Source organism: Fundulus heteroclitus, chromosome 17, assembly GCF_011125445.2.
Source record: "Fundulus heteroclitus isolate FHET01 chromosome 17, MU-UCD_Fhet_4.1, whole genome shotgun sequence".
Taxonomy (NCBI): domain Eukaryota; kingdom Metazoa; phylum Chordata; class Actinopteri; order Cyprinodontiformes; family Fundulidae; genus Fundulus; species Fundulus heteroclitus.
In genome coordinates this window covers 8597509-8885866 of record NC_046377.1, presented here as the reverse complement: position 1 = coordinate 8885866, position 288358 = coordinate 8597509, and the positions used below count along the sequence as shown (strand labels likewise).

Below are 288358 nucleotides of genomic sequence, written 5' to 3'. Positions count from 1 at the left end.
GACAGGACCATACAAAACCACAATTGTCAACATTTCTCAGTAACACTAAAGGAAAATAATGACAAACAGAAACGATTTACACGTGGATTACTGCAAACAAGTACATGACATCGAGTCAGCCTCAAAGACAAGGAGTTTGGATTTCAAAAATACTGAATGAAATTAGTTTAGCACTTTTTTTCCAGTTGATGAGCTGCTTGTTAGATCAGACCATTGTATTCGGAAGCAACAGCCAAAATGCTAACCTGACGCCGCCAGATAGATTTGCTCCGCATATCCATCTGGAAACCTTCCGTTGAAGTAATTTTGGGAAGGGGCAAAAATACTGGTTAGCTGATTGGCCTATGTTGGTGATAGACGGGCCAAATAAACCAATCAGATCAACGAAGCATATGACGTACTCGTCAATATGCTTCGTCGACGCTCGTAACAGAGCAACGACGAAAACACAACCACAAGCCAAGCTACTCTTGCTGCTGCAGGTAAAGGCTCGTTAGCTCAGCAAAGAAATATTCTGTAATTCCGATAAAACTTGCTCGATAGCCACGCTAACGCTAGTTTCATCGGCTGAAGCCGCCATGTTCTTTAGACTGAACTGTCGCGCTTCTCGTTGCGTCACACCTCAACCCGCCTCAAAGCCAACGCTGATTGGACGTTCGTTTGGTGAACGGCTCCAAATTTTCTTTAACGGAGAGTAGCCAGACTGATCTGCGAGTGAAACCTTGAAACCTTGCGAGATCAGGATGGTCTCACGAGGCTACCAAAATGCCACCATAGAGGGTGTTTTAAAAATGTTCTTATTTTTAAGATCTCACCGACAATGATAACAGCTTATTTGAGTCTTCTCACAGCAGCGCCTTCCACACCGAACAGTGTTATGGTCAGGTTAGCGCCGTAGCGCTGAGGATTTTTCTTAAACAGATCATAAACAGATTTGTCGAAGCTGCTGACTATCCAGGCAAGCTGAAAGGCAGCGGGTTAAAATTGCCAGCAGGTTCTTCGGTGCATCTCCACTGCAAACAGACGTGCGGGGAGAGATTAAACAAAGACTAAACGTACTCCTGAAAAACGGGGAAATAAAATGCCTACCTGAATTTAGTAAAACGCGAAGATGAAGGCCAGACGGTGCACCGTGGAGTGGCCTCTCCTGCTTCCTCTGAAAGTGCAATTAATTGCACTTCCCCGCTGTGAGGTGTGCAGACCTATTCCTTGCGGACTTATTTTCTTTCAGACACTTAAATATTCTATTAATTGATAATGTGAATACCCTTTGGGTTTATGGGATCTCTGACACATACCCTGGCTATAAATCTAGTCGAAAACTGACAGCTGAGACAGTTAAGATCCTGTAAACCCCGACAACGTGGATGGGAGTTTATTTGGGATTTATTGAAATAGCAACTTAACTTCCCCAGTTAAATCCTGTATAATGTTGATGAGACACAGCTGGTTGTTGCTTTAACTAGAAAACAAAATAAACAGGTCTATTAAGGAGTTAATCTGATTTGTTAAGATTTTTATTTCACCAGCTGATGTTTTAATTTGCTGCTCAGTTTATGAGCACTTTCACTGCTTAATTAGCCATTCCTGATCTGTTTATCATCACTTATAGACTGGAATGATGAAAAATGGCTACCACCGTGAGGAGATAGATGACCAATTTGTTTTTATGACAGCGGAAGCTGAAAATTCACCGTTACAATAATTAAAAAGGGACGCACACATTAAACATGCAGACATCTAAATATGAGATGCCCAAGATCCTCTGAACTGCATCTGATCTTGCGAGCTCCGACATGTGGCTCCAATTGGATGAACAAATGTCTTTGTGTGGCTTTTCCCGAAGCTCTGCTGTAGCAATTTTCCATTTAGTTTGGTTAGTTTGCCCTACGAGGATTTGAAGAAAAAGAGGATTTCCTGAGTTACTCACTTGTGCGAGGTTCCTAAACATTTTCCAGTTCAATACCAAAAAACCCACACTTTTTCCGACTCAAATTTAACAACTGTCACATCAATTTATGTAATATTTTGTACATATCAGTTAAGCGCCTGGCTTCCGTTGTCTGTGTTTTTTCACAAATTATAAAATAACATTACATCCAAGCTGCCTTCCAACGCTGTTAAAGGGGACATATAAAAAATATTTTTTTTTGGCCCTAAATTACATCTTGCTGAATACTTTCTGTGTCTAGGAGTGCAGAAAAGTTGAATTTAGTCTGTTCAGGTACTGCGTACATGTCTTTATATTCTCACTTGGACTTTGTAGTCCAAGCCCAAGAATGCTGAAACTACAAGTGGATAAATCATAAAGTTACGTTGTTGGGTGAATTAACCCACACAATTCATTATACTATCCTCCAATATAGTGGAACACTCTGCAGCCTGGAGGGGGTCAGGGTCACAAATACAATTATTTTCAAACAAAAAGCTTGAGGCTGACTTCTATTTATTATTATTTTTGTCACTCCACTTAGTAATGAGACTTTTGACTATACTTGATCTCTTACACCAAACAGGATGTATGTTATTGTCAACAGGATTTGCTTAAATATTTCCTGAATTAGCTCAGGTTAATAACTATTAGTGCACAAAATACCCAAAAACCCAAAATCTAGAGCAAGATTATCCTTCCTGGGGTCTTGCATTGCAAATTAGTGAAGGTTATGAATGTTAAAATGCAGGTAACTTGTACTCAATGCATGTACCAATGCAACCATAATGAAATGGAAGAGAACCAGGAAGTGCTATCACTGAGTACATATAAAAAAAGACCTCACAGGATGGTGAAAAAAACAAAACTATAGGTTGTGAAACATGTTTATATTGCAAAACATGTTCATATGGAAAGATATCAAGGCTAGTAGGTAAGGAAGCAAACCCAACTATGAATATTTATTTTGCATCTCTTAGCATTGCTATGTTGTTGTTTTTTTTTTGTGGGGGGAAAAGCTTTAATATCGTAATTACCAAGATAGAGAAAATTAAGTTCTGAAATAAATATATGTAGCTTTCTGATGTGATAATGCAAAACTTTTCCTGTCCAATACCCATGAGATTCTTTTTTATATGACAACATAATCATTTTATAACTTATTTAGAGACAAACGCTGCTTTTGTAAGTAATTAATGTATAGTTAGTGTTAGCTAAAAAACTTTTCAACTTTTTTTGCTTGCTAGGTGAATAATTAAGGCTGCAAAAGGCATTTTACATGCATGACTTAAAGTGATGCATGAATTGTTGTCTTACCTAATCAATAAAAAAACTAACAAAAAAGTCCTAGAAATGATGAAAAATCTCAACACAGAGACCGGGTTAAAATGTGAATAAAGAGAAAAGCAGCAAAACATTTTAATTTGTAAAAGTTTAAACAAAAAAAAAAGTTTTAGATAAACCCACTTCATTGCATTTGACAATTTCCTGTAACTTAATAGTTAACCACTAAAAATTATTAGTTGAGTACTCAAATAAGTACAGCTGTTATGTAACACTAGTATTTTTACCGGCTATTACGCTTTATTTTCATTGCATATTTTGTCAGCTTAACCCTTCAAAGACTATAATTAGAAGTATAGTCCTATATTTTTTTTTTTTGGGACTTGACTTAACTTGACTTGAGGCTCGACTAGAATGATTTTAGGCTCTCCTGAATTGCTAAACGATATTTTGGTCAAGCTCCTGCCGTTCTGGCCAATTTGGATAGAACGCAGCAGGTGTTAGGCTTTCAGGCAGCTTCAGCACACGAGATTTACTGCACGCAGGAGCTGCCGGTTATTTATCCGCTACAAGCTGTTGCCGAGGAACATTTAAGCAACAACTATAAACGATCAATAATGGAATTATGTTAATAATTCACGAAACAAAGTGACATAAAAGTCCATCAGCGATGCTCTGAGACTAAACAAGTAATCACTCTCGGCGTAAGTCTGATCTCGGAGTTATGTTTTATTGGTGTCGTGTTTAAAAATGCATGATACAAAATATTTATCTTTATTTTTTTTCAAAAGGTCTGCAATGCAAATCTCTAATGGTGAGCTCCAAATGGATGTGTCTCTTCAAAAATGTATGCGGTTGCACAAAGCAGCCTCCCTTTCTCCCGGCACGCAGTCGGAGAGGCTTTTTTCATGAATTTGTTATGAAATGCCGGTTGACAAATACGAAAACATGAATATTGAAAACATTTGCAGCATTTTACGTTATGAGTTGACACATTTAATATGCTTACTAAAAGCCTACAGTTCTAAATTGCCCCCGTGTATGTTTACGCCGGGGTGCATCTGTTTGTGGTTATGTGCTGCACGCCTTTCCAGGGAGAGAGAGAGAGACTCACTCAGAAAACATCTTCCTACCTCAAGGCTTCATAACACGCGCTCTTTGCATTACAAAGATAAGATGCTGCCGTGCGTATTGTGCAATTTCAAAAACATGCACTCGTGGCATTCATCAAAATCCACATGTCTTATTAGAATAGAAGTGCATTAAGCTTTAATACGGACGCCTGAGCAGCCTAAACACTGCCGAGGCTCCGGCACAATGCTTGCAACGCAGACACAAAAAGCCGGGGAAAGATTACCATTTAAATGCTTTAATGCAACCAAATGTGTTTGATTCATAATATTTATAACAAAGCAAGGAAGCAGATGTTGAAAGAACAGGCTGATAAGCGTATTTGCACTGAGCTTTTCTGTTTGCGACGGGGCGGGGAACTACGGCGCAAAACTGCAGTTTAACTACTTGACCAAAGAATCCGAGAACAAAAGCGGGCTAAAAGATACGGGAAGCTGCAAGTGACATTTTTTGGGGGGGGGGGTTAGAAATATAATGGGACGGCTTTTCAATAAAGCACGGTAATTTCTCATTTCCGCGACCCGTCTTTCGTCTGAGGCCGTCTCACCTTACTGCAGGGAATTCCACTTCTTCCCTTTGACTCCTTTAATATTCAGGGGGGAGGAAGAAAAAAAAAATTTTCACCTCAAAACACTTGGATTGTCAGAGAGGAAAATGCTAAATAGCACTACAACTAGCCTGATTGAACGTTGTTGTGTGAAGATCAGAGTCTCGAAATCACACCTGACAATTCAAACACCGAAAAGTTTGAACACACACACACACACACACACACATTTGCGCACTCGCTCGTACGCACTGTTTCCCCGTGTCATGCTCTCCTGGGGTGCTGCTTTATTAATGAGTTTGAAACATAAAAAGTATCCGGGACGGGACGTGTAACTCATCAAAAAAGGCTGTTTTTGAACAGTCTTGGCGTATGTTAAAGAATTATTCTCTTTCATAAGGACAAAAGACAATTGGTGATTGCCAGCTTTTTTTTTTTTTTTTTTTTTTTGCTTTTTTTTTTCTTTTTTTTTCCGGCTGACCAGACCATGAATCCTTGTTCTCAGACACGACATGAATATTGCATGTAAAGCCTGCAAAGTTGGGCTGCCCGGTGGGAGAGAGAGAGAGAGAGGAAGGCTGAAGGGTGTAGACATGCGGTGCTGCTCATTATGAGTGTTTGCAATGGGATGGAGTGCGGGATTCATCATTGTGAGAGTATTTATATATTTTGGGAAGCAGAGATAGCGCAGGAGTGTTATTAATCATATCGATCAAATGCAGTGTTTTTGGTAAATAGAGATAGCCACATATGCTATGAGAAGATCAATTGGCATTGATTCCCCCCGCCTCCCCTTTTTTTTCTAAACTGGTTTGACTCAGTGAAAGCAGTGTTTTTCTCCCAAAGTTGTGGAAGACATAAAAAAAAAGTGGCACATTACATCAACAAACCTTAGTGTATTTTATTTGGATTTTATGATAGACCAACACAAAGAAGCACCTGATTGTGAAGTAAAGTGAAAATCAGTGTTGTATAGTAACAAAGTAAAAATACTTCACTACTGTACTTAAGTATATTTTGTAGTACTTTATACTTTTCTCGAGTATAACATTTTTTTAAACTTTTACTTTTACTTCACTATATTTCTGAACTTAATTGCATACTTTTACTACAATACATTTTCAATATTTGGTTTAGTTACTCGTTACAAAGAGAGAGAGAGACTCACGCACGCAAGTGTTTTGACCCCACCTACTGATTGACTGCGACAAAGTCGGGACTTGCCTGGGCTTGTTCATCACCACCAACAGGATAAGAAGCTGGTTCAGTGGTAGGGCAGGTTAAATTAACCTTGTGGTATAGGTAAAGCATCTAATAGCAGAGAGTCCTAATTTTCTCAACTAAATGATAACCTGCAGTTGTATCTATTAGCAGGTTTACCACTTCCTGTAGGTTAACTGGACCTGGTTTATCACTTAACCATGTTCTTAGTATACACCCCTTGGTCTACATTTTGCCTGCACTTGGTTGTGTACAATCTTAAAGTGCATAGCACTGACCTTACTTGAACAAGGAAAACTGAAAGCTTACAAAAAGGTTGTATTTTCTGTCCAAACTTGGTCTAAATTTCTCCTGCACTTGGCTGTTTATATTATTTCAAGTGAATTTGACTTTCAAAGTTTACCAAAATCTAAAAATGTAATTCAAACTGCATTTGCTTTGTTTTACTTTTTACTTATACTTTTTATTACATTACTTGAGTACATCTATTTTTACAGTAATTTTCATACTTAAGTACAATACATTTCAGATACTTTAAGACTTTAACTCAAGTAACATTTCAGTCATTGACTTGGACTTTTACCAAAGTCATATTGTGGAGAGGTACCTATACTTTTACTTGACTCCGAGATTTCAGTACTTTATACAACACTGGTGAAAATGGTACAGGGTTTATGGAAATTTCTTCTGTACCAAATTAAACTCTCAAAGGTGTGGCATGTATTTGTAGTCAGCCCAGTTTTATACAACACCCCTTAATAAAACAATGCCACCAACTGCCTGTGTGTCATTTCCTCTCTGTACATCGAGCAAGCAGCCAAGAGTCCCATGGCGACTTTAGAGGAGCTGTAGAGATCCACAGCTCAGGTGAGGAAAAATAATTTCATCGGACAAACACTAGTTATGCTCTCAATAAATCAAAAGTGACGAAAAAACAAGTTTTTCTTAAAGAAAACCATAAAATTGCTGTTTCTTGTTCGCCGCAAGCCATCTAGAGAACGTAGCAGACACGTGGGAGAAGGTGCTCTGGTGTGATGGGACCCAGTCTGAACTTTTCGGCCTACGCGTGAAATGCTACGACAGAAACCTGAGCACCCTTCCCCTACGGCCGAAACATGGTAGTGGCAGCATCATGCTAGCATGCAAGTGCTTTCATTCAGCAGGGACAGAGAAGCCGCTCAGAAATCGATGGGTAGAGCCAAATACAAGGGAACCATGGATGCACACCTGTTTAAAGAGGAATGCAAAAGACGAACGCCCCAAGCAAACCTGCTGAGCTACGAGAGAATGGTTTAGATCGAAGCATATCCATGCGCTGGAATGGCCCAGTCAATGTCCAAGCAATCTAACAAATGAGTGGAAAACTACTTTTTTTTTAATTTTTTTTAATCATATTTTTATTGTTGTTAAAAGAGATGTACAATGCCATTCAGATTGTAGTGTTAAGCAGTTGCTACAATTCCTTTGACCGTGTACAATATAACAAGAACCACACAGCAATTCATCATTTTTATATTTTTATAAACCCCATCCAACCCCAACTATCCCTGTGGGGGGGATTACTATCCCAAAACGGAAACACTTTACATTGAGACTTGTTTACTAGTGAGAAGGGAGAGTTACAAGTTTATCAAAATAACCTGTTAAAGGGCCCCATACTTTAAAAAACTTTTTGGTCGATCCTTTCAGAAAGTATTTCACTTTTTCAATTTTTAGGAACATCATCATATCGGAAAGCCACATTGATGCCTTAGGTGGAAATTGGGATTTCCATTCTAAAAGTATTCTCCTTCGAGCGATCAGAGTTGGAAAACTACTTTTTAGAGACAATTTTCATCCGGTCTGACTGAGCTTGAACTATTTTCGCAAGAAGAATGGGCAGAAATGTTTGTCTTTAGATGTTAGAAGCTAGCTGAGACTTGCAGCTGTAGTTCTAGTAAATTGTCGTTCTAGAAAGTATTGTCCGGATACAAATAGAAACCCGCACTTCCAAATTTATTTATTTTTTTCTCAAGAAATCTAAAAACCACGAGTTTCCTTCCCTTTCCTAATGATGCACTACTTTCTTTTAGGCGTACCGTATTAAATCCCAAATACAATTCCGGTTTATGGTCTGGCAAAACGTGTAAGAGAATGCGAAAGAAGGCGAGGGCCGGCTGACAATCAGTCAGCCCCCCCTCCTCCCCTCCTGCGCCTTTTCACAATGCTGAATAGATGAGCTACACAGAAATAAACATGTGAGTAGTTGACTTTAAAATAAAAATGAGAGCACGTCAACTTCTGCAAGGTCGGCTGACATAAATATACATACGTGAGCATGACAAACCCTCCCACAGGAACTATAGCGCAGACGTCAGGCACACAGACACACTCGCGCACCGAGCTCTGCTCCCGTGTGATCTCGCCTCAGCCATCCCGGACTGGAACAAATAATGGAGGGGGAAGTCGACTGTGGGATTTTGAAGCTCTCCCTGTTAGTGACACTGTGTGTCAGCGCTGCATCCCTTTCCCCTTTTTTTTTACTAACACAGCACAAGGAGCAAGGCCTTTGAATAATAAATACTCCAAAGTTTTTCGCACAACTCCGGCCACAGATGCCCGTCCAGCAAACAATGTTGATGTGCTGAGGTACAGGGAGACCGGGATGGAGTCTGGAATGAATATAAGATGCGTGTTCAGACACAAGACACGGTCTGAACCGAGCTAAGGCCTGGGAAGTAGGAGAGCTGGTGGGCTGAAACTTCAAAAAGCCGTGTGCACACACAGACAACTGACATTCCTGGGAAAGGTGTAGAACTGCAAGGTAAGCACAAACGAACACAAAAAAGAGGTTGAGGAGATTTTTTTAAGGGGGGGGGGGCAAAAAAATCTGAAAAGAAATCAAAGGGAAATATTTCCAAACAGAAAAAAAGGAAAATAAAAGAATGATAGTGACCAGATTTTTTTTTTCTTTGCTTCATTATTCTGACAAGCTGCAACTGACAACATTTTTAAGCTCCCTTTGCCTTTGCTGAAAGAATTCCCAAGGCAAACTAGATTGTCATTCTCTCATTCCGGAGAACTTTGAGTGTTTTTTTTTTTTTTTTCGATGAAGAACACCGTGTGGGGAGCGGACTGTCAGATAATAAAGTACCTCGACTTGAGCAGCACATGCTTAGGCGGTATACTTCACTTTAACCGAGGGGTAAAGCAGGACACGTTGAGGTTTAGGTGATGAACAAGGGCCCATTGTGGTAGTTGATGTGACCATCATCGGCCGATATTTAATACTCCTGTTCCCCTGCACGGCCCGAACATGACAGAAAATCATTAGCCACCGTGGGCCGTTAACTGTCACATGAGTGATTGAATAGGCAGTGAGCCATGGAGTTTTGTATGGCAGTTAAACATCTGTCCTGAAGATTCGTGGTGGCAGACGGTTGAGGTCAGTGATGAGGCAGTTTTGGCAGGCAGCCACCTCCTCCTCCTCCTCCTCCTTCTTCCTCTCTGAGGGATTGGGTGGGCTCCTTGGCATGTCACATCTGAATGGGGATCAAGTACGGGTCAAGCCCACACTTTATACATCATTTCATAGTTCAGGTAATGAAACGCTGTCGTAGGAATGGTTTGACGATATGCGCACCGTTCCGCACTCCCGGCTTCGGAGATCATGACCATTTGGGCAGTCTTGCCGGCCCTGGACCAGATTTAGTTCCTTTTTTAGAGTTGACAAAAACTAAAGTTAACTACTTTGGAAACATGACACCATCTAGATAGATAGATAGATAGATAGATAGCTTTTTTTGTCATTTTGTATGCACAAAGTGCGTACAGAACGAAATTTCGTTTGCATACAGCATGAAAAATCACAGTAGATTGCACTAATTTCCAGGATAAAGTGCCTAAATGATCCACTTTCTCCACACTGCAAAAACCGATCTAAAAATAAGTAAAATGTTCTTAAAGTTAGTGTATCTGTCCTTGATTTGAGCAGGTAAATAAGATGATTTGCCAATGGAATGAGTATTTTGACCCCTAATGTAAGATAATTAGACATCCTGCACTTGAAATAAGATGATGGAGATGAGTTGTTCCTATTTTAAGGTCAAAAATCTTGTTCCATTGGCAAATAATCTTATTTACCTGCTCAAATCAAGGACAAATACACTAACTTTAAGAACATTTTACTTATTTTAAGTTCTGTTTTTGCAGTGCAGGAATACAACATCTGAACCAAAGTGTGAAAAAGATTTAAAAAGGTAAAAAAGAATCCTCCGTTTCAATATATTGCACATATATAATAAAAAAAGGCCTCTTTTTTTTTGTCTGGCTGTTCTATAGTCTGTGACATATTTTGTCTTCATTTAGAGCAGTGCTGATCCTGGCGTAGACCGTCCCACTTAACGAATCTGCATTTTTCCGTGATAATCTAAGTATTTTCACCCTTTATGACGCTGTTTGCGATGAGAGCAACGCTAAATTGGCCGTTTCAGCTCCCTGTCCTTCTGTGTCGCGTGAGCTGAGCTGCAGTGTGGGGAAAGCTGCGCAGACAGCAGCTGAAATACCGCTCATTACATTTTATGCCGTTCAAAACAAACATTTAACAAACCGTTAACTGGAACCATGTTGAAATATCAGCCGGATTATCAACAAGTCAGAACACAAGTAGTAAAAAATGTTAGCTTTAAGCTTGCACTTACAAGAAGAAATGTAAATTGGTTGTAAATTGTAACCCCAAACGTCAATATATATCTATAGAACATAATATACATTAAAATGATTACACATAAAGTTTCATTTCATTTGCAGCGAGCATATTTTTTTTTCCTTTTATATCACGCCTGGGCATTTAGAGTTTCAGTAATTTTCAATTCCAGCCAAAAATGTTACCACATGCAACTTACTGCTTATTTGAATTTTAGTCCTTGGAGCTCTTTGGGTAAATTTTTCTGTTACCATTCAGGGTTCTGTATTACTATGATATCGATACATTTTAGAACCTGATTGCATTCTTCAAAACCTTCGTGTTACCGCTCCACACAGGGTAGGCAACTTTTTTTCTTGAAACATATCCAAGTGGGCAGCGCCAAAACCGCCCCAACGGACAGCCTTAAAATATCTCTCCGTAGAGGATTTGTATTTTTTCCATCTAATCCTCCCACCACACATTCTGAATACTCTACTTTAGAGGAGTTTTGACATCCAGACCAAGCTGGTGTGTGCACCCTATACATAAGATTGGTTGTGTTCAACAAGGGCCAAATCTCCATAGTATTCCCCATTGGCTTCTGTCTTTGTAGTGGGAAGCCCAAGTTGATGTACTCCTCCCTTACAAAAAGCAGGAAAGAAGATTTCTGTGAAAAAAAAAAAAAAAAAGAAAACAGGGGGACCAAAAGCACCATATTAAATATTTTCAGAGAGCCAAATGTTCATTAAAAATCAACACTGGTAAATGTTTCTCTCAATTTCCTCTTCATCTAATGAAGCAATACATGAAAGACAGTGGGGAAAGAAAAAAAAAAGAAGTATGAAATTGTCAAATTATAAATTAAGCTGCTGCTTCAATTATTTGCTTGGTTTGATAATAATATGTGGTTAATTTTTGAACAAGGTTAATTACAAGAGGGTTAATGATGTCCTTGTGAAAACCAAGAACTCGTTTTTTTTTATTTGCCCAAATTACACTGCCATATGTGAACCAAATATTTCCTTCAATTGATTCGCAATTTTGGAATAACCGTATTAGAAATCAGAAGCCGTGTTTTAATGTGACACGTCTGAGCAGTTTCTGGAAACGTTGTGTAACAGTGATTGCGGGCGGACGACTTCTCGCTGGAGGTAATCGGGAACCTCGCCGTCTTTGGTCGGTGGCCAATTTATTTCGTGAGGTGCTGGGGATGTTGCACGTGGTGTTTTCCTCTGCACGTGCATGTGTGTGTGTGTGTGTGTGTTTGTGTGTGTGTGTGTGTATTTGTGCACGCCACACAGACAGGAGAGCAAGAGAGGAACAAACAGAGGGCAGGCTGGTGTGATCACTCATTCACACTGGAGCTGCTTGACGTAGAGCTCTACGGGGCATGATTACCAGGCCCTGGGTGATCCTTCAACTCTCCGTCTGACACTCGCTGCCTCCGCTCTACGCGTTCCATCCCTCTCCCCCTATTCCATCTCTCTAAATCGTCTCCCTTTAACTCCACACTTGATTTTTTTTCCCTCCATCATGTCGCCGCGGCGTTTTATTTACTCCCGCAGCCCTCCGTGTGTCTTTAATAATGTGTTTTCTGCCAGCCTGATAAATAAAGCAGTTTGTCTTTTTACAGTGCCCGGGACGCTTACAGTTAATGTCTTCTCGTCCACCTCTGCCATTTGTCAGGCTTGAGACGGGCGTTCGCCGTGCGTGTGAGAGTCCCTCGTGGCAAATTTTAAGCGAGACTGCTAGATTCCACGCGCGGAGAAATAAGCTGCATCCACGCTACAGGTTGCAGGGGTAAAATGCTATTTGTTTTATGGAACCAATTGGCTTTTGACGTTGTTTTCTTTAGGAGTTTAAGCCGAGTCCCTGTCTGAATTTTCATTGATGTGGCTTTAACTAACATTCCAAGTACAGCATGGACGGAATTAAATCTTTATTCTCTTATTTGGATTCTCCAAACGACCACATAGAACCATGAATAAATAGGTTAGCTTGGCTTGATTAACGCTCCTGAAGCTCCTAGAAAAAAACAAAAAAAAGCAAGCCAAATGATCCGTTACATACAGTAAAAACAGAGAAGTCAACCTAGCGTTGTACCCGCTAATTTAGCTAACTGCTTTGTGTGGAAACATCCTCAGCAGACACAGAATGCTCATTCACTGATGACAGAAAATCCTCTAGAATAAAAAATGAAACTAGATGGTTATTAATAAAACTTCTAACAGAAAGACCGTCAGTGGTGGGTCAGTGTAGGGCAAACTCACAGTAAAATTGAGCTTATTAGGCAGATGGAAGTGGGGAACTTTAGGATAAAAACTATATAAAGTCGGCAAGAATCCTTAATGTCATTACGTAACTATAATGACATTTTTGTGAGACACCAGCTCTTGTTTTTACTAAAAGGTCCACTTCAAAGCCGCGTGAAACTTTTTTTCTGAAATGTATGTCACAAGACAAATTTATTACATTCAACATGCAAATTGGACTGTCATCTAATGGACATAGTCTTGGTTACATGTTCGCAGTGGAGAATATGGCTCTTGGAGAATTATTTTTGTGTAGAACAACAAACATTGTGCATTTAAAAAGTAACTTAGCAATGATGACGGTTAATCGTGATTTCAATGTTGACCAAAATATGCCTCCATACTTCCACGTTCGTCTGCGTGCCAGTCAAACTCACCAACATTCCCATTGTTATATTTTTCTTTTCAGTGCCATTTATCTTTCTGAATTTGTGAAAAAAAAAAAAAAATTACACCACATGCAACATCAATCTAACTTTGCCGAAGCTTAGACTATAGGCATTCACAACTGGATGGAGACGGACCTTCGTTTTTATTTTCAGAAGTTTTTTAAGTGAGAAAGTTGGAGGAAAGGTCCCACATACATTTCTTGCGTGAATGAAACTTCACAAAAGTACCAGTTAATACATATTAAGGAGCAAAATCAAAAGTTAGATGGTGAGTGAGCTGAATCTAAGATCCTACTGGATGGGTCTAGTCTTCTCTTGTTAGATGGACACAAGGGACTCAGGGTGACTTTTAAGGGGACTAAAACATTACAATGATGGCCTTGTAGCAATCTTTTTCTGCTCTATCCAACAGAGTTCTTATAGACATGGTTGGCTTAAAACCACCTTGTTAACAAAAAGAAACTGGGGAGAGAGGAGAAAAAAAAAAAAAAGAAAGGAAAATCACCCTGACACTTCTGCCGCGTGTGTACTTGAAAAATTTCAAACACTTGTCTTTTCTTTACCATAATAGATGTCAGTTTTTCTCTGATGTAGCTCAAAAAAGGGGGTGCGGCACACGGGGTCTCGCTCTTCCCCGCGTTCCGAGCCATCACTCAATAGAGAAAAAGGATCTGTGTTGTTCGACATCAAACAAAGGAGACATTCGTAGCATCACCTGCGAAGCGCTCCAAAGGAATGGAGCAAAATATCTTCAAATCACTTGTCCAAGACATTTCCCCCTATTAAAGCTGCCTGCACGCAGGCTTTAAGGCGGAGACAGGCCCTTTAGATAAGCTAACCAAACCCGGGTGTTACAGCTGAGAGATCACACACGCAGTCTGTGTTCTGTTACAGAGCTCTCCTTTGCAACAGCAGGCCATTAAAAAAAAAAAAAAAAAAAAAAGCCGAAAAGGCTGCAAGTTAAACAGCATTACATGGGAACAATGATACCCTTTTAACTGTAAAGTCAAAGCACATTTCATTTTCAGATTATGCCTAGTTTGAAATGTATTTGTTTTCGTACTTCCATGAATTCATCGCTATTAACTGACTCAACTGAGTTATATGCAAATGCATGAATTGAAAGAATCTGTTATTTCTTCATTAAAAAAAAAAAAGTATATTCCTGATCACATCAAATCGATTTTAAGGAGAAATATCTACTTGAATTGAGAGTCAGTGTGGCTGTGTGAGTCCATTGTATCTGTTACAATGTGTATGACTCCCAGCTGTGAAAATCTGGTAGCAGCGCTTCAGTTCTAGGTGTGTTTTGGTGTGTACAAACACACACACACACATATATATATATATATATATATATATATATATATATATATATATATATATATGTGTGTGTGTGTGTGTGTGTGTGTGTGTGTGTGTGTGTTGTAATCTCAGCAGCAGATCATGTTTTCCAGGCCTCAGATGAGGCAAAGCAGCTTTGGCAGCGGGCCGTTTCATCTCAGGCACTGGGGCCCAAAACAAAGAGAAAATGATTGATTGGATGATGAATTATTTAGAGGTGGAGAGCTGAGGAATGAACGAGCCCGCGCTGGAGAGAAAGAGACGATAGACGGAAAAGCAAGAGAGAGAGAGAGAGAGACAGAGAGAGAGAGCGCATGCAAGTCCATGCTCCCTTTATCACTCGCTCTATTGCAGAAGATAGGAATTAAAGGAAAAACTTGCCCCTAATTGTACTAATGCGTGTCACTGCAAATTTGCCAAAATAAAATATTGATGCAGATGTGGTGGCAGGGTTGCAGAGTGCTCAGCGCTGATTGGAGGGGAGAGATGTTTGCCCAGGGATCTATAAGACAGTTGAGCTTACGTGTAAGAGTGCACCAGAAAAGAAAAGCAGCGCCAGACATCCTTTGACCACAATTTGCCAGCATATTCTTCCCTTTTCACGTTACATATTTACATATAAACTCACCTATACACCACAGCATACCCCCCACCCCTCAACCCCCAAAATGTCATTGATAGAAATGGAGGAGTGAATTCAAGAAACTGGGATGTTATACCCAGATGGACCACAGGGGGCACTGATGTGATATGTGAGGAAGAAACAAACAAGAGTTGAGAGAAAGGTTGAGAGACAGGATGAAGGAAAAAAAAAAGTGTGGAGAGAAGGGAGAAAGAAAAAGAAAGAGACTGGATGTGGGAGGGAGTGGAGGAGAGGTGCAATGAGGCAAGGCTACAGGGATGAACGCAAAGCGTCTCTCTCCCTTCATTTTTTCAATATCCCGTCCTCATGAAATTTCATTTGGATTGTAAATGTTCAGTAATTTACCATCATAAATGTGTAATGGGCCCCTGAATCCAATGACATTGTGCTGGCTAATCAAGTCATTTGAAAATGAATATAGATCTATTAAAGGGGAACTCAGCATTTTGCCTTTGTTGAGACGGGCACGCCGTCAAACATAGGGGAGATTTCTTACAGGGTAGACTGTAGTAAGAAATATCTTCTTAGAAAGAAAGAAGTAATAGCATGTTTTTTTTCCTAAACAGAGTTCCAGGGTTTGAAATGAAGTTATTTTTTTTTTTTGCTAAATTCCGATTTGTTTTGTCATTTGAAAGCCAACTTGTAAGCTCCGTGGGAGAGAAGGGAGTCATTTAAAACCTCGTTCTGAAAAACCGACAATTGGGACTGCCACTTAATGATGCTTCATTTTCAGCTGGGAAAATATAGCAAAATTAAATTCTCAGGATTTAAACTGCTTCTTGGTCCCACAGCATGCAGCCAAAGGGAGCAAAAAATATAAAAAAATTAAAAACACACAATAACACACACACACACACACTCTGTAGGATTACTGCCTCTTATCTGCGAGAGACGAGGCCCGAGGCGCTACCTACAAACACTTAATCAAAAACCAAGTTAAACTTGTGGCAGCCTGTGACTCTTAGAAAGAGCAACGGAGAGCGCAGAATGCAAATTGTTAATGTGTGAAGCCTATCGCTCTGTGCGTGCGTGCATCTATTAGGACTAACTCTCAAGGCAGGTAAATATTCCCTAATAAAACCCAAATAGGTCGCAAAGGATTTGGATGGAACTCATTCACCACGAGTATCAAGAAGTTTACCCGGAAAACATTAAAGTTTTTAAGCAGCTCTCATAAGCACACGAACAACCAAGACAAAGAGGAACCTGTCATCTTTTACGGGTGTAGATTGATGTGTAGAACCGTGTTGGTTTTGTTTAGCAACCCCAGGGCTAGATGTTCAAGACATCAACAACGCTGGATGAATTCCTTCCACCATTTCAAACCCACATGTTGCTATTTTTTTTTCCAAACCTGCCTCTATCACTAATCATTTCACATCTGTATACTTAACCACTATCTATTAAATTGAATTGATAGTTCGGTAGTGTGATGAACTATGGAGATAAGGCATCATAAAGAGGTTCTTACCTCAAATATAAGTTAATTCTATTGAATATTATTTAACAAGATTTCATACTACACCCAATTTGTAGTGTCTGAGTGTAATATTAGGAGATATGACACCCAATATAGGCCAGATCATGACCCTGATCAAAGCATATTGACAACACTAATAATTCTGCTGACGGAAATTATTTATTGGAGTCACTTAACTACATTTTATAACTAACGATTAAGGGTAGATGGTATAAATTTACTGTAAGACATGGGTTCAGATGCATCGGCAGATAAAATACTCCCCGTGTCAGACATCTTTTTTTTTTTTTTCTCCCACACCTAAATTAGCCACGAATGAAGCAATAAAAATTGTGATAGTACAAAAATGTATGGAGGTAAAAATGTTTCAAAATAGCCAAGCTTGTATTTTGGATGTGAACACCTACACATTATGACGTGAGAAGTGTGCAACATCCAAAATGCAAGCTTGGTGGTTTTGAAACATTTTTGCCTCAAAATATATTCTGCCTTAATAGATAAAGAACAGAATGTTAGCAAACTAAAGCAACTCAAATGGAAAACGTTCCTACACATTTCCTATAGCATATTCTTGTAGAATCTGTTAACTGGATGGCTTGGCACAAAAAAGTCTTAACTAAGCATACGTCTCTCTTCTGCTTTCTTTGTCGAGGGAATAGTTAGTTAAGCCACTAAAAGAAGGCTAGGCTTCCCTTTAAACGGTATTTCATGACCTGCTGATCTACCGAAATTTTCATACATCTCTCAGGTTTACAGACGATGGCCCAAAAAAAAGAGAAAATATCCAACAAGCTGTTGTTATGTAGACACAAATGATTCAACTTAAGAAAGCAAATAAGAAGAGGCTTTATAGAAAGGCAAAAAACAGCTTAAATAATGACTTATTACAACAAAGACGTGCATTCAGAGATGGTATTTGGCATAAGATGACACCTTGAAGCAGATGGAGTACAGCAGCAGAAGAATAGCCAAAAACGTCTTCTACAATTTACAACTGGACAAAAGGAGACTATGCCCCCCTCCCAGTGGATCAGTTGACGAGAGAGCAACAAAAAGAAGTTAAGAAGTTGGATGCAGGCAGAAGTTTGTCTTTTTTCAAAATAAAAGTAAACTTTTAAAATTAAAATACTCCACAAGCTGTTCTTAAAATGTGTGGACATAGTTGAGTCACACGGGATACGGCGGACAGCCGCATGTCAGCCACTCTTGGTCACAGAGATGTGAAACGCTTGAGCCGAGCACCGTTCACTTGATGATGGCTTTGTCTCTTGACTATTTTTAACCCTCGCCTGCCACCTTTAACCAAATTGATAGATTTATAAAAACAAGAGCAAGTTTTATAGGACTTTTATGTCCGTTTCCCATAAAAGACACTTAAATTGTCCCAATGTCAATAGCTTCAGATCTTCTAGAAAGTAGGAAACCTTAGCAACCTTCCCTGCTGGGTTTACACTGTAAGCATGTTTTGTAGGCACCAGACTGATTTTTGTTTTCACACCCAGTGCTTTTAGTATTAAATTATCCTTTATTTCCCCCCCTGCGGAAACATTTAATTGCATCAACAGCAAATTGACAAGCGAGCGCTCACCTCATCTCGAACTGGATCCTTGAAATCGACATTGAGTTAACTGTCCTCCGGTGACCTCCAAAGTCACCAGACCTTAATCCAATGGAACAGCTCTTGGATGTAGTGGAACGGAAGACGTGCATCATGGATGATCAGCCAAAAAAAAAGAAATAAATCTGCAACAACTGTGTGATGCTGTATCAGCATGGACCAGAAGCTTTGAGGAATGTCACCGACATCTTGTTGAATCCCTGCCATGAAGAATCAAGCTCTGAAGACAAAAGGGAATGAAATAGATATTTACAAGGTGTACCTAATAAAGTGGCTAGTGAGTTTTATGAAAGCCCTGTTAAATTGTTCATTTAAATCAGTTATTGATCAGAAATATGTCTAATGCCCAATTCTGAAAGAGTTCTCGCTCTTCTCCCTCCTTTGGATACTTTGGATACCTGTTATTCCTTCTCTACCTCCGTTCTCTACCCCTCCTAACCACCTTTTTCTGGTCCTGGTGCAGCAATCAAGGAGCAGAACTCATTTATCAGGTATGATGGAGGCAGGGGGTGTATTGTGAAATGGTGGGGGGTACTTGCTTAGCCTGAATGCACTGCTTTAGGCTACTCCCCTGTTGTAAGGTCATTGTAATTAAGTTTCGGCTCGCAGACGCAGACTGTGCCTTTGAGGTTCAAACGTCCCCCTCACCCCCCCCTCTCCATCTCACAGAGTACTTTTCTGCCCAATTTGATTATGAGATCATACAAAACAGTCTTATCCCATACCAAATATTACGGTTCCTACTGTGAATATTGATTTGTCTGTGGACTAAGTTGAGGTGAAATGAGTTGGATTTCCTTAACTTCCTGAGTGATTACTTTGTGGAAATAGAATATTAGAGTTTCAGTGATTGCTGCAGATAGAAAGTGTGGGGCTTGACTGACCACTTAAGATTGCTAATCTAGGATCCTGAACTTGTTCCAACTTCGATTGCAGCAGCTTGGAGAGAGAACAATGAAGAGAGGGGATGACCTATTGATGAATTTTTTGTGGCGTATCTATGCAATCTCTCTCAAGCTTTCCATTTTCTTGTTTGAACTTGTTGGCTAAGAGGGGGAGAACATAGACATATCTGTTCACGACATTCGCACAGAGCAAAGGTTACACACCGCACACGGTATAGCCCAGAATAAGCAGCCAGCTCTTTGATGGCGAACCGGACCAGATGTGGAAACCGTTTGCCAGCTACCGCAGCCTCCTTTTCTGTGCGTCACTGAACTCGAAGCCTCCAAAGTGTTTTACACTCCCTCCATTCGCAATGTCGATTTTCTTTGTGTTGGAGAATGGATGAGTGAAACGGTTCCATCCTCCAGTTGGGAGCAGAAATCCCAAAAGTTAGTGCTCGAGAATCCTCCTACAGCCCAGCAGCTTTGTACTCGGAATGACCAATGAAACTAAACTGCTGGAGTAAAATGTGCATCCGGATTATTGTGGGGTGACAGTTTTTCCTAAAACTAATCATTACAAGAGTTTGGACACAGATTTTCTGATAATGTGCGCCATACAAAAGAATGGACACCCTGGATCTTTTTCATATTTCATTTGATTACCACCATTAAAAGGCCCAACAAGTAAAATACCACATGGTTTTATACAAATAATGAAGGACATGTTGGCCCATTCTTCTTTGTAAAAACATTTTAAACTCCCTCAGATGAGATGGTGTGTGTCTGGACTTAGATTGAACCATTTTAAAATGAGAACATGCTTTTATCTTCACCATTCCACTGTAGATGTGTTTTATGTTGAGGGTCATATACCTGTTGAAAGGTGAGCCTTCACTTCAGTCTCTAGTCTTTTACATTCTCTGACAAAGCTTTCCTTCAGGATTACCCTGTGTTTAGCTTCATCCAGCTGTCCTTTACGTCCCTATCCCTCCTAAAGGAAAGCATTCTCCAGTATGATGCTGCCACCACAATGGCAAACTGCAAAGAGCACTTTCTCCGTGCTACTTCGTCGTGAAAGCCAGATTTTAGGAGTTTGTGTCCAATTGTACCATCAACAGATTTTCACACCTAAGTCATAGATCTCTGCAGCTCCTCCAAAGTTACCAGAGGGACGAAAAAAGCAAATACAGATGGATGGCAGGAATAAATGCCAGAGCTTTAAGGCCATGGGACAAAGATTAAACTGTGAGAATACAAAGACATTGATACTTTCATTTGTTTCCGTGTGCAGGAGCCAGAAAAACAGAGCAGTTCATGTACAGAACTTTCTATCTTGAACAGTAGTTCATCAGGCTTTGTGGATGAACATTTTGAACGTTTTCTTTTTCTTTAAACCTGTGTTGCCTTTTCAGTCAGGAATAACGTCCTTGAATCTGAAGATGAACGGATACCATGCATTACAGGTTGGACTGCTGGAGCAATGGTTCCCAAAGTTGGGATACTCTGAAGAAAATTAATAAACTAGGCAACAACAATGTTTCTATTAAATGAATAAAACACATCTGTACTAAAAAAGCTGAGATAAAAACAGTATTTACCGATAGGTAAACTCAATATATTGGCTGTGTGTGTTGTAACTCTCTGTTTAGTTTACTTAGAGCAATGTCTTTTACCATAATTTGTAGATCAGAAGGTGAACATTTTGGGAACAACTTAAGATCATCTGAAAAAAATAATATTGGGAAACATTGAATTCCTATTCCAAAACATTTCCAGACTGCGTTTGCCTCCCCTTTATAACAAGTTAAACAGCTGTAACCCTTATCTTTATTTTCATCAAAGCAATCCACTGTAATGTGCCAAATTTATTTTAATTTTTAATTTTTTTTTTGTGGCAACATGAGCACAGCCACGCAACAATATATGAGGCAATTCCACTTACATAACATAACAAGGATTCCTTTTTTCCCCCCCTCCTTTCTTTGCCTTAAAATGCTTGTCACACGTCTGACAGTGGGCTGAGCTGCATTTCAACTAGCGGTGTATGGTGGCAAATCTTTTGAACAACCAAACAACTCGAGTGAAGTGCCTGCAGTCCTTTAAGCACTTTATCCTCAGAGCTTCATTGGGCAACAGACAGGCACAAAGGAGGAAAAACAAGACAAAAAATGCAAATGAACTCTTCAACGCTCCGATATGTCATTCACAAAGGAAGAGTGCATTCAGAATATTTCAGAATGCCAGGCTCATAACTGCACTTTGCAACAACGGGGGTGTAGGAAGAGAGACAAAAAAAAAAAAAAAAAAGTTATAAGAGCCAGAAAGTGATGAAGAGAAAGTCAGGGAGACGTGTTCTTTTTTGAGGCGTCGCGTTGGGGATTCCACGTGTCTCATCGTCTTGTTTAGAGTGCATTAGCAGCCAATGACACAGTCTCCCTCCCTCCTCATCGCTCTATTTTTCTTGTTGTCGGGGAGATTGTCCTGAGGCAATAAAAGCAACCATCAGCACTCCTCCTCCTCCTCCTCCTCCTCCTCCACCACCTCTTCTTCATGCAGAGATATGCCTGGGCCTAATTTTCCATCAGCAAAGCATGAAATCAAGTGAGAATGCCACACAACAAGCACCCTTATGAGAGGACACGTTGGCGCTTCAGCCACCCACACAAGTATTTACACACGCCGGCACTCACCCGCACCTCACCGGCACAGAGATACACCCTGACTTCTGAATAAATTAGGAAATCAAGTGGATGCTAAACTAAAGTGACAATCAGAGGGTTGTTGATGAGAGCATAAATATGACTTTGGGAGGCGGTTTTTACGGATTTTAATAGAATTATTTAACGCTTGTTACACTGCTGGGATTTGGAGAAAACACGGCGGCGTTCTTTGAATGCTTTAAGTGATTACTGTGCCCATTTGTTCGCAGTGACAAGATCACAGAGAGAAAAACTGATTTCACACACATTTCAAGATCTTAACTTGTTTCATCTAAAAAAAAAAAAGTAGAACTGTATTTATTCCTTCACGTTTATGTGACACCAAGAAAATAACATCTAAACTATATCCTTGCTAGCTCATGATCATATCATTTATATGATTTATAGGTGGAAAATTAAAGTCAACCAGAAATCCAGACCAAAAAGGTTCATGTTGATCAAATTTAAAAAATAATTGATTGGACGTAATGCAAACCCCAAGATATTCAAAGCATTCACAATGCAGAAAAAGCTCAAACCTATTTAATTATCTTGAATAGGTCTTTACAACCCTTGAACCTTTTGTTATAAACTTTTATGCAATTTAATGCATATGTCTTTAGATTTTATGTGACAGACCAACAGATGAAGACCAAGAAGCCACATGGAATAAATGCAAACCTACAAAGACATGGCCGTCATCTTAAATTGTCAGGCCGGGAAAGGATAGCGTTAATCTGGGAATTAGCCAACAGGTGCATGATAACAGGAGCTGCATAGATCTACAACTCAGACAGGAGAATCTGTTGACTCAACAACTCTTAAGTGTGCACTCCAGTAATCTGGATTTTATAAGAAGAAAGCCATTATTAAAGGAGTTTGATCAGTTGTATTGAAAAGCTTTGATCACTAGTATCACCCCTTCAATGTCCTATCAATCAGCTAATCCAGCAGTCAAAATGTTTTTGGGAAGTAATGCTGGCCAGGGTACTGATAGCTGTCTCAGTCATCACTTTAGACTGCACGTGTAACCAGCTGCCAGGTAATGCCCATTTTGCGTTGTTGGATGCAGCCAGAAAAAATCAAGTTAGTCAGAAACGGACAAAGAGCGAAAGACGATGACAGAAGGCAGCTCTTGGCACAGCCAGCATTTCCTATCCACAGACCATGCAGCCAGCCAAAAGAACAACTGCGGGGACCAAACTGTGTCGTACTGTATCTCCCTTTTCCATCAACTGCAAAAATAAAGCTGAACGTTATTAGGACAGTAAGACTGGAAAAACACTACAGAGCGAGCGTGCGTTTCTCTTCTCCACACAAACACAGCGAGAAGAAAAAGATCTCGCAGTGCTGACTGACAACGATGCGCTGCAATATAGATGACGAGAACAAAGCTCCCCATAACAAACTCCAGTCATATTGAGACGATTTCCTTTTCAATAATGAATCGCCATCAGCGCGGCGCGTCAATACTGCCTCTGTGTGTTGTGTGAGGAGGGGGGGGGCTGAAAAACATCTATCCTCAACGAGAACTAAACTTCTATATTTAATCTGCGCTGAGAACAAGCAGGCATGCAAAGTTAAAAACAAAACGGGGATGGCAAGCTAAGGCTTCATGTGGCATGCAAATCACATCCGGACCAACCGGGCTGCCGAGAGCCTATCCCCACATCTTTGTGATTGACGGGAATTTTAAGATGTGTAGATTATAAATATTTATAATTGACTCTATATTGACGTTGTTCTCTCTGTTTGGTGGAACTTGAAAAGGAAAGAAAGAATAGGAACTGAAAAAAACCCTGAAAAAGAAGAAAGAAAATGACAATTCAGTTCGTCGTCGGTGCCGTCTTCAGATGCTCGTTCTTGTGCGCCACATACTGTAGGACGTATGTTTTGTTCAGTGACCTGTTTTCTTTTTTTGAAGACAGTAGTAACTTTCCGCAGTTATCAAGTTTGTCTGTTTGGCTGTTCTCAAAGGGGTCGGATCAGGCTTTGGAAATTCATCGTAATGCATATAAGTAAAGGTTATGAAAGATAAACTGAATGGAAGAATACACACACAAACAAAGAAAGTTTAAATACAAATATACAAATATACAGATTAAATAAATGGTTGTTGAGATACATGGTCACGAATCTTCCAAAAGCCTTCCAAAAAATAACTCCAAAGTGCGCTATCTCTTCTCTCTGAACATTTTCATTGATTGCTATGAGGGGGGCTGTGCTTATTTATCATGTCATGCAAAGAATTGTGGGGTACCTAAAGGGTTCTTAGCGCCGGTATGGGATATAGCGGGGTTCCTAGGAAAAACTAGCTGTGGGAATTAGCATACAGGCTACTTTTCCTACCTCCTTCCTTACTGACTGCACTATTCGGACAGCCCTTATCATGGCGACCAATGAAGCACTTCCACTTTGGAAGTGTGCTTTATTTATTATTATTATTATTTTGTGAGCCCTTTTTGTGTCAATATGGCTTTATGTTGACTTGATGACAAACCGTCATCCACTTTCTGGTAGAGTCCTCCTGAGTTCCTGATGTAATGTGCTTTAACTAGGTTTGCAGAGGCCGTGGAAGAGAAACGGGCTCACAGCATCCCAGATCCTCCGGCATACTGAACAGAAGTCATTTTTCCACATGGTCAATGTTTGTTTCATGCCACGTTGATTAACAGTATTTGTTGTTGAAAAGCTCAGTCCACTAACCTTACCAGAGCACTTGTTATGGTCCCATTACCATTTAGCCACATTTATGTTTGTGGAGGACATATATGTATTAGTTTCAATATACATTATATAAAGAAAATATAAAGAAAAATTTAATTCCAGTTGTTAAGTATGGAGGAGGAACTTTGATGTTGTGGCTTAAAGGTACTCAATACTCACAAGGTTGGGTTTTCAAAATATCAAAAAGCCATGCTACAGCTATAAAAGTGTAACTAAAGCTAAAACATCATCTTCACCTCGTGTGCCAAGATGTGCAGGGGGTGAAGTACACCAAAGTATATATTAAAAAGTAAATGTAACATCAGAATACATGTTACAATAATTGTGTGAAAATAAAAAAAACATCTAAAATGCCTACATATATATTATATATGCATGTTTCTGGTGCAGCTCATAACCCTTTCACTTTAAGTAATAATGATAATGTGCATTTGAAGGCTTGGAAGGCCAAACAACTTCCATGTGAAGGGAAAACTGTAAACAGCTATACTGTCTATACAAAGAGCAGCAGCAAGCAAACAAATTTAAGCATATGTTTCAATAAAAGTAGGAACAAATGTGATAAAAAAATTTCAGGGAGGCTGTTATGCCTGCATCCTTTATTTGTTCTTTGCTGAAATTTCAAACCAGAAGATGAAAAATACACATCAGACAAAGTATCACAGTCTAGTTAGGCCCGGAAGGTAGGTACAGGAAACACTGAGCAGTACAGCAACTGTGTGGGCCCCCGACCTCTTAGAAATTGAAATAACTTCTGCCCTTTGATTGAGTTGCACTGTGTGAGCTCACAACATCGGTCTATCTAACTCTCTTTCAGCTCCACATCAAAAAAAAAGAAAAAAAAAGGGGAGCAGAAAACGCCGGACTGTACACACGCCGCGCACCCACCCACTTCTGATCCTCAAGTTTCCCCTTCCCCGCGCCCGGGCACGGCGCTGCCCACCCCCTTTCATCAATTTTCCCGTTTGATTTCACCACCGGCCAAAAAACCAAAGTGTCCACCCTAAAGTTTTATGCCGGAAGACGGCGCATTTTACATCTTAAAGTTTCTGGGCTGCCAAACAAACACACAAAGCTTTATTGAAACCATGTGAAATCCCAAAGAGCATTAGGATTTAAAGTGAGCATGAAACCCAAACCCTTCAAGCAGATTAAATTCCAAATCAAGCAGGCCATGTAAATGATGTGGTGACAGGGGGGGGGCCCTTGCAATTAGTATGCCAGGCTAGTGTTAAAGCAATTAGGCAAAACAGACGGCAAGAGCACCCGGGCTAAGCGCGGGAAGGGAGGAAGGACGGATATTTCCATATTGTTCTCCAGGACATGAGCGTGTGTGTGTCGGCGTGTGCGCGCCAGTACAGTTTGTTTGAGGTCGTCTGGCACTCGACTTGTTTGTGGATCTCTCTGAGGAAATCTGAGGTTAATGGGAGCTAGACTTTGTTTACTGACAGCCTATGCTTCCATTTAGGATAGCTAAGAGATGGGCGCGAGGTGCTAAATACTAAACGCACTCTTCCTTTTAACCAAAAGAGGGGGGGTGGGGGGGTGATGAAAAGGAAACTTAAAACATAGAGCCCCATGTCGCTTTGGAGAATGGCGTAAATAAAAAAAATGAAAAATCACAAAAACATTTAGCGGTAAACAAGCCCAGAGCGGCACCAGAAGACACCGCATTGGGGGAGAAATAAATTTCAAAAAGACGACTGGTTTGGGCAAACCTCTCAGGCGGAGCCATCAAAAGCCCCGTCGGTTCGTACACGGAGACGTGGCAGAGACGGACCACCTGGAGACGAGGAGTGACAGTCGTTTCGAGTTTAAATTACTCAAACAAGCATGCCGGGGAATGGCAGTTTAATGCTTGATGTTTCCCAGAGGAAACTGCGCTGGATGCCTTTAGTTCAAACACAAGAGTTTCTGATTTACAGACAGCACAAAAAAAAGACAACAACAAAAAAAAAAAAAAAAAAAAAAACACACTACAGCGCACAAGGAAGTTGAACACAGTGGGATGAGGCTCTTTAGGGATGTTAAGTGGGACAGTAGCTGTTTATCTCCATGCAATGTGGGACAGTAAACCTTGACAATGAGGAGTTGGGTGGGAAAAAAGGCTGTTATTTTATTACAAAGGTGTTATTACAAATGTGTTTAAAACAGACAGTGTTTGCATAAGATCACTAAAAGATACTTAGAAGTCACATTCAGCGTCTTCCAGCTACAAGAAAGTTATGAAAGGAGCCCCATATCATCACACTACAACCACCGTGTTTGACTGTTGGTACAATATTAATTTTCTTTAGTACTCTGTTAGCCTTATGCCAAAAGTAACTGGATGCACACCTTCCAAAATATTTGACTTCTGTCCCAACAGCCCACAGAACATTTTCTTAACAGTCTTGGCGCACAAACAATATTTTTTGGCAAATATGAGACAAAGCTTAAGGTTTGCTTTGGTCAGCAGCGGTTTCACTGTGGAACTATCGCATGGGTTGATGAAACTTTTGCAGAGTCTCTTTCTTATTGTTGAATCAGGAACATTGGCTTTAACACAGGTGAGTTAGGTCAACAGTACCTTAGATGTCTTAATAGACTCTTTTGTAATGTCCTGGATTTCTTTTCCAGCTGTTTTAATCGTCTGGTCCCTTTTGGTATGCTGTTCATATTTTCTCTATGTGTAGTTAATGCCCCTAAATGGTTCAGTGGACTGGCAGAAATGGCTCAGTACCCCTCTCCAGATCTATGGAGGTTTCCATCAACGTTTTTTTGATGCACATTTTGAAGTATCGTGTTAGACAAGGTTGATGGAAACAGCAACATTCTAAATAAGAAGAGTTTTTTTTTATACTAGCCTGAGGTGGTTTTTGGCTTTTTCAAAAAAGGAGTTGATACGCAAAACGAGAGATGTAAACACATTTGCCGAATAATCTATGACATAACGAACGTTTAACTTGCATGACTGTTCAGCTGTTTCCGCTGTCCGCCGCCTTCTCAGCCATTACTGTAATGCAACGAGAAATGTTCTTCTTTCTCTATGACTCTAGACAGCATGTAACATCACAACAGCCATTTGACATGACAGAACAATTACAGCTTGCCCGGTAGTGGCACATTTCTGAAAACCCCTCTCCATTTTTCTCAGTTCGTGTTCCGTGCCAGTTTGCAACCTACTTCCTCTTTATCACGGCAATGCGTAACTTCAACTTCTCACAAAATGACGCTTTGTGTAGCCTGGTTAATTTGCCTCAAATCAGTACGTGGACACAGGCCCGATTAGCATTTTCTTTTGTTTCTTTTCCAACATTTTAAAAGTTTGCTCTCAATTCACGACGGTTGTGTGAAAACGTAGCTAGTGACATCCTTGCTCACCTTAGAATTTCTTCAGGTCTGCGGATATAAGAGGCCTTCTGAGATCTTTTAGTCTACCCCAAGACAGGTTTCCTTTAGGCATTTCATTTGACTCAACAGGTTAGGCAGTAATCAGGCCTTGGTTTGGCTACCAAAATGAAACTCACATTTCCAAAAAAAAAATTTTAATTGTCGCAATTAATTCCCAATCTAACAAGGCAGTCATAAAAAAAAACAGTGGATAACTCCAAGGAGGCAGAGACTTTTTCAGAGGACCTTTTCCTCTTGTACTTGAAAATAAGCTACTGGAGTTAAGCGGAAAATAAAATGTCAAATGCTTGAATTATATAAAACTTGCAGACTTAATTTTCTCCCTGTCTGATATTAGTCAACAATGCTTTTGATAAAAGGTTCTAATTAAGCTCTTTCTAGCATATTTGTGTATTTTCCCCCATCACATTTTCTTCTCACTGTGAAACGTGCAGAAAAAAAAAGCAAAAAAACAAAAAAAACAAATCCAAAGCATCAGGCGGAACATACACAGCATACACTGTGCGTGTGTGTGTGTGTGTGTGTGAGTGTGTGTGTCAGGGGTTGCTTAGATACCACCTCCCTCGTGCATGTTGAAGTGATACCTAATTACAAAACTAATTTTGCACCATAGCAGGGTAAATAATAAACTGGATTTTTTTTGAAAAACTAATAAACTGCAGCTGTTGGATTTGAAGCACAGTACAGACAAACAAACGTGTGCAATAGGAAGACAAAGGATTAGGAATTTTGAATTTGATTGCTTCAGTTTGCCTCATGATACGGACTCTATTGCCTTTTAAAGTACACTTGAGATAAAAAAAAAAAGTTTAAAAAAACCATCACCTAAGCACATGGAAGATGCATTCAGAGCAAAGGCATGAGTCAAAACTGCATAATCAGAACATCATTGCTTTTGCATATCTTAACTTGGCAATGTGCTCTAACAAGATAACTCCGACAGAGAAAATGTTTTTAAGCAATAGAAATGAAAAACAGAACTAATGTGCAGTGATCAATTAACAAAAACCGAGATTCAACCGAATCTCCAAGACGAGCAGTAATTAGCTCCCATTTAAGTCACCGTCATGAGTGTGTGCCATGTAGTACAATCTATCAGCCTATGTAGCACCATATGGTCGACATGGCCTTCGGGCTTTGTGGGAATTGCTTCATGGAAAGACAAGCAGGTGAGGCAGTGTTTTGTTTGAAGCACACAGCAGGCTTTGTACACGGACGAGGAGAAAGAAAGAGAGAGAGAGAGAGAGAGAGAGAGAGAGAGAGAGAAAAAAAAAGTATTTCACGAAGAGACAGAGACCCATCAAAAAGTCGGTTCAAACCAGACGGATAACATCACAAACGCTAGAAAACTGAGCAGCGCCATGGAATCTGGCAGGTGGCCAAGTGAAACAAGTGACATCATGCAGCAGACTAATGTATCCCAGTAACGCAATACTCTAAAGAAAGAGAAATAAAAACAAACAAAAGATATGTGCCAAATGGTTCTCAGGGGTAACTATTGACGGAAAAACAGGCGCGGTGACAGTGGCGGACGATATTTGACATCCCAGCCTGGATTCTGTTCCCCTCTGATAACATTAGAAGTGTGTTTAGGTTCAAAGGGGCTTTTGAGACATAGACAGAAGACATTCTAATAAACTTTTCTAAACATGAAGAACAGGCTTATTGGACTTCTGCAACATGACAGTTGGGCACAATCTCTGAACTTTGCTTAAAGACAAGCACGCAACAACGCAGGGCCTTCTGTTGTGGTTTTAGGAAAACATGCTGCGTTCCACCTGAAATCCATTACAATTCAAAGTAGTTAAGTTCATTAAAAGGTTTTATTTTCCAATAAGACATTTAAAGATTAGCTCAGAACTACGACCCTTTTGAGACACTCGGAAAAACTTAGGGTGGGTTAGGGTTGTTGTTTTTTTTATAAATAAAATGCTCTGGAACTCTAATGGTAACACTTCCTAAACTGTCGTACATGTACAGCTGATACTCAGAAGAAATGTGGGTATTCAATAGTTATAAAACAAATATGAATCAAGTTTCCGCTGTAAGACACAGAGTAATGAAACGGAAGTGGGGAAAAAAGGGAATTGTTCAAGCAGGTTCCTCTTTGGTATGATCTAAAGTAGCTTAAAAGACAGGTGCGGTGCTATCCATTTGAAGAACTCCAAGCTAAATGTGAAGGGGGGTGACCATGAACTGGGAACAAGAAGCGGCGGCCATTTATCCCAAAATTCTTCTATCGCTCAAGTTGGAAAGTTGGAAAATGGATCTGGAGCTTACATCATCGCTGCTGTGATCAAAGACAGGCTAACCGCTAACAGCAATAAAGGGCAACACCAATGTATTTCTTTTATGCATTCAACTCTGCACCAACATGTTCACTAATAGATGTTGGATGGACTGCAGCTTAATAAGACACAAACAGACATACGTAAGTGTGATAAATTGGAACTCTTGATCAGAACACGTCCTTTAAACATCAGTGACTAATGCTAGTATGTAATGCTATTCTGTTTTTATGGTAAAACAAAGTAAAAAACAAAGGCCTGTTCTATTGACATTTTAAAATGGTTCTACAGAAGGCAATAAGATAGTTTGGAAATTTTTGTGTTTGCTGAGGTAAAATGTGTTAATAAAAAAAAGTTTGAGAACCACTGGCATTTAACGATTAGTCCAAGAGTAGCGTACTGCAGTGCCAGGTTGCTGCCATTTTTACAATGAATGCTGAAGGTACACATCAAAAGTCACTCCTGAAATTGCCGGAAGTTACATTCACTGATTTTAGGGAAGAAGGTATCTGGGAAAATGGCATGTTAAATAAAGTTTACTATTTTCAAGTACAATACATGTATTGTTTTCCATGGGTGAATAGGTGATTTTTTTAATCACTTAGGATTTCCCATTCTGATTTCAATGTTTAAAGAAAATGCTGCATATATAGCCACCAGCTCTTGTTCTCAGTTTACATTCACCCACTTTCATCTTGGGATTCTTAACATTGTTTCCCTTCAGTAGCTTCAGATCAAACCAAGGATAATAATCATGATAATTGTTCTCCTGGAACATAGTATTTTTTTTTTACATTCTTGCACTTATATCTGCTATTGACCATCATACATTTAAAATGCTTCCATTCTTCTACCCTCCAAAAAAATAAAAATGGATGTCCATGGACATTTTTGTTATGGTTGCTGAGGAAAGGATTGGAAAAGCATTTTTTAAATTTGACTTTAGCTTTATCCAAATATAGCTTAAACAAAAAAGGTATTGACAGTCAGGCTCAGTTTTCTTTTTTAAAATAGGTTTATGAAGCTGCAGAGGAACAAATTTGGACTCAGATTTGTTTGCTCTCACCTGTCACATGGAGCCGTTTCCTGATTTCCTGACTATCATGAACAAGGTTCAAGCTTAGAAACAAAGGGCCCGCTAACAAAGCTTCCCATAGAGAATTGGCTGTGGACTTGGTTGCTATTTACATACAGATGCACTGGCAGGAATTTGCATAATGTTTTTTGTAGCTGGGTGCTCAGGGGAGCAGCATTGTAACATATTGGTGCCTAATGAACTCTGAAAAAAAAATTGATTTTCCGCAGAGTAAATTAAGAAATGCATTATAGCTGTTAAAGCAATCTGGGGGGAAATCGGAGCTTTCCACTGCTAAACTACACTTGATAAGTAATAAATTACATGTTACACTTATTTGCTTTTATTCATGCTAATTTTGCCCAATTAATGTAGGACCAGAGTTCTGAGGGTAGCCACTGGAGATTCAATTATTTATTGGATATCGGTGTGTATGTAAGTGCTTGTGTTGCATTGTTAGCATATGGTGTGTCTGAATAAAGTGAAGATGTGTTTTTGTGTACACGTGTTATGCTACAATAGTTCCCCTGGTTTGGTATGAACTATGCTTCTTTATATTGTCATGGCGAAATAAAGTTTCATTTTCATTAATTACAGAAAATGAAGAAACGAACAGAAACTGTTTCCAAACGAGACCAAACGAGTTTAAATTGCAACGAGTTTAAATTGCAAAGTTTGTCCGTTTTTGTTTGAGAATAAGATCCCTTTGGTGTGTCTATCTTTTTTTCTGCACTATTTCTAGCTTTCTTGAACCTAAAAAAGAAAATGTGGAGCAGTTCCCTGTAACGAAGAAGTCGTGTCACTCATCTGCGGGACGTTTTCCTTAAAGAACCGGTTAACCGCAATAGGCTTAGGATCAAAGAAGAGACCGGAGATGACCACTCTCTGCTGCTTCATGTTTCAAAAACTGGAAATTCATCTTTTACCCAAGCAAAATCTTTGTCTTTCAGCTCAGCAAAAAAAAAAAAAAGATAACTAAGGAAGAGATAAGTCCTCCATCTTAGCTATTTATGCAAAGATGCTGGTTGTTCATTGCTTCTTATTTTTGGTTTTTCCCAATTAATACAAGGTTTGGAGCATTGAAATACCATCTTAGAGATACCAGATAGGTACCCAGTGGTGGTACTTGCGTGAATGGCGCCCTGAGAGAAATCCCACTACTGGCACCCCCCAATCAATGGCAATGTGTCAATTAGATTCTAAGGTGGGATGAAATACAATGCAGAATCTGACAGAGAATTGAAAAAAAAAGGGCTTTCCTTAGCTACAATACAGACATATGTAATAGATCACTGTTTGCAATGGAATGTGTTAATTTCAGTTTTTGAACTACGTTACATTAAATGAGATTCTAATTTATTGTGATGTATTGGTATAGATTATATTGCAGCACTTTGCCAGCCAACATGTTGCTATCGTTGGTCCACCACTCCATCCATTCCAGACTGTGTTCATTTTTTTTTTTTGAGTTTCAGATGACAGATTTAAAACAGTTCCAGGAAAGAGTTTTATTTTTTTTGCAGTACTTTTTTCAAGGATCTCTCGTTAGTATTGCAGTGGAGCTCTCAGAAAAAAAAAAAAAAAAAAACTTACCCTGAATAAGACAGATGGTCAACCTTTAGCTGTTCAAGTTCTTTTTGATGCAACTTTTTTTTTTTTTTTTTTTTTTTTTTGCCGTCACGGAGTAATGTTCTGTGTTTCTTTGCTTCTGCAGTCTCTCTGGTCTTCCCTTTGTTTCCCGCTGCAGTTTTATACATATAGTTTGTCTTCAGGGAATTCTTTTATTTTTTTTCCCCAATTGGAGTCTCCCTCTTGGAAGTCCTTTGAGAGGTTGATCGCTTTGGAGTTTTTCCTCTCAACATTTGGACATCTACACATATGATGGCAGCAATCCGAAAGGTATATCATGCCATCTTCCTGAAGGAAGTTGTACATCCCAACATGGCAACAGTGAATGCTATCCAGCTTCCAAGCACTCACAAATGATGCATACTTTACAAACTTTGACATCATGTCTGCCCACCAGAACATACTCCGGATCTCTGTAAGGCCATAGCCAATCAAGATTCTGATTAGAGGCTTTCTAGGTTGTTTAATTAATTTTTTAAAACAAGTTTCCATGTTCTAGAGATGCGTAAACTTATATTTTATGCTTCTAGAGATTTAACCTTATATAGACTCTTTTATTGTATCTGTGACTATAACAGCTGCCTATGATTTGAGGGCATAAGTTATGTCACAGCCCACTTTGTGCATTACCCTTATTCCGATTTGCATCTAGAATATGCTAAAAAAGATTATAAAAAGGACCAGTTTTACAATTTATGCTGAATGTTTCAGGTTTTTTTTGTCTACCTTGCTTGTAAGTGTTATGGAGCTGTACAATAGGGGACAACTTTGTTAAAGAATATATGTTGTGTACATTTAATTAACAATAGAATCTTGTGGTGACATTGTTTTCTTTTGTTACAGAAAGTAAGTCAAACATAATAATAGACATTTTATATTTTTTCACATATAGTTGTTTATTGTATTTTTTACAACTTCAACAACAGCTACTATGGGGTAAAAAAAAAAATCAACAGAGCAGACAGGAAGCATAACTGGCATTACTTTTTTCAGAAACACAGCCACTTTCAGAGAAAACCACCATTAGAGATGCAAAACATCACTTGGTGCTATCAGACATTTTAACTTGCAAGACATTTTAAAGTACAAATTCCACCTCCTTTGTTTGGATTTTGACCAAGGTATCATCCATTTACCTAAACCAGTGGCTCGGTGGTGTTCCCTTCAAGGAGTTAAGTGCTTTTTTTTTTTCCACGTCCCCTATAGAGGTTGGACACAATTGGTGACACCTGAGATCCGATAGCATAACCATGCTTGTGCCATGCTTCCATCTGTTAAAACTGTCATTATATTTTGAATATGTGGTGGACAGGCAGAGGTCCTGCAGTGCACAGATCTGATATCTTCTGTCTGCATTCATTTGTTGCGGAGTTGAGTCTTATGACGCATGGATAAATGTTTTGTCTCAATCTTGAACTGAACCGAATATGGTTCCTGTACTCTGCAGGTTTCCCAGATATCTTCTCATATTCACATGCAATAATAAAATGTATTTCTATAGGGGTTGTTATCAAAGCTTTTTGTGCAAAAGGTACAACTCCAGGCCTAGGACTTTGGAGGGGTTTAAGCCCCCAAGAGGTATTGCTTCAGAGGTTGTGGAACTGATTTCCTTCCCAGATATTTGCCCCGTTGCAAACAGTTTGGCATATGATTTCATCTATGAGTTCATTCAGTTGCAGCTCTGTTGTCTGCATACTGGCATTTTTCCCGAAACGGACGAAGGAAAAAATATAAAAATTTAAAAGTTTCAGAAACCGGACTGTTCTTGGCATGACATATGTAGACACTGAATGGCTACTTTATGCACCTTTATCTCTTTCTTTGGCTACCCGCTATAACTGTAAGCGTTTGCATTTGTGGGTGAGTGCTTGTGGATGTCTGAGTGATAGAATTAAATCCAGAGTCTTTTGGGACTTCCTGACAGAGGCCCATTTGTCTGAGGCTGAAAACTCCCGACTCTTTCAGACGCACAAACAGACACACTCGGAGAACTTTTGGCAGCTGTTCCCTGCTTCCTTCCCTCTCTTCCCCTCCTTTGCAAACCGAATGAGTCATTGTTTACTGGCACTTCACTCTGGTGTCCTATCACCCGGCGCTGACGCCACTTTTTCCATTCAATCACAACCCTCGCATGTGGTGACACGACACCAGGCCTGGCCTCGCACTTCCTCCTTGAGCTTTATTCGGGGTTTCCTGCCCTCGTCCACTTGACAGTCTAACAGCAGGATGCACATTTGTGGAACTTCTATCTATGGTTTAGATTTCAAGCATGTAGAAAATATTTTTTTTGTGCCCAGGTGTGACTCATTTGATTCAATTCTAGCACCAAAAATAAAAGATGAAACTAAACTGTCACAACTGCCTATTAAAATTGGAAAATTTTAACTCTGCTATCTCACTGAAATATTTAAAACAGACATAAATGGGTTCCAGTGAATATTTGGCAAAGCTGCTGGAAACACGTCCTGTTAAATGACCTTTTAGTTTCTCTAGTAGGTAAGAAAGATTAGGCAAATATAATTTTTTTTAAGTAGACCAACTTAAAAAAGGGAAAGTTTTTCTTTCCTATGACAGTACCATGAAGCTGATCATGTTCACACCACCCACTAACTTGTCCATATCTCACTCTGAAATAAAAGCTTCCTATGCACCAACCCCCCCCCCCCCCCCACACACACACACACACACTCAGGCCTCTGCCTGGATTTAAGATGTTAATAGGCCCTCTCACCATCAGAAGACCAGGGAAGCCCTGGGACATGATAATGTCTCCCCTTTATGCCTGAGCGCCTGCGTTGACCAACTGTCCCCATCTTTACTTAGATTTTCTCTGGGGAGTGTGAGGTTCCCTTCTGCTTCAAATCTCCATCATCACCCTGCTCCCGAAGAGAAGCACCATCATGGAGTTGAATGACTACAGGCCTGTAGCCTTGACGGGTACTCCAGTGTTCTCGCACAGTCCAAAAACATGACTGTCAGGTTAATTGGCCTTAATTGGCAGACCACATCATCTCCTTACAGCCAGCTGACATTTTCAGACATTCATAAAAACACTAGCTTCCCTACCGTGCCAAATGGTTTCCAGAGATGATTCTGCTTAGCAGTGTGATGAACCTCAGCGTCTGTCGTTGTTTCCTGCGTCTGTAAATCCTTATTAGACGTTCGTTTGTCCCAAAAGCCGACTCCAAAGTCCAAAGTGTCCAAAGTCCAAACTCCAAAGGTTGCCTTCTTCGCCTGACTCTCCGCAAACAACAAAATATCACAATTCTAACCAAACATAACTACCTGAATGTTACGGGCGCCGCCATTTTTATTTGCTTGAGTCCCTCCTTCAATCCCAGAGAGCAGTAGTACCGCAGATCGTCACTAGGAGGCGAGGAAACCAAGGAACCGAGATAGCGTGATGTGTAAACAGTCGTCAGAACCAAACTCGGCTTGTTAACTGATCCAAGCTCAGACCGAGCTCGGCATGGATCGGTTTAACAAGGGTAGTGGAAATGGGGCTTAAGTTGCCCTGCGATAGACTGGCGACCTGTCCAGGGTGTACCCCGCCTCTCGCCCATTGAATGCTGGAGATAGGCACCAGCAACCACCGTGACCCCAACAGAATTAAGCGTGTTGGAAACTGGATGGAATGGATGGATGGATGGATAGATTATATATATATATATATATTGCCATCCCAAACAATTTGTATCATTGTAACCAAATTATTTATTGTTTCCAGTTTGATAGCATGTGCAAGACAACCTTTTCTTTAAGAGTGATGTCAGAAAAAAAAGCCTTTTCTGTACCACTATCAAAAACATAAAAAAAAAAACACAGTCCTCTAAACTCTACGGAAATTTTATCTGGAATTGAGGGATTTGTTCAGATAAGACTAAGACACCTTTGTTTAGGGCAACAAACACTTCATTTGGAACTTGGCTAATGGCAAAGATGAAAGTGTGGAAAAGCAGCCTATGCTCCCTGTGGAGCATGGTGGAGGATCTGTAATGCTGTGACCCTGTCCCTCTTTAAAAAGTCTGGTCGGCTCTTCCAGAAAACTAAGAAACGATTGCCTGTCCAAGCAGAATTGTGATCCAATTTCCAAACAACGTCAGCTATGTTCTAAGGCTTTTTCAGCCTCCTGATTTAAACCCTACAAAAACCTGTGTGATGAGCTGAAGAGAGGACCCATGACTATGGATGATCTCTCTTCTTGTATGATTTAACCTTGTTAAATGTCGCAGAACACCAACTGCTGTCCTACTGGTTAAATATTGACAGAACTGATACCAATAATTGAGCCACTTATTTAGCGGAAAACAAATACTGCTTAAAAAAATACTCAAATGACAGATTGGGTCTCAATAATAGTGAGAGATTATGCTAGTTCTTTTTACACAACTTTACAAAGAAAGGTCACAAATTTCTTAGAAAAATGTACGTTTTACCACAAAGATGGCCAGGAACGTCAGGAAAAAAAGAAAGCCAGTGTAAACGACATGATGGTCTGTTCGTGGAAACTGAAAAGAAGTTTACTTTGTTTCTCCTCTTTTAAAGTGTTCCCTCATTCCTTAGGAGACCGCTTAACACCCACCCCCAATAGACCCAAATTAAAAAAGCTTAGCTTGCGATACCTTTTCTGAGTAAATTAGAGAAAACAAAATCGTCAAGATTAGACAATTAAGTGGCACATTAGTCCAAGACTTAATTAAAAGATAGTGAGGCCGGCAGTCTTTAAGGATACATGGAGGTGACGGGAATGTTTAAACAACAGATTGAACAAATGGCACTTATTAAAAACTTGACTGCGAGTCAATTGACACTTTGCATATCCTCTGCACCTTGAGCTACACAAACACAGTGTCAGCTCCCTCGGTTCCCGCTATGCAAATCTGCAGGCCGAGGCGAAGCGAAGGAACGTGCTCGTCACACAACATCCCTGCCCGGAACGTCAAGATGTCCTCCTGCAATCGGCGGCTTATGCTATGGCAGCCGAGGAGAAGACATAACATTTGGCATATCACACTCTCTGCGCGAGTCATGAATAGTGATGATCAATGTTAGGAAGGAAATTCACAAAACTTTCAAGACGCATCTGGTTCAAGAACCGTGTGTTTGACTTATTCTCGCCAACACACACTTTAGCCGAGATACGTGTGTGTGTGTGTGTGTGTGTGTGTGTGTGAGTTGTGTCAGCTTCCCTACGGAAAGCATCCTTAATTAAACCTTTTGTTCTGTCGAAATGACAAAAAAAAAGTGGAGCGAGGCAAGCAAAAGGCAGTTATTGTGTCAGAGCTCCGAAAACGGAGGTGCACTAAAACATCACAGTTCACCGCTTGTGTTGCCATTTCAGCGTCACTTTCCATCCTGGAACAATGCGACGGCTGACAGCTCACACCCAAGAATTATCACGCTAAACTGAATTATTTCTGCCACGTGTTAATTTATTAACAACCTGTGCGCTCTCTAATGTTGCCCGCATTTGCATATACATTTTTAACTTGCCAGCCCGACCGTACTCTTTGTGTGTGTGTGTGTTTGGTGGGGGGTGGAGGTTTGAAGAATGTGGTCAGGGAAACGAAGGAAGACACATATCTGGCATACGTCCGCAGGGCACACATTTTTTTAAGGCAGGTATCTGGTCTTCATTACCTTGCAATATGTGAGGTGGCATCTTCGACGTAAAGCCTCCTTCTTTCCTTCTTCCTCCTGATGACTTCCCTTTCTCAGTCTCCTAAAAAAAAAGTACAACTAGGACTTGTGCCTTCACGTGGTGTCAAAAAGAAAAACGAAAAACAGGAAGATGGCTTATTTAGGTGGCTCCTCAGAACTGTTCCGTCAAACAGGAGCAAACAGGCAGTATTTAGAATCACCAATGGACTCACATTCAAACGCTGCCAAACGTGGCCACTCAGAAGTGTTTTCCCATCTGGAAATCAAAGACTTTATACACAGTTTTTGTTCTTCAACTTGTACCAAACACATGATGCAAAAGCAACATGGAAAATGACTGAATCTTTAATTCACTGACATTAATCATGGAATGGTTATACAGTCATTTTTACGGAAATGTACGTCCTCTATCAACTGACCGTATTCAAATGAGTGGACATCCTGTTTAATCAATGCAAAGTTACACTTTATAATGTTCAAGATAAAAAATAAAAAAAACTCTCATACTCTAAGAGTCTCAATTAGCATAATTAGAGTTAAAGTTGATGGCAGTGCAAGCAGAAAAAGACCAACTAAGTATGACCTGTTTGGAATAGTAGCCAAGAGAAGGCCTTTTCACTTTATAGAGTACATGAGGACACACCTTAGGCTTGCAAGGTTGCATTTTCTAATGAACTTCAATTCAACTGGAACAATTTCCTTTAGACGGAGATCCAAGTGGAGATGACATAGAGAAGGAACTGCTGGATAAACTCATTATGAGGGTCAGCTCTGTCCTGGGATGCCTCCAGACCCTGAGCATGTGGTGGCAGACAAAAGGACTGTGAGAAAATTAACAATTTATGGACAATGTCTTCCACCCCATGAAAAGAACAGCTGCACAGTTAAAGAGTTCTTTCAGTGGCAGACCACTGCACCCTAGATGCTCGAAAGAGCGCTTCCACATGTCCTTCATCCCAGCTGGTGTTAGACTTTATGATCTCTGCTGCTCACAACAGCTCAATAAGTGCTTACAACATGCTAATGGTGGCTAATGCTTCTGATCTGATTAAGAATCATTTACACTGTCTCACAAATGCTGATATTAATTTGCAAGTTTTTTTTTTTTTTTTGCTTCTTTGGCAGTTGCTTCCATAATCATGTATGTTGCATATTCTTTTCATTTTGTTGTGTAAGTCAGCTGCTAGATTTCCTCTGTTTAACTTGAATATTTAATTTCTAACCCGAACACGCCAAGTTATCGATTGTCTGATACTTACTTTGGTTGCCTTTTTTACTTTAGGGTTGCCTTTCTGATGAGTTTATTCTCTGCTTACTCTAAAACTAACTTTACATTAGATTAGCTTGAGTTTTCATACCGATTTAGTGTGTTTTATGTCACCGTCACACCCAAATGTCCCCATTGTGGGACAATAAGGGATGTCTTATATATATGTGTGTCATGATATGGGCCGCAATAGAAGAAATGAACTAAAGTGTGGGAAAAGTTAGAATAGTGCATTGGAACCTTAGGTGGATTAAATCTGCAAATCTAAAGGAACTGAGACAAGTTAAAAAAAAAAAAAAAAGAAAAAAAAAGTGGAGCCGAATTCCTCCAAGAAGACGTATCAGACTGGTTTGTATATGTATATGATTAAAGACACGGAGGGGAATGCTGTAATGTTTTTCAGTCGTTTTTTTCCTAAGCTTGTAAAGGCTAATTTAAAAGCAAACGTCTGCATGAAAGAGCAGCTCCAGCAGTAAATCTTCAGAGAACAGGCGTTAATTTACAGCTTAAGGATTTTTTTCTTATTGTGCAGAAGAATCTCAGCAGATGTTGCCTGCATGCACACCTTAACCCCCCCATCACACACACACACACACACACCATTCCTTTTTACATGCCTACAAATCACCCCACCAGCGTGGAGTCACCTTTTCGTTTAATCCCTCCTGCACGCGCTACATATCATCACAAACAACCTGTCACTGTTTGTTGCCGAACAGCATGCAAACAAAGATGCAACAGAAGATGTGTTTATTTGTGGCAGATGAAACAATTAGGGGAACATGACAGGTAAATAAACACGTCGGGGCGAAACATCTGGGGCTTTATTGCCGCCGCCGCTGCGTTGTTGTTGTTGTTGTCGTCGTTGTTAGGTGGCTTGCTGAGACAAGCATAATAACCGTCGCTGTTTGAAACATGCTGTTAGGCAGAAGGGGAAAAAAAATTATGTTTTCAAAGATCTGACGAAATGCAAACAAGCGATAACCTTTTCTGTTTACGTGTGAAAGGAAATAAAAACAGCCTTAGAAGTCAAAATAAAAGCTCAGAGTCAGTCTTTGTTGAACAGACCTGAAAAAATGCTCAGTTAAATCATTTTTTTTTTCTTTTTTATGCATTTTTCTGTCAGCCGTGTTAATATGAATAAAATGCTACAAGCAGAAAAAACGAGTTATGTACAGAAGTTTATCGCACCGGCTTGAGATATTAACACTTTAATTCATGTTGTCTGCATGAAGAGAGCTACACTTAGTTGTCCCCCCTGTCTCGGTCTGCTCCTTTATCAGAGTGATGCTACAACTACAAACCTAGATGTGTTTTCTTGATGATAGACCAACAAAATTATTAAATACCACTTGTGGAGAGAAAGGAAAATAAGACACGGTTTCACAACGCTTTTTAATAATGTCAATAAGTGTCAACAAGACCTTCTACAGAAGCACCATAGAGAGCATTCTGATCAGCTGTCTCTTTGTGTAGTGTGGAGGCTGCAGTGCCGCCGACTGGAAGAACGTGAGGAGAGTGGTGAGGACAGCAGAAGGGATCATCCGGGCTCCTCTTCCCTCCATCAAGGACATCTCATCACAGAGTTCTGTACGCACTTTGCGCATAAAAAATGACAATAAAGTTGTCTAAGTCTAAGTGCGGTAAGCATTTGTCTTCAGCCCAGAGGCCATACTTTTTCTTGCTGCCTTTTCCTGCAATCACTGTTGAAACTTTCTACAAGCTTTGCACATTTATAGACTTAAATTCATCAGAATTCCAGAGTGGACTTTGACTAGGCCCTTCTAATACACACATATATTTAGAATGATTTTGATTTATTTTTTAGTATTGCCCTGTATTTAGCTCCATTGCTCTTCCCCTTTCTTCTGACCAGTTTCTGCTATTTTTAGTAACAACACCCCTACACCATAGTGCTGCCACCGTTAGTTTTAATGTCCAACGTAGGATTTTGCAGGTAGGCTAAATAGTTACGTTTTGCCTTCATCCAACCAGAACATCTTCTTCCGCAAATGTTTACTATTCCCCCACATGACTTGTGCAAAACTTTAAACTGAACCTCTCACGACATTCCTAGAGTAGATTACACAACTTGTAGCTTTCCCATTGATGGGTCCCCCAGCTACTTTTTGTTGGTCTCTCACACAGATTCCTATAAAGTACATTGAAGTCTGTGTTAATGCAGCTAAAATGTTGAGGATACTTGAAACTACAGCTTTGCCAGAGCAAGTCCGCCTACCACACGCCCTGCCAATCGCTCGTCTGGTAACTGGAGGCCCGTCGAGTCTTTGTTTATGTATGTGACGCTCAGGACAAACAGTCAAAAGCGGCGGCGACACGTCCACATGGGCGTATGACACGTATCTACGGTGACGTCTAATTTACAGCTCCAGGAGCGCGTGCAAGCAAATAAAGAGGCAGGCCCGATCAGTCCGTCCCATTCGGTTCGCCTCTGCCACACTCCGTCGCCTTCCAGATGCAGAGGCAAAAGTTTAGAGTGCACACTTTCGAGCAGATGTCTTATTTATAGGCCCGAGGTATTAACTCGTGCTTTTTCTCTGCCAAAAAAAAAAAAAACACCCAGGAAGCTCCCTTATCACAAACAAAGTGCAAATGCAGAGGCCTCAGCAAAAAAATACAAAATAAAATAAAAAATCTTCAACCTGCACGGTTGCAAGGTTTAGGATGCCACGGTGTCTGGGGAACACGCGAGGGGTGAAAACAGGGGAGGGATGTTTTCAGGGAAACAACTGATCTGAGACTTCTTTTTTAAAAAAAAATTCTACTCCTCTTTCATTCCTGCCGTTTTTTCTTCTCCCAGGCAGATGCTGGAGCGCGCCGTCTTCTCGGGGGCACACAAACTTTGAACCTGACTGTGCCCCACCCGAAAGGGAGGGGGGGTGGGGGGGTGGATGGGATGCTTAAAGCGCTCCTGTCTCGCAATCCTGCTCCTCTGCCACGTGTTGTCTTTGCATCGGCGTTATGACGCCTCCAGGTAAGTAGGAGATTAGAGGGAGTCGGAGGCCCATCCGAAATATGACAACTAAGCTTCGGCAAAAGGGGGTCTTTAAATATTTAAGGTGCAAGCGCGATCACACGCTGCATTTCTGGGAAGAGGCGGGAACAAAGGCGACAAATCTTTCCCTTGGAAATCATTTACTTTTCATTTCTGACACACCGTTTTCAGACTGATGTATTTGTTCGTGTTGCATTTGAGCTGCTGGTTGCAGAAAAGCGCGTAAGCCTTTAAACTGACGTGTGACAACTTCTGATGAGGCAAAATTTGTATGAAGCCACACTTTTATGTTTTTAATAGATTTCATTACCTTACCTCTAACTGTTTTAGAGGGGAAAAAAATAAGCAAATAAATATATTGTGCTTGAGGAAGGCTGGCTTCTCCGGCCTCTTGTCAAAGCCGATTAGACTTCTCAGGTAATGACCCTATTTGCATTGTAAACCAGGCCCATGTGTGAGAGGGCTAATGGGGCCACTACCTGAGGAGATTAATTGAAAGTGACATTAGCTGAACTCGCCTCTCCTTGTTTTTTTCTTCCCTTCTTCTTTGCAAAGCCCTCTGAAGACTCATCTCATCTTATTTTAATGTCATGCTGCAACTCTAAACAGCCAGGTCAAGTCTTTTGAAGCTTTGACATGAACGGAAAGGAGGCGCACAGAATGCCGCAATAGGGTACACAAAATGGAGATCTGAAAAGCAAAAAAAAAGTCACAGATTGTGCACGCAGAAGACAAGATTTATGTGTTGGAAAACACTGCAGGAAGTTTCGAACTGTCACTGTGTGAAACGCTGAGTAAAACTAGTAAGATGTCATGTAAGTGGGTGCAAAAAGAGAAGACAGTACTGCAATTGCTTTTATCTAAATCAAAAACATATTTGTTGCCAAATCATGCCACTCACCTAAATGAGGATGGGGGTCTCTGGGCTTGAGGCTTTTTTAATGCCTGTTTCATAAAAGTTACTCAATACATTGATAGTTAGGTACCCACCAGGTTTAGGGCTTCTGAGCCTCATCTACAGCAAAACGATATAGTTTTTCACTAATGATATTTTGCATTTACCGTTTCTTATAAAAAAAAAATCCCCCTATAAAGATTGGATGCATTCTAGAAATGTCTCTCCATACAAAATAAATGACTCAATACTAACACCAGGCATGTATGTGGCGATGTGGCAATAAAATAATATTCTGTTTCATTTCAGGTGCTTTGTTTGGAGAGTTCGGTCAGAGGTGCAACTCTGATGTTTATTATTTTTTTTATTTTCATATAGTTGCATTTCAGTTGGACATAAAAATCTGATTAACAGAATATCACAAAATATGAGCTTACATGCTTCTTTGCCATTGAAACGTATAGCTACCATGCCTGCAATATTATACAAATTATAATATTTTGTAGACCTCCAAAACTGTATGACCGCAGGCTATTGCTAATCTCAGTCCAGTTTAGCCTGGAATATTAAGTATTACAAACAAAAAAAGTGTTACCTATAACATTTATCTAACATTTTGATTTTGATGCCGACACTTGCGCCGTAGTCTTAAGGAAGGAATTAAAACGAACCGCTAAAGGTGGCGGTTGTGTTCATGTGCTTTTTGTATTTAATATTAGATCTCTTGATCGTTCTAGTCTTTATAGAGAAACAAACCGGTATTTTCTGGTTAATTAGTCAGGCTACCTTGTAGTCAAACCGTTTTACTCTAACAAAAGTGATCCACGGTACTGTTTTAGTTTCCACACCATGATTGTTGGTCTTTTGCAACTACGGAGTCATGTGTTTTTTTTAAAACATGGGGACACGTGCGGGAATATCTCTTCAGCAGGACAGTCAGCAGTAGCCAACAACAAGTGGGGGAGGGGGCATCCCTTTATGCTCTATATGGCTGGAGAAAATTTAGTTCGACATCTTGGGCATCTCATTAAAAGGGACTTTAAACCATAGGAAAGGTGTGGTTTTGGAAATTGTAACATTTTAAAAGCTTGATAGACCTTGACAGCACTAAGCAGCCCATGAGTTGGGTTTCTGTTTTGCATTTCTAAGTCGACCTAAGCCTAAGCAACTCAACCGGTGACATGGCATTGTTACTGCTGCTAAAATATCACGACAGCCATAACTATGTTATCCAAAATATATTTAGATCATATTTAAAATCTAAATATATTTAACATCTAATGTTAGCTGGTTAAGAGTCAGGTCATAGTAGTGGTATTTTAAGAGTAATTGGTGATGCTCCTTGGCATCTACACCATGACAGTTTTTTTTGGGACTGGAAAAAAGATATCGTTTGGCACTAGTGCCCTTCATTTAAAGATAAGAGAGGAAATTAATTTGAGAGAGAGAAAGAGAGGGGCAAGACATGGGGCAGCAGTCCAAGGTCTAGGACTCAAACTCAAGACGTCTGTGGACTGAGGTGCCCGAACATCAGGTCGCTTGCTCTTCCACTGCGCCCAGAACCTGAAATATTTCTCAACATCCAAATTTGTCTTTTTTTTTTTTGCAAATAATGGCAACGTATTTTTTATCTCCTAGCTAGCCAGGAGCGCTCAGCTTCTGATTTTAAAACCATGACTAAAACCTCATGTCTCGATTCCATTACCCGGCACGTGGCTAGAGCACAGAGATTCTGACATTTGTCGTATTATCTCACCTTTAATGACTGAAAACAATGTAAAATAATCAAAACGAATAATTACAATTATAGCAGGTAGGTAATGATGGCTATTACAGATCCTATGAACTAAAAGAAAAAAAATATATTAAAATACACATGTAGTCACATTTTCCTGACAAAACCAAATTATTCTGACCAGAATAAAAAGTAGATTGGAAACACATTAATGTCACCTCTCTTTTCCGGTTTAATTAGTCACATTATACATAATTAGAATGTTATTAGTATACAATTCTTACTGTAAGATGAAAAAGAAAAGAAAGAAGCAAAACAACATTAATGTTCCCCATCTTTTTTTTTATCACATTCAACAGCGAAAAGCAGCATTTATTCTCATGGTTGAGGATGGAAGCCTTCCATTTTCTGTTAAAATAGGTATCCCTCCCAATTGAGCGGGTGGGGCTGGGTGGGTGGGTGGTGGGGGGGTGTTGGTTGGATGGATGGATGAACAGAGGAGGTGGCCAATAATTTATTTAAAACTGTGAAAAGAAATGACCTTGAGATCAGAGAAGCGCCGCTTTCTCGCCAGACGGAAAACAGAAACAATGGAGCGGCCCTAATTGTGACATTACAATCCGGCACACAGCGGAGCGATCAGAGGGGGATTGATTAGAGGAGCAGAAATGTGGAAGACTTTGTGAAAAGGTCATTGCGCACTCCACCTGGAGTTTTAGAAATGTTCAGCCTTCGACTCGCACTTTAGAGGAGAAACAAAGTAAAGAAGAGAAAAAAAAAATAACAGAAGAAAAAAGTGAAACTCCTTCATGATTACAGGCTTTAACGACTGCAATATTTTTTTTATTTTTTTTTTTGCCTACCACATTAGGGAAATAAGACAGCAATTTCCGGGGGTCAGGGTGAATCTGGGCACAAAGTGATGAGGCAAAAATAAAGAGAAAATAAAAAGAGCATATTCTCCACCAGAGGGTCTGGCCTCTAGGTTAATTGAGAGGTTAATAGGAGGTAATGTTGGGTAAAGGTCAGGATGCTGTCCCCGGCCAGCAGGAGGTCCTTGCTCCCTACAGACCTTACAGAATGTTGTTGGGCGTGTACTTATGTTGATGCTGATCTCCTAGGTTAGGACTCTCCCAGAGATAACATGAGCGTGGGAGACAATGATGTGAGGGGGCAAAGAAAAGCATGTCAATGGCCATTAAAGATAAAAAAAAGGGTTTTTAGTTTGAGTTTTGTCAGAATGTAGCTTATAATGGCAAATAAAGAAAAGTTTGGCAAAACAAGTTTGCAGAATAATAACTTGAAACAATGAGATCTAACACGCTTTAGAATTAGGATTCTAAGTTGGATGTTTGACACAACTGATTGTTTGTTACCAACACACTAGTTTTACACTAGAAAACATACTGTACCATCAGCTGTGAAGCACGGGAGTGGAAGTGTTATGGCTTGAGTGGTAATGCATAACACATGCATTATATTTTTTTTTTTTAGCACGGTTGGCCATAACCTGACTCTTGCCAGATGGATTTCGTTCCGCAGGGCTCCACGTGTCAATCTGGTATCGCTCTATTCAAGATGTATTTCAGAAGGAGGGGCCTTATGAAAAATCCTTGCATATGATTGGATAAACCACTTGTTTATCCATGTACTGAAACAACAATTTCCCTCTGGGATTATTAAAGTATTTCTGATTCTGATCATCTGTCATCTTTACTGACGTGTCACTTCAGCCACTCACATCAAAACCAACATGTGACGCTGGCGTTAGGGATGACCAAGGGCGAAAACATCGTTCCACTAACAAAAGCCTTCATAGCCGTTCTCTGGTGTTCTTTTGAAGAATTAACACTCAGTAGATTGGACAACACTGCTGAAATAGCAGCAACAATGCTAACGTTGCTTCCTCGTTGCGAGCCTCTATTGTTGTCTGAATTCAAACAGTCGCTTCTCTGATACGTCACATCTACGAAAATCCCGCCCGGCGATCCTGATTGGCTCGTCCATTTTATGCGGTATTGAAATCTCTCCCAATGGCAGCGAGTCCAGATGCATGAGGAGCTCAGCAGAACCACATCCATTAGCCAACTTATAAAGGACAACGTAACCAAAGTTTCCACTTTTCTCAATTCCTGCCACGGCTATGGACGGTTTCTAGAAAAAAATCTGCTCCAAATATGGAAACACATATGAAGTACTTAGCTACTGTTTGTGTAAGGTGACTGCTGACTTAAGCTGCCATGTTCTTCTGCCACTATATCAAAGCAAGACCTGAAGGGAAACAATTTCATATTCACACACAGGTGTGTAAGAAAGCCATTTACCATGTTTTTTTTGTTGTTTTTTCTCTCGAATGAATTCTTCACATTTTCTAAGCAGCGTTTTCCTAACACTCTTTAGCCCAGAACGCATTTGACGTTTGAGCTCCCCATAAACACGAGCACAAGTTTTACTTCCTGAAGATTATCCAGTGAAGAGGTGCCCATCCAACCCCCGGCGCACACATGACGCTGAGCTATTAAGACGAGCTCCGCACAACAGCAGCGCCGTCTTTGATGCCGTTAAAAAAATAAATAAAAAAGGGACATTTATTGTGACCGTTTAGTAAGCAGTGCTAATGAGGGCCGGCATTAAGCGTCATCTCTTCCACAACTACAAAGCGGATCTGCGGCACAGGAAATGACTCTGCCGGTGACTCACTGTCACCTCATCACAAGATGCACAGAATTTAGGAACAGAGGAAAATAAAGAAACGCTGCCTTTACCCTGCAGTAGTTTATTATTTTATTGTGACACTTGATTCCTTTCTACTATGACGAGTAAAGTGACTGGAGACCCAGAAGTCGCTGAATGCCAACTCTGGCCATCATTTGTTTCAGTTGCTATTTTTCATATTTGTGCAGCATTCATGTAAAAATAAAAATCCCATTACATAGGAAACTAGAGGTTGAACACATGCATTATAATACAGATTAATATTCTGTTGGTCAGACCTTTTAATGAGAACAAAAGGTGCTTTTTTTCCAGTAAAACAAAGTTTTTCAATGTTTGCAAACCAGGAGATGAGATTCTTCAGAGAAATACAAAACATATTCCAGCACTTTCTACATTTCTTGCAAAGCATATTAATATTTTTTTGTGCAGCTCTATCCTCTACCGTTTTGCTCGTAACGCTCAAGACAGAAACATAAATGCAATTATTCCAGATAACACCCTTAGGTTTTGTGTCAGAAGGCAGCAGAAAGAATCAAGTCCTGAAATATTTTACATTGTTTTCACCAGTTTCAACTGCTCTACAGTGCAACAGTAGATAATGTTTTTCATGAAATCTGCAAAGCAACAGTATGAAATTAGGAATGTATTCACCGTCACAAACCCTTTTAGTTTACAGTGTTGACTGGAATAAAATTGCAATCTCAGTTTTGGTTTTAGCATAAACAAAACAGAAAATATCTGCAAAATAAACGAACATCATCAAAAAGACCAATCAGAGGCATAGGAAGACGTAACTAAACAGCAATCCTAAAGTAACAATAAAATGTTTTAGGACAAGCTGCGATAATACTTTTCTGTAACAGTAAAAAATACTTACAAAGCACAACATGTTCAGAAATGTGAATCTGTTTCAAGTCCGTGCTGAGCTGTTTACTTTGGAGAAGCCCAGTGTCCAACTCATTCACTCACAGACACCTTCATACCTTCATATTTCTGACGAAATCAGCAGAAGCAGTCCCATTCGATGTACATCTTGATAAATTAGAATATCATCAAAAAGTTTATGTAATTCAACTCAAACTTTAAAGTCATTATGCAGATTTTATATATATATATGTATTCATTGAAAGTTGTGTGGAAGGAAAAAGTGTGTTTGAAAGAAGGTCCACGGGTCAAATGGGATACTCTCAGTTTTAAAGGGATTGTGAGGCAGAGCCAATTTAACAGTTTCACCATGGTTTTCTCTCCTGATAACCTTACTTGTTAACGATTTTCCTTTTTCAGCAGCGATCGTCACCTGCCCACTGCAGAAAGAACCGATACCGGGTCAAATGACCACGTTATCACTGTGTTTAATGGGCTAGCATACTAACCTAAACCCTGCAAAGAGCCTGTGGGGAAGAGCAACCTGCGTTTACTTCATACATCAGCAATGGCATGCTTTCACGGCATGCTGCATTGATGCTATAAGTAAAAAGAAAAAGAAAAACAAGTAATGTGAGCATATACAATCCTCTTAAGACGGTGATTATTCTTGTGCAACCTTTTCTATAACGTTTTTTCCTTCCACCCAACCTTCCATTAATAAACTTCGTCATTGACTGTGTGCCGGCAGCTGTCAAGTCAGAAATCTTTCCCCTGATTATGCAGGAAAATATTTTTCTAATTGGTTATAATTAAGTTTCAGATTTTCCAATTGAATTTTGTGTTTGCGTTGGATGTAAGCTGTAATCATAAATAATCTTAAAATGAATAGTGTTCGTGCCATGAGAACGGCTGCGCTTTTCAAACGGAATTATCAAAATAAAGGAGCTTTTTGATGATTATTCATTGAGATGCACCTGTTTTTAACTTCTATCCATATGGACCCCACATCCGCACCATCGAAGCCGCCCCCCCCCTCCAAAGTTTATGTGGGGAAGCAGATGCCGCAGCACTCCATGCAGATTTCCAGGCAATCCGAAGACTCGCAGCAGGCGTCCATGATGCCGCAGTCCATGTCACAGGGGCAGTTGCAGTCGTCGCCCATGTCGTCGGCGCAGCAGCAGCAGCAGGCCTCGGATGTGCACGCGCCGCACGACGCCTGGGCCACCACCATGTTGCAGAGCGCCAGGAACTCGCAGAAGAGGCAGGCGAGGATGCAGTGGACGCAGCAATCTGAGGGGCGGCCAGTCAGGGGCGCCAGGGGGTGAGGGGGACACAAGTGTGAGGATAAACAGAGAAATTTTAAAAAATGAGGTCATTTAATGGAAATGTTTTTTTTTTTTTTTCTGTTAACGGCAAAAGAAAATCTTACGTTTGAATTTTTCCCCCCAAAAAAACAAGTGGGAAGCAAGTGAAAAGTCAGTTAGTAAGGCAAACAATGGAAAAGAAAGTGGAAAAGAAGTGGAAAGAAATAAGGATATTTTGGATTAATAGGCTGTTAATTGTGACATTATCATGCAAACTTTTGGGTTGATTGAACAAACATGGTTATCAAAGTTCAAGAGTTTATCCTGGCACCGCTTACACCGCTGATTAACATTTAAGCTCCTCTTGCACACCTTCACTGCATCTGAGGCAGGGTTTCGGTTTGTTGCTTCGCTGCAAAATCGGGAATCTGACAGTTTGAGTGACAAATCTGCCCGTCAGCCATCAATATTCTGCTTTTATGCCACTAAAATTCCCTGAAAATCAGATTGTTTATTTGTTTTAAGCTGAGCATTTGCTCAGAACCATGTTCAACGTAATAGCGGGCACTCCGTGCTGTGGGGATGCTTTTAAGCAGCTGTAAAGGCAGCAACATGTGGGACGACATGACACAAGGGAGGAAAGAAACTAGGGAAGGACACAAGGTAGGGACACAAGGCAAGCAGGAAGGACCCATACAATATAGGAAGACCACCACAAAATATTTTCCACACCCTCATTTTCTTTTTTGACCTAAATTCCAGACTTTTCCAGGCTACTTCGAAGAGATGTCAATTATGCATTACTTTGTGTTGGTCTACTGCAGCCGATCACAATGACACAAAATGAAGAAAGAGTTTGCAGTGTGGCAAATTGGGAAAGCGTTTATTGGGGTATAAATACATTTTTTCAAGGCACTACGCCTGAAAACAAATCTGATTTAAAGGCAATAAGGCATAAATGCACAGAATTAAGGTTTTCCTAACTCCTTAAGCGCACGAGAAGTTTCATGAAGTTCTGTTGTTGCGCTATAAGTCGTTCTGAAAGTGAACCCGGCACAGACACCTCGCAGCTGTTTCTTTTCTCTCTCCTTTTTTTTTTTTTTTTCTTTTTTTTGATCAGAGTTCAGAGCCGCGCCACTGCTTTGGAGTGTTAAAGAGACATGATGTGGATGGATGCGGGGAAAAATAGCATTACAAACAGGCTGCATTTGCATGACTTTCATCACCCCCATCTCCAGCCGTCAGAAGTGCCTGTTACTGATTGGGTTAGAGGGAAAGAAGAAGAAGAAGAAGAAGGAAAAAAAAAAAAGGTGCAGAGTGTGGAGGACAGAACAGGGAAGGCGAACCGAGGCCCGCTGAATGTTCATGTTTGATTAATCAAAGTAGAAAGGGTTTTTTTTTTTCTTCCCCCCCTCCTGTAATTTTGCAGTGCTGAGGGCTGCAGAGCTGACCAGAAGCGCAGACTGATACAAACAAGATAGCGAGAGGAATATGAAATGAGGAAGCGCCCGCGTACGTGTCCGAGTGGGCGCCTGAAGTTTGAATGCATCTTATTATCCTTATCTTAGGCCGCAACACGGCGGGTGATGGAAGATGCATGAGAACGTGCAGCGCTTGGCAAAAGTATTCATACCACTTGAAGTTTTCCACATTCTTTTGCATTATCTATACCATAGGAGTTAGGGTGATAGATAGATATATAAAACATAGAATGCAGCACAAACTGTGGCGTGGAAGGAAAACTATATATGGCTCATACTTTTTTTTTTCTTTCTTTTTACAAGGATAAGTCTTAACGATGTTTATGTTGTACTAATATTCCCACCTCTTTTCTCAGTTTTCAGCTGAATTGAATCCAATACAACCGATTTCCTGTGGAGGTGCTACAGTTTGTAACTGGAGGCCAGCTCAGGTCATTATAAATCCAGCTGTTCTCTGGAGATCTCAAGGGTTTGTCCAAACAGCCCGGCGACAACCAATATGCCAAGCTCTGAACCCCCTTCAACCAAACATGGGAACAGTTTGGCTCAGCCGCAAACCTACCTGGGACATGTCCGTCCACATAAAACAGCACGCCAGGAAAAGAGAGAACAACTTTACTTTGGAGTAGCCGCAGAGATCAAACGCTCAGGTGGGAGAATCTGTTATAGGACAACCAGCCATGTCTGACGTTATTAACCAGCGATTGTTCGGACAAATCTGGCCTTTGTATTAGGGCGGTGGGAGGAAAGCTGTGAGAAATCCTACCGGTTTGCTTCATGAGACCAAAGGGGTAGCTTTGTTTGTTTTACGTTGTGAGCGGCGGAAAACTAAACGGCACAACGCCCGGACACTCCATCCATACTGAGCCACATGGTAGCGCATGGTGACCGTGTCGAGCGGTGTGGATACGCTTCCTCAGCAGGGTCAGCGAAGCTGGCGGGAGTTCATCCCAGCGCCGGATGAAGCGTAACGCACGATTTCACAGCAGGAAAACCCGTTAAAGAATGCAATAAGCTTGAGACGGAGGTTCACCTTAAGGCTGCGCAGAACACCGAACATCAGGGATGAGCAATGTGGAGTTCAAATTGTATTGGGATATTTAATGGTATTTTTTTTTGGAATTATGTCAAAAGCGACTATAATTAAGTACTTCAATTCCGTCTTTTTCACAAAGCCTCTGTCACTGCATACAGTCAGGTGCCAAAAATTGCTCTGAAACTCAAGTATTGCAATTGTACCGCTTAACAACACTCAACAATGTCACTATTCTTAAGTATATTTATTGATACTGTTACAGAAAATAGAAAAACCTAAAATGCTATTGTTTTTAAAGAATCCGGAAAAAACATGTCTCTCTTAGAGAATCGATTAAATATATCAAAAGTTCAAGAATAGCAAAGTCCAATGGGTATAAATACTTTTGCAAGGCACTAAGGCAGAGAACCCGTTTCCTATTTGCCCGGAGACTTGGTCAAACAGAAACTGCGATTCATTCTTCTGTTTACTGGCACTGAACCGCAACAGTTCTGCGCTCAAAACTTTAGAGTTCAGCTTAACAAACTCTGAAAGACCCAGAGGGTATAGCCATGCCAGCAGTGTAACAGCAGACTTTTGAGTGTGATACAAAAACAGTACACAGACATTAAGCAGTGGACAGCCATCTCAGCGATTCACTTGGATGTATAATTCAGCAACAGCGATTAGTCTGGATCTTACAGAAGCCAGCGAGGAGGAGGAGGGGGAGGAGGAGGAGGAGGAGGAGACGGGAGCAAGGGGAGCGAGGGAGGGTCGTACATCGCACACGAGAGAGCCGGACGTGAGGCAGGGATCGGCGTGGAAACACGCGAGAGAGACGGAGAGAAGCCAACCGACGGACAGACCGAGCGCAGCGCAGCGCATCCTGACAACGCTCCTGTTTAATGTCAGTCGGTGGAGATGAAGCCCGAAAACCGCCGTCCAGGGGTCTCCGAGGAAACAGTACGAGATGTGTGGAAAGCTGACATCAAAAAAAAAAAAAAAAAAAAGGGGAGGGGGGAGGGGGGGTAGCGGCATGGCACAAAACAAGCTGGATGGGCCTTGGAGCGGCAAGCTGTGCAAAACATTGAAACCCGCAAAGAGGGGGGGGGGGGGGGAAAAAGGGAGAGAGGGTGATCAGACAAAGCCTCACCGGACAGTGAAGGTCCACCACATGCAACTTAAAAGCGGCTCTTTTTATAATGTATGACTGAGAGAAGGCCGGCAGGATGACCGATTAAAAGAAAGAAGAAAAAAAAACATCACAAAAGCATCCAAGGAAACAGCAAATAACAAAAAAAAAAAAAAAAAAAAAGGATGGGAGTTCGGGTCTGAGTCTCCAAACGAGGCCAAAGCAGCTTGGAGATCTGGACCGGTGGCAGACGATAAGAGCGCGGAGACGGCCCACCCAGCTGCGCTAAAAAGCGGCCTCCTAAACGGCCGCTCAGACGCACCGGGCCGTTTGCTGCTCCGGAGCCAACGGCGTGTGCCAAGAATCGTTCAGAGGAAGCCGAGTCCCCAGAGCTAGCTTCTGCTAGCTCGCGCCTTTTTATTTCCGCCGTTCAGAGGAGCTGTTTAGGAGGCTAATTTCACAGGCAAACAGATTATGTTAATCCATGTAAACATTCAAACAACAGCTTGGCCGCCATCCGGGGGGAAATAAACAGTATGAGAAGGAGCATATTGCTGCTGAGAGCTTTGGCATCTTCAAATAAGCAACACGCCAAAGCAGTAATGAGACTTGTTGAGCTGTTAGTGTTTTTATTTTCTCCGCTTCCCGCGCTGCTGTTTCCCCCCCCCCCCCCTCCCACCAATTAAGATGTGGAAAACGTGAGACATCGAAACCATCTCTGGCGGTCGCACTTTGTGTGTGTAATTGAGAAGAACTGAGGACGAGTCTGCGCCTTTTGTCTCGGCTGGCGTGGATTGGGCTCTGGTGCCTAACGATAGGCATCGAGTACAAACCCGACAGCCCATTTATGTCCCCCCCCGGCTTAAAGTCATCCCCCGATCACAGCGGGGAAAGACTGCTGATTTGAGTCAGCGATGCCACCTGCAAAGAGAGGGGCCACAAACGATCCTGGAGGGCAGGATGTAAGCATATTAATGGAAAGTTGAATGGAAGGTAAAACTGCAGCAGATGCAGCCTAGAAAAGTATGTCATTGTACTTAAGAGGACACTATATATATATATATATATATATATATATATATATATATATATATATATATATATATATATATATATATTTATTTATTTAATTTTTTTTTGCATAAATTGCTGCACTGATGCAATATGCCATGGGCACAATCAGCCTGCTGCTCTGCTGAGGTGTTTCCCTATGCGCCGGCTGTTTTTATAGCCATACTTCAGTCATTAAAGCAGGAAGCAACACTGCGTTGAAAACAGAGAGACACAAAAACGTTGTTACTCCTTGCGTCAGGAGTTACTGAGAAACTCAGGAGAAGATGCTCAGACTCCGACATCGGAGACACTAAACAACAGCTACATGAACACCTGGCACACCGCAGGAGGGCCAGCAGCTCGGGGGAAAATTCAGCGGTCCACCTGCACCTCAGGAACAAAGGGCACACATTCGACGACAATGGTGTCCAGATATTGGACAGGGAGAACAGATGGTTTCAGATGGTCAAAAAGAGAAAAGCCATCACTAAACAGAGGGGGAGGACTGCGGTTCCGACTGCCCTGTGTTCACAGCTCGGTCCTCCAACACATTCCTAAGAGATTACATCAGCAGGAAGTTGTACTTCTGGCAGAGTTGGCAGATGCCAAGTGCTGCTGGAAAATGACTTCAGCATCTAAATAAAGCTCTGACCACAAGCGACTTGAATTCTTGGTCCTCTCCACTCTTCCTCCAGACAACGGTTTCAAAATGAAATGAATGCGGCAGTCGTGACACGGGTCCTGAATACCTGTGCGGGGGTTCCTGAAACTCTGGCTCCAGCCACAGTCCAAACCTTGTAAATTCCCGCCTAAACATACAAGTGGGCTTGCCCTTGCCTGTGCACCTTTATCTAACATATTTTTTCCTTCCATCCAACTTTCCATTTATACCGTTGGAAAGAGGGCAAGCTTCTTCATCATTAAAAGACCTATATTGAGGATCCCTGTTTGTGGATGGTTTCAATGACTGTCGGATAAAATGTCAAATCAGCACTTTTTCCACATGATTGTGTTGGCCATCAAAATCTTTTTATTTATCATGTATGTATGAGTGTTTTTCAAATTTTCTGAGAAACTGAATGATGGGTTTTCAGTCTCTGCAATCTGTAATGTAAAAACTGTTTATCACAATGAACCTGTAAATATGGAAAATAAACAGTAAAAAGGAAGAAAAAAAAATGCTCATAGCCTGATAGAGGATTGAAACGGTGGCCATCAACACAGCCATCAGATGCAGCAGATTGAAGAGGGAAGCAACGGGGCCCTGCTAATGAGGGCCAAGGTGTTGCTGACGGGATGTGGGGAGAGCCAAAAAGGGCCCAGAGAGGTGTTAGGGGCCCGGAGAAGGTTGGTCACGACTTATAATAGGCACCCCGCGCTCTCCGGCCTCGTTAGACGCTCGCACCTATCTCCCCGACGGAAGAGGACCGGCCGGCCGCCTTCATTACCGGACTCACCTCGGCCTTGCACCTGACAAAAGTGACGGCTTCCCCGCACGCCGAATGCGCGCTCTGACTTATTGTTAAGGCAAATAAAAGCCACAGGAGAGAGATAAGATGTCATTTGCCTGATGGGAGTGATAAATACGAGAGGTCAGGCACCTTCATCATTAAAAGGTGAGAGAAGGTAAGAATTTATTGTCGATAGCTGATGGGGGTATTACTTCATGAGCCTCCCAAGAACCCCCCCCTCCCCCTCCACCTCTCCGGTTTGGTTTTGGAGATGTTTCTATTTTCCTACATTAAAGAAAAAAACTGGATGAGACGAACTACTTTATTTTCATATAAACAAGACCAGCATCCTGACTTTCTAAAGACAAGAATGCCCTGCAGAGGACAGAGAGGGGATCTGAAAACAAGGGAGACAATAAACAACGCTTTGAAACAGAAAAGTCGGTTATAATCTTAAATATTAAGATTATATTGGCAGCATAGGAGTGAGAAATCATTTATGAATAGGGTGAAACCTCACACCACATTAGGCCAACAGTTTAAAAAGGGGCTATAAAGGTCTCATTAGTCCCTAAATTATTTGATAAATCACCTTTACCAGCCCTGATTCAACCCTGCTGCTTTGAAGCTCTCCTAACAAAGTTAAAATGATTTTAAGGATCATCAGATGCTGAGATGAAGAGACAGAAGTTTATAATTAGGAGTCAGGAAAGTTAGTTTTGAATCAGTGCGGGGTAGTAATCTCCTTTAATTGCGCCGGTACCAACCTTCCGGTAAAGGGGGTTTCTGTGAGCCTGTGGAGCTGCCTTTGCTCCGTCTGCTGCTGTCGCTGTTGACCGACAAGCTGGACTTCAGCTTCCTCTGCATCCTGTGAGACACGGGGGTGGACGGCTGCCTCCTGGGCTGCTCCGTCTTCGGCGCGGCGGTGGTGGTCGTCGTCGTCGTCGCGTGCCCGGGGCCCGACCCGCCCGTCGTGCCGGCGCCGCAGGTGCACGTCCTCGTGCCCTCGGGGCTACCGGAATGAATTCCGTTGGCGTTGGTCGGCGTGGGCGTGCCGGAGCCGCTGTGGTGAAAGCCATTTTGGTCCCTGGCAGCGGCTCCCTCTGCCTCCTCAGAAGGCACCGGCTTCGGGTCGGACCCAGACTGCGGCTGGGCTGTTGAAAATAAAGCGACAGCGTATCATTTTCGGTTCTGTGCAGTCTTACATAGAGCCGCGCAGTATATCCAATAATGAATCCCGATCGTTGCTGCTGTCTATCACAATGAAGGAAAGGACACAGTCAGGGTGACGTGGGATGCTTGTAGAAAACCAGCCTGGCTACAATCAACAACAAAATCGAAATTACAGGTTTTCCCGATATGGTGCAGCCATAATTATTTACTTAACGGCTCAAACTCAGTCCTTTGGACTTTGACTCTGTTAATCTAAAACACGAATGTGCCTTGATCTAAACCTAAACTCACACGGCTTCTGCAGCATCTAACAGGTACATTGGCGATTTCGCTTCCCATCATCCATACTTCCCATCAACTCCGACCAGCTTGTCTGAAAAACATCATCTCCACAGTATGATGCTGCCACCACCATGAATACCTGTGCTGGGCACCTTATTTGGCTTCAGCAAATTCTCAAAACTTTCAAGCCCTCCTTTCATCCTGCACTTAACGCGCCACCGTCGTTAAGAAGGCAACGTCAATCATGTGGCTAATATTCCGACGGCGGAAAAGTGAGCGAAGAGCAGAAATGTGTAACTTCGCACGTGAAAGAACCATGAAAGGCAAAACACATTTGTCTCAGCAGCTCCTTGGTGAGTTAAGTCGGTGTCAGACGGAGAGTTTATTACAGCAAAAAAAGGAGGAAGAGCAGCCTGTGATAGTGTACAAATTTGTAAAATGGCTGCTGTCTGCAACGGTAATGATCTTCTCTCTCCCCTGAAAGCTCAGAGATGGCCTCAACCAGACCTTCTAAGTGCGCGTGTGACAGCCGCAGAAAGCCACGAGACAGCGACCCGTCTGATAAGAAGGGAGAAGGAAGGATGCGAGCGAGGAAAAAAGGAGGTGGCATTTAACTGAGAGGAACACCTTGCACATTCAGCTCTACTGGGAGTTAACTCCTGCTTTAGCTTCCCTGCACATCAGAGCCCCGGTACATGTGCACACGCTGCCAGATTTTGTGAATTATTCATCTCATCCCCCCCCCCCCCTCCTCCTTTTTTCTTCTTCTTTTTTCCAAGTTTGTCTGAACGAACCGTTCTTACTTATTTTAGGCCTTATATATGCATTGCATATATGGGATCTTTTGCAACTAAACTTCATATTCTGTCACATTTACCAGCCGTTTTATCCTAAAAACTTTGCAAGCTTCCAGATGTCCAAGAAAGAAGAGAAAAAAAAAAAAAGGGAAGGAGGGGGTTGATTTTCCAAAGTGGAAGCATGCATGGATTTAATGTAATGCTGGTAATTTGTTTCCACATTTATTTTCTTTCTGTCAGCTCACCAACAAGTGCAATTACGGTTAACAAGAGAGCAGGAGTGTGGGAATGGGGGGCCTTGCCGTTTTTAACAACACATCACCCTGGGAGAGGCCGGACGTGAATGTGGATGTAAAACAAAGCAATTAAGTACGCACTCTGGGCCTTTGCCTTCTCCTCATACGAGCTTCTGTGCGCCGCTTTAATAAACAAAACACGGACTTTAGGGATCAGGGTTCCATGCGAGTTGAATTAGACAACTGCGTGGCACAAAGGCGGGATTTCATTATGCAGTGATTTGCAGGCCAGGTTGATGGATTTTCATCTCCGAGACGCAAAAAGCCAAAAGAAGCCCGTCCATGACGACGTAAGGAGAGACCGAATGCTTTCTAACAAGGAGACTCGCGCGAGGGTACGTCTGTTGCTGCTTTTCACACATTTTTAATAAGTGCGGATTTCCTTCTCCCCCCCCCCACTTATGTAGTCATTTTTGGCCTTGTTTATCGGTGTCAGCACAGTGTGCAATCGGAGTGTTATCACAGTTTGCAAAGTCTGGGTGCTGGCAGACACGGAGAGCACTTATTTTAGGGAATTAACTAGCAGCGGATATGAATGCATTTGCTTTACCTGATTTTTAAAACACAAAAAACAGTTTGAATCTGGGGGGGAAACAATAAAAATATAATTGTCCTTTTCTGATTGTGGATGACCTTTTCTTCCAGTTGTACTTCATGCAACAAGAGTCAAATGGAAGTCACATTGTCAGGCCAGAGCAAATGAAATTAATAAAATGGTTTTAATTCTGTCAAATGTGCATCTTTTGCTTTTTTATTGGTTGTTTTATTTATTGTCACCGTTCTTTATTATGAGCGGGAGTAACAGGAGGTAACGCAGCCCTACCCCTTGCCTACCTGTTGCGGCGCACTGGCTGCTGGTCCGCTGGCTGAGAGGAGTTTCCCTGCAGTTTTCCTCGCTTAAAAAAAAAGAAAAAAAAAAGAAGCAAAAGCAGCTGCTGCACTGCAAAAACAGAACTAAAAATAAGTAAAATTTCCTTGAAATTAGTGCATTTGTCCCTGATTTGAGCAGGTAAATAAGATGATCTGTCTATGAAAAGAGTATTTTTACCCCTAAAATAAGATAATTAGGTATACTGCACTTGAAATAAGTCAATGGAGATAAGTTGTTCCTATTTTAAGTGCAAAAATCTTTTTCCATTGGCAAATGATCTTATTCACCTGCTCAAATAAAGTACAAATACACTAATTTCAAGAAAAAAAATACTTATTTTTAGTTCTGTTTTTGCAGTGTGGGGAACATTTCCGGTGGCGCAAAAACACGGACAGTCGTGGTGTGGAAACGACAGGAGCGCCATCCATCGCTCTAATCGAGTTTTGAAACTCCAGTCTATTAAGCAGCTGACTGCAGTCTGGTTACACCCGAGCAGATCGCCTGATATCAATAAATCCCTGTCCTGTTATTCTATCAAGAGCAAAACAGGGGGAGAAAAAAAAGTACAAGATTCCACACATAATTTTGAAGACTATTACCTAATGTAACGTGCGCTTCATCTATTTATGCTGATGGTTGCGCATCAAGCTCAAAATGACAAAATATTAAATATATTATTTTACATTTAAACAAGTGTAATGAAATCCAGCTGTTGCTCCTCTGCATTGAAAAGTAGTCAGTTGGGATGGTTGGGCATCTAAAGAGGAGGCATCCGGTGAGTTTCCAGACATGTCACATGGGAAGAAGACCCCACACTACAATAAAGGAAACAAAAGTGAGTAGAGTTTTCTTCAAATGAGTGTATTTGTCCTTGATTTGAGCAGCAAGGTTAAATAATTTGCCAACGGAAGAAGATTTTTGCACTTAAAATAGGAACAACGCATCTCCATTGTCTTATTTCAAGTGCATTATATCCAATTATCTTATTTTAGGGGTCAAATACTCATTCCATTGGCAGATGATCTTATTTACCTGCTTAAATTAAGGACAAATAAACTGATTTAAAGAAGATTTTACTAACTTTTAGTTCCCTTTTCGCAGTGCAGGTGAGGGCCAGAACTGAGGGTTGGGGAAAAAGAGGCATCTCAGCTTCCCCATCCACCAGATTCATAGACACTTAATAGAATAGTGCTTTATGTATTAAATAAAATTCAAGAAACTCATCTCAATATCAGAACACTTCCTGAACTAATTTGTAAACTGTCATATTAAGCTTAATAACAGCCATGTCCCATATTTAGTCTCAGCGAAAGCAGCCGCGCGGACCCTCGCAATTCAAACTCACGGCGATGCATAAAAACGGGCGAAGACGACCGGGAGGCATAATTACCTTCCCTTTTGGAGGAAGTCAACCTTCCAATTTGCCTACGTATAAATACTTATTAAGAAACCACCAAGTAAAAATTAGAGTACATAAGCGGTTAGCCGGGTTTCAGGCACACTGCAGAGCGCCCAAGAAGTGGCCAAACCGAGAACAGAGCAGGTCCTCGGCCTGGACAGTAATCACACAGTCGCAGTCTTTTATTTTTAACCTGCTGGAAATGGTGACTGAGATTAATGGACACAATGGAGCAATATTCATAATCATTGATCATAATAATGATCACACTGTCAAAGATGGCAATGACAGACTCGTAGAGTCACCGGGAGACAAATGAAGAGATAATGAGAAAAAGCAGGAATGGGGGGAAAAACTGGAGGATTGGATTCCATTAAAACTTTTCACTGTGCATTTACTCAAGCAATGGCAAACTAAAGCCGAAGTTACGTTCCAAACTTTTGTTTGTTAATGAATAACTGGAACAGTGAGCCAAGGTTACATGTCAAAATGGCCTATCATTGTTTTAAAAATGCATTGACAGAAAACAGCTAAACAACACGTCAACTGGTTTTTTCCTTTTTGTTGATTTTGTTTGGTTGGAATTTGTGTTTATTTTCCGGCCGTGTCTTCACCTGCAGTGATGGGACCTCCTCCTGGCATGTCACCCTCAGGTGCGCAGACAAAAACAGTCCCCTGGGATTTGCACACAATTTATTGGTTCCCGGTGTGGCTCAAAGTAAGAAGTGGATTAAAGAGGGATGATACTGGCCAGAGCTGATTTTTCTGCTGATACAGATTTTCGAGTAATTATTGGAATGGGTTTGTATTAGTTTAGAAATGTATTGGTTTGTTTGCTCTTTGTCTAGTGTAAATGGTGTTGTATTTTTCCATTTTCATTTGACGCAACCCTAATAATACTTTTTTACCAATTTGGGTTCATTTGTATTGAAGCTGTTTGTCATTTGTTGTTCATTGTTGGTTCTGTTTGGTTATACTGCTGGCTACAAAATAAAAAGAACAAGAAGCTTCCACAGATGTCACATTGCTTTGGTTTTTTTTTATTTTGCTTGACTGTCTGTGTCCCATTTCCATGGCCGCTTGACCAGTTTGACAAACACATGACAACAACAGATGTCAGATAAATAAAGTGACACACAATGTATCTTAGCCCCTTTTCAAAATACCAAAGAAAAGGAAACTCTCCATTTAATGAAAGCTGATGTGTGTCGATCCTCATAAATCAGGAGGTAGTTAAATAAGTAGCAACTGGCATTACATCATCTATGTGAGTCAGCAATAATTTCCAAGTTTAAAACAATGGGAGTTATGAGTAACAATGATTGCCACTCCACAGGAATGACAATATTAAGGGTGCGGCATCTTGCACAAGTGTGGCATCTTGGGTGATCAAGTGTCCCTACTAACTTATCAGGCACTATTTCCATGCCAACCAGCTGTTTGAGAGGTACGTCAGAAAAAAACAGCTTTGATCTTACCATCAAAGCATGTAAAGCTGTGGAGCTGCTTGCTTAATGCTACAAAAACTAACTACAACTGTGGATTTTGGGTCGGATGAGACTGAGATCGGCCTTTCAGGGAACAAATGCATCAGATGAGCTCGGACAAAAAGGATGGACATGCGGAGACGCCCCTTAGACTTCTCTGGAAACTTCTTTTTGCTGAAAAATGCATTGCCAATTTGAGACAGGAAATGCTCAAATGGGTTCACAAAGTCTGCATGCCAACAGATCCACAAAGAAAGCCGTCTATGCCCGACCATCTTAAATGAAATTATACCGACTTTGCTAAATCTTACGAAGATTTTCACCGGAAACCTGTTTAGTGAAACACAATTAATGTTACACTTTTTTTTTTTTGGAATGAGACACTACTGATAAATTTGGCTTCGACCAAAGCATTCCTGTCTGGGAAACAGACCTCGTGCCCACAGTAAAGTAGGACATGTGATAATGTGGGCCAAGGAAACTTCCATCAGGCGCAAAAAACTGTAGCGGATGTGACGAGCGGCATAGGTCAGAATCGGGCTTTTACTAAATTACAGGATGTTTTTGTAATTCTAATTTAGGCATGAGATCAAACTTCAGTTTATAATAAGTCAATTTGTTGGCAATATTTCTGAAGAGATACATGCTAATATTTCATCTGACACATGGGCCTGGTATAATTGCTGGTGGACTCCATCCTACGGCCTCGAGCCTACTACAACCTATGCTGAATTTAAAAACGTACAAATCCCTGCAAGTTTAGTGCAAAAACGTATGACAAGCAAGGAGTCCTGAAATGACTGAATGAACAGAGCTAATCATAGGCACCGGAACAACATGTTGTGGGGGAAGAACTGGACATCTACACAAAATACACACACACACACACACACACACACACACACACATGCACACGCAAGCTTCAAATTGGACTTGTAACTGCCCCATTTCCAGCACATCAACAACTGTTGAGGGTGTACGTTTGTAGTTGAATAAAACATGGTATTCCCCTACACACGCTGTCACACACATCACAGGGGAAACTAGGGGCTGAGTGGTTCTTGACTGTCTAAGCAGCATCCCAATTTGGTCCCAGCTAGTAGTAGCTGACAGCCTCAAATATCTGGGGAGCATTTTTAAAAGGCCAGCGCTTGATGGATTCATGAAGAACACACAAATATAATTGCTATTTGTCACAGAGTCTTCAGTGGCTGTGCCACACAGGGACCACACGGCGGAGTGCCTGAAAAGAACGGGAGTGCAGGGAAGGGGGGGGGGGGGGGGGGGGGTTGCGCACTGTATGTAAAACTCAGTTTTCTGTATAAACACCTCGTTTTTTGGCACAGAAAAATGGGTCCTACAGGAGGGAGCTGGAAACTGCACCGCAAAAAGAAGGAGAGAGGGGAGTAGAGGCGAGGAGGCCCTTTGTAGGTTTTCCGCATGCACACGCTTAGCGGGGGCGAAATATGCATACATGCATGGACGCATACATGTCAACTGAAACAAAGCTGTATAAACAAGCGTCGTGAAATAGTTGAGAGCATGAAAATAGACCACAAAAAAGGTCAACCCGGGGCGGAACGGAGAGTCTCATTTGCACAGCACTGCATGGGAAGTCGCAGGTAAAAAGGCGTGGGGCAGATTGAACAATCACAGCACATCCGCGGTTCTAAAGCTGGGCCCTTTTTAATATTAATGCCCCTGAGACTCGGAGAACCGGCGCGAAAAGGTGTTTGCTCAGGCTTATTAGAATGCCCATCATAGACAGCATACAGTTATTCAAATGTCACATCAGTCCCTCCAAATAAAACACCCCAATCCAGATCTTGTAGTCATCTCCTAATAGCCGTTATTACACAACGCCGCGAGTTTGTGAGTTTACACTGAATAGAATATGTGAGCACCTTTAGTGTTAGTTAGGAACCACAGAGGGCCCCCGCGTCTTGTTTGTCTTTTTTTATGCCCCGCATTCGAAAAACACGTATATTTTCTGCCCGAACGGCCACGTACCTGTATGATTGAAATGCTAATTTGCAAATGTGCAATGACCTAGTCAGACTCCTCTTACCACCCTGCCTCCGCTCGCTGCCAAAACAGCCTGAGGTATCATCTCTCCTCCTAACAAACAGCGGTGTGGAAAAACCCCTGCTTTCAATCCAAAGGGATACATTTTCTCATTAGAAATTATACATCTTCCCCAGCCATATTTATAGACGCAAAACCAAGGGAATTACGCAGCAGACAGAGCGAAGGGGGGGGGGGGGGACACGCAGAGAGAGGAAAATAGTGCAATGAATGTTATTACAAAAGGGCTCTGATTGTAATTTTCCTTGGGCGTATCAAAGCCTTCGTTTACTGTCTGACCTTCTAAACTCCAAGACAAGGACTTTCTTTCTTTATTTTATTTTTTTTTAAAAGGGCATTTTTAAGAAGGAAAAAGCTACAAAAAAAAAAACACATACGTGGAACCACATTCAAGTGTCCCATCAAATTTAAAAAGTATAGATGCACCGATTGCTTGGAATGCAAAAGAAATGGGCTGATTCTTATTTTTATTTTGCCAATTTCCTCCCAAACACTGAGTCAGAAATATAAACTTCATGAAGTCTAAAGTTAGATATTCAGATTTCTAAAATGCCCATAAAAATGCAAAAAAGATGTAAAAAGGCACCTAAAACATGATGATGAATTCTCAAAAGAGGGAAGTTCACAAACAGCTGACACTTTTTCTCTCACTCAGCAGTTTTCTTCATAAGAACAAGGAAACTGACGGTGTCCTCTAATTCCCAGGTGTTCCTGTTACAATTTTAATTGTCTTTTTACATTTGGTTAAAAAAAATAATAAGGATTACAGACACTTAAAGTTTATTATATTAGATGCAAAATCGCAACATGTGATCTAATAAACTAATGAATTGGTCAAGCAGGAGACCCAAAACAGCAGATAAGACAGACAGACAGACAGACAGAATGAATGAATGAATGAATGAATGAATGAATGAATGAATGAATGAATGAATGAGGCTAGATCGATGTCAAAGAAACAGGCTTGGGTGATGGCTGTGTCCAGCAGGTTTAAGAAGGGCAGAGAACAGGTGTGTCCAATGAGCTTGATTGCAGCAGTGGAGCAGCGGGCTCGCAGGTGCAGTGAATACAACTTGATGACCGCGGCAGAATGTAGACAGGCCAGTCATGACGCGCTTGTGCTACCTTATAGCTATATGGATATATGAATAACAAAAATGTGATTTAAAGTTTGCCACATTATATAATAACAGAAATCTATTTTGAAATTAATCATTTGTTGATCTAACAGATCAGAGTAGATTCTATGTTCTGCATTTCTATGTTTTGATAGGGGCAATTTTTTTTTTTTTTTTATGTTTGACTTTTTTGCAGATCCATAACAGTCATAGGTTTGTTTCAGATATTAAGGCATGCCAAAGTTAAAAACTGTTTTGGTAAAAAAAAAAAAAAAAAAAAAAAAAAGATGTGTGCGGCCAGCCACTGCTAGTTATCTGACCTGATGAAGGCTTCTGAACTTTTCGCTCACTTACAAGAAGGACAAATTCTGAAATATTTACAGTAGTGAAAGAAATGAACAATCATGACATGAAAACTAAGAGCGTCCCCCAGCACATTTATTAATTTAACACTATTATTACAGTTAGCACTGCACATCATAAAACGAAAAATCTGATTCGTTTTTGGTTTTTATTAAACGTCTCCAGCTAAATCAGCTAAAGGTTATGGACTTGACAAGGTTATCATTGTTAAGTGTAAGTAAAGAAATTATGAAAACTAGAAGATAACAATTTAATTAACTGAAATAAAAATAAAAACGAGACCTTAAATAAAAAAAGAGTTTACAAAACCAATTAAAACTAACTGATTTTAACAGAAAATTATTTAGTTTTCATTTTTTTGTGTCTTAATCATAATGCATTGACATGAAGTCTAATTGTCAAAAATGATCGATTTCTGGGATTTTGTTACACAAAACTGTTTCTATTATTTTTCCAGTCTTTCCCCTGTTTAGTAAGTTGTATTACATAAAAGAAACTAATAAAAACTAAACTGAAACTAAGCATTTTCAAAAAATAAACACAAAACTAGCAAACTAATACTAAAAATGTATTAGAAAACTAAAATAGAATTGAAAATCAGAAGTCAAAACTAAATAAAAATAGAAACTAATGAAAATTTCAAAACTATTTAAATTGGGACAATCTTTTATTTCATGTCTTTTCTGTCAGATCTGATAGTCTTTAAGGATAAATAAATAAATCTGAACTGGCTGTTCATACCACCGACTGGAGCATCTCTCATATAATGTTACACCTACTTTATATAGAAGTTAAGCGTTTAAGGAAACTTTTCCCAGCTTGGTTCAACTAAACTGGAGGGTATAATTTATTTATTTTATTAGCACTAACAGAGAGAGAGAAGGTTCTAAACATTAAATGATCGAATTAACCAAAATTTTGATTTTTAGGTGTTGAATATTTGTAATAAATTTTACTGTAGCTTTATACGGCAAATCCAAAAACGGACACAGTCCAGAAAAGTGCAAGACGGTGCTAAAAAGAGAAAAAAAAGGTAAAACCCTTTCATTATTATCTGCGCGAGACGGTCGTATTAGGCATGAAAAGAGGCCAAACTGTCAGAAAGAAAAGTGCCATTAAATAGAAAAATTTGATTGCAAGGAGGTGAACCTCTCACAAGCAGTCAGTTGTCTCATCTACAGCATTCCCCAAGAAACTGGAGGACGACCTGCCACGGGCTAACAGAAATGTCACTTGTTCCAATAGACATAAAAAAAAAAAAAAAAAAAAAGTGATTCCAGACATCAACCAGCAATCCTTGCCCTGTCAGTTCATTTACAGGCACACAATGTTTTGTATTTATCCTAGATGAAATGATGATGTTCAGACGATGATGACTGCTAAAGAAAGCTAAATTGACTGCTCTGATATTGGATCCTCATCAGCAGAAATGACACGCTGGGTGTGTGTGTGCGCGTTTGTGTGTGTGTGAGTGTGTGTGTGTGGTAGCCAGCCGCAGAACTCTATTAACTGTCGTCACCTGTCAAGGCTGATCATACTGCTCTGCATCTCATTTAAACAGGAAGCATCACCTTCGTCTGCTTTTCTCTGCTGCTCTGGGTCACTCCGAGGGACACGGCTTAACTGGTTTTAAGTAGCCGCGCGCTCGTATCCCTTCCTTGTTTTAGTTCTCTGTAACACTCATTTATATTTGACTTATCAGACGTACTGGGGGGAAGTGACACTTCCTTTACTTGCGCCGCAGCCGGCGCCTCCACCCAACACAAAAGAGAGAAAGCGTGTCAGGGATTTACTAATTTCAAATTTTTGCTGCTGATTAAGTGGAAAAAATAACCCCCTCGGACCTTGTTCTGCTTAATTACATTTAACGGCAGCAAAGGCATCTTGAAAGACGAGAGCTTGATTTGGCGAAATGAACCTCTCAGCACAAGTGGTAAGGTGTGCACGCTGGGAAAGGGGCGGAGTACTGGGGGTAGGGTGGGGGTGTCATCAATTATTCTTTGATTTCAAAATTGGAACATTCGCCCAAGATTAATATGTTTGACTGCTATCTAAATCACCAAATCGGCCAAATGAAATGCTATTTTCTTTCATTTTAAAATGTGTTAAGGCAAAGTCATTTACATCCCAACCCCCAGCAAAAAAAAAATCTCCTGCCACTGAAGTCTCCGTTCTCATTTGTTGTGCTATATTCGGCAAGTTGGTCATTTGAGTCCGGCTTATGCAACTTGAAGCAGAATGCGCGCGGCATTCATACCTCTGGAAACTTTTTCACGATCTGCGATGTCATTTCCTCAAGTCTCACTGTAATTTATCTGGACTTCGTGTGATTACACCAGCTCATAAAAAGCGCGTAATTCGGATAAATATGGATTTTCAAACACGCTTTGGCAAATACTAATCTGAAAAATAAAGCAGGGATCTGTATTCGTCTGATACTAATCCATTAACGTATTTTTAGTCGAATTGATTCCTGCAACGGTGTTTTCACAGGTCTGCCTATTAAGTGGATCAGACAGCTGCAGCTGATCCAGAACGCTGCTGCCAGCGTCCTCACTAAGTCTAAGAAAGTAGAGCACATCACCCCAGTTCTAAAGTCCTTACACTGGCTCCCTGTATCTCAGAGAATAGACTTTAAAATCCTTCTGTTAGTTTATAAATCCCTGAATGGCTTAGCACCTAAATACATCACAGACTTGTTATCAGTCAACATTTGTTTAGGACTGCCTTCGCCTTTTATAGTTAAACTGTTTTACTGGAACATCATTAGTTTAAGTTTGTAGCCCAGCTGTCTTTAATATTTGCTTTTAGTTTCCATTTTTCCATGTTTTACTTTGTTTCTACATTTTATTTTCCTATGTTTTAATCATGTAAAGCACTTTGCATTGTCTTTGTATTGAAATGTGCTATACAAATACATTTGCCTTGCCATCCCAAAATAAAATGCATTTGAATTAACCGCCGTCAAAAGTTAACATATACCCAAATACAGCCAAAAGCCAGTAGGTGGGTGTGGTTTGGGCAGGAGGCACGCTAAAGTTGATGCTCTGGTCGAAAAGTTAGTGGGAAGATATATGGAGCTTAAAAACAGGGCAGTCCTGAAAGAAAACCTGTTGGAGGCAGCAAAAAAACTTTGAACCGGGTTGGAGGCTCACCTTCCAGCAGGAGAATGACTCCAAGCATACAGCCAGAGCTACATCAGCATCGTTTAGGTCTTGTGTTAGAAAGTCCAATTAAATGCCCAGAAGTATCCATCCATCCATCCATTTTCTAAACCGCTTTATCCCTCATGGGGTCGCGGGGTTGCTGGTGCCTATCTCCAGCGTTCACCGGGCGAGAGGCAGGGTACACCCTGGACAGGTCGCCAGTCTGTCGCAGGGCAACACAGAGAGACAAACAGGACAAACAACCTTTCTGCCCAGAAGTAATCCAACTAAAAAAAAAATGTTTAAAGAGACTCCATTCAATCTGACTGAACTTGGGCTATTTTGTGAAGGATGCAATAGTCAAACATTTTAGCATGAAAATATCAAAAACTTTTCAGCTGCAATAGCAATGGATTTACACATAACGATTAGTATTTTCATAAAATGCATATTTTTTATTCTTACACAATTATGCACAATGTTGTGCTAAATTATCACATAGAATCCCTGTGCAACTCTTACTCTAGTCATTCTTGGATGAGTCTGAGACAACGATAAAGCTTTTTGAGTAGATTATTGTATTTTTCCAGATTCCCACATGTATATATGTTTTTATTTAGACCTTAGGTGATCAATTAGCACAATTTTTTTTGTTTTAAAAAGATCAGTTTTGACGTGAATCAGAGCAGGCATGGGGTCGCTGCCAGGCTCCATAACCCCAGAAATGGCGCTCCACCCTCCTTTCTCTGACGACTCAAAACAAAACTCGGAGCAACGGCGAAAGAGGGGGGAAAGGGAGGGAAAGAAAACGGAGGGCTGTATTTTCAGCTTGACTCAGTTTTTCCACACAGCTTTAAATTCTCCTTCCAGGGAGGGAAGCTGACCGTTTTTTTTTTTTTTTTTTTTAAATTCAATGGAAGGCGGGCTCACACTGTGCCATATATGCACACCGGGGTCAAAAAGAACAACAAATTAAACGGTATTCAGGAAGTCGGCGATGGGCACGGATATACCACCGAGGTCCTTCTTTGGGTCAGAAAGGGGTTAGGCAGTCTATCAAAATACCCCCGCACCCAGTTCCTTTATTTGCTCTGTATCAATCTCAGCATTAACCCTCTACTAATGGGACAGCTGTGGGTCAGTGCCTCACGTCTCAGAGATGCCAATCAAGACCTTAAGCTAAGAGATCAGCCTTTGGGACAGAGGTGTTCGTCTGCCTCTGAGTGGCTTTTAAAACACAGAGACGCCGGTATTGATTTTAGCTCTAGCCCTGAAAGAGAAAATGGGGGACGGGGGGCGACGGGTGGCAGCGGTGGTAGTGTCAGCTGTGGCTCTGTGTGTCTGGACGGTAGCCAGCCCATGGTCCCTGGTCACCCTTCAGTGATCCGGGGGGGGGGGGCTCTCCGAATGACCTAACAGAGAGGCGCTGAACCTGCAAACACGGAGGGGCCACGGAGTTTGAAGCTCGAGGGGTTCGGGGCTGGGGGGGACATCAGCAGAGATCTCATAATAGAAAAGGGTTTTAACCTTAATGTTGGAGCCAAAACCCTGTTAGGAGCCTGGTAATACCCCCTGCGCCGCTGTCATTTCAACTACTTGATTTTATTTTCCCCTTCTGAACCCCCCACCTCCATGTTTGAGTTCATTGCGAAAGACCGAAAGACACTGACGTGTGTGGCGGTTCACAATCAGAGCTTCACAATTGACAATTGTGATTGTTATTTGTTCTTTTGGCACATGTTAAGAAAATCTGAGAGTTGGACACTTGCTGAAAAGGGGCATTTTGTGGACTTACCGTCTCTTTCAAAAAGGGCAGAGGGTTACCTTCCAGCAGGGAAACAACTCCAAACAAACAGGCAGACCCACAATAGAGTGGACTAGATCAACAAGCGGTCCAGTCAAAGTACGGACCTAAATCAAATTGGGAATCAACAGCAACGCTGACGTTCACTGACGCTCTCCATCGAATCTGACTGAGCTTGAGCTATTTTGCAAATAATGGACAACAATGTTCACATTCTAGTTGTGTAAATTTGTATAAGCATACAATTTCAACCATATCAGCAGCAAAAGACGGCTGTACGGGCTCATTGGGCCGAAACGCCTTGCAGCCTTGTACTTGCAAATTACGCTCGACTTCGTGTTGGTTTATCAAACAAAATACATTAAAGTTTATGGACGTCAACAGAAATTTAAAGGCTATAAATAATTATGACCACAAGTCAGCAGGAATCACAATGGGAAATCCGGTCCTTCACAAGAAGGGGAAACATAGAAAAAAAACTTTAATAAATTAAAATCCATATATGTACCCTTCTATCTAATGTGCACTTAAAAGACTACAGTCCATGAATTGAGGTATGCATATCTAATCAATTGGCTCAACTACTTTGGATATCTTAAGAAAAAAAAAAAATAACAGTGAATAGTCTTGGGCACTTTGAGTAAAATATGCTAATTAACGCACTTGAAATTTCCCATATGAAATCTATCTGCAGCAAGACAATGAGAAAATAATTACAACAGAGGTAGAATTACAATGACCATTTTAATCAACCCCTGCACTAGCATTTCACCCTATTTATACAGTTTTTGATTCCATGACCCACTGGTAAGTAATCACTTGAAAATTACGGTGCAATTTATAATAGGCCTTTGCTTTAGAGGCAGTATTTCTGCAAAGACAGGGCTCTGGGGATTACAATAAAGATATGAATCTTGCAAAACAACAATCAGCACACACAGCTCTAATAACTGGCAGAAAGGCCCAAAGAAAAGCAAACTGACACGAGGTTAAAAGTCTTCGCGTATCCCCGGGCACTTTGCGAGGAATACGCGGTAATGTGTGGGGTGATTGCGGTTTTCGAGTCAGCGGCGGATAAACATCTCACGCGTCCAACTTCGAGCATTCGCAAAGTCGGGTAAAAAAAAACGCACAACCCGGTCCGATTAAATCCTTTCTGCATCTATTATGGCGGGGGGGTCAGAAAGTTCTTCTCCAAAAGGTCAAATCTTCTTAAAAAGGTAATAAACTGGACGGTTGAGCCGAACCCGAGACTCACACAAAGGACAGGCTAAAACCTTTATTTCCAAAGAGTTGTGTTATTTGACCTTCCTTCCTTGCTAAAGTTACACTAAGATAAAAAAAAAAAAACAGGCTAGTAAGGTCATCTTTATCAACCAGAGAAGAATTAAGAAAGAAAAAAATGTACAATCTGGGGAATAATGTGATGATTAAAGTCCTAAAACCCGCTGCGAGGTGGTGGTGATTTATTCCGAGGCAGTGGCGGAAGAGGAAAGGCACTGTTTGCAGAGATATCAGCCGCTTGAAAGAGCAGAACGGTCTATTGAGGGACGTCTGTCTCCGTCCCCGCGGGGATTCTCCCACCTCACCCTGGATGGCAGATCTACTGAGGGGCTATTCTCCTGGAAAAGGCAGCGGCCGCGGCCGTCCGACAAACCAGACGGCTCTCAGAAACAACACCTTTCACGCTTCACAGACCTTTTTTCAGAGTCCTCTGTACTTTTTTTTAGACCATTTTAAAGTACTGATCATTTGTAGCTGCTTTGAATACAGACGTTCTGCACAAATACGGCACAGATTTCGAGTAATCGGGCTAAAGATGTAGAAAAAGGATGGATGAGGGACAGGATTAGCGCACGTTTTGCTCATGCTTTTCGGTTTTGTTCATCCGTACGATCACCGTCGCCCGTCAGTCTGTTTAAGGTGCCGGTAGAAAAAAGCGCAGGGAAAGTTTGTTTAAGCCCCTTATATATGTACATGAGGGCCATTCAGAAAGGGATCAATTGCAAGGAAGGAAGGATAATCAGATTGGAGAAAAATGGATGAGTAGGTTATTAAGACGACGGAGCAGAGGCTAATGTAAAGAAAAAAAAGGAATTTTTTCCACTCTTAGACCTACAAAATACTTAAAAGCAAATTAGAAACGACTTTTCCGGACTTTGTAAGGCAATAAATCTAAATTATTTTACAGCTGCGTCCTGTCGCTGTTCACTGCAAACTCCCGCAACTGCACCCCCCAGTGCCCTAGGAGTACCATTTTGGGAGTTACGCAACCGCTGCCAATTTTAGTTTCCCCGCTTCGAGAGGAGTGACGTAATGGTCGACTTGTCAAAATAGTGTTGGTTTATTTTATTGGGACTGAAACGGGATCCGTGTTGTTATCAAAACAGTATAATGGGCTTCCTCTTGTAGAAAAAAAAAAAAAACCCCGGTCCAGATACAGTACACAAGCTCTAAATCAGACAGCCGGAGGAAGAGAAAAGCGCGAAGGCTGAAGACGGAGGCAGGCAGATGATTTCTTATTGATTTCCTGTTTCTGTGGAGGAGAGGGCTCTCAATTACCCCTGGCAGCAAGCAGAGGTCTCCCCCCCACCCACTCCCACCCCCACCGACACAGCTAAACTACAGTGGGCCCATGGGAGTGCATGATATAAATAAGGTAAGTTAACTTGGCCAAAAATGGATTTTCAACATAGGGAGGTAAAATCAATTACAACGCAAAAGTGATGTCAAAGACCTGAAAGTAAACTTCAACTTTAATACAACACCTAAACCACTTTATAAAAAAAAAAATCTTTTTTTTTTTATTCTCCTCTTGTAAATAACCCACTACTAAGTAATTAAGCTTAATGACAAACAGAAAAAAAGAAAAGAGAAGGAGGAAAAAGGGGCACTCTGGAAAAGTTAACAACTGTGAAACAAAAGGGAACTGTTGTCGAGAACGCCGTTAAATGAAAACACCGTCCTTATTACGGCAGCAATCAGCTGCTATTAGCCCATGTTGACACATCTCACTCCCCTCAGGAACAATGAGGCACGCGTACACAGAGGCTTTTAGTCGTGTTTCACTCGGTGACCCGCAATCTATATCTTTGTATGGAGCGGAATTACCGTGCGACTCGGTTTAATTAGGATTGCTTCTAAATCAATGCCAAATTGCTGTTTTGCAGAACCTTGCTGTGCTCCGCATTTGCATAAAACAATATGATTGGATCGGAGTCGCAAGAAAGTTTGCAGCCTGAACCAGAAGAGTTTTTTTTTTTTTTTTAAATCACTGGGTATGTGGTGGTAATAGCATAGAAGATTTTTTTGGAAATTATTTTTTTGTTTTTTCTGACCAGGAAGATGCATCCAGAAACTTGCAGATCCCTTCTTAATAAAAAGTTCTTAAACATGCTCCGTTTGTTATTCCAATGCTTTTCCAGACTGGGATTTCAAATGCTGTCAAAGTTCACTCTGGATTTACATCAGACGAGCGAACTGGCTGGGTGAAGGATCACTGACAAACGGGTGGAATGAAAAATGACCATATGTCAGACCAACATAAGGGACACACACATGGATGTATGAAAAGATAGCTACACATATAGAAGAATGGAAAGACGATGGTGGGACGCACAAGTGAACAGAGAGAAATGTTGATCAATAACCATAGGAATGGATCATTAATAGACAGAAGGACAAATGTTTATGGATGATCGGCAAACTGGGTGGATGGATCATTTGGACGGAGGGACAGTTCGGTTTTCTTTTTTTTTCCCTCGTGCTTGTATAAACCTGGAAAATCCACGCTTTCCCAGGCCACATAAGAACCCTGTGAAGAGGTAAACGCTTGGCACGGGGGTAAAGAAACTGCACGTTGGACTCAATCAGGACGTAGGGGACGGCCAACGTCTGAGTACGCGAGGAAGGCCAACACCGCAAACCGGATTTCCCCTTGTTCCAAAACACATGGCCGAGGGTTTGGAAGAAGTAAAAAAAAAAAAAAAAATGGCAGCGCGAGCCAAGTCTCGGTCACAGCGTCAGAATACAGACAGCAGGCATGTTACGCTTACTTGCCAAGTAACTAAGCCGCTATCTGGCGATTGCTGTAATTGGAAACAGCGAAACTAATATTTCAGTCGGCCAGCTGACCCTGACACAGGAACGGCACAACGGCGGCTATTCTTGAACGACGGAACTTTGCCATTAAATACAGGACTGGAACTAAAACAGTTGCCGGTGGTGAGTAAAAACGGTCACTTGCTACAGTTAAGCTGATCTGACATGTTAATCACTTTGACTATCTCTAATTAAGTGTCATTGTTGTTTATTCTGTGGGAGGGAAGGGGGGGGGGGTCTCAGAGGTTTACCCAGGTCATTAAAACTTACTCCTCACAGGCTTGCAGTGATTAGGCTTCTCCTCTGTCACGTGACTTTGTCCATCAGCGGGGTGCTTCCTGGGAGACAGGACTCTTCCTGATGACTCACGGTCACAAGCATCTGGGGAGGGGGGGGGCACAAGAAGATGATGTTAGAAGTGATTTAAAAAAGGAAAAAAAAGATACACTTTCTGCAGCTGCAGAGGTGGTTAGAAGTGTAAATACTGTCATCATAGGCATGGAGCCCGTGTTACTTTGAAGCGCTTCATGATTTATTGGAACCATTTGTTTCTCGGAGCGAATATACATTAGTATGATTACTTACAGCCCAACAAATTGTTTGGTTTAAAAATCCTCCAGTGAGTTGCAACTCAGCCGGACACTTTTTGCATCCACTAACAACCTTACACGTGATTCTGGCTCAATATTTGACCGCCCTTAAGGGCAGAATGGGGAGCGTTTCTTTACATTGGTTTCCTGGCAAAGAGGCCAATTTTAAGCTAAAGCCACACTTTTCCGCTATAGTTTAGCTTAACCTAACCTATTCCGAACCAGTTTAGAGGGGTGATTGGAGTATTGTAAAGTTGGACACATAATTATGCCCACGTTTCAACCATCGTACCCAACTGTTACCATCAGGGGAAGGAGAGTTGGTTAAACTTGAGACATGAGTTCAACATCGCTTTAGACTGAGACACTGGGGACCTAAATTGGCACCTCCAAGCTTGCAGCACCTTACGATGCCTTCTGGAGAAAGGTTAGTGGTCAGAAAGGAGAAATATTGAGCTATTTGCCATTATTAAAATGAAACACATGAAGGCCAGACTTGAAAACTTAAGAGTCCCCAGTACCAACATGTCAACCACGTTTGTGGCAGCATCACGACGTGGGTCATTTAACGGTAAGCGGTGCATTGCACAAAGTAGGCAGAGTAAGAGATGATAGGGTAACCTAATAAGGTTATAATAAGGATATCCTCCAAAATCTTTAGTTTCACCTCAAGTCAATAGCCAACCTTAACACAGATGGGTGTTCAAGCAGGATAATGATCCCAATAACGCATGAAAACTGGTCTTGAGATAGAGGGTTGTGGCATAAGGTCAAAAGTCCCTTTCTGTGTATGGATGATAACTGATATAAATGACCCCCATCATTTCTGATAAGGCAGAATCATGCCAAAAACCTCTTAAAGGCTGCGAAAAGTGCGTGCTTAACGTGTTTTCCGCCATGTGTTTGTTGCATAATTGTTTTTATGTTTGTGACCCTGTGTGTGAATTAGAAAAAAACAACAATAAAAATCTAACCTCCGCACCCAATCATAGTTTTTCCATTGCATAGAGTTCTTCGTATGATCATTTCACCATGAAAAAACACACAAAAAGAGCCGTTCAATGCATCGCCAAACAACATACAAACCAACAGGACATAATAAGAAGGGTAGAAACTCCTGACCGACGCAAAAACCCGGCAAACAAATTTTGCAGCGAACGTCAACACGCCGGTCTGGGTTAGTCACGACGGATAAAACGTCAGCTGCGTAACTCGTAGGTGCAAAAGGCCGCTCGGCGTCTCTCGCGCGCCAGCAAAAACAAACTCCTGGCAAGCTGCGCGACATGGTGGGACAGCTCAGGTAAAAGCAGCTGCCAGAACTCTGGATCTCATTTTCTCTCTCTCCCCCCAGTGCTCCCGGGTGCACTACTACCTGCCAAGATTCTTCTACTGCTATAAAAGACCACATTCATCTATATTGGAAAAACATCCAGACATAAAAAAAAAAGAACTGGCCTGATAACCATGCAAAGACACGAGAAGCACCCATCTGTCTCTCTGAGTGGCTTCCTGAGTTCAGCGTCGCGTCTTGTTTATCGCACGCCGTTGCTTTGTTGTGAAGCGAAAGCGGTCGATGGTTTAATCATGAGGCATACCCGGTGTGGCTTTGCTTGGCGGCGACGACAGCCCTGTTTGTAAGCAGTGATGGATGAGCGTTCATCCATAGAAGAGGCATACCTCAGCTCGGAGAGGGACGTATAGTGAGATCAATTGCAGTATTTAGCGATCGCAGTTGACTAAATCGGCCTATTCCCAGCAGATCCACAGTCCACGGGGGGGGGACTTCTGTGAACGTCCACCCAAAACAAAAATGGAATCCGTTAACAATGCAGCAGCCCTGTGTGATTGCTTACTTTGTCCTACTTTCAAATTTCTTTTTTTTTTTTTTTTTTTTTTTTTAAAAACACTGCCGCAATGATGATCGGTTAACGGTTCGTTGCATGTTTAAAGGGGAAAAAAAAAATGAAAAGCGGGTGTGGGAGTAAAGCTTATTTTACATGTGATAATCTTAGGGGCAACTGGAAAGTTAATTAAAAACTATAATTGGCTGTGTGGTTGCTGTTAATAGTCAGCAGGGTGTTTCCTCTGACTTTATTAAAGGGAAAAAAAAAAAAAAAAAAAAAGAGGCACAAACATTATCAAGGTTTTGAGACTAGAGCACAGATAATGGCTTTTACTGAAAATTGCCTCAAAAGTATAAGAAAATCCCAACCCAAAGCTACTTTTTGTTCATGGCTTCTGTAGGAGCTTTTTTTTCCCCCATAGGTTTGACTGTTGTACAAAATAAGGTGTGCAAAAACAGAAGACGTAACCAGATATTTATGGCTCGGTTTTATTAGCAGAGGGAGAACTTGATGTGCACATGAGCTAAGTGAGCATTTCACACATCTTAGCTTGCCAGCCACGACTGTTTAGTGGCTGTTCTAGCACAAACAGCGCTCTGGGCGAGCACTCCTTATCCAACGGTCATTTCACCGGTCCAGGTTGATGCATTTTTACTTTTCATACTTGTCTGAGTAAAAAGGTGGGGCTAACACTAAAAGAAACCATTTAAATTGCTCCTTTTAGGAAAAACAGAATAGAAAACAGATTAAATAAATCTGTGTTTTAACAAATCTCAGTTCAATGTAGTCTAACCACGTTCAGGTATGAGCAGTCCCTCTCGGCTGCTGGAACGCCGCATTCCGTTTACCTCGGAAATCGAAACAAGGAGCTGGGAGTGACGTAACGCCCAAGTGAACGGCGTTCCAGTTAACACTGTTGGAGAAATCGGGATTCCAAAAACAAAGACAAAATTTCAGGAATCCAAAGTTGTACTTTTGTCCGCGGTACCTCTTACCAACGTCGCTTAAAGCTGTACTTTCCAGATGCAAACGGCACTTTTGATTGGTCCGGCTAAGAGTTGCGGTCGCTACACGCAACATCGATTTTAGATGCACTCTTACAACCGTCTCTTGTAAAATCAACACGTCTTCTTCTTCTTCTTCTTCACAGCTTACTGTTGTCGATGCGAGGAGCTGCCATATTGGATCCGACGATCGGGCTTGAAAAATGCATCCGACTCTTCAAGGGGAAAGTCAAACTTTAGCTGCCTTTCCAGTTGATTCTCCCAATGGAAAGTCGGAATTTCCGAGCTCCCACCAAAAGCGGGAGATGTTCACCCCCCATACGTCCGGACGGCAAATGAAACCTGCCTGCTTTGGCTAATCTCGGAACAACCAGAGTGGGATGATGATTTTTCCTGATGAATGACTGTAAGTATATTGTCTCTTTTTAATCGAGTTACATTTTTAAAAAGGTATAGAGGAAAATATTTTTTTGATTTCGAATTCCGGGGGGGGATTGCAATGATTGGCCCACATGCCAATCATTGTGACGCACTCACGTAACGCCAGTCTGCATGTTCCTGGCTAGTTTCCCCATCGCCGCACATGCGCACTTCTAGTATGTGTTCCCGGGAGCTTCAGCTTCAGCTGTTCGTTGTAGCTCCGCTGCTCTCACCGTATGCTTTTTTTTTAAAAATGGCTGAGAGTCGCAAGAAGCAAACTGTCGAGAAAGTTTACGAGAAGAAGAGAAAGGCCTCAGAAGAACGACGTAAGACCTGAGTGGGAGATTCTTCCACACGATCCCCTTGACGAGCGGGTAAGATGGTCTCGTGCAAGCATGGTTAGTCAAAAAGGGACATGGCTGTTTCTCACCTACATTTGCAGAAGAATCATCAACTGCACCTTTAATGTGGATCGTATAAAAATAAAACAATAAAAAAGCTATGTTTATATTGTGACTTACTGCAGGCTTCTAAACTAAAACAAAAACAAACAAACACAAAGCTAGGCATCACCAGGCTAATTTCGGTTCACTTTAGTCAGTCCCAAGCTTGAAAAAAAAAAAAAAAAATAAAAAAAATAAGGAGGGTTTCACTTGTGACATTAAAAAAATACTGAGTAAAAAATACATATAAAATTGTCCTTCCTGTTTTTTGCAGGGTTGGCAACAGTTGACAACAGCGTTCTTGCCGCCCACCAGCCCTGCCACCCTGGGCGGTGAGCCTTATTTTATTTTATTTTTTTACCCACATGAAACGCCTGCACTTGACTTTAACCTACAGTCACCGGATAGAGGCTCCATCCACAGCCACTGATTAATGGCCTGTCGTGTGCTCTCTTACCGTGTGACGCTGACAGCAGGGGACTCGTCTCCTTCCGTGGGCCCTCGCCTGGCCCCGCCGGCCCTTCTGATGGATAGACAGTCTCCTTGGACATGAGACAGTCGTCCTCTTCGAAGGGAAGAAAAGTAAATTAACGAACCACCAGCAGCAGAAGTAGTTCCTCCCTTTCTTTTTTCCTTTTTTTTTTCTTCTTCTTCTTTTAGCCCGTCAGCCCTCAGTCCTGCAACAAAAAGCAATAAGTCTCACAATGAGCGCCGCTTTGGAGACACGAAGCCAAACTGTGGAAGTCGTTAGTCAAGCTGCTTATTCACACGGCGAGAAAAGTGACGTGGAGCTCCAGTAAAAACTTAGTGGAAATTTCCCTTCGCTCGCTTTTTTACATAAACCTTTCGGTAAGGGTTCACAGGCGGACCATTTGTTCACACTCTGCCTTTTTTTTAATTATTATTAAAAAGAAAAGTTGGATGAAAAAAAGCACGCTGACTAACAACAGTTTAATCCAGCTGTTTGCATATATAACGACTTACCTTTCGAACATGACGACTCTCTCCCTTACTTCAAATCGGATTCATTCCCATCCTGCTCTTCCGATCAACTGCGTCCTCGAAAGTTCAGGGGGAAATAAATAGATCAATCAAACTCGAAGACTGACTCCACGCCCGAGACTTTTCTCCAACTTCTAACTACCACACGTCCCCGATCCTAAACGTCCCAGACGGTTTTTGACGTCCAAAAGTCAAAAACATGGTCCTCCTGACGCCTTCGGCGCGCAGTAGCGCTGGCTGAAGTTTTTTTTTTTTTTTTTTTTTTTTTTGCTCAGGTCTAAAACATTTTCATCATATCCGGATTCCTGCAGGGCGACCAGTGAAGCCGCGCACTCTTCTCGCCTCAGCGGCATGGAGGAAAACAAAGCCCTCCCTGTTTTTGTTTACTCGAATTAATGTTAGATAGGGAGAGAGAAAGAGAAATAAATAAATAAATAAAAAACTCGACTAGTTGTTTTCTTGATGGAAATGTCTCAGTCTGGGCTGTAGGATGTTTAGGAAACTCTTTACAAAGCCCTTTACTGAAACGTTGCCTTGGTTTAATTCAGGTATTATTAAAGAAAAAAGAAAACGTTTAACATCAACCCCGGCAAAACTCAAACCAGCAAGAAACCTCTACACGCGAAAGTGTAATTATGGTGGAAAATGACTTGTAGTCGGTAAACCATGATGAAAAGTGACTCAGCTCAACTATTTGTGTTGCTAATTCTCATAGAGAGTACATCCTGACGCTGTGGTTTCGTTTAGCTGTAGGATGGAGTCCTTAAGAGAAGTATTCCAGCAATTAACTTTGTATACGCTCCTTTTGTTCTTTTTTTTATCACTATGTTTCCACACAGAAGGTACTCCTTATCTAGGGCTTGTGTGTTTAACTGTAGATCTTGTTCCTAGAGGGAACCATTGATGGACCTTTGGGCGCTGTCGACGTTGTGCACTCGTTTTTGTCAGTCCAGTGCAAAGTGACCCTGACTCAGTGATTCTGTGTTTACACTGAGCCAATGACAGTTCCATTGCTACATTCGTGTACTGTCTTTGCTTTTTCAGCCCCATAGAAAGTACACCTGGCCGTTTTTTCCTGCTCGTCTGTGTTTCATGCTTGAATGCAACCACCGACTTCCTTGTTGATATTAACTTATTCTGCTCTCCTTATTTCATTTTTTTTTTTGTTCTTCATAGAACCAGTTTTTTCTGTTTAGATAGGCAGAGGCATCGGCAGTAATATTGTTCCTATTCACTTTTTTTACCACCCCATCTTTTTTTTTTCATCCCTATAGAAAGTATTTCAGGAACAGTGCTTCTGTTTAGCTCAAAGTGAACCTTGTTCCTTCTGTTAAACTGGAGTTTGTCCTTGCCACTGTTGCCACATTCTTGCCCTGGAAGAGGGATTGCTGGAAAGGAAATGACTCAGTGAAGATTTTTTTTTTTTTTTTAGCAGCTGCTATTTTCTGATGAACTGACTTTGACTGGATTTGCAGATTGGAATTGATTTAATTGTGTGAAATTGGAGCCAAACCTTACTCTTATGATCAGATATCAGCGGGGAAAAACCGCATTGCTCTGAAATGAATTTGGCTCAGATTGGATCCTCACTGAAAACTATTTACATCAGTTTGTCTTGTAGAGTGTGTTGACGTGACGTGAGTTGATTTGTTGCAAATTCGCATCATTTGAATCAACCAAATCTAACTGAACATTAAAGTGTCGGTGGTACTGGACAAACATAGCCCAAATATGAATTTAATGACAAAGTAATATATATATATATATATATTTTTTTTTTTTTTAAAAAGGATAATTACAGCTTAATACTTGGCTAACAAAGTAACATTTTTCTCACTCTATAGAGTTCTACTGTTCTTCAATTATGCATTATGTGTTGTCATTTCTGCTTTAACTTTCTGTTCTCTCTCTTTTATCTTCATAGTAGGTACACCTGGTCTGGCGTTCTGTTAACTGTGACATCATCCAGGGGAGACAGATCACCCGCTATTACCATCTAATGTAGAACAGATTACTAGATCAATGTGTGCTTCTGTGCTTTTTTGTTTCTCTTGTTGTGTCTCTGTTCTGTCTTCTGTAACCCCAGTCGGTCGAGGCAGATGACCGTTCATACTGAGCCCGGTTCTGCTGGAGGTTTTCCTTTCCACTAATGGAGAGATTTTCTTCCCACTGTCGCTTCATGCTTGCTCAGTATGAGGGATTGCTGCAAAGCCATGGACAATGCAGACGACTCTCCCTGTAGCTCTACGCTACCCCAGGAGTGAATGCTGCTTGTCGGGACTTTGATGCAATCAACTGGTTTCCTTATGTAGGAACATTTTTGACCAATCTGTATAATATGATTGAACTTGACTTTGTAAAGTGCCTTGAGATGACATGTTTCATGATTTGGCGCTATACAAATAAAATTGAATTGAATTGAATTGAATTGAATTGAATTGAATTGAATTAACAAAAAACAACCTGAGTGTTTGACCAATTAACCGATTTCAATGTACTGCAAAACATATTTTCTAAAAATAGATTAACTAACATAGCACAGCTCAAAAGGAGTGATCCATAATTGGCCTTTGCAGTGTTCTGTAGTACGCGTACCTTCTGTGACGACTCTGTGTCACTGCAGACTTTTGTCCACTAACCCAAAGCCCATCGAGGATGAAAAAGTTAAGGTTGGGTTCATCTGAGGGCAGCAGTCAGCTGAGACAGTGAGAAGGTAGGAGCAATCATTGAATCACCTAAATGGAATGTAGGCATCAGCGACAGTGTTCGTTGCACTGAGGTGTCAAACGGTCTGCAGTGAAACCCCCTCCTTCAGTGGCGCTGTGGCTGCTTAAGAAACAAGGAGCGCTTTCAAAAATTATCTGAAGATAAACGCTTTTGTAAGAAACTGAAATAGAACCAACTGACTAATTATTTTTTAATACACAGTATGACTTTTTTTTCCCTCCAAACCATGATAATCAAGTGGGTCTGGTAGCATAGTTTACTTGCAGGCAGAAGGTCCTGAATTGGGATCTTTCTGCTTGATGCATGCGGTGGGTTCTCTGCGTGGGTTTTCACCTCTTTAGCTCGGGTGTCATGACGCAGGTCAATGGTCCAAAGCACATACCAGCAAGTCCGCCTTAAAGGGGTTTAAAAAAGCAAAAAAGGTTTTAAAGGTTTTGGAGCGGCCTGATCCAAAATAAAATGTGATTGAGAGGCTGTGGGTGGACTTTAAATAGGCCGTTTACGCTTAAAAGAGGAATAGGTTTAAAAATCCCCTGCAGCTTGATGGGAGTTAAGTGAACAATCTTTCAATATTAAGCTAAAGGTTGCATGTTTCCAGATGTACAGAACGTATAACCGAAAAAGCCCCAAAGATTTAGGATGCCTTTGTGCAGCGTGGTGCTGGGGAAAGTCACGGGAGCTTGCCTGTTGCGTTGTTTGTTTGGGGCCAGAGTCCCCGTTCTCCCGGCAAAGCAGGGATTAGGCTTGTCAGCGTTCGCGCCGACTGAGCCCGGAGCTCCTCCTCGCCACCACACACTCCAGCAATCAGGCAGGCTGCCAAACAAACAGATGAAGTCAACAGAGAGACGCTTCCCCGTGTCTTCTGAGATGTGACTGCAACAGACGCGACGCAATCCGACACCGCGCACTTGACACAGTGTGACAACCCCGCTATGTCTACACAGCCAGCTCCACTTTGACTTATTTTGAAAGAGAGGAGGGGAGTTGGGGGGGTGACACTATGCACATGATCACACACGAGATAATGTTTGTCAGCAGCAACAGTGGTGTCACTGTGTAGGCTGCAAAGACTGACAACAGGGGTTGATTTCACGGTGCAGTCATGTTGCGTGTACTGTAGTCAAAAGATTTCCATATCCGGGTGGCGGTGGCAGGGGGGGTTACAGTAGAGGTTTCTTCTCGGATCATGATTTATTCCCTGAGAAATGGTCACCACAGAGGTCAAAAAATCCAAATCCTTAAACGCGTTTTCAATATTTCCACACAGCCACCCAGATAGACCAACCGAAAGCACTGCATGCCGGTTAATGGAGTTTCGAGCCACTCTTGGGGATGGAAGCGAGGGAGTATCTGTATTCAGGTAATTACAGTCTGAGGGGGCACGGGGGTCCTCTGTGATTACACATCACGCCTGTAATGGATTCAACACTAACAGACGCAGAGAGCGAGCGAGGGAGCGAGCGAGGGAGAAAAGCGAGCGAGCCGCATTCCTTACTTTCTCCCATTGTGACGGCTGAGAGCAACGGGGCGGCTGAGGGGCTGGCAAGGTAGGGCGGGCTAGGGGTAGGTATATCTGCAAGATGGATTACGTGGGGTTTGCCGAGTTCAACATTGACACAGATTCATCGTAAATCATTATGCCCGGGACCCGGAGTGATTTCTGCATTAGGAGCAGAAAATGGAGTTCATCCAGTCAATGAGGGAGGGCATATTTCACATCAATCACCCGCACACTCATGTTACCGAGGCTTAAATCTCACTTATGCTGTTACCAATAGGGTTCAATGGCTATGATGACAATCAGCCGAGACTCTGCACCAACAGTAACCCCACTGACTACAAAAGAGGGCAGAGGACGGCAGCTTTCGCGGCCGATCGTTTAAAGTAAATAATATATGAATTGAACTTGAGCAAAAAAGGAAAGTTTTAGATAGCATCTTTATTGCCACAATAACGATTCTTCAAAGATGGAGGTTTGGTCAAAAGGAGCGTAAGCTTGAGTAAATTCAACCAGGCCGGGGACTGGATCATTGCAGTTCTAGATGCAGACAATGCAAGAACTCAGAAAACTGTCCTCTGACTGATGTAAAAGAGAAATGTAGCACAGGCAACAACACAAAAAAAATGTAGATTGTGTTGTTCCAAGACACTGTAAACTGAAATAAGCTGATGTCAACAAAGAGCTATAAAGTACCTAACCTTACAAATACCTAAAATGTTAACATTAAAAAAAAGCATCAGGAAACAGCAAGTGGATTTCCAGACAGTATTCAAACTCTGCCAATTAACCTTTCTACCACAGAGAAAAGTCAGCAGTCTACATTGCTAATTTCAGTTGTATCTCCGTGTTAGATTACAGTTTTAAATGTTAATAATGGATATTCATCTGCTCATGAGAGAATTATGGCATCCCCCAGGGTTTGACACTAGGTCGCGTCCAGTTTTTTTTTCTCATATACGCTTCCTTCAGGCGACGTAGGGAAAAATGACATCCACTCTCACCGCCATGCTGCTGACAATCGGCTCTAATTATAAGCGAAACCCGATGAACCTATTTATCCATGGAAGTTACGGGCTCGTCTTCGTGACAGAAAGAATTGGAGGCCTAGTAATATGAGAGTGTAAAAGTTGTTTGGCATGGAATGACGTGCATGCATTGTGTCCTGCAGAAACACGTCGGGAATTTAAAGAGACGTAAGCTGTGAATAAAGCTCTGACTTTTTCCGGACTGGAGTCATTTCATCGTCTTAGTCTGCATTACTTACAGGCCCAAAAGATCTGGACCGACCAGTTCAGGTTACATATTTATATAGGCAATAGTTGTGAGACATTACAAGATAAACAGATGGAATTCAATAGCCAGACTGACCAACTATAGTCTAATTTAATCTTAATATTAGACTATGCTTTTACATTTATGCAATAAGATTTTGTCGATTAATTAATGCCATATTAAAAAGGCATTTTTCTCAAGAGGCCCAGCTGACGGCATTTAGCCACGGATGTTCCCACAATCTCTCACAATATAGAATCAGAATCAGAAATACTTTAATAATCCCAGAGGGAAATTGTTGTTTCAGTACAATCGTCATAACATAACAAACATCACAAACATTTAAGGGGGAGACGATTTACTGAGGCCTTGCTGCCAAGGAACCGCCTTACACGGTGCCCATATGGCGCTGCCATCGCTCTGTGAAAAAGATAAGCATGTGGCAACAATGGAGAGGAACAACTAACTTTTAACAAGAAACCAAGAACAACAGACAACAGGAGCAGTTTCAAAAGATTTTAAATAAAAAAAAGTCTTGTTGAAAGACAGGAGAAAATCAGGAGCACGCCAGGGAAAGGAAAGGAAAGAGAATGGGTAGTGGCTGAGAACAACTCAGTGAGATATAGTGGGCACTGAAAAGCAAGGCCGATGTCCAGAATCAGAGGCCAACAGGAGAGTCCGACATGGGCAAAGCAAAACAGAAGGAATCCACTGAACAAAGCTGGATCACGAACAGGCAGGCATTCAGAGAGCACTGGATGGTCTACTCACACGAAGGCTTTCAAGAATCTGGCAAGTACATGTAGGCAGAGTCACAGGTGGAACAATGTTCAGGTCTTTAGAACAGCGGCAGGTGTTGCCGCTCGCGCCGATAACCGGAGCAGAGCGCCGCAGCCAGAGTGTCACACAGTCAAAGCACAACAAATCATGAGAGAATGCTGGGAAGGATGAGCGGACGCATTACAATAGAACCACCAAGCCATAAGTACATTCTATGGGGAAAAGGTAAACAAAGATTGCCCATAGTATTTGCAGCGATGCCTTGATCCGAGGGAGAAAGCAAAATTCAGAAGAGCTGAACAAGTAGTGCGTCCAGTGGGAAAGAAAAACAAAGAAATTTAAGTTAAAACAGCATATAGCTTCCTTGATGACTTAATTCAGGAAAGAGTCACGGCTGAACACGGAAGCACTGAACCTGAGACACTTTTTGAGCGAAAGAAAAACACAGCGCACCGAGGTAAAGGCAGCAATCGATCCCGTTCAAGAAAGAGACAGTAATTGCATAATCAGCCAGCTAAGTGTACCTTCTGCGAGGTAAAAAAAAATAGAAAGAACACAAAAATCAGTGGCGGCAAAAAACTGCAAATAATGCATAAATGGAGAGCAGAGAGGGTAAAGAGACAGCAGGGTGAGGAAAAGTGATGAGTAAGAGCTCCAGCTGACGCCTCCAGTAGATTATAGCATCATAACTACAGCAACCTGTCACCTGATGCTAAAGGGGCTAAGGACGACGTGGACCGCAGAGTGGTGATTACCGGAAAACTTTCAGATAATAAAAAAAAAGATTCTTCACCTATAAAACTTTGTGCATCCTTAGTTCCAACTTCGAGAAAAATAAGAAGTCAGAAACATTATTTTTTTCCAGACGTGGCCTAACTTTGCAGAAATACTTTTATAGATGAAAGAATACAAGCTTTATTAGCAGTTTATAATTAAAAGTTAGATGGCCATTTTCTTTCTACAGAAATATTAATACATGTGATTTAGACTGACAGTACGCCTTACAGCCCAATTAATAGCTTGCCAGTTCACCTGTTTTACCCAATGAGAGACAGTTGTTTTTTTTTAGTTGTTTTTTTTTATTCCTTATAAGAGTGCTAACCAGAGTAATTTGTTCCTGATTTACACTTTTGCAGAAACTGAGCTGAAAAGAGAAATGGCTTCAGGATGGAACATCTTTAATTAGGCTTAATGAGCTTAGTCCTTAGCAGTGTGAAACAAAAAAAAAGCTAAAATGAAAAAAAAAAATAAAAAAGGCATAAGTTGACCCACGCCGGCCTTTCTATCGGTTTTAATGGCTAGGTGAAAGATTCTGAGGTGTGCTCAGAGCGGCGAGAATCGACACCTGTACCTGATCAAATCTTCAAAGGTTTTACAGCCAACTCCGCGCGGAATGAGAAGAACTTAACAAGTCGAGCTTTTTTTTTTTTTTTTTGAAGCTGACCATGACACCAGCTGAACCTTGACGCCCTTGCATGATTAATAGCATTATGCTAAGTTTTCTCCCTTTTCCCTCCAGCGAGGGATTGTTTGAGTCTGTCAGATCAAAACAGTCGACATTTTACTGGCCCAGCTGTCAAACAAAGCAGACCGCGGGGTTTTGCCGATTGGAATATTCCCGTCTCCGGCTAAAGTGAGCTCGATTTGGGCAAATTGAAGCGCTCGTTAAGGACGCTTCTCGTCGCGATAAGGAAGAGTCCGGCTGCTGCCGCCGATTAGTGTTTTGATGGAAATAAACACCCTGGTCCCCAAGGAGGGAGAGCTCCAGGAGCAGAGAGTGCACGACTTTGTGCTTGTAAAAACTACATCTGGAGTTTAAGTAGGGAGTGAGAAAAGGGCACGTAAATCAGTAGCAAATGTGTGTGGAAAAACACTAGACCTCATAAATATGTATTCTTTGGCAAAAAGGAACGAGAACGGCAGGTGATTGGAGATTAAAAGTGACGTTGAAAACAAAAGATCTGCAGCTTTTCACGGCAACTTGGGCATTCGAAAACTACACATGTGAGGATTGTGCCCGGATGGCAGCGTTAGCGAGGAGTCGAAAAGGATTCCATCGGAGGAATACAGGATGAAAGCTGACATGCATCTGAAACAAATTTACCTATCAGTTATCACCAAAGCCCAACATCATCCAGGCTGATCCCCACGGCCACTGATGGTGTGGTTGATAAAAGGCGGGAACTGAAGGAATGTGACTTCTAGCACAGACTTGACAGGCATCGTTGAAATTTTACATGTTAAAAATCATAAATTTTTTATTTATTTTTTTTAGAAACTTTTCCAAATCTTCAGCACCAGAACACAACTATGGAACAAGTGCAAATAAAGCGTGGCCGGCCCACCTTAACTGTCAGGCCGAACAAAGCGGGCGTTCATCAGAAAAGAATCTGAGAGACCCGTGGTAACTCTGGAGGAGCTGCAGAGATCCTCAGCTCAGGTAGCAGAACTTTACTGGGTTCCAGCTATTTACACGCATATAATCCCGACTAGGCCCTTTTGAAGTGCACTCTATATAGCATTTACCCAGTTGTCGACAATGGGACTATTGGTGGAACATTTGCTTTTTGTCAGCTGATATTCATCGGACCTCAGACTACAGCCGAAGTGTCCCTTTTGGAGGTTTGATGTATCATTTCCAACTTTTCTTACGTCTAGAAAACATTTGTCCTCGTCGTCCTTCGTTGCCTTTGTTGTCTAATGTAAAACGATGTTTGGATTTCTTTGATCCTTCGCAGCTATGCCATTAGCATAAGCCATAAACCCGGTTAAAGCAACGCTGGCTAAAATAACAGCGGGATTATTATTTGTTATGGCTTGACGTCTCATACCCTGTTTGTCCTGCACTGAGCTCTCTCAAATGCCACCAGCACAAACCCCTGAGTCCTGTAAGCAAAACTACCCTCACACACCCCCCCTGGGTCTAGATGGATCAAGTGTTACTTGCAGCCTTTCTCCCCAAGTAGACGAACCCATATGTGCAGATTTTTAAACGGAGAAAGCCTAAACAAGCTCTCATATGTGCAAAAATAAGAGCAGCTCTCTGTGTCTTTGGCCTGTGGTTATTCACATATCTTGATTAATTGCTTGGCCTGTCTTTAAGCTTCCAAAACGATGCTGGTTCCATTGGAATAAGATGAATTCGGGAAGAGTATAAACTCTCTTCCGTTCGGAGCTGGAATGTGAGTTTTAATTTACCCCATGCAGAGACTTGCTGCAGTTACCTGCAGAGAACCGATTCACTGTGCACCAAGTCTGGCTTGAGCAGAATGTGTCATTTAAATAACCCCCCCATCCCCCTCCCCCATCCCCCTCCTCTCCTCCCTCCCCATATCCCCCAGTGCCAATTTATGGAATGGCGGTCAAATATTTATCCAGTTGATGAGCTGGGCTGTGTCTTCCTTCCTGACAATAATTAAAGACAAACCCCAGCTATAGGTGAGCCTCGGCATCATTTCACTCAGACCCCCCTTTCGAATAGCAGCTAGTGGACAGTGTTTATATTTTTGCTCTTCTGTCTTGCAGAAGGCATAAGATTGAGGCACGCTATTTGCAACTTCAGCTGTTTGTTTCTATTAGTATGTCTGAGAGATGCTGGGTAAATATCCACAATGTCGATGGACCAACGCAACCTTGAGCGTACTATATGAAGAGGAAGGAAAATCATGCATCTTATATTCCTTTTCCCTGTTTTTCTTTGCAAAACAGCTTGAGATCAGTCAGACTCAATGCAAGGTGCCTATGAATGCTGTTTTAGCAGTAAGGCTGGAGTAGTCTAAAATCTAAATATGCGCTGATCTGACCCTTTCTGTTGGGGTTCTGTCTGTGGGTTTAGGGTTGTTTTGCCGGAAGGTGAACCTGCCCTTGCGTCTGAACTCTTTTTTGCGTCCTCCAGCAGATTATCTACCAGGATGGGCCTTCATGCTCCATCCGTCATCCCGTCAACTCTCACCAGCTCGCCTGTATTTGCTGAGGAAAAGCATGATGCTGCAATCATCATGTTTTACAGTGGTGTAATAAACATGCTTAGGATGATAAGCAGTGCTGGTTTTTCGTCGTATAATGTTTTGCATGTGGGGGGAAAAATACATTTTTTGCTTTTGCCTGACTGAACCACTTCTTTTGGAAGACTACAAATTGCACTTCTTTCAGCCAATTCTTGCGACTCTTTCATAAAGGGCATATTTGTGAAGTGTTTGCCAACATATGTCCAGTTAGAATATTCTCCCACCTGAGCTGTGGATCTCACCAGCTCTGCCACAGTTAGCGCGGTCCTCTTGGCTGCTAGGACTTGGTAATGCCTCGCCTAAACCTGTCAGGTTAGGTGGATTGCCATTTCTTGGTAGCTTTGCTTGGTGTTTTTTGCATTTTTGGAAGACTTGGTCATTTTTTGTGAAATGTGCAAATCTTGGGATAAGGCTCTATAAACTAATCTTTGTTTAAACTTCTCCCTGGGCCTGGCTTGTGTGTTTTTTGGTCGCCATGATGTTGTCCGTTCACTAACTCTCTATCTGAAGCCCTTCCAGAGAAACTGGATTTAAAAACAAGCGGATGCTCTCTACTCAATTGATGACTTCTGAGGCTACTTCTAGTACTTTGTATTGGTCCATGGCATTAAATCCCAAAATCATGCATTGAGGTTGTTCGGTATGAACATGACAAATTGGGGAAAAGTTCACAGGGTATAAATACTTTTGCAAGGCACTGCAAGATTGAGTATTGCCTTTCCGAAAAAAGTTGAGACGACTGACTTGATTCGAAATCATTCACCTACAAGGAGCCACTGCAGATCAACATGATGGTGAAATGTTGTCATCTTGGGGGGAAAAAAAGTGGAGTATAGTTCCCGTTTTCTAATGCACAAATACAACAGAGCTGAAAAGATTCCAGGATAAGCCTCCATGCCTTTATTTTCTATGGTTGCCCTTCTACCTCCTGAGTGGAAGCTATTGAGATGTAGGCAACGGGATGACGGCTTGTGTGATGTAGGAAGGGTGTGTTGTGAGAGCTGTTGGAGGCAGGGTGGGGGTTTCTCAGAGAAGGATCACAGCCTCAGGTTCTACTTGTGTCCGGTGAAGAGCGCTCGGTACCTGGGGATAACAACAAGACCTCTGCAACTCTGGAAAATCAATAATGTGCTGGAATTATCCATGGTTTCGTAACAGCATGCCAGGGTCTGAGTCTCTTTATTTTCTTCACTGTCTGTTCATGCTGTCTTGACTTTAATAGACACCCCCCCCACACACACACACACACACACACACACACACACAAAACACATCTATACAAGACAAATCTCACATAGTAAACATAATCAAAGCAGTCATATTTCGATATATCTTGTGCTTAAATATGATATAAATGTCATCGCTAATCCATGGACTCAAAGCATTAATGAAGAGAATGGAGATTGCGAGATTGTGCATGGAAACAAGTCAGGACAGCAGAAAAGGGGGATTTTGTAAATCTGCCATCAAAGTTGTCTAATTATGTTAATCAAGAATTCTCCAAATGTCAGTGTTGCTGAAGAGGATGGGATTTGGGAGAAGAGGGCGCCGTGCACGAAGAACAAACCAATCAGCTGGACGGCAACGGTGGCGGTGACAATTAATTAAAGTTAGATATACAGAAAGAGCCGGGCTCCGCTGGCGGGCTCGCATCAAGAGTGAATGCTACAAATTAAAAAAAAATCAATTTGTGTCTGGATAAATATTTTTTCTTGCTGTGAATCGGCAAAGATTTGGTTCGGGCTTTGCGGGAACGAAGAGTTAAGATGTGTGCCAACTTTTGAGAGTGGCACTCCCGTCTGCAAGTCTCTGATCAAACAAAGTTAAACTGAAATCTTGTGAAAAAGCAAAGCAGAGATGCTGTCAGTGGTAAAACTGAACAAACTTACTCATGTATAATCTAAATCAATGCTGCTGGCCTGAAATACAGGCATGGTTAAAATTAAAAGGACTTCTAAACAAGCAAATTTCAGAGCTTTATAAAAGTCAGTCTTCTATGTATGCATGTACCCACCTGACCCTGTTTTTAAAACATTTAAAATCTAAATTGCTCCCTCAACCTTCTGCTACCCAAGGCAGAAACAACTACCATGAGGCATTCGAGACAAGTGGCATTGAGTCTGTTACATCACTGTGGCGGAGTTTTGGCCTACTCTTCTTTCCAGAGGCATTTTAATTCACCCCATTGTTGGGTTTCCAATTCCAAATGGTTTGTTCAAGGTTATGAAACAACATCGCAGCTGGAATGAAATTGAGATTTTCACCAGGCCTTTCAAAAACCTTGCTTTTTGAATCATTCAGGAGTGGACTTGATGTTGTGCTTTGGATCGTTGTCTTGCTGCTCATCACAAATAGTCCTAGAATTAGGGTTACTAAGACCAGACGTTGTCCCATGGAGTCTTCTGCTAGCGAGCTGAATTCATGGTTCTATCAATTATGGCAATTAGCAGCAAAGCATCCCCAGACCATCGTACTACTACCCTCATGTCTGATTGGGTGTATGATGTTCTATGCAAGTTTGACATCAGAAGTAATGAGGCACACAACGTCCAGAAAGTCTCCTCGTTTCATCCGTCCAGAGAATACTTCCCAAAATGTTTTGGGGATCGTATTCATAGTGATGATCATTTTACCTTGGGGCTTTACCCTTGGATGCTAGTTTAGGTTCTTATTGTTGAATCATAAACGCTGGACCTTAAGTGCTGGATCTAGTGCTTTAGATGGTTTTCTGGGTCGTCTTTGTGACCTCCTGAGTGAGTCATCAATAGATTGACGGAGCAACGTTTGGTAGGCTAGTCATTAATGGCAAAGTTCCCTTCTGTTCAATGTTCTCTCTATTGGTGGATAATGCAGTCCCTAAGCCTTGGCTTTTTTAATCTTTCCAGACTGATAGATGTGGATGAGTTTGATATCACCTGAATTTCTTTAGATCAGAGCATGACTTAGCTCTTTTAGATCTTTGAGCCAACTTTATGTTGTCAGACAGAAGCTATTTAGGTAAATCACTTCTTGATTCTTCTAGTCTGGAAGCAGTCAGGTCTTGGTTCTACTTGTGTAATTGGATAAGAAAGCTATGGATAATTACAGTTAATTAATAGATTAATGGCAAAATAGAGCCAACTGTTAGCATAGCATACTTCTTATGCTCACTTCTGTAGCAAGTATTATGGTGTTCAAGTAAAAAATTAAGCGTTCTGCAACAGCAATATCAAAATAGTCCTAATTAGCTGTTTACATTGTAAAATGTACAAAAATGTACAAAAACATTTGAACAAAATGCGTGTCTTCTAGGTTTTATAAAGATGAAACAAAACGCCAGCAGCTTTTCTTTAAAACAATCCCCGTAAAGCCCCGCGATGCATGCAAATGGCAGACGACAAAACAATCAATCTGTTTGTTGTGCTGACAATAATTAGATCTTTTTAACAGCGGGATGTGTTTTCCCTCCGACTCCCTAATTTGATACGATATCATCTCATCGCCGTGCCACAGGTTAGCCACATAGGGAGGAAACATTAATCTAATCTAACACTCGATTCAAAACTCCAGGGGATCCTCGGCTAAGTGTGGCACTCTTTGCTCATTACTGTTGTTGTTTGTTCCGTGATGAAATGGGACACGCTTGATGAATTAGCAGCTTTGTTGAGGGGAAGTCGAAATGACGCGCAGAAGCGGCTGTTCTGCGGGGTTCATTCGGGTTTACGAGCGAGACGTGCCTATTAAAAGAAAGAATATTGACTTTTTTCCATTTTAAATTCTCCACTTGAAGCATATTTGTGGTTCAACTGGTGATGTGTCAATCTTTTTTCTTTTTTTTTTCTTTTTTCAGAGCTAATAATTCCCAAAACACCAGCAGAACTCTCTGATTTGGGCCTGAGATGCAACATAACATTAGAGCCCATTTGCATGTCATTAAGAAAATGCAAGCCCCCCCCCCCCCTCCTCCCCCGCCCTATGGGTTTAACCCCTTATAAATACATTTAAATATATAAATATCATGAATGCATTAATTCACATTGCAGTCACAATCCTGAACGAAAACATGCTGCCAGAGCGGAGGGGCGGCCCCTCTCTGTAGATAGCGTGCGCACCTGGAAGCGTGCACGGGTCCTGACCTGTCCCCGACCTTCTTGTTAACGCCACACAGAGAACCTCGCAGCCAGCCCTCTGTAAAAGAGTCACACGCACGATTTCTTCCCCCGGCACCCGCACCTCTGGGCATGCACATCACAAAAACCCTTTCTATATTTTCCTACTATTCTCCATCCTTCCCTGCCCTCCCCTCACCCACCCCGGTTTTCATGGATCAACGGAGAGAGCAATCACATCAGCGTCGGACTGGCGGCATGGAGATGAAGAGCTGCGAGGCTACGGGCGAACACCTGGCCGTGGTTAGCGGAGCCGCGCCGGAGAAGCGGTGCAGACAGATGTGCTGCAGGTTCTTTCGGGAGGCCTGGGTCGGTGGTGGGTTGGAGGAGAGTAGTGGAGCACAAACGTGAGAGCCCCCCCCCCTACAAGATGCGTGTGAGTCTGTTTGTAAATCATGTGTGAGCGTGGTTGTGCCAAGCCAGTGGAGCCCTAAAACACCCACCCCCCCCCCCCTTACCCCACCCCATCACAAGCGGTTAACATTACAATCCCTCACAGCAGTCAAAACTCGGCACGGGCAAAAAGTTTGGGGGTAACCCGCCCCCACGTTGCATCCGCTTTTGTGCCTATTGACAGAGCCGAGGCCATTTCCATTACAAAAGGGAATATTCACAAAACATGTCATCTGTGATATGACCTAAAAAAAAAAAAATGCTTTAGAAGTGCCTTGAAATTCTGCACTCGAAAATAAAACAGGGCAATGGTACGGGCTGTTCACTGATTCCCCCCGCCCCCATCTGTTGCTGAGGAATCTGTAGCTTTATGAGAAACAATAATTTGCAATAATAATAATGAAAATAAATCCAAACACATTTTGGCTTTAGGTAGCTCTTTCAAAACAAGTCTATACTCAACTAAATCATACATAGTACGAGTATACTTCTGTGTTAGATTTGAAACCAGGTAAAATATACGTATGGGCTGAGTCATGAATTAATATCAGTTTGTTGCAGTGCGCACATAAAAACAAAACCGCCCGCTTTGCAATAAAACATCTAATCCAAACATGTAATGCGAAACCAGCACGATGAGTGTGAAGCTGCCGCACATCTCCCGGCCAATTAGCAGCCAGATCATCTCGAACAGATTTTCAATTGATAAATCTTTAATGATATCGGGGATTTTACACAAATACATGCTCGACGGTGCTAATTTAAAGCAAATAAGAGGCTTGATTAAAAATTCCCCGGGCGGCCCCGGGTGGGAAGATAAATGTCTGAATAATTTATCGGGTTTAAACCGACACGACGGCGACGCTGTAAACAGAAATATTTGGATGTTGGGAACGCTTTTTGACACGAGGACATTTTTTTTTTTTTATTGGGGGGGGGGGGGGTGTGCTTTCACAACATGAAATCGTTTGTCAAGGAACCAAATCAACCCATAATGCTTGTTGTGTACGTTTTATTTCCACATCCAGCTTACTGTACGAGACCCACTGAGGGTGTTTTTTTGTTAAAAAAAGGATGGAGAGGTGGTGGTCTGTGATAGGCAGTGAAAATGATCAGCAAACACAATGATACACAAGCCTGTGAGCTAGCCTGAGGCTATAGCACTTTGGTTTGACCCCCCCCCTGAATGTGACACTAAACAAGGATGTAGATACAGCGGAAAATGGAGAGAGGAAAGCGGAGAGAAGCAGTGTGGTGGGGGGACTTCTTAGGCGGTGTTTATATCTTGTTTGCCTTAGCAAAGCGCTCATAAATACAGGCACACATGAAGATAAACAGAAAAAGAAGGATGTGGGGAAGGAAAACGGCGATCGCCTCGCCCTGTTCCGCGGCTTACAGTCCACAGGGGACCCGGCAGGGGTTACACGGCCGGCAGGTGCGAGGCCACCGCTAGCTCTGATAAGAAATCCGATCTGCATGCGCCCGCCTGCTTTCCTGTACCGGTAAACATCCCTCTTATCTGCAAACAAACAGAGTTTACCAGTGACTATGAATGAATACATCACATTTCGATAGAACTACCATGTAGGGGCCTCCCGCGCGCTCAGAAAGCGTGTCCTCCATGATACAGTGTACACCTGAATACATGAATAGACAACAAGGAGGCCCCGGCTGTTCGTAGGGGGTAACGCCGGCTGAATTTTTTAAAAGGTGTTGGTTTAGATTTGACATGGCCCGACAGCCCGGGAAGGAGGGTGTGGTACGAGGCGGCCGGAGGAGGAGATGGAAATCGTCCGAGGCGGGCTGAGTCTTGGGAAAGGAAGGTAAACAGGAGTGGGAGAAGCTGGGGAGGATGGAGACAAAAGACAATCAGCTGGTGAGAGATTTAATCAGCAGACTGGCTATCAAGGGGACGGACAGTATGGAAAGCACGGGGCGGGGGGTTGTCAGGGGGTGAAGATATGGAAACCTGGAGATAAATGGCTCCAAAGATGACAGACTCTCTGGCCATCCAGTGTAGAACCGGGGTCCCTGAAACCATTCTTGATACCGATCTCGAGACCACATTTTCAAACTTTTGGTCTCGTCGTGGCTTCAGATGTGCTGAACTCGGGGCTCAATCAAGACCACAGGGCCACCACTTTGTTTCCCCCCCATGCTTTGAATATTTCAATGCTGCTTCCTGTGGCGCTACCTCCCCAGGATGAGAAGATGAGTTTGTTCGAGAGAATAAGAGGGAAAAACATTTTCCTTTGCAAAAAAGAAAATCAGTACTTCTCTGTCGGTACAACATGCATAAAGAAGAAAATGCAGAGTAAGTGAAGTCGTGGACCTCACGCTGCCTGCAGCTAATGCTAAGTCAGTTAACATTTAGCTGGATGTTTGCACTCTTCAAAGCTGTCTGTCAAACTTGTCACCAGCTTCCCAGCTTGATTTGAACAAGTGGATAAAAGTCCTTAATGTTGTGGCAGTGCAGCTAACAGAAAAACTGTAGGTTAGCCTGTATAGGTTAGCTTCCCGATAAGCCGCACACAGGCAGGTATTCCTTAAGTTTTTGCAGGAACAACTATTTGTATGTCGTTAAGATAACAGAATTGCTCTGTAGAGTGGACTTGCATGGTATTGGTCTTGAAATAGGTCTCACCTTCCTCAAAGTCTTGGTCTTTACTAGGTCTGACTACAACCCTAACACAGCGCCAAAGCCACGGCCATATCTCGCTGGTCACAGGCAAACAAGATAAAATTAACATAATGTAAAATTTTAATTTTTTAAAAACTCTTGAATCTTTGAAAAATTAAACTTTGAAAATCATGGATGAAAAAGGACAATAGGAATTGCCTATTGCCATATACTGAACAAAAAGAAGATTTTAAGTTTAGAAACCTTCATCACATTTGCTAATGTGTACTTAGTTTTAAACATTTCCATGCTCTATCACTTCCACTTCTCAATTTTTGTATTTCTTTTAATATTTTATTTTTGCCAGAGTAACAAGGTTAGTGGAAATGTGGCATCCCAAAACGTAAAACTGTTTTGTTTTTTTGACAATTTGCTTTTCGTATAAGTCCTGTAAGGAATGAAACAAACCCCTGCTGATAGCAGGAATGGCTCATGGAGTGGAGACAAGACAAGCAAGCAGAAGCAGCACTGTGAGTTTGAAGAATTTGATTAAAAAATAAGAAGCAAAACAACGCACTAGTAACAGGAAGGCTACTTAAACCAGCGTGGTTACAAACAGGCATGGTCAGCTTGGCTTGGAGTGGCATTACAAGAAACAAAACATTATTCATCCATGAGGAGTGACTGAAACAACCCAGTATTAAATAGCAAAGTGCAGCAATGACAACAATGACACTGATTGGGATAATCAGATGTACTAAATGAAACTAATTAGGGTTAGTGTCATTCAGTTTGTGACTACAACTTAGGGGTTAGGGTGACTAGAAGGTTAGGTGTAGGGTTAGATGTGTGTGTGTTTTTATGGCTAGAACTTAACCAAAAACACTGACAAAATCTAACCGAGAAAACAAGCACAAGAAAAGTGAACACAAAAATAAACAAGAAAGCTAAAAGTAAAGAAGTGCATAAACCTAGAAAAACCACTAACAAATATGAACATGGAGAAGTGCACAAGTATGGCAAAACCCAAATGGCAAAGAACAACAGCAGAGTACGGCAGAGTATGGCATGTTTTAATTTTGAGTGTATCTTTTATAACATTGGAACTTGGATTTGGACTTTTACCATTGTTTCTGCACTAACATCTTATTTCTCTAAATCCTATCCTTTCTATATTGTCTGCCATAGGGGCTACAGATGGAAATTAGCTAAGAAGCTAGAACCTGGTGCAGTACATCTTTTCCCTGTCAGAGTTTAATGTTTTTCTGCGCATCGTCTCCGATGCAATAATAGAATGAATCTTCAGTTTGCTGTTTGCCACAAGCAGGGCAGCAAGATTTTCGGAAACGTGTCATTCTTCTTTGGGTTAACGGCAAACGCAGACCCCAGATGGTAAGTAGTCCATCCAGCAACTGGAGAAACAATGAAAGTCATTATTTCCTTCTCAACAACAAGTCGCTGTTTTGCCAATGAAACAACCTATTCATAGTTTCTAAATGAACTGATGCAGAGAACTTGAATACATGGCACACTTTAAGATATCTATATGGCACACAGTGATGCTCAGAAGTGGCTGGTAAGCAGTAAATCTACTGCTGCGAGTAGTTTCACTGCATCAAACGTTTCACTTCAAACTCTTTTTTTTAATAAACCTCTAACTGAATAATATTATTTTGAAGTAACTTTATTTCTACTTGAGTACAGTTTTACACTAACCACCTCTGGTCACTTGACTGAGTCAAGAACAAGCACACTTTTACCAAACATGCACTAAATACAGAAGCGCGCCCACATCGCAACGTTCTTGATCTGATGTTATTTTCTATCTGCTTAGTTTGCTGTCCATTCTGGAGAGCAAATAAATATAAGGTATACCATGGTTTAAACATGCTTACATAGTAAAAATTAGCTACTGCTTTCAAAAGCTTTATGTTGCAAAAAAAAAAAAAAAAGATTTGGAAATGTATGTTTTTTTGTGACTTAATTAGAAGTTTTTAAACCCACACCAAGGCCCTGCTCCTCCACTTCCTGTCAGCTTTCAATAATAAAGGCCCCTAGTGCCACAAAATAAAATAAAATAAAAACATCATGCTGTAATTCTGTTCTATTAGACATTTTCTAAAACAAACAAAAAAAAAAATCAAAATTATGATCAGGCAGCTGGAGATAGGCACCAGCACCCGTCGCGACCCCAGTAGGGATAAGTGTGTTGGGAAATAGATGATTGGATGATCAAAACAGTTACCAAGTAATTGGGTATTCATTTTACTAAATAATTTTTTACTCTTAGCTGAGTGATTTTTTTCTATGGCTAAAATTTATTTTTAAAATAAAGCTACTCTTACTTGAAGTACAGACTCTACTCACTTCTGGCGATCCTGAGATAATAAATGACTATTTTAATGTCGCGGCCCCCAGAACAAGACATGGAGAGGAAACTGACATGTTGCAAGGAGGCCCCAAACTCATCTTTCACAATCCCCACTGTGACTTGAAGGAAAACTTGTTAGAGGCTGCAAAAAAAACAAAAAAAAACCTTGAGACTGGGGCAGAGATTCACCACCTACCAGCAGGACGAAAAACCGCTGAACATGCGGCCAGAGTGAGCGGTTTAAATCAAAGCATATTCATATGTTGGAATGGTTTGAAAGACTTGTAGCTTGCAGCGTGCGGAGAGACTCGCAGCTATATTTACAGAAAAATGTGGTTCTACAAAGTGCCAGGGGGTCTCAGGGGAGCTAAATATGAAGGCATGCCATACCTCTCAGCTTTTTACTTGCACAATGTTATATAACCCCAATAAAACCCGTAAAGACACTAAATCCAAACGCAAAGAAATATGGAAGCATGATACATCAGCGTTACATAAAGTCACCCGGGCTGCATGGTTGTGATCTAAGTAATCGGCGCTATTTGTTTCTTCGCAAGGGAAGGCGCAACCTTCCCAACAACGACAACAAAAGCCATCGCAATGCGTCTCCGCTCCGGCAAAAAAAAAAAGGGAAGGGGGGGCCCGGGAGCAGAGCTGACATTACAACACGCGCGTTTATGTTGCCTGACAATGCATCGCCTCCACATCAAAGGAAGCCTCACCTCTCGCGGAGGAAGCAAACGACGAAAATAAGCGGAGGGCCCTCGCTTTATTAACTCCCAATCAATAAACATGCAGTCGGTGGCGAGGTAATCAGGAAACACTGGCAAAATGGCCTGACAATGTATCAAAGCCGACGCTGCGAGGCAACAGCGCAAACTCTAACAAGCATTTTATTACCGGTAGCTGTTACTGACATTAGTCAAAAAAAAAAAAAAAAAATAAGAAAGAAAGAAAAACCAAGAGAGATAAAATGGAATAAGGAATGCGGCTTGGCTGGCTGAGAGGGCCCCTCGGCTGAGAGCGAGCACCTCCCGCGTTTGATAGCCACGCGTCTTCTCTTTGATATGATAACAAAAATAAAATTGTTTTAGAACATCAATACACAGTGAGCTGGAAACAGGCCTGCTGTGGCGGATGTCTGGTTTAGGGGCCGATAATGCTGCTGGCCCCACAAAGCGTGTGAATATTCTGCAGCACGCTTTTGTTGTTTGGAGGCCAAGGATGTTATGGCGGGATGACAATGCAGTTTACAGCTGAAGCCGTAACAAAAGCATTTCCTTTTCATTTTCAGGTTCTCCGAGGAAAAAAAAAGAAAAAAAAGCCTGGTTATCAGAACATGTGCAACAGCATAAATCAAATATAGTTTGTCCTGAACATTGTCATTTTCTGTGTTTACCCCTCTTTGCTCTACCTTTAAAGTTTCCCTTTTAGACCTTAACTGGATGTCGATAGTCTAGCAATCAAAATATTCCCATTTAACCCGAAGAGTCGCCCATCATCCGTAGGTAATTCCACAAAAAATAAATGTCACCGTTTTATTTTTGCAGGAACACGTGTGATTGTGACCCTTCACCATTTTGTACTTTCCCAGTTTTGGTTTTTTCATGACCAACATTTTCAAGTCAGAAAATGAGCCATCTTGCTTCTTTCCTTACCTGCCAGGGGGACGGTTTGTTGTTTTATTTGACAACATAAATGTACAGTATTTTCTATAATATCCTCAGTCTTATGTAAAGAAACATCATTATGTGAGTCCAATAAATAACATTTACCAGAAAGGTGTCAGTCAAATTCATTTTGCTTTGAGCAAGGCTTTAATTTCTGAAGAGTCCACTGGCCCAAATGTAGATCTGAACCGTAATACATACAAAAGGATGTAATGAAAAGAATAATTAAAATGAACTTGTGAAAGATGTTTGATGTGTATTTATCTACATAAGTCATATATATACCTAAACATATTTTCTGACAGTGGTTTTTTTTTGGTTACATTTTTCTCAAAACACAGAAGATACAGAACAGCTCAGACACGACCAAAAAAACACCACAACGTGGACATGAGTAATTTACAGTTAATTAAGAAAATAAAAATTATTAACAGTGGGCACATCCTCCAACTCGCTCCCCCTCAATCCCCCTCCATCAAAACAAGACAATGACCAGAACAAAGTCAGTACAGAGCATACAGACATAACAAGGCCATAAGGTGCACATTAAATAGTGACCAACTAAGACAAAATCGTAAAAACAGGCTAAGCTGATTTTGGAAATCCACGAAGCAAGGAGGATGACAACGTGGGACCAAAGCAGGAGCCCCAGATCTTATAGATGGCATCTATTTTGAAGTGTTGTGCCATGACTTTTTTGTTGGAGCAATATTTTTGTTCCAGAAGAGTAGCAGCAAAGTTCTCTGACAATGTTGATTTTTATCTTTGTAAATTCAGATGGACATTGACACCCAACTTAATGCATCTTTTTGCATCACAGAGAATTGTGAGGCTTTCTTCACCAAACAACACATATTTGAAAATAAAATTGAGACTCACCTGCCGCTTTATTAGCCGCGCCCGTTCAATAGCTTGTGAGCACAAAAAGCTAATTGACAGGTCTCATTTGTAAAAGGGAAAACGTGTCTCAATGAGACTATTTGTACATATTAAGATTTAAAAATAAATAAAAATCAGCCAATTACGTGACAGCAACTTAAAACAATTCAGTTCATTTAGAAGTGGTGAACAACTTGTCAAAATTAAAAGACAGCATTTCAAAATTTCCCGGACGACCTCTTTACTGGTTTTCAGCGCTGACTGGTTTGAGACAATAGAAAACTTGATCAATATTAACACACAAGTAGTAAGTTGTGTTTAAATGGTGTTAGGTTGGTATTAAAGCTGCAGTAGGTAACTTTTGTATAGATGTACTTTTTACATATTTGTAAAAACTGTCACTATACTGTTGATAAAAAGAATGACAGATTTAAGCTTTTATGGTGTTTATGCCAACGTTTGACCCTACCATCTAAATGTTGTAGCTGAAATCCAGAGTCGTTGGATCAGACGGCGTTTTTTCTTATCTATTCCGGTTGTGGTTGGTTTGTGCGAATTGGGAAGTTCGGCTGCTGCAGCCCATCTTCCTCAAGGTACAACGTGTTGTGCTTTTAGATATGCTGCTCTGCAGACGTTGGCTGTAACGAGCGATTAGTTAGACTACTTTTGCCTTTCTATCACTTGCCCATTCACCTCTGACCTCTAACATCAAGAATACACTTTTGGTCCACACCACTTATATAACTTTTTTATTTCTTGTTACAGAGAAATTCTAGTAGATCTCCAGTTTTTTTGGGTTCTTTTACATGTCCTGTCTGACAGTGAAGCACTAAGGATTGCTTTCTTAGTGCCAAAGAGAGCCCAACAGATTTGCTTTAACAAATGGATCATTAGTGCTTTCGCTATGGTGTTCCACTTGATGCGTGCAAAATACTTTATTGGATATTATTTTGGGATTATTTCAAGGTCAATGGACACCGAAATGGAAAGGTAAAAGAGAAAGAAAGGAAGAGGAAAAAAGATTAGGCAAAACATTAAAAGGGAGAAAATGTGACAAAAATAGAGCATGGGAAAAAGAGAGTGCAAGATAACATCCTCAGAGCCTACTTCTACACCTGCAGAGGATATATAAAAAGAACAGCAAAACCAGATCAGCACTTTCTGAGACATTCATGCCATCTCGTCTGGCATCAGCTGTCATTCTATGTTCAAAGACACTTAAATTCCAATTTCTCATCATTCTAATTGTTGTGCCTTCAGCCACGTGGCATGAAATCAAACTGTAAGTTTAAAGCCACTGAAATGTGAGACTTTTACAGGCACCGAGGGACTGCCCAAAACAGCAGGGGGTGCCAACACTGCCATGCACCAAGCCCCCTCGGATTTACCCTTTTCTTTGTCCGTTGGCCCTCGAGGAGAGGAGTCCTGCACTGAACATGTGTTCAAGCTGGAAGCGTGGCGAAGTCTTATGCATAATCAGAAGCTTATACCAAAACCAACTTTTGGTATAAGCAACAGTTATTGCAGGAAAACCGAGCCGAACCAAACTCTTGCAGGAGTACAAGAGTGTGCTAGCTTACTGCTGCGAACTAGCTTCAGCCTGGAGCAACTTCTTCCAACTGGACGGGCCAAAGTCCACCGAACAGACGAAGGCAGAGGTTTGGAAAAGAATAAGCAGGGAAAGGTCAAACTGGGTCGCTCTTAATGTGTTTTACTGTTTGTTTTAAGGTTTGACCAAGTAGCAAGACGGAGCTTCCAGGCTATAGCTCCCGCTAGCTTTCTAGAAACCATGCTATGCTGATATAATTGAGTGTGATTTACAGTTATAACGTACTTTATTGCAAGGGTTTTATACACTGATGGGACATTAATGTTTGTGTTTTCCGGTCTGCTAATTACGACAAAATAGAGCTCAAAAGTCTTTTGAAGGATTGAAGAACGCTTCGTTAACAAATTATGCTAACACCCTATTAAACCGTAACTACGGTTTGTTTTAAACATGATGCTTGTTCTCGTTTCACTCCGCCATCAATCGATAGTGCTACAAGACTTATCACAGCATTAATAAGGTGCATTAATGTCGATTTAATGGTGTTTCGTGTAACTTTAAGGTAAACTCAAGCTAATGTATACGATAGCCACAGGAAGTGCCCTGACATATCATTTCCGGTCAGTCGTCCGCTACAGCTTCCTCTAGCTTCCCAAGTTACCGATTTGTGTCTGAATTATTTCCAGGAGAAATAATTACTTTAGTAACAATCAAGTGTCATAAAGGTCATAATTTTTTTACTGAGCAAATAATTATTTAAAATGTTATTTCCTCAAATAATGTTTGCATTGTGAATGTGTTGAAACACCTATCAAATGTTGTTCTAAATTAGTTAAACTAACCTTAATCCATATCCTATAAGATGAATTTTGGTTCTCCAACTTTAATCTTCAGTGAATCATTCTGATGATGGGTTTCAGCCATTTTATTTGTCCTTTTCTTTTGATTCTTTTGTGTGTACATAGTTCCTTAATTTCTTATTATCTTAATTTTGCTTAGTAGTTTAGTTAAATTTCACTAGCCCAGTAGAAAGGATTGAAACGTTTGCTTAATTCAGGTAAACATTCTTTAATGGTGTTCTCTGGAGGTTCATTTTATTTCTGTTAATAAATATACTTGAAGAGAAGTTGTCACTCATTTATTCCATAGGTGTGCAGAGTTTGCTGTTAAAAGAACGCCAGTGCTTGAATCACCCTTTCAACTATTGTCCTAATATCCACTGTTAGGGCTGATAGTCACTGGTCAATACTGAACAGCTAGAGAGTTATTTATTAAACATTAAATAACTTAAAAACATGCTTAGTGGCACAGCATAATGCTCGCCTATGACTTCAGCAAGTTTTCACAGCTTCAAGATCCATAAATGCCTTGAATTCCCCTTACATGATTGGTTGATTGGCTCCTCTGAATGTAATTGAACAGGTTTGCCATATAATGCGGCTGTTTACTAAATATGACAAATTAAAAAGTGCATGAAAAACTGTTACTATTGTAGCAGTAGCAGAACAACTCAGGCATATGGCACAGTCTCACTGTTTTCCCAGGTTTTTAATCTTGGTTTTTTTTTACCAGCGGAAAGCTTTGTTTCCGACTGGAGTTTCCACCCGAGGATCCAGGTCCAGGTGTTGAGCCCCCGACGCCTTTCACTCGGTTCTCCCGCCAGCTAATTTGTTTGTTTCGTTCTGGGGCACCGCTGATATTAAAAGGAGATCTCGAGCAGCGGGGACGGAGGGAAAAGGGGAGCTGGGGAAAGGGGAGAAAGGGAGGGCGGTGAGGGGAAAGGCGGGGAGGGATGAGTTTACAGGCCCCAGGTACGGTGAATGGGTTAGCAAGAAGATGCAGAAAAGAAGGCGACGAGATAGTGCGAAAGAAAATCTCATCCAAATAATTTTTAGCCCGTGGGCGCCGAAATGCAAATCACAGATCAAAGAGGTGTGCAATGGAAGCTTGCATGATTGGGAGAGAATATCATCAAGCTGGGGTTATATATGTATGTTCAGGATGTGAGAGAGACATGCTGGACTCAGGTAATGGAGCTGACCTGCACTTAAGTACTGCCCCCCCCCCCACCCCACCCCTCCCATTCCCCCACTGCCACTATCATTTCCCCGCTTTCCTTCTCCCAGGGTTAGAACACGTATAGTACACTGGAAAGTAATTTACTTTCTGCTTACAGTACCCTTCTTCTTCCCCTTCGCTGTTTCCTCCAGACTGTTTGTAAAAGCCTTTTTTCATCAGCAAGCGAACGCGCAAAGTTTACACAAACCACCTCTCCAAGCAGCGCCACATTCCCCTCCTGCGTGTTGACACTAACCTCACGTGTGAAAAAGAAAATATATAATGGCCTGTTTGCATGCCGGAGTGCACGGAAAGAAACATCCTTCCCCTGCCTGAGCGGCTCTTGTAAACAGATTTAGTCGAGAAGGGAAGCGAACGTGAGCTGCGGTAGCCGGTGCCGTGTTAGTGTTTGAAAATTTGTTTGAAATGTTTTAATACCTGCAGAGTTTTGGTTTTAGAAATAGAAAATTCTGCATGTGACTTAACGCAGGGGGGAAAAAAAGTGTTATAAAACACTTGGGCAGTAGTTTACCGCTCCCTGACAAAAACTTTTAAGTATTTTTTTCCCATTGTATTTCTTTGTTTTTTCTTTGAAAACGAAGCATGGCTTTCAAATGCATCTGAAAATTGTGGAGGGTATTTGTATTTAGCACCCCTGGCTTGAGACTTATCCGGCTGAAAGGTATACCTCTCCCCTTGTGTCCAGTCTTTTGCATCCTCCAACAGATTTTGACATAAGATTGTCCTGTTTTTAGGTCAATCCATCCAACTTAAAAAAAGGGGTCCTATAGTATGTTGCTTATACCATCATATCACAAAATGGGATGTTTTAGACTGATGTGCTTCTTCAACATGTTTGGTGTGCCCCCAGGGCTTCTCATAGCGTACCTCATACCTCAGATTTGTGGAGTCCATGAGCAGTTGTCCAGTCTGCAGATTCTGCCACCTGAGCTGTTAACCTCTGCAGCTCCTCCAGAGTTACCACGGGCCTCTTGGTTGCTTGTCTGATTAAAGCACTCCTTGTCTTGCTAGTCGTTTCGGGTGGTCTGAGGAGTCTTGGTGGGTTGTGTAGTTCTGTCAATACTCTTTCCAATTTTGGTGAGACTGTTAGATCCGTTGCCTTACGCCAAGAAGTTCCAGGGAATGTATCCCACAAAGAGGTTTCTGCATGCTGCATCCCACTTCCAAGTTAGGCTATTCAGCCTTTCTAAATTTCCTTAAAGTTGCATAGTGCAAGTTTTGAAGTTAAATGCCCGACATGTAAAATGGGTTCTTTTCTATTTACAGTTGCATCTATAGGCTGAATTAGTCAGTTCATCGGAGAGTGATTCGGGCTATATCCTCTGGGCATGTGCGTTTGTTGAGTCTCCGCCCGTAATCAATGCATCAGCGCGAGAAAACAGGCTAATTTCAATATTTATACCTTTCTTACCTCATAAGACGTTACGTCTCTAAACAAAAGACCTGTGCAGTCACAGGGGTAGATGCTTTTCCTCTTCTCCCATGCACGTGTGCAACACTGGTGTCGTTTCAACTTGTCGCCAGAGGGGGGCAGATGTCTGCAAAAATCCTGGAACTTACGCCATGCTCCTTTAATGTTTGAGCGTGTCCATGCATGGGTGAGTGTCTCTGTACTGGAATTACGATGTTCACTAGTAAAATACAATGCAACATTGTGACTGATGTGACAAAATGTGAAAACATTTCAAGGGGTATGAAGACTTTTGCAAGGCAGTGACATTTTCCGCACACTAAGATATGAGAAAAGTGGACAGAGGGCGGATAAAGCTATAGTTAGAACCTCAGAGGAAGGATGTGACGGGGAGAGGGAAGACTGTGCTAGGAGTCTCCACATTAATACCTAATTAATGTCTGTCTCCCTATTAAAGCCTGATTAACAATTTATGTCCGTCTCATCCACCTGAAGCTGTCATAACTTTTCGTGTCTTCAGAAATTCAATGTGACAATGTTTTCTACTGGCAAGCCCTTTCACTGTCAGCTTCCGACTACGGCTGCGAACGACAGAATGGAAACGGATTTATTTGAAATACGCTGTTGGACGACACAAGTTTTAATATTTGCGAAATCCCAGGTTGTCCAAAGGAACTGCAATGATACAATATGCCAGTCATGGATTTTTAACTCAGATTTCAATCAATTGATATCAGGTGTTCAAATCATCTCCATGGTCACGTTTATAAAATCTAGGTATGCAGGCTATTTGTAACAAACATTTGTGAAAGAATTTGGCAATATAGTGTGTTTGTCGGGTACTAAAAAAGTGAATGACTTCAAGCACCAGATTTGGAGAACTCTTTCTGCAGAAACAAAACTATAGGGATAATATCACTGAGCTGATCTAATTCCGGCGACAGAGCGGGTATTCGGTAAAGGTTCTGTGGGTGATGTCTGCATCAGCACTGAAAGCTTCCACAGATGTGGCTTAGGGGGTTCACAGCAGTTTGACATCTGAATGCTGCAGGATTCAAAAGACAGCCGGGTTTTATGTCTGGTCAGCACAATCTGTGCAGGGCTACCATCTTTAAAGGCCTTGCTTCGTCTGTAGAAATGGTCATTGTCTCTTTATGTACCTTTGAATGATATATATATATATATATATATATATATATATATTCTCTATTATTTCATTCATCCACTTTTTCTCTTATTGCAATTGAAATTGTCCCTATCCCTTTTTTTTGAGCCAGGTGTCACCTGCAGTGTACTCTGATTACTTCACATCAGAGTCATTATGTATATTTAATGCATTTTTCCTCCTCTCCTCTCCTGTCTTTTTATTCTTTTAAAATCTTGATGAGTGATGCAGGAACGAAGGGAGGGTGGGGTGGGGTCGGTCCGCTCGCATGTCTAGCGGATATGCCAGGGCCATGCTAATAAATGACAGCTGATTTATGCGTCTGTATTCTTTTATTTATAAAAAAAAAAAAATAGCAACCGGGCTGATTTCTGATATTAATAATACAAGTGGGTCCTTTTTGATTAGGCTTCTGCGGAGAGCTGTGCATATTCAGCATTACAATTAAAGCCTCTGATGCGAAATAGGAATGACACGCTAATGAAGCGAGCTAGCGAGCCTGAACCGCAACTGTCCAACAGCATTAAGGCCCATCTCAGATGAAGAGTAATTATACAAAGAACACTGAAATGTCATTAAAAATGTTCAGTAAGTGATTTAACCCAGCATTCCTCGCTAATTCTGGATTTTTTTTCCCCTTTTAAAAAAATAAATAAAAAATCTTCCACGCCACTCCGACCTCCAGATCAACTCCGAACCACAAACAACTTTTAAATAAGGGGATCCGGCACCTTAAACAGTGAAATTCAAACAAAGACATTCAGATGCATTGTCCCAATTTAATTTCGGGAAACAACACTGCTTCCAGTGGAGGTAGATAATTGAAATCACTCCATTATAAATTCCATTATGAATTGTTGATTAAGACCAGATGTGATTACAATGGATTAATGATTAAGTTATGATTTTTTTCCACCCTCCCCCAACATAACCTCTCCACCCTCTCACATCTCAAAGAGTTTGTTTGTCCCAACTAATAAGACAAGGAGCAAAAACAATGACGAAAGGCAGTTAAATGTGTGGAACCCATGATAAAGGGGAACGTGAGTTCATTCTTCGAGGATTTAGGTAATCCGCCCCGCAAGGGGCTGACGCTGTTGTTGTTATGAAAGCATGAAACAAACAAACAACGCGTTATATCATTTTACACGTATCACTCCCATTAAGGCTGGTATCAATTAGTGTCCATGACGAGGATTGCTGAGGAAGAGGAAACCTGATGGGATGCGTGTGTGTGTGTGTGTGTGTGTGTGTGTGTGTGTGTGTGTGTGTGCGCGTTTGACAGATGATGCCACGGGCAAAAATTCCTCAATCTCAGCATTTCCTCACCATTTTGCCGGGTTAATCCTTTGTTTCAGTCTGGGGGGAAAAGAAACATACATTTTTCCCTTGCATACATTAAACTGGTGTCTGGGCACTGCAGACGCACAATATCACCTTTTTACATCAGTTGTCTGACGTGGCGTCCACCGATTTTGCACAGAGCCTTGCAACAATACTCACAATCCTTGAAGTTTTTCCACATTTTATCACATTACGATCACACGGTTTTACGTGTTTTAACCGCATTTTGTGTGACAGATCAACCAAAAGCCATTCAAAGTTGAGAAGTGGAAAGAAAAGGCTAAGGATACATTTGTTTTGTTTTTCATTATATTTTCTTAGCTCCAGCCATCTTTATCTATCAACTTTGATAGCTTCCCTGGCCCTGGAGAGCAGAAACATCCTCACACCATGATGCTGCTGCCACCACCGCAGTGTTAGCTCTCCTTCACACACAGAGTTGAAGGAGATAAACAGTTGGACTCTATTTACCGGTTGTGTGACTTTTTTTTAGGGTTCAAAGATTATGTTCATTTATATAAAAAAGTCAAACGAATTGCTACTCTGTGTTGATATATTATATAAAATCCAGCTGAAGAGTGTGGCTATAAAGCAACAAAATGAAGCAAAGCTCAAGGGGATGTTCACTTTCTTGCCCTACCCTGGCATTTGGTTAAACATGACTAAAGCATAAGGCAACATATCCAAAAACATTTTAAATACCTTAAGCATTTTGGTCTTAGATTTAAAGTTTGACAGAATGTGACCAAAAGAAAAAAAAGGAAAAAAAAGGTAATTCACATGATGATTTTACATAGGAGACATGTTCGATTGCCTCCCGGATGAAGCAGAGTGTCACACCAAAGTTTGGTTTGACGAGGAAAGGGGTTCAAGTGTCCCTTTTTTTGCCCATCGCCAAACCAAACGTCATGCCTCTGAGCCATGCAATTATTTTTTGCACCAGGTCCAATATCAACTTGAGAGCAATGCAAATTAGTTAAGACGTGCTTTTCAGGGCCCACAATTATAATAATGATGATCTCAATTAGCGTTGCCATTGCCTCGGACTATTTAGCAGGCAATTTTTGCAGCCTGGGGGCCCTGGGTCTTCCCAGGCAGTCGACACGCATCGTCAGGTCAGAAGGGCTTTGGAAAAAAAAAAGAAAAAAGAAAGTGACCGAGACGGTCTACTCTCTTAATCAATAAGCTGAGACTAGAGATATTTACCAGCCGGCCCCATAAGGGCATGCCTCATAAATTGACCTAATTGGTCAGTGTTGGAGATGAGATGAACGATGCATGGATACAGAGTCTCATTTAGACACGTAGGATGTGAGCTGGGGTGCCATTTGCTGAGAATTATGGCATGTCAGTGCACACGTTACCCAAATGAAACTAACAAAAGTAAATTCACATCAATTCGCTTTAGACTGGTAAAACTTCTTTGAATGTATAAAGTATTAAAAAGGGCTTGGTGTTATATTACTGCAGCAAAGAGTGAGATGGAAAGGGGTCCTCTGGTCACCCTAGCTACATGGCAACCTTTGTCTGAAGAGCTGCACCAAGAAAAGCTTTTTCTGTCCTACCATCATAATCGGTGGAATATGCTCCACCCTATAACTGGAACTATGGGCTTTGGTCTGATTGAGTTTGGTAACAAACCGGGTGGCTCTGAAGTAAAATAAAGAATGAATATGTGGAAAGGCTGCTCAGTACAGTGCATGATCTGTGAGGCTCTGGACCTATTTCTCTTCAAAAGACCCTCAGCATCACCAAATATGGTGGACTGGATCAAAACTAGGTCTTTCAGTTTGAAAGGGATCCAAAACATATGGTCATATCAATGTAGGGATTGTACAACATACACAAAATAAAATGAACCTTCCATGGCCATCTCTGTTCCTTGTTCTGCAGCTGGTCGATCTTTCACCCTTATAGGTGAAGCCTGTGCAAACTAACTTTCATCGTCTGTACCATTCCTATACTTGCGTGTACAATATTTTGTCTCGAGGTAAAACACATCAATAGAGCTTTAATGGTTGTTATTAAATGTGTGAATCTTTAAACATAAAGAATCTCCCACAGCGAGATCAAAAGAGGGGACTGAAACAGGCAAAGGCATGGTCCAAAAAGAAGGTGCAGAGCAGGCTGCTGCAAAATAATATCATGTGGTCTGGAGAAAGAATAGCCAGGATGTGGCTGGGGATAAGGGCAGCAACTTCAACCTTTTCTTTACCAGGTTTGATGTTGGGAGCAGTGTGCAGCCTACCCCTGCGCCATGACCTGTCAACTCGCTGCGCCCCACCAGTGGATCTTCAACAGGAGTCTTCCAACTGGCATGGTCCCAGTGCAGTGGAAGCAGGGCCGGATTAACACTTTCTGAGGCCCGGGGCTAATTACCTGGATGAGGCCCCTCATATCATGTTCTGACGCATGATGTCACCCTAACCCACAGACACATCAGCGTACACAGTAGGCCTACCAATCTATGACACACTACCGTTAACTGGTGATATTATTTCAATTCAATTAAATTCATTTCAATTCAATGGTAGCTTTATTATAATTGCAGTGTTGACAAAGCTGACAAAATGAGGATGGGAAAACAAAATGTATCTGAATTGACCTATTTGAAAATCTTGGAAAAAAGAAAGTATGAAATTGGTGATTTGGTGACTTTGGCAAATCATTACAGAAAATGTAATACACTGCATTTGCTATCAAGTACAGAAAGTTAGGCCCAAACAACATTAAATGAACTGTTTTTTTGAAAGTTACTTGATTTATAGAAATGCATCCTGTTTTGTGAACTCATCAAAAACTATAAAACAAAGTAGGGCTCACTCAAAGCTTAGTGAAGGCCCCGGTTTGGGCATTGCATGGTTAATTTACTCAAGGAGTAAGGCCCTGGTACATCTCTGGTTACGCACAACAAACCCCAAGCAAGAAGACAGGCAGGAATGTAAATGCAACATATTTGGGGTGAACTGTTTAAAATGTGCACACAAACACAAACACAGCAGCGGCCTGTCAGAGAAAAAACTGAACTCACCACGTGACTTCAAAAGGCCCGTCTTCTGCTCTTCTTCCGTGCAAAATCATTAATGAGCTCCTCAAAGTCCATTTGGGCCAGCATGTCGTGCTCAATTGACATTAAAGTCAGACTGTTAAGTCTCTCCTCCAGCATTGTCGTTCTCAGCTTGTGTTTGATAATTCCAATCAACAATAAGTGAAAAATACTTTGCGTGTTGGAGCTGCATTATTATCTCTGATTGTACTCGCTGGCCCATGAGTGCAATAAACTCCTCGCAAATATTCGATGACAAATAGGAGGGTGTCCCCCGCCCCTTGTTTCCAAAACGTTTTAAGTGTTCGTCCAAAAAAGGGTCAAACGTGGCCAGCAACTCCAAGATGCCCAGATAATTCCCGTTGTGCACTGAGCCCAGGGTTTCATTTTCTCCCCTGAATGCGAGCCCACGCTCTGACAGAAATTTTATTACAGCCACAATTCTCCTCAATACTTCTTTCCAGTAATTCGCCTCATCTTTAAGTTGATCCTGCAGCCCTGCGTCGATCCCACGAACCTGGGTGCGTGCGAGCCAAGTAAGCACAGCCTGTCTGTGGGGCTGGCCCGCTTCGTGCATCTCCACTCGGTCAACTGAATGTTTCCAATCAGAAAATCCGTGCGTGAAAGCGGACGAATCATTACTGAATAGTTTGCAAAAAAAACAAAACACATTTCCAGTAGATGGGGAGTAAGACAGCCATTCTCTTGCCACCTTCTCTCCATTTCTGAGCGAGCGACGGAACAATGTTTTGCTCAGACATCGCTTTTGATTTTTATAGCTCCTTTCAGAAGCCGAAAAATTGGCATCTTTATGTTGACATTGTGTGGGGGCTTCAATTCCCCTTCCGACCCAATAGCTTCGCATCTCCTCATTAACTTCTCCCCAGCATGCAATATCTGTTGATATATCTATTTTCTCCACTGCCTCAGAATCAACAGGCTCATCTGCTACGTTACCCACTGGTTCTTCTCCATCCCTTGTTGTTTCCTCAGAGGTTGTAACAGTAGCACTATTGCTAGCAGGGCTAGTTGGGCTGGTTAGTTGGCTAGAACTAGCGGTGGCTGGCTGCTGTCCATCAGTTGCATCTTGGCTGGAGGTAGCCGCTACAGCAGGCTGACTACTCCACAGGTTGGTTAATTTGGGTGTTTTCTGTAATAATTCTTTGGCTCTTTCCTTTTTTATTTCTACTAATTTTCGTTTTTTTGCTTCGCTGTCCTGTTTTCTATGGCTCGACATTTTCGCTCGTTTTCGTTTTCTTTTCTTATATTAATTTTTGTCATTTGACATTCCGCGACCGGAGGCCCCCCCTAGCGGCGATGCCCGGGGCTGCAGCCCGTTCAGCCCATTCTGTAGAGACGGCCCAGAGTGGAAGACATCTCGTCTTATGCCAGTGCCTAACGTTAGATGCCTGGTGAGCTGAACAACTACAGACTGTTGGATCTGTATTCATGTCACATAAATACTCTGAAGACATCGCTGTTGTGGCCTGAATCAGGACAGATCAGAAGCAGATATACAGGGGCCTTGTAGGTTCTTTCTGGTGTAGCAAAGGCTGTCTTCACCTGAACATAGCCAAAAACCAAAGAGATGGTCATGAGCCACATTAACCTGTCTCTGCCCAGGGGGATGGCATTGAGGTGTTGAATCTGGTTAAAAAAGCCACCTCAGTGCTGGGTAGGAGGACGGATCCTCAAAGATCTGTGATAGAGAGCGGTTTACTGAACAAACTAAATGTAATTTTGATGAACAGCAGACATCCCTTCCATTGCCTCCTGGAGCATCATGAAGAGCGGTAGCCGCAGTCGGGTCCTCTCTCTTTGTGCTGCAGAACTGAGCTATTGAGGTGAGCCTCCATCCTTGCAGCAAAAGGATTGCTCAACTCCTCATGGTGTTGAATTCAACCATACATGCATTTTACATTTTCAGGTATTTATCTTTTGGCTTTGTCTGGCCCCATTCACGGGAATTTACACACTGGCCCTGAAACACTGGGAGACGAACCATTGACCTGGTGTAAATGGAATAACATTCTGAGAGAGTTAAAGACATTTTAAGGAGCAGAGTTCTTGAAGAACTTCCATTTCTGGTTTCGTGAGACCAAATTCAGTAGTTGCTCTTTGCCTGACAATGTCTAAGGTACTTTTTGAGCAAGTTTAAGCAGACTGTCAGTTTACCATAAAAGTGGTTGGTTGAGTGCATCAGCAACAACCAAACCAAACCTTTTTGGTGACTTCCCTATCTCTATAAGGGAACACAGAATTTCTGCCTAGGTGACTGTTGGTTTCTCTCACAAGGTCCTTCTTTCCTGATTACTCAGCTTAAGTGTATAACCGGTTCCATGGAGATTCCTGGTGGTTCCAAACTTTGCAGGATGTGCAATGCTGAGAAACATGGCTGCTTTGATCCCCAGATTTGTGCTTTGAAACAATCTGGTTTTGGAGGTCTACAAACAATTCCTTTGACTTCATTGCTTGGTTTCTGCTCTGATCTGCACTGTCAGCATTGAGACCTTATGTAGACAAGTGTGTTCCATTACAAATCCTTGTCCAATCAGCTGAATGTAGCACAGGTGGACTCTAGTCTATTTGAAGAAGCATCTCAAGGATGATCATGTGATTTATTTTTTTAATCAATTTTAATTAAATTGCAAAAGTTTCATACACATTTATTTCCCTTTGTCACTATGTGTTATTTTTGTGTGGAATTTTGAAGTAGAAATTAATCAGATTCCCAATTGTAGCTATAGCATAAAATGTGAAAAAAGTACAGCACTTCTTGTATATAGTAGAGACCAAATATAATTTAAGAAACAAGAATGCACAAGCTTAATGAGTTATTTTAAATGAACTAGCACTTAATTCCCATAAGTTCCTATACTTTTTTGGTTCAGTTTGATCAAAGTTAACAGTTACACGATGAAACTACTGTGGCAGTGACTTTTCTAAAAAGGTGCTTCTTCTAGAAACATTTTATGCTTACTAAATCTTTCAAGTGTGGATCCATATTTACTGTGTTGAGAGTGTTTCTCTTATGTATATGAAATAAAAAAACACTGTAAATATTAGGCCTCCAATAATTGCACTCATTTCTACAAAAGTTATATTTATTTCTTTACTTTTTTTAGTCTAATTTCTTGCTTGCCGTGTAGTACACAGCGCTGCCACTCCATATTAGAGGGACTTATTCTTCCCTGCCGTTCATCTGGAAATGGCTTGCACCAGCAGCTACCCTTTCTTTTATTCATCGCACTGTAAATAACTCCACTTTATGAAAAGCAGCCAGTGTGACTCTCGGATACCTCTCTAACCGCAACCCTTTATTATTTCATGGCCTTTGAAAGAAGGGTCTATAGCGGGCTGCTCTCCCACTTTAATGTTGGAGCTCCCTCTGATGTTGTGCAGTACACAGCGGCCCTTGTTGCGCTCCGTATGCAATCCCTCACTTGAATTCACAAACACTTCCAAGTGCATAAACAGGATGGAGGACAAGTGCCTTGCGAGCTAGCTAATGCTCTGGAACACCATTTGCTGAGGAGATAACAGGAGCTTGCCAGAGTTGATGTCTGGGGAAGGCAATTGTGTCAGTGCGCCTTTATGAAAAACAGTTGTTTTCTGATCTCTCATGGGACATCATATGGCAAGGCGGAAGAACATGCATCGGGTGTTATGATTAAATGACCAGTAGATGGGATTCAAAAGGCTGCCACAATGTCCCTCTGAGCACCCTTTGGAACGTGTAGAAGGCTCTCGGCATACAGACAGGCTAATGGGCAGACCATTGGTCATGGTAGATTCGGTTTGAATCTCAATGAGAGTGTCAGTGTGTGGTTGCCCTATGACTGACAAGGTGTGGTAGGTCTGCTGGACTTCATTTAGCCACACAGTCCGTCAGACCAGTCAACGTTCATCAGTCGTGAAGACGGAAAGAAGTGTAGAGAGGAAAAGAGAAAACCATTGACTTAAAGATGGAAAACTTGACATGTCTGGTGCAATTTAACATCTCTCTTTCCTCTATATGATGCTCAACCTTGATCTTCAGATTTATTTCCGACATCAGCAGATTAATTGACATATTAATGGGACTTGTGCAAAGGCATGGACCTGTATGAGATCCTCACAATACGAAAACCTTGTTTTACACCATCGATGCTAATATTTAGGACAAATAAATCTATAACACGATTACTCTGCTCTTATTTCATACAGAAAATATACTAAAAGGTACTAAAACTATACACCATATTGGTTATAAGTCATAAGATTGTAATCTATAGCAAACATTTATCATTATTCTAATTTGAATTCAAGCTTACATGTGGAATGAACACCCGCTACATGTAGTAAACATATCTTTACTAGTTATTTAGTCAGGTTACCTTTCAGGGTACAGCACTTGCCTGCTTAACAGGCACGTTAATCCTAGATTTACAATTGCAGTTTTAAAACAGCGTCATCTTCATAGGAGTGTGGATTTCCACACCACAAATGTTCCTGTTTTTCACAAGCAGACATAAAACGGGTTTAGTAACAGGTGGGGGAGGGGCAGGGCTGTGTTACTCTTTGGTCCGAGCAGCTGGAGCAAACACTGGTCACGAGGCAATTTCTCTAGCATCACGTCCAAAGACGTTTAAACAGTTGGACATGTAGACTGTAGTCCAAATGTAGTTTGAAATTTGCACAACCTTCATACGAGTGGCAGGTGTAGCATTGTGGCATTAACTAAGGCTACGTTCATACTGCAGGTCTTACTGCTCAATTCTGATTTTTTTTGTGAAATCGGATTTTTTTGCGTGGTTGTTCACATTTTCAAATATATGCGACTTGTATTTGATCTCCTGTGTGAACTGAATACGTTCAACCTAAGTGTCCCGCATGCGCACTCGAGAACACAATGACGTCACACGTAGCAAGCGTCCTCAGTGTTTGCGGAAGTAAACAAGGATTATAATGCTGGCGCGCATTTTGCGGTCATTAATTTATTTTCTAACCAGAGCTTTCTCTCCATTGACTTCTCTCCTCATTGTTGTCCTCAATGGGTGTCGTCTTTCTTCCCGCTTCTGCATAGCAGGACGCAGAATAGTGACGATTGTCGAGTGTCGGTAACGTACAGGTCGGATAAATGCGACCCGACCGTACAGACACATCTGTTGCATTTGAAAAGATCAGATACGTATCGGATTTAGGACCACATATCCAAGCGGCCTGGGTCACATTTGAAAAAATCCGATCTGTGTTGTTCAGACTGTCATAAAAAGGTCAGATCCAGGTTGCATATGGGCAAAAAAATCGGAATTGGGTCACTTCAGGCTGCAGTGTGAACGTAAGTAACTACATGTTCTGATCGTCTCTTTAGCGGAAACTATGGGAGCTGAGTTGCAGTTAAATGCCTTTTTTGTTAGTTTTTTCAGTGTATTTACACAGAATGCGCACAAGCTCCTTCTTTCCTGCTCTGTTGAGTGAGACGGACAACAGGCACAAGGGGAGGAGCACAGCAATTGTGCAAATAATATATTATGTCATCTAACACCTCGTTTATACTCGCTATTTCTATCTCCGTGAATGCCGTTGCGAGTCATATTTAGGGGCTTGGCATGAAACACTGAACAGAAGTATGGTTTGAATATTTGGTGCAAAATTTCAGATTCCAAAATTGGCTAGAACAAATTAAATTTATACTAAAAACTTTGTAGTTAGAGTGATGTCAGAAGTGACCTCCCTCTTGAGAGTCCCAATTGTTCAAAAAGGGCAGATTTGATCTGGAGCGACATCCAGTTTAAAACGCAAAACTGCATGCCGCATGGCTCATGCACGAGAATGAAAGCCAAACAGAGGTTTCGCATATCTGAATCTCTCAAGACATCTCACAGGTGAAGATATATGCGCAGCTAGAGCAGTCGACACTGCCTGCGCACGAGTGAGTGGTTTACAGTGGTCTGTTAGACGTTTGTAGCTGCTGACTCAAAAATGACAAAATGACTAGTTAAAGAAAGATGAAAAATGCAGCACCATCTGGATGCATTTCCTGATGACAAAAACAGTAATTTTCTAGGTTATTATTTCCTGGATTAATGGGATTACGACAAACTGAGTTCTAATCATAAAGAGAGGCCTTAAAACAGGTTTTTGAAAGGAACAGCTACACTAGAATCGTTTGTCTTTTTCTTAACCCAAAATACTTCCATACAGCCAAAACTGTCCTTCCTGCAAACAGGGGGGGAAACTGTAGGAGCCTTCTCTCAGCCAGCCGAACGGCATTGCACAGCAACAGGTGGGGGATGGGGAACAATGTGTTACTCAATGGTCCACGCAGTTGTAGAAAAGTCAAGTAAGTCTGGCATTCTCTCTGGCAACTCAGTGAAAGGAGTAGAAACCATAGAGACCTATTTCGGCCTGTGCATATTTCTGCCAAAACCACTTTACATAAAGCCTTCTTGGGTTTGCAACTCCTCGCAAATCCATTTGAAAAGCAGCATTTCTTCGTCTACTGGGATATGCGTGTGGTACATGAAAGCAAGGGGCTTGAATCACACACAGACTAAACCCATTACAGGTCCAGAGGGGTGGGCAACACATCGTCTTTTCCCACTCCTCTAAACAAGGCTCCAGCTGCCTGAAAAAAAAGAAAGAAACTTGTAACATATACATTAAAATTTCATTATTTTTTCCCCCCCTCTCTAAAGTAACGACTCCTGAAACCCTAAATGTGTAATGCCATGCTAGATTTTCATGGCTGTGCCTTTGTGGAATAAAAGATAAATGTACAACGGCGGGAAGGGAAATGATCTACTCTCTGATGCTGGAGGTAGACACTTGCTTTTTCAAATTCCAAGTTTTGGTCCTTTATTTTATTCAGCAGTGAAATGCCATGAATACAGAAAATAATGTCTGTTACAATTCTCAACCATGACCTTCTAATGTCAGAGAACCTTTAACATATGGACACAGTACACAGGAATGAGAAGTATCAAAAAAAGGTTGTTGAATCCCGATTAAAATAAAAGAGAATAAAAACAAAAATCACCAATTACATAAACATGTTTGCTACAGTCCCAATTTACTGTATACATAGGGGGGATCATATTCTCAATTATTAGAGAAGGATAGCAGTAGAAAGGATACATGACTCAACTGCCAGACATAATGCTTCATAAAGTATGCACAGAGGTACAAGCAATAAATACACACATTAGGTTAAAGCCTTACAGCTACGCAAAGCAGATGCAGAAAAAGCAGGTTTGCTATTCTTAGCGAGCAATGAGAGAGAAACAGTAAAAATTCAGGTAAGTCAGAAAAGAAACACAGAACTCTTTTTTTTTTTTCCTCTTAGAAAAAAGTCTGGTAAATTTCATGGGTCCACCGACATGATTTTTTTTTTTTCCTTTTTACATAAGTATGCACAGATATCAAAATACAGACAAAAATCAACCCAGAAAATCCAGACAATCCTTAAATCTAGTGGAGGAGCAGATCGCAGTTCTGGAGGTCTTTCTGGTATTATGTGCAAGCAACTATTTTAGACATTTTTTTTTTAACTTAATTTGTACAAAACCCATGCAAATCTACAGGTAATATGCATTCTGTGGCTGACAGGTTTTATCCCTCTGAGGTAATGCACTCCTATGCATTGTAACATGTAGGCCATCATCCCGATGAGTTTTATTATATTTCTCTTTGTTTCCAGTCCACCAAATGATTTTTAGACATGCATTTAAAAAAAAAAAACCCACAATAGTCCCCTTACAGGTAATCTATACATTATCATTCTACAAATGTTTGCAGACAACCTATCACAATGCGACTCTTCCATATAGCTTGACGCAGGGAATGTAAACGTTGGTTTGGAGCCACGTCTTATGAGACAAGCGCGGGAAAGCGGGACAGCTATCGAAAACTCCTGCAATTTGACAGAGTTAGACCCGAAGTTGTTGTGCAGAGGTAGAACCTTTTAGAAAGCCTTTTTTTTTTTGGGCAAGTGGGAGAACCCCTTTTTTTGTTTTTATTTTAAATGAAAGACGAAGTGCCCTTTTTATTTGGTGTGATAAGATTATTAAGATACGTCTTCCCCCCCACCCAAGTCGTTTTTTTTTTTTTTTCTCCTAGCTTCTTGGCGCGTCACTGGCTCACGGATGTGTGAAGATCTGCCTGCAAAGCAGTGCTTTTGTACAGTATCAGTGTGTTTTAAACTTGAAAGCAACAGATGCACAGTGCGGTTCAGGTTTTGGTCGGAACGCGGCGAAGGCGTGGCTCCTTTAAAATGCCATTAAAACGGTAAAGCTGACCACCTGGTCTCTGTATGTGTGTATACCAGACTCAAACGTGGCGTGAGCGCGAGTTTTGACGCTTATCCTGTAGGAGGCAGAGGTTTGTGTAGCTTTGGTTTACTGAAAACAAAAACGACCGTTAAAGCAACAACACTTCGGGATCAATTCTCCCCATTGCCAATTCGTACCCCCACTTGGCGCCAAGACATTGTCGTTCTGACCCCTCCTTCTTCGCTTTTTGTAACTGTAAACAAACCATTTCATTACCAAGCACCAACACCACGCTGTATGAGTTTATTTTTGGTTAAGGTTCTGTAGTTTCAACTTAAAATGGTCATGAAAACGCTCTGGTCTGATGTGTAATAGGATTCAAATTGTATATTATGTGAAATCTTTTTATTACATACTTCTCCGATTGTTTATGGTTCCGTCAGCCTTTTGGCTGTTGACTCTAACAAAAAAAAAATTAACTCCTGCTCATAGATAATATTTACTGGACTCACATAACGTCACTTCCTTACAGTAGACTACAGGTAATTTAACGAATATCACTTTAATTGGCTGCCAAAGCAGGTACACATTGGTGAGTGGTCGATACGAAATGTCTACCAGTAGAGGGCATCATTTGGTATTTGGAAAAAGTCGGGTACAAAAAGGTACGAAATGGTGAAGGGGGCGAAATGATCAGCACCTATTCGCAGGCTTGAGAGGAGGAAAACAACGGGATGTACTTCTTCTGTAAATACAAACTGTGTCATAAAAAGCTGACCACCTATAAGGAATACACTGGTGTGTATAAGCCTGTATAGTTTAAAAAAAAAACGTAACTCACATAATGAGTAGTGGATGAAGTTAAAGCAAATCTCACCTAGATAAGGTTACCTTAGATATCCCCCTTTTACAATGGCTATCACTGTTTGCTTTTCCATGTTAACCAAGCCACATTATTTCATATTAACTTGAAATTATGACTTATTTGGCTTCACTAGATAGTTTTCATGTTTGGTTAGTAGAGTTTTCAGTTTTTTTGACGCCACAGAAGTAAAGACGTAAAAGTATTTGGATGGTCCCACCTACGACAAAACCATATTTAACAGGTTAGAATGGGTTATGCATAACAGAAATATATATATAAAAAAAACATAATCTTCACAACATCAAGATGTTTTTTGCACTACTATTGAATACACGTTTTATTTTGGTCATGGTCCACTGTTATGGTTATTTCACCAACAGAATATAACCAGAGCGGACATTTTTCTAAGTTCTCAAATTACACATGAAGAATCAGCACTCGTTTCTGTTCTGATCATCGTCGTACAGGGCTAAATGAAACGATCCCAGAGGTTTTTCCAAGGTAGTTTGTGGACAAAAAAAAAAAAAAAAAAGCTTCTGTTGGAACTAGTTTAAAGTCACAGCAGGTGAGACCAAAAAGGAGTTTGGTGGCTTATGCCTGTAAGCTATTGGCCATTGCTAGTGTTGGCTTTGGTTTCTAGCTGTTGCCTGTCACTGTTCGCAGGTAGACAAAGCTTTAGAACGCCGAGGTAAGAAGAGCAAGAAGAAAGTTACGAAGAAATGCATTTGTCTTGTAAATGATGCTTTTACACAAACTGTCATTATTTCCCCCAACTTCATTTTAGACTTTTAATTACAAACACATAACAGAGTGGAAGCCGACTTATTTTCCTTGTTTTTCTTTTCTCCGAACAGTCTTGGTACTGCAGTTGTGGTTAGAGGAATGGCATTTACAGTTGGTGATGTCTAAAAATCAGATTTGCAAATTAACAATGGTAAAAAAAAAGAAAGAAAAAAAAAATTATAAAAAATTATATGCAGATTTTAATAATAGTAGCAACATACAGGCAGTGACACAATTTTCTGAGACTACTCCTGTGCAAATGATAACAGAGCAACAACTTGAATTGAACCAGCAATTGTCTCTAGACATTAACAACTAGTGGGTTGGGTTATTCACAAACATAAAACGTCTTTCCTTTTTGGCAGTATAGGAGGCCGCTAGCTTTCAAAAGAACATGATTTGCTTATTTGTTTCATGTGCCCCCCCCCCCCATTCCATGAGTCCATTATTCTTTTATTGTATGTGGCCACGCCACCACCAACTATAACAGGTCTCAGTGAGTTTTTTTTTTTCCTTTCTTCTTTTTACAACAGACATCTCATGTCTGTCATGTTTGGGGATCCGAAAGGTCTGCAACAAAGAGTTCCTTTGGATTGGTCTCTATCCGAATACATGCTTAATAAATAGTCCCAGTGGTGAGAAAGAGAGTCAGTTGTGGTTGTTTGGACTGTGGAGTGGTTTCTAGCTTTGCAGGTCTGTGTAAGAGAAACAGTGCAGTAGAGTGGAGGGATACATAGACCAAAAACCGTATCCTAGTCACTCCAGATCTTCCGATAGGTTCCCTTCCTCCAGCTCCCGGTCATCATCGAGTTCCGGACTGTGATTGGCTGTTGTCACGAGGGACATCGGACAGTCGTCGTCATCCATGTTGAGCGGCTCCTCTTTCACGTGAACAGGTGGCCTGTGACAAAACGACATTGGCAAATAAATATCAAAATATTTATTGATACATTAGCACACATTAGCATTTACTAGATAATGGAGCTAAAGAAGGAAACCCTGGTGATCCAAGGCAGCTAGTAAATCCCATTCCCTTTACTTGTTTACAATTAAGCATGGGTCGTCTCCAGTATCAAGGCCATCTAAGGTTTTAGGGTGCTGCTTATTTCGCCACTCTGTGTCTCTGTTGTTTTCTCATTTCAAGTTCGACTTTTTCGGGCACGAAATGGGGCTGCCTGCCACAAGTCATTTCCCACCTGCCGTGACAGCTAATGGATTAAACAAATAATTTACTGTCTGCTTGTGATCAGAACTTACAGTAGAAAGAGCAATAACCTGATGAAATTGTAACAAGTATATTGGGTGTAAAAACTGGGGCAAATTGATTCAGAACCCTGGTTTTGAATAGTTACTGTTCCACACCATCGGAAGAACGTTAAATCATACCATTCCACAACTAAAGACCTTTTAATGATATGGTAGAGAACTATATACCCCAGCTATATGTATCATAAAACAACATTGTCTCCTCCCTTACCTGTTGTTGTGCACTGCAGGTATAGGAGAAAGACAAATTTGGCTGTTTGGGTAATGTTTTACTCCAGTTGGCAAGATGACAGAAGGGTAGCTACCTGAGCAGATAGCCTTACTAATTGGCCAGCTAATAGCTTCTTATCCACAGGGGATCATGTAACGGTATACGATTCTGCACACTAAACACTTTAAAGCTACAACAAAATTTAGTTAGTGCTATAATTTTGTCTAAAATGAAAAGTAATTTAACATATTTGCAACGTGATGTTCTGTTTGTAGACCCAGACATACTGCGTTCGTTTCAACAAATTAAACTACAGTTTATGTTTGTCTCAAATTTACTGGGCAAAAACTACAAAAGTGGGGTCATTTTACTTAAGGTGATCATACACATCTCATTCATGTTTTACAATTTGTCGTTTTCTCGTAACAAAAACCAGGCGTGACACCCATTATCTAGCGAAAGTAAAAACCTTGTTGTTTGCGAGACACTAATTCGACACGATGCCTCACGTCTACTGTAAGTAAGCACATGAAAGTTGCATGGAAAAACACGGCCCCTGTAAAGCCGATAAGCTGTGATGTTCCAGACATGTTTGGCATTTAAAAGTTTACTGATGACACCAGGTTGAAATACATGAAAAAAAAGGGAGGGGGGGGGGGAAACAGGCCACATGATAAATAATGGAGAATTTCTCATCCCTGAGCCCCCTGGAGCAAAGGCAGAGGAGAGGCTTTTTTATCTAGTTAATAGAAAGCGCAGCCACTCGTTAATATGCAGAGGCTGTGGTGTGTCGCTCCTCAAGAGGAAAAACCGGCAGCTTGCTTCTGCCATTAATCAACTTCAGCCCCGGCAGTTCGCTCGGACACCATGATACATGTTTTTAACTCTAAATGGATGAATATCTTTAGCCGCTGTCAATAAGCGCTGGGCAGGAAGCACCACAGGACGCTTTTTTTCCCCCCTTCAGAACAACATAGGAGTGGGTGGAAAAAAAGAAGTGCTGGGCAGCTAACAAGAATAATAATGCTGTCACACACAAACAAGGCATAACATGATCCGGAGCCCTAGTCGGGGAGAAGGGTTTGTGCAACAATGATAAATCTGACAAAACCTAATTATTTCTGACACATCGGATGCATCAGAAAATCCCCGTGGACTCGGAAAGAGGAGAGGGAGACTTATCAAGCGGCGGCGCCGTTAGGATGCGTCTCTCCTGGGCCGCCTTCACCAGCGGGGGGAAAGGGAGGGCGGCGGGGCCTTTGAATTTGAAAAGAATTTTTAAAAGGTACAGATGACTTTAATATTCAGAGCCAAATACTGTAAATTAATATTCTGATGTGGTCCGCATGAGAAGATGGGAGGCTGATCTTAGCGGGATTCGAGCCGAGCGATGAATATTTCTGTTTCTGCCATGTGCATTTAAGGAGGTGGGGGGGGGGGGGGGGTTTAAGGCAGGGGTTGCAGATGAGGAAAAACATCAAAATGCTACACCAAAGGGAAACTATTCTTTCAGTGAACACTTTTACATGGATTTGTTCACAATTTTGAATTTATGTCAGGTATACTGTCAGGTATACACCACTCCTGAACATCTTATAGTCATATAAAAATATTAACGGCCGCATCTTAGTGATCATACACTATGAAAATACCCCTCATTAGGATGTTTGGATGCCTTGCAAGCAAAAAAAAAAAAAAAAAAAAAGGATGCACTGCTGTATTCGCTTTCAGCCTTTCCAACACTTTATTAAAATATGTGGATGAGCCATTTAGCGCCTAATAGCTGGATGCCATTATTGAGTCACTCAGGGAGCAAACGCTGGCCTGAAATGCGGTGTAATAAATACGCTGAGATGCCTGCGCTCATATCAATCGGAGATTAGCGTCGGCAATTGTGCAGAGGTAAAGCCGGGGATGCAAATAAGGTCATTAGTCCAGGAGTTTGATGGCGGGGACGGTGGGAAGGGGGCAGAAGAAGAGGAAGACGTTCATTACACCAAAGGAGGGTGGACACGAAAAAAATTAAAAACATGAGACAAACATAAAATAATTGGGTTCAACATATTGTGTGGAATGCGAGAGAAGTTGGAAGCTCTAATTGTGAGTTTAGGTCTTCCTGGTTATTACCGCTGCCACTTCTTTTAAGCATAACCCCTTAGGGTGAACATGAGTTTATTGCACATGCATACTTACACACACACACACACACACACACACAGCAGGGCCCAGGGCAAGCTGGTCTGCGGTTAAGCAGACATCATTAACCTTTAGACATTTAGGGGAAGAGGAGGTTTGTCTAACAGTTGAATGGACTCAGTCGTGCTGATGACTCTTCTCCAAAAACAGGGTCTTCGAGGTGATGTACTATTTAGTTTAGTGCTACGAGCCGCTCTATTATTTAAAGACACACAGCAAAACGCAGCGCCGAGAAACACATTTCTTCCATTTCGAGGTTGTCGCGGACTGCGTGAAAGGCGGGTCGGGGCTGCGGGAGGGCGGCGTGGAGGGAGAAGGAAGGCTGGATACCTCCCTTTCTCCATAACGACTCGTGTCAGTGTCGAGGCGCCGCGGCCACGGGAAGCAGAGGGGAAGGAGTAAGGGAAAAGTCTGCGCTGTCCTGTTACTGAAAATTAAATGACCTTAGGGAGTGCCAACACTGGCATTCTGTCAAGAACATGGCAGATTTGCCTCACTTAACACCCCATTTCAGGGAGGTAAACATGTCTAAATATATTAATGCACAGACACTTCTATTCTCATAAATAGATTTACTCACATGGCAGCGGAAAGCATCCTTTATCCATTACACAAATGGTTAGCTGTAGTTGCAACGCGAGCTTTGATAGACAGCACAGACAAAGCATTAAAGGATATTTTAAGTGTGTTTGTTTGAAAACCTAGCCAGTGTGTGTATGTGTGTGTGTGTGTGTGTGTGTGTGTGTATATATCCACACAGTGGCTTAGATGTTTCTGAAAGTCAAACACAAACACTCTCTGTCAGTGACATAAAGGGGAGATGTTTAAAGTAATTAATGCCACACCAGCTAAATATTAATAGGAAGATTCCCACATAAAATATAGCGGCTAAAATGTACAACACAGGCATGATCACAATAACCTATATATATATATAGACTTGAATGTTTGACCAAAAAGGCTTTAAAATCCTACTAAAAAGGAGAGGAAAGTCTGCTTACAATGCAAGCCAGAATGGAAATTGAGCTCTGCCCCGAGGTCAGTACTAACTAAACAGATACTGATTCAGGGGGTTAAATGTCAGACAATTAAAGCAACACAGGGCAGGAGATACGTGCATGTAAGTGGAAGAGGAAGCTTGAGCTTGCATTATCGAACAAGAACACTTAATGATCTGAGAGCTGGAAATTGGCATATTTCTGTTGCTGCTAAAAAAATCTGAAGCTTTTAAATACCACTCTTTTACATATTTACCACTGGGGGCGTGAAGAGACTTTAGCAGGTCAGAGATTCAGTCTGATGGCTTCAGTGCTTTTAATCTACAGATGTCTTTACAAAGTCATGCTTTTCGTGTTGTTAGGAACCTCTCAAACAGTGACTTACCTTCCTGTGTTTTTTCTAACTTTGTCACGCTAAAAACGTTAATGTGGGATTTTATCTGAGAGGTACACAATGTTAGCACATAAGGTTGAGGAGGAATAGTAACAGATATTTTACATTTTGTAAAATTTTAAAGACAAATGTATCTGTAGCCAAGTCTTGGGGTTGTGCAGACTCGAATAGAGTTATTTTTTTTTTCAGGATTGCTCTGTATTTAGCTCTATGCTACTTCACATCAACTATGACCCACTTCCTAGTCCCTGCTGAAGAAAACATCCCAACAGCATGACTCTTTTGCATGTAGACCAGAAAGTCACAATTTTGGTCTTGTCTTCCTCTCCTGCATGACTTGTGGCAATCTGCAAATGCGACTTTTTATGGCTCTTTTCTTAACAGTCTTTCCTAAAAGCTCAGATTTGTGAAGTGCATCACTGATAGCTTTCCAACCAAAAGATTTTCCCACCTGAGCTGTAAATCTCTGCAGCTCCTCCAGAGATATTATTGGATGCCTACCTGCCTTTCAGATTGATGCTCTCCTCTCAAAGCCTGTCTGGATGGGCCTTTCTTGGTAGGTTTACAGCCATATTTTTTTTTATATTTCTAGATCACCGTTTTATTTATGTTGTTTGTAACCGGCTTTTTATTTAGGGGTCCCTGAATACTACTGCATGCCATTTACTTTTAAAACCAATCATGCTCATATTTCTGCATGACATCTTTTTTTATTTTTTTATTTTTTTTGTTACTCACATGTGTACTGGAGGGGAATATCCAGGGCTGCTGTGTCCGTTGGTGTCCAGGTGGTCGAGCGAGCCGTTGAGCTCCTCGTGGGCAGACTGTAACATAGTCGGGGGGCTGCCGCTCAGCGTTCCGGGCGGACTGATCCCCAGCAAACCGGGTGGACTCCCGCCCAACAGCCCGGGCGGGCTGCCGCCAGTCGGTCCGGATGGGTCGCCACCAAGCAGGCCGTGGCAGCTGCCCCCCATCGGGCCTGTGGCGCTGCTCATGAGCCCGGGGGTCCCCAGCAAGGGCAGGGAGGTTTCCGCCAGGGCAGCCTGCAGAGGGGCAAAGAAAAACAGGCACGGAAAATAAGAGGGAGAAGAGAGCGGATGCTGCTGAGAGGAAGGTAAAGCGTGAGGGATGAGTGACTATTAGGGAACAAGAAAGATGGGAAGCATATGAAGCATAATTACATGAAATGTTAGGTGAATAAATGGTTTGCAAAGACAGAAGTGGTTGAGAGGCGCCGTGAAGAGTGGGGAAAAAAAGAGACAGCTGAGGGAATGAAATGATTTAACAGAGCAATTATTAAATACAATATCCTTCTCTTATTATGTTGCAAGGAATTTTTCCCATGTGTGGAAGCTAGAAGATTACCTCCCAGTAACTGCCATTCATATGCCTTTGAGTGGAGTGGCTACATATTAATAAAATAATAAAAAGGCTCCCAAAAACTTTACCTCAAAATAATAAAAAAAAAAACTCCTGACACTTTAGCCTGCTGCGCATTAAAGTTATATACAGTGATTAAATTTTTAAAGTTTTTGCCATGAGCACCTCGCTGGCGTACACCATGAAGCCAAATCATTTATGACAGCTTAGATAAATATTAATGCACATGCCCTTGCATTTGCACATGCCACAATCAATCTAAGGTGGCTGCAACAAACTGGGAGAAAAGGGGAGAAGAACGGAAAGAGGGAGAGGAAGAGTTTCAGCTTGGTTTGACCACAGGGTGGCCTTCTGGGTCTGGAGGTGGACGGTAAAAAAAAAGGAGGAGCGGAGAAAAGGTGTGAGAGGAGAGATAAGCTGCAAAATGCTTCCGCTCGTGCTTAATCTGAGATCTTATGTGGAGATCTGTACCTGTAAGCTGGCATTCAATGCTGTTCCATAGCCAAGACTGGAGGGCAGGTTCTTCACCAGAGATGGACTTCTAAATAAATAAGAGAAAAACAAACAAATGAAAAAATGGAGTTAATACATGAACATTGCACCTTCCTGTTAATAATACAAAGCTTGACCTCCTAGGATTATTCATACGCCTTAGGTAGAGCTGCGCAATATTAGGGAAAGATAACACAACTTGCAAATATTGATTATGATTACTCCACATTTCCTCTGAAATCACACAAGTTAGAATTGCAACAGTGACTGAAATTTCATACACTGTGCCACTCTAGCGTTCCAACCACCAAACGCGATGCACTTTTACTGGAGTTTTGTCATCTGACCGGAAAAAGGATGCATGGTTTTTATTTATTTCCTCACAAAATAAAAATCAGAAAAGTGGGACGGGCGTTTGTATTAAAAACCCATTTACTCAGGAACCCCAAAATAAAACCCAGTGCAACTGTCCAACTGTCTTCAGAAATCAACAAGTGAAAACAGTCCACTTGTGTGTGATATGCTTACAAACGTAAGCCGCGTACTTAACAACTCTTCTGTATGAAAAAGTGGTAAGATAAATTAAAAAAAACGTACGAGTTTGCAGTTTGCCACATAGTAAGCATGGAAGAGTGTGCGCTGGTTAGTTTGACACGGAACAGAACTTTTCCACCCTCATGCAAAGCTTTGTTGGTGGAGGACAAGCAACGCAAAACAAAACAGTTAAAAATGGTGGAGGTAGCATCAGAATTTGGGAATGATAGCCATGTTAAACTAGGACAGCTATCATTCCCAAACATTTCTTCAGGTATTTACACTGGAGAAACATTTCCTTTTCCTTCTGCTTCACGATTGTGCCCTGCTACGTTTCGGTCCGACGGCAGTAAACCACTCGAGCTGCAATTGAAGCTCGTGACGATTCAAGGGATATTGCTGCTTTTTCCTGGTCAAAGGCAAACGGCGGCAGCCTTACCCTGTGATCTTCTGCGACCTGCGTTTCTGGTACTCCACCTCGTCCACCGTCCACACCGCCCCCTTCACGTTTTCCACGCGCACAAAGCACTTGTGCAGGCTGAGGTTGTGGCGAACAGCGTTCTGGAGACAGAAGGGAGACGACAGGCACAGGTCAGACAGGATGAGGCAAAACAAATCATATTCATTCGTTACCCATCATGCAGAAAAAAAAAAGGCCTGGAAATTGATTTTTTTTTTTTTTTTTTACATTTCGAAGAAATTCTTAACATTCACGCACCATTGATTTAATTAGTAAAAATTGAGTGAGAGCGAATGCTCTTACAAGTCCTGCACACAGTACATATCAATCAGAGTAAGTAGGCTAAAAGGAGGTAATCAGCATAGCGAATGGCTTATGGTGGTGACAGAAGTGGTAATGCCGGCCTTGATAATGGTGATGTCAGTAACCCTTCCTGCTCCAGAAAAGCAGAGCTCTTAATGGACACATCGCTTTAAAGATGACAGTACTGCAAGAAAAAAAAATAGTCTTCCAGAAGGCCTTGTATCATTGTGCAGATGTGTGTGTGTGTGTGTGTGTGTGTTGGAGAGAGGGCTAGGCTTCTATATGTCCAAATATTCTTCTCTCAGCTTATATTTTGAATTTGCTGCTGTAAAATTAAAAACAGCATTATTTGTGCATGAATTAAAATCACACACACAAAAAAAAAACCTCTAGAGAGAAAATTATATGACCACAAAAGCATGATTAAAGCATGCATCAGGCCCTACAAATAATAACCCTGGCTTTAATATCCCTGTCTCTTATATTTATCATCTCTCTTTAGCTTGGTGTGTACAGCTCTTTCTGCAAAAGAAAGGGATTCGAAAAAAACAAAAAAAAAACTCATAAGCAGATCTTGCATCTGACCTGAAAATCCCATGATTTGATTGATCTTAATGCCCATGGCTCTGAATATGATAATTTTAATATTAATGAGCAAATGAGCAGTTTTATTATGCATGCTATATAGTTAGAACTAATAAGCTTCTGGGTGAGAGAAAAGAGAGAGAAAGGGAAAGTGGGATAGGGTGGGGGCAGATCCCTCTTTTGAGCTGATGAGACGAAGCTGAGATATTAAACTACCTTTCATTTCTTTTGCTTTCTATTCTCAAAAAAAAAAAAAACACACACACACACCCACGCACGTTCTCTCCGTTAATCACATGACAAGCCCATCGCTGATCATCCTGCTAATGCTTACAAAGGGAATAGTGAAGCTGTAGATGCAAATAGATCACCGGGAGATAACTCTAAAGTCACTGGAACAATGAGAATTGTTTGGGAAAGAACGGGTAAAAGCGGTTTTCAACAGGAAGAGGTTCTGGTTTGTTCTGGCGCCAAAACGAAAACGCCGAGAACTTATCTTGTCAAAACACTCTTACGCAGCAAAAAACATGGCAGCGTACTGTACCTAACGAACTGGGAGAGGGCACCGATCCTTACGCGTGCCCCCTTCGAATTGGTGATCACACAGCCGTGTGCTCATTTGCATCCCAAATCCAAATTAATTCACTTTGCTAAATCTAGTGCCGCGACGCGTCTTGCATGCTGATGAGCGGCTGCCGGAGTTTTCCCTCCAGTCCTCTGTGCCACCACAAAGGCTGAAGAAAGGGGAAAAAAAAAAACAAAAAAAAAACAGATGACATGCAAGGGGGCCACGGGATGAAACACGGAAGACTCCGGCGCTCGGCTGGGCTTCCTTTATCAGCACGCAGACACACTCCTGGCTGAAACGCGTGGTGCGGGACAGACATTTTTCACGATCTTTGTGTGGCTGGACAGGGCCATAAAGTTGTAGCGACAGACATACAAATGGGGTCCTTTTGTGCAAGTAAATAAAGAGCACTCCCCTCCGTGACAGGCCTATTCTCACTTCCTCCCCCCCCCTGACTCCGTTAACCCCCCTCCTGGAGTCGGTTTATGCGTTTGTGTGCGGAGGTTTGTGCCAGAGAGCTGGTTAACGGGCAAAACCAGGCAACCCTTCCTCGCAATTAACCGATGAGACGTGAGGGAAGGTGGTTTCAGGACTAGGAGGAGGGGTATATCTCTTAACAAAAGGTGCTGATGATGGAGTGGCTGCTGTATAATTAGTGCGTCAAAGCCCTCTCCTATCCGCACCGGGCCTCCGCTATTAATTGCACCAAATTAGAAAACGATATGTGAAGGGGAATGATTCTTCCAGCTGTCATTTCTAAACAGAAAAGGCGGCGTGGTGGAAAATAAATAAGAGAAAGAGAATGAGCCCGTATTCATGAGGCGGGGTGCTGGGTATATTCAGGCTGTCTTTTTACGTCCTGGGATTGAAGCGAGTAAAAGTGCGGTGTAGGGTTACCTTCCAAGTTGCGGCGTTGCGTCGAAAGTACGCGAACGTGCGCGTGAACCAGCTGTAAATTTCGTTAAGCGTTAGCTGCATGTCGGCGGAGTCCATGATAGCCTGAAATGAGATGAGACCAAAAAAAAAAAAAATAACGATCACGCCAACAGAGTCGGCAACGACAAAGACGAGGGAGGGCGGCGCAATTAATTTGAATCTAATCAGGCGAAAGTTAATTTATTTCCCACTCACCTGTCTTATGAGGGTTGCGTAAGTAAATGGCGGCCTGACATCTGCGTTCTTATAAAACTCGTAGTTTGGGGCAATCTCTGGAAAAATAAATACTGTGTCACCACCTGAAATAATTGGCAAATTGTATACCTTTAGGTGCTGAATTTGCTCAAGGTTTCATCAAATTAAACTGGGGAGGGGTTGGGGTGGGGGGGGGGGGGGAGAGACAAAGAGGGTAGGGTGGGTTGAAAGGGAGGGCACATCAAATCATCACTTTCCATGTCTAACAAAATGCATTTTTAATTAATCTCTCTCGTGAGAGATATTAAACGCTTATACATCCGTATATGAGATCTGTGTAGTTAGTTAGGCTGAAGTGAATAATTTATGCTTCTTCGCACTAAACACGGAGAGTAAATATAAACATCAAAGACGGGGCCGTTTAAAATGCAAAGCTTAATACATGGGATGTCTTAATGTAATAAATATTGTATTTTTCCACCATTATTTGAACTTCATTAAGATTCATGTAATATTTATGCGCAGAGGAAGTTCGTGTCTGTTTACATTTAGAGTGATTAAACACAGGCGTGCTTTCAGAAACCTAACACACTTCTCGATATGCCACTGTGATCGTGTACATCTCAGACGTAAGTGCAATTCTCAGTTTCAAACTATTAATTGCACTTAGGGTTGAGGCATTACTGTAATTTTCTGTTTCGGCATTTATTACATCTTGAATCAAACTCAGTTAAAATGAAAGAAAAAAAAAAGTCAAATGTAATCAGTTATTATGTTGAAGAACTACAGGGCCTCACAAAAACACTCCTACCTCTTAAAGCTTTCACATTTTGGTCATGTTACAACCCAACATCCTGCGCCAGCTTCCTTGTTGCTACTGAAGAAAAGCATCCCCATTGCATGATGCTGCCGCCACCGTGTTTTCAGCGTCAACATGTATTTCATTGGATTTTATAAAATAGACCAACACAAAGTAGTAAACAATTGTAAAAAAAAAAAAAATACACTATAAGTGTGGTGTGCATGAGTAAAGAGGGCAGAATACAAATCCATGCCACAGTTTTCAGGTTTTTGATAGTAGGTCAAAAGCGCTGAATAGAAATTAAAAAAGAATATTGCACACCATGTATTTTCCTTCCACTTCCTAATCATTTGTTACTCTGTCTTAGTCTATCACATAAAATCCCAATACAATATTTAAAAGTTTTTGGTTGTAACATGGCAAAAAAGTGAAAGAGTTCAAGAGATTTAAAAAAAGGACTTTTACAAGGCACTATAAATACACTTTTGCTGCCAATTTGTCTTTTTGCACTGCAAAAACAGATCTAAAAACAAGTAAAATCTTCTTAAAATGTGTGTTTTTGTCCTAGATTTGAGCAGGTAAGGTGAGGCAGGTATTATCTGCCTCACCTTACCTGCACCTTATCTGCCAATGGAATGAGTATTCTGACCCCTAATTCTGACCCCTAAAATAAGATAATTAGACATCCTGCACCTGAAATAAGATGATGGAGATGAGTTGTTCCTATTTTAAGTGCAAAAATCTTACTCTATTGGCAAATCATCTTATTTACCTGCTCAAATCAAGGACAGAGACACTCATTTTAAGAAAGTATTACTTATTTTTAGTTCTGTTTTTACAGTATGTGAATTTGTGTCGTGTGCAGCGCTGAGTAGTTGGTCCTACCCGAAGACAAAGGCATGGAGTATTTGTCCGAGTGGCGTCTGCGCATGGCTCCCATGCTGGGGACGTTGGCTCCTCCCAGTACCGACGGCACCTGGGGCATGGCCGCCATGGGCGTGATGGGGGCTGTGGGCGTGGTGGGGGTCTGAGGTAAGTTCGGGGGCGACGCTGAGGGCAGGTTCTTCGACATGGTGACACTCGACACCAAGTTGAGCTGCGGAGGGGGGGAGAATGAGACAAAATGTGAGCCGTGACTCATGATGTGGGAAGGAGATGCACACACATGTGGGTTGAGGGGGAGGCGGAAGGCATCATTTTGTGGTTTCCCTGACAGATTTGAGCGTCTGCACCGCTCCTCTCTAACACAGCTGTGTTTCCACTAACAAGGCTCGTGGAGAGGAGCCAGCCCATCTCCACTAATTACAACCACCAAATTGTATCATAAGAATTCTAATTAGAGCACGCTGTTCGAGATTATCCAACGATCAGCCTCCGCGTTATCCCAGCCCCATCTCTCTTTATCTCTCTATTTATCACACCCTGCCTCTCTCTCACTCCCTCCCTGGCTATCTTACCCCCACTACAAGCTCTCGTCGTTCTTAAAGAGTGAAGAAATGAGCCCCTAAAACTCTCGCTGGTGCCGAGACGCTGCCGACACGAGTTATCTGACCCTGGTGAAATTACGGATGTAAGCTTACTGCTATTAACAGATATCTTTTGAAAATCTGATACATCTTGGTACTTAAGCGTCTGTGAAAAAAAAAAAGAGCTATAGTTGACTAGGGAATCTACAACACCTTGTAAAAAAGTGTTCAAGGCTTTTAATTTTTGTAGTATTGACATTATTGGAAACTTTTGTTTAATTTAATCTCAGTATAAAAAGGGGCCATGTTTACAGCTTACCACAAGCCACATAAACAAGTTCAGGCCATACATGTGCAAACATGACTGTGATTGTAAATTTGACAAAGTTCAGGGATAATCACAACTTTTGTGAGACATTGATAGACACATGATATTGATTTTCAGACTTCTAGCAGAGGTTAAACATGCAGAAAACACATTTTTAGAAGGTTTTCATGATATGTATTGTGATATATTTCATCTATCCTGGAAGATATGTTTATATAAATAAACTATATCCAACTAGGCTGTTTGAATGCGCTAAAGTTACAGAATACCAAGTGGGACACTAATTGTTAAATGCAATAGTGCTAAAAGTTTGAGGCTGATAAAAAGTACTTCTCTTTGGCCAGTTTTCCACTGGCTTTACAGGGCTGCCTCCCACCAACAGCAACATTCCTGACTGCTTTGATGTGAGGATTTAGAGAGTTGCCTCCTGGTCAGAATATCCCACAAACCCTGAGGTCATAGAATACTGATGCAAAAGGATTTGCTTCACATGAAAGGAGAGTATAATTTCATTTAAAGCATCTCTTGATAGTTTGGCAGTTTAAATTTACTGGTGAACCGAGAACTTTCATTGGTGGGACTTTAAAATAACAACTTTTTTTTTTATTACAAAAGGAGAGTCTTAAAACCCATAATTCAAAGAGACTTCTAGAGCTGAAAGAAGTTTAGAAAGTGCCCGCTCCTTCCCACGAGAAGAAAATCTGCACGGACAGCTATGGTCACTCAAGACACAAACACACTTTTCGGTGAATCTTTTGTCGGTCTCACCCCGCAGCGTGCCGCCGTTGCCCGTTGTAATCGTCCAGCTTTTCCACCGCTTCTGCACTTGCTTCCCAAATCTCATGTGAGAGGCTCTAACCGACTGGAAAATTCCTAAGTGACCTTTAGTCCCTGCGCTAATTTAGCTGGAATGGTAATGACGTCGTTACATATTCAAACCAAATTGCCTTAATTGTGAGCCTATGAGTGGAATGCGTCCGCAGCGAGATTTCTGAATTGAAGGCGACTTGAAAGATGGAAAGCAGTGTGGGAGCCAAAGGCGCTGGGAGATGGAGGGGCAAAGCAAAGGGAGAAGGCATCGGTGGGCATTTGCTCCTGGAGTTGATAAATACGATGAAATGTCACGTTTGAGAGACTATCTTTGGAGGGGCTTGCAGAGGATAATTATACACCGATTTAAGTATAATGAGCTACTTCAGTCATGGGCAAAGATACTTTAGGTTCTCTTCCTGGTTTATACGGGGACAGTGACCTGCCAAATCAGCACAACACATAGTAGCAAATGTGAAGTGGAAGAAAACTGATAAATGCTGTTCAACTGTTTTTTTTTCCAATAAAAAAAAAATGTGGGATGCATTTGTATTAAGCCCTCCTGAGTCAGCACTCTGTAGAACCAAATCTCGCTGCAGTTACAGCTGCAGATCGGTTAGGGTATGTTTGCATCTAGAGACTGAATTGTTTATCCATTGCTCTTGGCAGAATAGTAAGATTTGATGGAGAATAGTATTTTAAGCGTTGCCACAGCTGGATTTAGGTTTAGACTTTGACTGGGCCATTCTACAACATCGAAATCTAGATTTTTATCCCAAACTGGTCTTCTTTTAGGATCGTCCAGTTTAATTCCATTCGTGTTCTCAGTATCTCTGATCGGGATCTCTTTTTCTGGTGAAGACAAGCATCCCGGCATCTTGTATCAAAGAGAGGACAATGTGTTTTTGGGGTAATGTGCAGTACCAGTTCATGTCCAATGATGTTTAATTTAGGCCAGAGCAGCTTCTTCCAGATGTTCGCTGCGTCCCCCACATGGACAGTCGCAAAGTGCTAGCAATACTTCATTTGTCTTTCTTTTAACTGTGATTTGCTTCTTTTCACTCTTCTATAAAAGTCAGAATTTGAAAGTGCGTGACTAATGGCTGTCCTGTCAAACATGAACGTGAATCTCTGCAGCTCCTCCAGAGTTCCAATGGGCTTCTCGGCTGCTTCTCTGAATAATCCTCTCCTTTTCTGCTTTTTAAAAACCTTTTTCTTTCACCTCACATAATATGCAACACCATCAGTGTCTCTACTGCATGATATCCAAGTAATATACACTGAAATGTGTTTGACTACTTTGTAAAGTACAACTTTCTTGTGCATCCTGTTCCATACGAGAATCAGTATTATTTAAACATTTGTTGTGTCTATTCCAACAAACTCAAATCCCCCAAACAAATCCTTATCTTGTCAGCTTTGGAAAAGTAGGGAGGCCTTAGAAGAAGGGGAAAAAAAAAACTAATGACTTAACTGTTCGTTTAGGAATTCTGTCTGAATTACCCCCACCATCAAATGCAATTAGCTGCTCTTTCAAGTGAGCTTTATGTAATGCAATACTTCATTAGCATCATTCATTCATATTCAGGCACGGATTATAGGCTGGAAATTCTTTATTGGACGAGATGGAGCCAAGCTGCTGTAGTTTTAAAGATGAAAAAAAAGTGCTACATAGAGGGAGAGTAAAAGAAGGAGAGCCAGAATAATGAAAAGGGTTTGATTTCTGATGGAATTATGGAATAATTACGCTATCTTGTGATTATCTACATTCCATGACGAGAGGCGATTGGGGAAAATGATTCTATTGAAAGTAGGCACTTACTAAGCAGCAGAAACACGCTAACAATGTTTTGATGTCTAATATTTCTAAACTCCTAAAATTGAAAGGGGGGGGGGGGTGATGTTTGCCAAAATGCATAATTGGGATATGAAATTCAAATATGGCTCAAGGCGATGCTTTTATAAGTGTTCAGTTTAAGAGAGAAAGAAAGAAAAAAATCCAGACTGAAATGATTTTTTTTTCCTTTTTTTTCCTCTTTCCCTGTGGTCAATCTTAGCTTCGTGTCAACATCCCACAGTCTCCGCCGCTGAGCTGTTATTTTCTGCTGTTTGTTGTCAAAATGACACATCTTCTCCCCTCTCATTCCACTTCTGAGCGCTTCTGCGGCCACCGAGCCAAACAATCACCAGCAGCCAACAGGTTGTTTTGGCCTATTATAGCTATCACAAAGAAATGACCCCCGCCGTTTTAGCCGAGGACTCCGTCGCGCCGCCATCTAATACACTCCCAAACTCTATTGTCCTCTCACAATGCACAATAAGTGATAAGGAGCACATGTAACTGTGTATTACAAATCCCATTCGCCTCCCTTTCATCTTCTGCCGCTCGCTTAAACTGTTCATTTTCGGCGATCGGAGGCAGGCGTGTTTACAGGAGGCAGAGCAATATGCACTCACTGGTTTGGGAGATGACTTGGGCTCTGAGGGCCGCATGTGCAAGTGGGTCATCATCGCCTGAAGACGCTCCCGTTCTTTAGAAAGCTGTTAACAGGAGAGGAGAGAGTGCATTAGGGGTGGATTAAAGAGGAAAGGAAAGAAGGAGGAGGGAAGCAAGAACAGAGACGGGTCAGGCAAAACAAATAGCATTTCATCTTTTTGTCAATATCCGAATTTAGGTCAGCAAAAAGGCTTTGACAGTAACAAGCTGGTTGGGCCATAAATTAGGTGGTCCTGGGTGTCTGCTCAAAGTCCTGTGGACACTGTTAGGGGGATGGAGCGCAGCCAGCACCTGCCGAGAGGTGAAAGGGTCTCCCAAACAGGGTGCCAGCGGCCCCGCCTCCCCGGTCCAGTTAGTGGCCCCAGCCGGTGCTCATCATCAATCTAATTCACATGGAGTGACAGGGACCGGACCTTGTGAAAGGCTGAAACGCTCCCGCCCCTTAATAACACAGACATACACAGAGCTGGGCCTCATTACAAGTGATGGGTCTTATAGCAAAAAGAAACTGAGATGATGGCGCTAAGGATGGTAAGAACAGGGAGAGATGAGAAGGGAGCAGAAAGAAGATGTACAATGTAATCACACTGGGATACTAGAACTTTGCAATCAAAAACATTTGAAACTGAACTCTGCCTTTTTTTTTTTACAACTTCTCAGTTATTTACTTTTAGGACTTCTAATAATCCTGATGAAGTAATGAGTAATGATAGTGCTCAAAATATATTTTTAGGATGTTAGAGCCCACTCTAAATCAGATGTGGAACTACGGCTAAAATAAATTCATCATTTATTGCAGAATGATCATTTTACACCAAAAGTGTAACACAATTACGCCTTTCATTTTAGTACATTTGTGGAGAGGAAGATCCAATTTTAAGAACTAATTCTTTTAAGCAAATTTATAGGTGACACAATAATTGGTAGCCCTACCAGTTTCTTAAAAATAAATGGGAGAAAATCAATTGTAAAACTCTAGAAAGACTCTAGGAATGCCTTATAGTAACAACGTTGATTCCCTGGGAAATAAATTTTGACCTAAAACAGAGACTCATGTTTTTTAGACCCTGTCAAACAAGGAAAGACAAGATAATGTGCCAATCAAGTGAGGGTGATGTGTGCTGATTGTAAATTTTCAGGAAATTGTTAATTACTTAAACCATATCTACTATCAGGGCAATACAAAGTTTCAAACAACTGAAAATGTGACAATTAACGCTTGATGAGGACCCGACTTTTACATCTCACCATGTCAGCAGGATTACAAAGGAACAAATAAAATGTCCAAAAAATAAGAGACATTTTTGGCCCATCCAGTCGCCATTGATAACCATCAGTCTCTTTCTAAGTATTTTCTGTCCTACTGAGAAAAACTTAAATGTTTTAACGGATTTTGCTCAACTCTGCAGGGAAAACCTCATGCTCTCTTTTAAGCACGGTGGAAGATCTGTGATGCTATGGGCCTGTTTGTATTACAGAAACCCAGAAATCATGCACCCTTTGGAAAAAGCACCCTTTCGATTAAAAATCTGTTGGTCTAACTGAAGACGGGGTCTTTTAGCAGGAGAATGATCCAAAGAATATAGCAAAATCAACACAGAATTGGTTCACTAGACCATCAGAATCCCCTCACCTAAATCCTATATCATTTGCGAAATGTTATAGTAGAGGAATAAGGGATGTCCTACTGTAAAAAAGCAGTTGGATAAAGTGTTGACAGTAGGTAGCAACAATCGTGCAACTGCTGATTCTGTTAAAAACAACCATTTCTTCTTGCTTTGCATGGAATAAAAACATTCGAATTAAAGGTCCATTCTCTACTTTTTTCATGAGAATATAGTTCCGGAATAAAAAGAGAATTTATTGTACCTTTTTTCTCTTATTAGACATCTTTACCAGGGGTGCTGGAACATTTGTTCGCCTCTGTCTTTATTTGTTTCAAAAGGCAGAGCTGTGCTCGTCTGCAGTGCTGAGTAATAATGTCACTCAATCAGCGCTCTCATTATCTATACAACATGACTTCTTAATAAGGTCACGCTCCACCTACTGAAAATAGTTCCCTCCTTTTGAGCTTTCTTCAGGTGCAAAGTGCAGTTAATTAACACAGCAGACTGGGAGAGATGCACTCGCTATTAATTGGAAAGAAAAAGAAGGAGGAAGAAAAAAAAAAAAAAAACGGAAGCAGCAGCGAAAATAAAGCATGGGCTTAATTCAATTAAAACAGCCATAATGGCTTCTGTTGTAAGGCCTGAGGATTCCTTTGTTTAGTGGCTTTGTTGAATTCAGCAGGTCCTGCTTGTCTGGAAGTATTAAGCAAACCAAAATCTGGCCTTTCTCCTACTCGTGCAAGTTTTACAAAATAAAGTTTTGACTGCTATAGTCGTGACCGCACTAATGCACTAAAAATACTACCATGTAAATTTGCTCTGCCGTGGTATATTTTTGCCCCTTTACTACTTAAAAAAAGAAACTTACTTGTATTTCCAGCTGCTGTACGACTTGCATTTGGACTCTACACTGGGCTGTGCTTCTGTCATCCAGAGCGTGTTCACTGTTTAGGTGCCTGAAAGGACAAAGGGATAAATATAGTCATCTCAATTCAATTTAGTTTGGTTTAATTACATAGCGCCTATTCACGACACATGTTATTTCATGGCACTTCTTGTGGTAAAAAAAAGTTACGTCATTCAAATCATACCAGAGGTTGTGGCCTGAACTCACGAAAATTTTACATGAACTGCGAAACTAATACTAACCCATCCCTTACCCTCACACCTGAACCTAAACAAACACTAGTATACATGTTACCACACACTACTAAAGCGACAAACAGCATTTATGTAGGCAAAAAATTCTGTTGCAGTGACAAAACCTGTCATGCACCCTGTGCGTCAATATATGACAAGAGGGGTACGCCCATCGCGCCAGTATGTGACGTGCAGGTGACTTGACCGAGCGTCAATATTTGAAGAGTCGGGAGTGAGAATGTGTTGATAGAGCATGCATGGAGTGATAGTGGAGAGGAAATATCCGCTTTAACAGGAAGAAACCTCCAACAGAACCAGGCACAGTGTTTAAGAAAGGGTTAAGAAGAGAGCACCCACACACACACAAAGAACACTGACCCCAGAGTACTTTCTATGTGAAACAAAAGTAAAAGGTTAATGGCTGTACTAGCAGCTTCATCTAGGAGAGAAACATCTAAGGAGATGAGGCGGTTTTCATGTCTAGAGGAGGAAAGAGAGCACATACAGTTAGCCACAGTAAAAGCTAAGCTAACAGCGAGCGTCTAGAAGAGAAACAGGGTTTAACGCTGAAAGACAGGGCCAAGTGTATCATTTATAGAAGTATGAAATTGTTGGCAGCGATAGCTCAGCCGATTGACTCCGTCCAGGACGGTGTCACAGCTAAACAGAAAGCCAGGTCAGTAGTAGCTACTATGAACATGAAATAAAAGAAAAGAAAAAATAGAAAACATGTTGTTAAAAGTTGAAATAACATCAACCAATGTAAGATCGAAGAGTAGTAGAGTGGATGGAGAACATTCTCCAGCAAACTAAGCTTATAGCAGCATAACAACACAGATAGCAAGATAACCTGAGTAAGACAAGTTTTTAAGCATAGTCTTAAAAGTAGACAGGGTGTCTGCCTCACAGACTAAAACTGGGAGTTGGTTCCACAGGAGAGGATCCTAATACCTGAGAGACCTGCCTCCCATTCTACTTTAAGAAACCCTAGGAACCACCTGTAAAGTTGCAGTCTGAGAGTGAAGTGCTCTGTTAGGAACATGGAACAGTCAGTTCTCTCATGTTTGACACCTGTAGTTGGTTTTCTTCCAGTAATGCCCTATATTTAGCTCAATCAATCCTCCCATCATCTCTGATTAGCTCCCCGGTCTCTGCTAAAGAAAAGTATCGCCACTGCATTATACTACCACCACCGTGTTTTACTGTTGGAATGGTGTATTAAGGGCGATGTCTACTCTCTGTTTTCCAGCACTCTTGGCATATCATTGTGTTATATGCTTTTTAGGATTGTTGTTTTTTAACCTAACCTTGCCTTAAACTTCATTGCTTTTTCATCCCTGACCTGTCTGGTGTGTTCTTTGGTCTTCACAATGAGACTTTTTTTTTTTTTTATAAGGCACCATATGGTAACACTAAGATAACTTGGTGTACCCTGACACAAAGAAAATGTGGTAGATAATAATTACAGTATCAACTTTTGTTTTTATGATAATTTCTATACATGGACAATTATCTATAGGATCCCAGTTAGAAACCATTGTTCCTATCTGAAATGAAGTAATTAGTAGTGACATGACGGTGTGAGGCACCAGTTTTAACATGACAATAGTTCTGCGCCAGTTTAGATGGTGGTGGTGGTGGTGGTGGGGGGGCTTCAGCGCCAGCCTGAGCACTGCTTTCTTCTGAGAATAAAACGTGCGGGCCCAGCAGAATGGTTTTGTCCCCCTAATTTATTGAAAACAATACACACAATTTAACACCGGCAACATTTGACACACAATGGCGGCTCTTCACTTGAAGGTGCATTATCGCTCCGCAGACATATTAAATATATCTGGTGTGTTCGCCTCATTAAAAGAAAAAAAAAGGGCAGCCAGACAGCCATAACAGTCAATGAAGGTTTTTGTCTCGATCGGATTTCATCTGTAGGACACAAAAAAGCTCAACCATTAAGATAGACCTTTATTCCAGACACACGTACGCGGTAGCGCAAATATGTGGTGGAAAAAGGCTTCCTAAAGTGTTGTGATGCTGGGTAATGAGCCTCTATCTAAATGATCATTGGAGACAAACTCACAAAGCAAGCTTTGAGGAGACACGCTTATGAAATGCCAGAGCTGCCACTTTATCTGCAGTAATTATAGGTTAGCTTGCAGACCCTTCAATGATCGTTTACAGCACAGCCTCCAGTGCATTAGAGGCAGTACAAAATATCTTCCTCTCTGGCTTTCACTTTATCTGAGAACACAATCTTGCTTTCATTATCGAGAACACACACTTCCACCCCCCCTCCCTCCCTCCCCCCCTTTTCTTGTTTATCTGCAAAGCGCAAAACAAGTCAACTAATTCAGCTGCTTCTTCTTGGCCTGTCAATCAGAAGCTGAGCAGAACATTTGTAATCACAATTGTCCTGTACCTTTCAATTAAGACTGAACACGTTTTAAACCGCTTCATCTCGTCCCTGCCTTTGCTTTCTTAACCATTTCAGGTCTAATGCTCTGAAAGGTTTCATTATAAATCAAGAATGAGGTAGCATAAAAAAGAAGAAGAAAAAAAAAAACAAAAAAAACAAGGAGAGGTGGGGAGAGAAATGCATGAGGGACGGCACTGGTGGATTTCCACAGCCTTGTGCCTAATTGCTGTTTCAGAACACGCATGCAAAAAAAAAAAAAAAGGGGGGGCATTTCATTAATCATTTAATCACGTCCCTCGCAGGATGAGGGAACTAATGTTGCAAATACCCTTTTCATTTCACTGCCCATAATGCTATCTTATGCACTTGATGTATGGTGTGTGTCATGAATTACAGCTGCTTCAAAAGCACAGAGATGGCTGCTCGCTGTCCCTGAAGATACCTCATTACAAAACAAGGAGGGGGGGAAAAAAAAAGAAAAAGATGAGCAAAATCTTTATCGAGCCCACGTCTCATCGTCAAGCAGCTACGCTTAGTTATGTGTGCATGTGTTTGTGTGCGAGGCCTCACGGCGGTCCTGCAGACAGTTAGAGCTCCGTACATTCAATTTCACTGCTGGCCAGTTAGCAAGGCGATTACAGGAAGATTACTACGTGCATTTATAAAATATTCAAATGGTGCATGTTCTGCTGAGCATTAATAATGCCAAACAAAGACAGAAACGGAGGAGAAGGGGGCGGGCAGACACACAGGACAGGGAAAGAAATGACAAAAGAAAATCCAATGTTGTGAAATGGGGAATAGGAAGAAGGTTTTATGCTTCTAACCTGACTGAACAACGAAAATGATTCTAATCACCAATTTTCACCTAGTTTTATTGTTTATTCCATTTTTTTATGTGAAAAACTAACAACACATTGGGCATAGCTACTAGGGTTAGGATTATGATGACATGGGATGAAAAGGAGACAGTTTTAAAAATCTGATTAGTGTGGTGTGCATTTGTATTCACCCCACTTTACTCTGATGCCCTTCGGTAAACTTCTTCTTGATTAAAGCCAAGTTATAGCCAAGAAGGATTTCTACAAAAAACAAAAAAAACAAAAACAAAAACAAAAACAGATAACTGGTTTATTTGCCATTCAGCAAAAAAGGATGAAAAGATTTTTGAAAAGTGAAAAGAAAATTTTTTGGGTATGCTGTAACATTTTTTTTTGTCCAGCCCCATTTACTCCAAAACCTCAAAATAAAGCACTTGTTTATTTGCTTTATATATAGCTAAACATAAACTACCAGAAGATAAGATTAAAAAAAGTTAACTAAAAAATGAAATTTGAAAAGTGCTGCATACATTTGTAATCAGCTCTTTTAATTTTAATACCCCCAAACAAACTATATCTCATTTGGTGTTAGTTATACATAAATAATAAGAAGCAAATTATAATGTAGTGTGATTTTTTTCCCCTATCACTAGGCATGGATGATGGAAAACTGGAGAGAAAAGATGTAGACCGGAAGATGTGGCCAAGGCATACAATTCAGAACAAATTAGAGTAAATATTAAAGCAAAGGGGTGGAAAAACAGGCATGAATGGAGACACAGCTGTTGTTTTCAAACCCCGAGAAGGATTCGTTGTTCTATTAAAATCTGCAGTTTGTCTTGAAGAAAAAAAAGAACAAAAGATCTTGAAGGTTTTTTCCCCATAGCTATAGACATGAATATGTATAGGACATCAATGTCCACTAAGGGCCTAATAATAAATCTATTCAAGCCAGAATATATGGGATTGTACGCTTCTGCTAATTGTCTGTGGGTATTATCAGGGGCTATGAAGGCCCAGTAGAGAAAGTTGAGCCCCTAACTGTTCGCACATGACACACGATCACCGGTTTAGCGGTACACACTTCTAAATAAGTGCATTAACGCAAAGCCTGTTTACACACGGTCTCTTTCATGGACACTGTCGCCATTTGGTGGTGCTGCCCTGCCTTTTAAAGGTCTTAGTAGGGTGGAGCAGAGCTTCACCAGGCAAGGGGCTGGGGAGCTGCTTAAGTAAATGCCTGCCTCAACAATGTGCATATGTGTACATTATATAAAGACAAAGACATTTGGCTGCTGCCTTGTGGGTTTAATTAGTAGAGGGTTACAGACACTAGCGATCAGGTTAGCGGCTGAGCTTGCCATTTTAACACAGAGCCTGCCTTGGTGCCACTAATAAGGAGAGCAGAACGGTGACAGAACATTGAAATAGGTGGGTGGGGGGGTTGCTGGTATCTGTTTTTGTAAGGATCGAAGCATACTTTTCAAAATCTGTGATAAGGAACATTATTGCATGTATAAAAAGTCTTGAGAAATGCATGAGAGTCCCTTCCAAAATGACTCATTAGCTTTGAACTTTTTTCAAATTTTGCCACAGCACTAGAGCTCCATGGTACAAAAAAAAACAAACAATCCAAAGGCGATATTATGATAGCTAAAAACTACAGTGATGATACAATATGTGTTAAATCCACATTCTCCTCAATCGTATCTTCTTAAACTGTACATGGAACGACACTATGTGACCTTCAGCAAGCCCAGTAACAAGGCTTCAATCAACACAGTGAAGAGATTTAGTGGTTTCCAAAGTACAAATACATGTTACTTGGAGTATATATCAACAAACAATTACTGCATTATGACCAAGATTGTCTGCAAAAATAACATTGCGAACATTGACACAACCACAGGCTTCAATGTATTTTAGATAGGCCAGCAAGTTCATGACTGTGACGAGGAAATAAAATGACATGAATAGTTTTCTATAGTTTCCCCAGAAAAATAGCAACCTAGCCTACATTCACCATGGATATGGAAGCTAGTCATATGACTAGGAAGCCTGAGCTAGCTAAAAAAAAAAAACAGACTTGAGACTGGACTGTAGAATATCCTTTTACTCATAAAAGTCATTTGAGAAAACAATGTATCCTTTTCCTTCGATTCCAAAGTATAATGCTGATCTTTTCAGCTCCTAACTGCTTGTCCGTTTATTTTTACCAAAGGCTGCTCGCAAAAAAACAACTCTTGTGCATAACCTCAATGCCTTCATGTGTTTCAGCCCCTCTTTGGCGCGTAGCTAACACAAACAGAACCCCAAACTGAAACACCTAGTCAATCAAGAAACATTCCCATAGATATTACACCATTTTGAACTTCACAGAGCTAATTCGGGGTGCCGTGCTACCTCGCGGCTACCTTTTCGAGGTGAGACACTTTAAAGTGCGCCGAGGAGCCGTTTAAATGCTGATTTTGACAAGTTTCTTCATGCAACAAAACAATAGATGACTAAACGTGTCACTGCCGCTGAGCCGAGCTCCTGCAGCGAGCGACGAGGCGGCAGCTTGACTTGGGTCTCTCCCCAATCCCTTCCCAACAAATGTGTCCCCCCCCCCCCCCTCCACTGAAGTCCCAACATCTAAGCTGTCATCTAAATCTGACATCCGCTTTATGTAACCCCGTTTAAACGGTGCTTCTGTCTGTGTGTGTGTGTGTGTGTGTGTGTGTGTGTGTGTAGTCAAACGGCATCTCCGGAAACATGAAAGGACTCCCTCTGACACCTACAATGACTGCTCCAAGGCATGGCACCGAGCAGCCATCTTTGTTCAAATGACGAGCCTGCCTTTTTGTGTTGCCGTCTGTTTTCTTGTGCTGGCTGGGTTACAGTACAGTTTTTGTGTGAGGGACTCAGCCAAGACGTGATCCTGTAACAGGCGACGCTCTGAAAAATGTTCCTACAAAACTGCCTGCCAACCTGCGCACCTGTTTTTTTGTTTTTTTTTTTACTTTGAAATACAACTGTTTTCTCTCCACCTGTCTTCCTGGCTCCTCTGGTTTGACTTTACAAGCGTGCATGATTTCACAGAAGCTTATCAGCAAACACACATCTTTTATACAGTGCACTTCTAGTCCTGGATAAAGTGACCAACTAAGCTACCTACACAGAGTATCCTTAAAGCACACAGACTAGCGTGCGTTTGCGTGTGAGCAGAGCATACGGAGCCAAAAAATAGAGTGATGCCTTCTATTAAGTGAGTGCGCTTAGGTGATTGGATATGATATCAGAAAACCTGCTAATCCGCCGCAGTCTTGCTGGATCACAGGTGCCTCTCTCCCCAAAGCTGCAAGGCAAACTGCTCTACCAGGACTACAGCATGTGTAGTCCTGGATTGTGCACCACAATCTGCTGTTTCATAAGATTGTTTTTCAAGATTGAAGTATTCATGTAGCATTTAACGTTTCACATCTTGTCAGGGTACAACCACTATAGAGACTTTATGTGACAAACAGATAAAATGGATCCTTTTGAACTGAATGAAAAGTAGTTTTTTTTAACATTTCATGAATAAAAATATGATAAACGTGGCAGCACCAAAGAGGCTTGTGGTATTTCTGGGGGAGCTGCAAAAATACACAGCTCAGGTGGGAGAAAACTAACCTAATGTCCCAATCATGGTAGTGGCAGCATCAAGCTTTTCCTTACCAGGGGCAGGAAAGCTCACCAGAGTTAATACGAAAATAAAGAGTCCTATACAAAGCAATCCTGGAAGAGAACATGTTAGAAGCAGCAAAGACTAGACACTGTGGTGAAGGTTCATATTCCTGCAGGAGAACAACCCAAAATACACCAGACACACCAAAAAAAAACAAAAAACAACCAGAGCAGAAACGGAATAGTTTAGAGAAATATATTTGCAAGTTTCAAACATTTATCTGGGAAAACTTTTCAAATGTATCAATTCCATTCCACTTCAAAGCTAAGCACTACTTTGTTTTAGTCTATTTCCAGCACGTGGCATCACAACGCGGTCTTAACATGACAAAACGCAAAACATAAAAATCCCTGTATATTGATTCTGACATGTATGTTTCACATTTTCCAAAGGATATAAGCAAACACTTCCCGTGCTGCAATAGTAATATCTATTCATGTTCATTACATTCAAATCCACAGCAGTCAATTACAGCCCTTTTAACTTTATTTGCCTTGACAGCATATGAAAACGGAGCCTAATCTACTGCCTGGAAGTATCTTTGAAAGACTTGAAAACACTGTTTATTGGAGTCATTTCAATCCACAGATACTCCGCCTAGCTGTAATTCACAAGATGCAGTAGAATTAGCAAAAGCTTGACCTAAATCTTACATCCTACTTTTTATTTCTATAATTATTTTGTGTGGATACATCTCCTGGCTTTCTGCACCTTATTGCAGTCAACGCTGCAGAGAATTGCATTACTGGGAAAATAAGTGGATACATTGTCCTGATTTGGGGAGTTTATGAGAATTCACATGGACATTTACAGCCCATGAAAAACACTCACCAGATCGTTATTTCACAGTTAATTACAAATCTAATTAGAATATTCAAATTAAAGCTTTCCCTTTCTTTTCTTCTCTGTGTGAGAGCGGGGAGTCAGGGATACAGGGAGGGAGAGAGGCTCTCGGTGAGTGGCAATGTGATAACCTGTAATCGGCAGCGCTGCAAACACCTTCTTCCTTTGATGTCCCCCCACTAACATCCTGGCAACAAAGCCGGCCAATTACAAATGAGCTAATTAACTAAATTGTTGATGGAGCATGAAGAGTTCATTTGCTCCGGCGCCTGCACCATGACAACAGTGAATGGGGGCCCTTTGTTGTGGAGGTAAGTGTGCGGCCGTGCGAGTTGCCATTAGCTTTTGACGCTTTTTCACAAACCTATCAGGTCCCTCCACGCTGCGGAGGAAATTTGTTATGGATCAGAGTTGGTTTGAGTCATGCTTTGCAGGAGCAGAACCCTGTCAACTCGCTGTCTAGAGGTCAGAATGTGCCCTGTAGGAAGACAGGGAGCGTTTCAGAGTAAGGCCACGAAGAGAGGAGGAACAAAAAGGGATTGCTTTGATGTGTCGTGCTCAAAATAAGACCTGGCAACACAAACCAGCTTTTAATACAACTTTTTTTACATTTAGTCACATTGCAACCAGGAGATTGTGCTTGGCCCATGACCAAGCAGCACAAGTCGCTGATATAGATTGGGCCTTTTTCCACCTTTTTCAGAGTTACACTGATGAAAATGTTAGTTACAACAAAAGCATTGGTCTTTTATTTAGCATATTTTAACTTTAATTTTAGTTTCCTGTCATGGGAATGTGCAGCATTTCAATATGGTGTCTGAACTGATCAGTTTTGTGGTCTGGACTAATGTTATGTGCTACTTTGTGCTGATTTATCTCATAAAAGCCCAATAGAATACATCGAGGTGGTCTATGTTGTAATGTGGCAAAATGTGGAAAAGTCAAAGTACTTTAATGATTACCGTTGCAAGGCACTGTAATTGAGAGATATAAGAAGACATAACAACCAACACCACATTGTTAGACAATATCCTCTTACTTCAAAAACTGTCCAAAGTCTTCACACACGTTCTCACAGCCGGGCCACTTGCACACGCCGTGGCCGTATAGGGGATGGGTTCGTCCGCTTTCTTCATGAAGTGAGCTGGAGGCAGATCAAGAAGACGAGGGAAAAAAAAAAGAGAGAAAAATGGACAGAAGTTAAATTATTCAGTCATCCAGAGGTTTACTATCCAAGAGAAACAGCGGACAAAAAAGTAGGACATGAAAAAAAAAAAAAAACACAAATAGAACAAAATTCACATCCTAGATCTTACTGAATTAACCCATAGTCAGTGGTGACTAATGTGTGAAGAACATCCCCCCCACGGAAATCCAGAACGAGTTGGTGCTGCAGCCACCACCCCATCTTGTAAATCCATTATCAGGGAGGAGGGGGTGCAGGCCTTCGAGTAAACATTAAAAATCCAGACAGCCATATAATTTTCATCAGGAGATTAATACACTGTGTAACTTATGTTCTTTGAGGACAAGGGTGCTCTGGCGTTTTTCAAATGGCACCCAAATAAGTTACGACCCTGCCTAGACAGCACATCCTATTAAAGATGACAGTTTAACCTTTAGGCTTGGCACTGGTGTGCGAGTGCGCTCATGGAAATGTGAGTGAGGGTGTGGGGATAGGTTATGCCTGCGCGCGCGTGTGTGTGTGTGGTCGAAGCCCTGGCAGAACTCACACGGCGTTTTTACAGAGGGGCTTCCCCCACATCGATCCGTGGCGTGTTAGTAAGCAGCGCTCCTGACAATACTCCTTGTTCGATCATTACGAGGCACCACACACCCCTCGGGACACAAGCAGATGTTTTCTTTTCTTCCTTGTCTTCTCATTTACTTTCCCTCTCTTCTTCCCTGTCCTTTTTTCTTCCTCCAAGCCTACTTTTAGTGGGACTGCAGAGATAGCATCTACTTTAAACCAATTACACAGCACTTCCACCTCTATTTCAAGTCTCCACCAAGCATCCACACACACACACATAAGCACGCATGCACGCACCCACATCTCCATCCTTAGTCCTTATTATAATATCGCCCAAGAAAAGCCTTTGAATAATACATGGCCTGGATAGGCAGATATGTGAACAGCCAGTGTTTCGGTGCTGGGTGCATTTATAAAAGACGCCATCACAAGGATAAACATCCTAGAAACGCCACTCAAGGCATCACATATTCTGTTTACATGACAAGCAAGCCAGGAAGGTAATTTTCAAAAGAGGAAGAAAAAAAAAAAAGAGAGACAAAGCACTAAATACTTAATGTACAAGGGGGTTACCTTGTCTTGTCTGCCAGCGAGGTTTGTTGTCAGTTTAAGTGGGCCTGCCTGCGTGGCTTCTACTCCCTGCGTTTGATATGTGTGTGCAAGCTAAGTTTGTTCAGAAGCTCCCCCGGGAGAATAAGGTTCTCCTTTTGCTTGAGTACCACTAAGGCACTAATAAACTATTGAACAAATAAACAAAACGTCTCGTTTTCCCCGGAGTTTCTGCACAACAACATCAAGCGGCTTGTTGTGCTCTGCTGTAATCTCTCAAAAAAGGCGCCTCGGTGCCATGTTCCTCTACCTCTCGCGCTCTCTTTCCCGCTCTCGTCTGTGGTTGAGGATGGGCGACTGTCCGTTGGTGATGGAGTGGTGCGAGATTGGCGGCGACGCTTTGGCAGGGTTGGAGGAGGAGGTAGTTGAAGTGGAGTTGTTGGTGGAGAGGTCTAAACCGCTGCTGACGACGCCGGCCCCGGTGCCGCCGATGCCGCCGCTGCTGTTGTGTTTGATGCCGTTGTCCTCCATGGCGTGGCCGCCGCCGCCGCCGCCTCCGGTCACGTCCTTCCACAGCTGCTGGAGCTCCGCGGGGCTCAAGCCACCTGTTGGGATCGCAGAGGAAGGGGAAGTTGCGGTAAACTGTGAGCCAGCTAAAACCCTAACTTTGGCGATCGCACTCTCACGGCACTGCTGAAAATATCTAAACTACTCTAATTTTTTCCCTACAAACTTGAATTTTCAGCACGTCTCTTGTATCTAGTCAGATATTGACTTTAATTGAAAAACAGCTCACTTGCTCCTTGCGATTCCTTGCCAATTCCACCTCGGTAAACAAGGCTTTCTATCGTAGTGTGGGAACTCATTACTCAACATTCACTCCTGTGATCTTGTCAAACACCTCCCTGCCTGTTGTTTTCCCGTCCCCGCCATTTCACCGGTAAACAACAAACAGGAGTGTTTACTTGGAACGGGGAGGAAGAAAATGGAGTCTGTTCTCCACTCTCCCTCTTGTGTTTGTGCTTTCCTTCATCTCAATAACGGCGGTAAAGAACAGCAACAAGCACCGAAAGAAGGGGGAGTGTGTGTGTGTGTGTGTGTGGGGGGGGACAGAAACAAAGATGGAAAACAGCAAATACAAACACTTGCAGGGCTAGGAGAGAGACAGAGGTAGACAAACAGAGCAATGAAGACTAGGAGGAAGAGTGCAAGACTAAACAAAACATTCATGTGCAGAGTTAAGGACAAATTGGATGGTAGGGGAGCATACCAATGAGAGGGACGCAGACAGACACACTTAAAGATAACACAACAGGATCACATGCGCATACCAATTAGAAAACCCAAGACAAGATCGAGAGGAAGGAGCGGGGAAGAGGCGGCGCTGATACTTGCGGACAAACAACAGGGGGGCATGTGCTCCAAACCAACGCGACTTGCTCACCTGGCGGGGGCAGGTTCTGTCCGGGCAGGGCGGCCTGGCCCGGAGCGGGCCCGGGCAGGGAGAGCAGGCCCTGCCGCTGCATGTTGAGCAGGTGCTGCTGCTGCTGGAGCTGCTGCATCTGCAGGAGCTGCTGCTGGAAGACGAGCTGCTGGGCGGCCAGCTGCTGCTGCTGCTGCTGCTGCTGTTGTTGCTATAGAGAGGAGCGGGAGGAAGAGGGGAGCACGGGGGAAGAGGAGGGAGTGGAAATTACGGTGGAATTAACAGCTGAGAGCGCAGGAGACGTCGGCTCGCCGTCTGTGAGCGTTTGGAGAAATCTCCCTCGCCTCCTCCATGACCTTAGCTCTGCCTCTTTGCTTCATCCTCCGCAGGTTCTAGCTCTCTGTCTGCTCGCACTTAGTCTTCCCTCCTGGTTTTTTTGGGCTGTACCAAAGTGCTGTTATCTCCTCACAAAAGTGAGACTGTCAGTGTATTTAGCTTCTGATTGTGTATGATACTAAGCCTCTGGTATAATCCTTTCCCCCCGCCGTCCTCGATAGTTAATTGTCTCGCCTTCGCCGATGCTCTGTTACAGCTTATTTGACCAGGGGGAACAGACGGAATGAGAGTTTTACAGGTCCACGTGCATTTGAATGCACGGTCACAAACACACGGATGGCGCGCCACCCCGCTTCCCCCTCCCACTGGACTCTCCTCGGTAAGTTGTTTACTGCCAAGCCAGACAGGCAGCTGCGAAGGGCTTGTGAAATACACCGCAGCGAGATGGAAAATATCAAACTAGAAATGGGCTTGCAAAAGTATTCAAACCAATTGAGCATTTTTTTTTTTTTTAATATTGTTACACGACAAAATACACCGTTTTGTTGTGACTTTTATTTTTCTTGTGAAAGACCAACACAAATTTTGCAACAATTGTAAAATAGAAAGAAAGTTATATGTGTTTTCTCTAAGAAATTAAATCAGAAAAGTAAGGTATATTTCCTTTCTCTGATAAAAAAAAAACAAGCAAACAGAAAACATCCCCATATGATGCTGAAATCAACAAGTTTCCCAGTGGGGATGGTGTGTTCAGGGCTTTGTGCAGTCATTTTGAATGCTAGAGCACTTTGTTCCACATGTTTGCTTGAGTCTGATCAGAGACTGAAAACCATGTAATGATTTAGTATCAAACTGATACTTTGATGCGATGTACAAACAGGACTTCTTAAAGTTTTCTTTCCGTATTAGCTTTCTTTCTGGTCCTCCTCCCTAACGTCTAGGTTTGGAGTGCATGATTTAAAGTTGTGTTGACAGATTCTTCCACTTAAGCTAAAGATCACTGCAGCTCCTCCAGAGGTGCCTCTTTGCTGCCTCTCTCATTACTGCTCTTTCTGTCGGTTGAGGTGAATGGACATGTACGGGTGGGTTTGCAGTCTTGAAATATTCAGATGATTGATTGAACGGTGCATAGGAGAGGCACAACTTGAGATGCACTCACTGGAAAACAGGCTGCATAATGGAGTGATGGAGGGAGACAGTTTGCTCCCTCGCCTTGCAACCTTCCGACGTGTCTCGAGAGAAATAAAGGAGCAATTTCTATTCCATATTTGACGGCAAGGCCCCTGAAAAACTCTATTCACAAATCCAAACAGAAACAAAGCCGCCGGGAGGTCAGTTGCGACTTCCTGTTGGGGGCAGCATAATAGGCAGACTGAGGAGACGGCGAGAGGAGCATCACAGAGGAAAGGAAGAAAAGAAAGGGGGAGGGCGTGTGTGTGTGTTTAGGTGATACAGTCTTTCTTTCTTATCAATTTAAATACTTCCAGTGTTGTCTTGGATGGGGCCCTGCACTGCCTCACAAGGTTCAGCATCAACGGTCTTACTTAAATGCGGTTGACTTGTCTCACTTGTGTTTTCACAGCCAAGAGGAAAGAGACAAAGCCTTTTCTGTCAACCAGCTGACTGTTCTCAGATTTATGAGAGGCAAACACTATAACTTGGTGGTTGATACATTTGAATGCCCAGAGAAAAAAAAAACTTAGTTAACTGTTTGGGTGCAGGACTCTTTGAATTTGGTCATTCTTCATATGTCCCTTGGAAACCGTTCATCAAAGCACACTTGATTGTTAAACTTGCTAAAATATGATTAGAACATGAATCTGTCAGTTTCCCCTGAAAAGGAGTTCTGCTTGACAAAAAGAAACTCAAAGGTAAAACTCCACCTGTGGGAATTAGACAAACATTTGTTTCCCTGTGTGTGTGTTTATCTTTATATCTTCTATGTGTCTTTAAATCTTTGGTATGCGTGATGTTGCATCTACCTCTTTAGCCTGCTTGCCGGGATGCTGTTGTTGGAGAAGCTGCAGATGAAGCTGCTCCTGTTGTTTCTTATAAAACTCCTGCAGGTGTTGCTGTAGGCATAAACATTCATAAAAGACAAAGGACAAAGAGAAGATACACTGAATACATTTTTTATCTCCAAATGATCAAGAAAAACCATCAGAAAAATCAGCTGGAGACCAGAGTCAGACCATTTCAGGCGTGTCTGGCCCTTTTTCTGGTCAGTGAATGCACCATATCTAATCACAACCAGGTCCGATAACATTAGCACTCTTCGGTGTGGATGCTGTTACTAAACGAAGATGACTATATCAACAAGGTGCTTGAAAATCAAGTAAGAGGAAGCATAAAAGGTTTAAGCCAATTTTTTTATGGGGTATGTCAGCTGGTAATTCCAGCTGCTATTAAAAGACTAAATGAGTGAATGCTGGATTTGGAAGTACTGACAGCACTTAGTGGAAATTGTTAACAGTTAGTAAAAAAAAACTAGTTATAATTGCTAAATTAAGGGGCTAAAAACATCTTAAAATATCAATTCTAAAATCGTTTTATCTTCGTTTAAAAATAATAAAGCCATATTTTTCAGGGCCTCGTCTCACACACACTTAGTGTGAAAGCACCTCTGCTTCTAATGCAGATAATTAATGACCACTCAGTGCAAAAAGGCAGGAAAAACATTCTGAATGCCATGCCTATATCCTCTGAAGATAAAATTCATAAGGAGAAATCTGAATCTGCAGGAATAGTCATCTGCCGGTCAAAGCTTTACAAACACCAGTGATACGAAATAAGAACTCTTATCTCTGCTGCTATGATCAAAAACTATAAATAATCTTTTCAGAGACAAGGGAATAGAACTTCTTGAAGATGTCTACCTTCTGCAATATTCTGTTTGGGGGTTACAGACAAACTCCAAAAAAAGCACAAACCCTCAGAGAAAATCTGTTTTAATCAACTTTACCTTTTTTATTTTGCTTTAGGTATTTTATATTTAAAAGTGATATTCCCCAATTGTCTAAAACTGAATTGTTCTAGACAATAATCCATCATTTTTAATATTAATGTGGCTGCCTGTATGTGCAGACTGGTGAAAAGGATTTTAAACCCTCATAAACAAATAATTTATCCTACAAGGATAGTACAATGGTAGTTTCAGTTTTTGTTGCAACATATTTATGCTATGGTCTTTTTAGACAACAATTTGAAAACAAGCGTATTGGACCTATTTCAAAGCTTTAGGCCGATTTAGGAGATAATTTGGTCACTGAAACAGTGAAGCTTTAGGAACTGTTGATATATTTGGGCTCTTAGCAACATAACTTAATACTAACAATTTGTTGAAACTAAGCTGATGTAGGAGAGATCTAGATCTAGACAATGGATACTGGTGAGGAACAACTTGACAACATTTCCCTGTCCTAAAATCAACATAAGCCAACTAAAATGTTGAGCAAAATATTACACACCAGAAGTTTAAAATGGGTGTGGAATGGCATACGAATGTACCAAAAGAAAGCCTTGAGTAGCAACACAATTATTAAAGAGGGACAATCAGAATGACTGACATGCTTAATTAATCTATTCTCTATCCGTTAATCAAGTCTTTGAATGAGAAATGCATTTCAACTCTGAAATGAGACTGTACCAAGCGTGTGCTTCCTCAAGTCAATTCCAAATATTACATCATCCATCACCTATCACTCAGCTTCTTCCGCTCAGCCCTACTCTCAGAGTCCCTGACGGAAGCTTGTCAGGGAATTGAACCAGCGACACCACCAGAGACGGTTAATTAGAGGTGACATGAACATGTACTTCAATTTAGGATTGTTTTTGGTAAGCGTGTCAAGGACACCGTGGTGAGCTCGCAAAAGCAAGTGTCAGCAAGAATGACTTCAGACGGTGAGTTGATTTGCAGGCTGCATGTAAGAGCTTAAAAGTTATAATCAAAGTGTAAATACCTTACAAATGTAAAACCCTTACAAAATGCAACATGATTTTTATAGACCCTTCCAGTTCTTTATGGGGTTTAGAGTTTAATAACGTGGAATGGGAAGCTAAGTTTTATGTTAGTAGCCACCTCAGTTTTTCTAAGTCAGACCCTCTTCCTGAACTTAAGGCTAGATTTTAAACTTTAAAGATGTAAAACTTTTTGATCAGGTTAGTTAGTTGGATATGGTATTCCTGAAGCTAACAGAGGATTTACTGACCACTCTGTGATCTTCTTCTACTCTTCATGTATACATCAGTACCAGTAATCTACGGGGCTCTCTCTGCACGCTCTTATCCTTCCGTAGAAGGTACGCCCAGCCCAGTGACTCTATTGGGCTGACTTTTTCCAAGATGGAGTCAGCAACATAGCCTTTACTCTCATTACGTTTTTTTCCCCCTATAGAAAGTCGTCCTCGCCCATTGCTACAGTGTTTGGCTTCCCCTCTCACAGAAAATACCTTTTTCTGAGTGTTTGACTCTGTGTCTACTCTGGACAAAGCCATTGACCGAGCTACAGGTGCCCCCACTCTGTTTTACTGTCCCTCTGAGACTTCTCAAAGCTCAGTGTTTGTGCTTAGTTGTGTCTCATTTCTGGATGTAGCCAAAGTCAGCACTATTACTTCCATTACCTCCTGTTGTACTTCACTGTCTTTATTTTTCATAGATAGTACTCCTGGCTTAGTGCTGTTTTTCAGCCGTGTGTCTTTACTGGATGTAGCCGCTGTATTTTCTCTTTGCTTTTTCTCTTATAAGTGCTCCTGGCTCAGTGACTATTTTATTATTTTATTGTGCTCAGCACCCTGAGCTGGACATGGACATTAATCCTGCAATACGTCTCTTCCAAATAAATGGCATGTAGCCATCACCACTGTCTCCACACACATGTTTAAAATTGAATCAACTAATTGATCCGATCAGCTGGGCTTCTATAGATCCCCAACTTCTCACCAATTGCGATTAAATTATCAACTGAATGTGTCTTTATTTTATCAAGATTAAGACTGACTACACGGCTGGACTTCTTTGAAATAAACAGGATTAAGTGCAACACCATTTGGACCAAGTTAAATAATAGGTCATCAACTATATCTGATTTTTGTATTCTTTTCAAGTACCTTAAGATGACATTTATTTGATTTTCTCCATATAAATAAATTGAACTTAATTGAACAAGTGTGAAGACGTAGATATTAATGCATACTTTGAAGTTTTGCTTTTGCTGCTATCTCTGAGGTGTTTGTGTCATTATATTTATTTTCGTTTTGGTCTTTCATTATTCTCTTTGTGCATGTGTGTGTGTGTGTGTGTGTGTTAGTGTCTGTGTACCTGCTGCAGCATCACCGCTTGCTGCTGCTGGAGCAGAGCCTGGAGCTGCTGTGGGGAAAGAACCTGCTGCTGGAGGATCTGCTGCATCTGCTGTGGTGTGATCACTTGGGGACTCATCATGGCCACTGACACTGGAACCTGAACATGGATGATATGTAATGAAATGATGGAATGAGAGTCAGGGCGAGGAAGGAGGCACGGAGAGGGGCAAGACAAACAAGATGCAATAAATGTGAAAATGGAGAGCGGAGGGAAGGGCAAACAATGGGAGAGCGGGGGGAACGGGTAGGGAGATGAGAAAAATTGGAAAAAAGTTTGAAAAATAGAGCGTTAAAAAATGAATCACGCATAGAAGCGTGGATCTACTGGGAATGAGTTAACTGGTGGTTTGAAAGGTAGGGGGAGCAGGCTGTGACGTTTGGCAGCCTAGAGGAGATGCTGAAGGACACATGGGTGCTGTGTCTTTGTGTTGCTCATCTTATTTTTCTTCCTTTATTCTGCTGGGAAAAGCTGGGGGATTTAAATAGACATAGACCTTAATTAGCAGGACCCTTGAACTCCCCTACTTTGGCGTGCCTATCAGTGCTGCTACTGTTAAACAGCATGAAAATGCACAACTCTAAAACTGATTATAACTGCACTGATAAGGTGGAGACATTGTGGCAGGGAATTTAGGGTTCACCTTTAAGTATTTAAGGTAAGAAAAGAAAAAAAAAAAAATCGGACAAACAAGCAGATGTCTCTGCGGGTGCGTCGATTAGAAAAAAAAAATGGTGCCATTTCTGGATGTTAAGCTATCAAGAAGCAGAAAAACAAAGATACACAATGCTTTGCTTCTTCCAAATTCTTCTCAGGCACCACAGCTCCCAACTTCTGAGGCAGCAGATCAATAGGAAAACAATATGTTTTGCTGCCGTCTTTGATTGCGTGTGCGCAATCCAACAGGGGAGTGGAACCTAACAGTTTTATTTTGGAGTTTTAACTCCTCGTGGCTCCTTTAAAAATGTAACATCTTAAGAAGAGAAGATTTCTCTGTTTACTTTTCGGAGAGTGAAAACCAGTTAATGATTTAGTATCTAACTGACACTTTGCCGGGACTTACACAACTCGACTGCCAAGAAGGTGCGGTGCAGTTCCTTCCTTCTGTATGACCTTTAAAATACACTCTAATGTCATCAGCATAGACGGAAATCAGCTTAAGACTCAACAAGTGTTTGGAATCAACATAGATGGCAAACACGGTTGAAACATCAACACGGAGTAACACCTTCACTGATTCTAATTGCAACAGTGTTTGCCACGGAGCTGCCATGACAGTAGCTACCCTATATGGAGTGTCAAGGGGCCAATAAGACATCCCTGTCCTCATTGCCAGCTAATCAAGCTGGCTTGATTACTTTCCATGCATGTCTCTCCTTCCTCCCTCCTTCTCTCCGCTCCTCTCCCTCTCTCTGTCAGGCCTTGACACGTCCTTGTTTAGCTCTCCTCTCCTCGATGCCAACCCCCCCCTTCGCCACCACCATCCCAGGTTTCTCCCCCCTCTTTGATTAGCCGAGACATTTGCATGGTCACTACACATTTTTCATTTTAGAAGTCATTATGCATTAGTGGCTCCTGATCGCCCGCCTTGACTAATCCTGATGAACTGAAAATCACAGCTGAAGGTCAACTTCCAGCCGGCCCCGCTGCACATTCATATTCATATTCAAACAAATCCTGCCTCCATTGTTCATTAGGGTCTTAGAGAGAAGGGACTCCATCTAAGGTAGGAGAGATGGAGGAGGAGGAGGCTGTTTGTGGTACATCTCTTTTCTTCTTTGGACTCCTCGATGCTTGCAAGGGGACAAGAGAAATTGCATTCACAATAAGCGAGTTGTCGAACAAAAGCTGTCAAAAGTTGCAAATTAAACAGTCCATGTGTAATTATGCAAATGCCATGCTTACACCTTCGGTGTTATTAACCCTTAAAGGTACATTTGCTAGGTAAGTAATTACCCCTGCAGTCACTCCTGGTTTTGTGTTAGATGCCATTACAATTGGACAAGTGCAGCGGGCAAACATCAGCAGAGATGCACTCATTAAGGCTATTAATTGGAGCGAGCTCAAAGATGTTTGGGCACACAAAAAAATAGATGCAGGCGTACCCGTGCGGGGTTTTCCGCAAATGTATGCGCATACATATGTAAAGTGGAATTAAATATAAATTTGTACACGGAGCTTCAAACAGTGTCGGCATTGTGTGGGAGGTGAAATATAGGCACTCAAAGTCAGGTATTTGTAGGTGAATAATGCAGGATGTCATCAGCACTGAAAAAAAAACAAGACTTCAAACAAGAAATGCAAAATTAAGTAACAGAATAGGTTAAAAAAAAGAAAACAAGTTTATGAAATATGGAGGCTCTTTTTATGCTGTCATTAGCTTTATACGTAATGGGTGATAATCACCTCCCCAAAAAAGGAACAGGAAAAGAAAAAGCAGGAAGGGAAAAGAGAGAGGGGGGGAAAAGGCACTGGCCCACATCTACTGTGAAGTGCAGCACAATGCTAATTCCAGCATTTAACTGCATGCTTTTCTGCTTGACGTATCAGAGGCTCCAAGATGAAAGCAGATAAGTAATTGCTCTCCTGGTTCTTATTCTTCACTGACAACCCATAAATTTAATTTTACACACACGTTCATTTACATTTTCGAGTATATGACATGATAATTGCGGCAATATAACACCTCCATTCTGCAGGATCCTGCAGGAGGGCTTGATTGACGTGAGCACTGAATTGAAAGGAACAGGAGGCTGAATTGCCTCTCCTTGAAATGATTTTGCCACGAAGGGATGAAATTAATGAGCATTTAGTAGACGTTGGCAGTGGCGTAAACATCCACGCGCCACGAATAGGCTCTCTATTGCAGAAGAGGGAACTGTGATATCCAATTGGACTGTGCTTCTTCTTTTCTCTGTTATTCAGAAGGGAAGAATTGTGTTCCAGTTTTGGTATGCAGAAGGTATTAATGAGACTTGCTCAATTGTTAAAAATTATCCACAGCTGATGTAGCCATTAAGGTAATACCTAAAAATGTTAGTTTCCAGGTCTTAATAGTACAAATACCCACAGTAAAAGATATATTCAAATAATAATTGAAAAAACCTTTGAATATAAAGTTTTGCTTTAGAAATCCCCTTGATTTACTTGAAGATCAGAATTGAAGCCCTTTTTGTTTATACATTTTGTCTTGAAAACAATGAGCTACACTGACATGAACCTTGAAGCTGTCCTTAAATCTCAAGAGCAAAAAAATACCCTTTAAATTGGCTCATAATGTAAAATAGCAATGGGACCCTTACCCAAATAAGCAACAACCTGTCTTACCTTTTTCACTGCTCTGCCCAAAATGGCAGGGATTTCTGCACCCCATGTTCACCAAAGTGACACCCCCAACGTGTTTGACTCACTTGGATATGCATCATTTTAGATTTACAACGATGTGTTTTTATCAAAGCCGGGTAAACCAGGAGATCCAGTTCAAATCTAATCAGTTAGTTAGGCTGGGTATTCCTTTCATTTGATTTCACGTTAACACAGCTCACTTCCCAATAATTAGAGGGAGAACTGGTGATCAGATGCCAACCAAAAACACTGTGGGGTGGCTGTCAACAACATAGGCTCCAGTCACAAGGACAGGAAACTGAGCAGAGCTTCAGACACTGCAGAGATAAAAGCAATAAGGAACTGAGGGGTCCTCGTGTTTAATTACTGTGAATCCTTGGCAGGGTACAAGTGACTACCAATTAAGCCATTGGCTCTGTTTTTACACAGCGATTGAGAAAGATTAAGAAATTAAGAAAGGAAACGAGGTCCGAAACCCCATGACTTTAATCGTCGTTTCACCAAACGTGGACCCCCGTGATAGCCTGTTGACTTCTGACATCTCAGCTCCATTGCTGCTCATCTACCAACCAATTACAGCCAAATGTGGCCAGAGCATCACTGATAGCCAGGACGCCTCCCTAAGAGAGCAACATAACAACAGTGCTGGCTGAGCTGGCAGGATTCAACTCTCAAGTCCAAGTCTATGCCTCGCAAAAGTCTTCACACCCATTCAACATGTTCCACATTCTGTCTGGTTGTAGCCAGCCATTTTTATGTATTTCCCTGAGATTTTCCTTGATAAACCATCATAAAGTAGTCCATGACTAAAGTGGAAAGAAAATGAAAAATAACCCACAGTCAGTCAGACTGGGTGGAGAGTACCGCATCTTGCCAAATATTCTCTCTTGGATTTAGGACTGGGCTTTGACTAACACGACTATGCTTTCTAAACTTAAAACTGCCCCGCCACTGTCCCAGTCTCACATCCTTTTCACCCTGTAACAAGCTTTTTTTTCAGAACTGTAAACAGCTCCATCAATTCCCCCATCAACTCTGACCAACTTCCCTGTTCCTGCTGAAGAAAAGCATTCCCACAGCATAATGCAGCCACTACTGTGTTTCTACATTGAAATGGTCTGTCAAAAGTAAGAGTGCATGTGGAATTTTTGTTATTAATTAGGTGACTTCTGAAAGCAATAGGTTGCATTGGATTGTATTTAGGGGCACAAGAGAAAAATGGGTTGATTCTAAAAAATATATATGATTTTCTTTTTGCAATGTATTTTGAAAACTATTTCACATCATTTTCGTTCCACTTCATTGTTGATCTATGACAAGTTTGTTCCCATAAGGTGAGAAAATGTGACACAGTTAGAGTATAAATACTAAATCAAACATGCATAGACAGGATGGTGTGTCAAAGCACATGTTGGGCTATTCAAGATCGATGCCGTAGTTTGCCGGTCCTAAAGCAAAGTGGATTACTGAATGTTTTCCTGAATCAATTTCTATAGCAGCTTGGCAGCAGTGCACAGTAACTGCAATTTATAATAACATAAAGACCCATCATGTAAAAGCATCTCATAGAACTCCCTCAGGAGATTGGGATGGGCTTAGCACAATTTCCATATTGATTTATCTCTTCATGTAGAAACTTACTGATTAGGCCTCGTGAATCCAGTGCACACTAGTGTCTAGCTCATGCACATTGTTTGCTTCATTATCAGCGCACGCTGACACACCTTTATCGGCAAAACTGGCACAGCTCTCTCTCTCTCTCCGCTGATGCTCGCCAAACTCCCTAAAGGGGCGCAACAGCGAGAGTGAAAGGGAGAGAATTAAAAGGAAAGTGCAGCGAGAGCAGAGAGTTGAAATAGAAAGTGTGCGAGCAGGTGACGGTAATGTTGGTATGTGTGTGTGTGGGAGGGTTTCGGGGTGGATGGGGGGGTTCCTCTGATGTTGCAGGTAATATGGCCTCCACTGGATCAGCCTCTTCATCAGTGACACACAGTAAATTACAAGTGCTTCAAGCAGCTCAGTGAATTATAGTTCATCACTTGGAAAGGCTTTCCCCCCCCCTCACCACCGGGGCCCGGGCGTATCAGATCTGCCGGTTAGGATCCAATTAACACCCTGGCCAGAATCATCTGATTGCATGTGTAAGGGCTGGTATAACTCGTTTATTGCACCCATGTATCTTCTGTCACAAGGTAAATTTGTTGCTGCTACATCAAAGGTCTGAGCTACTTTTTTTTTATCCCTCCCTCTCACTTTCTCTTGATCCCTCAAACTCAGCTACCTCGCCTTGGGGTTGCATTTCAACTTCTTTTGCATCACAATGATGAACCTACTCTGTCCCCGCAATTTAGCAATCTTGTCCTGTAGGTGTTGTAAATGCAAGGGGGAAAAAAAAAAAAAGACGAGGTAGGGGGAGGGAGAGGGGACATGAAAAAAAAAAAAAAATCTTGTTTTCTGGTTACAAAAGCAGCAACCAAGGGTGTTTGACTTAGAATGTGCTGACGTTTTTTTTTTCACTCTCTTTCTTTCTCAGAGTCAACAGAAGTTTTCCTCATGAATAACATAATATTTTCCCCCTCTCGTTTTTCCCCTTCGCTGTGATAATTTTTCTCTATTTTCAGATGCAACCAGAGGGGATGCAGTGGAAAGATATATTCATAAATGTAAATGTGAACTAGTATTCCTTTCACCACGCACACTGGAGTAAGTCAACCTCTACAGAGGCCCTCCCTTTGAACGGCACGGGCTTCCGTTCAGATCGTATTGGCTTGCCGCTGAAATGTGCAGAGTTGACCTTTAAAAGTGTGACACTTTCTCAGATGGCCCAGTGCTCATAGCTAGCATGAGCGGTCCGGGCAGAGAGCTGCGAACACAGAATAAAAGCGTCCAAAACCAAAAGCATCCTTCACGATCCATAAAGCCTTTCTACTTTGAAAAGAACGTTGTGCAGACGGAACCGACGTTACTGCTCTCATAAAAGTGCATTCGCAGCTTGACAGTGTGTAGGGGTGAGCACGGCGGTCACAACAGTAGCTTGGGACGCGCTAGCTTGCTAAGATGCAGGATCAAATTTTAATCACTGGCAGAGGAGGTCGGGTTGCCGGCTCACGTTATCAAGCATCTATCTAACACTTCAGGGTAAGGTCATGGAGGGTCATGTCAGCTGGTTTATATGTGCCTTGGTATTCCTACACAGTCTGTCAAAGTAGGAATTTTTTTACATATTTTCTTTGATTCAGAGATCAAGTGATCCATTCACTGATGCAAAAATGTTGCTTCCTTCTTTTCTTCCATTGAAAGTGAGTTAAAAACAGACTGAGCACTCAGAAAATCAAGAGTCTGGAAAAATAGTGTTGATGTGAAAACGATGAAGAAACCATTCCATTAAGTTTGTTACGACCATTTAAATATCTACTGACAACAGGCACATGCAGGGGGGGGGGGTGGATGTGGGAGGAGCGTTACGTTACGCGACTCAAAGGAGGGGCGCAGTGTGGACGTACTGTGCGTCGGGCTAAATAACAGCTAGCGTGTTAGCTATTTAGACCGGGAGGTGTTCTCCCGGACGAGAACTTTAATGACCGTTTTATGTCGCTCTCAAACATCGAGGTGTTTAAAATAAACAAATGATGCTTAGCCTGGAAGGGCGACCCGCTAGGCTTATAATACGCTGGGGGAAACCCTGGGGTAGAATGAAGTCAATAACGTGTCACTGACAAATCATTATGTAGATTATATCATATTTCTATGCAAAAAGTTCTCCCCTCAACTGATAATGTAGGTTTCTGTGTATAAATTTAATAAGATAACTTTATACATGCTGTCCTTTTTTCTTATTTTAAGACATTTATATTGAGGCATTTCTAGAAGCTTAATTAAAACAGGACCTGGAATCTAAAACTAAAATACTTGCCTCATTTTCATGAAACAAATCATTTTTATTTAAATCTAATGCGACAATGCATGTGCAAATTCTCAGTTATCCGGGTCATCGTAACAGCAAACAGGCTTAAATCGGAGGCAACCGGACTTTTGTTCAGTTCTTTCTGAAAACGTTTGGACACCTATCCAGGAGTCTTTGTCACTTCTCGTGGTTTGCACTTAAGCAACCTGCAGTTGGTGTGCTGCTGTTTTTAAGCACATGGAGACCCATCCTCCTAGGTGCATTCTAAGTCCGATGCAAATCAATGACCAACATGTCTTCTTTCACCCCTCTGTTAAACCATCTGTTCCCTCTGTCCAAAATCTGGATATCATTGTCGTCGTAAGAATACCCTTTGCTCTTATGGTGCAAGTGGACCGCTGAATCTTGCCCCAAGCTGCTGGCCCTCCTGTGCTGTGCCATGCGTTTATGTAGCTGTTGTTTAGTTTCTCCAATGTCGGAGTCTGAGCAGTCCTCACATTATTGGACCGCATACACAATGCCGCTCAGCTGTGGTTTAGGTGTTCTGTCTTTGTTAACCAGCTGGGTTGCAAAGAGTTCAAAAGGTAAGTTTTTCTGGTCAACATACAGCTGCTTGTTATGTAGAAATTCACAAGCAGTCAGTTTAAGGATTAGTTGATTATGTTAGGATGTACAATAGTAAAATGCAACTAACTGCTAATCTTCTGCTCCTAGATGGACTAAAGGAAAGGGTTCAATCAGGTGAGATTGATTAGTATAGTAGAAAAGACCCTAAGCTACATGTGACAAAACAGGGAGCACCGAGAGAAGAAAGACAAGAGTTAGAATTATGAAAAAAATACAGCGCTACACTCGACAGGGAGGACGAGACAGTAAAGAAGACGCACTAGACCATTAAAGGTGATCCAACTGTGCTGTTCTAAACAGACAATCTCCACTTCCACTTTATTTATTATTAGGGCCTTTATTACAGTACACTATAAAATGCATAAAATGCACGTCAGTTGTATTGTGCCGACTCTGTTTATATTGTTAGCAGTGTAGTTGTGTAAAAACAAAATTATGTTAGATGGTCTAGGTTTCTAATTGACATATTTTGCATCTATGCAGCTTGGAATATCTCTATTCCTCCCTATAACCAAAGGAGTCCTGCAGAGTGAAATCCTGATTGTAATAAAATATTGAATAAACATATGCATGGCGTTGTGTTCTGTAATCTTTCCCTAGCTTTGAATCTATTGTATAACTCTTTATTAACTATTTTGTAATACATCATGGTACACTGACCTGTAAAAGTTATGGGAAATTTGTACTAATACTCAGCACTAGAATCCAGCCAAACGTGTCTGTTTTTTATTTTGAGCGCCTGCCCCTTCAGAGGTCTCTGCACAGCCCTGACTGACAGGCCCTGATAAAATCCACATAAACCACCTTTGCAGCAGGAAACGTTAAGCGCCGCTGTCCGTGCTTGCACATGTGTGAAGGGAACGTGAAGACGCGATATGTACACACGAGCGAAACAACCGTCACATTCACAGGCCTCTGTAATTCTCCCCGCCTCTCCTTGTCCGCATTTCTTTATTTATATTCTAAATGTCAGTGTATAAATGCCTTTTTTTTGAATGGGGGGTGGGGGGGGGGGTGAAACATCACCATAGAGAAGAGTGGAGATGAGCAGAGTGGGGGAAAAAAAGGAGCAGAGACAAGAGGGTGTTGTGCCTTGGGAGAGCCGTGTAAGCAGAAGCTGGAGACAGGAGGATTTACAGAAAGAAATAGGTGTTTATTGAGTGCTCCCGTGGGCTTACTGTGTAATAATAGACCTGTCACATTACGCAAATGTGGAGAAACAGCTCCTGTATGTGTGTTTGTTGGCCTGTTGTTGTTTTGCGTCCTGTGTGTGTGTGTGTGTGTGCATATTTCAGTGCCGGAGCTGCCTGCCTCCGCATCATCAACTTCTGAGCAGCGACGATGAGCGAGCGGATAGAATTAGTCAGGCAAGAGCCTTTAGCTGCTAATACGAGTAATTAAAACTGCAAGCTGAGGCACTTAGATGCTTGTGTACTAAATAATTTACATGCCATGATCTATGGATCATTTCTCTCTCCTAAATAGCAACGACGGCGAACAAGAGGAGAGGAAAACTGGCGGAGGATTTATCAGCGTCGCTGCCATAAGCAGGATGTCATGGTTATATTAATCCTTTTCCCACTTTCAGCAGCACTAATCATACAAGGGGATCAATCCGCGCGATTCCTCGGGTGGAAAAACATGTAGCTTGATTGCCGCTGACTCTTATCGAGCTGTGAAGCTAATAAAATATTGCACTGTAGCGTCCGTTGTGGCCTCATAATCCAGGTAAATAACACAGCTTTATTGAGTGAATTCCCTCAAGACAAAAACAAAAAAAAAAGACGACGAAAAAAATAACTGGTAGTGGGGGAAAAAAAGTGGTTTAATGAAGTAAGTTTCTTCTGCTTTACTCTGATATTTGCTCACAGGAGAATTATGGGAAAATGTCATTTGAAATGAAAGGATTTACAGCTGCACAGCAGCACATTCCTACTGTAAAAATGAAGCTGAATCAGAAGTGTGTCACACTCAAGAGAATCAATCGTTCCTTTTTTACAGTGCCACACTGGATGAGAACTTTTGGAGACGAGGGGTGAAGATGTTAATGAAAGCTGGATTAGGAAATGGATATGCTGGGAGTGGGACAGGCCGGCCGGCATGCCATCAGATCCATATTGATTCACACCATCAGCCAGCCAAGGATGGAGTAAGCAAATGTAAATATTCAATATTTACCATCTGCTGGTGTTATTAGAGAAAGGCGCTTGGACATAGGCAGATTGTTATGAAGCCCCAACACACCTTCCATTGGATATCGGTCCACAGGGCATGTTTTGGATTGTTTTGGACTAGGCAGACATTTGTAGATCAAGATGGCATCTGTTTGAATCTTTAGTGCCACAGAGGGATATTTTTTACAATATGCGATGGTATAAACACAAACTTCAATGTGTTGAACTGGGAATATATGTGATATATCAACACAAAGCAGTTCATATCTGTGAAAGGGCAATGAAAATGATACACGTTTAGCAAAATGTGTTCCAATTAAAAATCTGAAAGGTGCTTTTGTATTAACCTTGCTTTCCTCTGATGCCCCAAAATAAAACCTTCTGCAACCAACTACCTGTCGAAGTCCCCTACTTATTAAATATAGACTCCAACTATGTGTAATTTAATTCCAGCAGAGAAGCTTTACAACAAACTAGGTAGGGGACATGGGGAATGTTGAAGAAGATGCTCAGGTCAGAAGAGATGAAAATGTAACATACTATATAAACAAAATGGCATGTGTTGGATAAATGCTCTTCCTCTTTAAGACCAGCAGAGCTGTTCAGCATTAATGGAAAGATGGGTAGAGTTAAATACAGGCCAATACTGGAAGAAAAGCTGTTAGAAGCTCAAAAAGGTTTGGGAGTAGGGCAGACGTTTACCTTTCAGGACCCAGCAGGTCAGCGAATTTTAACTTAAACCCACAATCGTCAGGTTTACATCAGATACGAAACAGTTAAAGACATAAACCCAATTGGAAATCCGTGCCAGGATTCCAACCTTGCTGTACATTGACCCTCTTTTAGCCAATCTCGCTGAGTGTAAACTATTCTGCAAAGACAAATGTGCATAAAATCCCAGGTTTTTTGGTTATACAGCAACAAAAAAAAAATATTAAAGGGGTATGCATATTCTGCTAGGCACTGTATTAACTTGGATGCCACAGTCTCCATAAGCGATATATGAGCTGCAGTTTAAAAGTACAATTTGGATGCCTCTGTCTGTGAAAATACTATCAATATTAACACATTTGAGGAGTCTGCACTGAATAATTCAAGGAAGAAGTATGACAGAAGAGTCTTTGGCAACCTTATCTCCTCACCGGTGCGTAATTAGATACACGGGGGTGTGACTCCAATTCAAGGTGTCGCCATTGTTAGACTCTGTGAAAATATCAACGGGTGAGGTTAACGCCAATTTCCCTGTCATTAATGAAATGCACAGAGCTTCCTAATGAGGTAAACCACTGCTCCTTGATAGTACTTATTAGCCGAGAGCAGGGCACAAACTCTCACACTTCAAACTGCTAAAACTATGATAAATAAATATAAAAAAAAATGTTGTTAATAAGAAACAGGAGCAGATGTCAAGGGGCCTTACATAATTCGCTAGAAGGGTAAACTAACTAACCGCCTTGTTGACGTAAACGAGCCAGATGAAAAGCATGCTTGTGTGAGGAAAAACATCTCAACAGCAGGAAGAAGGAGGGCGACAGGCGGCGCGCGCGGATGAGAGTGTGAAACCGCGCGCTGGCATATGTGTGACCTTTTCCCGAATCACCGACAACAGAAATAGACAGCTCTACAAATCAATAAGGTAAATTAGCGCCGAGAGGAGGAAAATGACAGGCGGATAAAATTAGCTGTGTAACCGACTACTCAGGCTGACGTGCATTTCAAATAATTACTAACCTAAGGATTCCCTGTGTCAACGGTGCGGGGATCTGGTGAGGAGGAGCAGGCGGTGCAAGGGTGGCCTACTAAATAACCTTTGGATACACTCAAAGCCCAGCTTGATTGACGCATACTTTTCAGGCCAACACGAGTCAAACTTGTTGTACTTTCGTCTTCATATTGTTCTTGTGGTGTTTTCAGGGGGCTGACTTGTTCACCTTAAAGATTCTAGTCCCAGGATTGCGTGGGCAAATCAAACACACTTTATGGAACAAAGGAAATCTTCTTTGTTCGGAGGAGCATGTATTACGGATGGACTTAAGAGATTAGACGGAGGGAGCCGCTCTACCTGCAGTGGACGCTGCTTGTCCTGGCTCTTTGGAGATTTCAGGCCACTGCCTGGCTGCTGCAAGAGTAATTGCCTCGCCGCTTGTAGTGCCTGGAGAAAAACAGAGAGCACAACACAAAAGACGGTTTGAAAAAATAAAAAATTATGCATTTTGAGAGCTGAAGCTTGACCGAGGAAGCGTTTCACTTTTTAAGTATCACATGGCACCGAAGATATGTTTTAGTAACAACCGGCGTAGCTGTGATCATGGATAAATACCGTTTGTCTAGAGCACCTCTGAAGAATGGGGGTGGAGGGGGTGATGGGGAGTAGAATTGACCTGTCTAGTGTGTGCTCAACTGAAATATCCACTTCCCTCTGCAAATTACCGCCACATTTGCATATTCATAATATCAATGTGAAGTAGAGGCAGCACCATGTGAAGTGTCCCTGGGAGCTGTAATTAAAGTTGACAAAATCAACATCAGATTACATTTACAATGAATTAACCAGCAGTCCAGGTTTTACACTGTGCATTAAGGGTGCTTATCTGCAGAGGATGGGTAGATAGATGGTGAGATTAATAGATTGGGGAGGGGGGATGGAGAGAATTTTCCCCATCCTGATGAGAATTACTTCACAGCTGTTTGCACATGTGTAGATGGGTTTGAAGTTTGCGGCGGTAAATTGTAAAATTTTGCATCAACAGCTGTTGAGACGGGACAAAATGAGACGTGACAAGAGGAGGAGTTCAGCAACATTTTGGGAAAACTGAGAATTTTCCTTTTTTTTAATATCTAATTTTCATGCAGAGTAAAACTTTCAATGATCCTGAGGTGCATTGTCACACATCTGTATCCAGTGTAAAAATATTCCATTGGGGGGCTTTGATTAACCCATAAATGGAAAGGTTTACAACTGTCTAATTGTGAGATCGACCCATTTCCAAAAATAACATAAAACACTTAGGAAGTGCTCTGTTTTAGTCATTTCAAAAACAGTACATGGGTTCAATAAATCTCAAATTTTGAACTCAAGATATTCAAGTGTTGTCACGAGATTCTAGAAACAGTAACGAGAAAAAAAAAAAAAAAAAAAAACTCTAGCTTTTCGTTGAATGGAAACAACAAAGCAGATGCCAATGCTAGCATCAATATTAACAGGTACTCAGTAGTGCTATGCTCAAAGTATTTATAAAACTTTATGTATTACATCCACGATGTTCCGGGGTGTTCCAGTGTTGTCAGCCAACCCGATGAGAAGCTCTGTCAACACAACAGAGCGACTCAAGGTCTTATTCCTCTTACTTCAAAACAGGTATTTGAAACATATACAAAAAAAAACGTCAAACTTACACTTACATTACCAAATGACAACGAAAGACAATGCAACACAGCTTCACAAAAGTTTTCGCTTGGATGAGAAACATCAGGGTGCATTAATATCCCAAGATTCTGAGCCACATGATCCCACTACACCCTAAGTAAAATAGTCCCATTTTCTTATCAATAGACAATGTGTTAAACCGAAAACAGCATAACCAGAATCAAAGAGGGTGGATGTGGTTATTTCTTTAAGGTTTCATGGGCCCCCAGCTGCCCTCCCGCTCCATGGCGAACAAGCAGGCTCTGTGAAACCTCACACAACTCTTCCACAGAAGCATGAGAGTGTCTGGCATTAAAGCGTTCCGAGCACAGATGCTCCGCACAACAGAGCTACCTGCTCTGTGCTGGTCTACGCGCATCGAGCTGGAGCAGCACGACGCGTTCGCACCTTTTCCTTTTGTTGCTGCTGTTGGTTTCTGAGTGGAAAGAGGCAACGAAAAAAGAAGAAAACTGAGGCGGGGAGTGATACTTCCCCAACAATCTCAGGCCCTCATTTCACTCTGGTAGCTTGACGGTGTCCATGGCGACGGCTGCTTGGACAGGACGTGCGTATGGTGCGGCTCAGACCAGCTGGTGGGAACGGTGTTTGAACTAGTACATTGAGATCCTGAGCAAACAGGAGGGGAAGACAGGAGACAGACGGAGAAAAGGCAGAGGGGGAAAAAAAAAAACGGGGGAAGGAGGAGGGGATAAAGTTGCCGTGTCTTAACCCCCCCAGGGGAAAACATCCAATCCCCCCCCCTCTGCTGATCAATTCTGAAAAGACAGAGCTCGGGAGGTGCCTTGAGAGGTGGAGGTGGTGCTGGGGAGGGAGCTGTCTGGCCGGTCAGGAGGAGCCAGGGCTTCTGATCTGCGGTAAACAAACACACTGCACTGGCACTGGGTCCTAACTGCATTGATCCGTCTCCTCTGTAAGAGGAGCGCAGTCGCCACTAGCTTCTGTACATGTGAGTGTGTACGGTGGCATCTGTAAGCGGAGCTTTCTCCTTCTCTTCAAAACACCCCCCTCCCCCAGAAATACACGAGCAACTGCAATGAGAAGGCAGACGCAAAGTTCGGTTGGCTGGGAAATCAAAACGTAATTTTTTTTTTTTCTTTTCTCCTTTTTGCCGAGAATAAAAGGCAACATAAATTCCTTGAATGCAGCCAATCACTTTGCTAATTAAAACACAGGGCCCCAATTAATCTCACCATGATTGGTGAATCAAAGTAATTATAAGGCTTATTGAGTCCTGCACACAGTAGTTAGAGGGGAGGGTTGCTTGATGAGTGCGACTCAAGGTAGCTGTCGGGGGGGAATGTTTATCCATGTGTGAATCAATAATGACCCACTGTGTTATACCCAATACCAGAAAGCGCCTCAATATATTAAGCACAGTCAAGTGAACAAAAAAATATATGTATTTTTATCAACATAATGCAAGTATTTATACCCCTTGAACATGTCACGTTGTTAAAAACATCTATGTATTTTATTGGATTTCTATGTGACACAAATACAGCGCTTAGTAGTAAATTTAATAAATATGAAAAAAAAAATCACTTTATATATTATTTGAGATCAACTGCATCAACTCTGACCCGGTTCCCTGGTCTTTCTAAGGAAAAGCATCTCCATAGCATGATGCTGCCACCACCATATGATCTATTCAAGACATTAATTTTGACGTGGACCTCTTGAGTGGATGGATTTTTTATTTGGGGGTTTCAAGAGTAAAGTGGCCTCAGATTTTTATCTACAAAACATTTTCAAACATGTATAATGTTCCATCCACCGTTACATGGTAGTTTGTCTTTTTAAATCACAACTACACAGAAATGTGAGCTTGTAACATGACAACATGCGAAATATTTCCGAGTTCTCAAAATTTGTAAATATATTGTACATGTGGGAAAAAAAAGCCTCGTTAAAGTGTTCATACCTCTTGAATTCCTTTCAGATTTTGTCATGTTATGGCCACAAACGTCAGAATATTTTATTAGGATTATATGTGATAGAGACCAAGAGGAAGGAAGTCATCATATTCATAACAACTTTGAATCTTTCCCGGTGCCGTGATGGTGTGGAGAAAAAGGAATTCACAATATAGTGGCTTAGGAGGGCAGAAAACAAATGCATACAACATTTCCAGATTCTAATATTAGAAAAATATTGTAAATTTAATTATCATGAGCCAGTTTTTATAGGCTAAAACCTAACTGAAACGCATTAAAGTTTGTGGCTGTGACATATGAAAACGTGTAAAGGTTAAAGGTGATAATAATCTTGAGAAGAACTGTATTTGTATCGAATAGATATCAGAGAAGATGAAGCAGAGAGATTATCTATGCCAAGCTTATTAGAAAAAGGAGGAATTCTCCAAACATAACACAGGCCTTATCAACACCGCACAAAACTTTTCCATGGTGACTTGTCATGTCTGAAACCGTCTGGCACCTCCTCCATGGAATTGGGGTTAGCCATTTTTTTTTTCTTTTTTCGGAGAGATGGTGAGGATGATGGTGTGGAAGGTAAAAAGCGAGGGGGTTGGGGATGAAAGTTCTTTCCCCTTCACTTTCTCCGGCTCTGAGTATTCAGCCATTACAGTAAAAAGCACCAATTTGTGCCACCCACTTCTCGCTCCGCATACACGGCGGAGCAAAAGCCCGTATGAAAGCACAAAAAGGAAAGTCATCAAAAGTTGGCTGAAGAGCTGCCTGAGCGGACAAGAAAAAAAAAAAAAAAGCACACACACACCAGGAAAGATGCTCCACCATCTATTTAACCTGGGTTGCTATGCACGGAAAAATGACATTCCCAGTCTATTAATTCACACAATGTATAAACAGCACAATGTGACACATTCTAAGAATGAGAGAGCAAGGCAGACGGTGTAAAAGAGAAAAAAAGAGCCAGGCCCCCGCTATATAAATAACAAGGCACTCAGAGGCATATTTGATGTTGATATCCATCACCGAGGCTGGAAAAGGGGCTAAGAAATACGGGGAGGGAAAATAACACAGTGCGACCAAGACCGCGACACAGGGATCCTTATGAAAATAAGATTCCGCCCAAATGGATCTGGTGTAATTGGTTTCAGATAGTGAGGTCAGGAGAAAGGCGACACAGGCAACTATTATGCGAAACGGACTGAGAAACAAGAATGTTTACACAGGCATTCCTCTCCTACATTAATAGGCATGCAGAGATCACTAGAGAGGGCGCAATAGGAGAGAGTGAGAAGAGGCTGACAGAAATCCCCCCCCCCTCCCTCCACTATCCCTCATCTACTTTCCTACCTCCGTGCAGAACTCCAGTTCCACACACAACATGGTAATAGGCAACGCCGATCGCACTGTACCTTTATAAGAAGCATGCAAAGATCTTAAACAGGCATGAAATACATTAGGAGGTGCTTCAAAATTGGGGGCCAAACCATTGCAAACGCCCAGATTGCTTATTGCATGTGGCCGGGGACGACAACGAAATAAACCCTTCCACCAAGAAAGTCACTCTTTCAAATCCGCACGGAGACTGCAGGATATTTAGCCATGACACTGGCACTGGGAATGTTTGAGGGGCTGTGACATTGTGTTTGGACAGTGCAGATCACTTCCTGACTCGAATCACACCGGGAGTTGTTGTTATTAGGAGATTTAGCTGATATTGGAATGATGACACACGCGTGTAATATCCTGTCCTCAACAGGTCCTTCTTTACAGAATGCCTCCACGTTGCAGAAAGCAGCTGTAAACAAGCCGTCAGTTGTCGGTCGGTGAGAAATGGGGGTTGCATCAGGGCTAACGCGACTTATCTGGAGTGTGCTGAACAGCTGCTTTTGTGTGGATGCACTGTGTGGGGTGTGTGTGTTTGTTGTGGAGAGTAAAGAAATGGGTGTCTAACTCTGGAAAAACTCTGGCTGAGCTGACAGCTTTGACAACTCTTATGCACACACACACACAGTCGATGCATAAAAATATACATATACACGCACAACGCCGCACCGCCAGGCTTATCCATCTTTGCTTCCAGGAAACAGATTCAGAGGGAGGTGGGGTGTGAATAAGAAAAAAAGAATGCACCAAGCTCAATGAAATTTACGTTTGAAAAATGTTTACATGGCTTTTTATGCCGTCATATCCGCGTTAACATGATCTAAGTGCTTTTATGTAAAGTGAAAAAGCAAAAAATCACTGCCACTACTGCTAAAATAGTCCAACATACTGATATCCACAGATTCATTAGTATGACATAGTCATTTGGACTCACAGACATTTGTGGAATATTAGAGTTTTTTTCTGTTATTCTGCTGTTGATAGAGTAATACGTGTATATGAAGCTGATATTAGCCGGTTAACACAGCAACAAATGCAGCTTGTACCTTCTTAACTGTGGTTTTAAAACAGTGTCACCGTGGTGAGAGTGATGGGTGGTGCTCCTTTAGTTTCTGAAACACCAATGTCTGTTTTTTTTTTTGTTTTTTTGTTTTTTGCAACCATAAGTATTTCTAACCAGACAAATTTTTATTTGTTGGGAGATGATGAAATTTCAACCGGCACTGCAGAGCAACATGTGGGGGAGGGGAAGTGTTTAGTGACTATACTCCATATGACCAAATAGGCCAGCCTGCAGTCTGCAGCTTTACAGAAATGCTTCTTGAAGCGTGTCAATTTTAGTTTTGAAGCTTAATAAGTTTACTAAGTGTGTTGTTTGGTGCACCTCAAGTTTCCACATCATGGCTTTCCGCGTTTTTTTCTCTCCATCAAAAATATTTCCAAACATGCACATTTAGATGTCTTGTATGTATAAGTTTAACTTGCGGAAGCTAACAGCAGTCGTTTGGGGAGTGGTAGTCTTTGCTCCATACTAGCAGAGAAAGGTTAATTCACTTGTTTATGATGTTGTAACCAAACTTTAAAAAAAAAAAAAAAACTCAATATACCTTAATACCCACAATCAGTGATTTTGCTTTAAGGCATAAATGGCTGATTTGGCAGAGGCTCCTTACCTATTGGTAAAATATAAAGACACTCCTCTTATATCCTCTTATGTTTGAGTATATTCAGGAAAGTTGGATGGATGGATATACAATTGGAGGAGCTGGTTGGGGAAGTGGAAAAGATTGGTGGGAGAAGACATCCCACATAAAATCCGAATGAAAAACACAGACTAATTTAGTTAAAGAAAGAAGAGTATGGCTTAAGTACCTCAGCAGTGTGAGTGGAAATATTTCTAAACACATATAAAGCACAGGGCAGCTGACAACACTCAAGGCTGGCTCAAGATTCAAGAGTTATTTCACCTCTACAAAGGAAATGTAGTCCAAATTCCGGGGTTAAGTCAAGTTTTTTAAGGGAAGCTCAGTGTGAGAAAATAATCCCCTAAATACTTTGAAGGACAATTCTGGTGCTTTTTGATCACTTACCAAAAGTGAATCATTTGGCGCTGATGAGTTTGACACAAATGTCAATGATTTAATCCAAAAGTTCCAACAGTAATATGCAAGTGATTCCTCAGACACTGTTTCTGCGGGACAGCATAGGAAGAAAAAAAAACAAAAACAAACGGGAGAATATGGAAAACGTGCAGGAGTAATGAGCATCTTAATGTATGACGCGATAAATCAACAGTCCGTGGAGAATCTGCCTGGGCCCAAGGACAGAGGTAAAAACATCCAGCAGAACAATGGGCCTCTGTGTCCCGCTCTGCTACCTCATATTTTCAGCTACTTCAGCTCCCACTCGCTCAGTACAAACAAACTTTGCACTAAACACATCTGTATTGTCAAACTTTTACTACCCAAAGTATAATAAGCCCTTTGTAATATATATATATATATATATATATATATATATATATATATATATATATATATATATATATATATATCTTGCAAATTGATTGCTAACTCATCCTAACCATCACTTTGAATTCATCTGTTCCTCCTCTGTTCCCTTTCCTGACACTCGCGTCACAATATTCATTTCTTCCCCCCTCGTCTTTTCTCTCCTCCCCCTCTCCTCTCTCCCACCTATCTCACCTCTTGTTTATTGATTCTCTAGATTAAGAATTCCTGGGGTGACGGATTGTAACACACAAGCATCAAATTATTTTGGGGTGTGCTTATTTGCCTTTCCGTTGCATCTATTTGGCCTGTGTCTGTAGACAATTATGCCTACCCAGCGCCAGACTCAGGTGCTAATAATGAAGGACAAATAGAAATCGTATGTGTAAACTTCTCCCACTGATGAAAATTTATATTAACTTTCTACCACAGTAAACAGAGCTGCATAGCTACACCGTCCCCGGAGGACTGATGAGATGAATTTGCTCTCTTCTGCCCCAGGAAGAAAGCTTGTGTATGGAGAGAGGAGTTCTAGTGGTAAGGAGGACTCAGAGGAGTCTAACTCTATTGTGCAACTTCACACAACCCCCCTCCCTCTGTCCAACAAAGACAAAATGTGAAGCTTGCTTTACTGATTGTGGATCAGTATTGAATTTTAAAAGCTTAGGCCTGACATACACATTAGTATGTACATGTCTGCTGAGATGCTTGACAGACCATGCCAGTAATAACTGCATGATTTGCTGTCTTTCCTCCTAGCATTGTCATGGATATTCTATGCAAACTAAACCAGCTAAAACAAGGGAAAAGACTGGCGTTATTCCCAGATGTCAATCATTGAACTAATGACTCAAAATTGCATAGATAGTTCTTTAAAAGCAACAATATTTCCAAAGAAGGCTGCACAATTTAGGGAATACAACGCTCACGGCGCTATCAAGTCAGTGCCTTGCAAGACTATCAATGCCTTAACTGTTTTGGATTTTGTCAATGCAGTTTATTGGGATTTTGTGATGAAATGCAAAGGATGGATAGTTTAAAAAAGGGCAATACAATTTTGAAAAGTACACTTTCCAGAATTCAGCTCTCCTGAGTCAATGCTTTGTACAGCCTCCTTTCCCCAAACCACGAGGCTGCCACCACCAAGTTGTTCCAAAGTGGGAGAGCATGTTGGATTTCTGCTCAGCCCAATTTACTCTTGCACCCTTAAATAGAATGAGGTGCAACAAGCTGCCCTTAGAAGTCACCTGATGATAGAATGAGTCGACGTGTGTGTAAATTAATCTACATGTCAATCCAGCTGTTCTCTGAAGACCACTGGGATTTGCTGGAGAACACTAGTGAACACCCAGCATCATGGAGAACTTGTTCTGTCACAGAAAATCCCCCCAAAAGATGTTCTTGGTTTCAACATGAAACCATGAGAAAAGGTTCAAAATAGCAAGGAACTCTCTTCTTGGGGTAGATTCGGTAGCGTTTATGTATCAAGGGCCAGACCTTCACTCTCTACATGCTACTGATGTTTGGCCAGTTGTATGAACATTCCCTGGCATTAATGGTAAAACTCAAGGTACATTTTTGGTGACTGAGATGCTAAAGCTGTCAGAGAGGATTGGAGACATCGTCATGATGGTAGAAATAAATAAATAAGTGAATAAGTTCCTAAAACAATTAATATGTAGCAATAATACTCATGGATAAACAAGATGACCAACACATTTGCACATCCCCTAAAAAAATGCAAAGTCAAATTCTGTTTATTTTTGATGACTTTGCCCAAATGTGGTTTGTGGGTTCTTGCTTTGTCAATGCTCCACTAATCCAATATTTTTCAAGTATTCTGCTTATTTTGTTTTACAGAATCGTGACGACCAACGTAACATAACAAGCAGTTTTTTTCCCTTTCAAAACCATACAATTCCACTTAGATTAGAGTGTTAGGCTTCATCAGGCGTGTTTATCGTCAGAAGCAGCGACAGATAAAATTGTAAACCTTCATAATACACTCTCGTTCACTGAAAATGAAATAAAAACAGACACAGGAAGGAGAGATTATCCATGTGGGTGAAAAGAGAAAGAGGTAAGTATTGTGAATTACTGATGTGAAATGTTTCAGACAGGATGACTTTGGCAGGCTAAAACTAGTGTGTCTGTAAAGAAGCCAAGCTCAGACTACCAAAGTAGATCAATCGATCAGCCAATCTCAAAGTATCATAAAAGTTCAGAATTGAGCAGAACAGCCAACATGACAAAGATTCCGTGCAGCAAGCACATTTCTTTAAAAGCCAGTTCCATTCTTTGTCTTTGCTCGGGATCAAAATAACAAACAATGAATGTTTGTGTACCTTCCATCCTTTGTAACCATTTGTTGTATGCCTTTATCATAGGGACGTGTCCTTTTACTGTGGCAGCGGATAGTTGCTTCCTGTGTTGATGAAAGAAATGCATTTTGTTCCGAATGAACTTCTAACAAGGCTGTAACATGAGAGCAACTGAATGAAAACAGGAGCAGTTTCCGCCGTCTTCCAACGCATGCGAGGGCTGCTGGAAAAAAAAAAATGTCCGCTTGCACTGAACAAAGCCCAAGCCCGTATGGCGATCGAGTGCTTCTTTACGTGACCTCTTCTTGGTGGGGGGAGGGGGCGGGGTGTCCCTGCTGTTGCGGTTCAATAGTAAGAGTGTCGGTCTGTCTCATCCCGCAGAGCTCAGGTTAAGTGTTGAGTCTAAGTATTACCCTCTTCATGTGGTCGATGAGAAAGAGAGAGAGAGAGAGAGAGAGAGAGAGAGAGAGAGAGAGAGAGAGAGAGGGAGAGAGAGAGAGAGAGAGAGAGCACTCTGACCTAAGCTATAAGTGAACTCGCCTCACTTCAATCATGGATGCAGCTAAGCTTTTCAGAGGGATTGTTCTTGTTTACCTACTTTAGGTAAGAATAAATAACTCAATGCATCGCTACTTTCTACCAATGAAGCAACCTAGGTAGACTTTAAATAGTTTGCACTTAGTTTACACAAGTAGACTACCTTCATGTTGTTGTACAAAGGGTGATGCATCTCTCAAGGAACGCCTCCCTCGCCTCAAAGATAAGCCCGAAAAAAGTATCGGCATCTGACGCTGGACGGGAAATGGATCCCGTCCTCTTCTCTCAATCGTGTTGCTTATGTAACACCCTGGTTTCCCCCCCCCTTCCTCTTCCGTCCATTCTGTGTTGTGTTGTGTTGTGGTGCTTGTCTTGTGAATATTCCAATGACAGTGATGCGTGTTTGACCTTTAAGCGAGCAAGAGAAGATATAGTTATCTACCTGCCTCCATGGCACCCGGCATCTGTCAGTCAGCTGTTGGCCCCTTCCTCCTTCACCAACCCATTCACCGCTATGGGTAACCTGACTGGGTTTCATCAAACGCGTTTGTGTGTGTGTGTGTGTGTGTCTGTGTGTGTGTGTGTTTGGAGGTTTTTGAGTCCTGGAACCAACCCACGGGTGTAATGGTGCTCTGGGATGTGAGCCATGTTGCCCTTTTTAAAAAAAAAATAATAAAATGGTCTCTCGTTCCGCTGACAGAAAATTGTCCATATCATATGGTTTGGATATGAATCGAGCCCACAGACGGGCCACCAAACACACACACACACACGCACAAAAGCAAGGAAAGAGATGTTAAAAATGCCGCTCCTTAATCTGCAACAAGCCCGAGTACAGCTCACTTCCACAAACAAAGACTTTTCCAGCAGCATCCTATATCACGCCTCTGAGAACAAGCAGGCGTGAGCAGAATCACTTCTTTCATTCCATTCTTGTACCCTGTGCTTTTTTTTTTTTTTTAAAAAAAGGCTAATCTACATCTTTCATTGAATCAAGGATGGAAATTCACAAGAAATGCTTCTTTTTCAATTTCATGCTGAAGTAGCTCAAGTTAGTGGATGTAATTTCTCCTAACAAGAAAATTTATCACTCTGTCGCACACTTAGTCCAGCTATGTGAAAAAAAAGGGCCTCCCCTATCCTTTTCCTTTTTTTAAGGCTTTGATAAATGTGCCAAAAGCATGATCATTCCCTTCATAGCACTCCATGCAAGAACTAGAACAATTACCACGGTTGAAAAAAAAGAAAACATAAAAGCTAAGGTTGAAATTTGCATGAATGATAAATGACAAATAATTTAGCACTTTGATACAGGCATTACCAAATGGAGTATGGGCTAAACGAAAAGACAGATTGGTATTATTTTACACATCCAGACAGCAGAACTTTCAAGTCTAGAACATGTGATAATGTGGTGCCAAAAAAAATACTGAAGAATTTGCCTTTTCTTTGTGGAATTCGCTCTTCTCCACAAAGACGCTTTTTTTTCCTCGCCGTGAAATTCAGGGGCAGGCTAACGAGGCAAAAATTCTTACAAATCCATTCGAAGTTTTGTGCAAATGAGGATTATCGGGTTCCACGCCGAACGGGATGATGAAGTCCAAACAGGTGAAGGGAAACGCCTGAAGAACAGTATCTCAGAAACAATAATACGCATGGCCAAGCCAACAGGCTAATGTATATTTATCATGTAAACTTCTGATAAATGCCTTCGCAGAAACAATCAAATCTCCGGGCTTCTACTGGAAGATTGTTGCACTACACGGACTCAAGCGTGAAACCAATATCAGCTTAGTGTCTGCTCAAGCTTGAAGTGCCGCGCCTTGCCGACAAAAGCATGTTCTGCATATGCTCATGGGCGTCTTTTTCTTTTCTTTTTCTTTTTTTTTTTTTTGGTCTGGGGTGGAACGAGCAGCTTTCCAGCGCTATCACTGATCAATTCCAGCGAGTTAGGTCTCCTGTGTGGGTAAATAAGCAGTGGTTAAGTTTTGATGAGGAATGGCAGGCGGTTTGAGTGCGAATATGGGCACGAGAGGGGCGGGCCTGTCTATCGCTGCCTCGACGAATGCCTCGTGTCACTTCCATCATTAACCTCAGACTCTAGTACGTCTTATGCTCTCCATCTCCCAAAACAAACGTTCAGTTGAAAGCGATCAATTGTGAGCTTGCCAGACCTTACGCGGGCCTCGCCGTTCAGTGTGTTCGCTCGCGTCGGAAAAGCAAATAACATCTATTATATTGTTGTAAATGATACAGTAAGGAGAAGACCTTGCCTCGCGCACTGAGACCCGTGCAGCTTGATCTCCAAAGCCGGCAGTGAAGGGTGCCAAAGCCAGCACTAAGTGACATGTCATTCAGTTTTTTTTTTTTTTTTCAGTTTGAGGTTTTCAATTCCCTGAGGCCTGGGGTTATTTACTGCATTTGTATGAAGAGCTGTGTAGAGTAGAAGGGCTGTGAGCAAGGCTCTCTTACATATGTATACAGTGTGTGGAGGCAATGCCGGGATAAAAAATAAATAAATAAATAGAAGCGTTTTCTTTCTGCGGACGGGTGGCGTTGCGACTACAAACAACTTGGGCGACGGCGTTTATGTGTTCAAAAATGGGTCAGCGATGAAGGTAATCAGAGCGGCACAGGGTGTTAACAAGTGGAACAACACGGCGAAGATACCTGGAATCTGTTCGCAGGGACTCAGAGCGCGTCAGGGAGAAGGACCCGTGACATTAAAAGATGCCGCTTCCTCTCGGTAGTCCTCTTCTTAACCAGATTTGCAGTCATTTTAATATTAGTTAGAGGAGGCAAAGCGGGTACACACAACAAACCATCAGGCATGCGTTTCAGAGTCTGATTTGTTACTATTCATGACCAAAGCGGAGAGGGACTGTAATACTAGACATGCTTGTTAAATTCACAACACTCCAAAGCTGCCTTCTAGCAAATCCTGTCTTTTGGTTGTCAGCTTAGGACACCCCGGCATATGCATATGTAGGATTTTTAAGCTCTGTTAAATGGATAGCAGTGTCGTGGCCTATCAAATGACTGTAAGCCACTTGGCTTGTCGGAAGGGGGAGGGAAGAGAAACATTTATAGAGTGAGCATGCAGCAGTGCGTTACCTTCCATGAATTGGAAAACATTTTTTTTTTTTATCCCGCTGTTAACTCCATATTAGACCAAAACACAGGCATTTACATGTATGCTCCTAGCTTGTGTGTGACAGTAACCCTCCGCCCCGCTATATTAATGACTGTTTAAGCAGATGACAGGGGAGTGGCAACAAACAATGACAGAATGCTCGTTTTGGGGCTGTGAAGCTGCTGAAGATGATGCACCATTCGGCGGCAAGTCAGCCTGCAGATAAATTATCGAGGTGGGGCGATTGCTCAGCTCTTGAAGAGAATGCGCTTTGTGTAAGGGCGCGTGCGTCGGTGTGCATGCATTTCTATATGTGTGTTCGCGCTTTGGTGAGCGGACGTATAGATCCAGTGCCATTTATTTCCCCGAGCCGGACCGGGGCAGTTAGGGAGGCATGAAAGGAAATGAGTTGTGAAGTGGCCATTGATCCTGGCCTGCACCGGGTTAGCTGGAAAACAGCGAGATTATTGGCCACAGTGTGTGCTACTCAATGACTGCCTCTTATTTACACAGAGGTGGTTAACCCTGGCCAGGACGTTTATCACTTGGCTGGTGCACAGCCTAGAACAAAAGGAGACAGGGGGAAAGGGATAGCAAAAGTCACCCCTAATCAAAGCTCAGCTAGGTCATCAGAATTCCCTTGAATACCGTTTAAAAAAAATAGGAATGTGAACATACATTGTCACGCAAAGGTATTTAAAACCTTTGAACTGTTTTATAACAATTCAACCACATGCCTTAACATACGTGATAGGAATTTAGGGAAAAACACCATGAAAAGCACGTTAATGGATCTGGACCTAAGCAAAAAGCGTAGTCGTCATAATTTTAAAAATGTTGAGCATTTATATTCAGCCAATTTTACTCTGATACCTCCAAGTTCAATCCATTTCAACCAATTTTCCTTTAGACGCAACCTAATTAATAACTAGATGCCTCCTGAAGAGTAATACTGCAAAAAAAAAAAAGAATAATACAGTGGTGGCGGCATCAGTAGATAGGGAAGTTTGTCAATTGATGGAATCAGAGAGGGAGCTAAACATGGAGAAATCCTGGGAGAAAAACTGCTACAGGATGCATAAAGTCTTAAAGCCAGGGCAGGATATCTAAAACGTACTCTCTCAAGGAGCTCTTCTTTTCGGTGCCCAAAGATTTGTGGGAGAGCACGGGTTAAAAAAAAAAAAAGCAGATTCTGAAGGTCAATGAAAACAGCAGAGGCGTTAGGTGGAGAGAAGCCCAGTTCAGGCTGTAGAAACCGTTGATAGGAAAACTCTTAGTCATGCACTTCCTGAGTTTGTAAAGAAAGCAAGTTGAGAAACAAAAAAAAGCCAGAAGCGTGGTCTGGGACCCAGCAACATTCTGTAGGGATGATGCTCTTTAGCAAGGGCCAAGAGGCTCCTCACAGCGGATATAAAAGATGATTAGAGCTAAATACAGGACAACACTGGAAGAAAATCGATCAGAAGGTATGATGAATTAGAACAGCCCTGGCCGTGAATATTGGCGTTAACAGAGGACCTGCATCCACAATCTGACTAACTCTGACATATTTCATGAAAAAGAAAGGCCGACGATATCCGTATCTTGATGTCCAAACCTAATAATGGCATACAACAACACCTTTTGTTGTAAATACAGCAAAAGGTGATTCTATAAGGCATAATGTATTCTTCCCTTTCCACCTTATAATAATGAAGTTTGGTGTTTGGCAAACTGCGAAAAAGTCTGAATTCCTCTTTAAGTTGCTGGACCTTTCGAGCCGTTTTACCTGCTTGAGGATACAGCGTCCATTCACTTCCAGAAGATTTCACTTTTCCCCACCTCTTCTTCGCTGTCCCTTTTCTCCCCGTCTCTCTTTCAAGCCTTTGCAGCTTGACATTTCGCCGCGCTCTCAAGGGACGGCTGCTCGAAATGGAGTTAGTGGGAGAGCGCCACTGTAAATTCCGGGAGGCCGCATGTAATGTGTCTTAAACGTAGACGGACAGCTCAGGTTTCAAGGAGCTGAAGAATATGAGGGAGGCCGGAAAAAAAAAAAAATGGAGAGACAGATTGAGAGCAGGGGAAAGAGGTGGTGTCTCGATAGATAATAGAATAATGCTGTGTTTTGTCTGGGGAAGGGTGAGCAAACAGTAGCTACGCTGTCATTCACATCCTATATCTTTAGTGTCATCGCGAAGGAGGGAACTACAGCCCTATATGTCACAGGCCTGTATGTACTATTCTGTTGGGACTGTCTGCTGATAGCCAGGTTTGAAATAAAAAGAAAGATGGCTTTCATTGTAAATAAGTCAGACACAAGGAGTTCCAGAGAAGGGCTGTCTTTTCACTGAAAAGGGGAAATAATTTTTACAAAGACATAGAGTATCCCTTGCTTTCCTCGCGCTTTCTCCTGCCTTTACAGCTAAACCTTATCTTGGCACAGACAATGATGGCTAACAAAGGCCTCCTTTATGAAATCGTTCATATTTCAGTTGAGGTCTTTCTCCTGTCCTGAGAGGTGATTGATGCATCAGGCCAGGACCGGTGTCTTATTTACACAGTTGAGTGGGGGCAATCTCAGGCCTGAAAGATAAACCTAATGAGCTTCTTTGTGCAAGGGTGCAAATGAGAGACACCATCCTCCCACCCTCCTTCCCCTGCTCCATCCAAAGGGACAGTCTGGGTGATTAGGCCTTTAAATTATGCTCAAGGGCAAAGCACAGATTTGCATCTGAGAGGTGTGTGTGTGTGTGTGTGAGAGAGAGAGAGGGAGAGAGAAAGAGTGTGTGCCTTCTCAAATATGGTACAAAGAGGCAGACGGAGAGGCAGGTGAAGGGCAGGCGGCGGAGGATGCTTGAGGGTTGTTTGTGGAAAGTGATGGTCGGCGTAAACCGAGTGTCAGGGATTCAGAATTTACCTATCTCGAAACAACAAGCTTGAGTTTCTGTACGAAGGAGATGAATTCAGATGTGTGTCAAAGGTGTGACACGCACACAAACACACACACACACACACACACACACACACACACTGTCATTTTGTCCTTTGTCTGTGGGGTAAGTTTCTCCCTAATGACTTTCATTTTGGGGAGAATTTCATTTGCCCCTAAACCCTAAATACTACCCATCACAAGCTGTCAGATTTCTCAACCCCCCCCACACATTTTTTCCTGCAGCTAAACTGCGAGGAAGGCAGGTTAATTGCTGTCACTCTCAAGTTGGACCACTGCCTACCTCTCGTGTAAGCGACAGGGGTAAAGCCTAGGAGTGAGATTGCACCTTGGTGCACTTATTGTAATTTATGTCAAAATGCTGCAGTCATTTAAATGGGGTTAGATCGTTTGCATTTTGCTGTATCATGTGCCTCAGGAGAACTCTGAAATGAATACCCAACCGGTTTATCAATTTGAACATGCCTTTCCTCCGACACTATCGCGAGCTGAATTTCGCACATGCTTGTGCGAGAGTAAACAAGCGATTGTTGGGACAAACAAGCAAAAGAAAACATTGCAAGTCAGACATTTAAATCCATCAACTTTCTTGTTTATTGCAGAAATCCTTGTCCTCCTTTAAATGAGTATTGCTCCTTAGTGGCACAAGCATGGGCTGGGTTAAAGCATCAAGGTACAACAAAGGTTTGGAAAGTTTCAGAAACACTAGTGTTTTCCATCATACAGCTCAAATGGTTTGAAGTTCGTTTAACGAGATGCCAGGAAAAGTTTATGAGGGTTCTCTGGCTTAAATGAGCACATAGTAAATGCGGCACGGCTCCTCCCCCAACGATGCTGTGCATGGCTGGTCAGCTAGCTAAAGAGAGGCTACTACACTTTTCCCTGACGCGTTTGAAAGTCAAGGAAAACCCATCATTTCTGTTAAGATAATGGTGTATTGTATTAAAATGACAGTTGCACAGCTCTTGAGTGGGATGTCTCTTGAACAGCCGGCTGCTCAATGGACTGCCTGCCAGAGCAGATAACCCAACTAATTAACCGCCTAATATCAACTTTTTACACTTGTTGAGATACGACTCAGGGTTGGAACCTGGAGCCGAGTGGGATTTAAGGAGTAAAAATAACGAATTGTCTCAGGCTCAGACGCAAACAGTATTCATCTCATGTGATCAAGGTAGAAAGTAGGCCAGTAAGTTTGCATCATACGTAAACGATTAATGTCACCGGTGAATTACTAGAGTGTATGCAAATGATTGGTTGTCATGGTAACAGATACATACATTTCATGGTTTCTCTGCAATGCTTTAAAGACATGTGCCATTTAATAGAGTTAAAGGCAGCTTCCAGATTTGTCTGTTTTTATGTAGGTTGCCTTTGAGCAAGTATTTACAGTAGGTTAGCAACAAATTGCACCTTTGACACAGATGCACAAATTATGCTGTTCAAGGTACAATTTATTTATTAATCAGGGACATTCACCAACCTTTGGCTATGAATGGTTCGTAACAACCTATTCATGTTTTCCGGAGTATCAAAAATAATAATGGCCACATTAATGTCTCTCAAACTGAACTCTTTATTAAAAATGGCTTTGGGTCATTTCAGTATAAAATTACCTTAAAATGTTATTCTTTCACTTTCAGCATAATTACAATGACACATCCGGTTCGTCAAAATAAAAGCCCTTCCTAATAGTTTTATTTAGAAAAATGTAACCTTAACAGGTGTTATCCTATTAGTATTAGCTTTCTTTGAGCATCAATAAATATGCATGTTTCTAATGGGATAAATATCATGTCTCATGCATTTTCAAAATAATTCACAACAGGCAGGTGTTTTTTTGGTTTTTTTTGTAGAGTTTGTATTGAACGTATTAAGAAAAAGCTGTTAAATGTCCCCATTAAATTAAGCATACGAATTTGAATAAATAACGCAGAGCAATTTTATGTTTTATGAAGATGTATCCAATGTGTAAATGTTAATTTCAGTCAAAACTTTAGACTTGACCGTGCTCGTCAAAGACTTCATACATGGAAAAAATGGCTTGTGAATATTTTGTTCTTTTTGAATCCCGGAACAACATATAACAATAGCTTTCTGTGCAATACTCGCTGCATTTTTATGTGTGTGTTTACTTAAAAAGTACTGCTAGTTTAAGCTGATGTTTATTCGACCTTCTTTACTCATGGCTATTTATCAAAAATAAAAACAAATATATTGGATAGATGACATCATTAGAACTCTAGTAATCAATATGCCATTTTGTTTCAACGGCAGTAGGAAAATCAGCTTCTTTTCTGTTTTAATTGCAACCAGTTCAATCATGTTATACACTTTTGTTTTCACTATTTTTGTGCAACTGAAAGTGAAATTATGCCATTTTATTAAAATGATCTCATAGCAGCCCATGCTTATCCTGCAGCGATCTGGAGGTCTTTGCCTTAAACAACTAAAGTGACAATAATGGATTAGCTGGGACTTCCTTTTGCTCCAGATATCAATATACTTCTTATGGAAGTGAGCCAATTTAGAGGGGGCAGTAGTCCTGAGCACTAGCTCATCAATCCCACTGATAACTCTGGCAGGATTAAGTCTACAGACCACTGTAATCAACTAACTGGCTCATTATGGGACATTATGGTATGGATCCAAAGATCAATGCATTTCTTGCATGTACATACATACCAGCATTAAGTATTAAAACACAATACAGATTACAGCCAATGACAAATTGATTGGTGAGATGAGCTCAGCACATTTTTTTCCCCCAACAACAGAGGTTTTAGAGTGATCCTTTTGCATAGTAATTACGGCTGTGTAACATTCATCATTGGCTCTGATACATATCTGCAGCTGGTAAATTGCAATCAGATACAGTAGGTATCTAATCTGTGATCTCAAATCAAATTAGGTCTATTTGGACAACCTTGGGGACGTGGTGATGAAACCCTGACAGAAATTAGGGGCCGGAAATTTAATTGTGATGACGGTTATTAGGGAGATAGGAAGATAACAGACTGTGGGGCGTCGATCTGCATAAAAATTATTATTATAAAAAAAGACATAAAACACCAAGACGATATACATTATGTTTGATGAAATAAAAAAAAAAATGTATTTGCTGCGCTGGTAGAGGAGAGCTTAACATGTTTTTGAATAGAAACAAAGTGTGTTAAACTTCTACTGTGTTCGTAAAGCCTTTGGCCGAATCTAAGGTGACGAGACCTTAAGATGCCACTTTTCTAATTATACCTGCAGGTGGTATTTTGGAGCTGCTAGGTAATGGCAGAACCCATAGGGACAGTAGAGAATTCATCAGTGCTTATTATTAATCATCCCCCAGCAGTGTGATGAGAGACTGGAGCTCCTATACCCACTGGACCACTCAATGTCATTCCAGATATGGGTGGAAAATTAAACCCAACCGCCTTATTTGAAAATGGATTCACTTGCATAAGATATATATATATATATATATATATATATATATATATATATATATGTACACACACACACACATATGAGTCTACAAAAGTAGCATTCCCTGTACAAACCCCATCATGCAATCTGCAAGAATGACAACTGCAACACGTTTCTTAGTCAGGAGAAGCATAATTTATTTAAGGAATCTTCAAATCCTTTGTTAAAATACGGCCCCTCTCCGAAGTATTGGAGAGTGTAACTCATTGAAGGAAGTGTGTGTTAAGTTAGCAGCACAGAGCCCCTGTTTTAAAAAAGCCTCCGGAGACCTGTTAGCTGGACCGCTCATTTCAATGTGTCTGTCTCAGGGTTGAGAGAAGGCTTGGGCTGGCCCCCTTTACAAGGCACGCACTGTCATTCATCCACAAACCCCACCCACCCAACAGCCAAATGTCCATCTCTAAGTTTTAACAAGACACTTTAGGCTCACACCACTTTTTTTCTCTCAGCTTTTCATCTTGTGACTTTTTATTCTCCACCTAGTGATGGAAATTGGACAGTTTCTCTTGATCCTCACTGACCGGCGATCCGCAGATTAAATCCAGAAAAATATGACTATTTTCCTCTTCCTCAATTTTCCCCTTTTTGGTCTCTAAATATGCTAATAAACTGTCCATTATTTTAAAAGTCAGATAAAAATTCGGGAAAGATGATTTGTTGCAAAAAAGTAGAGAAGCACTGATCAGGCTTTCCCTGGCTAATGCAGATTTCCAGTTGTTGTGCTAAAAATACAGCTTTAAACTTTGACTGTCATAAAAATCCCATAGAGAAACACTTAAATATTACGTGTGTATGTCCAGCATTTGTAAAGCATTCTGCTGAAATTGTGTGGCGGAAGTTCAATAAAATCCAGATGTTGGAGACGTACCTTTTGGAACATAAATAGGCCTAAACATTTAGTTTGTAATTCCAAACAACCAGAATCACATTTTTAGTCTTGTATGTCTTTTAGTTCTTGGGAAAAAAAGATCTGAATTGGTTCTGAATCAACAAGTCAGACCTCAAAGACAACCGGACATCACTATTGGTCAGAAAAAGGCCTGATTGGTGCATCTGTATTTTGAAGTTGAAGCGATCGCTGCTGATTTTGTAAGACCAAACATCAATAAATGACACAAAAAATTGTTTTTAAGAAACTACTCTGCAAATGCTCTCCGATGCAACTCCCATGAATGCTGCGAGTGAATGACTCGATGCAATCTACTGGGTTTCCTTAGATAGAAAAAAGTTTTAACCAATCTGTCTGTATGATTTTTTACAATGCCTTGAGATGAGACATTGTGAATTGGCTCTATGGAAATAAACTGACGCGAACTCAAGTTGTATTGATGCATGTAGTAAAAGTATTAAGGTGGAGATGGGACTGAGGCGACGATGCAACAACCAGAATGACTTCTGGCATTCTGCTCTGGATGGATAACCCGAGAAGGGATCAGGAGGATTTTGCTATGCTGAACGTACGCGCACAGACCCAGACACATCGGCATCTATTGTACTCCCCTGACAGATCTGACCACAGGGGTTCAGCTGCCTCCAAAACACACACACACACACACACACACATAAATATGCTTGCATGAAGACTCACATCAGGCCAAAAGGACAGCACGCATCATTACAAACCTGCGGCGTCGCTCCTATCCCCCCCTCACCCAATCCAACCCAAAGCATGGCCCTGTGACCTAATCTCCCATTGCTCTTTTGGCAAACTGTCAAAGCCATCATTCACCGTGAAAAGACACGAGAGACACTTGACTCCTTTACTCTGCTGGCGACTGACTTTCACAACTCCTGCCCCCCAACCACCACCTCTAACACACACCCCTGCGGCTCATTAACCCCCGCAGATTTCTCCGGCCCGAGATGAATGCGAGACAAAGCGTTCGAAAAGACGCACCCAGAATGGAGTTTTAAATATTTGGCACCGGTTGTCACAAAACATAAATGTCTCTCTCTTTTTTTTTTTAAAGAAACGACTTCTACTAGGGTATAAGTGTGCATGCAAATTTGTTTTCCAAGTGTCCCATTAAAGGGTTTATCATGTTTATGTGGCGAGTTAGGAGGCCCTCTGGTGGATACAGTGCAGCCATGACATACACTCCTATTGTACACTTTCCCACTGCCCAAACTGGACCATACGGATCCCCGGCACGCATTCTTTCACTCCCTCTCTCTGCTTTCTACACACACACACACACACACACACCCATATATTATCCAGACCTTCGCATATGTGGCCTGAAACAACTTCTATGTGCCTTTGCTCCAACGCAAACACAATAAAATACACAAACAAGTGCCAGAGATCCTTCCCGACATATCCACGAGCAAACGTGTCAGCAACACAACAAACTGACGAGAAAGTTTACCAACTGCAACAAACAGCTTATTAAATCAACACCGCCGCCTTCCCTGGTCTAGAAAAAACACACAAAACAATATAATAAGTCACTTTGTTTCCTGCCTATATGTAGAGCGCCCCGGTACCGCCTGAGCAGAGAGAGCAAAGCAGAGCGGAGAGAGGGGGAGAGCACAGCAGAGTGGGAGTGAGAGACGAGAGAAGGGATGGGGATGGGGGGGGGGGAGAAACACAACTTACCTGCTGTTGTTGCAGATGCAGCAGCTCGACTGTGCTTACTTCGCTGCTTGTGTCACCAGCGCTTGATCTCCCATCTCTACTGCCAGCCTCTAATTGGCTGCTGCTTAGGGTGCTCATTCCATTTTGACTCATTGAACTGTTGCTTATTGTCTCTGTGGCCGACTCCTGCATCATCATGATTTAAAACCTAGAAGTGATTAAGAGGCACCGGTTAGGGCTCTTCTCGTTACAATCCACCCCCCCCCCTCTTTTTTTTTTCTTTTTCCCCCCTCCGATTTCTTTTTTTTTTTCCTCCTCTTTTCCTTTCTTTGCACGCGTCCATTATCAAGCCCTCGGTCCCCCTTTGCAAATTAAAGCATTTAAAGAAGAGGGAGGGGTGGGGGTTGGGGTTGGGGGGGGGGAGATGCAGGAGAAGCAATTATGCATTCATTGTGTAAATGAAGCAATACAAAGACATGCATGTCCTGGTCCTTTCTAGAAATGGGAAATCTTGAAGATGTTTAGATTTGTAAAATATTATTTAAAAAAAAATAAATTAAGCACAAAGTGGTTCAATGATTATATATATATATATATATATATATATATATATATATATATATATATATATATATGCTTAAATCTTAGTATATTTGTATCTAAAAGAGAGAGATGCAAAAAAAAAGAATCTAAAAGAGTTTTTGGGTCGATTCGAAAGAAGCAGACTAATGATGCAAAGCTAATCATGCTAAATTAAAATATGCTAGTGGGGGAAGGAGGAGGAGGAAGAAGAAGAGGAGGAAGTACCAAATCACATGGTGGAGGGCTGGTGATGAACACTATAATGGGTTTGTCATCCTTGCTCTGGCTAAATAAAGTCTGCCTTGCAGGGTTCCATAGAGGACGGTTGCTCATATTTCATTTATTGCCCCCCCCCCCCTATTTTTTTTCTTCCTTTTTCTTTAATCAAATCTTATATAGCCGTTTATTTTGTGACATTTATTTTAAAATTCAGCTCTGCTCTCTATGCCATACAGTTAATTAAATAATAAATTGCTGTGGCAGTAACTTGAAAACACAGTAAATAAAGAAGAAGAAAAAAAACCTAAACGCTAACTTTTGACATCCTTGTACATGGAAAACTGAAGAAAAAAAAAGAGAAAGTAATATTGCTAATAACTGCACTAAAAACAGCATAAATTATGCATCTAGCCTCCTGTCTTTCTTAGCAATAAATGTTTTATAATCATTCCCAACATTTAATACTAAGTGCACTTGCCGTAAGAGAAAGGAGCTCCACCGTCAGTCGACATTTTTTTTTTTTGCAATAAATGAAAGAGACTCAGAAACTAAATATAATATAACGCACAGTTTTACCATCTCTCCATTCAGAACATATTTTTAATATTAAAACAAGTATTTAAAATTTTTTAATTACTATTTGAAATAGCAAAGACACGAGTAAAGAAAAACTGAGTGTATACAAATGTGTTTTGCACGGTGTGTGCTCTGTGGCTGTAAATACCATCTTAATAGAAGGGTGGGCACGTCCTTCTCGGTGTTTGCATGCGTGTGTGTGTGTGTGTGTGTGTGTGTGTGTGTGTGTGTGTGTGTTTGACAAGGGGCAGATACAGGACAGGCCCTAAAAGATGTCCACAGCCAGGATAAACAGGATCTACAGAGGGAGAACAAACAGGGGCTAAGCTATTACACAGAGCAGGGCGACAGCTGCCCGGGACACAAGTAAATAAGGGAAGAGGCCAGGACAAGGCGTGCTTGTGAACAAACAGGGCCCCTGTTTAACGCCGAGCCGCTTACTGCTGATGGAGAAAGACACGGTGAGAAAAGACAGAGACAGAAAAGACAGGAGGAGGAAAAAATGGAAAGAGGGGGTCGGGGGGGGGGGCAGAGAGAGAGAGAGAAAGAGAGGGAGAGTGGGAAGGAATATAAGGGAGGTGGCGGCAGGGTAGGCGGAGTGGAGGGGATGGAGGGGAGAGAGAGGGGGGGGGGTTTGGATTGGCACAATGTGACATCCAATCCGGTGATGAATCTCAGCATAAGAAACTCAAGGCTGCAGCCGAGATCAGCCGGCTAATAAGTATTCAAATTAGGCATAAATTTTACATGCCCAATGTTTAAAATATTCAGAGAAAGACTGTCTGATTGCCTTTACTACCATTTTATGAACATTCTAATGGAGCTCGGATCTCTCCGTTTTTTTGTGCTTTCTTTCTTTCTTTCTTTCTTAGACCGACAAGGAATGTTCGGAAAACTTGGAAGATATACGAGACGAGGAAATAAGGATTTTTAATAACATCTGAATGGATGCAAACCGAGGCAAAATTGCTACTGGGATTTTTTTTATTATGTGCTTACTCAAATATGAAAAGTTAATGTCAAGCATAAGAACGATCATTTACATTTCATACGAAAACGTTCAATCTTATCTCCTCACTCCAAAAATAAAAAAGCGGTGCTTTGTGGCTAGCTGCAGCATCATGATAATGCAGATATATGCAAAACGTATTCGCAGAGATCAGATGGTGCTTTAACCTTAATGACAGCGGTGAGATAAATTAATTAGCCATCTAAAGGCGGCATTCAAATCTGCCAATTAGAATGTCAATTAGGAACACAGCCAGGCTGCGGTGACGAGCGGGCTAACCGAGCCGCGGATCTGACTGTGGGGGTGACAGAACTGTCACACAATGCTCGAGAGAGGCAGAGAGTGGCAATCCTCAGCACCTGAGGGTGACTGCATGAAGCAGAGATCTGTGTTTGTGTCTGACGGGGGTACCGGCCCTGACCCGGACTCAGACTGCACTGAACCAGGTGAGTTGGAAAGAGACACAGCACCCCGGAGCTAAAGAAATCTGCCAGGGCATGTGGACTGAAGCTGCCAACACGAGCGTTTGTGTTTTCCAGCATCTTTTGCTTTTCAACACAAGTCCTGTTTGATGGCAATTCATCTGAAGCCATAATCGTCCGACGAGGGAGAGCCTAGACCAGTTATTATCATGATAGGATGCTGAGAGGGAGGCTGATATTACTTGGAAATACACTGGTGATGCTGTAGCTGTATCTCTTAAGGAGGGGGAAAATACAGGGATGAAGAGGATGAGGCTGTGGGATGGGAAGCAGATGGTGTCACTAGAGATGCAACAATCAATTGATCAGGACTAAGAATAGACCAATTTTCTCTTGAGTGACCCTGACTGGTGATCATCAGGTTAAAATATCCATCCATCCATCTTTTTTTTTTTTCATTCACCAAATGTCTCACAATAAAGATCTTCCATCACTTTTGGTCTGTCGAAACACATGAAACCGTAGCATTTGCACTTTAATGCACTTCTTTTGAGTTTAATAATAATAATAATAAGGATGCATGCTATGGGCATATGCTTTTGTGTAAGTCCAGATGTTTTTGTAATCCTTTAATTTAGTCTTTTTCTATCATTTTTAATTGTCATAAAGCACATACAATCAAGACATTACAATCACATGTACATCACTGAAACCACTGATTTTTTTTTAAGGCCAAAAATCACACAAAAAAATCTCAAGTGTAAGCTGCTACGGTTGTGTGTGGTACAAATGTAAGACTGAGAGGCTTTCAAAGCTATGCTGCAGCAACAGTAAGGAGAGATAATTGCTCGGATGTATAAAAATGCCAATGATATTGTAATTCCTTTTTTTTTAAAGCAAATACTTGATCAGAAAAACGAAAACGAAACCCGGCAGTGGATGTCGAGACAACCGGAAATTGGTATTGGCCACGAAAAACCATGATCAGTGCGAATCTAGATCTCCTCTTTAAATGTGTTGCCGTTAAAAGTCAGCGACGCCTTTGATGTTCCCTGATGAGGTCTATTGCTAAGCTTCAAATTAGCTTGAACAAATATTTGCTCTAGGATCGTGAAAACCCATCTGCTCCGTCACAGTCCGAAAGAAGACGTCCTGGTAAGGCGTTTGGGGAAGAAATTGGGAGAATTTCTGCCGTTTTCCCCCGAAGTGACACAACAAAGGTTTAAGGAAAATTGAACCTTTACTCCCACACACACCTATCATTAAAGGGTAGAAGAGGCAGCCCTCCATCTTTGTTTGCAAGCTCTAAAAGCCCTTAATGTAGCCTCATTACCTGGCCTGTCTCCTGCTCTATCATGTGCCGTAAACACACACCATGACACTGACCATCCATCTAGGGGGGAGAGCGCGGCTGTCTGCTCCGAGAACACTGAGGAATTTACCGTGATACGGTGTTAACACGCTGCCGCCCTGACACCGGTTTCATCTCCGAGACATCCGCTTTCGGCGTGACGACATTCTCCGTTCGCTCGTTCTATATGCATGAGTTGCACAAAATGTTTTCATTTGAGAGGTAGAAAAGGAAAAAAAATAAAAAGGGAGAAAAGAACAAAAAGTGGCCGGCAAACCTGTGATCCCAGACGCGCGTTCGTTATCAGCTCACGTTTCAGGTGGCTGCCGGGGATTCTTTTTTTTTTTTTTTTTTTGGGTGGGAGTTTGAGAGATCAAAAAAAAAAAAAAATAAGAAAAGAAAAAATAATAATAGAAATTACATTTCACAGTCTGATGACTCCCCACAGCTCTCTGATCAAGGGGAGATATGGTTACCATTTAAAATAATCACAGATTCTGTGCTTGAGTGAAATTAATTCATCATTGCCATAAGTTACTGTGCATGCAAAATAAAGAAGTAGCTGTGCAAGGGCAAGAGCTCACATATTTAATACTTGAGATTGCTTAATAAATCAAAATGCCATGCATGTGCTGACAAAAAGAAAGAGTTGCGAAAAGGAGAAATTGAATTCAGGAGCAGCTTGAAACTTAAAAAAAAAAAAAAGTGACACGATCAACAAATTTCGATTTTGACTGTTGGGTTCGTTTATTCATATATTTTTTGCAACAAGCTGTCAAAGAAACCTCAATGTAATTCCTTCATGCTCAGAGCGTGGAGTAAGAATGGAAAAACGAGGACTTATAAAAGACCACCCCCCCCCCCCCCCCAAAAAAAAAAAAGAAAGAAAAACAGCATACCCTCGGATTAAGCAAGGCAAAGTCAGGCTGCGGCACCTTAGAATTAAAAGCTTCCTTTTGGCGCTAAAGGACCACCATAAAGGAGCATTAATGACTACTTCTTATAAACCTGTGTACGGTAATGGTTTCTGCTCACAGATAGAGGAATTTCAAAAGTGCTTCACCAGTGAATAAAGATTACTTTGGAGGGTGGGGGGAAGAAAGAAAGAAAGAAAGAAAGGGGCTGAGGAAATCATATTTACAAAATCTGGAGTGGGGGCCAAATGAAAAGCGATGAATATGAATAATGGACTTTGCTTTTTTTTTTTTTATGCCGGATTAACATTATTCAAAGCAACAGAATCAAATGTGGTTATCTCCTGTCCAATGAGCCCTGCGTTGAGAAAAAAAACTACAGTCATATTTCAATTCTTCATTTGAGCCCTGACAATAAATCGTAGTTCTGTGATAGGAGACATTCAGTGGAGAATGTTCAGAACTTAATTCTCTTCTATTTACAATAAGGAGATGAGACAGAATAAGATAAAAGGCGGACTATTTGCCACAGTGAGCAAGTGTCCCTGAATGGATGTGCGGGGATGTGGCGGAGTCGGCGTTCCAGGAGAACAGAGAGGGGGGGGGAAAAGTGACAAAGAGAAACGGAGGAAAGTGTATAAAGTGCGTGTTCAAATGTACGGGCTGCACAATGTGTCTTTATGATCAAATACTAGAGGTGCTCATGGATCCTATGTATGATACTGTTCCGAGGGAAAATTTATGCTTAATAAATACAGCTGAAATATCCCAAAAGCATATTTGGGTAGTAGCAAAAAAAAAAAACACAAAGCAGTCTCAATATTAGAAATGCACCAATCATCCCCTGATTAGCTCAGATTGGTGATCAGCCGATCACGTACTAAGAAATCATTTTTTACTCTAATTTATCAAATGCATCCAAAATGCAAACACCCATCGTTTCCAGTCTGCAAACACAAAAACAGCAGCAGATTTTTTTTTTTTAAAGTTTACTAAGCAACGGCATGCAGGTTAGGGACATTCTTTGATAGTCATAGATATGATCTTGTATTTTATTCATTTTCTACTGGATTCAAAGCTATTACATCAACTAAAAATAAGCGTCACACACGTTTTGTGTTAAAAACTTTGGAAAAGGCAGACTTTTACAGGCCAATGCCAATATCCGGTTTCTTCTAGTCTGAATTTAGCCTTGATTGGCTCTGACTGGTGATTGGCAGGTTAGATAAGGGGGAGAAAAATATTTTTTTTTTCCAAAATCATTGACAGCATCACAACCCAGAACTGTATCAGTGTTCATCTCTGAATCATCTGCATCATACTCTGATGCAAATAATAAATAAATAAATAAATAAATAAGTGTTAGAGAAAAGCTGATGCGTAAATTGGAATAATATTGCATTTCCTATTCTACAATACTTTTATAATTAAATAACCAGTAGCATGTTTTTTTATTATCTTCAATGCATTACAGAATAAACAAAAACATTTGTCAAAATCAGAATTGGCTGGTCAGACCTCAAAGAAAGAAAGAGATTATTAGCAGCCAGGAATGTCTGATTGGCGCAGCGCTACTAAATGTTAGATGAAAATAAGGAAAATATATGTTAGAGGGGCTTCTGGTGCAGCCATAATGGCATATTGCAGAGCACATCCCTAACAGAGAAAGAAAAAGAGGAGGAGAGAGATGAGTTTTTTCTCACATTTAGGCTCGTCCCATATCATTTACATGTTCCCCCGTCAGACGCCACGTTCTGCTGAGGCAGGAGATGGCTGAGCAAAGCTGTGACGAAGGCCGATCCGTCGGCTCTCATTTGCATATTTGCCAATTCTGTTAATTAACTCAGCCCACCTAATCAGGGCTAATTGACCTATAAAGAGGAGAGGCCTCATTGTCTCATCCAATCATCTTTATCAGGAGTAGAGGAGGTTGCACTTGTGAATGCACGGCACTTCCGATCTAACTGTATTTATAGACCTTTTCTGAGTGTAACACTTCCACTCAGAAAATATGTTTTGTTTTTTTTTCCTTATTCTGCGAGCGATCGCAGCTGAGCTGCTTTGACGCGGAACAAGACCTGGATAACAAAAAGAAGTGAATGGACAAATTCCCTTCAGAGAGGAGCAGAGAAAAATCAGAGGAGGTAATGACAGCCGGATCGCCTTGACTCTCCGGTCGCCCTTTTTCCACAGCGGGGCACATCCAGCGGACGGCTGCAGCTACAGAGACATAGCTCATTGTGACGTTTCCAGTTATTTCTGGTTGATTAGGGCTATTATGTCTCCGGCTCTGATTTATGTTGTCATTCCCTCTCAGCAGTCCTGCATCGATAGATCTTAATGAATTGGTAAATAAGGGCGAAGATTGCGCCTGACAACACCGCAACATTCCTCATTCATACCAGACAAGATTTATGTAACCAATTAGAAGCATAAAAAGCAGGACGGGGGGGTTATTCAGGAGAGAAAAATAGAATAATCTTTCCTTTGGAAACTGCAAACAGATAATGAGCACTCTTTAACCTCGGAGAAGTCGCACGTTTCACATTAAAGGTTTTGAAGATTTGAAAAGAAAATTTGCAAAGAGAAGACACAAACTGCTTATCGTATAATTTATAACCTATTCTAAAGGCAAAAAAAATAATTATTTTAAACAGAATATTGATGGTTTAAAATCATCCTCCTGCATCGACCACGTTTATGGAAATACTGCATAAAAATAAGGCTAGTAGAAATGTTGGATCAGTGAACAGGTGTATGAGGTCAACGTTTTACATTTCACTGATTAAAACGGTCATTTGCATTTTTTAATCAAGCCACGTTTCAATTATTTGATTCCCGTAAAACGTTGCTCAAGAAATCCTTTTGCAGGCAAATAAAGGGCCGCTTTGTAATCGAGAATAAAAAAAAAATAAAAAATCCTGATAAAAGTGCTGATCATCAATAGTCGAGCGACAGGACAGGAAGACCCATAGGGCAGGAGTGAACAGAGGTGGAAAATTAAAGCGGAGTGATACGGCTCCTTTTCCAGCCTCCCTCCCTTCAAGCACATGCAAATGAGGCCGCGCTGCTTAACTGCATCATTTATGTGGATAATAGCGGCATCATCATTACGGGGGGAACTCAAATTAAATTACATCACAATTAGCATAACAAAGTGATTGGTTAAACTTTCAAAACAAATAACGCGGCTCGGCTAATGAACGGTGTTAATTGGCCGGCAAGCGTTCTAAATAAAACACGGAGGTAAACATGTGTTTTAGTTAAACAAATTTGAAATTCTGGATTTCTCCAATAAAAAAAAAAAAAAGAAGGAAAAACAAGCAAAAAAAATGCATGAACACAGCCAGTTGGATTTGAGAGCTAAAATATAAAATTTGTAGCATTTAATTTTATTGTGCTAAAGAACCCATTACACACCAGACTCTGGAGAACAAAGTAAATTATCTGCCTTCAGAATGGAGTTTGGCCAATTCTCCATGTGAGCTAATCACATAGCTCATTATGCATTAGGGTATTAAATTATGAAGAAGAGTCCCTTTCGCATTCCTGCACAAAGCCCTATGAAATGTTAATAATATGCCCACAATAGCCCAATACCAAGCCTGGCTCCCGCTCATCAATATTTAAGTAAACAAATGATCCCGCTCACCTTTGATAAAGATAATTAGCGCTTTGACAATGATGAGTCTCGTGACCTCTCACCTTTTCAAACTAAACAGCAGCCCTGAAGAGTTTGAAATTTTTGTTTGTCTCTCCACACCAAAAAAAAAACAAAAACAAAAAAACAAACAAGTCAAATTTTCAGCACTTGTAAAACACAGGGGAAATTTTATCTAGTAAAAAAAAAAAAAAATACCGACAATGCATCTGTCTCTCTTTTTTAAAATGTATCTAACTGATGAGTGATTATCTCAGGCTGGAAATAGCAACATTTGATTCAAAATGAGTGCAGCAAAAAAAAAAAAAAGTCACATTCACACAATCGCACAGCCGTAGCGGCGCACGCGCTCGTGCACACGCGGACGCACACACTACAGCAATTCATCAGCACTAATTAAGCAGCAGATTAAGAGAGCCCGCAGACGTAGGCTGAACAGCTCCACAGTGGGACGACCAACGTGGGGGAAGGCAGCCCGGCAATAAAACACAGCCATTAAATACAGTCAAGAGCCTGGAGTCGACTACGGATGACAGGAGATTGATGGGTGGATGACCAGACGGGTAGATGGATGGATTGATGAAGGGATGGACAAAGTGGAGTGTGGATGACCTTTTTTTTTTTTTTTTCCTCTCTTTTTTTTTTTTTTTTTACCTGAAGTTGAGGAGTGTCAGAGATCTTGACCGGACAACAGAGAGCTCGCCTCTGCCACCGGCGGCGAGGGTGTCTCGCAGCGACGCCCGCAACTCGACTGGTGTCACCGTGTGAAGAGGCAACACTATCTGTGTCATCACTTCAGCCGTGTTTATGGGGGATAGCATCATAAACAAGCCGCCTCCCCCCCCCACCACCTCCACCACCACCAACACCTCCACCACCTCCCCGCCCCAGTTGTCCCCCCCCCCCCTCCTTCCACCACCCCTTGCTCCCTCGCTGTCTCTCTCTCCCCTCCTCTTGCCACCTCACCGCCACAGTGCCATTCATGCATACTTAAATCACCCTTGCCCTATTAAAATAGAAAGAAAGACTTTTCGTGACAATTATTCTATCATTTCCAGTTGTCAGTGGGGCAATTACAGACAGGGGGCCCCTGAACAGGTCAGACATGCAGGCCCAAAAGAGGAGGCTCAAGTAGGGAGAGAGGGTATAGAATGGGAGGGGGGGGGGAGCAGAGGGTGAGTGTGTATGTGCTGAGAGACAGCGGCGCCTTTCTCTCCACGTTGGATGAAATTAGACTATCATTTTGTCCGACCTGCCGCCAATCAATTTCTATTCTCACCAGAAAAGTCAACTTTTTCCCCCCCATTTAGAAAGCTGTAATTCTTAGCTGTTTTTTTTTTCTTTTTACAATCCACTGTTAATAACCGTAACTTTTTTTTTTTTTTTTTTATCGGTTTACTAATTTAGCATGAACATTTTTTGGTTTAAATCTGTGCTTTCTAGGTGTAAGCGTGCATGAGTGCACGTCCAGGTGCTCTCTGAATGTGGGTGGGTCCTGTGTGTGTGCGCGCGCGCGCCGGAGAGGCTGTGTGAGCAGAGCTTCACATGTGGACCGCTGCGACTCGCCGGAGGATGCTCGCCCCGGCTCTCCGCTCGCAAGCTCTCGCCGCTCCGATCCACCGTCCGCCTCTACCAAAGTAAAAAACCGAAAACAAAAATGCGCTTTTTTCCCCCCTCTCTCTTTCTCTCTCTCACTCTCTCTCTCTCTTGCTTGCACACGTGGACTGCCTCTCAAGACAGGGGGACGGAGACAGAAGCGGGGCTGGAGGGACGCTGCTAAGAGAGGTGCAATCGGCGCAAAGGTATGTGTGTCTGGCTTTATTCCGGGGGCTCGTTCGGAGCCTTCTTTTCAGTGCTGATTGTGTGTAGGTCAAAGTGTGTGTGTGTGTGTAAAGAGTCTGAAAAGGATTAGTGAAAGGCTGAGCGTCGGTCTGTGTCCTACACTGAGCCCTAGCAGAGAGTAAAGAGCACTTAAAAACAATTAGCAACATCGCATCCGTGCATTTCCAACCGGCACGCTGTCACAAAGCACTCCGAGTACATGCCAAAATAAGAGTCATAAAGACAAAATGACCTACCTTTTAAAACAACGAGAGAGAAATCCACTCTCCCCAGTAGGAAGCATTTGAAGAAGTATTCTTAGAAACCTGGCGGCATTACTGTGTCAAACAAAAAAAAAAAAAAAAAAAAAAAAACTGAAGAGAGAGTCGCAGAAAGCAGAAGGAAAAAGTGGAAAAAAAAAATGTAGAGAGGACAACTAGCTGGCGCTTACTGTCAAAGACATCACCAGAGAAGTATTTACGGCCGTATTTACAGTAGTGCGCGGGGAGAGCACCTCTGCCTGGTCACGTCTGAGAGACAGTTGCCGTTTCAGCGCTGCCTAATTAAAACAAGTCAGGCAGCCCCGCTGGATTGTTTTGACGCCTGAGGACCAATAGTACACAAAAACCAGTGGCTTGATCGGGGGGGTAGGGGGCGGTGGGAGGAGGAGGAGAGGGGGCGCGGGTGGGTGGGTTGGTTGGGTGGGGGGGGGGGGGGGGGGGGGGCTTGTCGTGGGGAGCTGAGGAGAGGGGGGCGGAGGGTGGCGAGAGTTGGCAAAGAAATAGTGAGAAGGAAAGAGGAGGAAGAGGAGGGAGGGATGTGTTCTGGAGGAATCCGAAAGGGGAGGGAGACTACAAAGGTTGAACACTGCGCGGGGAGACCACCACATGCAGCGGGCATGCAGTTTCCCCGAGACCAAATTCTAAAGTGACGCTTGAGACTTCTTTGTCACAATCTAAGGATTATGGTCTGCACATGCAATGCCTTGATAAGAAAATTAAAAGAAAAAAAAACAAAAACTTTTTAATGACTGTTAGAGAAAGTGAACGAAAAAGGTAAGAATTACTGAATATTTCGAAGATATTGAATATTGCAAACATTTTTGCTCAACAGCTAAGGATAGCCAATTGTGCGTTTGAAGAGGTGCAACAAGACGATTTCAGCAGTCTGCACTGATACGCATACGTTAACCTGCAAAAGTGGACCGAAGTGAGACGCGCTGACATGTTCCCCCCACTGTAAACAATGCACAACAGGCAATGAGACGGAACATTTTAGGGGCTAATGGTGTTTGCCGATTCTTTTGTCACTTTTTTTTTTCTCCTCTCTCCCCCTCTCCCTTGCATGCCACAGATGTTTTTCTTAGACGCTCCAACAGACAGGAATCTACTGGCAAGAAGAAAGCCCCGGTCTTCCCCACGAGAGCGAGAGTACAAAGCCCCCCAGTCTGCACACAGCAGATGCGGGAAAGCTAGTCCATCTGCCACCAGCTTGCCGAGCCACATGGGCCTGAGAGCTTTAATGCGAGGGGGGGGGGGGGGGGGGGACATTTATTTCTTTATCTCAAAAGATCTGTGGCATTTACATAATAGAGAAAAAAAAGTGAGAACCACAATTAAACTGGACACATTTAACAGAAGGCCATGAGTGAGGATGAAATTCTACTTTCACTGTATCACTGTATATGCAGACTCACACACAAAATCAAATGTATGTATAACATGAGTTCATTTATTTCCAAAAACAAAAAAGCATAATTATCCCAACTGCTGTAAAATATGATAAATTGATTAATAATACATGCTTAATAAAGTTAGCTATGCCATTTGTTTCATTTTGATCAGAAAATTTTAAAGAAGACATTTTGAACAAGCACCTGTTTTTGGCCACCTGTGTCTTTTGCAACTGGAAATATTTCCTAACAGCCAAAATGGTCTTATTTTTAAGCGAGGAAAAGAGTGCAGGGGCCTTTTCTCAGCTGCACAGCAACAGGTGGGGGAGGGGCTACTTTTTGCTCTGTACAGATGGAGAAACCTTTGGTCACTTTTGCAGGGGTGACTTTTGGTCACTTTTCTCTTGCATCTTATGAGAAGGATTTTAAATAGTGGAAACAGGGCAAAGGAAAATTGGTATATCCTTGGTACCGGTCACCGGCCCATGACTACATGGGTTTAGCAGAAGTCTAAAAAGGGTTAAAGACCACTTTACCTCCTGGCTAGGAATTGAGCACCAGTATGATTTAACAGGCGCTGAGTAGTGCATTATCTCGGCGGCTCTGCTGAGGCATATTTCAGCTGTATGAGATTATTAAGAGCTGCAACACGGACCAAAAGATGTAGCGTTTTCATTAGTGTCAACTACCGGAGCTCTGGGGCGGAGGGGATAAACACTAAACAATCATGGCAGAGGGAAAGCGTGAAAAAAGTCAGGGAGTTCATTGCAGAATATCAAAAGGGGATAACATTAAAAAACTACTGTTAATTGCTCTAAGCATCAACATTATTCAAGTAAATTCTGCCATTTCTCTGTAAGTGCCAAAGGCTTGAGACTAGAAAGCTCCTCAGAAACATTTGCTCCTCTAAGAGGGGAGGCATTGTTATGCCCATTTCTTCATATTTCTGACAATTGTGTGCATTCTCCCCTCAGGTGTTTATTCCTTCCATGACTCCTCTTCTGGGGATTTCTGCTACCAAGGTCAAGGGATACAAGCGGGCCCACCAGCGCCTTGATGAGGTGGCAGCAGAGAAATAAGGGGAGAGAGACAGACAGACATGTGGAGAGGGTACAGTGAGGAGGGGGTAGCGGTGGTGGCAGCTGGTTACCAACCTTGGCAAGAGCAGCAGCAGCAGGAGCGTCATGACAACGGCAGCAGAGGATGTTGACTCCCATCTCATCTCAGCGCAGAGATTTTAGCAGTTTGCACACACACACACACAGCCACTGCTACTTCAAAAACCATTCATTTTCAATTAAAGCTACAACAAAGTGAATTGCTTTGGGGTAATTAGATATAGACACGCAGAGCAGGTTTCCTCATCACTTCAGTACACAAGATGATGAGAAGAAGGCACAGTAGAATAGTTTAAGGTTTACAATAATTGCTAAACATTTAACTGATTGATTTCCAGGTGCATACAGCATCAGGAGTATATAGGGATGCCTCTACAAATTGTATGGGGATAAAGGGTTGCACTATTTCATGATTGATGAGCCCAGACCAGTGGACCGCTGATTGGAAACTCAAAAATATCAAATTATTTCTTGATCTGTGAATGTACCATACCACTACTACTACTACTAGGTTATGATGACAACACTCTTCAGTGTGGATGCTGTTACTGAGTAAAGGAGACTCCAATTCAACCATTTCCAGTGTCAGTGAGGGGTTTGAAGATGAAGTCAGATGAAACCCAAGAGGTGTAATATATCTAAAAGGAAACAACTTTCCAGGCGACGTCCAGATGAGTGTGCCATTCACTCAGGATGCTAAGAGCTAGACTCTCTTGAGTTGCTCCGGTCCAATCTCTTAGAGCTTTCAAGCTCAGTAGTACTGAGGTGCATGTCATGGATCATGCTGGTTTTGGAAATATTGGTTGGGTTTCAAGCAACTTAAGAGTTAAAGAGCCTATATTCTCTAGGAATAAATGATGAAATAGAGTTAATAGTGATAAGCACACAAAGAGCCGCTGTAAGATGCTACATTAAGTTGTCTCCCACACACCGTGTGATCTCACCTCTGCCCCTTGAATAAATAATTATTTATAATCCACAGCAGGAAGAATAGAAAATAATATGTTGATTGCTGCTAATTATAGTTCTTAAAAAAAATAAGCTGGAATCAGTAAAGGTGGTAACAGGAGGTCAAAGCTTCACAAAAAATGGTGTTCTGAATTGGTCACAACATTCACTGCATCTACAGTAGTATTTCTTTTTCTCTGAGTGTTACTCTTTTGATTTCCCGTATTTCTCACATTAAAGCTCCTCTATTACTACTGTCACCTAACAAGAGGGAAAACCAATGTTTTTACAAACCACATGTGTGAAAATAAAGCATACCCCCCTATTCATTCTTTGTTAATCAAATGTTTCACAAGCACAAATCGTGATCCACAAAGTCCAGCCCTCAAATACTACTACTACTAGTAATATTAATATTACGCCAAATAAGGACTAATGGCTCAGAAGGGCTCTTTTAAAGTCCTGGGCAATGTTGATCGCACAATATGTTGCTTATGGCCACAAAGCAGAGGCCATTACAGACCGGTGATTATATAAGTGGTTGGAAGGCAGCACCATTTTAATATACTGTACTTAAGCACCAGGGTATCCATGGCAACTTGCACTTTTACCGTGCATTCAGAAATCCCTAATGAAATGTCTATTAAGGGGATGATAATGACAGTGTCCAAATATATTTGCATATGTGTTTCAGTGGGAAAAGAGAGCGCATAATGAAGGTAGATGGGTCCCTGATCACTGCAATGATGATTTTGTGTATTTTGGGGGATTTCTTTTGTTATGTTTCCACTGCTTCAGTAATAAAAACCTTGGCAATGTCTACTAATACTTGTACAATTGATTATTACGGGTGAGGGTGTGAATTGAGGCTTTATTGCCTTCCTTTGGCTGTCTCCACATGTGACTCCTATTTGCGTCTTTGGCTGACTTCCCAACAGGACATCCCTGAGAGACTGTTTGCTTGACTCAATTTTAACAGCCTTAGTAAGCAGCTGGGGGAAGGGGGGCAGTCTGGCCAAGCCCAGCCTTGGGTTCCTATTGAAAATAAACCAGACTGTACTTTCACTAGGCCCAGAAATATCAACACGCGCTGCAAAGAACCATGCCCGTGCCTCTTCAAGGTTTACGATACCTGCACCTCCCCTCCAGCTGCTTCTGCCGACGCCGCTGCTGCTGCACACACAGACGGCAGGTGGGCGGGAATTAAAGTATACATTACAGCAGAAAAATGAAAGAGATCGAAATGACAGAAGTCAGGCGGTTCAAGCTGACCCAGCCTCTTGAAACGAAGGAGCTGGGATACGAGCGACAGACACTTCAGGTTAAATTGGCACTCCTGCATGCCTCCTCTTATTTTCCCCACCACCACAACTGCCCTCAAAGCCAAACCCCTTCCTAAAAAAAAAAAAAAAAAAAAAAAAAAAAAAACTGCTTTTCTTCAAAAGCATATTTGAATTAAATGAGTTGCTGAAATCAAACGCTCAGCCGAGATGAATACATTTAAACAAGCAAGTGCTGCTCACAGCAGTTTACCTGTTATAAAGCAGATTGTAGCTGGATGAAAGAGCAGAGCAACAAGAGCTTCCCTTACTGCATACCATCTGATATGATATGGTAAGGATGGAAGCAGATTAATTAAGTTCTAGAGGAAAGCACACACAATTCAGTTTTTTTGTTTTGTTTTTTTGGGGTGGGGGGGAGTCTTGTGGGGTTTTTTTGCTTAGAAAAATTGAAAATTCAAACCTACCATTGGCTAATTGCAGGTAAATTTATGTTTGTAATGGAACAGGGAGACAGCATTCAATTTCTACCCCTGACCTGTCGGAGGCAGTGTTGCACCTGAGCTGCAAATGTCATTATCAGTTGTAGAAGACCTAAATCGTAAAGCTGCGTTACATTCCTCCTGTAAAGTGGTTGGACTGAACCACTAAACTATCTGTACAGGAGCCAAGAGGTGGCACTACAGGTAAAAGGCTTAGTTTATTCCAATGAGACATGGAAGTGAAATGACAGTGGCAAGTGACATTACAGGCTAGTTTGTAATAAGAGCAGCTAATCAATGTTTTGTTCGTTTTGACCCTTTTCCCATTCCATACTTTTTTACCATTTTTGTTTTTTTGTACCACACATTTTGTTTGCACTTTGACAACTAAAGATTTAAAACAATATTCTATAATCTATCCATGTCTAATGTAAGTAGATAAATACAAAGGCACAATATAATAAAGACTTCAGCTTCACCTGTCAACCTAAGTATGTTTTTGACACAGTTCTTTGTACAGAACATAGATAATCCTGTTATCCTCAGTAGCTTTGGTTTTCTCACACCTGAATTTCCATAGTACCAAATAAAGCCATATACCATAGGACTAAGTTAAAGCAAACACAGGTCAGAAGGACATTTCATCCTTGCTTAGACAACTGACAATTTAGTCATTTTCTAATTTATACTCATAGTCTACTGGAAGGAAAAGCAGGTGTGTGACTTTAGCAAATAATATCTGCGAGTAGGAAGTCCCTTTGAGCTATTTTGATCTGAACCATTTTCAAATCTGTCATATTTCACAAAGGTCAACTGGCTTAAATGGGAATCAGAACTAGCAAAAATGAAATTATAGTGAAATACAAACTTTTCAGACAGTTATCTATATTATACCAAAGGTTTGAGCAATTAAATTATAATTTAGTTCTATAAATCAGGAGACTACCACGCTACAAAGGGATAAGTGATTAACAAGGGCTTAAGAACATGGTTATGAAATGGTTTGTTTGGGGATCTAAAATGAATTAAAAAAGATGAACGTTTTTAAATTTTTTGCAGAAAAACTGTATAAATTGGGCCTAAGGGTGGTATTTTAAAGTTACTGTGCATTTTATTTTACAGTTTTGTGTGAACTTGTTTAGTTCTGCAATATTTGTCTGAAATACATTTTACTGCTGCCCTGTTAGGGCTGATCGGTGGGAATAGAAGTAAAATGTTACTATTGGTTCAAATGGTACAGGCTTTCCTCGTCATAGCCTCGCTTTCGGGTATAAAAGCATCTCATTCAGACACGCCTCCGTGGCAAGTCAGAGTCATCAGGTGGAAACACAAGCATTGGGAAATGGATAGTGTTTGGCGTTTGCTATTGCTTTGAACGTTAACCCATGTTAGCAATGATGCTGCTAACGTCACTTTACCTCTCTGCACCCGTTTTGTCCTCCACTGCCTTGTTAGCGCTGGTTTCGGACATCACTGAGTCAGCGCCTTGAGTCAGCGGCTCGAACTGATAATGCTCCGGCCCACTGGGCTCCACAAAGCCTCCCTCAACCTACGGTGACGAGGGGGGTGAAAAATCCTCCAGCTCAAAAGACCGATCCATGACGAAACCAGTTTCAACATGTCAACTTCCCTCACCCTGACCACAACTCCGCTTAAAACCCACCGCTCATCCCCACACTTAGCCCTGCCCCTCAGGGTCTCTTGGCACTGCCCACTTTGGTGGCATTTTTCTAAACATTTCTGGGGGCGGAATTATGCCTTTACATCAGGGTGAATTACACTTTAAAATGTTTTCTATATTCTATTCATAATTTACTGTATGAACATGTGATTTTTAGGAACTCTATAAATAATATTTACCAGTGGAAGGCTATTTAAAGTTATTTAGCAATCAACGGTGATCCTCTCATGTTTTAGAAAAGTTACATGTCCCAAACAGGGATCGGGACAGAAGGAAATGAAACACAAAATGTTCAGAAAGTTGAATACAATAAGAAAAACACATGAGGTTTAAGCACTTTCATGATTATGTAGGCCGATAATATTACACTACAAAAAACTACAAAGAAAACTCAAGTGATATGCAATGATTTCAGTCCACGGGTATAAAATGGTTTGTCGGGTGGTCAGAAATTAAAACAGGTTAGGAGGAAATGGCAACATGTACAAAATTGTTGCACAAATTGGGAAAACAGCTAAATAACTTGGATCCTTAAGTAACCGTGACAAATATTATTTAAAAAAAAAAGCCTGTTTGTAAAAAATAGCGCTTATGACATATTTAAGTGACTGATACAAACATTCTGCTAACAGTAACAGCAGCTGCTGGAAGAAAATTTTAATTTCCACTGCTCCTCTGATATGTCATCAAGATTAAAAGGCATCCGGAAATGTGAGGTTCAATAGCCATGCTTTCAGGTTTCCTGTTTAGGATGAATCTGAAACCAGTTTATGACAGTGATCTGTAGCAGCCTCTGCTCTGCCAAAAAGATTATCATTCCCAGAACCACAGCTACACAGCAGAATGGCGGAAAGACAGGCTTCACTGGCAGTTAAAAGAGCACAACACCTGTATATGCAATGCACCGACTGCTACCTAACATCCAAGGAATCCAAGGGGTAATGAAAAACACTTAAAGCCTTATGGTGTTTGAAAAAATGTAGAACTCAACGCCAACTTTGACAATAATTAATATTTGAAGGATGATGTCCAGAAACGTGGAAAAAGGATGCAATTGTCCTGTTTATGATCTGTTTATATAGAAACTTTCCAGCCATGACTAAAAGCACTATTTAGCTAGATACCAATTACACCTATAAAAAGTTCAGACAAAATGTATATATATAAAAAAAAAAAAAAAAAACGGAAAAAAAACTGCATTTTAGGCAAGAATAATAAAGTCATTATATAGAAAAATCAAACTCTCATATTCTCCTCACCGCGGCTAATTCAGATCTAATTTTTACTAGCCACTAATTTAAGGGTGATGGGTAGGGGATAGGAATTACATCTGGAGGTAATTGAATGTGTGGAACTGAGCCCAGTGGAGGCTGTAACACCCCCCCCCGCCCCCGCCCTTTTCACCTACACCAACACCCCCCCACCACCACCAGCGCCACCGCTCCGCTCCCCTCCCGTATAAATACACATACACACAGACACGAAAAGGAGCAAGGCAGACAAGACATAGAGGAAGGACTATTTAGGAGAGTGGGACTTCCTGAGAAGTGAAACGACACTTTCCACAAAAATGTTTTCATTGTGCTGTCACCAGACACAAGCTGGAGCGGATATACAGTCGGTGCAGCAAGGCTCAGGCAGGGAGACAGACAGAAACACTGATAAATGAGAGAGGGAGTGAGAGTTTCAGAAGGTGCAGCCTTCCACAGACAGCTGTGCTGGATCAGGATTTAATAAATAGATAATTGTGTGCAGTTTAAAAAAGGTTGGGGGTTAATTTGGACTTCACAGTTGGGCCCGCTGTAAAAGCTTAGACTTTATGAGGAGGTCTCCTTCTCAAGTGACCAGCTACATCTGGGCAGGCCAATTGTGTGCCCTAATAAATGGCAACTTTTTTTCCCCCCCAATGATCTTTAGTTTCAAAGATTTGAGTAAAGCGTAACCAGCTGCACTGGTTTTACTGTACGCATGCAAATATAACAGCAATCTAAAGGGTCATATGGCGTCATTTCCATTTAAAAAAAAGAAATAAAAATACAACCTCTTCCATTTCTACTGCTGGAATCATTGGACGTAAAACTTTTTTCCCGCCATCTAATTTTTCCACCAAAATGGGGAAATGATTTAGTATTTTTAACTTTACAGTGAATGATTCTGTGGTTGGATCTGTCGCGCTTTAAGACTAAGAGACCAAGTGTTAAAAACCTTTTACGTCCTTAAGGTAACATTTTGCATAAATCACAAGTCCCAGCAGGGTGAGAGGTTAGTTGGAAGAGCATTATCATGTTCAACGCACTATTGGACCAAACATAAAGCAAAACCATATTTTAAAAGTTATCTGAACCTATAAACAAGGCAGTGGTTAAGCATTTTGTGTTTAGACAAGCCTAGACTTCCTCTTTGGACCCTCAATTCTTTTATAAAATGTAAAATATTTTTTACTATGTTTTTCCTATCCCTTTTTCAGTGTGTTTTGTTTGAAGGGATCTCTGACTCATTTTTAATTAGAAACAAATGTATTTGTTCACTAAAAATCATTTCAAATCTTAATTTACTAGAGAAGTGTGATTTTGAGCTTAACAGTATGTCTAAGGTTGAACGTATCACAGCAAAGTTGCTCTGTTTTATACTTTTGATGTCATTATTCTTCTCTCTGTTGTGGAACATCATAGATGGACTTATTTGGAAATATTGGCTTTGGGTCGATGTTTTATAGGAACTGTACACAGAGGCCGCTGTTTGCACTTAAGTCTTTGTTTTAAATGAATAAAACCCTGTTTTACAGCAACTGGAAGTCAAAGCTTTTTGAACAATTCTGACTGATGCATTTCCAATTTTCGGATACTCAAAGAAGTTTATAGGCAAACAAAAGCAATGGTTAGAATTTTTAATCCTGCGTCAAAAAAAAGCTTTAACAAATGTAGTCTAAAACGATTTATCTTGCACCTTCAAGGAAATAAGGCTTGTATTTGTAAGGATAAAATGACTCAAACTGGTTATGTTTGAATGATTTCCTTGATTTCATTGAACAGAGCCCCTATCAAAAAGTGAGAAAATAAAATTGCAAGTTTCGCTCCAAATAGTCCCTGCGGGAGGACATTAACATGTGGAGAAACCTGCCTTGGTCTATTCCACACCTGAACCCCCTGCTCTTCGCTTAAAACTCTTTGACATCCCTTCAACACTAAATGTGTTTTCCAAATGAAAATAAACGGAGTCCGACTGGTTTGAGGCAGTCATACTCTGGAATATGAGATCAAATAAAGGCTTCTGTGGAGGCTGAAAAGAAAATGAAATGGCTTCAGAGGGGAGATGTACCAAGTAATAAAATTACTCCTTTATATCTTCCTAAACAGCATATGTTCCCTGGAGTGGGAGAAGGCTTCACTTTGGTCAAAGACAAGTATGCAACTGGCAATTTTTTTTCCTCCGGGGGAAGATTCCCCGATACACTTCTTCATACTTGGCGCACGGCAATTTTGTTGAAAACGAGAAGCTATTTCAGCAACAAGTTAAGCGGAACTTTGGAAGTTTGGCTTTGATGATGAGCTGCCCGCACGTCGTCATTGAAAGGAATGTTCCATTAAAGTGGAACAGCAAAGTTTATAAGCGCATTGCCTTTCAATGAGTTCGAACTCGGCTGAAACGCTCGCCCCGAACAGTGGCATTTTCTACTAATGCATGCGGCTTACTTAGAGCTGACCATCATGTACCACAAACACAGTAGATCCTTTCTGGGGTGGAAGAAAAAAATAAAATACTCTCCGCTTTGAAATTGATTGGCTAATCCAGTTATACAAGCAACATCCTATTTGGCATTGGCGGAAACTAACTGCTTAAAATCATGCAATTGATTTGTATTATTTAAAAGCTGGTCACAATAATATTCAGATGGACTTTTTCGCGATAGCAGAAAGGCTGTATTAAAGGAAAATTTGCAATTGGAGAGAATACATTATAATTCATTATACAGGCGCTATTAAACCTTCAGTAAAAATGCTTTAGTACAAGAATCGAGCCACTTATCAGACCTACTCACTACCTTTAAAAGCTGTCCGTGTTCAGTGCTCTGAGTGGCAAAAAAGCAATCGCTGATGACTTTAAAACAGAAATACATGTACAATTTAGCAAACTAAGACTAAAATGGTGCACAAGCATTTGTCACAATCAAACCTCATATCTGTTCTAAAAGAATATAATCAAAGGAGTCAAGATGATTGTAGCTGAAAAGATGAAAAGAAGCTCTGTAAATATGTTTCCCTTTTTTAAAAAAGAAATGCAACGGCTTGGCTTACTGTGGCATGCAAAAGTTTTCATACCCCTTGGATATTTGCACATTTTGTCACAAAATCTTTAGCGTCTGTCGTTTGGATAATCTGTGATAGAACACAAGCAGAGCATAACGTTCAACAAGTAATTGCTTTGCAGAGCAGGAGATTTTTATTATAAAAAATGTTTTACCTGTTTTTCTTTCAGCCAAAACAGCCAACACATTGCTTGAACAGAATCTTTATAAATCTCACCAGATTCTCGATTGGATTAAGGTCTGGACTTTGACTGGGACATTCTAACACACTTTAATCTAAGTCCCTTCAGCTGTATGGTTAGTGTTGTTAACCTGCTGAAAGGCAAACAGCAACCTTGCTATCATGTTTCACCATGGAGATGGTGTGTTCAGTGTGATGTCTGTTGTTCGTTTTCCAGAATAACTTAAGCAACTTCTGAAGGTGATCAGTTGATTTTGCTAAGGGGCATCAGGTATTAGGAAGATTAATATAAAAGAATGACAATTTTAGATATTAATTAGTAAAAATCTTCGTTCTCAGATCATGCTTATAACTTATGTTGTTTTTTTTTCATTTATCACATAAAGTTCCAATAAAATAGATTGAATTCTGGGGTCTAAATGTGAAAAATGGGGTAAGAATGATTTTTGCAATGCTGGAAATAGATGAAAAGGGATTTTAAAAATCCATACAATAAAAGTACACACTACATCCAAATGGCATCATAAATAAATGTATTGGTTTTATATAGATTTCTGGGCACTCTTCCAAAACTTTCTCCGTGTATTTTCTTTGAGTTTTGTCAACTACGGAATGATTTAACACACCGAATCAATTACTTCCAGATGTCAGCAGATGTCTCTATCTCCGTTTGGTGTTAGGCAGCCTTGGCATTTGACGAGGCCGTTCACAGCGGGGTTGATGATGCGCGCTGAGACGAACGTAATAAGGAAGTTCTTCCTTTCGCCGACAAACTGCGAGATCACTGTTTACAAACATTCGCAAGTGGGGAGCAGACTCATTACAGATCTGGTGACACCACGCCGTGAAAACACAGCAAACTGAGCGTGCATCTCTGGTTTACACTTGTCAAGCCTTGTGACTTTTCATTTACAAAAGAGGCACCCAATAAAAGGGGAAGGCAACAGTTTCCAACACTTTGCGGACATTTAGTTTCCGGCTGATTTGTCTTTCTTTGCCCCCCCCCCTTTAAACCCGCTGCTGTCTGTATGAGATGACAAATGGCAAAAGAGGGCTGGTCCTGACAGCTTAAAAGTACCCATCAGCTGCCTTTGAGACATCTCCCTGCACATCCATCCCCAGAACCTCCCCAAACAAACACGAGGCTCCACTTCAAATACATAGCAGGGCTATTAGGTAATCCTCTCCTTTGTTCATTCTCTCTGAGCCTCGGTGACTAACCTCAATTTCTCCTCGTTCCACCTCCTGCCTTCAAGCTGACACAGGCATAGGAGTGCCCCCCCGAATTGATTGGCTCAGAAATACGCATATGTTTTCTTATGTTTTTTTTGGAGAGAGTGGCAAAAGTTTTTTTTTTTTTTTTTTTTTTTGTGCTAAAGTGTTTTGAAACGTGAAAGAGAGGAAGGGGTTTGCAGCACAAGGTCTCTTTGTTTTAGATGGGACAAATCTCAGGGTTTTTTTTCCGGATATTTAGTTTCCTGCAAGGTAGCTGAGAGACTTACAGTAGTGTCTGAGCATGGAGGGGAAGGGTACGGAGGCCTAGGACTCCTGTCTGTGAATTGTTGCATGCTTCTTAGTCAACTGCTGTGTGGGTTGCATGAGTTGCTTCCATCTAAGCCTGGGAAATCAATCAATCGACAAAGAAATGCTGCTTAAGCCAGATGTGGCACTTGGAAAAACATATTCAAAAAGGCTTGCTTGCATTGGGATCGTTAAGGAAAAAAAAAACAGAAATGTGTCAAAATAAAAATTTCGGATAGATGAATTAAGTTATCCAGTGCTCTTTAAAAATCTCTACTATATGTTTTGAGCATCTTCTCAGAGTTGGTTAAATCTATAGGTATACAAAAGATTCAGTTTAGTAATATATGTTCAGTATTTAAGAAGGATAGACAAATGTTTCTTTAGCAGGTGACTCTTTCTTTTGTTCCTTTTACAAGCCTTCAGTAGTTCCGCTGCTTGACACACACACACACACACTCACACACAGAGGATAATTATAAATGCAAGACTTGCTATAGGGAGCTGAACTTTTCACACCTTTCAAAGCCACAAAATTGGATGGTTTTGTGGTTTGCGCAGCTGCCGCTCCGCACTAATGCAAGGCAGTGTCATATGAAAAATATTCCTCTCCCCAAACCACAGGGGCTGGTCATTAATGAAACACAGGCCGCGCAGTGAGGTCATGCAGAGTCTAGGTTTCAGCAGCCACACTTAAAGCCGCTCAGAGAGAATGGAGCAACAAGAACACAAATCAGATTCCAGCTCCAAGGACGGGGAAAATAAATAAATAGAGAGAAGCGCTGGCCCCCTCTCACATTTTCCCCCCTGTGCTCTGCAAACAACCGTCAACTGCAGCTCAGAAACAGCTCACAATGAAAGCAGACTAAACAATCTGGTCCGAGCCAAAGAAAATGCTAAGCAACTCTGCACACAGGATGTCTCACCCTAATAGCCAACTATCAAATCTCACAATGGAACTGAGCCATTTGGCTAAATATTTTACAGCAATCTAGAGTGCGTACCTTTAGCTAGGTTAGATAAAGATGAGAACTTCAGTTTCAGTGACAGGTAAACGTCCATCTTAGATTTTGTTGGGTTTGTGCAGCTTACATGAACGCTGCAAAAAAGGGAACTAAAAGTTAGTAAAATTTTCTTGAAATGAGTGTATTTTTCCTTGATTTGGGCAGGTAAATAAGATTATTTGCCAACGGAATGAGCATCTTGATGCCTAAAATAAGATAATCCTGCACTTAAAGTTAGATGGTGGAGATCAACTGTTCCTATTTTAAGTGCAAAAATCTTATTCCATTGGCAAATAGTCTAATTTACCAGCTCAAATCGAGGAAAAATACATTAATTTCAAGAAAATTGTACTTACTTTTAGTTCCCTTTTTGCAGTGAAAGCAATGCAGCAACGGCTTCATTCACCTCAAATTGTTTTCACTCACCCCAAACTTAAATGTATTTTGCTTAGATGTTATGAGAAAGATCAACACAAAGTAGTGCATATCTAGCTCAGGATGGCCTGAATCAGAGATACGTGATCCATGGTGGTGGCAGCATCATTGATAGGAAAAGGCTGGTTTTACAAAACATTTACATAGATACGGCAGCTTCATGCAATGAGGAAAGGTGGTTTCTACAATGTTTTGAGTCACGGGGGCCAAAACATTTCAAGCCCCACTCTTCAGAATTTTATTACTGAAAAAGATTTTAAAACCATGACTCATTTTCCTTCCGATCCCCAATAATGCATCACTTTGTCTTGGTATGCCCGCTAAAAACAGATTCAAGTTTGTGGTTGTAAGCACAATAAAACGTTTGAATAAAACGGTCTAAGGGGTGTGAATACTTTTGCAACAAACTGGCATGTGTTTTAAGAGCAGGGGGGGGGGGGGCGGGGAAAGAAAAGCATTTGAGTCAGAGATGTGCTTTGGGTCTTGTAAACGAGTGATTAAAAGCATCACCGTTACGATAAACACGCTGAATAGGTCCCCGAAGACGTGCGCGCCGAGGAGGAAGGAGGCGAAGGGCAAGTTCAAGTAAGCAGGAGGGAACGGCACAGTGTGTTCCGGAGGTGGGCATGAACTGGTAACAGGAGCCTTGGGACCGATATTAAAAACTGGGTTACCAGAGAGGGAGCAGGCTCTAAACAGAAAACTAATGGGAAAGTCTCCACCATCCACCATGTGGCATTGTATTTTCCAGCCAGTCAAAGCCACACTCACAGAGACCCCGTGACTTCAAACAGCCAAAATAGCAGCACATTCATGAAACAGAACAGAACTACAGGGAATTAAAAAAAAAGGGGCAGGAAAAAAGAAAACACACACACACACACACACACACACACACACACAAAGGTAGCAGACCTCGCCAGCAGATGGTAAAATTAACATTTCAACAGTTCCTTCCTTTCATGTAGGTCTCGGCAGAACTTTTTTTCTTTTTCTTTTTTTTTTGAAAAGAGAAAAAAAAAATAAGAGGGGTTTGGGTTTTGGTAAGATATAGTGGTGTGGAAGGCATCTGGAAAAGGGGAAGAGGAATATTGGCTTATGGCTCCTGATGGTCCACCTCTATGAAAAATTAAATAGGTCTGTTTTGCAGCTTTCCCCTCTCTGGAGTACCCTCGGCTGTGTTATGGAAACATCATCTCGGTAATTTATACGCCGCAGAACACCTGGTGATGAAAGAAAATAAACTATTCGTCTGTTTCTTTCCCTCTTTAAGACCCTCTTTGACTTTTGGGAATCTTCCTTTCCAATGTCCATTCGGTTGCTAATTTTGCATGAAGTCGGCATGCATCCCAGTGATTGGCGATTGTTATTATTATTTATTTATAGGGGTTTTTTTTAGAGTTTGTCTCGAATTCTTGATACGAACGTCAAAAGATGCTGTAGAGATATCATCACAGACAAAGAGGAAGACTAAAGCATCTCTAATAAAGACCCAAACAATGGACAGCCTCTCTCATTTCCGACCCTGTCCAATGGAGCGTCTCAATAGTGCCCATTAATTTGGACACAGTTCTGGCTAAATTACATGTGTTCCACCTCTGTGACATTTTAAATGCAATTAAAAGCTGGTTATGGAAGTGTGCATGGACTTCCCTGTGATGAAGGGAAATCATTGACGTGATTAACATGCAAACGAGCTCACGCTGGCAGACTAGATTGGGGTTTGAAAACCTCAATTACTTTTGTGTGATTATCTATTTACCAGTACACAGATTTCCATTTCTCATCTCCAGCCGAGTTCCTCACGCACGAGCCTCAATTATACATGGCCCACCTTTATTTATGATGCGCACCAGGCTGAAATACAAGCTCTAGTTTCTTTTTTTTTTTTCTTTTTTTACTATGATGTATTGCCTCTTTACAGGCTGCTCACAAGGCGGGACCACCGGGCCAACACTTCCTAATGCTGAACCATTTATTTTTTGAGGACTTAATATGATGTTGACCCATCACCACCCTGCAGTTTTCCCATCCATCTATCCTGCCCCCATTTACAGCACCTTGCAAAAGGCACTGTAAATGTGAAAAGGCTCATATCCCTTCCGACTTTTATCATGTTTTGTCACGTTTTGTCAGCGTGCTCTAACGTGATTTTACGTGATAAAGCAACACAAAGTAGCGGGCAGGAAATTGTACGTTTTCTTTTTAATGAATAAAACTTTACAAAGTGTGTATTATGAGTCAAAGTTAAAATAATATTTTATTGCAATTACAGCTGCAATTATTTTTGGGATGACATCTTGAGACCAAAATTGCCTGAGATGCCAAACTCAGTCAGATTGGAAGGAGCCAACGTGAGTTTTCAGCTCCTGCCACAGGACGTCCTAACACAAATATGCTTTGATCTAAGCCGTACAGTGTAGTTCTGGTCGTGTGTTTTGGGTCATTGTTCTGCTGTAAGGCAAACCTCCCCCCCAAGTCTCCAGCGTTTGGCAACCTGTAACAGGTTCTCTTCCAGCTTTCTCCTTCATTTAGCTCCATCCAGCTTGCGGTCAACTCTGAAAAGCAGCTACTCTGCAGCTCCTCCAGCTTTAGCACGGGCCTCTTGGCTGCTTGCCTGATCAATGCTGTCCTAGCCTGGCCTGTATGTTTATGTAAGTTTGCAGCTACGTCACATTCTTTCCATTTCCATCCTCTTTCCTTCTCTGGGAGAGGTTCACAGCTTGGGATATTTTTTCATAACCTAACTCTGCTTTTAAACTTGTCCACAGCTTTATAGATAACCATTTTTGGTGTGTCCCTTGTTCTTTATTATGTTGGCTTTTAAACAAGGATGAACACTATAGACTAAAAAGCGTTTGAGGGCATATATTTTATTTTATATTTTATTTTATTTATGGGACTCAAATTACCACCACCATTGCCCCCCATCTCGGTGCCTGCACGTTGGGGTTTTCCCCGGTGAACGAGAGGGTGGTCTCCCTCCGCATCCGTGTGGGGGGACGGGTTCTGACTGTTGTTTGCGCTTATGCGCCAAACAGCAGTTCAGATTACCCACCCTTTTTGGAGTCCTTGGAAGGGGTACTGGAGAGTGCCCCTCCTGGGGACTCCCTCGTTTTGCTGGGGGACTTCAACGCTCACGTGGGCAATGACAGTGGGACCTGGAGGGGCGTGGTTGGGAGGAATGGCCCACCTGATCTGAACCCGAGTGGTGTTTTGTTGTTGGACTTCTGTGCTCGTCATGGATTGTCCATCACAAACACCATGTTCAAGCATAAGGGTGTCCATATGTGCTCTTGGCACCAGGACACCCTAGGTCGCAGTTCAATGATCGACTTTGTTGTCGTTTCATCTGACCTGCGGCCGCATGTCTTGGACACTCGGGTGAAGAGAGGGGCGGAGCTCTCCACCGACCACTACCTGGTGGTGAGTTGGCTCCGATGGCGGGGGAGGAAGCCGGTCCGACCGGGCAGGCCCAAACGTACTGTGAGGGTTTGCTGGGAACGTCTGGCGGAGTCCCCTGTGAGGCGGAGCTTTAACTCCCACCTCCGGGAGAACTTTAAACACGTCCCGAGGGAGGCGGGGGACATTGAGTCTGAATGGACCATGTTCCACGCCTCTATTGCTGAGGCGGCTAGTCGGAGCTGTGGCCGCAAGGTTGTCGGTGCATGTCGTGGCGGCAACCCTCGAACCCGCTGGTGGACACCAGCGGTGAGGGAAGCCGTCAAGCTGAAGAAGGAGTCCTATCGGGCTTTTTTGGCCTGTGGGACTCCGGAAGCAGCTGATGTGTACCGGCAGTCGAAGCGGCAGGCGGCTCGGCTGGTCGCCGAGGCAAAAACTCGGGCGTGGGAAGAGTTCGGAGAGGCCATGGAGAAAGACTTCCGTACGGCTTCGAAGCGATTCTGGTCCACCATCCGGCGTCTCAGGAGGGGGAAGCAGTGCAGTACCAACACTGTTTACAGTGGGGGTGGTGTGCTGCTGACCTCGACTCGGGACGTCGTGCGTCGGTGGGCGGAATACTTCGAAGACCTCCTTAATCCCACCAACACGTCTTCCATTGAGGAAGCAGAGCCTGAGGACTCTGGGTCGGGTTCTCCCATCTCTGGTGCTGAGGTTGCCGAGGTTGTTAAAAAGCTCCTCGGTGGCAAGGCTCCGGGGGTGGATGAGATTCGCCCTGAGTACCTTAAGGCTCTGGATGTTGTGGGGCTGTGTTGGTTAACGCGGCTCTGCAACATTGCGTGGACATCGGGGGCAGTTCCCCTGGATTGGCAGACTGGGGTGGTGGTCCCCCTATTTAAAAAGGGGGACCGGAGGGTGTGTTCCAACTACAGAGGAATCACACTCTTAAGCCTCCCTGGTAAGGTCTATTCAGGGGTTCTGGAAAGGAGGGTCCGTCGGATAGTCGAATCTCGGATTCAGGAAGAGCAGTGTGGTTTTCGTCCTGGCCGTGGAACACTGGACCAGCTCTACACCCTCAGCAGGATTCTTGAGGGGGCATGGGAGTTTGCCCAACCAGTCTACATGTGCTTTGTGGATCTGGAGAAGGCATTCGACCGTGTCCCCCGGGGGATCCTGTGGGGGGTACTCCGGGAGTATGGAGTACCGGACCCTTTAATAAGGGCTGTCAGGTCTCTGTACGACCGGTGTCAGAGTCTGGTCCGCATTGCCGGCAGTAAGTCGGACTCGTTTCCGGTGAGAGTTGGACTCCGCCAAGGCTGCCCTTTGTCACCGATTCTGTTCATAACTTTTATGGACAGAATTTCTAGGCGCAGCCAAGGTGTTGAGGGGATCCGCTTTGGTGGCCTTAGGATTGCGTCTCTGCTATTCGCGGATGACGTGGTCCTATTGGCTTCATCAGGGCGTGATCTACAGCTCTCACTGGAGCGGTTCGCAGCCGAGTGCGAAGCGGCCGGGATGAAAATCAGTGCCTCCAAATCCGAGACCATGGTCTTGAACCGGAAAAGGGTAGAGTGCCTTCTCCGGGTTGGGGAGGATGTCCTGCCCCTAGTGGAGGAGTTCAAGTATCTTGGGGTCTTGTTCACGAATGAGGGGAAGATGGAGCGGGAGATCGACAGGCGGATTGGTGCAGCGTCTGCTGTGATGCGGGCGCTGTACCGATCCATTGTGGTGAAGAGAGAGCTGAGCCAAAAGGCGAAGCTCTCGATTTACCGGTCGATCTACGTTCCTACCCTCATCTATGGTCACGAGCTTTGGGTCGTGACCGAAAGAACGAGATCCCGGATACAAGCGGCTGAAATGAGTTTTCTCCGTAGTGTGTCTGGGCTCTCCCTTAGAGATAGGGTGAGGAGCTCAGTCATCCGGGGAGGACTCAGAGTAGAGCCGCTGCTCCTCCACGTCGAGAGGAGCCAGTTGAGGTGGCTCGGGCATCTGGTCAGGATGCCTCCTGGACGCCTCCCTGGAGAGGTGTTCCGGGCACGTCCCACCGGGAGGAGACCCAGGGGAAGACCCAGGACACGCTGGAGGGACTATGTCTCCCGGCTGGCCTGGGAACGCCTTGGGATTCCTCCTGAGGAGCTGGCCCAAGTGGCTGGGGAGAGGGACGTCTGGGCCTCCCTACTGAAGCTGCTACCCCCGCGACCCGACCCCGGATAAGCGGAAGACAACGGACGGACGAACGGACGGACTCAAATTAAAGGAGACCAAATACTATAAATGTGGAAAATCATCTATCCTTTTCTAATGTGTATTGATTATAAAATCACTATAAAACAAATAAACATCAAAGTTTATGATTCCTAGGAGGCAAAACATGAAGTCCCCAGCGTATGAACAATTTATCAGGCCACTGTACACTTAAAATGGTCCTCCTCTTTTCAGTTATGCTGGGCGACTACTGAATAAAACGGTGAAAAGTCGTCCCTTTCAACACAACCAACAACTGAGGTGCCTCCAAAGGTGCAAGCAGATTTAAAAAATGTGTCTTGGCAAATCAATTAGAGCTAGACTAATTGGGTGGATATAGTCCACTGTTTTAAACAGGCCGGTTAAAATGAGATAAAGAAATGTGCCTGTTTTTTTTTTTTTTTATCATTTTGGCCAGACTCATTAAAACAACTGATGACAGGACAAAAATACCTCAAACAACCCAACTTTAATTTAGTCAATTACCCTTTTTTTTTTTTTTTTTTTTTTTTTTTTTTTTTTTTTTTTTTACTTTTCAAGCATATGAAGTATCAACTTGGCAAACACCAGAAAAAATACAGAAGTTCAATAACTTTGATGTATAGTTGCAGTTCAAACCTTTTATTTGAGCTGTAATGATTTTAATGTCAGTTCTGGAGCTTAGGGAACAGGAAGAGAAAGCAAAGACGTGAGTCTCTGTGGCACAGCCGCGCTTCTTTCCGCCACATTGTGCCCAGCATACATAAAACATGCCCTGTTGCTTTAGTGGGAGCAAGAAGGAAAACAGTGCCATCAAGTGAAAGTACTGAGGATTCTTCAAACGACTGAACAGATCGATTATATTATCCAAATGAAGGGGGAAGAAGTTTTTTTTTTTTAATATAGTAAGCTTAAAAAATTAATGTATTTCCCCTAAATATATATTTTTTGTTTAGAAATAGCTCATATAGTTGACTCATCTTCAAATATCCGCCCTGAATAGTTTTATAAGGAACCCAGGAACCTGCTGTTCAAGTACTGAAATGACTGGGGAAAACGTGGTCTCTTCTGCCGTACAAGCTTCTTCTTGAACAAAGGGAATTATTTTTACCATTGAACCCAGTTGACGGGATTTAACCAGAGCATGGTTTTAAGTGTTGCCCAAGTAGAAAAAAACAAAGTGGATACAGCATACTGACTGAGTGAAACTAGGAGTGATGGGTAGAAACCCGAGTGAGACAGAATAAAAGAGAAAAAACAGAGGAAGAGCTTAGATAATAGTAGGTAATGGACAATTAACTCAGGCTAGTAGTGCTTGCTGCGGTTAATAGCAGCTTCTGGTGCAGCCGGTCCCCAATCACCACTCAGCCATATTCACACTGGGAATCCAGGCGATACCAAGCTGCAGGCTACTGGGTCTCAGAGGTGTTCCCATATAGAAATCCACACAAAGCCTTCACACAAAGCCTGATACCAACAAATTGTCCCAAGGTGTGAACATAAGCACTCCAGTGATTGGGAGAGTGTGGTGCCGTAACCTTGTTCATTGTTTCATGTCTTTTCACTATCAAACCAAACCGAGAAGCTGGAAATGTCTTTTAAAAAAGTGGCATCCTGATGCATGCAGATGTGGATATTTGCATAATTAAACCTATATAAGAGCTAATTGCGGAAATACGTGCAGATGTCATCTGTGTGCATCACAGAGACAATGCTTGCGCTCATATAAAGTGATTTAACTGCCCACCCAGCCCCCTCCGAGTCCCTTCAAGCCCCATCTAAATCTATTGATCTGTGAAGCACCGGGACCCATGGGAAGCAATTCACTTAATATCATACATCTAATGATGAGATGAATAACGATTAAACCATTTGGTAATTAAACGTCTTACAAACCACTTAACTGACTGCGCGTCAGGAGAGGGGGGGGTGGGGGTCACAGGAGGTTGCAGTGATTGTTTTTCATTTTCTCACTTCACGCAAAAGCTACAGACACATACCGGTGGTATGGCAGCGGATCCGTGGTGATGGGAGAAAATGGTGGCTGACACAATGGGGGAAAAAAAAACACAGTGATGGCTGTTAGCAGCAATGGTGCTAATCTGAAATGCTGTCAAGATGGCATGAAAACAGTATGGCAGGAGTCAAGGACGGAGATTGAAATATACAGTAAATAATAGCTTAGTTGCTTAATCATTAGCTTGCTAGTGTGTTGGAAAGTAGCCAAGAAAGTCAGAGAAAATGTTTGTGTGTGTGTGGGTGGGTGGGAGGGGCACAAAAGTGATGATGGACAGCATTAAAAATCAGTTATCCATACTTTTTCAAAATGCATTAATAATTTTATAAGCACTTTTCTAACACAAAAGTTGTTTTGTGAGGCTTCCCAAAAAGACAGAAGTGCATTTCCATATATGTATGATGAAGGAATGAAAATGCTTTTTCTTTAAGCTTTCCACAAGCCATGGCTGTAAAAAAAATTTATTTTTTTTGTTAAAAAAACACTCCTTTAATGCAACACTGTCCCGTTATAGCAGGTATAGGAGGAGTGGGATAAATATGTGGTCAATTATCGGCAACAAAGAAAAGGTTTCTATCCAAGAAACAGGGGTGGAAGGAAACAGGTGAAGAAAACAGATTTGTTCTCATTCACCATTTGTTTGAAACACTTTTTTAAGATTATGAGACAGTCTTGGATTTGAACGAAGGAGCAACAAAAACCCAAGAGATGAGGACACAACGCTGTTCATGCTATGGCTAGAAGAACAAAGAGTCAACAGCCAGACCACATAGTCAGCTGTGGGTATTGTTTGTGAGCATACAGTTTCTCAAGTAAAAAAAAAAAACAGCTTTCTTTTACAGTGATTTATAATTTTAATCTATTGTGGTTTCACAAAAAGATTAGCTGATGTCTGAAAATCACATGAAGTTAATAAACTAAACAATCCTAATGTTATTTTAGACATGACAATCTGCTTCATCTACGACTAAAATCTTCTTAGGACCAGACATGTTGTGGATAAACACAGTTTAAGTGGCATGACAGACTTCTTGGAATAACATTTTGACAGCTACATTACTGTTGTGTTGGTAAACCCTTACAGGTAAAACACAAACAGATTATGTGGAAAAAGTGAGAGCTGCAAAACTCGTGAGTCGCTAATATAATATATTCTGGTGACACAGTTGTTGAGAGGATTGGGTTGAGACATGGCAGCGTACATATGAGTGGCATTGCTAATCAGAAATGTAGCAAAAATTCCAATGTGTACCTTTTCAGTTATTTTTTGTCACAACGGGCTAGTTCACATTGCGTTGAGTTACAGGTCCTCACATCGGGGTACTTTTAAATGTCTGGGTGAGGTGCCGGTGTGTCAGGTTCCAGGGATACCACTCCATGACAACTTTTCTCCTAACTTCCCCCTTCACACTGGATAAATTGACTTACAATCTCTGATTTAATGAATAAAATTTGAGTTTGGACGTATCTATCGCTACTTCTGTCTGAGTAGACATTTTTTATGCTCTGTGATTGAGTCGGGCGCACCAAACCTAATGGCACCACTCTTCTGCAAAATTCCTTTGTTCTCGGTCTTGTGTTTGCTTTTTTCCATCAAGCGTTTTTTTTTTTATATTTGTCATTGAAGTGAATAATACTATTGTAAGCTATAAGCCGGAACACAAAGTGTCTGAAAAAGAAAAGTTGTAAAAATGATGAAATGTGACCTTCAAGTAATGTTTTCAATGCCTTGCCCCTCCTTCCCGGCGAGCCAACCACAGCTAACTTTAGCTCATTCTCTAGGTATTTATACATGGAAAGATGTGTGTCGTGCTCCTTATTGAATGATAGCTGGTAAACATTGTCATTTAAAAAAAAAAAGACAGGATTAAACCCTGCTTTGCCCATTGAGTGGAACAGTACGCAAAAAGAGAACGGGAACAATTGCCAATGGAGGACGGTATCACAAGGGTCCAATGTCTGCTGTGATGAATATGTGGGAGATTATAACCCATTCCATCATTTCCATAATGCAAAAGTCATTTTTTTTTCTTCATCACCCCGCAGACTATTCACTAAATAAATGAGAAAACTATCACCGGCGTAGAAATATTCGACAAAAGGCAGAAGGGAAGGAGAGTGAGATTTGAATGACCCCCCGCGCCTTTGACAATACAGGCGCTCTTCGGACACATTCGGAGGCAGCGGAGTGAGTAAGACCTGGTAGAGTATTTATCAATGGGCACAATACAAATGTATTACCATGTCAGCTATACCACTTCACAGCACAGAAAGGAACTTCAGTGAATACAAGAAAAGTTGGATATAAAATTAGGGGGGTGGGGGAATTTGAGGGCACGGTTCTTTTGATGTGCAGCGTTACGGCCTCGATAACACAATAAACTGAAGAATAATTTAGTGGACACTAGGTTTAAAGCCACAGAGTCAAACCCATGCATTTAACCAATGAGTTAACGATCCAACTTAAGATGAATAAAACTGCGTTAGTTTTAAAAACGTCTCATGTAAAGAATTTGAACGAGCATCAGGATGAAAGGAAGTAATTAGTTTTAGCTGAGGGTACAATAGTTATACGCCTTGAAACCTTCCACATTTTGTGGACTTAAAGTCAGAAGTTTCAGTGCATTTTATTGGGGTTTTATGTGATGAGGCAACACAAAGTAGTGCATATTTGTGAAGTGGAAGGATACTGATCCATAGTTCCCATTATTTATTACAAATAAATCTGTGAAAATTGTGCTGTGCATTTGGATACAGCTGCCCTAACTCAGTACTTTGTAAAGCCACTTTTCCTCACAGCACAATGATGCCACCCCCATATTTACAACTCAAGCATGGTTGCTACTTTGCGTTTGCAATTCTGTAAAATATAGAATGAAAGCCAAATATCAACTGATAGGAAATGCTTTCATTTGAATGTATGTATTGGCTATGATTGGGCATTTTGTAACTCACTCGTTTAAATTGATCCGAGCCATTTCCTAGTAGCTCCTTCTGTGTGGTTGAGTTAAGAGTCCTGCTGGCAAGTGAACCTCTGCTCTAGTCCCAACTCTTTTAAGGCCTTTATCAGGCTTTCTTCCAAGATTGTCTGCTTTTAGCTTTCTCCATCTTCCAGTCAAATATAGTTTGCCTCCCTGTTCCAGCTGTAAGAGGAGCACGCTACTACCAAAAACAAACCCATTGGAAACAATCTGATCTAGTTTAACATTTTATTAAACACAAACAAAGGAAATGCCTCTTGCATTGCATATTTTATGAAATAAGAACTTCACCACATAATCTAAGTCTGCCTGTTACTTATATAGAGAGCCCCTCCAAAAAAGCTTAGACTTGTGAAATTCCCGAGCCTTAGAAAGTAACTCTGTGCCCCTAGCTCTCTTCACACCTCAACATCACTGACATCTTCTCAGCCATTCACTTGATGCATTTCTGTCTCTTCATGCGAGCGTAAGTGAACGAGAGAAAGCCTCTGCAGGGCCAAGTGAATGGGAGTGTGTGCCATCTCCTCATCTATCCCCGAGATTTCTCCCCTGGTAGCCTAGTTTATTTACTTTATCTGCTATATAATGCTTCAGTGAGCATTAGCAACTTTGAGACACAAGTTCCAATCAGCCGTAGAGCCGCGGCGCACGCTCGGCCATGCGCATGCTCAGCCAGGTGCGGAGAAAAGATGAAAACTGCCGTCAAAGAGATGGCAGCGCCATAAAGTGAAAAGCTGACAAAGAGGTCCCAGAATAATACAAAAAAAAATTAAACCAGACAGCCGGAGGAGAGGAAGAGTGGGGAGAAGAGCAGAAAAGAAGAAATCTAGAAACAGAAACTGCACAGGACAGGATTAAGAGGAACAGAGGGGAACAGGTGGAGGTGGGTTAAAGAAGTAAAAAAGAAACAGCGAGACAGGAAGACGGGGCTTGACTGACAAAAGAAATCATGGAAAGAGACAAAAACAAAGTAAACGAGAGAGAGAGAGAGAGAGAGAGAGAAGGGAAGAGACGAAGGTAGAGGCAAGAAGAAAAGATGTTCTCCCAGGGCAGCGTGGAGCAGGTCTTGTCCAATAAACACAGGTGAGCAGCTCGACAGCCTAAGACCACCGAGCTGACTGACAGCAGAAAGCTCTCACTGACCGCCGGCTTTATGTTACATGACACGAGGAGTGCAACTCAACTGACAAAAGAGGAGCCGCCTGAACCTCTCGGCGCGCAGGAGGGAGAGGGTGAACGGCACCCATGCTCACTGTTTAAGGCAGCCTTCACACACAGCGCCCGCCATGCAGCAAAACACACAGATGCGCTCAGACAGGAGCAGAGTGAAAACCGTTTTTTCCTTCACAGGTGAGCAGAAGAGGGAAACACCCTGGCGCTTCGGTTAGTTAGTACGAGAAAGCGAGGAGCTCGATTGCGGGGTGGGGTGGGATGGGGGGTGGCTGGGATGTATGCTGTGTGCCGACTGAATCTTTTCCACATGACGGGCCTCGGGCTGTTTTTGTCAACTGCACTCTTGAGCAGCAAGGAGTCAGGTAGTGTGACCACATGATTGCCCAAGAGGCACCATGGTGAGAGGAGGGGAGGGAGGGAGTGAAAGGGAAGCGAGGACCAGGGAGAGAGGGAAGGGGGTGGGGTGCTGGGGTGGGGTGGACAGGGCCAATGCAACACGCATGATGAGGTGTAATCACAAACCCCATTCAGGGTGCAGTGGAGTTTGTCAACATACACACATTCACATTCCACTGTCTGTCAACTCCATGACCCAAATCGAGCATGCCGGCTGAGTTTATGTGTGTTTCTCCCCCCCCCCCCCACTGCACACACACTGATACTTTCTACCCATTTTGCCTCCAACCAGGTAGGAACAGTTGCCCTGTCTGGCTTGCGGGTTGCGGCCAGCAAGTCTTTGTGCGAAGCTCTAGTAGGCTACTGCCGCCACTGGTATCCCTTTTCAAGCTGCGATCAAATGTTCATTATGAACAAAAGACTTGGCTTGTTGCCTCTGGAGTAAAAGCTTTTCTCACTGGCTGGAACCGCGTTGTTTGATATGAATCGTTTACATTAAGAGAGACTGAGAATAGGGGGGGGAAAAAATTATACTGTTGTGAAAATCAAAGCTCTATCTTGGGACAATTTCCAATCAGGTTTAACACACGTAGGAAAACTACTATGCAAAGAAATTTCATGTAAGATGATGTGAATGCTACATTATGTGTGCCTTGCAACAGTTAAAAGAGCCGCTGAACTTCTTTTTTTCCACGTTTTGTCACCATCCAAAAAATGTGAACGTATTTTATGGGGGCATTATGTCTCCTACAGCTTTGAACGTCTGCAGAGAAACATCTTTGCATTTACATTACATTCTCAATTCAAGCCATCATCCCCATAACTGTTGAAGAAAAGCATCCCCGCAGTATGATACAGCCACCACCTTGGGGGCGTTATCGTTACCGATGTGAACTGCTCAATATATCACATTATTGATTTTAGGCCATATCACCCAGCCATACCATAAATTGTTGCTTGCATATTGCATTCTAGATTTTTACTGGGATATGTTTACACCAAAAAGCATAATGTTATCAAAATCAAACAGAGCTCTTGTAGCGTACTTAAGTGCCAAGTTATACTATATGCACAAATTAACACATATTTGCCAAAAAAAAGCAAAACCAGAACCAAACTCTCCTCTAAATGCAGATTTATAGTCAAACCTGTTCTTAGAGTTATTTTCATTTTACAGAGAAGCTTGCTCTGCTCTGTTATCTACAATATCCCTGCACTGCTGCCAGGTGCTGCTTCACTTTCAGACTTTATGCAACAAAAAAATGTGACACACCTGCAATGGAGTGTCTGCCCCCTTCTCTGTTTTCATATAATGGTATGACCCTATATAGCAACATGTGATTGGCCGCATGGCGCCCATGCAAGCCAATCAAAACAAACTTCCGCCGTGAGCAGAGCTGGCTCAAACGCCCGCTCTTCCAATTTACTCCAAAGCATGGGCTCTCAGAGCCGCATCTTCTGCACATGACATCACTATCTGCAGACATCTGCTGCTCACGGAAGTTTTTTGTCAGTAAAATGTGTTTCTCATGTGCTATCCTAGCCTGTGTTGCTAACAAACGGCCGACTTATTTGTGAATTGAAAAGTAGGCAGGTTATCCGAGGGCGGCGGCAGCGGACGTTTCCTGCCCAGGTGCTGCTGCATCGAGCAGGTGGTATTGTGTGAAGCTAATTCACTTTTGCAGTACATGTACTACACCGTGTTTCCTTTTTTTTTGTTAGCTTTACAGCGATCCCACACTTCTGACACTTTGTCGTTTTCTCTGTGCTTCTTTTTTTGCTGCTTCCCGTCTCCCTCAACAGCTGATAACCACACTTGGCATCCACTTATCAGCAGCGTAGGCTATCATTAGCGGAAGTGAGAGCGATATGAAACACAAAGAATCACCCGGCCGAAACACAGCGCGCTGAATAGTTAAACAGAATGTAACCAAGCCTCGAGGCAGATCATTTGCCTCGAGGAATTCTAGTAATCAAGTTAATCAAATAATTCGAGGAATCTGCGGTTAATCTGCGGCTAATAAAATACCAAAAAATATGTTTTATTGTGTGTATATATATATATATATATATATATATATATATATATATATATATATATATATATATATATATATATATATATATATATATATGAGATATATATATATATATATATATATATATGAGACAAAGCAATGAGACAATGTTTGCATTTTAAAAATGTTTCACATACTTTAGATTCTGCATGAAGTTCTTGGCAACCTGGACTGAAACAGTTCAATGGCAGGTACTATTACTGTATATTTAGTTTATGTTGCGATGACAATTTCCCTTATGAAACACCGGACTGTTGAATGGCTAACATAAACTTTGGACTATGTGCGCAGGCTAAAAAATGGCTCCGTGACAGTTTGCTGATAACACACAAGTTCAATCTGTCAGGGCAATCAGCGTTTAGACCTTGAGAGAAGAATGGCGGACTGTGTGCGACTGATCCGCAGGACAGGATCACCTGCGAGCGAAGCCGCTCGTAATTCTTCCCACCTGAAAGACGGAGTTCAACCCAAAGTCAGGCCTCTCTGATGTCATCCCAGCCTGAGGTTGGGTTTCACAATAATCTCAGGCTCTTGGACAGATGCCATCCAGCCCAGCTTCCGCACTCAACGTTTCTCCAATTAGATTGCGGGGGAAAGGATAACACATGAAATACTAGATGCTTTTTTTTTTTTTTTTTTTCACTGGCCTCACGTATGCAATGTTTGCAATCATTCATTTCCAGAGTGTCAGCCTTCTCTAGAAGAAGGTGCACGGTGCAATTGGACGGGCTCCAAAGTAAGCTCAGGCCACCTTTGCTGAGGAAAAGCAGACTTTTTTTTTATTATCTCTCTGAAAATTTGTAAACGACACTTATTTCTTGAAATACAAAATAAAATGGAATGCTGAAAACAGCTGGGTAAAAGCTAAGAGACACGAGGATCAATAGCCTCACTGAGACTTTTTATCTTTTCTTAAGCAATGATGGCAATACTCATTTTGAGCCTCCCCTGCTTTCTACCTTCATTCTCATGGCAACTGTGCACTCTGGACAAACACTCTCCGTGCAATTTCTTTTCTTCACTCCCGTCCGTCAACTCTGCACCTCCATATGCTTGCTTGTTTTTCTACTCTGACCCTCAATCATTTCTCTTTCAGATGTGTCGAGTGCCTGACAGTTGCTAGGAAAAGCTATGACACAGAAAAAAAAAAAAGAGGAGGAATTTGAAATGTTTACACAAGAGTTGGAAACCTAGACTCGAATCAGTCTTGTTATTATCAGCAAATGTCCAAGGAGGGGAAAAAAAGCGAGGGATATAAATATCAGGTAGGAAAATATACCTCCCTTGTGGAAATAATTTGAATAAAATCAGGAGTCTATTTATCAGAGAGATTAGCGGTGGGCAGGTTTTCATTGGTTCGACCACTCTTGCTCCACTTTGCTCCCAGCATGACACCATCAGACCTTCCAACTAAACTTTATTAAGTTGAAAAATGAAAAGTTGGGAATGTGCAAAACTTTCAACAACTCCCTCTCCCCAAGTGTAGACAAAACAGCGGACCATAGAGAGAAGAATGGCAGCAGAGCAAAAGCAAGGAGAGGGAAAGCAGGGAAAGTAAACCTTTGATGAGTAAGACTTTTTTTTTTTTGTTAAGCATCGGGGCTTAACTTTAAAATATTCTGGGTGGACGTGAATGGGGGATTGACCAAGGGCCCTGATCTTAGCCACACACTGGGGCACTGGGGTTAATGGTGGATAAGGATTAGAAAAAAAAAAAGGGGGTTGCTTTTCCTGATCTCCAGCCACCCCCACATCCCGCTATCCAGTGTTCAGATTCTCCACCAATCCCAAAGCGGCCACACAATAGAGGCTACCAATGGGGAACGGTCAGAGTCCCTTTGATTTTTGCCTTTACCCCATCGGCCGCTTCTAGTGCCCAGGGTAAAGGCCCGCGGAGGTTTCCCCTGTTTGCCTACTCACGGGAATGACAGTTAGCAGGCTCAGAAAAACCATTGGGGGATTGAAAATGGAATGACAAGGGGGTCTCTGATCTATGACAAGAAATCAATTTCAGACTGGAAATGTGAGCAGAGGGCTGTTCAGTCCACACTGCGGCTTCTTTAAAGCAACCAAAGATATGCTTAATTGCTGTAGATTTGTCTTCTTCTTTTTTTTTTGTATGTCCACACTGTAAGTGTGGCTTGCAGTGTTGGAGTAATTACACTTTTTGGCAATGATTAGAAGAACGTCTTCTGGCCAGCAGATATGCAGTAAGGCTTCATCTTTGAAGATTTAACTGAAGTACTAGACAAATTAAGAACTAATATTTAAATCTCTTTTAGGTGGAAATCTGGACTCAAGAAACCCCGGGACTGTTGAAGAGTTCAGCTCTGCATCTCGCAAATTTTCTAAATAAATCTTCACCTTAAGCTTCTATTTCTGCTTCATCTTCACTCATATTGGGACTTTAGATTACCTTAAAAATGGGAGGGAAGTGTATATAGCTATAGAAGATGCAAGCACAGCTTTTTTTTTTTACATAAAGTGCCGCTTCTAATGGCCATTTTTAGTTAAGAGACCCAATTGTTTTCAATCATCCATGTCTTTCACACAGTGAAAATCAAGTCTGTGGCACACAGAAAACTTTTAGAAGACTGTAACGAATATTGGAGATGGAAATTAGCTATTTTTTTCTTGATCAGCCCTGATCATTGATTGGCAAGTCAAAAACATTTTATCTTTTTTATATGCATCAAATCAACCTATAGCATGTACTTTAATGGACTTTTATGAGTATAACAGAAAAAGAAATCTCACAGTTTAGGGATAGATGCTTTAATGCTAAAATGGAATATCTATCTAGTCCTATCCATATTCAAAACTTCTATCTGTACAACCACATTTGTATTCCTCTTAAAAACAAAACAGAACTGGTCAAACTCAGAATCGGCAAGTAAGAACTCAAAGTGAACAGGAAATCGATTTTGGCCATACAGAACAAGCCTGATCAGTTCATGTTGAATAAGATTCTGAATGTGATCTGCACAATGTACTGAATCAAGAGTTATTTACTCAATTGGAGCTTAGTAGGACGACCAAACAAACTTATTGTGATAAAAAAAATGTGCTTATAACACAACATCCAAAAAAAAAAAAATATTATATAGGTGTGGAAATAATCTTGTATGAAATTTACAAAGGACTCTTCACGTTTTTTTTGGAAGTCTAAAAATAATTTAGATCTTTTCAGCCAGCTGACCAGCTGTGTGCAGTAACAGGTGGGGAAAAGGAGGTTTGCATCACTCTGCTCTTTGTGCAGCCAGAAAAAAAACAGCATTTAATCTGGCACATTTTATGGTCACTAAATAAAATAATTTTTAAATCACAGGAACGTTGTGATGGAAAGTTCAGCACTTGTGAAACAATAGCCAAACATAAACCAAAGCCACACTTATAAAAACTGAGGCATATTGATATAGTTAATGACACGTGTCAATCGACACCTTTAAAATGTCTGAAAAGCAATTCAATCTCCAAAATATTTAACTATTACAATCTCAAGGTAACTTGTAATAGTTATAAATTATGTGAAAAGTTGCCTATATTAGGTTTAAATTATTTCAACTTCAACTTATTTTCTGTTCTTTGCAATATCAAAGGAACATTAAAATAAAAAAACTGTTTTATTTACTTGCATGTATTTTGTGTTTCTGCTACCTGGTCTTCTTAAAGTGATGATTCCAGACCAGCTCATAAAACAAAACCTTGCGCGGTGAAACATACTCCACCCATACTTCCTTCCCCCAACAAAGACTGTGTTTAACTAAAACTGAACTCCCTCCACAGTTTACTGACTGATGTGGCTCGTCGCAGCAAACACAACATCCATTATCATCAGGCATGCAGAAGAACTAGTAAAATGATCTCCACTCACCACTTGTTAACCTCACACTTTGTGTTGTCTTCTTTCTACAGATGCAGAGTGTGCATATTTCATCTAAGAAGAGAAAAACAGGAAAAGTAGATGTCAAAAATCTAAACACACACACACACACTGTTTGTAACCTGCCTTTGGTGTCTGTGTTCCCTTTTCTTTGCATTTGCCTAGTTGGTAACATCTATATACAAGTATTCGGTTTACAGCGTTCGGTTTTGGAAAAGAATTAATGAAGAAGTCAGCAAAATAATACCAAAAGCTGAAATCTGAGCTCGGCCACATTTGCCAGCCAGAGTGCATAACTTCTAAGTGAGAGTAGATTGAAAATCCTTGGGGTGTGAAAACCAAACAGGCACAATGGAAAGGTTGCCCAGTGGAGGGGGAATTCTATCAGTGTGGACAAGATGAAGATTTGTTACATTTGAAGAGGAGGAATGGGAACCCTGCGACCCCCCCACCACCCAACCGCTACAATCATCCACACACGTAGACATAAAGTACTGTAACGGAGCTTTCAATGATGCACACCTTGATTTACTGTTATCTAAATACTGACAGGGGAAAAGATATACTCAACGCGGCTCTAATCTTTCCACGGGTTAAAGAGTTGACACGAGGGGATTATGTTCAAACACTTACCCTAAGGGAGAAAACTTGCTTTTCGTTGACGTCCTTCGCAAGGTGGGTTGGGGAGTCCGGCGATGTCGGCTCACTAAGACAAGAGAAAACCCAAAAGCACTTAGTTAGGCCGTATCTGCATCACAAAACGCATTTTTTCTTTTCCCCCCACACACATTTGGAACATTATTGCTATTGCGGGCAAGTGTGGGCTAGACGATGTGTTGCATAACTATTTTCTGCATGGTGTGTAGGTGAAAGCAATAAATTTTAAATCAACAAAGTGCACCTGGAATTCGCTCTGAAGCTTGAGAGAGAGAGAGAGAGGGGGTGTGCGAGTGTGTGTGTTTAAGTGCATGCACTAACAGGCAATGTATAATATACTATCCCCAATACACACACACACACACACACACACGCGCACACACTCTCTCCAAAGTTGAAAGGTGCTGTGCCTGCAAGGCTCAAGCTCTCAGCGCAAAGTAAATCACGCTGTTAACCTGACACCATTGATTTTCTCATGTACCCCATTCAGCTGCCTGCATCAAAACACACATGCTAGGGACCATTAGGATGAAGGGTTCTGTTGTTTTAATCACACCAGTGCAGGAGGAGTGCTCGGTATCCCCGACTGCAGCGACTGATGCGTCCCATTTACAGTTAAAAATAAAAATAATTACTTTGGAGAATGGGAGTAGCACCTGGGGCACAGAAATTGACACAATGGACTGAGGTGTGCGTATTTGCGTGTGTGCTTTGCCTCTTTTATTCTCCCAGAATTCCAATGACCCCTACAGGCAACCAGCGGCTGCCGAATCCTGAGGAATGTGCTCTCTGAACTGTACAAAAAAAAAAAAAAAGGGGGTCTCGGCTAAAAGGGAACAACCAAAAACCAAAACGCATGCAAACTGTGGTAGCTACTCACTGCTGTGAGTTTGTGGGGGAGCATTTCGCTCAAAACTGGCCACAGGTTGGGTGGGGGGGCCGAGGTAGTGACATAGATAAAAGTTTGAGAACATAATTTTTATTTTGTGTAACATTTTTAAATCTTAATTTTTTTAATTAACCTCTTCAAGAATGCTGCAAAAAGGCAGGAAAGGGTCCTGCAGGAGATAGTGAGAGGAGCTGTCCAGCATCTGTTCTAAAAAAGGACGGCGGTTATTTCACCCTGTCTGCCACATGGCTTTGCATTCAACTTTGTCTGGTATGAAATGAAGTCATTTCCAGACGATGTTATGTACCGACCATGCATCAATTCATGATCACTGAGGTGAAATTTCATACCCAGCTAATGACTTAATGTCATTTTCTATGATCTACTGTAAGGCTACAAGACTCAAACAAAGGATATCCACTACCACTTAATTTGTCATAAGTAGAATCAATACAAATAAACGGATGAGCAATAGTTTAAGTACATGTGTATAAAATAGTTTGCAGCTCCAAAGTAAAAGTAGTTAAGGATGAAATGGTAATGTGGGCAGTCTTAATTATGATGCAGCTTTAAACTATTTTAACAATGTATTTTGTTGTCTGATCTTTTTAGGCTTTAGTCAACTTACTTGACTAAACCCTAAAGCCTGACTGCATACTTTAATCAGCTTAGTTGACTAAAGTATGGAGTCATAGACGAGTGGGAATATTTCTTATGGAGGCTCAGAATAAATGTTTTAATTTGTAACACAGACAAACTAATTTTTTTTTTTTTTAATGAAGACAACTTAATTTAGGTTTACGCCTTGTATTGCTGAATGCTAATTATTGTGAACATCAAGTCTCATTGGATATTTTTACACATAACTAAAATTAGACCTGACTTCATTTCATTCTCCTCCAAAACGTTTTGCTTTGTTTTTATTTGTTGACACAAATGTGGATGCTTTTTGGTACAGTTCTAGTGATCACTCTGAACATTATTCTAGGCTCTTCACCTCATCTCCACAAACTCTATGAACTGCTCATATCAGGGAAAGCAGAACCACAAGACTGCTTCACAGTCCGGTGGCTCTGTTCAATGATTCCAGGCATTTCTTATTTTCTTTAACTCAAAAAGTACACCTGGGCCAGTGCTGTTTTTGAGCGTGGGTTGTTTGTACCCTCAACCTCCAGTCAACCGCTGCAGATTGCTGCTCATAGTGACGGGGTTCAGGTGGAGGGTTCCTCCTGTTAAAAAAAAGAGTTGTTCCTTTTCACTGTCACCACGTGCTTGCTAAAGATGGGGAATTGCTGCAAAGTTACAGACTCGGCTGGACTTCCTTATATAGATAATTTTTCACCATGTGGCATTATAATTTAAATTATATGCAATATTGCATGTATGAACGTATTTAATCAATTATGAATCCATTTAATTGGGTAGTATTGGGAACTATATATGACTTGGATATATAGTTCTGGAAATGAATCAAACCTGATTGTCTTGTAAAGTATCTTTAAACTGCATCTGCTGTAACCTGGCACTGCATAAATAAATGTAATAATTAAACTTATGCTTTATATGGAAACGACAACATGATTTAGATTGATTTGAACAAATATGCTTCAGATATAAAAATGTAAAAGCCCCTTTTCCAAATCATTTCTTCCCACATAGACTCCAACACCTTTTGTTGCAGTACACGTGCTGTACACGTGTCATATTTTATTCACACGAAAAGCATTTGGCATCCCATTAGTCTGTATAACCTCCGGTTCTTGGTGATTTCCAAATACAACATGTGTACTTTTGCCAAATGTAAAACCATTGGTGAATTCTATCAACTTATAAATATGGCTAATGCATTCAAGTATTCATGAAGGCCTAATAATGCTATAGGCTAATATTTACATAAAGCACACCAAGTCAAGATAAACTATTTAAGGCCCGGGCCGCAAATACCTCCACACTGCAGAAAAAAAAGGAGGGTCCTGCCATGAAAGAGGACATTATGCTAACAAGTCAGATTACTGTACACAATAACTTTATCTTAAAAGTAAATACCATCCTTGGTGGGGTGTTATGGAAAGTCGCTGGCAATATTTCTGTGGGGACCAAACGCTCCTTATCAGCATTAGTCGAGCGATTCAGGCCTGCCCGAAGAAAGATGAGTCTTCAAACTCATTCTATTCATGGTCAGACGTGTAATTACCCTCAGCTCACAGTCTAGACGTAACCGCTTTCACAGTATTTAAGACCCTCCCTATGCAACGCACGGACGCTGGCTCCCACCACAGAGCCCTGCGCGTTAAATCTGTGGGCAGATAAATTAGCGAAGAATGCAATAAAATAGACACAATGAGTGGAACTTTATCCTCCCCGCTGCTAAATGAGATTTCTTTGAAATGCAGATCAGTGGCTCTAGATTAGTGAATTTTAGCTGCTGTCAACATCATAACAAAATACAAATGCGATTGTTCGCCGCTGCCTTATCTCCTTGCTTCCATCTGCTGGCTGGTTATTTACTCCCCCCTGATTTACTATGCAGATCTAAATAAGTCGCATCAAAAGGAGGGCTTACTGCACAATGCCGTCTTAAGCTTCTACATCAAGGTATTTGAAAAACCGGTAGTCACATGAAAAGGCTGCCCATCAAAGGCACATCTCTAATGAACTCTCCCGTATCAGAGGGGGCTTGTGGGGGCCCTGGCTTTAATACCATCTGTGTGGTGAGAGAGAGGCAGACCTGAGAGCCAGACCCACCGAGCCGAGGTGGAGAAAGACAGGAGAAAGAGGAAGGCCTGAGCTATCAGATGAGATTAACTCAGCGCTGAGGCTAGTTATAGGTTTTTCCATCCATCCATCAAAATTTGGAGTGTCGGCCGAAGGAGGAACTCCACGAAACACATCAGTGGTACAGGATTAGAGGAATGCAAAAAATGGAAAAGATGGGCCTCGGGTTTATTTCTCTTAAAAAAAAAAAAAAAAAAAAACGGAGAAAAACTAACCCGGACAAAGCAAACATGCTTTGAAATGAAAAACTATCAAATCCTGCCAATAATTATATGTCACCATAGGTGGATTAATCGTGATCTGCCGTAGCAGATGAAAAAAAAAAAAAAAAAAAAAAAGAAACATACCCTACTATCGGAGAGCTTTGGCCATCTCCACGGAGCTCGTGCTTTATTATCCTGCAAAAACCTTTAATTTCATGGTGTATTTGTTGCATTCAGCGCACAGGGCGGATTACAACTGACAATCTCCAGACTTATATGGAGGAAAATAAACTGCATGAAGGGATCATGATTTGTAACCCCGCCGCCAACCGCCGCTGCCACCACCGCCGACCTGCTTATTATCCCTGCGTCTGGATGAAGGGGAAGACCCCCACTGACGAGCCCCCAGTTTACCAGTGAACAATTAGCCCCGGAGCATGAGCGGGCCAGGCGCTGGCACATGTGGTTAAGAGGCGAGCGCTGCGGGACAGCGCCAGATGATGAAGGGATGAGGATGGGAAGAGGGGGAGGAGGAGAGGACGCTGCAGGAGTGGGGAGGACTGGAATAGGCGCGTGGCAGGCACGCGTTCACCGGGTTTTTTTTGACTCGTAAGCATCTATGGTACAAAAAAATATTCACTCCCCTTTTAATTTTGCACGTAATGGGAACGTGAAAGTGGCGTGAAACTTTTTTGGAATCCCCTAAATAATCAGTCTGTTTAGATGCTTTTTTTTAAATAAGCTTTACATATGTTTACATAAATAATTTGTAAAAATAACTGCAAAATGATGTCATTTTGCTTCCACCTGGCAACAGTTTAGCACTTTTCCGCCCCCGGTACAAGTCCTTTGCTGCTTCTGCAGATTTCCTTTCATCATTGCTCTTTAAGCTTCATCCATCTTCCCAATGATTCTGTTCCTACAGAAAAAAAAAAAAAAAAGAAAAAACAATCCCCACAGCATGATGGTGCCACCACCAAATTTCACCATGGCGATTGTGTTTTAAGGGTAATGTGCGGTGTTAATCGCTACGTGCAATTTGCCTGTGGCACCCTTTTGCATTTCTATCTGTGATTGAACTAATTATCTGCTACATTGTGCTGATCTAGCCTACAAAATTCCAATAAAATAACAGAGGTTTGTGGTATAAGTGTCAAAATGTCCAAAAAAAGTGCAAGGGATATCAGTCATTTCAAAGGGTGACGTGCAGTATATCCACTTTTCAGAGCATATAAAGATGAACAGTGTTAGAGAGATTAACCCCTCCGTTTTGCTGCCAAATATCTTTTTTTTTTTTTTTAGAACCCATCCAAATTGAACTGCCAATGTGAAGGCACCTGGTGGCTGAGATCCAACTACCGCACCCCCCCCTGCTCCCCTAACCCTGCCTCAAGCATCTTTGCTGCTGGGTGGCATGCCAGCTGGGCTTGGTGCCAGTCGCATTTACAACCACAAGGGACCCTTGTCTTTTTGCCTTGCCTAATGAAATGACAAAACAACAGATTTGCATATGCAGAAACAGGTGTTGTAACAGGTTTGATTCCTCTTGACCCGAGTCGTGTTAAAGAGAGCACGAGCACAGGAAATACCCGAAAAACAAAGTTTACGACCAACAACTTGCCCGGAGGTGTTTTCGGCTCTGATGGGCGCTCGAGTCCGCACCATCTGCCCCGCTGTTTACCCGAAATGACAACCTAAATTAAAACCCGCTCATCAAATATCACAAAAATAAACCCTTGTTGTTTGCCAGCTCCATATGTTTTGACTACTTCGTTTCGTTCTCGGGGAGTTGCGCTGGAAGCTGAACTTCACGGCCCGTGACTGTGATTCAAGGGAAATCCAGGAAGGCGCACGGAAGGCTGTAATTACCCACCCACCGATCTGCTGCCTTCAGACCGAAGCCCTGCGTCATCCTACACGCTACCCGAGTCTATCCAGCCCACATGGCAAAGGAGAATACAAAGTGGTGGAAACAGCCGCCATTGTTTAGGATAAGATCAAGGACTGCGAGATGAGCGGTGCTCGGATGGCGAGACGATACGGCCGAGGACGGCAGAGACGCAAATCCAAAGTTGAAACGATGCATTTGTACAAATGTCAAATGTCTCTCCTCTACATTTTGACCACATTAAGTCTTGACACAAATGGGGCATGACTTGGAGCATTCATGCAGCTAGCGTACAACAACCTTTGCCTGACCACGGTCCTCTCTACGCCACTGCCCCCAACGACAACCCCCCCCCCTCCCTCCCATTTGCATTATGCCTCCTGTTTTTGTTTAGATGGGTGAGACAGAAGGAACAAACCCGAGACAGTCGTGACCCTGCGCGAGTGTTGTAACTTGGTTTAGAGCTATGCCAGCAGAAGGCAGCACCATATGCCCTCAGCCTCGAGCTGGATGCTCTTTCTGCAGCCTAATGTGCCTGTCAAAAACTGTTATTGTCATTACCCCTCCCCTTGTTTTGTTTTTTTGGTTTTTTTACCCACAACATGTTGGAAATAAACAGATCTTTTTTTCTCCTCGTCTGTGCCTTTATGCTTTTTCTTTTTATCTTAATACATCTCGTCAATGCAAAGCGACATTGTTTTAATAGCTACTCTGATTCACAATTCTGAGGAAATGATCGCTGCATTAGTAAGTAACTCAGACCTTTTCCTGTATCTAAATTTGATTTGGCTAGCTTATATTTACTAGAAAGGATCTAGAAGATGTCTTGACAACAGTGTGTACATTTAGAGGAGGGCCGAGGCAGCTACTGCTCTCGGCCCCAGTGATGCCCCGAATGATGTCTGACTGTTTACGAGTGACAAGGCCGGTGGCTGAACGGTCTGAGCAACATCGACCTTGCCTCTTACCACGAGTGACCCTTCTGTCTCTTTTATTCAGGGCTAGACCCCAAAACTGATATTTTATTGTCACGCTCTAAAAGCTGCGAGGCGCCAAACACTGTACCGACCATTTTTTTGAAACACGGAGAGCAAAAGCAGCGTTTGGGCTGGAGCCAGTATCGTTTGCTTTAATGTGGAGGCTGTGGCTCTCTGCCTGGCGCACCAGACGTCCAGAACTTGAAGCATTTTTAATTGAAATCATTGCATTTTAATTCAATCACTGCAACTGGCTACGGGTAAGGCTTGTGTACTGGATTAAAAGTACCTTTTGAAATGAAGTCTTAAGCAGCTATTGAACAATCTGTTTCATTAAGCCCACATTTCTGTGTTAAACATCGCCTAGCTTTTTTCACTTGCTTTGTTTTGTTGTTTAGCTCCAATGTAATATTCCAATCTTAGATGGTGTGTATCATTAACTAAAAGTGAAAAATAATCATGATTAACAGAAAAAAAGGGTTCCTATGTGTATATATATATAGTTGAATGGATAGAAAGGGCGCTGTACTATGCTGAAAGGGAGAAAATCGCACAGCAAATATGCCATAAAGGCAAACTGCATGAAAAACTTGAAGCACTTTGCATGCATTTCAAAATCAGCGTTTACACAACCTTAGAATCTGTTTTCCTTTAACGTTTCTTGAATCCCCTTCTTTTCCATTCCGTGTCGGCCATTTGTTTCTGGCTCTGCGAACCCACCAAAACTGACAAACCAAACATGACGTCTGACATCGATGAAAACGAAGGCAATTCCGCGTTAGATTATGAACTGGTAGCGCGCGCGTTCCAACTATCCTCCATAATCCACGTCCCCCTGACCCCGCCCTGCACAGCTCTCTCCAGCCAGGGAGTCACATCGGTTCGTGTCGACTCACAAGTCAGTCTGCTCGGGCTTTAAGAAGTGACCCAGAGCGGAACTAAAAAAGTCTGAGCTGTCTCCAGACTCTTAGTAACTGGGACACACAAAACATCATTACCGTGATGTGGATAATTACGGCGCAAAAAAAAAAAAAAAAAAAGAAGGGGGTGACCTCTTAAGCATGTAATGCACCCTTTTATCTTAAGAAGTCAATCTCTCTCGAGCTGACAGCTTGCAGCGTATGATCCCGGTAAACAAATGCTTTTTGAGCGGCACAAAAGTGCCATTAAAGGCCAAAACTGTCAACACTGATTCCATCCTTCCTTACAGAGAGGAGGGAATCAAAGTGCGAGGGAGGAAAGGGGGGAAGAGAGAAGAGAAGAGCTTGATCACTTCAGGTTGTTTTAAGTTAAATAGAGGTTGTCATGGAAACGTTTCTGTGAGGTTAACAGAGATAAAAAACCTGAACAGGTGCCATTTAAAAGGCTCCCCCTTCCATAACAGAGCAAAGTTAGCCATCCGTGAGCAGTTTCAGTAGATTTGGGCTCTGGGATGTGTTTAGGGAAAGTGATGGCGGTGTACCACTCTCTTAATAGTATTAACCACTTTCCCTGAAATGTAACAACACCTCGAGGGGTTTAGCGAGCTGGCTGCGTAATTACAGAAAGGGTTGAGGGGGGGGTGAAATTCAAAGGCAAAGAAACAGTCAGCAAATAGTTCATAATCTACTTTCCGGTGTTGATCCAAATGTATACGCAACTCATTCAGCGACTGTCAACTTAAAGGGGTTTTCTGCGTTCAACGGGAACGGCACGCGAGAGGCTTTTAATTGAAGCACAAATAACATTAAAAAAAAAAAAAAAAAAAGCTCCCTCCGCTTTCGCCTCAGCTAGAAGCAATCATTTCCATATTTAAGACGCAATCCCACAAACAGCCGGCGTTCATCGAGCTGAAAGCAGCCCCAATCTTAATTTTGATAAATGATTGAAACATATGACAGGGTATACACATTAATCCTGTGGAGGACATTCATTTTCCTATTACCATAATGTAGAGCACGACCACCCGATGATGAATGCAGCAATCAAAAAAAAAATGGGGACGCGGCAAGAGAGAGGGGAGAGCCAGGGGTAATAAGTGCGCTGCTCCCAACATTGGTCACTCTCCATCTCTCCTATTGCCTTGGGGGGGGTTGGGGGGGGGGGGGTAATGCTTCCTAGTGACCTCACTTACTGTCACACACATCATCCCAACAACAGGTAAACAAGGGAGCAGGACCGGCTTTAATTACGTCCTGAGAAATCATACGAAAGGGGGCACTTGAATAAAGGGGCCGACTGTGCACTGTTGCCGACATATTTCATGAGGGGCATTTATTGCAGCCTTGGCCTTTGAAGAGTAAGAGCTGCTGAGTGAAAGGGGAGGTAGGGGGTGTGGGGGGGGGGGGGGGGACTTGGCCCACACCTGCATAACTGGGGAAGGGGGAACACCTGTGCACCCTGCAGCCTGAACAACGAGGGTGGCTGCAGCTAAATCCGAGAGGTGAAAGCCGATCAGAGGACAGGCCTGTTGGAATTTCTTTAAAAAAAAAAAAAAAAAGATAAAGAAAAAAGAAGAAAAAGTTATGTAAATTTTTTCCTCCCCTCTGTAATCAGAGGCGAAATGATGAGAAAGAGTGTGCGAGGAAATTTTGTATTGAGCTGTAATTGTAGGATCTTCATAACACCTAATATCCCTTTTTGACTTGGAGTGGAATATATAGGAAAAATGGAGCATGCAGCAACGGTAAGGTGATCACACTGCTGATGACATCTATTGACGAGGCGTTCAACAGTCCCGTCTGAAATATATGCATCTTAGCGAATAACTTTGCACGCGTGTGTACTTTAAAAGCGATGACGATACAGATGCAATGGAGAAGAGAGACGTAACAGCTCTAGAGACCACTGCCCAAGTGATCCGATTCACAGGTTTTTACTACTCGCAGGTATACGTTTGAGTAAAATTTTAATATTTTTTTTGTTTTATTTTATGAACTACCGACAAAGTTTCTCCCAGATAATAAAAAAGTATTGTCAGTTATTGGTGAAAAATGACAAATGCTAAAAAAAAGGAAAAATGTTCAGTTTTCATATTTGCATATTTATTTTTTTCAAGCACAACACTAATATTTTAACCTCAGAAGAGTTCAGAAATCAATATATGTTGCATTCTCAATCAAATCTTTGATGTTTGCCAGCTTTCCTGTTGGTTTCAGGTGATCAGCACATCATTAAATACAATAAGGGTTTGCTTTTGTGCTGGAATTCAACACACACTGGATTTGTTTTCATACATAAGTGAGAAAAACATTTGTGGTGGTCTCTTTGTCACCCCATAAATGCGTGCAGACTGAAAACGGTCTTAAAACGACATGCAATTACCGTAAAATGCAGATAAATATAATATACTTTTTAAAAACAAAAACTTATGTTAATATTGTAAATATAAGATTTCATATGTGCACATAAGTTATGAACTCGTTTAACTTACGAAAGACAAAGAAAGCGTATCTAACAGGAAAACATTAAAGCTGTAAATTTAGCGGCAGTACCTACTGATAAATAAGCAACTATACACAGAAAATGGTAATTGCACCCATAAATTAAATGAACACGTTTCAAGTAGCGCAGTCTATGACATGGTACGTATTGTTAAAACAATGCAGGTGCGAAATTAGATGGCAACTAAAGTTATACCGCTTTTAATAAACCGACCGTATAAGAAAACGCCAATCATCAGACGCACATCGAGTCCACGCGCAACTTGTAAACAACGAGCTACTGTCTCGAGGCAGGTATATAAACAACACCGGACAAACTTTTACGACCGCGGCGGTCCACACACAAAAAGTCAAAGAATAAGCTGCTTGGGCAGGAAAAAAAAAACAAAAACTTACCACGCACACACACACAAAAAAGGCTGAAAATTTTTCCCTGTTGGTAAAAGTCAACGCACCAGGTGAGAAGTCGTCGTCCCCCTTCTCTGTAAGACTCGCGGCGATGTTTGCACGTGACTGTCCGAGTTCAACATAAACGAGGAGGGGGGGAGAAGAGAGGGGGGGAAGAAAGCAAACAACAAGACAAGAAGCGGTGGTGTAAATAACCAGCTCCAGGAGAAAAAAAAAAGAAAAAGAAAAAAAAGGAAAAAGCTCAGTATTCCTCTGCTGGGCACCGCTGTCTGGAGACACACACTCTCCTCTCCTCCTGCTGTCTCTCGTCAACGCTGCTGTTATTACTAATGCAACAGAGAGGAAAAAGCAGTACACTGAGTCCTGTTTGAATGACGCGCAATGCGAGAAAGAAGCGCCTTGTTTTTTCTTTTTTTTTTTTACCCCCCCTCGTTACCATTCTGTATCTCAAGCAAGCAAGCGCGTATAGTTGGGACTAGAAACCCCCCCGGGGTGGTTTGGAGGCGGGGGCGGGGAGAGCACCTGCTTGTGCTACGAAGGTGTGTGTTATTATTTTATTTGTATTTATTTTATTTGGGGGGGGGGGGGGGGGGTAAGCTTCCGCGACCCCTCGTGTGACGTCAAGGCTCCTACAGTGTAAATAAAATCTAATTTTTGGTAACTTTGTTGGAGCTTGATGGGCGAGCGCGTGAGGCGTCCGCTAGCTCTAAAAGTGCACGGGACCGAGCCGGTAAACTTCAAACAGCTGATGCGAGGTTGTCTCCGCGTGCTGAAATGTGACACTATTTGGAATCTGAGTTTAAGAACGGTCCCAGGAATAGGTCCTTTTTGGGAGCTCATTTCCACAACAAAGCACCGTCCAGATGTTTTGTATGATATTCCTGTCGTGTTTCGTCCAGTTGATGAAATTAATACCGATAGCAACATTAAAGGTCGGTTTGAATTGTTCTATTAAAGCCTGCAAATTAGCAACGTCCTTGCAAATATGTTTTTGTTGCTGCATATTGCTGATTTTTTTTTAAATAAAATCTGAGAATAATGCAAACTTTAAAGCAATGCGCTGTGCGCTTAGGAACCTTTCTAAAAAAAAAAAAAAATCTGATTTTGTCCATCCACACGTTATTTGTGCCCAAGGCTACAGATATCAATGAAGGTCATTTAAAAAAATATATTTAATATAATGGATACTAATATTAGTGCAATACACAGGGACATGTTTTGAGTACAACCCATACTTAGATATTCATCATAAAATGATAGTTAAACTAGTACTTGGTGTAAGATGTGTTACAGGATGTAACCAACTGAAGATTTGTTTTTAATAAGGTCGGGTGGGGGGTTTGCGTCACAATTGCGTACTTGGCGTGCTTTTCATCTGATCGACATGGTCGGATATTGAATAGCTGTCGAATAGGTTTACCTTTTGTTATTTAATCAGCTGAGACGTTATTGATGAAGAATGACCAGATCAAGCAAAGATACTGGGAGTGTGTATTTCTTTTACGTGCATATATATATATATATATATATATATATATATATATATATATATATATATATATATATATATATATATATATATATATATATATATAAACACAAAGGTATGCACTCCTATACATGCTCTTTTCCACACTTTAAAAATGTTACGTTTATTATTTGCTTGTCATCTGATTCATTGATATGCGATTTTTAAAGAAAATGTTTCTGATTTAAATAAAAATCAGAAAAGTAGATAGTAGATATAACCCCTGTTTTGTTGTAAAACAAATAACTTTTTCATTACTGTTCATGTATATTCATCATCTTTCGGACAGCATGTTAAATGTAATCTTTGTTTTGTTTGAACTAACTGTTTTATGATTATAGTAATACTGCTCATTGGAGGAAAAGTCATGCATCCTTTCATTTTTATACACAATAGAAATAGTCAATGTATGTATTCTAAACAAAAGAAATATATTTATATGAACCTCTTGTGTTTCTCTTTATTTCAAAAAAATCTTTGTCTAAAAAATAAGTTGGACGTTCAGCGTCTGGTGAGAGAGCACGTCAGAGTTGCGATGGTAGCATGCTGCCACCTAGCGGCCATTGCCTAAAACATATACTCATGAAAATTAATTCAAAAAAATTCAGTGAACTCTTTATAAAAAGGGACTCCCTTTAGTATGTACGAAACAGTCTACGTAACACTGACTATACACTTTGAGTTTATTCAAACTAAAAAAAAATGGGAGTTGAAAATAAAATGTATTTAACCCTGGTCTTTAAAAAAAAACAAAAAAAAAAAAAACATTTTGATCATATAGTGCCATCTACTGAATATACAAGATTTCTGCTGTCCACTACATTATTACTCCGATTCTTTTTTGTATATTTTGCACATTACATTTTATTTTGAGCAAGTCTGTAGCTTTGCATCACTGGTTGCATGGATACATCCACGAACGAAGTGCAATTAAAGTCAGAATAGAACTTCTTTTGTTTAAGCATGTTCAACAAAGAGTGCTTTAAGGACAGAAAATGCACTCAGTTACCTGTGAGGGATAACATGACAAGCTCCAAAGTGTGTTTACAAGAATTGCAGCTTAAGGGCTTCAGTTACACTGCTTACCAAGCTTTAGTTGACTAAAACATCCAATCTACGATAGTTTTGGTTGGAAGAGAGGAGCAGAAAGCCTGGAAAGGAACAGTAGTATAATGCTTTCCTGTTTAAGATCAAGCAGATTATCTGTGAGTAGCTGCAGTGCAGAAGCTCCCAAAACCATTCAACTTTTACATATTTTGTCACATTACAACCACAAACCTGAATGCATTTTATTAAGATGCTATTAGGATGATATATCGACACAAAGTAGCACACAATTGTAAAGGGGAAGTGGAAAATTATACACAGCTGTTTTTTTTGTTGTTTTTAAAAATAAAAAGTTCAAAATGTTTGGTGTTTCTTTTTTATACATATCTTCTTCTTCTTCCTCGTGCAGGTGACAGATTGTGACACATCTACCATGTTCACAAATAAAGACAGATTTTTATTTATTTATTCCTACCTTCTTCTTTCTGCAAAATACCTCTAGCTCATTGAGACTGGACAATAGGCGCCCGAACATTATGTGACCGCGATTATTGCGACAGACCTTATTAAAAATTGGAATTGTCTTGGTTCCCGACTGGGCAAGTCTAACATTTATATATGCTCTGAAATTAAGCTGTTCCATTGTAGCCCTGGCTGCACATTTAGTGTCATTCTGCTGGACGGTAAACGTCTGCCCAAGCCTAAAGTTGTTTTTTTTTTTGCGATCTACAACGGGTTTTGTGTCAGAACAGTCCTCAATTTATCACCCTTCATCATCCCATTAACTCTGATCGGCATACCTGTGGCACGATGCAGCCATCATCACCATGTGCACGTTTTTTTTTTTGTTTTTTTTTGACACATATGACATTTTGCATGGAGGCTAGAAAGTTATGTTTTAGTCTCATCTGACCAAAGTACCTTATTCTACATGTTTGCTTTGCTCACTATGGACTATAATACTTTTTGAAATGGATTAAATGATTATTTTCTTTAATCTTCATTTAAGATTGACTTCTAAAGTGAACTGAACTGGATTTAACTAAGAGGATAAGAATAAATGGGGGTGTATACAGATGCACACAACAATACTTATTTATACAATACTCCTTTGTGTGGTCCAACAGAATAAAATATCAATAAAATACTCCAGCCTGGGGTAGAATCTTGCCAACATTTATCAGACATGAATGTTTTTGCAAAGGCACTGTCACAGCATGAAGCTGACGCAGCACGGCAACAAAACGAATATTAATTTGACACAGTATCGGTGGAAATGCTCCAATTTAATCCTCTGGGGGGGTCAGTGGTCAGCGTCAGCTCCCCAGCGGAGGGGAGGCTGATACTCTGCTGCAATTGGACACTTCGGTCAGGCAGAGCCAGCTGCTGGAACGGCGCCATCTTGAGTGTACGCAGCTTGAACTTTCTAACTTGTTTCATTCATTTAGTCACACTTGATCACTCCAAAACCTAAAAAAAAAAAAAACAAGAAAAAAAATAGCTGCATTAGAAATGCAGAACAAAAAGAAAGAGGATCAACTAGATTTGGCAGGTCACAGGTTTTTGAATGAGGTTGCATTTCTTCTTATCTTGTCCCTATGAAGGACACATATTTGGGGAGAATAACTGAAAGGATAAATGGTCGGCCCAGTTTAGCCGTGTCCTATTATTAGGCCTGGCTCAGACTCACAGCGCTCAGCTGTAACCGAACTCCATCTGTCCAGTCACGTCCTCTTCCTGCTCTCCCCCACTCAGTACTTGTGCGGCAGGGCTTAAGGGCACTCCGGTCTGTGCCACCCTACAAGCCAGACGAACGGCAGAACAGCCACGCTGACCGCCACGCTCTATGGAGGCTCTGGATGTCCAGCCCAGCGGAGAGGAGAGGGTGATGACTGAGGGGGAGGAATCTGAGAGAAACGGGGAAGAAGATGAGGGAGACGTGGAGGCCTCTTCCCCTGCCGTCTCCAGCACGGAGGAGGAAACTGATGAGGACTCAGAGCCGGAGCCCCCGCCCGTCATTCGCAGAAAGGTGTCGTTCGCCGACGCCTTCGGCCTCAACCTGGTTTCGGTTAAGGAGTTCGACAACGCTGAGGCGACGGAATCCGAGCCCGGCTGGTCGGACGGGAGAAAGGCGACGCAAACAGCGGAGGAGATCTATCTGTCCTGCTTGTTTACGGTCCCCTCGTCCGCAGAGGAGCTGGATCAGAGGCTGAGCGGGCAGATGGTGGAGCTGGAGAGCATCGAGCTGCTTCCGGGCACCACCACCATCCGCGGCATCCTCCGGGTGGTCAACCTCTGCTACAGCAAGAGCGTCTACGCCCGGGTGACTCTGGACCGTTGGAGCAGCTACTTTGACCTGCTGGCCGAGTACATCCCAGGGTCCAGTGACAGGAAGACGGACCGGTTCACCTTCAGGTACACCGTGGTGCCGCCGTTCGAGAAGGAAGGAACCAGGGTGGAGTTCTGCCTCCGGTATGAAACTCCGATGGGCACTTTCTGGGCTAACAACAAAGGGATGAACTACGTGGTGTTCTGCCGCCAAAGGGCACAAGCGAAGGAGCACGTGACCCCCGCAGAAGAGGAGAGCAGCGGCTTCAAGGGCAAGAGGAGCTGCCTCAAAGCCAACAGGTGAGGCACGTCAAGAGCCTTTCCACCGCTCGCTTAAAAAACACGCAGGAGCGAGCGAAGGCCCCACGCAGTAAGCCGAGACAGTGTGAGGTGTCTATCTACTCTGCGCTGCTCCTTTCATTAGATGGAGGCGAAAGCAATAAAAGCCCTGCTGTGCGGCCCATTGTCTGTTTACACTAAGTTGTTATATAACTACTCCGTGAGAGATGTTTGGCCCACAGGACACATTTTCCCCTTTTATGGTCAAATGTCAGCGCAGGTTTCCATGACGTCTTGCCGCAGCTCTTCCATTTGGACACTGCTGATACTCATGTTTTTTTTTGTTTTTTTTATTCTCTAAAAAAAAAAAAAGGAGGCACTGGGGTTTAAAAGTATTTATTCTGAGAGCTTTCTGTTGCTACCACAATAATTAGTGTATTTCAGCGAAATTTTATGCGGAGACAAAATAAAAAAAAATTTAAAAAAAAAGAGTAACAAAAGAGTGCAGAGGATACACATGCAGCCCCCCACAACACGTTCAGTGTGAAGGAACTGCACTCCGGTGTCACCCAGGGAGCTAACATATGTAAACCTGTGTGCTGTGGAGAAGTTTAATGCTGCGTTAGATCCCGAGATCTCAAGGAGTACTGTTCACACTCAAAAAAAGTGAACCAGAGCAGCTGTCCACTTTGTTAACATTTAATTTCTACTTGGCGCATAATAAAGGTGATTGTTGTGTTAAAAACAAACATGTATTTTTTTTTACTAGAGAACAAATTATACTGTATATGTTAACTGGAAATGAAATGTTAATATAAAACGGACAACTTTTTTGATTGCAGTCCATCATCTAGTGTAGACAATCCACCTTTACTGCAAGACCAGGCTATAATAATATTAGGCAGAAGAGCACCCAAGAGGCCCCTGGTAACTCACAGGGAGCTGCAGAGATCCTGGTGTCTTGTAGGGGGATCTGTTGAATAGACTCCCATTAGTTGTGCACTCCCTAAATCTGGCCTTTACAGATGAATAAAAAGATGAAAGTCCTTGGCATGCTATTGCATGGTGGAAAGTCCAGCCTTTTCCAGCAGCCCAAGCGACAAGGGAATGGTTTGGATGGAAGCATATGCATGTGTCAGAATGACCCAGTTTAAAGGTAAGATATTAATCCAATTGAGAATCTGCGGCGGAACTCTTGATGGAAAATGAAATTTGCAGGCACTATGCGTCCATTGGGTTTGAGCCGTTTTACGAAGAAAAATGGGCAAAACTTTCAGTCTCCAGATGGTTTATTGAGACACAGTATTGACTAATAACAAATGACCACAAACAAATGTGCGCCACATTCCTCCCCCCCCCCCCCCATTATCTAGTTGTACATGTGAAATCCTAAAAAAAATACAGCATTTTAGGTTTTAGCATGGGAAAAAAAAACATAACATTTGAGGAATCTAAATATTTTTGCAAGGTACCAAATTAATGTTAGTTAACCATGCAGTAGAATGGCGTTGGATGTTCTGTGTGATTGTGATTTAACAACTGAATACTTCTTTGAACAACAGGAATGGAGACACGGATGATAAGACTAAGGAGAGCGTACACACTAACACGGCTGCTGCAGGTGTGTATGAGGGCAACTTCACATTTATACAAGGATGAATACGCACACATGCATTCATCTGTGTGCTCTGATGCCTGGGACGGTTTTGGCTGACCCCCAACCCCAACCCTTTCATCTTCCTTCCACAGATACGGAAGCTGCACATAAAGTTGAAAAGACCTGGGGGGAGACAACATCACTTCAACATGAAGACCAAAAACCTTGGGTGAGCTGGAAAGAGACACGCAGCCTTTTTTTTCCCCCAAAGGGTGCAACATCACCTGACTTCTTTTCGTAGAGACAACAAGGCGTCACTAAAAAATTAAATTCGATTTGAAGTGCACGCAGAATGTTCTCTGTCAGGGTAAGAGTAGTAATGGAGTCAGACATGCACATCATTCTGAACATAGCCCAGTTCACCTCTGCGAGATATGGAATCTCGGGTAACCGGACACTTCAGGAACTATTTGAATTCACTCACGTGCAAACAACTAATAAAAGCAACCTGCTTGTACACATGCAGGAAGACTGGTGACTTAAACTAAGCCAAGCTTTCAAAAGGGGTTACAGCAGCGTTGCAAAGCATTGCATCAGTACATTAATGTTGCAAAAAGTATTCGGTGCGTGCCGGCGCTGGGATTTAATTCAGTTGATGACCTTAAACAACAAATAGTCCTGGTTGTGTCTGGGGGTTTTAATCGAAGGGAACACCAAAGTCGACCTTTGACTTTTTTTCGCTTTCTTGACAGGTGGAAAGCGTGAAAAGCCGCCGCAGAGCGATCCGCTTGGCGCGTGTGCAGGACTACCTCTGCCAGAGGGCGCAGCAGCAACCCAAGGCATTTCCACATGAGTCAGGCTGCGGCCAAAAGGTTTCTCAGCGTGTGTCGGCAGCACAGGGTGACTCTGCCAGCTATCTCTATAAATCCCGGAAGATGCAATTAAGTGAGAGTCCACAGGTACTTACCTACCATCAGATTCCTTTGCTCACATTAGACTGGAGCAGTCAGACACCCGAGCAGCCGGGCACTGCTGATGTCGATCACGTCTTGACTGAGAGAGCTAAAATGACTTTGTCAAAAGAGTCAAAAGAAAGTACACCACCTCTTAATGATATGTGGGAGAGCCTTCCTAACACTACACATGATAGCAACACTAAAGAAGCCTCTGAGAGTGATGCATGGCAGGTTTTCCTTAATGGGCCCGGCTGCAGGCACCAATCTGATGTCCCAGAGTCAGAGTGGCTCCAGACAGCAGCGTCGGTGCTTCCTTCAAATGATAAGGAGCCGCAAATCCGAGATTCTGAAGAAACTCGAGAATTTCAGGAGGGCGCCGATACACCCACCACCTTACAAACCTTAGCTGTGTGTCAGCTGCTGTCAGACCCTTGTGAAACGTTGTTGGCTCCCGTTGCTTTGAGCGCCAAAGATGATCAGCGAGCAGAGACGTGTGTCAGCGGGGCAGGAGATGACAACGCGGTGACGCAAGACGCATCCCAGAGGTCACAGACAAAGTCCGTAACAGACACTCCAGAGGAATTCAACCTCGAGAGGGCACCGCCTCTGTCCACGGACAGCGCTGACAGTCCAGCGGAGCGTCACAGACACAAGGACCGGGAGCAAGACGGCAAAGGAGTAATAGGAACAGCAGGAAGCGGAGAAGGCGAGCCCTTCACATTGCACACACCTGACTCGGTAACAAGCCCAGGGGAGTCGAAGACAACAGACATGACGGGAATGCCAGAGACTCCGAATGCCAGCAATGTTGATACAATCTCACCAGATGCAAGTCAGGAGGGGAGGCTTTCTTCCAGCGGGGAGCGAGAGGTTACAGGCACTGCACACAATGCCGTAGACGACATCCTGGCATTTAGGGAGACAATCAGGGATGAGAAAGGGGACAGGGACAGCTATGTCTTCTCCGCATCCAGGCAAGGAGAGGAGGAGGAGGAGGAGATCACGATGAACTATGCGGCGAAGAAGGTGCCAGCAGAAGGGAAAACATTTAGGCCACAGGAATGCAAAGAGTGTAATATACCCCTAAGGTATGCGGATAAAATCCAGCATGAGGAATTCAGACAAAGCCCAAACAGGGAGATTAATGAGAATGAAACGGCAGCAACCACAGCAACAAAAGATAAACATGGATTTGAAACAATGCAAAGTTGTGAGAAAAATTTGGAAAAAAACAGCAACATTTCCATAGACGTAAAGAAAGAGGATCCACTCAATAACCAGATGATGGCCGTAATAAATAAAGAGGTAAGAGCTGTGGGGACACAAAGCATAGAAACACAGGAAGTGACTGATGAAGGTAGTAAGCTCATCAAGATAGTGGATGAGGTACAATTGACAAATGAAGATGGATCATCTATATTACATATGGAAGAAAACAGGACACAGTCAAGTCCAGTCCAAGTGAATGAAAAGCTACATGATGAGAAGAGGGAAGACTTGCCCCTCACACAAATAGAACAACGTGATGAGCAACAATCCAGAACAGGCCAACAGGAGATGAGCTTTGAAAAAAAAGTAACGGAGCAAGAAGAAACAAGCTCTTCTACAGTTTTAAGCCCCACTGTCGATACACTGGAAGTTTGCCAAACAAGCACTGACACACAAATAGCCCGTCAAACTGACAGATATGGCCTCAACCCCTTGGAGGTGGTCGAAGTGAAATTGACAGACACCTGGCAAGACTCAGAAAGACAAAAACGCGATTCAAGTAGAGACATAAATCCAGAAGAGGTAATGGCAAAGGGGAATGGTGCACAGAGAGACACTTCAGCAGGACACCGATCTAAAACATCAAGAGGAACGAAACTAGATCAGAGTCAGGACGATGAGAAAGTCTGTGTTCGAAAGCAGAAAATAGAGGCGATGCGAGAGCTGATGGGTAATCCGGAGGGTCCTCGGGGGGAGAATAAGAATGCGTGGAAAGAACAAGAATCATCAACAGGAGTTAAGTGCTCTCCACATGCTGAATACAAAAAACCGGCAGAGAGAACAAAAGATCCCATTATGGTAGGAAATAGTGCTGCACTTGAAGCGACACAGTCGGAATTGGAGCAAACGTTCATAGAAAGGTTTGGAGACAATTTGGTTTGTAGCATCTGGGAAGAGGTCTTTGCTCGGCAGGTACGACCTTTTACTTGGCACACAAACACTGTCGGCGACACGAAAAGCGGGTGGACAGACTTGAGTCAAGATTGCTGTCCAATTTACGAGAAAAACTCAAGGGACACGGTTGATTCAGGCGCGTCTTTATTGGCGGAATTGCCGGCAGATTCAGCCGGAGAAGTCCGCCGAGGCCGAGAGCATACCACGGTGACTGAAGGCAATGAATGCTCTCCAAAAGACAGAAGGCAGCCCCTTACCATGGCAGAACACTCTGACAGTCCTCCTCAGTTACACACAGGTTTGGATTCAATTGGCCATTTGAGCCCAATACTCCACCGTGAGGAGACAATGTTTGAACCAGCTCAATCTCCTGGCCCTCCAAAGGATCAGGAGAACAGCTCGCAAATTAAAGCCAGATCGGTTCCTCGTCCGGAGAAGGATTTTGAAATAGAGAATTTTGATCGATCCCCCCAGCTTTCCAGCAAACACCGGAGGTCCTCTGAGAAATTAAATGAGTCTGATGCCCTTTTATGGTGGACTGTACTCTACACAATCAGCCACATCACTAGATTACTGATCTGCAGCCTCTTGGTGGGTGGGTTCTTTGTTGTGGTCTTTCTCTATGATTTCCCAGCCTTCTTTGCGCTCTACATATTTTCAATGTCTTGGTGGATCTTTAAGTGGAAGAGACACCGGATGATTACAGGCAGTAAAGCTACAGAATAGTTTAGGTTTATTGTCTTCTCGTGGTCAGTTCAGCTTGTGGGAGATCACGTATAGGATAGAATTACACCAGGTGCAATATGCTGATAGTGTGTCTGCTTTATTGTGGATTTTCCTTTTGCCTTTATTTTTTTCCCGATGTAATACTGTAACCCCGACCCGAGCTAAGCAAAACCTACTTGGACGAGGAGCAAATGCAACTCAAACATCGAAACCTTCCTTTGTTTTTGAGGCAGTCAGCTGCTGAACTTCTAGTAAAGTCATACATTCAGAGATGGCTATATTCACCTGCCGTTTGACTAGTTTAGTTAATGCACATACTCTGCTAAACTTTCCTGTGTCCAATGTGTGTTAATTTGCTGTGTTTTGTGGGCCCAATACAACTTTACAATGTATGCAATTCAGCAAAGTGACTTTTATGACATTCATCATTAAAATGCATTCACAACATTTAAGCACAGTTTGTTTTTTCTCTTCTTTCTGCAATTATTTCGTCTTTTACCTTTTTTCGTCACCTAGTCCCCAGTGAAATGGTGATCAATTCTCTTCTTGGATTGGGGCCTATCTATGCCGAGTTGGCATCTTTTTCCCCATGCATGCACATGTCTCCTCCAGGAACTCCGGGTTCTTCCCGCAGTCCAAAGAAAATCCATGTAAGGCGACTTTAAGTCGCTAACATGTCACCAGTGTAGCTGGCATCTGCAGGAAAACGGGTTCCATTACACGTCAAAGTTGAACTCAACTGTCGCTTCAGAAACAAGCCAAGGAGTCCAAGCCATCGAGTGAAATCTCCCCTCTTCCCTCTGACCTTTACTCTATCAAACAACTCCTTTTTTATACTGGAAAATGTGTTAACCTCTCACAAAAGTTGGCAGAACAGGAGGTATAATGCCAGACCATTCCTCCCTGGGATGTGTCTTCAGCAGAAGAGACACACCTCTACATAAACAGTATGTGACATTGTAATAAGGAATTCTTCATCAATTTCCAAGCACCAAGATAACTTACATCATGAATTATGCCCCCCCCCCCCCCAAGTTTCACTTTGGCCACCAGCTTTAACGGCTGGTTGCACTGTTGGCAATACACATGCATCTTGAGTGACACTGCATTTCACCAGGAGTTACTTGATCCCGTACTGGGGTATGTCGACCTTTTGTAAGTTGGCTCCATTTCCATGCTGGCACTTTTATCTATGTGGCAATGAGCCAGCACTGGTGGAGTGGAGGGCTCCTCGTCAAAGGGCACCTGGCACAGCCACTGCAGTGCGTGCAGACAGCAAGTAGCTGTGATCAGGAAGAAACCAAGAAACAAGGATAGAATCTAAATTAATGTTGCCTGCCCAGACAGAGAAGGCCATTTGTAATATTGACAAGCTCGCAACGCTCAGGGACGATAAATGAATCTGCTTTCTACACAGTTGAAGAGATGAGCAGCACTTATTTGTACTTCTTGAGCTTATTCACATTTTGCCATGAGAAGGCGCTCTGGTGTGCAAGAAACAAAACAAAACTGTGTGGCAGAAATCTAACTTTGCAAATCGGCCTAAAAAACATGTCATGGTGGCAGCATCAAGCTTGTGGAAATTGTCTTCTGCAGCAATAATTGGTTGGAGACTACGGTTCACCTTCGAGCAGATGAATCACCCTAAACTTACAACCAATACTGCAATGGAGTGGTTTAGATCAAAGGATATCAATGTGTTAGAATGGCCTAGTTAAAGTCCCGACCTAGATTCAAATTGCAATCTGTAGTAAGACTCGAAAATGAATGTTCACAACCACTTTCCATCCAATCAGAACTCAGGCTCATTTACAAAGAATGCTCCTCACTCTACTTTATGCATTGCAAAACATTTTTCAACTAGTTATCTGCAACGTAAATCCTGTTTTTCCACCTCATAATTGTGCACTGCATCCTTTGGACGGTTACTTGATATCAAGAGGAATATTAAGGCTGCAAGCAGCATTGGGAGGGTCCCTGTGTCGTAACCGCAGGAGATCAGCATCGCCACCTCCACGCTTCCCCGTCTCCGGTGAGCCTGCTGTCCAGATTGTAAAACGATGGCCTCCATCACTCAAACGGCTAACTTTGCGTTCTAATTGGCCCAGGCTGAACAGATGTCAGTGCTTTAAGCACATATCTTTTGTTGCTATAGATGGCGGTAAAGTCATTTAAAATGGTCAAACTTTCAAATTTCCAAATAGCAAATGATTCAAAACATTTATTTTCAAGTTCCATTTGTAATAAATAAATAAAAAGCTGTAGAAGCTAATTTGATTTGACCAAAGTAAGCTACGCATACATTTTGCCCAGGTTCATGTCAGGCCACTGAGCGACCCTGCTGTGTACGTGGAGAACCGACCCCCTGGAACGCAGCCAGGGCCTTGTGATACAAGACTAAAATGAGATCTTGCCCATCATGTGTAAATGCCACCCCCCCTCCACCCCATTGGTCCTCTCACATTACACAGTGTATAGAGGGATTACGTGAGCAGTGAGCCCACAATACTTGCAAGACTTTGAAAAGCATGAGGACACTAGATAGCTTCTTGTCGGATCAGACTGCTTGATTTCCCACTTAGGGTTATAATTAAGTCAAAACTATGACAGCAAAGATTACAACTGAATAGAAGGGGCAAAGAATTATAATTTTGCAGATGGAGAGACCCATGAAACAGTTAGCTCTAAATGTCTGTGTGTCAGTCGGTATGATTACTGTCGTACAAGTCTTTGTGGGGGAATCGAAACAAAGACGGAAACAGGGAATGACGGCTGTTTCCCAACCCCGTCCTCACAGGTTCCCCTACTTCAATAGGACAAAGTTTTAACATAGCAGCAACAAATGTCTTTCTCCTGCATGTGTCTGACAGGGACTCACTGAAGCCCATTTCGGACGTGGTGATGAAAAAAACTGAAAACAAGAATTTGCACCTCGTACTCATGAGATGGGTATGCCAGGATGATGGGAAAGCTTTCTCATAAGGATGGCTTGTCAAAGTTACAATTAAGCTATCATTTTGGGATTGATAAGACATAGCCAAGTCATAATTCCAAGGTAGAAAAGTCATAATTTTGACATAGTCAAGTCATAACTAACTCATACATGTAAGATAACTAAGTTCTAATGAAGAGACAAATCTTTTTACAATCGTAGTGCTCTGGAGAACAATTATTTTAATGTGTATTAAAGGTCAGATTGCGGCACTAGAATGTATTAGAATGTGTTTGATACACTTTACAATGTTCTCTTGTTAGTGAACTGTTGTGGCCATGTGGGGTTGACTTTTTTTTTTACTGAGCTCTTTTCCGTGTTAATGTTGCAGTGTGTTTTCAAATATTGTATTATCCATAATACAAGAAACATTTTCAATAAAGAAAAGCAGATTTTTTTTTCACTACGGTAAGAATGCCAGCGCTATAGCGCTTAGTGTGAATTCAGAAATGCATCTTCCTTTATGGATATTGGAAGCCTTAAAGCTCAATAAACAGTTTGTTACCAGGGAGAAAAACATATATATTTTTTTTCTTTCTGACAACTAAGTGTGGTGCTACATCTTTGCCAGCAGATGTCAGGATAACTCAAGTTTTCAAATCATCCATCTGGAAGCAGCCTGCACACAATTATACAATTTATTAAACACATTGAAGTATGTATAACAGATAATTAATCATAATTTAGGCCATTGATCACACCATACTCTATATAATCTCACATACATGAGGTGTATAAGGTGTGGCAGGCTGCTGCAGTCAAACCCATAGAGGAACCGTAATATAATATAGGATCTCCCAGTGAAAAAAAAAAAAAAAAAATCAGTTTGCAGTGAAGTGCAGTGGTGGGTAAAAGAGGGCGCATAAGGACAAGGTATGTGAGTGGAAGAGAGCACAAAATGAGGCAGCGCTGTGTGTTGTGCAGCCCGAGGGGACCTGAGGCACTGTGCTGACAGATTGGCGACCTGACAGACTGCATCGTCCACATTTTCGTCGTATTGGGAGCAACTTTTTTTTTTATTCATCCTCCGCCCCAGCCTGAGCAGTCGCCCTGCTGGCGCATTGTGCTCTGCCCCCACCCCAACCTTCAGCTGTCTGAGACCCCCCCACCCACCACCCCTCCACTACAAACCTTTCCCCGTCTTTGCCTCTCCCATGCTCACTATGACCGCCCAGCACCTCGACATTCCCAGATGTCCACGGGCTTTTGTGATACTGAGACAGCCAGACTTCTGCCATCGGTATTTGGCCTCCGAAAGTTCATGCGTACGGACGACTGCTGAGGAATTATTGTTATATAACTGAAGAGGACTGCAGGCTTTATCTTTGCGTTTATATGCATTCGCTTTTTGCTTGGCAATGCTCCATTAATCCACTGTCTCACTGAATGTCTCGGTCTTCATATGCTCCAAAGTTACTTCAGTCAATAGGTTTTCCAAGAGAATTAGGCTTGCGTACTGTTGTGTTAACCTTGCCATATGTTTCCAAATAGTCACATCATATTCTTTTATTGACCCATGTTTAGCGTTGTTCACAGGATTGGATAACTGTAGCTTAAAGCAACAAGACATGTTGAGAATTTAACAATTTATCCCGTTTAACCAAGATTGGGCTCAGCGGCGTGTGGAACAACCCGAATTGGCCGCACGCCGCCGTGGGATGGCCTCCCAATTCCTAAACAAGAATTCGCTACAAGTCAGCCATTATGGTCGGTCTCCCTGGCACAAACGGCACACCCACGCAGATTCCACAAGTGTTCAGTGGGACTGAGATCAAAGATGCAGACAGGCCATTCGGTCGGCTCCGCTCCCAGATTCTGGAGGTAGTCCCTGACAAACCCAGATCTGCTTGGGCCTGCGCTGCCAGGTTGAAAGAAAGAGTTCGGTCCCTAAGAGTGGAGAAAAGGGATTGCACGGCTTGCAGTATCTCATCTTGATAGCTCTATGCATTGCAATCATCAGCAAGACCATATCTTGATTACAAATGCGGTTTGCTACCCAACACCATCACGCTGCCTCCATCAAAAGCTGTCTGAGTCCCATTTCGCACACTCTGCTGCTCGACCCACGAATATATTTTCCTTTTAAATGTGGCACGGTTAAATGTGAAATGATTAGGCTTGCCAGTGGCATGAAATTTAGTACTCAGAAGCATAGTTGCAATGCAGGTGTAATCTGCAAAGCACAAATGTCCTTACCTTTTGTGGTAGTATACTTGTGATGGTAGGAGAGTGGTTTTCTAGGATACCTCCAAACAATCAGTCAGTAACCATCTAATGATCTATTGAGACCCGGCAACCCTGGGATGCCCATTTTTGCTGCAGTTCTCCAATAGATGGGTTACTATCCTTCTAACTCCTCACCATGCCTAGTCTGTCACAGTTCAAATTGTTTCTGCACAAATGTTTGTTACCGTTTTTATTTTTTAACCTGTATTGAAGAGCATGCTGTAGCAATCAGGCAATTTGCTGATTTATTTAGAACAGCAGAGCTCTTTCACACAGGAGTAGCATTGTTTTCCGTTTTTGAGGGCAAGGTGAAATTTGCCTTTTCTGTCACATCATAAAGTTATGTGCTTCTTGACGATCTGATTGTCTTTTTGTAAAATACTTCTTAAAAAACTACCCCTAGACGAGGGGTGTCCAAACTTTTCATCATATGGGCCAAACGTCTAAAGTAGTCGGGGGACAAATAATCATTTAAAAAAAACTAAATTGCTCAAAAATCATATTGTTGTTTTTTTTCTTTTCTTTACCTGCTCTTCAAAATGTGAGCATGAATGATTTTAACTAAATAAATGACTGGGATTTGGCGTTGGAAGGGAATGTGTAAGTCGTTGTAGAGCTAAAGCTTAAAAAGAGTTTGGCACATTTGCCTGAATAGAAGATGGTCATCAGTTTGCAAATTATTATGGGCTCAATTGAAAACAAAATGTTTTAATTTATATTATCAGCAATAAGTACAGGATCTTGGTCAGTCGTTGAAAATACTTGGTGTATTTAGTTGTATCAACTTTAAATAAATTAAAATCAGATTAGTCATTCAATAGATCATCATATTTACTATGGAATTCAAGAAAATGTGAAAAGTGTGGCTATTAAAAGATGAATACTTTGTGTCATACCTTATATTTATCTAAGGTATGAAGATGTTAACTTGTCTGTACTAATTTTGCCTTAATTAGAAATAAAACGTCTCCATCTGCATCAACCACCTGTGCTGGTGGGGGCAGATCAGTCAATTTCAGTAGGGAGCCTCACAAAATCAGTACAGAGGGCGCAAATTGCCCCCAGGCCACACTTTAGACATCCCTGCTCCAGACATTCATGACATTTAGTCATGAACCAAACATACATGTCTGTCTCTCTCACCACTCACACTTCCTCCACTTTTTCTAGGACTAGTGGTGTTCCAAAATGTGGTTCAACCTTTAAAACAGTTCAAAGCTAAACTTGAAAAGAGACGGATTGCTTAATGCACAACTTCACCTACGCCCAGAAGATCTGGTGAGGTGAAGAAGACCCTGATGATGGCCACAAGCCAAAACGGACTGGTCTCCTAATAAACCTTGTTCCTTTTTTTTTGTATAGTCAAATTAACACATTTACTTTGTTACTCATGGGGAGTTCAAAATGGAACAGTTGTAGTCAAGCAGAAAATTTGTCGCTGAATGCTAACAGTCATCTTTCACAGTGTCTTAAAGACAAGCATCAAACTATACGCTGCAATATCTGAACAAAAATAAGTCAATGGAATAAGATTTTTGCACTTAAAATAGGAACAACACATCACCATCATCCTATTTCAAGTGCAGTATATCTAATTATCTTATTTTAGGGGTAAAAATATTCATTCCATTGGCAGATCATCTTATTCACCTGCTCAAATCAAGCACAAATACACAAATTTTAAGAAAACTTTACTTCTTTTTAGATCCGTTTATGCAGTGTATGTATTTCTCTTCTTTTTTGTCTCAGAGTTTATCTCTAAACTTTGATAAGATCCGTACTTTGGCTCTTGCGTATCATTCCCTCTTCTCGCCAGATTAATTGCCCATACCTTGATATTTATAGAGAAAAGCCAAGCCTGGCGCGTCTTTGGAAAAAATAATAAAATAAATCAACCTGCACAGAGTTACTTTTATCATTTGACTATCTTCTTTTAATGATAAGACCCTCTAATAAGACCTTCTAAGCCAGTGGGATTTATTTCCCCTTCATCTCGCGTCTTCATAATCCAATTCATAACAGCTATCCAAAATGTTCCACATTTAGACCACACGTTCCGCGGCATATCAGTCTTATTCAGAGCACTCACTAGCAAGCTCCTGCTTCATTTTGCTTACATTACAGGATTACTGAGAGATGACAGGGTTGTTTGTCATCTTTACCACACTGCCAGTTTTGCCTCGCAGTTCGCTGCGAGGAGGTGCGAGAAAAGAATGAGGAGGAAGATGAGCAGGACAGGAGGAGGAGGAGGAGGTGTAATTAGATCACACACACACAAGGAGGGCTGTATTAACTTAAGCTAAATATCAGTTCGTTGTTGCCCCACAAAAAGGATTGTTAAAAAAATAAATGTGGATTTAATTTGTAAACTTTTCTGGTAATACATTAAGCCTTTAAGATAAAATTTGAGCTACACAATAAAAGAAAATATTTTATCTTTTTAATGGGAAACAAGTTTAGTGAAACACCAATGTTTGTTACTCTAATTTGATGTAATAGACCTACACAAGGTAACACTTGGCTGGGAAGTGGAAACATGCTTAAAATAAAAATAAAAATTAAGAATCAGAAGAATACAACAAAAAATAAAACTAACAGTAACATGCATTTAAGCCCACTTCAGACATTGTATGCTAAGATTGAAGATTCTAGTCTTCCATTGCTGTATAACTACCTTCCACAACAGTTTAAGTTCAGACAGACAGAATGGGTAGTATCTGTGAACATACATTTTCAACACTGATTAGCTTTGCTATGCCTTAATAGAATCCTTCCCTTATCATGATGCTGCCACTACCATGCTTCACAGCACATAGCCCTTCTTTGACCTTTTCACTTTATCCTTGACCAAAAGCTGCTTGTCAGGACTTTGATGCAATCAAATGGGTTCCCTTATACCAATCTGTATAATCTGACCCAATCTGTATAATCTGATTGAATTTGACTTTGTGAAGTGCCTTGAGATGACATGTCATGAATTGGCGCTATATAAATAAAAATTGAATTTAATCAGATAAAAATAGGACATGGGTTGACTATATAGCACTTTTCTAGTCAAATGAACCACTCAAAGCGCTCTACACTACACTAACAAATTGCTCTATAGAGCCACATTCACTCAGTCCTCACAAACATGCACACATTGATACAACGATGTGAACACCGGCGGGCAACTAAAGCAGCATTGTGTAACTTTTAACCACTAGTTATTCCATAAAAAAGTAAAAAACTAAGCAACTGGACTTGTTTTTGCGTAGTTGAAGACGTTTCGCTTCCTCTCCAGGAAACTACGAGAAACTACGAAAAACAAGTCCAGTTGCTTTGTTTTTTACTTTTTTTTTTGGAATGACCATGACCTGGATGACTGAGAATCTTCACCAGCTTTTAGCCACTAGGGGCGCTAGACCTGTAACTTCCAAGTTTAGCGCCACGAGGGTCCACTGGCAACACTGCAAACAGTCTCTCTCCATGTTTTGGAATCTGATAGCAGACCAGTTGGGAGCAGCAGATTGAGAAGTCATGGAATTGCTGTATATTGGACCTGAAAATGTATTTAATATATCTCAAACTAAGCTAATACTTGGTTTAAAGTTACACAGTGCTGCTTTAAGTGCTTTCACCAGGCAAACATCGACACGCGGCAGAGGGAAGCTGGATTGTTTCAGATTGCAGGACTACTACTCTACCAGCTGAGCTGCATCTTCCTTTGTCCTGATGAACGCTAATGGTTTCCAGCAAACCGCTAAAGCTTTTATCCAACAGTCGAATGGATACTGAGTGTACGTTACTCACTCTTGCACAGCCTCGCTACTTATGCTAGTCCTGAAAGAAATGTGTTACTCTTGAATGTATATAGTAGAATTGGATTAAAAAGAGCTGAATAAACATTCATGCCATGCTGTTTAGTTTTTATTTGAGCGATCCTTTGAAATCCATGGATCGTTCTTGAAACTCGATGGCTATGTGATGCACCGTGTTTTGTTGTCCATCAAATAAGATTCCAATAAAACACAAAGTTGGTCGATAGAAAGAGACAAACTGCGGAAAGACTCGAACGGATATGAATACTGTTGCCGGGCACTGTGCAGTTGTGACACAGCATTCCTGTCCCTTGCTGCTGATAGACTGATGATAACTCGATGGAGAAACAAAAGGGTTTTCTCTCTTCTAAAAATTTAACTAAGTAAAAAAAAATTGCACATAGTAACCAGTGAAATTAAACTAGAATTAGAATTCTTCCTACCAGAAATTGGATTATGTGGATAAATTCAAACTACCAATGAATCTGAGGACACCTCATTGTCTTTCTAACCACGTGGGCAAGAGTCTCAAGGTATTCTGAAATAAAAAGGGACTTTTTACTTGTTTTCATCTGTCTTTAAATGTCTTGGGTATGGAGGTGAGCCATGTTTTTGCTTACCAAATCAAACATCATATAGTCTCAAATGTGGGGAAGAAGCAAAAAGCGTGTACTGTTAAGGTGGACTAAATGAAACAAAACATAGCTTTCTGTAATGCTTTTGTAGATGATATATATTCCTCTTTTACAATATACAGTAGGTTTACAGAAAGGCTTCTTCATGGGGCTTCACCAAAGCGCAGAACCAACATGGGGGAAAAAGTCCTTTACCTCTCTCCTGGATATCTTATGGAGCCTAAGTTTTATGTCTCATTCTTTTGTTTGTTTTTTTTTCAGACGATGGCATTTTGTGCTCTTTTCCCCCCACAGATACCGTTTCTTTTTTTGTGTGTTGTTAACCAAGTCCAAAAAGACGTGAACGTTCTTCTTCTTCTTCTTTTTGTTTTATGGCGGTTGGCAAACAACTTTCAGGTGCATTACCGCCACCTTCTGGACTGGAGTATGAACCAGATGTCTAATCCCTATAATCTCCCTATTAGACCTGTTTTCCTAAGAAACCTAAACACAGATTTAAAAACCACATCTCCAGAAGATTTTTGTAGCAGATCTCTAATATTTAATTTAACTTTATTCCTATTTAACTCTTCTACTAATTCCTCTCTTTCTAGATTATATTTATTACATTCCATAAAAATATGTATAACTGTTTCCAACTTTCCACAAAAATTACATAACCCCGTACTATGTTTATTTATTATTTTCAAAGTACTATTTAACCCTACATGTCCAAATCTTAATCTAGATATAATATCTTCCTCTTGTTTATTCCTATTTTCTTTTCTACACTCCCCCACTTTTTTTTGAATATTATAATAAAACCTTGCCTTCTTTTCACCCTCCCATTTTTCCTGCCACTTCTTTTTGTAATATATTTTACTTATACTCCTTATCTCATTTTTACTATATTTACCTTCCAGTTCGACTTCATTTCTCTTACTCGCACTCTTTGCAAATGTATCTGCTAATTCATTTCCAACTATTCCGGTATGAGCCGGAATCCAAATAAATTTAACAGTAGATCCATTTTTTCCCATTTTACGTATTGATTTATTTATATCTATCAGAATGTCTTGTCTTGCTTCCGACTCTTGTTCCATAATACTTATTAATGCACTACTTGAATCAGAACAAATTAACACTTTCTTTTCGCTTAATTCTTCACTCCATTTTAACGCCATTGAAATAGCCAGTAACTCTCCTGTGTATACATTCAAACTATCCATTAATCTTTTATTTTCCATAATGTTTAAATCTGGAATTATAAATGCTATCCCTACTCTATCATTTACCATCTTTGATGCATCTGTATATATTTGTAAGTATTCTCCATATACCCTTCTTATGTATCTTTCCACCTCTCCTTCTACCGTTTGTCTTCCTTCTTCCAACAATGTTAAATCAACTTTTATCTCTTTTTGTATCCAAGGCGGATTACATGAAAAATCCACGACCGGGCTAATTAAACATTGATTTAATCCTATTTCCTTTATTTCTTTATTTATTATCCATCCAAAACTATTTATTTTTACATTCTTAACACTTTCTTGGCATGGTTGTAATATATTATTTATAGGATAACTTTTTTTATGCCCTTTTACTTTTGCCCAAAACCCTACTCCTAATTGTTTCCTTCTTAACTCCAATGGCATTTCCCCCATTTCTACCTGTAGTGCTGACACTGGTGTCGTCTTCATTGCCCCACAGCAAATTCTTAACGCTTGATACTGTATTTTATCTATATTTTTTAATAAGTTATTTGAGGCAGAATTATATACCACACAGACGTGAACGTTACCTGCTGTTTTGCTTTATAGCGGTGCCTCGTGAGTCCTGCACGCTGCTCCTGCCCTGCGCACCTGGTCCAAATATCCAATTTCCACACCTGCAGCCACTTAGTGATTATCTCTCTCTCTCTCTGGATACAAAACACCTAGCTTTGCTTCACTCTGTTTTCAACGTGATTTTCTTGCATATTCAATGTTTGTGTAATATTACTACATATGACTCTTCTTTATTTTTCATTTTTTAACAGTACTAAATGAATTAAACACAGCTCACATCCAATAACTTTAAAAGGTCCCCTGAATTTATTTTATGCCAGCCAAAATTAAAGTATATTAAAGAAAAATAAAAATGCATTTACCGCAGTAAAGGAGAAAGTAACTTGGAGCAAAACCAACACGTTTATGGAAGGAGAATTTAAATGAGAACAAAACTAGCAAATAATTATGATGTGGGAGTGCTCATGTTTGCTGCAAAGATATTAACAAAAGTTGAGAGGTCAGCAATCAGCCAGCCACCCTGCTTGTGCAGGCTTAACATTTAATTTGTGCTGCTTCTATTTAACATTTCCCCATAAAAGTTGGGAGTGGGATTGAACTTTTGATCTTCAATCTTTTATTAAAATCTTTAAAAACAAAGCAGCAAATTCAAAACTTTCACAGCACAAAATATTATATGCAGTAGCTAATATATATTTTATGGTAAAAAAAAAAAATCAAGCATAATTTTTTAAATCTTTTTATTTCTTTGGATCTCAAGTGTGAGTTTTTGCAAAACAAATTCAGGGCTTTAATAATAAAACCTATAAAAAATGATCAAACTGCATTGTATTTGCACTAATTCTTTCCGTTAGATTATAGACATAATTTTTTTTGTTTTGTGTCACTTTTAATAAACAAATGTTGAGGTATTGAAACACATTGATCTTTTATGTGTAAAAAAAAGCAATATTTAAGTTGAGGTAGTCATAAAAGACAGTTTGGTCACTTTCATTCTATTTATATTCCACAGCTTAAAGACATTCATTAAAGGCTGTTGTCCTATATTACCAGCCAGACTGAGCAAAATAACACAATCCACAGATATTTGTTGCCTGTTGTTCTTGGCAGAATTAGGTTTTAAGGCTAAGAGTTTGGATGGCAGAGACAGATTTGTCGGTGATTCAGAGAGTCTGGAGCTGAGGTAAACTGTGTCACGCTTTGTGCCTGCATACAAGCAAGTGTGTCTTGTGTGCGAAGCTTCATCTTCGCATGGGTCCGTGCCCAGAATCGTGCCTTTTTTTTTTTTTTTTTCCCACGTGGGTGTGTGTGAATACGGGCCCGTGAATTACTTCACAATGGGTGGAAAATGTGTATTTCAAGAATGCCTATACATGCATGCCCGTGTACTGTATGTTATATAGTTGTGTGTGGGCAGTTAGGGCTTCACAAAGACAGCACCATATTGAGGAGAAACATATTGTTGGCAGCAAGGCTGAAGAAATATGCTCCATCAGTGAGTTTTTTTTTTTCCTGTCTTTATTTTCTTTAAGAGGAGAGACCAATACAATGACAATGCGTGTTTTTTTTTTTCTTCCTCATATTTTGGGTTTACTTGAAACTTCTCATTTAGGTTTTTATATAAAGAGAGCTGCCTTACAAAATCAAAAAGAAAAAAGCTATTCATTACACATTAAAGAAAACACACCTGAGCCGATGTTGAATGTTAAATGCAGCCCTTGATATTGCTTGGAAATCTAAGGACTGTGTTTTGTGTCATTGTGATCACTGGATGTTATGACTGGAAGTGGAATTATTGGACGTAGAGCTAAGGTAAATAAAAGGAGCGCACAGAGGAAGGAGGAGACACTCAATTTAAATCTCAGATAAATGGTGCCGTTCTTGTGAGACTGCAGCTCAATCCGAATACTTTTAAAGAGTAAGGACTCTTTGGCTAAAGCGGAAGTGCGTCAGCGGTCGCCATGATGCTGCAGTCTGTAATGAAGGATGTAGGAAAACTAGCCTTCCGCGGCTAGTTTTGCCTAGGAACCTCACGATGTACCTTACCGGTGCTAAGAAGCCTTAAGATATCCCACAATCCTTAGTGTGACATGAAGTATCTGTACAGCCCACCTCACGAAAATCAACAAAAATGTCCGGAGGGAAGAGATCACACACTTTGTAGTTCACGCTTGAAAGACTGCAGGCCCGGATTTGACTTGCATCATCCATGAGAATTTCTGTCTCGTAATGATGTCTGGGTTTAAGGCTGTCCGGAATTGGCACAGCAGTCCGAAGGCCCTTTCCTAACCACGGTAGAGTTCTTACTGTTAATCCTGTGAAAGGTCAAGGAACAGGAGCTTGAAATAGGAGCTAGAAGCTATTATTGAGGGTATCCGGATGGAGCCTACAGCTCAGTGAGCTGGAATACAGCCTGGACCCAATGATCTTAAAGCTCGTGTCAATGTGACAACTTTCTGTAAGTTCATGAAGACTCTTAAAAACCCAACAATGGAATCACAAAATGAATTCCGATATGGACTGAAAGCCAAAACCGGAGTATCGTAGTCCTGGCATTTAGCTTAAGGTAGAAAACACGCTGCTGAATTCAGGACAACTAGCAGGTAAGTCAGTAGTCAAACACAAGTAAACTGATGTGCAAAGAGTTACAATATTTTCAGAGCAAAGAGTTAAAGTCATGGATGACTCTCTTAAAGTCCTTCCGTGCGATTTCAGTTGAACAACAGAGCTGAGGTGGGTAACAAATTTAAAATTCTTAAACTAAAACTAATTCTAAGGCACACTAACATAGATTAAAAGGTTTGGTGAATTGAAAGTCCCTAAGATAGTTGCAGTAATGGGTGCCAATCCAAATGGGATATAAGTCCTATTTTGTTACCAATACAGCTGGATTTGGTCTAGGTAATTTCATTTTTTTCTCCTTACTGAGTTTTTGTATTCCTGATCTATTGGTGAAGCCAATTTAAACCCAGAGATCTGACACTCCCTGAAAGTATGGTTATAGGTCAAAAAGCATTTCAGTCTTTGGAGTTCCACCACTTTAGAGCCCCATAATAGCTTGCCACTTATTCTTACCCTCCACCAAGGATAGTGTTTTTCAGTTATGGTATAAAGTAGGTATTATGCTGGAGCAGATCTTCCTGGAGCAGCTTTTGACAAAGTGCATTATTCCCAAATAGCGTTTATACACCAGCAGCTCAGACCTCTTCTTGAGTCCCATCTCTAGTCCATATATACTTATCTTACATTTTTTACTTTTTTTTTTTTTTTTATAACAAACCATTCAGAGCATCTCCGACCTTCTGTAAGTAAATTTTAAGATAGCCAATCTACCCATGCTAAACTCCTTGGCATACACATATAATATATAGTATATATTAAATGTGGGAATTGTGGCCTAGTGTTTTGAGCAGGGTGCTTGTGTCGGAGGGAGGCTACAATTCTGGCTTCTTTCCACTGGCTGCCTGTGCATTTTAACAAGATCTTATTTAGATTTAAAAACGTTCACATGGTCTTGCAATTTCTAACCTCCCTGAGGTGCATAACCGATATATACAGTATATTTTTTAGTGTTGCTGCTCCCAGATTATGGAATAATCTCCTTTTTCAAATCAGAGATGTCCCTTTTGCTGTCCACTTTAAAAACACTTCAATTTTTTTTTATTTATGGGCTTTTGGCACAGCCTGAGACTTATTGTTTTCACATGTTTGTTCATATTACTCATTACTGCTAGCTATCTTCTAATTGGTCAATCTCTTTTAAATTCACATGGCATGGCAATAAACAGTTAGAGAGTGTCCACTGGTCTAGTTAGTTCCTGAAAATGTAGAATGACTTATATCCAGGTGCTTGGTCTTATGTGAAGAATTCAAAGTGTTGTCTTGTGTCATTTTATTTCTGTCTTTTAACATTATGTCCCACGCCATCTTGCCCAAATTATGTCGCCCAATAAAGTTCAATTGCAAACTCCCTTGCAACTGATCACATTGCTATTGCAACACTTTCTCAAAGTACAGCGAGACGACAGACTAGAATAAAACAAACAAATGCATATCACCTCTCAACAGACCAGTTAAAAATGAAAAGGAAGTGATGAAGAGGGTCAGTATTGAAGAATTAGGCGCAGCAAATGCAGCGTTTTTTTTTTTTTTAAATATGTGAAGAATGGAAGCCAAGGCAGAAAGATGAGATTTGTATTTTACTGCTGTTCATGAGGTGACCCTGAATCCAATTGATTTTTACCACTCTATTATCATAAATCTTCAGCCTGACTGCACGTGTGTAGGTTATCGTGCTGGAGTCCATGATGTTCATGTGTGTATGACCTAAATCACCAGTCCAATACGACACAGGAATGCATGTTACTCTCTAATAATCTTGTACGAGTGCTAGATGGAGTCTGTCTTGTGTTACATGCATCAAGGTCCCACATAAAGAATGTATTTTGAAGATTTTCATGCACTTCTACCTATGCATGTGTGTTAAAATGTAATTTGATGTTGACAAAATCATCTTTGATTGTAAAGAAACCTTACTTTTTGCTCCGTTTTGTAAAGCTTTTATGGAAAACTTTGATAATGGTCTTCTAAATCATCAAAGAGGTCCCATTACAAAATATGACATGGTTACAAAAATGAATGTTAATACTACAGAAAAACAGAAAAAAAGAGTCTGAGTCGCTCTCAAGTTGCATAGATTGTAAACATGGTTCTTAGAAGGGCTTGTGAAGGGTGCTGAATACAATGTTGCCTCTTTGAGAGTTAAAATTAATTATCATATCCCTATTTTGAGTTTTAGAGTAACTTTAACATGTTTTACAAACTGATAACTACATAGTTAAGGCCTATGATTTAAAAAGTTCCCAGGTAAAATTATAAACACCTTTTGGACAATGCTAGAAAAACACTGTAGGAGTGAAATGGATACTGCAATACACTGAATTCATCAACAAATTATAAATCCAACTACTACTGCACAACTGAAAACCTACCAAGACACGGCCGTCCACCTAAACTGACAGAGCGTGCAAGGAGCGGATTAATCAGGGAAGCAGCCAAGAGGCCTTAGTTAGCCTTGGAGCAGCAGAGATCTAGAGCTCAGGTGAGAGAATCTGTCAACCATAAACGTATGGTCGCAGATTCTAAAAATCCTGCCCTTATGTTAGAGTTAAAAGAAAATCATAAGAAGTCCTAATAGCAGTTTGCTACAATCTATGAGCCACACGTGTAAAACAGGGTGCAGTGGTCAGATGAGCCCTAAAAGTGAAAAACGTTTTATGTGGAGAACAGAAATTCAGCCCTTCTGACATAGCGGTGTGAGTTTCATGTCACGGGGACAGGAAGAGTTAAATACAGGACAGCCCTGGCAAAAAAAAGACTTGGAACTGGGGTGGAGGTTCACCATTCAACACTAAGACACTAACCATAAAGCCAGAGATCGCATGCAGAGGTTTAGTTTAAAGCATTCACATGTAATAATGGTCCAGTCAAAGTCCAGCTTTAAATCTAAGTGAGAGTTTGTGGCAAGAAAATGAAATTTGTTCTTCACAAACACTCTTCAGTTTGACGGAGCTTGAGTTATTTTGCAAAGGGGAACAGTATGGCGTAAGAAAGCTGTCAAAAAGATGTTGAGCAAAACTTTGAGCGTCTAGACGTGCATAACTGGTAGCTACATCTCACTAAAGATCTGAAGCTGTAATTGCAGTGGGAGTTGGTTCTGCAGAGGATTAGGGTAGGGACTGAACGCAAATACCAGCAATACCTATAAGACTTTTACTTGTTAACAATTGTGAAAACTGTTACTATTTCTTCCACTTAACCATTATGCACGGCTTTGTGTTGGGGTATCACACATGTAAAAATGAATGAATAAAATGAAGGTTGTGACATGAGAAAATGTGAAAGAACAACCAAACCTGGAATATTCACTTTAACATGTATTAATAAAATGGTTCTCCTTTGTTTAATCCTAAATAGCTGTAGTCTCTGTTCTTAAGGCTTTGAACCACGTGAACATGAAATGTGACTGCCACTCATAAAAACATAGAGAGGCACCTTCCAGGCATCCTAGTAATTTACCCAAAATATATATATATATATATTTTTTTTATGAAAGATTAGATCCATGATTGCAAGACAAAAACCAAACACCAGATATGTACAAAACTTCACAACCTGTAGTGGTTTATTTGCTTATCTATGCTCACTCGTTTTGCTATCTATATTTTATACAGCCCTTTTTTTCATCAAGTGCATTCATTTTAACTCCCCTGTGTCTGATTAATGCTCTCTACGGGACACCCAATGGGGGTTCAAACACACATGTTCGCACTGCTCTACACACCTAAACTGGGCATCATGTAGCGAGTGTATTGCACGGGCATGGCTTAGAGTGAAAAATGCAATAAGCGGCCTATTTGCTGTGTGGAAGTAAGTCCAAAACAACAGCTAAGGATGGGAGAAACCCAGCAAACTGACAAAGGATAGACATATGAACAATAAGCACCAATGAGTTTATGTTCTTGGAGTGGTACATGGTAGCTGAGGACATGCTTTAATTTCCAGGTAACCAGGAAAATGAAAGCATCCCAGCGACTGGCAAGGACCTACAAGGAAAAAGTAACAGTGGCACTTACTAAGCAAGAAAGAGGTACGGTTTCTCCTGCGAAGTCCATTAATTTCTGATAATGAACACCTCAAATTACATTATCCTGCTTCTACCATTGTCAGTTACACAATAAATTAATATTCAATCAATTATTAATATATTAATGTTTTTTTTCACCATTAAAATTGTAAGTTTTTCACAAGAAGCGGCTGAGAAACCAATGTATTGCCTCTTGTTTTGACGCGTTGACAAGGTGACCAGCGTCAACTGTCGAATAATTTAGAACAATCGAGCTATATGACCGGAACTTTTTTATAGGTGCCCCATAACACTTTTTAACAGCCACACTGCAGCCAATCAGAGTTGACTATTCACCCAGACCATGGTATAAAACTCCAGTAATGACATCCTTAAGGTCTGGTCTTTTATTTTTTTTAGGACCTCCTTTTGAAGCGCTGTTCTTTAAGTGTTCTGCAGATAGTTCATGCTAGGTCTCCCCTTTGTCCTCAAGTTTCTTTGGTTTATTTCTTTATTAAGCTATTTGTAAATAACTTCTTGGAACAAATAGATTTTTTTTTTCTTGTAAGACAAAAAATGGTCTTTGTTGGTTTTTGTCACCGGCGCTAAACATATTGTGACACATTTTAGTATTAGGCCTCAAGTCACAAAAATCATAGATTAAATAAAAAAGCCAAGCCAACTTTATTTATAGGCAATTTAAAAACAGCACAGCTGAGCAAAGTGCTGAACAAATATGTAGGGCATTCATAAACACATAAAAGATGTTACAAGCAACTGGAGTAAAATACAATATGAAACATATAAAAGATGTTATAAGCAACTGGAGTAAAATATAATATAAAAGACATAAAATATGTTGTAAGAAGCTCGAATAAAATGGATAAAGGCAGCCCTGTCATGCTACAGAAACAGCTAATGAGAAAAGGTGTTATTTTTTTTTAAACAGGCTTTGAAGAAGCCTGTCTGATGTGTAATCTAAAAGATATATTGCATGTTGAAATATTAGGGATTAGTATTCTTGTCCCTTTAAAATTGCATCCATTTCAGCACTATTTGGTGTGATATTCCAGCATAATCGTGTACAAGACATTTTAAATAGTTGGCATGGTCGACATAATTGTTTTTAGATTTTGCCACATGTTCTCTATTGCATTTCCACGGGGGGTGGGGGGGGTGGGGGGGTGCCGGGAAGTGCAAACCAACAATACGTCTGGACTTTTTCTAGAACATTTAAACGCGTGCATTTGCCTAGATCTGAATCATTCCCCTGTAGCTCTGGTTGTAAGTTCAGGTTTTCAGAGATGTATGCGGTCAATACGTTCCACCTCACTTGGTGTTTTGTGAAAGGACTAAAGGGCAATTTTGGTAAAGTTTTACATTTTTGTTTGCTGTGTTGAAAGAATGATTCTGGCTAATTGCTACTCTTCCATGAAGGATAGCTTTATGGAATCCATGGCCATTTCTCAATTCACAAGAACGCGAGTACGGACTTGCGTTCTCGTCAAGTCCGCACTTGGCCAAGCACAGACTTGGGGAGAACGGGAGCACGCAGAACGTATCTCTGTGTATTGGAAATTAGCGAACTCGTAAACTCGTGACATCACCACACACACAGCTCGCCTGGACCTGCATTTCTCCTCCTGTTATTAGTAGTCTTTAGATGATAAATTATTACTTATATTGATCATAGAATTAATGAATTGTATTAATAATGTGTTTATTGTTGAATGTGGGAGGTAATATTTTCACTGCAAAAAGGGAACTAAAATTAAGTAAAATTGTCTTGAAATTAGAGTATTTTTCCTTGATTTGAGCAGCTAAATAAGACTATTTGCCAATGGAATAAGATTTTTGCACTTAAAATAACAACAATTCATCTCCAACACCTTATTTCAAGTGCAGAATAGCTAATAACCTTATTTTAGGGGTAAGAATACTCATTCCATTGGCAAATAGTCTTATTTAGCTGCTCAAATCAAGGAAGTATACACTGATTTCAAGAAAATTTTACTTACTTTTAGTTCCCTTTTTGCAGTGTAGTGTTAAATAAATTATAATATAAGTTCTTTAGCCTTTTTTACATTCAAAACTGAGGCTGATGACGTGTCACGAGCAAACGAGAACGCTCAAGTACGCATATTGAGAAACGGTCCATGTCTAATAGCTGCCTATGCAACAGATTTACCCACCCGAGCTGTGGCTCTTTGCTGCTCCTCCAGAGTTATCATGGGCCCCTTGACTGCCTCTCGGATTGTTTTACATACGGGTATTAGAATAAAGGGGCCGGAATGAAGACGCATTCCACTTTTTTTTTCAGATTTTAAGCCGCAATGCAACACTCCTGGCACTATAAGGAGAAATATTTCCTCTGGCATCTGTACACAGTCGGCTGTGCTTTCTCCAGGTAAACCTATAGTTGCCATGGCGACACACGTCAAAAAGCAATATAAATCTATACGAAATCCTTGTTTTGAGCAAAGCTTATCGAGGTTTAGTTGGTGAGAACCTTTTTTGTTTCTTCGTTGAGGCTTTTCGAATTTAAATCATATCCCACTGAAGCAACCTTTCAGTATTTCTTATTTGCTAGATGATTCAGGAACTGTTGTTAACTCGTCCGCTCACACATAGCTGGTTTACTAGTTACAAGCTTTTAGTAATGGAAGAAGATGATTAAGAGATCCGTAGGGGTAAGGTTCTTTTTATTTCTATTATTTTTTTTTTTTTTTTTGAGTAAAACATTTAAAAAGAGTAGCTGGGAGGGATTGACATCTGCGTGCGTTTGTCTCAGCGTAAGAAAGTCCAGCTTTCCTCCGCGCCTTTCGCAGCAATTGATTTTTGGTTTGAGTGGCAACCGAAAGAAAGCAGCACCTCAGCTTGCTGCTGTCAGCTTAGGTGAATAACTGCCTCTCCTCCCTCTCTCTCTCTCTCTCTTGCTTCCTTTCCTGCTACTACACACTCCAGCACCCTCCCTGACACGCAAACAATACAGATGCACAAGCGTTTCCCCAGTCATACTTCAGCTAGTCACAGCCATTTATGATATCCCTTCCCCTCTCGTCCGCGCCAGACATCAGGCCGGGTGAATAAGCGTTTTATTTCTTTATAATAAAAAAAGGAAAAAAAAAGGCTTGCGCTCTGATATACAAGAGCGGAGGAGCAGTAAATAATAAATGCAGTAGAATGCAGACAAATGCAGGGAAATGATTGCAAGCCCCCCCTCCTGTCAACACTTCACCAGAGAAAACACATCACGATCGCTTGCCGTCGGCGGCACGGCTGTATACCTTGTCGGGAGAGGAGCAAGAGGGGGCGAAGAGTGAAATCCGCTTACAGTTGGACCGCTGTGTTGCCATGGCGACTGTCTTTGCGTCGAATCACTGGAAGAAAGATGCTTGGATTCCCAACACTTTCCCGCGCTTCCTCCAAGCACTTTATTTCATTCTGTCTACGAGCTCAGTGGCCGTCTTGCCTCGTAGTGTGCGATGTGAAAACAGAGGCTCACAGGTTACCAGATTTCCTCAAGCATCTTCATGACCTGTGGTCTTGTTTAAGGACAGGAAAAGTCTAAAAACTTTTGATCAAAACATACAAAGACCCAAAGTTTTCTTTCATTTAATGAGCTACCCACTAGTCCCGGATTTGATCCTTACCTGATTAGCGGACCACGATGAAAGCAGACAGACAGTCTCACATTACACATCTTTTTGATTATCTTTTGATCAATTATGCTTTTGATTAAATCAAATGAAATTAGATGGCAAAAGAAAACGGGTTAATGTAGAAGCAGGAAAAGATGCTGCGCAGAACTGAGACTCATTGATGTTCAGACGTTGGTCAAACTTTCCCTTTGGTCTTGTTTTTTTTTTTAGGACAGAAGCTGGTTCTATCTGCAGGACGGGCTCTTCCTTCAACGTAAGCTGGGTTAAGAAAGCTACTAAATGTTTTGATGGTGCTTTTATCGTCTCTTTCTATGACCTTACTCAGGAAGTCGGGATGGGCGGCGCCGTTTTGTCTTGCAACGTCCGGTGAGCCCGTTTTGCCGTTTGTTGTAGCTACGGTTGCATTTCTCTCTTGCAGTGAAGTAAAATATAAAATTTTAAAATCAATTAGGCACCTGGATTTTGTAGGTTACGGCGCTGTAGAGTCTCTGTTGGGGGTGTCGGTTTGTTTTGCCCGGTCTGCAATGCCGACGAGGCGTTCGGCTCAGCTCTTCTACTACGTTGGGACAGCATCAGGACCGGGTAAATACCTCTTGCTGCGTTAAACTTTTTATTAATTTCATCATGATACATTGAAACTGGGGACATTTGCAGGGACAGCTTTTGCTGGGGACAGATCATCCAAAATAGGGACTGTCTGGTCACTCTACTCAAAAGGCCTATTATTTTAAGGACTATCACTTTAACTCAAGTGATTTGGTCTCTATGGAGAGATACATGGGCTGACCAGTGGCTTCACTGTTCTTTCATGAAAAACTTATTTTTTAAAGACAGTTCGTTTGATCACATACATATTAAGTGATGGCCACAGCTTCCTGACAAGTTAGTTTCACTAACCCATGTTCCCCTAACTAAAATATTAGCTTTGCTAGCCCTGCACCACTAAACACTTAAAGACATCAGTAAAAGCCAGCGCTAATCGCTAACTACTTAAACGACCGTCACTACGGGTTACTAGATAAGACTGTTTCCAGCTACAATACAACTTAAAAGCTGCCCACCTCAATTAAAAAAATAAAACAGCCCACAACTCATTCACATGCATTCTTGTTAGACACACGAACACATCACAGGAAAACAACTACTAGAATAGAGATTGTTCAGAGAGGTGGTAGCTAAATGACCATCACACAAAGATCGCTGCCCCAATAACAAAGCAACCCAAAGAAAATGAACTGCACGCATTTTGGAGTCATTTATTATATGTTTGTTTCACATCACAAAGCTAAAAGAGGAAGTAGAATTTGTCGAAATTGTTGTATTGATAAGATATGACATTATCTTCTTTAGCAATCACGAGAGCTTAAAACCTTAAAGCAACTTCAAGTAACAGCAGAACTCAAATGGAAATTATACATTAGTGACATTGCGCTAAAATTGTATCATGATGTTTTGTGTTTTTTTTATTGCACTACCAATAAACGTGACAGTAAAAAGTTCTTTAAAAATGAATTAGTCTAAACACCAAACTTACCCATTATGAAAGGGTCTACTGTAATACAACAGGGGCATCAAGCAGCGTAACTATACTGCATCAAAACACAACATTTTTGAAAATATTGACATCATTATTGATAACTGTTATGACCACACTGACCATTCATAGGGTTTGGAAAAATATTATGTAAAGTTTATCTTTTTTTCCAAAAATCTAAATTCTTATTACAATAGATTTGCCCCCAATAACAATAAATAATACATTAATTGCCCAATGCCTACTGGGTATTATGTCACATCCAGCACAACTTTGTTCCAGTACAAAAGTAGATAATCAGTGTAATTTAAAAATTGCTGTCCCGCATAGCTATGGCTACCACTACAAGTGGATAACTATATATGTCCATGAAATCAAGTTTCACAGTACAGTGTACCCAACAGATTTAATCCAACGCAAACTCCCAGAAGCGCAATTAAGCAACGTCGTGCAGTAAGTGTCATGTTCTAATGAGCCATTTTGGATTTTGAGGTCAAAGTGGATGAGAAATGCCTGACATTAGTGTTTAGTTTTCCGACTGGATAAGGGCGATGCACATTGGTGGCATAGGTACACAGCCAAGGGATTCTTTTGGAAATCTGATCTACTCAGAAGCATTGGCACCTCTGATAAAAGTAGCCAAACCTGAAGCCCCGCTGTCTTTTCTGTGTCAGTGCGCTTCAGCAAAACATAGATGCCAGGTGGGGCAGACGATGACACTCCTGCCATACTCAGAAATTCCCGGTTTTGAGTGCAGACGCAATAGAGCGTCAGATCTAGACTTTCGCAGGTGCTTGTTCATTACCATTATGCTATCGTTACCATTATGCCATCGTTCACTCTGAGTCATTACTTCTTATGTTCAATTAAAACAGCGAGAGGAGAAATCAAAAGCTGGGCTAAATGAGCCCTTTGCCATGGACAACACATCAGATTTGGAGTTTTTCCGCTCTCTATACCTGTGCCCATTTCCATGACGACGCTTTTGTAATATTCATCAGGCATTACCTAGAGATTACCTCCTGTAGTTTGCGAGAGCATTGTTTTGTCACTGTTGTGATAACCGAGGGAAAATTCTCTGATTTACAAATGTGGATGTGCAGCAGTGGTGCTAGTTTAGCGCAAGAACAAAAAACCCACAGGAACACACAGTGAGTATATTGTCTTTCCAAGGCATCAGCTGTGGTCGGGGAGGAAAGGGGCAAGAGTGAGCGCATTCTAGCTAAACCGAAAGCACAGAAGTGATCACAGGCAGGATATTGCCTTACATCTATGAAGAGCCAAAAACAAAGAAGTAACATGGCTATTTTCAATCCTTCTTTCTCCTCCCTGACCCTGCTTTCCTGGTCTGAATCGCGATGGGTGGCGTGTTCGATTGTTCTGCATCTCTTGTGAACATGAGCTGGACACGGGAGAGCAAACGACAGAGGCCGAAGGAAGGGAACGTGCGAGGTGCCCTCCGAGCAGCAGACGATGGAATCCTTCGCTGTAACACGGCGAGCGCTCGTCCAATGGCAGCTCCCCGCACGGAGGGTTTCCACGGCTACCCCCAATCTTCCTCACCGCCCAGGTCTCCCAAGCTCCCTCCCTCTCTCTCTGTGCCGTCTCTTCTGTTCACATCTTCTCTGCCTCGTAAAAAAAAAAGAAAGAAAAGAAAGGAAAACGGCGAACGAACACAAAAGCATGCCCAGCTGTTTTAAGTGACCGTCGTGGTTTGTCCGTCTACCCATGCGAGCTGATGAGTAAAACGATAAAGATGCTTAACGGGAAGCTTGTGTTGGGTTTGAATTGCTAATATTGTGACAGAAAATGTACAGCTGGGAGTTTTTCATACCTGGAGTTGGGCGACTTCACAAAATATTCATCTAAGAAGTTTGAGATGCTCAAAGATTTACAAACCTAATTCTGTTTAAGGACAGCGAAGCATGCACGGTGATGTCATCAATTAACAACCAGGACAACTGGGCCAATGGGGTAGGTTAGGGGGTCAGAACTGTCAAATAAGTTCATTTATCTTCATCATAAATAAAAAACTGTAGAAGTGATTTTTAACAGTTATTTCATAAACATTTTCCTTAATGGCAATGGTCTGCAGCACATCAGGAATTGATTTGATCTCTCAGCCTTTGAAATCAAAATAACTCAGCACCTAAAGCTAATATAGAAAAGTGGATCTGTCTTTAGCTGAGTTGCAGTGCTGTGTTCACTAATCTGATGTTATGATTTATTTAGAGAGACACTGCTGCAGTTTACAATATTTGGTTTTGTGCTATAGTGAATGAAGCAAAAACTTAATTTAAAAAAAGCAACATATTTTGTATGTAGGATTTTACCATAGATATGATTCAAATTAGATTAGCTCCCCTGATTTATTCACTTCTTTAGGTATCAAACTGATACTTTAAAACTTATTGAGTGCTGATATATGTCCTATTTTAAATCGTAATTCAATGGAGCAGACAGAAGGGGGGATAAGTCAAGGAGAAGATGAAAGGAGAAAGCCATTTCTCTAAATAGTACATGTTAAGTCACTTGCTTCTTGCTACATGTAGCAAATGAATGTCATGGGTAGAGGAAAAATTTTGATTATCTTGTCCCTGGCTAACATTAGGGATGTTAGCCAGCGGACTGACATAAAATCACAGACAGTATACCAGCAATAGGTATAAAGAGTTTAATTTAGTCAATTTCTAACAACTGATCAATCAGAAAATTACCTGGATCACATCAAAACCTCCCCACTGCCTAGGTTATGTTTTTCATGATTTTGTACTTTTAGTAGCATGTCCTTAAAAAATGTTATAGTCCTGTTTTAGTTTTAGTTCAGCTAATTGAAGCTGGCAAAAGCATGCAATGTCTGTTCGCTGGAGTCAATCTAGACAAAATGAATGGCGAATCGGCATCTTGCGGTCACGTCCCATCTTGTAGCGGAATATTTTAGCCGTGACCCCTCATGATTTTAAAGCTAAACTTCTGGAAACCACTGGAGCTGGTATACCAACCAATAATCAAAGAGATGTGATGTTTTGTTATGATGGATTTCAACTTTACATTTTCTGTCATTGTGGTCCAATGCACCCAAACACTGGACTGCAACTTCAGCTGTGCAGTTTTTGTACTTACCAAATGCATAAAAGGCAGGGTATTATGGATGCAAAATAGGAAGTTATCCATGTTAATACTGATATGTCTTATGTTACATGTGATGCTGTGCAGTAAATCAGCATATTTACATATATGTGATTAGTTTTAGGATCAAGAAGCCCAAGGATGCACATCCTTAAAGTATTTTAGTTCTTCACTGCAAAAAATAAATAATAAACACAAATTGTTCATATTATCAACATATAAATTACCAGAGTCCTAGTTGATCTGTTACACATTCTATACACTGGTTTGAGCATCAATTTCAATTTGCTCCAAAAGCATTCACATAAAATGATGTATAACTATTGATTTTTTCTGCAATGGAAAGCATTTGTTTTGTCTTTGTTTTTGGCAAATGAAATTCCTTTTTTTTTTTTCCCATTTTGCATTTTTATGTTTGATACGAGCACAGGCAGGCAGCCCGCTCAGCTGCTGTGAGAAGTGGCACACTCAGATCATTAATCAGACTCGACGGCACAGTGGGTAGGAGGCAAGCCACAGGAGAGCACTAATGCATGCAAATGTATACTCGTTTTGGGGGCAGGTTAAGCCAAGGACGGAACCTAACCAACAACAGGGAGTGGTGGGGGAAAAAAAGGCAGAGAGAAAGAGATGCACGTGGAGATGAACATATCACAGCTTGGGCGAGGAGCTGCTCTGTGAGCCATAATGAAATACAAGTGAAGCAGAGCTGAATCAATGTCACACCGGAGAAAAGGTAAAGAGGAACAATCTTTTCGGACATGCCAAAGCCAGCCGAAGGGAGGAAAAGCCACAACTATTCATCTGGAATCTTCCAGCAGATATTATGTTTGTGTATAATACAGATTTAAAACCTGTGGCTGGTCGTATCTCATAAAAGCTGCTGTTATTCCCACTTAGCGATTCGTGTCATGAATATTGTTAGACAAGCTTAAGGAAGACATCATTTAAATTGACAAATGTGGGTGTCAGAGCTGGTTTTCTGCCAGCTGAGGTCAGAACTTAATATTCCACCCTTTTTTAATTCTATCAGTGTCTGAGCCTCATTATGGCTTTGGATTTGTACCCTGGTGGAGATAACCTTACATGACTTTCTGAGCTGAACCTTTTTCAAAGGCGCTTAGGAATGCGAATGCGGCGATAACTGTGCCAGTGGGCGTCTGCTTCATCTCAAGTATCCTGGAAACTAAATCTTCTTTAGGTTCTCTTTTTCTAAAGGTATTTTGCCAGCTTTACCAGGCTTTAAAACAGAAAGTTTGAGTCTTGATGTCATTTCTTAATGTCAAAAGCAGAAGTTTGCAAAGACTAATGCTTGGTTCGGGTTTTCACCAGGTCCTCCAAAAATGCAGCAATCCCCATGCCCTTGAGAAGGAATACGTTGGTAAAAAAATAGATTGATTGATTGATTGATTGATTGATTGATTGATTGATTGATTGATTGATTGATAAGACATGCTTTTTTATCAGGCATGCTGAAATGATTGATTCTCACAATGTCAAACCGAATGTGTAATTCTAGGGTTTGGACTTTCTTGGGGTACTCTGGTTTACTTCCAGTTTTTCTCACATTAAATAAATTATAGTTTTCAACTAAATTATTGTCACATTCTATTATAAACATGCAACTACAGCATTTTTGTAATTTTTACAATTTGTTTTGTTGATTTGAGTGTGCACAAGTGACCATTGCCATTCTTCAAACACAAAAAACAAGAGGACATGCCGTTTAAGTAAGGCGGATGAGTTTTGATCAAAATAAGTAATGAACTGACTACAGTAAAACACTTACAGTCTGTGACAATCAAGAAGTGCAAAACAACTGAAACAGTGACAAACCAGGTTGGGTTAGGACCCAAGTTTATCCTGGTCACTGTGTGCATACTACTGCCATAAGAACGCTTTTCACAAAACAGTTCTGTCATAAAACCACCGAGACATACAAATTTCTATTCTGTATTTGGCCTTTTATATCAAAAATCAGTCCATGTCCCATACACTCGGAACCGAGCCAGCATTGTGGAACCAAGAGGGGCATGGGATGGGACTACAGGGTTGATATAAAGTGTTACACACAGAAATTAGCTGTCAGGCATCTCCCATCCTAGGGGTAAAGTTAAAGTCCATAGATTTATTCTACCCTGGTGTGGTTTTGTTTTCAATTTCGTCAACTTGTCACAGACAATCTATGATTGCTTTGGCACATCATTGAGCATTGAAGCCTC

At 41.5% G+C, this 288358-nt stretch overlaps 3 protein-coding genes and 2 long non-coding RNA genes across 14 annotated transcripts; 2 read left to right on the top strand and 3 right to left on the bottom strand.

The window, feature by feature from the left end:
• Nucleotides 1-46173: 46173 nt before the first annotated feature.
• On the bottom strand, nucleotides 46174-81361 carry mdfic (MyoD family inhibitor domain containing). Its single transcript, XM_012878870.3, has 5 exons — nucleotides 81063-81361; nucleotides 80536-80755; nucleotides 76048-76158; nucleotides 57623-58009; nucleotides 46174-50709 (listed from the first exon to the last, which is right to left on the bottom strand). The coding sequence occupies exons 2-5, from the start codon at nucleotides 80627-80629 to the stop codon at nucleotides 50462-50464; spliced, it is 840 nt and encodes a 279-aa protein (XP_012734324.2). The 5' UTR covers nucleotides 80630-80755; nucleotides 81063-81361; the 3' UTR covers nucleotides 46174-50461.
• A 39504-nt stretch (nucleotides 81362-120865) lies between these two features.
• On the bottom strand, nucleotides 120866-249610 carry foxp2 (forkhead box P2). 9 transcript variants are annotated; one of them, XM_036149220.1, is made up of 19 exons: nucleotides 249132-249610; nucleotides 238558-238630; nucleotides 237916-237978; nucleotides 194613-194799; nucleotides 172425-172514; nucleotides 160274-160411; nucleotides 156940-157029; nucleotides 154643-154832; nucleotides 153509-153803; nucleotides 151936-152040; nucleotides 142839-142926; nucleotides 140324-140407; nucleotides 136148-136358; nucleotides 134461-134564; nucleotides 134227-134328; nucleotides 131853-131974; nucleotides 130859-130928; nucleotides 129746-130050; nucleotides 120866-124843 (listed from the first exon to the last, which is right to left on the bottom strand). In XM_036149220.1, the coding sequence occupies exons 4-19, from the start codon at nucleotides 194787-194789 to the stop codon at nucleotides 124699-124701; spliced, it is 2316 nt and encodes a 771-aa protein (XP_036005113.1). In that variant the 5' UTR covers nucleotides 194790-194799; nucleotides 237916-237978; nucleotides 238558-238630; nucleotides 249132-249610; the 3' UTR covers nucleotides 120866-124698. The 9 variants fall into 9 exon arrangements, with proteins under 9 accessions (XP_036005113.1, XP_036005119.1, XP_036005114.1 ...); XM_036149226.1 differs by having other exon boundaries at nucleotides 134461-134537; XM_036149221.1 differs by having other exon boundaries at nucleotides 249191-249610.
• Nucleotides 204736-209704, top strand: LOC110369538. Of its 2 annotated transcripts, none has more exons than XR_004933149.1 (3): nucleotides 204736-204962; nucleotides 205062-205127; nucleotides 207793-209704. It is a non-coding gene; the product is annotated as an uncharacterized LOC110369538 (long non-coding RNA). The 2 variants fall into 2 exon arrangements; XR_004933148.1 differs by lacking the exon at nucleotides 207793-209704 and adding an exon at nucleotides 206260-206683.
• Nucleotides 249611-252577: 2967 nt separating the features above from the next.
• Nucleotides 252578-271252, bottom strand: LOC118566557. The gene is made up of 2 exons (XR_004933109.1): nucleotides 271201-271252; nucleotides 252578-253188 (listed from the first exon to the last, which is right to left on the bottom strand). It is a non-coding gene; the product is annotated as an uncharacterized LOC118566557 (long non-coding RNA).
• On the top strand, nucleotides 253268-260219 carry ppp1r3aa (protein phosphatase 1, regulatory subunit 3Aa). The gene is made up of 4 exons (XM_021324687.2): nucleotides 253268-254346; nucleotides 255888-255946; nucleotides 256075-256151; nucleotides 256675-260219. Exons 1-4 carry the CDS (start codon nucleotides 253565-253567, stop codon nucleotides 259765-259767), a joined length of 4011 nt encoding a protein of 1336 aa, XP_021180362.2. The 5' UTR covers nucleotides 253268-253564; the 3' UTR covers nucleotides 259768-260219.
• Nucleotides 271253-288358: the final 17106 nt, after the last annotated feature.

Coding starts and splice junctions, on each gene's coding strand:
- foxp2 (XM_036149220.1), bottom strand. CDS start 194,789: ATGATGATGCAGGAGTCGGCCACAGAGACAATAAGCAACAGTTCAATG. Junction 172,515..194,612: donor TGCATCTGCAACAACAGCAG/GTAAGTTGTGTT, acceptor GTTTTTCTCCAG/GCACTACAAGCGGCGAGGCA. Junction 134,565..136,147: donor CTCCATGCCTTTGTCTTCGG/GTAGGACCAACT, acceptor CAATTATTTCAG/GTGGTGACACAGTATTTATT.
- ppp1r3aa (XM_021324687.2), top strand. CDS start 253,565: ATGGAGGCTCTGGATGTCCAGCCCAGCGGAGAGGAGAGGGTGATGACT. Junction 254,347..255,887: donor AGCTGCCTCAAAGCCAACAG/GTGAGGCACGTC, acceptor TTTGAACAACAG/GAATGGAGACACGGATGATA. Junction 256,152..256,674: donor ATGAAGACCAAAAACCTTGG/GTGAGCTGGAAA, acceptor CTTTCTTGACAG/GTGGAAAGCGTGAAAAGCCG.
- mdfic (XM_012878870.3), bottom strand. CDS start 80,629: ATGTCCAAGGAGACTGTCTATCCATCAGAAGGGCCGGCGGGGCCAGGC. Junction 76,159..80,535: donor CCTGCTGTCAGCGTCACACG/GTAAGAGAGCAC, acceptor CCCCCTCCCCAG/ATGCTTGTGACCGTGAGTCA. Junction 58,010..76,047: donor TCACTGCAAGCCTGTGAGGA/GTAAGTTTTAAT, acceptor TATTTTCAACAG/CCCAGCCGCAGTCTGGGTCC.